At 47.0% G+C, this 288,358-nt stretch overlaps 6 protein-coding genes across 6 annotated transcripts in view; 2 read left to right on the top strand and 4 right to left on the bottom strand.

Moving 5' to 3' along the window:
- Positions 1-1,532, bottom strand: part of LOC119386772 (carbohydrate sulfotransferase 5-like) — a 6,895-nt gene extending 5,363 nt beyond the window's left edge. The window contains exons 1-2 of the mRNA XM_037654046.1: positions 1,373-1,532; positions 562-1,094 (exon numbers count right to left, since the gene is read on the bottom strand). Of these exons, the coding sequence (XP_037509974.1) occupies positions 562-1,094; positions 1,373-1,523 (684 nt within the window). The 5' untranslated portion in view covers positions 1,524-1,532. The remainder of the gene's footprint in view (positions 1-561; positions 1,095-1,372) is intronic.
- A 43,915-nt stretch (positions 1,533-45,447) lies between these two features.
- LOC119385598 (carbohydrate sulfotransferase 4) lies at positions 45,448-65,705 on the bottom strand. The gene is made up of 4 exons (XM_037653007.1): positions 65,665-65,705; positions 63,689-63,843; positions 62,867-63,402; positions 45,448-46,265 (listed from the first exon to the last, which is right to left on the bottom strand). Exons 1-4 carry the CDS (start codon positions 65,703-65,705, stop codon positions 45,747-45,749), a joined length of 1,251 nt encoding a protein of 416 aa, XP_037508935.1. The 3' UTR covers positions 45,448-45,746.
- Positions 65,706-70,532: 4,827 nt separating this feature from the next.
- LOC119385599 (uncharacterized) lies at positions 70,533-74,465 on the top strand. The gene is made up of 2 exons (XM_037653008.1): positions 70,533-70,873; positions 74,435-74,465. Exons 1-2 carry the CDS (start codon positions 70,533-70,535, stop codon positions 74,463-74,465), a joined length of 372 nt encoding a protein of 123 aa, XP_037508936.1.
- An 8,317-nt stretch (positions 74,466-82,782) lies between these two features.
- On the bottom strand, positions 82,783-102,738 carry LOC119386771 (carbohydrate sulfotransferase 5-like). The gene is made up of 4 exons (XM_037654045.2): positions 102,558-102,738; positions 93,226-93,380; positions 92,416-92,948; positions 82,783-84,066 (listed from the first exon to the last, which is right to left on the bottom strand). Exons 1-4 carry the CDS (start codon positions 102,674-102,676, stop codon positions 83,575-83,577), a joined length of 1,299 nt encoding a protein of 432 aa, XP_037509973.1. The 5' UTR covers positions 102,677-102,738; the 3' UTR covers positions 82,783-83,574.
- A 22,099-nt stretch (positions 102,739-124,837) lies between these two features.
- LOC119386774 (carbohydrate sulfotransferase 4-like) lies at positions 124,838-147,582 on the bottom strand. The gene is made up of 2 exons (XM_037654048.2): positions 147,043-147,582; positions 124,838-125,361 (listed from the first exon to the last, which is right to left on the bottom strand). The coding sequence occupies exons 1-2, from the start codon at positions 147,580-147,582 to the stop codon at positions 124,870-124,872; spliced, it is 1,032 nt and encodes a 343-aa protein (XP_037509976.2). The 3' UTR covers positions 124,838-124,869.
- Positions 147,583-241,434: 93,852 nt separating this feature from the next.
- Positions 241,435-244,974, top strand: LOC125757618 (uncharacterized). The gene is made up of 3 exons (XM_049413236.1): positions 241,435-242,875; positions 243,975-244,063; positions 244,840-244,974. The coding sequence occupies exons 1-2, from the start codon at positions 241,535-241,537 to the stop codon at positions 244,050-244,052; spliced, it is 1,419 nt and encodes a 472-aa protein (XP_049269193.1). The 5' UTR covers positions 241,435-241,534; the 3' UTR covers positions 244,053-244,063; positions 244,840-244,974.
- Positions 244,975-288,358: the final 43,384 nt, after the last annotated feature.

A 288,358-nucleotide genomic window follows, 5' to 3' on the forward strand; every position in this document is an offset into this window, starting at 1 on the left:
GTGGGCTTCGTGCATCCATTCAGCAATGGAGAACGTACATATTATCAGAGGGCTCCAGTCAACGCGTTTAATTCACCGACAATCAGTTCAAGCAGCTCACAACGAAGCGCCGTGTACATTTGTATACACGCCGCCGGCCGCCTATCCACACTAGCGCGGCGACACTGCTGCCACCTGTAGCCCGATCTCGGGGCGAATAGTAGTCAGGCTGACCACGTCAGAGCCGGAAACTGCCTCAAGCTGTCGCCCCGCAGAGCAAAAACCGGCTGCTCGCGCATTCTACACAGACGTAACCGCGGCTGTACATACGTTTTACTCAAACAATGTAATTTTATTCAGTTAAAAAAAAACGTGCGTCACAGATTATAAAAAAATAACCTTGATGAACATGTCTATGATTCTTGCCAGAAGTACTGCAGCAGATTCAGCGAGTAGGTTTACGTATATTATGAAAGAGAAAGCAAACGACTGAAACACTGCAAAGATTAACGTTACATGCACAAGAAGGGAGTACAGATGCGTGAATGTAACTGAATGGGACAGAGTTGAGCAACATCTGACCTGAGTAACACGAAGTCTCGTGAACTTGAACACTTGCGCTTGTGCTCTTGAACAGAGACCAGAAAGGTAACCTGGAGAAAAGCACGACTCTCCACCTTCGCAGATGTCAGCCAGGAAATGATTCTGCTTGTAGTAACGGGTGTTCTCCATCCATGCAGTGTAGAGCGGCTCGAAACGGCACTTGACGAGGGCGTCCAACAGCTGAAAAGCGTGGTGCTGCCTTCCCGGTCGAATACCGCGGGCAACAGAGAACAGCATAAGAGGCTCATAGTGGAAGAACGTCCTTGGTGTAGAAGACATTAACTCGCCAAAGAAACTTGACCCGGACCGATAGTAGGCGACAATGAGCACTATCGTGACGTCAGTTGTTGGTACGATGGGATACTTTTCAAGCGCATTTTTAAATGCCACTGGGAGAGGTCCTTCGAGAAAGAAATCATTTTCATCTGCTGAAATAATCGCAGGTTTCGTTGACACTGCTCTCACTTGTTCGGCGCGTTCACCTTCCATGAGGTCTCTTCTTTGTGGCCAGTCTGTGAGAGCAAAGAAAAATTTGCATTTAGAAGGGAAATGCACATAGCAAAGACTTGGCTTTTCAGATTTCAGAAAAACTTGAATATTTGTACTCGAAAACTCTATTTTTATTTCGACATTGCGTTTCCAATCTACTATAGGTTTTCAGGTCGTTTTTTCTTACAGCATATATACAGTCAAGATCGCCAACAGTGAGAATGGCGCTTGTTCGTGACGTTTATTTGAGATCAAGTCAACGTGCGAGTTCTTTAGCGCAGTTACTACCATGGAAGCTTACCCAGTTGCTTTCTCTCAATAAAATGATGATTGCGTGTGCTGTCGGTGCTCTTATTTAACTGGCAAACTTCCCATATGTAATGGAACTGGTAGACTAGAAGAAGTACGTTTGCAACCAGTATGAGCAGTGCTAAACGCACTCTTTGTAGCATGGAGTACCTGAAAAGAAAATTACTTTAGTCAATAAACTCAGAAGCCTGAGTATACAGAAAAATTAGCAGCCGATCCCCGAAGTGAATGCTGATGACGGAGCGAAGCTCCTTGGACGATTATGAAATGTTTATTAAATGATTACGAGACAGTTGATGTGTTTAAACTGTTTGTATATAGACATCGCACATCGGTGCCGCCCGTAGGCGGTAGGGCCCGCGGCTGCTGCGTGGCAGCGGCTTCGCGCGCCTTCCTTTCGGCGTAGGCTCGTTCACGGCGTCGCCGTTGATCTTCGCTCTCTCTAGCTCGAACTTCTGGGTATGCGTGGCGTTGCTGTCGTCGTGCTGCTGCTTCTTGTGCTCGCGCTTGTGGGTTTGCATCGCGTCGCTGTCGACGTGCTGCCGCTTCTCGATCTCTTACCGCAGCCTCAGTGTCGCGTCGTTCACCATAGGCTGCTGCTCACGGGCTCGCCGTTCTGGGGCAGAATCGCGTTGCTCTCGTTGTGGCTGCTGCTCCACGGGCTCGCAGTTGTGGGTCGCCTTCACGTCGTCGTCGTCGCACTTCTGCTTCGCGAGCTCGAACCGCTGGGTTTTGTCGGCGTAGCCGTTGTGCTGCAGCGCGTCTTGCCTTGACTTCGGGGTCTTGCTACCTTTGGCGCCGAGCGGCTGTTGCTCGAGCTTTCGCTTCAGGGTCTTGCTGCCTTTGTCGGCGTGCTGCTGCCTCTCGTGCTCGTGGCTCGGGGTTAGCTTCGCGGTGTTCCCGTCGGGCTGCCGCATCTCGTTCTCGAATTGTAGGATAAGAGTCACAACGTTTGCGCTTACGTTCGGGCTGCTCCATACTTCAGTGCTAAGTGTAGCGACTTTTATCGATGTGCTAGCGCTGCACGGTCTAAGTACGAGCGGCTTGCTAGCAATGCAGCACCCGTACACGGCTTGTATGCGCGCTCTAGTTACGAGCGGCGCGGCGCCGGTGCAACACATGGGCGCGGTCGTTGTGCGCACTGCGTGCGCTCTGCGAACGGTTCTGCGCATGACGTCGTTCGCTTGCTCGGAGAGGAGTTTCGGAGCGGCGCCGCCGTAGCGCAACACCTGTGCGCGGTCGGCATGCGCGTTGCGTGCGCGACGCGGAGCTACGACGTCAACGGTGACAATTGACATCGTGAGAGCATAAGGAACTTTGCTCCCAACAAAACCTAAGCATAGCATGGTGTAGTTTGTACGTGCAGGTTGCTCAATGGGAAAAGCTTGCCGGCATAAGGGCCGTCCGTCTACATTGTCGTGGTAGCTCATTTTGGAATGAAGCATCTACCTAGTTTATTTTCGAATGAAGCAACTGCCTCATATCAGGGACTAGACATCTAGAATGAGCGGCAAGTATGCGTGAACTGTGTGGCATCTGGATGAGATTAACCAAAACATCGATTCGAATGAATGTCATGTAGGAACTTTATCGAGATGTAGTGGCGGCACAATGTGATGCGGAATACCCCCAATTACGATGACGTTGTCAATGCCTAAAAACCTCACCCTCGTTATAAAGATTACCCCAAGCACAACAGCAAACATTTATTGAATAACACCCATGAAGAAACCAAGTACCGACGACGTAGCCGTTCATCAAGATACTCTAGAATACTTCCTGTAAAAGCAGAACATTCATATGCGGGAAGCACGGAGCAGCGTAGTTATTACAGATAACTCGTGTTGGTGTAAAAGCCCTTGGCTGCTAACTCCCACCGTCAATTTCCTTCATGCACTTTTGGCGCATCCCTCAGGGGACTTACCTTCAATTACATAGACATTGACATGGTTGTTCGAATACATCTGCTTTCATAAATTTAGCACCCGAATAGTTTTAGGGGCGAAGCACCATAGGGTCTCGGCGTGCATCGTCGTTTGCGGTCGTGACGGTCCATGTGCTTGAGCGCAACAGAGGGCGCCACTGCCTCAGCGCTCACAGCGGGGTGAGAAAGAGTGAGCGGCGCGCTTTGACTATGGAAACGCTCTTTCTGCGATGAACGCTGAACTACGAGCTCGCAAGGAACGAGAACGCGTCTTCGCCCGCCAGAGACAACGCTGACGCAGGCAACGTCTGCAAGCGAGTTTCTTGACTGAAAAAGATCTTGTTTCGGATAGTTAGTTGCAATCAGGCATGCATATACCGTGGCATAATAAAAATTAAACAGCGAAATGATGTGTACATTTCTCTTCATCATTGTTTGTTCACGTCGTAACATAGACATTCGACCATAAAAGCCATTCGAGACCGCAATGAGCATCACACAAACGTGATTTCGCGATTATCACTTTTGTTCAATGTGAGTTCTATATACACCGAAGGCCTACTAAATTGGAACAGCTGGTTCCGATTGCGTCCACGCATGAATGCATGCGCGAACGCCACGTTTCATTGTAATCAGATCTTTGCAATCAAACATCTGGCCAAGCGAAATTCCTACCTTGACCACAGCCGTATTTATAAAGTGCACAGAAAGCAGGTACCATGCACAGCATCAATGCGAATGATATGAAAACGAATACCACTGCACAAAAATAAGCTCGACAGGCCCTTCGTATACAAACGTCTCCACAACTTTTCAGACCCAACGCTGTAAGCAAACAGTTCGCCTCGTTGTTCACTGAAAGAAGCTTTACAGGACACACACAACAAAAAAGAAAGCAGGAAATATCAGCTTCAAGTGCTCGCCCCCACTCGTAATTGAGCCATCTCGCACGGCGGGACGGGCTTTTGAAGATAACGCCAAGAAATGGCGACCGAAGGTCGCCAAGGTCTCCAAGCGCTCGCACTGCTATCCGTCGAGACCTCGCAAAAATGGCGGGTGCAGCGCGCATTGTCTCTTTTTGGCGTCTCCTAAGCCGAGACCTTCCAAAGAGCTTCCACGGCTAAATGGTCCTGGAAGCGTCTTGCGACCCTTGGGCTCCCCGACGGTCGCCAGAACCACCCAAACATAGAGAAACGAACGCCGACCGGATGTGCTCCGCGTGGTGGGCGGCGCAACCCGAGAAAATCATCTAGGGAAGGGTGTTTTAGCTCCACTAACGTGAAACCTGTGGAGGGCCGAAGCATGCAGTGTGCGTCGGCGTTTCTCACAGCGAAATCACTGCTAATGGGCAATGAGAGACAGAAGAGAGATCAGACAAAATGACCGGCAGTCCTCTTTTAGTTAACGTGCACGCTGCGAATTTTTACAGCGAAAGCTGTTATGAGATCACTACAATGGCCGTTTTTGGCGCCGTAGTTGTCCGCCGCCATCGTCGCCGCCGCCGCCGGTGTCCATAATCACTATCGCTCGCAATAAGAAAAAAAAAACGAAATAAGAAAAAAACTCCACGATGGAACGAGGTTCGAACCTGGATCCGCTGCGTGGAAGCCCAGTGTCATGACCACAAAGCCACGTCGGTGTTTTTTTTTTCTTGAAACTGCGTTGCATAAAAACCCCATACAGGCTTCATGCCGCGAAGGAACCACATTAACACATGTAATGTAGCGTGGTAGAAGAGTAAAATAACAACCAAGCGTCCCACAACGCGAATTTTGTAACCAAGCGTCACACAATGCGAATTGCCCAACGAGTTGGTTGTTGAATGCCTCCAACCTATTACAAAGGGCACTTCATCGTCATCAAAGGGCACTTCATCGTCATAAAGGGCACTTCATCGTCATAATTCTTCATCGTCATCAGCCACAGCATCAACAAAGTGCACATAATGCCTTAAAGGTGTTTAGCGGGTTCCACAAGTCTCCGCAGAATGACGAAAAATGAAAGAGTGGCTGCTTCCCTGCTTCAAAAAATTATGATCATTTATAGCGTAGTGGGTTCCACGCAAGTGCACTTCTATAGGTTGCCAAGGAAGCCCATAAGGCTTCCATGATGCATTTCCTCGGGGTCTCACTAAAGTTCTTTCCCTGTCTCCCTCTTTCCCACGATAACGTATGTTATATAGCGTGGAGGGAGAGTAAAATAACAACCGGGCGTCACACGATGCGAATTACGCAACTAGTGGGTTGTTTAAAGCTTCCAACCCATTACAAATGGCTCAGCCATAATTCTTCATCGTCATCAACCGTCGCATCAAGAAACTGCACGTAACGGCGTACATATGGTAGCTTGTTTCTCCGAAGAATTACGAATAATGTCGTAGTGGGTGCTTGCCAACTTCACAAAAATTATGATTTGTGGCGTAGTGGGTACGTTGCTAGTTTACTTGTATTAGTAGCCACAAGAGAGTTTATAACGGGCTTAGAAATGCCGCTCTTCCAGCTTTCGTTGTCACTGTGCTGCGCTTTCCGCGCAGGCCTGGCGTTTTTATTGTTCAACTACGCCCAAAAGAAATCTCCCACCGGCACTATATTGCAGCTCAATAGTCAGTGCCTACATATACGGGATGGCCGGTGAACGATTGTGCAGTGCGAGCAGTCAGGTTTTAGGGGCGAAGCTCCTTAAGGCGGCACCCGTTCGTCCCTCGTAGTTGTCGTAGTCGTAGTGCATAACCAGTCGTAACGCTAGTACCAGATCTTGACCTCCAAGGTGGTGCCGGTGGGAGATTTTTCCTGTGCGTTGTTGAACAATAAAAAATTCGCAGCGTGCGCATTAACTAAAAGCCGAATTCTTCTGTCTCTCATTCCCCATTAGCAGCCATTGGCATGTTCCAGTAGGAAACGTTAGTAGAAGTAGAAGTGTAAGGTTTAGCTAAAAGCCGAATTCTTCTGTCTCTTATTCCCATTAGCAGCCATTGTTTACCTCCAATGTAGTGCCTGGTGAGATTTCTCCTGTGCGTGATTAAACAATAAAAATTTGGTTCAAAACGCCGTTGATTGATGAAATAAACCAACGAAAGACGCCAGATGTTTTCTAAAAGCAAAACGAAAGAACGCCGGATGTTTCTAAAGTAAAATGAAAAGACGCCAGCTGCTTAACGAAAGACGCCACATGTTTTCTAAAGCAATGGTTTTCTAAGCAATGAAAATTCACAGCGTACATGTAAAATTAAAGTGATCTGCAAGTCGTCATAACTCATCGAACCTTTAGTATAAACGCGCCCGATCTCACGTCGGTGATGATGTACTGGGCAGAATTCACGGAAGATTCACGGTTTACCGATGAACCTCCGCAGTTTCGCCCACTCATCGTCATTCACTCCGTGGATATGCTGTGATTTTTTTAAAGACGATAGTCTTTCTTGGGGAACTTAAACGCAGAAATTTTGGTCTGTCTGTCTTTCTGTTTGTCTGTCTGTCACCCAATTCAACCACCCGGACAAAGTTTAACCACTCTCTGAACGCCCAGTCATCTTGAACTGGTACGGTCGTTCATACTTGTGCACATTATCGATCAAAACAAATATTACGCATACCCGAGGCGCAACATCAATACGTAAGTATTAGATGGTGTGTTTTTTTACTAGAAAATATATAGCTAAGTAATTCTAAAGACCCTAATGTTTCTTAGGCTGCGCTGAAAATGCGATGCTATGAGCCAGATGCGGCGGTTCAACAAAGAGGAGGAGGACTCGTATAGTACGGCCGGCACAAGGCTGTCGTCTTTCGACGACATTTACAGAGACGCACACAGATACGCCCTCAATTTTTCCAATTAGCAAACTCGCTAGCAGACGTTGCCTGCATCGGCGTTGTCTCCCGCGGGCGAGGGCGCGTTCTCGTTCTTTGCGAGCTGGTAGTTCAGCGTTCCTCGCAGAAAGAGTGTTTCCATAGTCAACGCGCGCCGTTCGCTCTCTCTCGCTACACGATGAGCGCTGAGGCGGTGACGCCTTCTCTTGCGCTGAAGCAAATAGGCCGTGACGACAGCGCACGACGATGCACGGCGAGACGCCGAGACCCTAAGGTGCTTCGGCCACCCGCGCACTCTCTTCCCGGCCTATCTCCCTGTTCTCCTATTAGTTCGTTAACAGAACTGAACGTCTTTCTCAGCTCTTCACAGACTTGATGAATACCATGGGCAAGACAAGTGACATGCAATAATTCTGGATAAAAGACATTGAGAAGTGCAGCAGCCTTGTGCTTATAAGCTGCTGCATCTCTGTAGAGCAGCAGTACTCGGTCGTCGTGGGATCCGGAGGGGTACAGTACCCTCAAGGACGAGTTCACAAAGTAGGCGATGGTATCACCGCCCGTTTTTTCTAGTTCTTTCGAGCATACCAAGAAAGGTGCTGTTTTGCATTTTGCATCCAGCTTTCCATCTACAAAATGTCCAAGCAATCGTCCGGTCGCATCTGTTGTCTCCTCCACTGAAAACAAAATGTATGATTCACCGAGTTCTCGTCTGATTTTTGCTACCGTGTCCTCGTACATGGGCCGCAGGTACTGCTTGCGAAGAGTGGACTCTGATGGTACTAGCGCTAGCCTAGCCTCGCTTCCCCTCACTAGAGTACAGTCTGGTCTCACTCACGCAACCGTCGTGCTGCACTACTCTCGAACAAGCGACGGAGATCTTTCAGGGGGGCCCACTAGCGCTAGGCTAGCCTCGCTCTGCCTCGCTGGGGTACGCCCTAGCCCCACTCACGTAAAAACGTGTTTAGAGTCCCACGTTATCGGCGCGTTGGCGAGCGTCACATGCGTGGAGCGCATCGGCAGGGTACACTTATACGTTGGCTGTGGCATTGCGTCGAACTATGGTCTGTTTTCGCCGACGTGGCGCAGCGCATGCGCGCGTCTACCCTACGTCGCACTATAATCGCGCCTTAACAGGAGCTAAAAACGTGAACGAAATAAACATAACTAGTGCGTGTTTTAGTTAATATCGCCACACTAAGTGCTTCTACTTTTTTTTCATATTAACAGCTCATTTGGGCAAAACGTGTACTCGACGAAGGCGAAAAGGCATTTTTAGGCGCTGAAAAGCTGATATAGGCACGAACCTCAAAATAGGTACTTATGGATGTTTGATTAAAACGTTTCCCTTCCCTTAGTTCGTGCATATATGTGAAAAGCCTCCAACCGGACGGCAGAAAAAAATAGGCATTTTGCCTGAAGTTCAGGTCCCTACTTATCAGCACTGAAAAGACTACACTAATATTATATAACTTGGTTTCACTAAAAAGCATGGAAATAGATTTGTTGATACCAAGAGATTTGTGGTTTATCGTGTTCCCCTCTCATGTGGAAAGCAATATGTCCGCCAAATCAGCAGTTGCATGAATGACTGATTAAGAGAGCGCAATTACAAATCAAATAAACTGACGCCTGAAGGGTTTCTTTCACTCCACGTCCATGCATGTGGTAGCCGACCTTTGTTTCACAACACTGTCATTGTTGGTTGACATAAGGAACAGATCACCCGTCTGATTGTTGAAGACGAACTTACGATGGACTTCGTGAGTTGTATGATAGTAAGGCGTCTATTGCATTGTCACCTAAAGAGTTGGGGTTTTTGCGCATGCGTTGACTTACGGTAGTTGCTTCGTCGTCATTTCGCTTAGGTAGAGTGGCCTTTTTCGCGTATGTTCTGAGTAATCCCACGTGTTCAACTCTCTGTCTGGCGATGGTGGTATAAAATTGGTCTGATTTTTCAAAATATGCATGTTGTTGCTAGTAGCGCTATGTGTTGTCCTTATGTGCCTTCTCGTGTCCGTGTGTCCTTTCGCGCTACATCAAAGCCGTTCACCTTAAGGCCCGATCACTCATAGCTATGCTCAGTAGGAAATGTCGGAGTAAATTACAAAAGGATACGCGAGCCCGCCTGTCTACACTCTTCCCGGTCTCCGCCCAAAGGGCAGCGGAACACCAAGTAATTGGCCCTGATACCTCCACCACAGCGTAACGCGCAATGATCAAGTTGCGCTTCAAGTTGACATGGTATTTTCAAATAAGTCCAATGACCACGCTCACACTTAATTTGACCTTGATAGCCATATATAATTGCCGTCCAAAAGACGTATGGCTAAGAAGCCGCTTCTTATTCAGCGTTGATCAACACTGTAATAATAATATCTGGGGCTTAACGTCCCAAAATCAACACTGTAGCGTGAGCCATCTTTACTAATGTTAGAAATAGCGGCAATATCTCTCCACACATTTACCGATGTTTTAATGAGGAACGAAAGCGCTGTGTTGACTGCAAACTGAAGCACGCCTGACGTCACTTGAATCAACGCAATGGATAAAGGAAAACGCGCTGTATATCTCCCACGGTACCTGAAAAGGTGGTCCAGTCACTGCTATGGAACGCCCAACGGGAAGGCTCGTTTGCAGGAACAAGCCTGATAAAATGTACTTGTCCGCAAAGCAGTACCATGCATACGCAAGAAGACTGAATAAAACAACTGAACATTCAAACTGAGTTCGGTTGGGCACGGCTTACTGACGTAGTAGCAATAGGCCGTCGCTAGGCGGAACAGTTTTGTCATCCCGCAGCATCTGTTTAATGTGCACGAAATATTCTGGGAATTCCCATTGTCTATAATGTCAATTGTGCTATCGGGAACTGATGAAGTTTAGCAAATGCCATTCGTTGGAAATGCCATTCGCGCATACGCAGGAAAACTGAATGAAATAACTTTTGAGCATTCAAACAGAGTTCAGTTGAGAACGGCTTACTGACGTCGTAGCAATAAGGTTTCGCTTTGAGGAAGCATTTCACCTTCCCGCAAGGGCTGTTTATTGGCGACAAAATATTCTAGGAATTCCCATCCGTGTCTTCTTGTCTATAATGTCAGCTGTACTATCGAGAACTGAGTGAGTTCACAAAATGTCATTGGTTGTAGTGAGCGTCAAATGCATGCGCACGTCTGGCGGTAGTACAAAGCATAAGGACAACACTGAGACGTCAAGACTCAGGAATAAGCTTTTCAACTTGCGGTTCTTAGAGGAGGCGTGATAAACTAAATTGGCTGCTGCGTAGGCGTAGCCAGCTTCCGCTAGACACTTCACCGACTGTGTCTATTAGCAGACGACAGAAATGTATCTAATTACATTTGTAAAGTGAGAAATAAAACGCGGATCCATTCTCCCAGCTGAATGAGCGCTTATTCAGCGCTCATTTACGAGTTTTCATTGAAGCCATTCGTTTTGCCGGGATATCTCAATATGCGTAGTTAAAGGCATTGAGTTGTCGTGATAGATGCCATAATGTGCACCGTATTTGCTCACATAAAACTAACACTGGCTGGCCAGCTCCCGGAGAGAGTGGCGTAAGTACAACACAGTGTGCATGCTGTAACTAATGGGATAACACGACATGAGTGGTATCATATCGCATGAGTGGCATACCATGCATGTCTTATATTACAAGGTGTTATAGCTGCCATTTCTTCTGATGGGACTTCACCTTACGCATGGTCTAGCATAAATGACTAGTCGTGCAGATTATTTAGGAGTGATTCGGATCGCCACATGCGTGGCCGCTGGCCAGCGAGGCACGCCGGTGGAACAATAGAGCCATGGTCTATGCGTACGCGGTATCTCTAGCGAACAGGCCTCGGCTCCATAGTGCAACCCTAATGACGTTGCCTAGTGCGAAAAGGCATACTAAGGTGAATGTTAGCCTTGTCACAGAACGGTTGCGCGAATATAGAATGCGACGCGATACATGTGCGCGCGATGTAGCTTGTGCGCACGTGTGCTTGGGCACCCATTATCTTGTGTTAAGCTAAGCGTCATTAACCTTTTCGGCATCAATCGGTGTATTTATGGCGTGCAACTAAGAACTACACAGCACGGTAATTAAATAGGGCCAAGAGGGGGGGGGGGGGACAAGGGTAGGGCGGCAAGGTTAAGAGGTACAACGCCTTTCCTCTATACTCTGCAATGAGATAACTCCTTGGTTGGGCTTTCCTTTTGTGATGCTCGTACTCTATGAATCGTTACCTATAATAAATGACACTGTCTTGTACTGCAAAGATTCTAAGTTCTTAATAAGATGCGTCTGGCGTAGGTTCCTTATAAATGAGGCGTACACGAGCTTTGAGCAAAGTATGGTAGCATATTCAAGAAGTTTGTCATCGCTGTTAGCCTGGCGAAGCGTGTGACGAGTGAAGGCAAAACATGTAGTACGTGCCGCTGAAACAAAAAAAAAACATTGCAATTGACTATGCCTGGATATATACGGAGAACCATGGACACCTGAATATTTAAATGATTCTGTACATTCTAAAATTTCACTATTAAGAATGTTTGCATGCATCGTAATTGAAGGGGAAGCATTAAATTTAATAAGGCAACACCTTGTAGTATTAATGCTAATTTGCCGGCGTGAATACGATCTCTTAATCCTATGTAAGTCTTCTTGTAACTTGGCACAGTGAGCCTTACATTTTTATCGGTCGATGCAAAACGCAGTCATTGGCATAGAACCGAATTTAGGAATCCATATTTTGATGGATATTATTTGAAAAAAACCAAAGATAGAGTGGGTCCCAAAATGAAACTGTGGGGCATTCCGGGCTCAACAGGTGGAAATAAAGAACGAACGTCGTTAATCGCAGCGGCTTTCCATCCGTTTCTTAATTATTGCTTAAACCCGTAAATATTTGTGATGAATATTAGCTTCATTTTTTTACGTTTGGAGTTTACGAGACACACGGTCAAATGCTTTCGTATAATCTATAAACATGACATCGGTTTGTGTATGTAGGTTGAGGCGAATGTCTGTAGTCAGTTAAAACAGGTTACTTTCCCACGCTCACCCTCGCTGCACACTAGGCTGGTTTGGAAATCAAATGAAATGGTTCGTAATGTACTGCACGATTTGGGAACATAAGACATGATTTAGTAGCTTGCACGCAACAGACGTTAAAGATATGGGTCTCTAGTTCGCTTACTTTTGTTACAGGCCTTATGTATAGGTATCGCATGTGCCACTTTCCAGTCATCTGGTATGTCGGCAGTGTTGAGAGATCATTGAAACAGAAGTGTTAGTATAATAGCAGACTAATGCTTAGGAATTTTAGCTGGTTAAGTACAACTCGCCATGTAGATTATGTAATGCATACTTTCGTCTTCCGTGCTCTGCCCATGTGAGGAGTCCATGTTTCATGAAACTATCAGATCATGATTCCAAGAAGTGTGTGCTTTCAGATACCCGCACTGTCCCTGCGATGAAAAAAGATATCATTTGAGGTGTAGTGATTATTAGGTACCACTTTCTACAGCCAAAACATTATGTGTTTAAAGCCGCATATGTTGAAAGTGTACCATGTTTGTTACTGCAATACATGCAGTGCAGTGCACTTGCATAATTTCTACCCAGGTTGCTTTACAGTCTTGTAAACAACAGTGGCAATAAATGTTGTACTCTCGTTTCGGTGAATTCGAAAATAAACAGTACGTTTATTTCAAGTGAATGCTGTCTTATAAGATACAGTTAATTAAAACACAGGAAAACTGCTTTCTTGCAGTAAAAGAAACAATGTTACAAGTCCAGTAAATACAGTAGACTCTCGATGATTTGAACTCCAGGGGATCTCCGGATTTTGTCTGAATTATCAGGGGTGTGAATAATCGGAGGTGAATAATCAGAGGTTCTGAAGACTCGGGGCAACATACCTACTAGCGTTGTCATGTTTATTGTTTCTCAGGGCTGCAGCCTCGTCATAAACAGCTCTGAACAAGTGCAATATTTTTACATGTCACCGATCATACTGGTACTCGTTATCATACAACGCATCATAGCGTGTTTAATTAAGGGACGAAATGTGTCCTTTGACAGCTGGTAGCCCCTTTTCAATTTTAGGACAGGTCTCGCACGACAACAGTGTACTGTGGCAAATGTGACTTGAAGTGTTCATCACGCGATCGATGAAGGCCAGACAGAGGGTCTTTCGTTTTTCTTTCCCGGTCAGTATGCGACTGTTGGTGCGAGCGATCAGGATAGTTTGGCCGTGTTGTACGCAAGCAATCGGGTTTTATTTGTGGCCGTTACTTGCATAAAAACTCGGATGCTCAGCTAGAAGCAACAAAGGCACCAGATATTTCCGGGCATGGACAAGCAAAAAGTTTGAATTAAGCGGTTTCAAAATACACTGAAAACATAGCTCGCCAACCAAATATTTAAGATTTCTTTGAATTATTGACAGTCTACTGTACTATAAAATACCTTTCATATGTCCGGCTCACTCTCACGCAGATACCTTGAAGCGGTTCTTAGCAAATCCAATTCCATATCTTCCCTAAGCCTTGGTGGACATCGCCTCAGCTTGGTAGCAATAAGCTGCCCAAAATGATCTGCCTCGTCCGGTACTGTGGACACAATGTTTGCAAGTGATGATATTTCGTCGTCATATGGCTTCTTGCGTTTGCGACCACCCTCTGGCCGAGAAGTTTGGCTGGAATCGGTGGAAATCTGGATAGCTGCTCCTGAGCTCGCGCTCGCTTCTCTCCGTGTAGTACTCGGGCACGTGTCGGGTTCAGGCGAGGTGGTTGTTTCCGAATAGACGTCCCTGAAGAGACTCTCCGCAGTTTCCTCATTCCTTCGTTGTTCCTCAGTGCCCTCGCTTTCTACAGCAGGCAACTGCTCAAGGTTTCCCGAGGTGCTGCGGAACAAACAGAAAAAAATACACCGAACATTACAATTGTATAGTTGCGTAGCATGCAAGTAAAATCATGTTCACTATAGTGTATGCAAACGCCTACAGACAAACAGGAGAAAATGTTTACAAAGCACCCTCAGTACGTGAAGTTGGAATGAGCAAAAAAATGTTTTTGGAAACTCTAGAAAAAGGTACCTCGTGCTGCACATTCTGCCAAAAAGCAAACGCACGTGAAGCAACAGAGTGCAACTGAGTGTACGCGAAGGCACATCGCTGGATCACTATCGCATGCATGCACACATGAGAAAGCCGAATACCAGTTCAATTCTGCAAAAAAAATGCTATTTAGGTTATGGTTTCAGAGGACCGCGAAAGAAACGTGTATTTCTGCCACATGCCCAACAAGTTAATCTCCTCAAGGCCACAATGTTCTCGCAGACAGTAGTTGCACACACACATGCTAAAACCCATAAGTAGTAATGATAATAATAATACTAAAATAATATTTGTGGAGGTGTTACGTCTCAAAATCACTATATAATTATGAGAGGGCTCCAGGAATTTTGACCACCCGAGGTCCTTTGAAACGTGCACCTAAATCTAAGCACACGGACCTCTAGCATTTTCCCTCAACCGAAATGCGGTGGTATTCGATTCCGCGACCTCCGGGTCAATAGTCGAGCACCATCACCACATGACCACCGCGGCGGGTAAGTTCAAGCGCATTCATGATGGAGAAAATGTAAGTTATTTTAATGTTAACGCCAGAGCACATGACAGATCACATGAGCATTTGCTATACGACTTCTTCGCAAAATGAATTTATGCGCATTATGAAACATTCAACTAATACATATGATATTACTTTTGCACATTTTCCACAAGAAAACATCATAGGCAGGCAGTGTAACATGTTTTTATTGCTGCAGCAAAGTAACTCCGCTCAGTTACTAAGCGCACGCATCGATAGCATGAGCGCCAGCACAACGACAAATTGAATAGTTACGACGACAATTTTGAACGTGCGCGTATGCATACAATGCCGGACGATGTATCGCGTCGCTACACCTAATTCATGTTGGAGCGTTGTGTAAATTGCATTTTCAAGAGCGTCGCTGTCACATTGGGTACACGAAAAAAAGTACAACTCACGGTCGGCCTACGATGCTGTCTTCAAGAAACAGCAGGTGGTAGTAGAACATCCAGGACTTTGCCGAGTCTTCCACTTCACTGTCCTCGGCTCCAGCACCAATTTGCAGGACAGGGTGGCGGGTTTTGAGCACCCGTCAAAACGAATCCCTCAGGTTCTTCCAGCGTGACTTCACTTCCTCCACTGCGTACAAACGATCGTTCGATTGCTATTCATAGCATTTCATGCGCACGCACCGAACCCGTTGTGGTAATGTCATGGCCAAATAAATAATTCCTGGGCAATGATACATAGGTGTGAATCAAGGTAGCGTGGACTCGGATTTGCAATGTGAAACACCATCTATCTCGCATATAACAGAGTGCTTGATGATGTGAACCATGCCTGACAAATATCGCTACTGCAAGCTCACATATTTTAGCTTTATTGCTTATAACACCTCTTAAAAACACATCTGCGCGACACGCAGCATGCGTCGAAAAATTACCCACCGTTGGATCCCATTGCTGTTGCGACACGACGCCATGCTACTTCTTTCAGTTGCTGAGACTTGTACAGCTGCCTCCTCATGTCCCATATCACGATTTCTTTCTCAACTTCGTCGATAAGACGCTCGTTGAATTTGTGCTTTTCGAGGTTGGACATCGCTGCCTCAGAAGAAGGGTCACCTCACACGACGACGATGTTGACATTGCCGCAAGCTACCACCAACGCAGCAAGCTACCAACGAAACATCAAAACGAGTCGTCGATCAAAATTAGCGACAAAATACGGCCGCTGCCTCGCTCTCCGCGTGAGACGGGGCTGTAAAGAAGGTAGTCTATAACTTGCAATCCTTGAAGTACGCGCCGATTAGAAGCATCAAGAGCAAACTGCAACCCAAGCGAGCGTCAGCGATGCTGCCACGTTGCCGGATATCGTCATGTTCACTTCCGGGCGACCAGCGATATTTTCTGGTTTTCCAGAAACCCGCGACGCGAGAAGCGACGGCGATGGATGGCCCTCCGCGACAGCAAATCATGTCGCTCGTCGCTGTCGCTCGTCGCCGTCGCTCGAAAATCGCGTGCATGCGGTTGGGGCTTTACTGAGCACGAAAGCTGCGACATTTGTACGGACGCGAGACTATACTCTTAAAAAAAAGTTTGGAAAAAGCTTTCTTGGAGCATTACTAACTTTTTGCTACCTTTTTAATACCTGCGTTAGGAGACTCTTAAAAGTTGCAACGGTTACAACCTCTTGCGTACCTTAGAAGAGAAAATTGAGCGAGTTGGTATTGATTCATACTTAGGGCTGTGCAGCGCTCACAAAAAGTGACAAGGAACAGAAGAAGTACACAGGACAAGCGCTGACTCTCAACTGAATTTTTATTCCGGAAAACACAAAAAAGTAAACATGAAGAAAAATCGAAGAAAATCGAGAAAAGTGCGCGCAGCCGAGTGGGTCGAAAGAAACCAACAGCGAGTGTGGTACGAAACACACGTCCAAGTTTGTTGACTGTGAGGTGGGAATCGTGTATCTGATCCCGTTGTCGTGCGGTAGATCCTACATAGGGCAGAGTGGAAGGTGTCTGAATGTTCGTTTGGGAGAACACAAGCGTTCATTGACACAAGACACGCATTCTCATTTAGCAGATCATTGTCGGGAGTGCGGGTGTACCCCGCACTTTACTGACACCATGGTTCTTTCCAAGCACAAGAAGCAGCTTGCCCGAGAAATTATTGAGGCCTTCCACATTAGAAGAAGCTACGAAACATGCGTTAGCCAGCCATCGATAAAGCTTTGTGATAGCGAATACGAGTTCTTGGTCAGCACGTGCGAAAATGTGACTTAAAAGTGGTCGTGCGCATGCTATGTTACGGGGCAACAGCCATGAATGTTCGTTTAGTTTTTCGCCTGAAGCACAAGTCACGTGACTCGATTTTTCTTCATGTTTACTTTTTTGTGTTTTCCGGAATAAAAATTCAGTTGAGAGTCAGCGCTTGTCCTGTGTACTTCTTCTGTTCCTTGTCACTTTTTGTGAGCGCTGCACAGCCCTAAGTATGAATCTTGCGTACCATTACTAACTTTTTGCCATGCACCTGTTAAACGAAGTTGTTAAGCGAATCTTAGAAGTTATTATTACGAGCTTTTTACAACCTATTCATTAACACGGGGATCCATTCAAGTTTATTGAGGCGATATTAGTAAGCTTATTACCCCTTCTGGGGTCTTGTATATTAGGTCATGTTGAGGCGATATTACGCAAAATAGACGTAACATATTGTCTTAATATGATTGATTAAACGTCCTGCGCTACGTTACCTCGCGCACCTAATAAAATTGTACGCTATATAAATATACGCTCATAACTTAAACTATTTATCCTAAAGCCTAACTGCTCACCGGCACCAGCTGCGTACCCCAGAGGTAGGGCCATATATACTCGTGGAACCACTTATGAATAATACGTGTCGCGTAGCCTTGTCGTTGTGTATGTGTGCTGTTCCGATTCATGACATACTGAGCATGATTACCTAATGATATATCGCAATGCTGATGCTCGCGAATTTGACCGTTATAAAAACAAGAGACTCGTGAGGCGATAGGATCACGGTTACTAATTTTTTTGGTAGTAACCGTTACAACCTATTTTACTAGTTAGCAACGAGAAGGGTAGTAACCGCTACTAAGTGCGTTTGTAACGGCGAGGGTAGTAACGGTTACTAACCTCCCCGTTACTAACCGTACTTACTAACAGGGTAGTAACATACGTGACAAGAGTTAGTAAACCGAAGTTAGTAAGTACTACAACCTTTTTTAAAGACTGTAGCGGTGTGCCACATGAACATATAGGGAACCCAAGCTCAAGTTTGCGGCGCGACGACAGCGCCACGCCAGCCGCGCCGCGGCTCTGTCGGAAAGCTCTGGAGCTTGGCGCGGCCGACTCAGCCCCTTTCACGGTAGCGGTAGCACACGTGTTGCACGCGTTCTTCTGTCGGTGCGGATAACTGGGGGGCCGTCAGCTCGGCACGTTGAACCGAGATGCTTGCTGTGCGAAGCTGCGCATTTCCGCGATGGCAGAAGCGATCCCACGGAAGTGGACGCGAGGTCGAAGTATTGCTCCGTCGTGCGCTGCCACAACAGTGCAGACAACACCAAGGCACGTGATTCACGTGTGAAACTGTATCGATTCCCGGGCGTGTCGCACGTGAAATAAAGGCGGCAAGTGTGGATAGCTGACAGCGCTGTCCCGCCTTCTATTTTGGCTGTCTGAGTTCATCGCTTTCGTTCGTTTCGACTACCTGAATCGGTAAGTAACGCGGCGCATGCACGCAGCGACTACAGCAATGATTACTCGCTGTCTTCTCGCATTGTGAAAGTTCAGTTGCGGTTGTAGGTGAAACCACTTTGTGTTTTGATTCCCCGTGTTCGTGACACCTACCCGTCGTTGTTGAACGTTCACACTCACGTTATACCGTTAGCGTTGCGCGGTTGGTTGAATTCAACTGAACTCGGCACATTGTCAGAAGTTCGGCGCCTGCAATTCACGCGTAGGGAAAGCTGCTTTATCACGCCGGAACGGACGTGTGTGCATTTTCAGCAAGCTTTGACATCGTTGTGCAGCTTTTCTTTGTTTTTGTCACTTTATTAGGATGATATATATTTAAGCCGCTAAATATAACTGGCACTTAATACATGCTTTGCAATTGCAACCTTGAAGTAACCACCTTCTGACTGTGCGATTTTCTAGCCGCGTTCGCCTAGCAGGTTTTACACGCCTGTCAAGTCGATATCATAAAAAGAGACTGCAAGCATGACGTGAGAGTCGAAAAAACGAGGCGAGCAGTTCATCTTGCTTCGAAGTGGTTAAAGCTCATCTAGCTGCCTCGCGTCTTAATCGGCGGGTGATTCTCCAGCGGCACGGAGGACTTGACTCTAACCTTCTCAGGAAACAGTGACATGGCCGTATAATTTCTTTTTTTCGCACGCCGCAAACGTTTGTTCACGAAAGTACACGGCTGCTACTGTAAGCATGCCATATCAAAACAACAATCATATGATTTGTAGTCCACACCGCAGAACATCGATAGCGTGTAAGGCTTCATTTCGGAGTGCATGTGGACCATTATTTATCTTTAACATGACAGAATGAGACTTACCTGGAGGTATAGTCCTACACGGTGTAATCGCGGCTTGGGAAATGCATTTCGCTTTGAGTCGGGCGTCGTTGTCGTCGATCGACTGCTCTTCACCGTTAACGTGATTGATGAGCCTTTCTCCTTTTATCAAGTTCGCTTTTCGGAAGTGCTTGTCCAGCTGTGAGATCTTTTTGAACCCGCGCTGCAGGCGGTACATTTTGAGGCGCCGCGAGAGCTCTGCACGTGCACAGAAGCGAGCGGCAACGCTGGCAACGCGGTGGAGAGAAGGGAAAACGCGCGCTGCTGACACCCCAGTTTCTATCTTTCTGCCAGAGATGGCGCTGCCTGTCAAGAGCAGCAGCGCCGCTTAGCGTTGCTTGGGAAGCCTATAGTTAGACGCGGGAGGATAAATGAGCCGAATGAGAGCTGGAACGCGGCAGAAAATTAGTTTCGTTAGTTTCGTTGTAAGGGGTGGCGTCTGCACGATGCGCAAAGCGCGAGAACACGAACGCATGCGAAACGCAGGTAGATTAGTCTCGAATCTCGATGCGATTCGCCGTAAAAATTTAAAAAGAAAACGCACACATTCTGTTTGTGTGTTTTATTATTGCTCCCAAATTTTATTCATCCATTCAAGCAACAAATTAGATAATCTTCACGTAGTGTCAAATAATTACCGCAGTGTCACGTGCCACTGTTGGCGACGTCAGAGCACAGTCGTCTACGTAGAGGAGAGACGTCACAGCACTACCACCTACGTACACTCTTAAAAAAAGGTAGTAGTACTTGCTAACTCTGGGGTTGTAACGGCTTGTCACATATGTTACTACCATGTTAGTAAGTGCAGTTAGTAACACCAAGGGTGGTAACTGTTACTAACTTTGCCGTTACTAACAGCAATTAGTAACCGCTACTACCCTAGCCATTACTAACCATAGGTAGCAAAATAAAGGTTGTAAAAAAGGTAGTAACCGATACTAACGTGTTCATTTTGCCACATTATTAACAGTTATCAAATTCATAATGTCCCACTACGATACAACTACAAGAATACACAGCTGTAACAACAAGTCCACTACGCGACAGTACTTACTAAGCGATTCCCGGGGTATTTATAGCCCCTACATTCGAGATGCACAACTGGTACCGGTGACCTGTGTTTCACGGTGAAGTATAAAAAAAATGTGGCATTAAACTACCATACCGTACTACCGGATGATGTGTGCTTGGGGACGTGGCACAAGACTTTTAATCAACCGTTTTAAAAGAAAGATATGTGATGTCTATTTGCTATTAAAGTGCCGCACAAAAGCATTATGCACAACGGCCGAGACAAGGTACTAAGTACACTAACATAGCCTCAGTGCATTTCAATGAATTCCTGTGGTAGTACATAAAGTGTAAAAAGCTAATAATTATCATTTCTAGGATTTTACGTGCCAAAACCATAATATGATTATGAGACGTGTCGTATAGACTCCAGATTAATTTTGACCACCTGTGGTTCTTTCACATCCGCCTGTCATGCTAGTTTGTTGGAATTGATATTGTTTACTGAAACGCGTATAACACTTGCTTGTAGTTCATTAACTTTTGCTTCTCCCTTTTCAGAATAGCAGCACGATGCTTAGAAATGGCGGTTGCGTAATTTTGAAAAGAGCACTTGTATATTTTCTTCATCCATGGACATTTTCTTCACCAGTTTTCGATTAAAAATGATGTGTCGAGACGATTGCAGCTATAAATTCACACAGTAGGCATTGAGTACAATTTTAGATTAGGTAGTTAACGGCCAGGTAGAAAAAAGGAAGTAACGATCCACGAAAGTTAGTAACAGCTGCAGTTACTACGTATTTCCGTGCAGTTACTAACGTAGGTAGTAAACAGTTAGGAAAAAGTTAGCAACGGTTGCAGGTAGCAACTGTTTACTAACGTAGGTAGTAACATGGTAGCAAAAGGTTAGTAACGGTCCAAGACAGTTAGTAACCGCTGCAGTTACTACCTATTCGCTTGCAGTTACAACCTCAAGCAGCGTTCAGTTTGTAATGTGACCCATTTACGCGGCGCGTAGCGTTGTAGACTTTGGCAGACGTGATCGCGAACGCCCAGTGTATGCATTGCGCTCGTCAGCTAAAAATTGTCAAACCTCGTGAGGGGCCCTTAAGAGAAGGGAGATTCGGCGGCGACGGCGGGAGGCGGGCCTAAGGGCCTTAGCTCTTAAAATGTAGACAAATGGGTGCATAGTAGCGAATTCTGGCAACCCTGTCTCTAGAGGCCAACAGTAGGGCTTTTCGAAGCGGTGCGCCTCTTGCAGCTGTCATTCGGATTAGTTTCCAAGCGCATAGAACACCGACATTGTGCTTTAGTCGATTCGTGGCAGCACAGCAAGATTCGCTGTCCGTTCGGCGCTGGAATACGAAAGAAACGGCCGCATTTTCCAGGTCCCTAACATTCTTCAACGTTTTCTGATTAGCCTCTGCGTGGCCTCTTGCTATGGAGCCGCTAGCAGACGATTCCACAACTGCGCCAAGCAAAAAATGGCGGACGCGCCTAGTGTTGCCAGAGAACCAAGCATTATAAATATCCGCTATTCAAAACTGGAAGGACGTGGTATGCGTGAGAGGTACCGAATATAGAGGAAAATACATAGTTGTGGCGGTCGACATCAAAGGCGGGCACATGGCCACCACCTAAGTTAAAGCTGGCCGTGCAGAAGCGGTGGAGGAGGCAGCCATCGCGCTGACATTGACTTCCATCCATGCCTGCTCTGTGGTCTGTGATTGCAGGGCTGCCGTTAGCATTTACTCAAACGGCCGCACCTTGCCACACGCGTGAAAATGCCCAAATAAAAATATACACAGGCCTGTGCAATCCCACCTGCCCAAGTTAGTACAAGTATGAAAGCGCTGGGCACACTGTCACCGACCCATTCGCTATTATCCAAGCAACAAGTGGTGGCCTAGAGCCTCCGACAAACAAACGTGTGCTCGAACCCTTTATCTACTGTTCGCTACTGCACAACGAATACTCACCTAATTGTAAATCAGAAATGATAGGATGAATTAGTAACACATACGCTCTGTCTCACCTGAGGCGGCCTCTCAGGGCTTCTAGATCACTATTGCGGCGCAGCGAGAGGCCGTGCTGCTTAGCGTGGGCTCCGACGGTCAACTATGGACCACCCAATTCACTGGATTCCACCATAGTAGACGTTACTGGCCGCCCTTTGGATAAAGGCACTTATCCCTGCTCTCTTTGCTGGCTCTACATGACGATATTCCTGCGCTCCTGCCTCTTAATTTTTAACCCATTTGTTCATAGAGCAGGTAGCGCAAAAATTACGGGGACACAAGAAAGCAACATATTCACGTGTTTACGTTGCTTTCTTGTGTCACCGTAATTTTCGCGCTACCTGCTCTATGATGAATTCTTACAAACTCGTCCAGATTTCCGTTCTCGTAATCCCAGTTGGTACCTAATAATCATAGATGAACATTGCGTTTCTATAATGCGTTATTGCTACATCGTCCTTGATGTCCTGTGGCACTCTTAATGCTTAGATCCTCTTGAAATCCAAGTGCATGACCTGCCAAGTTGTGCCTACTTCCCTGGCAGTATAAAAGCTTACATCGCAGGTGCAAAAACCTTGTAGACGCATTGCGAAACAGTTGGCGATGTTACAAAATCTTCACCATGGCTACGATACCATATTGCTGTCATTATAAAGGCACTACGTCGTTCAAGCTATCCTTAGGTTCTCTGAACGAACGTTTTAAGATGACCTTATCGAAAGATATCGCAAATGAAGTACAAACCTTCGTAGGCGGCCTCGTATTGAAACTGTGCTACTCCACATATCGGACCTTGGGACGATATTGAAGTTTTTCCCCCTATATCATAGAGTTTTTACAACTTTTGTCTACGAGATGAAGGGAATTCTAAGCGTGGCACAGCCGCTGCTACTGTTCTGCTGATGCTCTAACAACATCGCAGTCTAGCTTGAAAGACATAACTTTAATAGCAATAGTAATGTAGAAACTACACAAAGTGGTGTTTGTGCTTTTATCAGGCGTGTGCAGTGCAGAAAACCTGCCATCTTAATTAGCAAGGATGGTGTCACGCGTGCACAAGAAAATATCAAGAAATAAATAAAATGTGTACTGGTATGCTCCGCAACGTTGACGTAATAATGAGAGACGCCAAAGTGTGCGACTGTGCATTCATATGAACCACGACTGCCACGTCATAACGCGGTAGCAACGATGGTGGAAACTGAACTTACTGTCACGATGCCTTTCCCTCAGTGCTTCTCTGGGACATTTTAATGATGTGTACTGGAACAATGGCCACGCGAAAAGAGAGTGTACTACATCAGGCAACCAGCCATCTAGGCTCCTCAGCTCCTCGCATTGGCGCCCACCAAAATGTAACCCCCAAACACGCCGCGTGCGCCAGTAGTGTGTTGAACCGCTACGATCGTCACCGCGTAGGGCACATACGGCTCGGCTACTCATAGCCATGCAGAGTAGAGCACGGCAGGGCACTTTCCCCACCCCTGACTCCCACCTTGTGCGCAGGGAAACGGCGCTTATCAAGTCAACATTCTGATCGCCTCGACAGCGTACCGCGCAGGAATGTGATCGCATTTTGACTTGATAAGGCATTCAGTGTAATCCCGATGGCGTCGGCGATGGTCATTTTCACCTAGTGAGCACGGTGATTGTCATGGCAATAAAAATGTTCTGTAGCTACGACACCACTTCTTACTAGCTGAAAATAAAAACTACAGCCGAAGTAATTATTGATGTAGAGAAAAACTATGTTATACCTAGAGATGTTTGCCGATGCTGCGATGAGCCCATGGAGCGGGCAGTTCTTATCTGCACAACGAAACATTGATAACGCTATTTTAAGAGAATCACACTGCGTGAAGCTAAACGCACTATAGTTCTCGCACAGCACCTGGAACGGCGCACCAGTCGCGGATTCAACACTTTCTTTACGATAATTACCCTAAATCAATATAACAATAATAGAACCTATGCTCGTGTCGTCTAACGTGTACATTGAGTTCTGTACGAAATGTCTCACAGCTGGAGCCGAAATATAACATGTCTTCTTGTGCGGAGCAATTTTACCTTCCGGGAACAGATGTTCAGTTTTAAGAAAAGCTGCGATGAATTCACAACGCTTATTCTCGCTTATAAGGTCAAGCCTGCGGACGACAAATGAGCCTATGTAGCAAATGTCATTCGTTGGACTCAGCGTGATTTGCGTACGCGTGTCTAGGCGACAGCCGCGGAGGCGACGACGTGTCTGCTGTCAAGGCGCGAATTCAGACAGTCGAGCTCGGCCACGGCAGCAATGCACAGCCATGTCCGGAAGCGTCCAACCTATCCAGTCCCGGCCTCAAGCACGAGCGTAAAGACTGACTGAGGTGACAATCAACAAACCGCTGCCCCAGAAGAAGGAATGCGAGGGAGAGTTGCGTCGACACCCGTCCTACCACTTCACGGACGGCATTCAAGCCAAGACAATTTGCATTGTAAGGGACAGTCGCTACCTCTCACATTGTGTGGACGCGCCCAGGTCCAGGTCAGCCGTGACACGCGTCGCGACATCAATAATATGAAAAAAATTGGTATAATGAAACCTGTACAAGGTCTGGGCAGGTCATTTTCACTGAATAAACAATAAGATATACGCATATTACTGGACAAGCATTGTGTGACGCTAAGGAGTAACGCAATTTTCGTAAGTTTTTAGCCTTTGTGATAATAATATCAGCAACATTTCAACGTGACAGGATTAAAGAGCTCTTTCGCAGAAATTCCGGTGTCGGTGTCGGCGTCATTGGTTGTGAGATAAAAATCGCCGTTTTCCGTGAGCGAAACATGAGACAGACAGACAGACAGACAGACAGACAGACAGACAGACAGACAGACAGACAGACAGACAGACAGACAGACAGACAGACAGACAGACAGACAGACAGACAGACAGACAATGAACTTTATTAAGAGAGTCGTGAGGAGCACCGCAGCCGCTCAGGGCGGCAGCGCCGCGGGCCGCTCGCATGTTTGGACGGAGAGGCCAAGTTAAGGCCGTCCAGAGGGCCCACGACATGAGATAGATTCAAATAAAGGAACAAAAATGTTTGGTCCAGTTGGGGCTTTCATCGTGGCGAGCTCGTGTTCTATCGCTGACCCACGCCAGTGCTTTAAACTGTTTCGTAAAAACCCTATAGGGAACCAGCGCTGCAGTTTCCGCGGTGTGGGCAGCGCCGCCCTGGCGGTGAAAGCGGGCATACTCCAGCCGCTCCCGCGGACGAGAGTGGCGACTGGTTCAGGCGATGCGGGCGCGTATCGCTGAAACAAAACTAAAGGATGCTGGCGGTACTGTTGCACATTCAAGTGCCACAATGCGTACAAATGAGGGAGGACGTATCTTTCCATGATTTTCCCTCTAAAACATCAGAATAGGAACGAATGTGACGTTGCATCCCGGCAGTCAGGCGAGCATAGTATCTTCTGCTCTTGCTCTCCTGTCTAGTGGCGTCAGACTGGTTTCTAAACGGAATTGCGCGTGTCTGCTAGCTTTATTCGATAGTGAGGGCCACCAGTGGAAACCGGGGCGAACGAGCAAAATTTTATCGGTGTTTTGTCGTAAATAAAACGCACATATTATGCAGCATGCGGCATATCTAATAATTTTTTTCATCTGACCACCACCAAGCTCCTTCTGATGCCACCGTGTGCAGTGAATATGATACGATAGGCAGGTAGTCTACATTATTCGCAAACAGCTAAGTAGAAGGAAAGCTGTCTGTCTACGAGATGCGTACGGGGGCACGTTCGCCGAAGCCGCTCAACTGTTATGAGAAATAAGCACGCGATGGATGCCTCTGTTGAACGTCACTTGTGCTACAGACAGAGTTGTCACGAAAAACGCAGTGCACTACTCGAAGCGCGTTCTGGAGTCAGCCGATGCGGTAACGCTTCTTTGTCCATTGGCTGCCACGGCGAAGTGACATCGCAATTTATGCCTCGCTAGAAAAGGGTCAAATCTTGGATTTTTACTTGCCGTTTAATTCACCTAATGTACTGTGTTAGTTTTTTCGCTTGCCTGTGCGTGCTTGGGATAAACGTGCTTGATCAACATCGACAATTGCTGGCGTTTTACGTGGCAAAAAAGGTATGATTACGAGGCACGCCGTAGTGTGGGAATCAGGATTATTTTTGACCGCTTCGGGTTCTATATTGTGGACATCAATCTCAGTACGTGGGTGCTCTTTGTATTTCAACCCCATCGGAATGCGGCCACCGTGGCCGGGAATCTATCCCGCGCCCTTGAACATAACAGCGCGACACCATACATGCTATGCTAGCACGTAGATTTGCTTGATCAACGTCCGCGTGCATATATACCGCGGGCTGGGCGTGCATAACACGGCAGAAAAACGTTGACGCAGCTACCCCTTGCCTCTTACTTTTTTTACTGCAGTAGTGGGCAGCTGGTATCGACGCAGCACGTACTTATCAATGGAGGCTTGTGAGCCTGCACTAGCTTGACACAAATCCCAGGCCGCAAGGCGAAAATGGTCACGACAGAGTCGCCACCACGGCAAAGCACTGTCTATTCGACGCCGTATCTGCCGACGTAGTCTGCTTTGCAGGGCTTATCTCCGTTTTCCAGTGCTTTCCTGAGAAAGTAGCCTTCAGAGAAAGTTATTTTTTTTCTAAACCATAGCGCAGTATTACTGGCGCAATGGCTGCTCGAGCTGTTCGCACCAAAATGAAGGACAGGAACAGCGCACGCGCGTGCGCTCACCGCGGTACAGTGCGGCCGGTCGTATGAGCGCGAGCGGCATGGCCTCCGAGATTAGCCGGCAGCGCGGAGGCCACGCGAGCGGCTGAGTTATGTCGCGACTCCCCGCCAGTCGCCTTTCCACGGCGCGCCATCTATCCAGCGCTGGTCTCCCTTAAGAATGCCGTGTAGTGGGTGGAGTCTCCTTAATGGATATAATATTGTGTGGCAGAATGGCAGAATCGCACCTGGCATCACATGTGAATTGGGGAACGAGTGGGTGGTTTAAGGCTGCCCACTGTTACAAAGTGCGCAGCTGCGCTAGTGCGCGTGGCTCCTTGCGGGCGCGTAGTGAGTACTTCGTCAATTTGCAAAAGGAAGTGCAGTAGGCATTCTAAGATAGTTTGAAACGACGAATGTTACGCGTTCAAACGTTCCTTTCCTGGCGGCACGGTTGAAGGCGATGAAAGGCCCGATTTCGCTGCCACGTTCCACTCTTGAAGGCGAAGCTCCAGGGTTTTCCAAGTGTTCTTTTGTTGGTGTTCTTGTTCTTTATTCCTGCGTAATATTTCGAAACATCGCGGGTGCAAGATATAGAAACACTCGAAGGAAAGACTTCCGACTTCCTCCGGAATAAGAACGGCTTGTAGAAGAACGGCTATTTGGGCCAGTTGGTCAAAATGCATATTGACACGTCGGCAGTTCCTCCTGACGTGTTTAATCGGCCTAAGTGACAATGGACACCCGTGTGCGATAATTGCCATGTGATATTTAGCAGAGTCAAACATTGATATTTAGGAAAAGGTCCATCCGTACCTTAGAATTTGCTTTTGATGTGGGGCACGTCTCGCGTGGAAAATGCTCGGTTCAATTATGGTTTATAATTAAAGCACACGATAAACTGGATTTCGCGTTTCCGTGACTGTCGGCGCAGCACATCACTGGCCGTCAAAGATTGAGGTCGCCCGTACAACATCCGCGACTCTCACAGGCAGGCTAAAGTAAATAAAAGTTTCATTTTGGAACGTACAATGCGCGCAGCTTGTACATTGAGAGAGAGGTTGTACAATGTCTACTGGTGTTGGGAAGCTATAGTCCCGATTGACAAGGCTGCACCCACGTTTACGTGCAATGGTACATCTCGATCGCCACGACTAACACCCATAACCATCCTTCATTGGTTGCGGCTGGTGAAGTTGTTAACATATACCTGAAGACAACGTAGGGTGAACATCGCGCAAAGATAGCATCAACAAGCACATAATAAGCAATCGTACTCCATATGTACTCCGGTACAGCGGCATCAATTGAGGAGCAAAACGGCAAGGTGTGCTAAGCTTGAAGACTGGTCGTGTTGGTGAAGCATCATTGTGGATTGAATAGCTCAACTACACGACGGGAAACAAGAAAGATACACACACATACCAAAGCGTTCTGGTGTGTGTGTATTTTCCTTGTGTCACGTCGAGTAGTTGCGCTATTCAACACACAGCAAGTGTGCGCTCCCGAGTAATACGATAACTACGCCTGAGTTCATGCATACACTACCACACTGCGCTTCAGCAAGCCGGAGGCAGAGGCTCATAGCTCGAGCCGTGAACGCGTGAAGGCGTTCCGGTCCCCACTGTCGTCTGTATCGCTCCCCAAGGCTCGACATTCGCACATCGACATCGTTGCGTTTCTGCAGCGCTTGTTACAGTGGGCATTTATCAACTGTAATTGGTTCACTTGCAGCCGTTATATAAGTCGGTGCTCTCGCACTCGATGCAGTAGGTGGCGGTAAACGCCGTTGGTGCAAGTGGAAGCTGCACTACTCTGGCGGCGAGCCGCCACACGCTAACACGAAGAGAAGCTCAAATAACACAACTGCGTCTAGGGAGACCCCTAAAGATTAGCGCGCGTTTTCGCCGAATCACTGTGTCGTCGCTGAATCACTCCCTATCGCGCTCGTTAGTGTCATGACGCCGTATTTTACTTTGCCGCTCCCAGATGGCGGCACCGCACTGCCCCGCCAACCGAGAGCACCGTGCGAGAGCACATGTGTGAGATATATAAGGCGCGTTTGTGGAGCGTCGTGTATGGGCGCCGGTAGCGCGGTGAGTACAGCGCCGGGGTACGTATAGTCGAGGACTGAGAGAGAGCTCGCGGGTTCGATTTACGGCAATGAACTTTTGCTTCTACAGTTTTCGTTGTCTACCAACTTTATATTCGTGACGGAAATACCTCTCTAAAGACTTGGTGGACCCCGGCGTGAAACACTTGCGTGTTGAAAAAAAAAAAAATCGGGAGATCTCACAAATTGTGTGATTCGACTTCATGTACAGGAGTAGCACAGCCAGTGAGTCGTAGCCTAGGCCACATCTTTTTGCTTTGAGGCTAGCGTTACCAGCTGAATCGACGTGCTTGAGTAACTTGAGTAGTTGAGGGCATAACGAGTGCTTAGCAGGCACGCCGAGATCACTGGCACCTAAAGGTTAGCTCATGATCTGATGTAGTATTGACACACATGTTAAATCACATGCATCGGCTTTATCGAAACGAAGTCCCAGCTCAGGTTTAACGATGTGCGTATCATAAGTAGCGGCCCTCGGCATATTCCTCCGGCGTTCCTGGACGCCGGAAGGTTCGACCGCTTGACCCCAAAGATGGCGCGATGGCCGCTCCAACTGCAAGAATATGACTTTCCCAATGTACACCGGAGTGGTGCGTCACATCAAGATACCAACTTTTTGTCGCGTTGTCGGGCGCCTGTCAGCATTGTTGGATACCTACGAAGTGCACAAAGTCGTGACCGCGAGTTGCTCTCAATCGCAGATATCCTTCGTACTGGCAGCACTATGCACTCCAGTTAACTCTACGAAATACTGCGCCGCTATGACAAAGAGGAAAACGGCGTGCTCCATCACGTTAGGCACACGAGACCAGACTCGTTCATGTGGCCTCCTGTATTGCCTCTGTCTATTCGTCCCCACATACTGAAATCCCTTCATGACGTAGCTACAGCAGGACACCCCGGATTACGATGACATAATCCAGAGTGTCCAAGTAGTTTGGTGGAAGAACATGTACGATGATGTGAAACCCTACGTCGCGGCATGCCCAACTCGCCAATTTCGCAGTGTCCACCACCGCTACCAAAACTTCAGGGCAGTCTATTGAGCCACGAACTGGTCTATTTGAAATGATAGGAATGACCCACATCGGCCTTTTTTTGAAGACAGAAAGCGGCAACAGGTACACTTCACGAAGTACGCTTCTCGACCACTTCACGAAGTGTATGGAAGCCGAAGCGGTCCGCGATACGAATGCTGAACACGCCATTCAGCTCCGACGAACCAAACTGGTGTCGCGGCATGGCACTCGCAAGCGCTTGCTCACGGACCGCGGAAGTTGTTTCATGTCACGAGAATTAGGAGCTCCTTTGACACCGTACTGCATAGACTACGCCATTACATCTGCGAACCACCCGCAATGCAACGGCCTCGTTGAGCGGGTAAACTGCAATCTTACTGATGCGCTGGCGTCGTACGTAAACAAACCACACGCCAACTGGGACTGTTTTCTACCAGATGCCGTGTTTTCCCTCAACACAGCAAATCAAGAAACCACACAGCAGACCCCATTTTCACTTGTGTACGGAAGAACGCCTTCGATTCCCCTCGACTCGCAGGTTGGCATGACTGGAGCAGCACTGTTTATTATGTGCAAACAATTGTTCAGCGCCGTCGACTACAAGCCAGGCAACGCATGGTTGATGCCACGGTCCGTATCCAAGCAACCAGTGCCATGAATCATCGTCCGCCTCCTTTGTAGAAGCCAGGAGACTTTGTTTTGATTAAACGCATAGTACACCTTCCTGGACACGCTACAAAGATTTTGCCACGTTTCAAAGCCCTTACCGCCTCGTATGTAGCTTAGGGCCCGTCACATACCACCTTTAAGAGTTGTCTGAAAATAGACCGCCGGGGATACACCACATCTTTTCGGAGCACGTCTCCCACATGAAACAGTACGTCCAATATAGAACTCGGACATTGCATTACATGGTCAAAGCAATGGCGCGGGCCTAAAGGAGACAAAGAGGGTCAACAAGAAGGTACCTTCGGATGATGTACAGGTCCGCACCCAAGTTATTGAAGATTCGTACGCCGCCTTCGTACCCCCGCCCCCTTACGGTGGAAGGATGTTAGGGAGTAACATTGGGGTACGGGCTAAAGAGGAGGAACAGTAGAGAACGAGGCGGGAGAGGCTGGAAGATGGCAACCAGCTTTTGCAGTAAAGTGCATATCTTTCCTGTTTGTGTATTTTCTACGTAAAAATATTAAGGGTAATGAAAAACATAGGCCGAGTGTGGCAGTGAGTTAGCTGGAGCGATGAAATTAGCGTGTTGGCAGGGGTATGATTTGACCCGTTCATGCCTGAGAAGGCAAACCGGATTAGCGAGAGAGGCCTTCATCCTGCACTGGGCATAAAAGAACCATTCCGGAGCCCTTCCACTAGAGGGGGAAATGGGGCCAAAGCAAGCTTGATGTGGTCGTGCGTGACATACTGGTTAAATGTCCTTTCTTCTTTCTTTCTTTCTTTTTTTTCGATCTTTCTTCCTTTCTTTCTTTCTTTTGCATTACGCTAAGCGTCAAGTTTTATGATGGGTAGTGGCCGTCTCTGAAACGCTTTTTTTGGCTGATTCGCCACGGCGTCTTTCATGATCTTTCCAGCGTTCGTCAGCCTCTAGAACGGCCCAACTAACGGTCCTTCCCGCGATCATGGAAACGCGAGTTGGGAATTCAACTTTCTCGGAGACGTAATTTTCCTGAAATCTGCAATTCCTGATATCAACCTTGCGCACTTTCCAGGAGGTCGCTTTTTGTCCGGCAACACGAAATATTTCAATGACCTGCCTATATCAAATGTCCCACCTCCCATTTGCTTTTTAACCCCCACATCCAGGACGCTACGTAGTCATACGATATTGTAGTTTTGTAAGCACTTCAAAACATGCAGTACTTACTTGGCTACAATATACCTGTCGATCTACAAACGTACAAATCCGTACCGCTTCAAGTAGCATGGTCATATGAGCCCGAGCGCATGTAACGCTTTGTCGTGCCCGTTGTGTAACCTGCTACTAGCCGCGTAAGCTTGTACGGTGGCGCAACCGTTCGGTTATACATGGCTATACACTAGCGAGGAGAAAAAAAATTCTGCAGCTGCTGCCCACTTCTAACAGAAATGCGGGGCTCGCGTTTCTTTGTGGAAACAGTGGTGCCACTCTCCTTCTCAGTAGCGTGCTTGCGTGGTATTCATTGTTTGGGTCGAGCGTCCACGGGCTCTTCCATAGCGCCGTCGCCGGCGGCGGGGACACGAGTCTCCTCAGCAGTGTGCACACGGCCTGCTGTCTACGCAACGGCAAGCCGGGCGACGATAAGTCCACTGCTCACGTATGCGAATCGCTCTCCTTCGTCGCTGTTTGCGTCGCATTTACTGGACGCGTATAGGTGAAATGTATGGGCTGCTCCCGCCCCCTAGTTGCATCACCGGATTTAAGCGCATGAAATGTGGCTCGCATCTGCATTTAGGTGTACGCGCTTTCACAATACTTCGCGATGGCGCGCTCTCAACTCTCGCGGAGGGGACGGTCAACATCGTCAAATAAAATTCATATAATCATCACCATCGTCCGTATATACCCTTAGACGGGTCTCGAACCACTTTTCCAGGATAAGCCTCAATATTGGAGTTCATTGCCTCGCGAATCAGTCACCCCCAAAGTTTTTCTAAACATCAAGTGGGAGTAGACTTGCAGCGATTTGTCGCATTTTTTGAATGCTTTCGCTCTTCTTTCGTCCCGACGAGTGAACTGGAGGCTGCACAGGGAGGGATGAGAAGAGGGAAGGGAAGCTAAGACACGGGCTCGCCATGACCTTGATCGAATGATTTGGCTGAGCTGTTCAGAGCCGCGCTTCCTTTCCGCTCTATGCACATTTCCCAAGAAAGATGAGGAATGGTACAATGGTACAATTTCAAGTAATGAAATAATAAAAAAAAACATGAACAAAAACACATAGAAAGGTACAAAAAGACGAAGTGTAGTGAAATTTAAATACACAAGCTGTGCACCTACTATCGTTGCACTGAACATCAAAAAAAAAAGAAAGATATGAAACAGCAAAAATAGGTGAATATGCATTAACCAACAATACCCGGAACGTTGGCAGATAAGTTCTGAAGCGTAGAAGTGTTACGTGTCGTTACTACATGGTCAGGGAAACTATACCATTCCTTGCTTTAAAAACTCATTTACGGTGCCAGGGCGAAGCAATAAATGCGGCAGCAAGAAATTGAAATATTATGCGTATTTAATGCCAGTGGTCAATTCCTGCAGCATCCGACCTGGCGTAATGAACAAAACGCTGGCGTAAGGAAAGACGGTCGCTGCAGCCAGCGAAGCCACTTTCGTTCTGTCTTCAGCCTCGAGCGCGAACGCAGCACTGAAGACAGCGCATGTACAAAGCTATCAGCCGCCAGGCTGGGCGCACGTGCCGCGCTTGTCCTTTGCTCTCTGTGGCATAACAGTACTGGTGTTGTGGGGACGGGTGACGAACTCGTTTGAGGAGGGGACCTGACAATTGAACTACGCCTCGCAGCGTCCTCCCTGGCACATTCACGGTAAAATCAACGCAAAAAACGGCTACACGAAGGAAAAACGACACTGGACAGGCGCCGAAACACAGCGTATGTCCTGTGTCGTTCTTGTCGCTGCATACATCACCAGACTGTAATGTCTTAGACGTTACTCCCAGCCTGTGAAAAGGTTTCGTGATAGGCTGGCCTACATGACCCCTTCTTCGCTGACCTCGGTGGCCTCTTGTCCGCTGCCTATCCAAAGACATATTGTTCAAGTTAGCCTAATCCGTTGTTCATGAGACCAGTTGAATGAGGATAGCAAGACGTTTTCCTCCACGCTTCGCGTTCGCATCATACATAACATACGCATTGTGAGCATGAGCTTGCCGAAGAAGCCTGTTCATATTTTCCGGTCGGCGGGTGGCATCATACCTGTTGTTAAGTGGTGACACGTGTTTACAGCAGCAGCTGACGCAGCGAATATATTTTACGACTTCATTTGGTGCAGGCTAATACTTTCGTTTAGCAGTTAGGAACTTTGGAGGAAACATTGCAGCTAACAGCCCGAAACACGTAGACGAGGAAGCAAGAAGTAATCATGGCGCAGCGCTGCTTCTTGCTTCCTCGTCTACGCGTTTCGCGCTGTTAGCTGCAATTATTCTACACCAACTCGCCTAGTTTTTCATCCTACTTATTTGCTGCAAAACTAAGACTGTATCCTATTCACTTGTGGCACTCCAGAACGCTAAATGGTGCAGACGTGACAGTTCTCCACAGAATGACGAAAAATGGCATATTGGCTGCTTCTCTACTTAATACAAATTGTGATGATTTATAGCGTAGTGCGTTCCTCACAAGTGACCTTCTCTTGATCAACAAGGAATACCATAAGGCCCCCGTGATCCATTTCCTCAGGGTCTCAATAAAGCTTTTCCCCTCTCTTTTTCTTTCTCACGTTAACGCATGTTTTATCGTGTGTTGAGAAAGTGAAATAACAACCGGCCGTCACACAATACGAATCACGTTACTTGTGCGTCGTTCAAAGCTTCCAACCCATTACAAAAGGCTCAGCCATAATTCTTCATCGTCATCTGCCGTCCCATGAACAAAGTGTACATAATGCCTTACACATGTGTAGCTGGTACCGCGCTCTCCGCAGAATGATGAATAATGGCGTAGTGGGTGCTTCCCAACTTCACTAAATATGATTTATGGCGTAGTGGGTACTTTGAAAGTCTACTTGTATTAGCAGCCCCAAGAGAGTTTAAAACGGGCTCCAGAAATGCCACTCTTCCAGCTTTCCCTGTGAGTGGGATGCGCTTTCCGCGCAGGCCTGGCGTTTTTAACACGAAAGTGTTTTATGCCGGAGTCCACCAAGACTTCAGTGACGTATTTCCGTCACGGAAATGAGGTCGAAAAAATTTACACGACCAGATAACAAAGAAAAAAAGTTCCGTCAACGGGCATTGAACCCGCGACCTCTCGGTCCGCAACAATAGCTTCAGGGCACGCTATTCACTGCGCCACGGTCCAAGACTCTAGATGCTTTACAAACGCGCCTTTTATATCTACCACTCTCCCGGTCGGTGGGGTGGTGTGGCCCTCTGGGAGCGGTAAAGTTTAGTAATCCGTCATTACTATGTGTGATGATGTGGATTGTGTGGCCCGTGACGGGGCGAAGAGGGAACAACAGTTCTGCTCTGCGTTACGCCTTGGAAGAGACGACGAGGAAAAGGAAGCGCGAGCGGGGCGTGCCGATCGAGCAGTTGGAGCGCGACACGGTTGGAACGGCAGCCGCTGGTCGGCGGTTCGGGTCGCGACATCGCGCAACCAGGCGTCCGGCAGCCTTGCGGACCTGGTGAGCCTGGCTTCTTGCTTCGGGCTGCGTCACTCAACCAGGCGTCCGGCAGCCATGTGGACCTGGTGAGCCTGATTCCCGCTCTGTGCCCGGTGCTGACACGGAGGCCGGCAGCCTAGCCTGTTCCTGGCCTGAGGTCTTGGGGCCCGAGTGGTGTCACGAGGTGGCCGCGGCTCATGTTGGCGACGGGCAGTTAACCTGCACTGCAGTGGCCTGGTGATCTACCGGCCTGCAGTGCCACCATCACCACCACCACCACCTCGCCACGGTCAAGGCAGCGTACCGGTGACGACCGACCTCGCCGCAGCGGCAACAGGCATAACGGCGAGTAGGACAGTTTGTGTGCCGAGGCGCGTAGGACGTTTAGAATGTACATAAGGAATGATGTAGTGTGTTGTGTGTAAATCGTCAGTTATCGGTTGTGTTAAAGTCTGTGTTGTGTGTACAAAATCACCTGACTGCCGGTGGAATTATTTCGGATCCTGGGCCCACATTACCCCATCACAAACTTGGCGAGCCTGCCAGGATCCGCCAGTAACATCTCGAACGCGGAAATCGCCAGTCAGGTGTGTGCACGCAGCACAAGACGAGAGACATGGATCTCGATAAGTTAGCGGCTGTAGCAACTCAGTTAGGCTTGTCTGGCGCGGAACTTCGCGAATGGGTTGAGCGAGAGCAAGTTAGGCAGAGAGATGAGCGCGCAGCTGAGAGAGAAGAGGCCAAAGAAGCAGCAGAGAGGCAACGGTTAGCGGACGAGAGGCAACGGCTAGCGGACGAGAGGCAGCTGCAAATCCTCCAACTTAAGCTCAGGCTTCAGGAAGGTGCGCAGAGTGAGCCATCTGCGGCGACAGCACTCGCACCGTCGGCAAACCCGTCATGCCTGAATCCGCAGAAGTTGCTACCGCTATTTGACGAGCGACGCGATGACCTGCATGCGTATTTGCAGAGGTTTGAACGCGTGGCTATGGGGCAAGATTGGCCAAGAGATAAATGGGGTATGGCCGTAAGCATGTGCTTAACTGGCGAGGCACTCACTGTCATTGGTCGTATGACTGCTGAGGAGGCACTCGACTACGACAAAGTCAAAAAAGCTCTACTTCAGCGCTTCAGATTCACGGCACAGGGATATAAAGAGAAATTTCGGAAAGCCCGGCCTGAAGATGGCGAAACAGGGAAACAACTAGCAGCAAGGATCTCGAGCTATTTTGATAACTGGATTGAAATGGCTGATGTGCCCAAAACATTTGAGGGTCTTCGTGACCATGTTATAGCCGAGCAATTCTTGCGCTGCTGTAATCCAAAGCTGGCCATCTTCCTGAAGGAGAGAGAATGCAAAACCCTTGCATCCCTTTCAGACTGCACCGACCGCTTTCTCGAAGCCCAGGGCGTTAATAACATTGGTAGAGTTGCCGACGATGCAAAGGATGCAAATAAACCCGGTGCTGTGTCACAGAACAAGCATCAATCGATTTGCTTCATTTGCAACCGCAAAGGGCACAAGGCATCTGAGTGTCGAGAAACATTAACAGATTCCGAGAAATGCAAGTCATGCGGGCGACTTGGACACTGAACGTCTGATTGCAAGAACCAGGCTGCACAACAGGTGTACTGCGTCATAGTAGAGAGTGAGGGAACGCGAGATTCCAGATCTCTCGCTGAGCCCACGAGGAAGACTTGCGTTGCAATTGAATGCCGCAGGAGGGAAAAGAAGCCGCCAAGGTCAGCAGTTGACTGCATGCCAGTTGTCCAAGGACGCGTACTGGGACAGGTAGCACACGTCCTGAGAGACACGGGCAGCAACACCACGATTGTACGGTGTGATTTGGTTCCCAGTCGATGCCTAACTGGAAACACCAGGAAGATGGTGCTGCTGGATGGCAGTTGCAAGAAACTGGCCGAAGCGCGCATCTGGATTCACACGCCGTACTTCATAGGAGAAGTAACTGCACTATGCATGGGCAACCCAATATACGACCTCGTGCTAGGCAACATCCCAGGAGCCAGGGAGCCGCACGAGCCAGATCCTGACTGGGAATATCCGGACTGGTCAACCAAAGCCAATGCCGCAAGCCATGCGCCCTCATCTGGAAAAAGGTCTTCAATAGTTTCAGCTGTTACGCGAACGAACAGAGACCTAAGCTCTCCAAGCAACTTTAGCAAGTGTTCTAAGCAACGTGGGGCCAAAGAAGACATCGTGGAGAAGGGTGCTGGTGGCCTCGCGAACAAGAACGATGATGGCGAGAGCAAGTCGTCGACGCGCAGCACAACGACACAACGGCTGCTATGCAGTGCTACGAGAGTGACGACGACGGCGACATGCAGCAAGGCCACAAACAATTCAGCAACGGTAGGAGGACATAGGTGGCAGCCAGAAAAGCGACAGGAATGCAAGTATGGCGTGAAGTGTTTCAGAAGAAACGCAAAGCATGTGAAGCAGTTTAGTCGCCCCAAGGTCACATTCTACGAACGTTCCTTAGGAGATGATGAGGCCAGAGACGAGAAAGAACCCAAAGACCGCGCCGATGGCAGAAACATCGCAAGCAGTAGCCATCATGGCAAACAACGAGCAAACGACTCTCCGGCGCTTCCGCGAGCAAAGCGTACCAAGCCTTTGGAAGACGAGAGCGACAATGAAGACAACGGGAAACTGGATTGGGATGACGAGCAAGTGTGCCGATATGGAAAAGCATGTTTCAATAGGAATGCCCAGCACTTGAGGAACTTCAAGCACCCAACCGCAACCAGTAAGAAGAAAGAGACAAATCACATTGTGTCTTGGAGAGAAAAACAAGAACATAACTTCATCATATACAGCTCCAATACGGCAAGCCTCGGACATCGCGCGGATGCTCGTGCATCGCGCGCGCGAGTGTACTAATACGAGTCTAGGCACTATACCTGTGCAGATAAGTGATAACTGTATTACGACCCGTTATTGCTGTATGTAGTTACACATATAGACCCTTGCTAAACTATGGTGGATTTGCAGGGGTAAACAACTGTCGACTTTTCAGGAACAATCCGCACGTGCCAGAACTCACGCGTGTGTGTCATGTGTGTTTTTTTTTTCATTACGTGTTGTGTGGAACACGAACATTCGTACTCGTGTGAACTTGTTCCCACTTTACAAACGCGCCTACACTTTTGCCTACTCATCGCCTGACGTGGAGTGGAATAGTTGCTCGCAACTATCTTAAGTGGGGGGTGGGGTAATGTGGGCCCAGGATCCGAAATAATTCCACCGGCAGTCAGGTGATTTTGTACACACAACACAGACTTTAACACAACCGATAACTGACGATTTACACACAACACACTACATCATTCCTTATGTACATTCTAAACGTCCTACGCGCCTCGGCACACAAACTGTCCTACTCGCCGTTATGCCTGTTGCCGCTGCGGCGAGGTCGGTCGTCACCGGTACGCTGCCTTGACTGTGGCGAGGTGGTGGTGGTGGTGATGGTGGCACTGCAGGCCGGTAGATCACCAGGCCACTGCAGTGCAGGTTAACTGCCCGTCGCCAACATGAGCCGCGGCCACCTCGTGACACCACTCGGGCCCCAAGACCTCAGGCCAGGAACAGGCTAGGCTGCCGGCCTCCGTGTCAGCACCGGACACAGAGCGGGAATCAGGCTCACCAGGTCCACATGGCTGCCGGACGCCTGGTTGAATGACGCAGCCCGAAGCAAGAAGCCAGGCTCACCAGGTCCGCAAGGCTGCCGGACGCCTGGTTGCGCGATGTCGCGACCCGAACCGCCGACCAGCGGCTGCCGTTCCAACCGTGTCGCGCTCCAACTGCTCGATCGGCACGCCCCGCTCGCGCTTCCTTTTCCTCGTCGTCTCTTCCAAGGCGTAACGCAGAGCAGAACTGTTGTTCCCTCTTCGCCCCGTCACGGGCCACACAATCCACATCATCACACTATGGCATCGGCGATTAGCACCTGCAACGCGTTACACGTCCATCACATTCGGCGCGTTTTCAATAGAAGTTTAATGACTTAACACACCGCTAGGTGGCAATGTTAGCCCAAGCGTCGTAAAAGCGTCGGTCGTATACTATAAGCGTCGGCCTCGCTCAGAGCATCAGGCTAATCCAAACCAAAAATAGCTCTGCGACGCGCGCCTGCCTCACCTGGCTGTAGCACCCCGCTCCCCGCTCACGCGCTCGCCGCGAGAAAAAATTGGCCGCGTATCCACGTGCTTCGCTGCAAATGTCGTCTAAAGACGATAGAAGGGGCGCTGCGTGAGATATGGACGCCATCTGGCAATACGTCGGGAAACATGAGTGCTGTGTTGCGGGCTGGTAGTCCCGGCGCAGCGGCAGGCGAAGACCGGCGGTGACCAGCGCGACCGGTGGGGACGCCGGCCAGCCCGAACACGCTGTTCGGCGCGATGCGCCGAAGGAGAAGAAACATCCGCACTCAACGAGTACTCTCCACAAACTCTCTTATTTACACGTCGCCTGGGTAAAACAGGAATGCCAGAGCGGCGCCCCCTGTCATTCGTACAATGCAATACTGAACCGAAACAGAAACACAACATGAGCTTGTGCAGAGGGCACGGAGGAAGACAAGTTTCAGCACAGTCGCATTTTCAGCGCAGCTTAAGAAACTAGGGTCTTTAAAATTGCGTATCTATGTATTTTATAATAAAGGAACACACCACCTAATACTTACCTAATGATGTTGCACCTCACATATGCGTAATATTTACTTTTTGATCGACAACGTCCACAAGTATGAACAGCCGTACCAGTTCAAGATGGGTTGGCGGTAAGCAAGTGGTTCAACTTTGGCCGGGTGGCTGAATCGGGTGACGTGCCGACAAACAGAAAGACAGACCAAAATTTCTGCGTTTAAGTTCCCTAAGAAAGACTATCGTCTTTAAAATCGCGGCCGGTCTATCGGGGTGGCACGACGCGATTTGCGTTTCCCTCTAGTCCGGCCGCGGTGTTCAATCACATTATAACATGCCGCGGGATGGCGACAAAGTTTTGCGTCCAATATGCGACGCTCTTCTGGCTATCACACCTCGTTCTCTGATTACGCGTTCACCATCAATTACTACAGCTACCACACGGGTTTGTTTCATTTAACATGGACCTTAGTCGTCGGGATGGAGGTGGAGCACCAGTCACCAAAGTGGGTGCACCCACGTTAAACGGCGCTATAGCTGCTAGACATCAATATGCATTGTACAAACTCTCTTAATATCAATGTACAGTAAACATTCAGTTACTTCTGTTAGGGCACGCTTTACTTTCATGTTATCCCGATTCCTATGACAGAGAGATGAACGATCTTTTTACCATTCTGGCTGAGCATAAGACGCAAAGCGATAAAAATAAAGCAGCTGAGCACCGTTGTCACATCGCATTGAAGTAGTAGGAGTAGTAGTAGTAGTAGAGTTAGCACTATCTAGCAGCGAAGTACCAGCCGTAGTTGTAGCAACAGCAGCCGTAGTAGTGGTAGTAGTAATAGTGTAGTTGCAGCAGAAATTTTAGTACAAGTTTTAGTAGTAGTAGCATTGTTGTTGTTAGCGGTGGTGGTGGCCGTAGTAGTAGTAGTAGTAGTACTAGTAGTAGTAGTAGTAGTAGTAGTAGTAGTAGTAGTAGTAGTAATAGTAAAAGTAGTACCAGCGAATGGGACTGAAATGACAGCCTAGGTGGGTGCCGTTGCTATAGGAAGGGGTATGGTGAGAGGCTAAATCACAGTTCCCTTCAAAACCCTCAACTAATACCACCAGGTGTCAATAATGAAGCTCTTATGAGGAGGCCTGCGTTTTCTTAAAGTGCGTCGGTCAGTGAGTGTTTATGCGTCCTAATAATGCTCCAACCTGGCGTGTGTCTCACGCAGCGGGTGGAGGGCTTTGCAAGCCTACAAAATGTGCTTGACTGTTTCCCTTGTGGGAACTTTGTCCAAAAAGGTGCAATGTGTAGTTATTGGTGAGCCATCATAACAACGTTGATGTAGCGTGAAACGGCACACGCCTGGCTACTATGGTTTGTAAGCGCTGTCGTTTTGAAAATAAACATGGTATTCCTAGTGGAGCGGGGTGGTGGCGTCTCTGTGTGCCTTCTCATGTCCTTGTGCCGTTTTTCGCTACATGAAAGTTTTGTCCTAAGGGCTGCAATCGGGGTGCTTCTCGCGGGCAGCGGTACTTAGGCTTTCTACGTTGTCATGTAATTTCCACTTAGTCACTCTAGCATGCGGGCTCAATTTCTGCAGCATATTCGTGTTCAGTGTGGCTCCATTACGATCTGTGTGGACAAATATTACAAACCTCTAGACAGTCTCCTCATCGGAAAGGGGGAGTATGGATGCGGATAATCGTGCACCGTAAAGTCCTCATCCCCATCTGTTTGTTTTCTGCTACGTTTCTCGTTCATTTTATTTGTGACACCAACTGATGAAGCAGTAAGCGTGGTCTGTGGTTCTACCATCTGATTTGCAATATTGTCCGAACGTCCCTCAATTCCAGTCAACGTGGACTTGGATGCCGTGTCTCTTTCTGAAGTGCAGCGCATCCCGCGTTGATTAAACAAGGCTGCGAACTGCAGGGTTTTGGTTTCCCCAGCTGCGTGGTCGGAGGATATCGCGAGCAGGTATTTTTGTGCGAACACATACGGCTAACCCTGAACGACGCTCTTGCTGATGTGGTAAGGGGAACAATAGATACACTGGCGCTGCATGCTTACTGTCGCAGTTTTGCCAAAAGGATGAAGCAATGATGTAACAGCAACAAATTAGGATTTTATTCGAAGGAAGCCTACAAGCTCACTCTTCTAGTATATGCGACTGCTTCAGCGAGCAAACTAACATTTGTGCTGTCTGTGTCCTCAGTACAAACATGCGATGACAGCGCAACACAGGCGAAGATAGCAGCCGTCTGCTGGCCACCTCTAAACATACAGGGTCGCGACCTCTGGTGACCAAGTCCGCTCGGTCAAAGTGCGAATTTACTACCGTAGCCACGCAGCCCTCCTGTGTCTCGTACTCCATGCGCCCTACGGCGACGGCGAGCGCATTTCGTCTCTGCTTGAGCGGCGACCATCGGCTGGCACCACACGCTTTCACTCGCACGTAGAACATATCAAGTGGGGGGTGATGTTCATTATTCCCAATTTATTATGAACCTCATGGCCACGGTGTTGCTAGAAGTGTTCCTTGAGTCCCCGTGTCATTGCTTTTAGTAATAAAGCAAACACCGGATAAACGAATGAAAGCAAAAAACTTCTTGACGGGGCGGGACTTCAACGAAGACCTCCAGTGACCGAAAGCGAGTGTCTTAAAATTATATTAGACACACGTGCTTGCGTAAGGTAAATATATTCGAACAATGTGAAGGCGTTGTATCCGCGCTGCAAGCGAAATGTAAACCGATAATACTTTCTATGAAGGCTGCGTTCACTTTCGAGGTGCTGCCCGTGCTGCCCCGAAATTGCGTTCTTGGGGACACCGCAACCTACAATAAACCTCTACGCTTACGCATCCCTTACACAGCTCTTAAAAAAGGCCTTGCGACCGACCGCCAGCTCAGCTGGTCGGTCACCTTCTTAGAGTGAAATGGCACTGAGGTTTCTTAATGAAATTACTCCTTCTTATTCTAACCTAATTATGGCATGGTCAGCAATGCTGATGCTTTTTCAGTGTATTCTAATTGCGTTACCTTACATTTTGCATAGAATATCAGTTACAGAGCGGCTGAATTACGGACTTGGAAAATATATTTTGCTGTAAAGTACGTACACGCTAAGGCAAAACGCTGGCAAAATGGTGTGTGCTTCCTTCCACTGGGGACTAATGAGGCTGCCACAACCATTAATCTGTTTAAGGACTAACGGCACAGTAAGTCCCCACAGGTCACCTCAAAAGAATGACATTTATTCCTCACATTTACACCTTACCGGGCCACTGTTAGTCCTCGCCGTTGCGCATCACCGGACGAGCGGTCGGTGCACTCAAATACTCAATTCGGATGAACTTTTTTATCTCCAGGCATGATTTTCTAGTTACTCTGCGCAAGGCTTAACACTTTTTTCGCCTGTTTCTTTCTGCGGTTGGCAACAAATGCCGCGGAAAAGAACAAGCGAAAAAATATTTAATTATGCCTGTGTCACTGCTTTCGCAGTCAATGCGACAACGAAAGACTAAAGTGAGACAATGAAACGTTTTATCCTCCTCTACACTTATGAAGTTTCTGCTTTCTTTCATCGAATTCCCTGCAATATGTAGAATACAGGTCCAGCCGCGTTGCCATTTCTCGTACAGTCCTTTTCCTGAAGCTGCTCCAATGGATGTGACAGATGACAGGCATTGTACGCGCCAGCGCACACATCATTCTGCTCGTTGGGGACAACGGCTGCATCCTGCAAAGCATAAAAAATATTGCAAATAGTTAGCGACACGTCACAGAGAAGACGAAAACGCACGCACATTGTAAATACGAGCAAGGTGAGATAAAAACCCACGTACAAAATATTGCATGTAAATATTTTCATCCTGATGCCATAATCATCAAATACACACTTCACGTCACATAGCACAGCAGTTCAAGGGCGGCAGCCGTAGCCATCACTTCGAGGCGCCGCCAACAAACTGTGCCGCCAACGAGCCGGTGATCTTTCTACGACCGGCGCCATAGAGCTCGAGCAAGCCTGTCAGCTGCCGCAGCCGCTAGCGAATCTCGAGCAGAAGAGCGAGCGAACACGGAGACGCCGCCACAAACGGCGTCGAGCTGCTTGCGAGTAAGCGTGAGGAAGCCGACAGTAGTGGCGACCAATTTCCACAAAGTTCCTCGAACGAACAGCAGACGAGCAAGTGAATGCGGGGCCGCCGCCACGAACGGCGCCGGGCGGCTTGCGAGCGAGCGAAAGGGAAGCCGACGGTAATGGCGACAATTTTCGCAATGTTCCTTGAGCGAGCAGCAGTACAGCGAGCGAACGCGGGGCCACCGCCAAGAACGGCGCCGGGCTGCTTGCGTGGAGCAAAAGGGAAGTCGACGGTAACAGTGTCCAATTTCCACCAAATTCTTCGAGCGAGCGGCAGTAAGTACAGAAAGCGAAAGCGCAGTTGCCGCCACGAACGGCGGCGAACTGCTTGCGAGCGAGCGTCGAGGAAGCCTGTGGTAATGGCGACCAATTTCCGCAGAGTTCCGAAGAGCAGCTAAACTCGGCTAGCTATAGCACCCGCCAAACCATGCCGGTGCATTTCAAACGCGCGGCATAGAATCGCGCTCGTTGCCGGTTACCGCACTGCGTTTTGGACGAGTCTGAAAAAAAAACGGTGCGGCCTCTCCCTAATATCGCGAGTTCGCAGCTCGTCACCGCGGCGAATCATCTGTGAGCGAGCGTCCGGGCGGCTGACGACAATGGCGGCCAATATCCAGGCGGTCACAAGGCATAGGCGAGCTGACGCCCAAGTCGGCCCCCTCGCGGTATATTTCGTGCGCGCAATATACAACACGATCGAGGTCGTTACCGCCAATCGCGATCAGTTTCGCGCACGCGATTGGTACGTCAGAATAAAGAGCGATCACTTACTTGTGAAAGAATCCAGCGCCGATTTGTGTCCAAAGATTTGTGTCCATGATTGAAATCATGGATCCGATAGGCCTACTGTTTTCTCGGCCGCCATTCCCAGCCGGCGTGCACATTGAACGTATCTCTGCACACGGCCTGCATCTCCCTCGCGGTTCATCCCTTTGCAGACTAACTTGTTTGCTCATGGCACGCATCTCTGTGCGCTGGCTCCTCAGCGGTCTGTCCGTTCATCGCGCACGCCTATTGGGCTCCGATACTCCTCTTTCAGGTAATTTTGCCTTAGTGTGTAATTCATGTAGAGTCTCTATCAGAGACGCCGCAAGGACAAAAAATGACATTTTATTGCGTCATGTGTCGAGAACAGGCATTTTACATCTAAACATCTCAGAATTATTGGTTTTCAAGTGAACAAAACAACACAACACAAGTCAACGAAATATTACAAAGGGACACACAAGCACATGTCAGCCGCACTTGCATCGCCAGCCTTCGTACAGGTTACATGCGCCAACGTAAATTGAGATTGATATTTTGGTGACTTCCCGAAAACCGTAATTTCCTATAGTACAGGTATAGCGGCTAACACGTATGGCAAACTATGAATGGCCAAAGTGATCGAGCATTACGCTTTCGCAGCATCCACGGTTGTCGCAGAGTGCTCGTAACCAAGCCTCTGAAGCACATCCCCGCAGGTCGCTTCAATTTGTCGTATTGTTTTCGTTGACAACTTCCGCTTCCACGAGTGTGCAACCAGGCGTGTGTTTCTTTTCGTCGAATGTGCGTTCCTGATATCGGCGGCAGTTGCCACCGTGTGCTCTTCGAGGTATTTCCTAACCGACGGAGCAAAATCTAGGCCTAACCACTCGAAGAGACGCATCGTCGCGTTTACCGGATCTGCGGCGAGGTCTTCGAAACGTATCTGGTACGTTCTCTCTTTATGCATTCGGTGGGTCAGCTCTCCGAACGCGTCTAGGTCAGATCTCATCTGATCGCACAAGGCTGCTGCGCTACCGCAGTACTCGTAGTCAGTGCACCAGCGAAGGCCTACTCTAGAAGAGAAGATGGCCCGCGGATCTCGCACCAGGTGGACAACACGAACGGTCCGCGCGATATCCTGGTTCTGCTGAATCCAAGACTCTACCTGAAACATGAAGGAGGGAACGGTAATATTAAGAGTAATTAGTTCAGAAATAGGTGCCAGCATTAGGTTGCATATGTTGCATTACTCTAATTTCATGTGACTGGACTAGTTCATATTGCCACCTGCGCTTTTTTTTTCTCTAGTTACGTGACCGGTAGTTACGTGCTACCACTGCCTTGCGCACACCGCGCCCGAATGTTTGGGAACTTTCCCGGATATTTTAAAATCTTCCGATAGACTGCGCACACAACACGAACAATATTCTATTCTGGAAATAGCGCTACTGCCGACGATAACGCTGAAACCTTCAATGCCACATGTATAAATGCTGATGCGCTTTGCTACAAGTCAGATTACCCTCGACGTACCATGGTGCTCAAAGCTATCTTTGCAGTGAGTATGTCACTTATTTTCTTTATGGGCTCAAAGTCAGCCAAAAAAGTGTTTTATCTTTACCTGCTGGAATTCTACTTGCTTCAACGTCACAACCGCGCGACAATATAATGGCAAGACATAGTATCACATTGATTTTACAGCGCGAGAAAGGATGACACAAAAATAGAGAAGCTAGAACACAGTCCTTCTGTTCCGTTTTTTTTTTTCGCGCTGTAAAAATGAACGTATACAAACTAGGCCGCATCTCTACGCTCCTACAGTATACTTGAAAAAACTAAGACCGGCAGGCGCTGACACAATAGAACCATAATGCGAAACGTATCCTGTGTTCGCGTCTGCCTGGCATACATTCTTCAACGATGAATCCCTGAATACCAGTTCATTATTGTGTCGTTTTAAAATTGAAATTGTAGACAGCTCGACGCCGCGAAAGCCGTCGAGCTGTCGCCCCTTTCGTAAGCATTTCAATTTGATGGTAAATTAACATTCATGAAAAGGTGAAGGTAGCATGGAATAGTAAGCTCCCGGAAGTAACTGATTACACTGTAGAAAACTCCCAGTGATTTATTCAAGCGTTATTACTAATCCTAAAGGAGCAGTGGCATCAACCTATTCGTGTTTTCTGCGTCCACGTGTGCTTATCAACCCCTTATTAATGATTCGCTATTGATAATACAACGGAGAGACGATTGCATATCTGTAGTACTGATTAGCACACTTAAAAAAGGGTGTTTGTAGTGACTACCTTTGGGTGGTAATCGCTTTGATACACACGTGATGACCTTTTGGGATGTAAAACGACTTCCTTCTTCACAAGTAGGAATAAAACGTATTACTCCTAACGAAGGAGTCCAAGCGACAACCAAATGTTTTCCTGCTAGGACCTATTGGTAATCAGGATGCCTCCTTTGTAACGAAAACGCTGAACCCCACTCGGGCGTTCCTTTCACTACACTGTCCTTAAGGACAGTGGTGTAGTACATGTCTCCTCCCCTGGCAGGAGTCAGTGTCACAACTTCGTGGTACTCAATGAGACACTCTGCAAGAAACAAAGCGTTTATTTTTCTTCGGGGTTGATATTGATGAAACTTGCTAAGTTTACGTTTATTTATGTGCCGATTTCAAATATGCAATAATCTTTCTAGAACAAAACGCACTTTTAACACATAAACATTTCGTGTCTTTATGAGCAAGTCTTTCTTCCCACACTCAGAGAGTTACAAAGTAAATGAATATATTGCTATAATTAGGAAATAAAAACTGCATACAATAGTTTTAAATGAGTATACTGCGCTGTTCTGCCATAATATTCTATAACCAACTAGACCACCTTAGAACCCTTGTTTTAAACCCGTTTGAGTTAAAGTTACGTTATGTTGAACTCTCATGAGCGAAGCTCCAGCTAGGCATACACTTAGTCGTCTATGTTCAGCGTAGAATAGCTTTTGTTAAGTGGGTTCAGAACATATATTCTAGTCCTGTTGCATACACTCCTCATTTCATAATATTTTCATATGGCTACATTGTAACTTGTTCAGGTTAGGAAAATATGTTCCTCCTAACATGGCACATGAAATGTTTGATATATTGAACCCGACGTAACTAACAGAAAAATTATTGCATAAACAAAATCAGCGGACAAATACGCGTAAACTAAGCAACTTTTACAGAAATTAATGAAGAATTTCAAAAGAAGCTTGCGAGGCACACCGAATACAATAGGGGTTTTTATCTGACAATGAACAAAAGTTGGGGCCGCTACCTCTTGTTACTCAACAAGGCGCTTCCAGCGGCGCCGCAGAATGAGAAATCAATTGCTCAAACAGGAACATAGTGGTGAATGCATGACAGCCCCGACAGGTTTTTGTAGCACGTATGTTTACACTGGTGCACTCTATTCCTCTGTGGCAAATAAACTACTACTCCAAAGTTATATCGATGAGTCTCAGAACAATTAGCGTGGCTCGCGTAAAACAAAAAAAAAAGTTCGTTTAAGAAGAAAGTAAGGCATGCGACACGGAAAGAGGAGAGACGCAGACAGCTGAAAGGCTAGCGTTTGGCTTATTTGTATCTTTTTTCTTTCATGTCGGCATGTCTTCATTCTACAATGAATTCCTAGAAAGAAGGTGAAGTTTTTGTCATTGGAAAACTATTCTTTGCACCAGTTTTCGAACACTTCATGCCATTTCATACATGTGCACATTGTAATGACCAGCTATTGTTTCATAAATTAGCACCTAAATTATAGGCCAGTGGTTCTCCGTGATTGATGCTTCGCAGACGCCTTGTAGACCGGCGGCATTGATAAGGGACCTCTTGCAATTAACAAAAGGGGGGGGGGGAGTCATAAATTAACACAACATGCAGAGTGACATAAATGCTTTTATTTCGCCCTAGCAAAGTGCTGTTGAAGTGCCACGTCAACTCGATCTCAGCAGCTTGTGAATAAGTTGTCTGGTTTACAGCCACATTCAACCTGTTTCTAGCTATGTTCGCTATTCAAATATGCAAGCCTAAGAAAAGTATGCTCACGTGCTTTTGTCTTGGAAAAGCAACAAAAGCTTTAAAGACATCTCATATAGGCGAAACGTAGGTCAGCTCCACCACATTTCAGAACGCTTTATGTGGTTTAACATACCAAAAATAAGAAGGAATGGCTGCAACGGGGCGTAGTGCGCCTCCAAGAAACGAGTTTTTAAATGGGAAGCATTTCTTAGCGAACTTCTGTGGCTTTGACCGCATTTACCTATCTATCTGTCCAGCCGCCTACGACTTTGTGCTCTCCTGGCCGTTTCAGTGAACGGGACGTATACCAAAATTGGAATGGCACACCATGGCTGCATGACGAATATTAACGATAGGTCATAACATGAAAATCATGACATGCATGTCATGAACGGCACCATTCGCATGCCACGGCCTTGGTGCTCTTTGGGCAGTTTCGTTAACTTGATACATACCAAAATTGGTATGGCGTGACAAGTTTGTCTGACAAGCATAAGTCACAGGTCCTGCCGTGGAAATAATGACCCGCATGTCATGTACAACATGATTCATGACATGGTTTCGGGGCGCTCGCGCCCGTTTAATTATATGGATATATACCAAAATTGGTACAACGAAGCAATCCTGTATGGCGAACATAAACGACAGCCGGTAACATGAAATCGTGACACGTGTGTCATGTAAGCTATGACATACATGCCCGGCTCGTGGTGCGCTTGTGGCCGTTTCGCTGTCTTGAAATACACAAAATTTGGTATTGCGTGACGTGACTGTATCAAGAACATAATCACACGTGGCGACATGAACATCATAATATGCGTGCTATGTAGAACATGATTTATATGCCACTCTCATACTGTGCTCGCGGCCGTTTCGCTAGCTTGATAAACACCAAAATTGGTATTTTGTGTCGTGACTGTATGACGAACATAAGTGGTGGATGGTAACATGACAATCATAACATCAAATTAAAGTGCAGCGTGATTTACATGCCACGCTCATGGTGCGCTCGTGGTCGGTTCGCTAGCTTGGTGTACCCCAGAACTGCTATTTGGTGAAGTGACTGTATAACGAATATAAAGGACAGGCGGTAACATGAAAATCATAACAGGCATGCCATGTAGGGCATGCTTTATATGTCAAGCTGATGGTGTGCTGGCGGGCGTTTCGCTAGCTTGATATACAGCAGAACTGGTATTGCATGACATGACTGTACGACGAACATATATAACAGGCGGCAACGTGACAATCATGAGAAGCATGTCGTGTAGGGCATGATTTACATCCCATGCTCATGGTGCGCTCGCGGTCGTTTAGCGAGCTTGATATAAACGAAAATTGTTATTGCATGACATGACTGTATGAAGAACATAAATGACAGGTGGTAGCGTGACAATCATGACATGCATGTCGTGTAGGGCATGATTTATATTTCATGCTCATGGTGCGCTTGCAGCCTTTTATCTAGCCTGATATACAGCAAAAATCGGTGTTGCCGACGTGACTGTATGACGAGCGTAAGTGACATGTGGTAACATGACAACCATGACATGCATTTCATTTGCAGCATGATTTACATGCCAAGCTCATGGTGCTCTCGCGGCCGTTTCGCTAGCTTGGTATGCCCCAAAAGTGGTATTTGGTGACGTGAGTGTACGAAGAATATAAATGACAGGCGGAAACATGGAAATCAGGCATGCGTGACGTGTTGGACATTATTTACATTTCATGCTCATGGTGCGCTCGCAGCCGTTTATCTAGCTTGACATACACCAAAACTGGTGGTGCGCGACGCGACTCTATCATGAACGCTAATGGCAGGTGATGACATGACAAGCATGGCATGCATTTCATTTACAGCATGATTTGCATGCCTAGCTCATGCTGCGCTCGCGCACGTTGCCCTAGTATGATATACACCCAAAACTAGTACTGCGTGACGTGACTGTATGACGAACATTAATGACAGATCTTAAAACGGAAATCATAGCATGCATGTCATAACCGGCATAATTTGCATGACACTATAGTAATGCGCTTCCGGCCGTTTCGTTAACTTTATATACACCACATTTGGTATGGCATGACATGAGTGCGTGACGGACGTAAACGACAGCTCATGCACTGCATATACCAGAATATACGTTTCATTATAATGAAGATTGTACATTCATGAATATATGACAAACATGCGTTATACAGTGAACTAGATGTTAGGACATGACGATTTCATTTGCCTCGAAGGGAAACAAGGCGATGTATGGCTCTTTGCTGGCTGCGTCGCGTTACTTCGATTCCCACAGTGCGTGAGGTCTGCCGGATTTTTTGTGTTTTTTTTTTCTTCAAATCTAGGTTTCGCGTAGGGGCGTGCGAATAGTGACATTTAGAACCGAATCAATTACGAATACCAATCGAATCCTATTCCAATAGTTTTCGAATAACAAGGCAACCATCTTCAAAACAGCCCTAGAATTCATTAGTTTTGTTTTACTTCATAGAAATATTCAGAAACTTGAACGAAGTAAAATTACCGCTACACTTAAGTAACAAAGAATACCACAGTTACGCATACCGAGGTAAGCTCGCATACATTAGCGACTAGAGCATTCGAGGTATCTTTAACTGTAGGATGTATACAACCGCCACTTCAATATTACAGGAAATACTTTGTTACCAACTGTTAAATAATGCTAAGGCCTGAAAGATATATAATATTTCATGAATCAACATCATAAATTTTATGATGATGATAGTGGATTGAGGACAAATTCGCATCGGCGACACTTCAAAGCAAAAGCTCCTTCATTCGGCGATGACTAAAACTTCGATAGTGCGATGACTGGGCAGGGCATGTAACACGCAGGCAAGATAACCGCTGGTCATAGAGAATAACTGACTGGATTCAGAGAGAAGGCAAACGCGCGAGGAGGAGGCATAAAAGCTAGGTCGGCAGACGAGCTTAGGAACCTTGCGAGTACAACGTGGCAGTCGAAAACACAGGACCGCATCTAGGCAATTGACTACTTAAAAATAATGAGAAATGATCCTTTGCTCTTCCGACGTGTTGCTCTTCTTGTTTTTGTTTTTTTTTTCATCAGGGCTTACTTTTCGAAAATATTCAAAAATATTTGGTAATTCGATTATCCGATATTTCGTACGAGTACCGAAATATAACAGCGCAATTCGATTCGCTATTGCCAGATTTTCGAATATTCGCACAGCCCTAGTGTCGAATCGTTATCGTTATACCAAACGATATCGTTTGGTATAACATAGAATAGCCAGCAGTCTGTTTGCATGAAGTGTATTCAATGGCCAACCATTACACACACTTATTTGCGATATCCATTACACATTTCATGTATCATACAACGCAAAACATGCATCACGTGTAGCTCTCATGTAGTGTCCTGTATTCTCAGCATTCTCATGTAGTCGTCTGAGATACAGGGCCCAATTCGTGACAGAGCTTGCGTGCATTAGCTTTGCAGTGTCGTGTTCCCAGACCATGACATGTGGCAGTCTCATGAAAAGGACAGAAGGGCGCCCTGATTCGAGGCAACTCCTCATGACAAGACCTTAAGCGTGGTTATTCCACATTCTTGGACACGTGTTCATTTCCTCGAGACGCGACGTTTTAAATGCGGAGCATTTCTTATGGCATCTTCGGCTGGCGGCACTCGTGGCGTATTCTGCGCACTCGTGCGGTGCCGTACGTTCGTCTGGGCACCACGCGTGCGGTGCCGCATGTTCGGCTGGGCCGGCCACGACACCAGTGCACGCCACCGCGCCACCGCGGAGATCGACGGTGGAGCGTGGTGCAATCCCATCGTTCAGCGCGCGCTGGCAGACGACGCGGCGACGTTCCATCAATGCAGGCGCAATTTACAGCTGGCGCTGCAGCAGAACACGGCCGGACTGGAGGTGAAACATGCGTGCGTTGTAAATCGTCCGGCCGTGCTCACACAAGGCTACTTTCGCTGTCGGGATTTCACCGGAGAGCGAAGACGATGCAGAAACTGCCAACCTTCGTCGAGTTTGCGCAAAACTGACGCAGCAAAAGCGCATGTAGAACAGGCGAGCACACGCTGGACGCACAGCGTCTCGCAAGCGTCTCTAATCGTCTGGTTTTCCGTCGTTTGCGCTCTTAATTCCAGTACAAATCCGCCGTTGCAAAATGTCGTCTGCTGAATTTTGACTGCTGTGCGCGCCTCGCAGACGGCGCTGCTGTCGCAGATTCGAGTTTCCTGGCTCACACGTTCGTCTGGCCCGTAGCGGGACCTGGAACTCGGGCGGTGTTTGACGTAACTTCCCTTCCACCGCCACGGTGCCCGTGTGGCTCAGCCGAAGATGCCATTAGTCGCACCTGCGGCGTCGGCCGCCGTCTACACCCCCCACTGCGCATGCTCGGCTCGTCTCGTGCCGGCAGCAGGACTCTCCTCTCCCTCCCTCCCTCCCTCCTCTCCGTCCCTCCCTCCTCTCGATCGAACGCGGGCGGTGTGTATATAAGCGGCGGAGCGCGCGTTCGGAATTCAGTCAATGGAGTCTTTACTTGGCTTTCGCTTGACTTGACGCTTTGCTTGACTCGAGTAGATGCAATGGGAGCAACAGTACCTTCAATCAGCGTCCCACCACTCGTTGAAGGCAACGTTACCCCACCCTCACTGTCGTCGGCGTCAACAACAGCCAGCAACGCAGAAGACAAGGCTGCGAAGAGACGAGCATACGACGCTGAACGCAAGTGTTTGAAGCGCGCTGCGGAGCCGGAACTTCGTGCGCGAGAAGCTGCTGCGAGACGGCAACGACGGGCTGCGGATCCTTCACTCGGGGAACGAGAAGCAGCTGCGAAACGGCAACGACGGGTTGTGGATCCTGAACGTCGTGCTCGAGAAGCAGCAACCGTTCGTGCACGTCGAGCAGCGGATCCATCACTGAGGCAGCGCGACGCTTCTGCGAAACCAAATTACGCAACATTCACGCGATACCCCCGCCACTCTGCGACGCATTTACTCGAGTTCCCCCTGTGGGAAGATGCGGGTGACATTTTTTAAGGAGGCTGCCTGGCCAATTCCAGCTTCACAGCTTCAATGTGCAGTTATCAAGCAGCCTGAAATACTCAAGTAAACAATTGCGAAGATAGGATGACAGATAGACCCACCACCTCTGAATCTGTTAAAGGCAGCGCTCCCACACAAAAGTCCATGAAGTGTCAGGGCAATTAACAGAAGCGGCGATGCTCATTAACATTGCTGTACGTTGAGGGTATGTTACTCCCTTAGCCAGCTGCAACTGTTTCCACTGCATGACCTCCCTGCACTACATGTACAATGAACAGATTGTTTTTTTTATTTAGACTATACCCATTTTTTAATCAAAATTATTGACAGTCACGCTCAAGTCGTTTTCGCGCACCTACTGTATATCAAGACGTAAATAGCTTGCCGCAACTAAAAGGACATCGACGAGGTTAACAAAAACGGGTTACTAAAATGTTTAGTAATTGACTTGAGGGCAGTTGTTCATCAATGCAATATTGCCCCAGACTTTTGTTGCATACGATGGCTTTTTGTTGGCACCTAACAGTTTTGAACTTTCACAGTGATACACTCCTTATCTTGTTCGTCCTGTGAGCGTAGTTTGGCGTGCAAGCGGAGCTCGTCCGCAGTCGAAGCGGCACTGATGTGTAATGTGAGCGGCCGCAGCATCGAGCGGCCGCTGCTGCGGGTTCGTGAAGCGGCTGATCTCAACACAAAGCTTGCTGAACCATGACATCTGATTGCGAATTTGTTTTTCTAGAGGTGCTGCTTTGTGATTATGTCGCCTACAAATATTTTGAACAACATATATCCGATTTTCACAACAGAAGAACTGCGCGGCCGCTAGGCTGATTCGGTCACATGTGACGCATTATAGCTTGTTAGGGACCAAATTAATGCAACGTTTTTTACGCAGAATAGTAGATGACATCCTTGACATCAATCAGATGGAATTTAAAAAATCAATAATGGCCTTTGTGAAAAAAATCTTTTCAAGCTTCAGCGTTTTTGGTAAATGATTCACGTATAAAGACAGTTATTAAGTAAAACTGATCATGATAAATCCGGGGCCAATTATTTTAGATGACAGTGCAAATATCGAAGTTAATATGTAACGATTTTTATAATCCTCAGTTGAACTTGATTGCAAGAATAAATTCGTGAAATACAGGTATCTTGTACGACTTGCCAAGTTTGTAATTTTTTTCTTCAAACGTGCTTCGATAGGTAAGGGAAATAATAGACTCATAAGATTGTATGTCTCCTTTGTTTTAGGGGAACAAATATTGTGACCAAGAAGTGCACGGTTTTTTCGGTAGGTTCGCTCAAATTTCGGAAATCACGGAATTCGCGTGAAAGTGCTTTTTGCGAAAAAGATTTATATAATTTTATTCAGGCAAACAGTTTTTTTTCACTAGAATAACTACGAAACTATTGTCTGGGTCTAATGCCTAGGCCTACAGTGAATTTCATCAAAATCGGGAATGGTGCCCGGGACCTTGTGTTCGATCTTATCTGGACACACCCTGAAGCGTGACGATGATCTCATTTTTATAAATATCTGAACTGCCTAAAAAAAGAAAAAAGAAACGTCCTCCGTAATATGGTGGCAATATTTTAACAAAGAAGAAAACGGCGAAGCATGTTTACAGCTACATGCAATAGGGCCAATGTATACGCACAACACTATGCTTGCCTTCACTGCTCTGTTTCGGCCGCGTCAGTGTGGGCGCGCCTTTCTAGGGCGTGGCTTCAGAACAGCTACAGGAAGGTGCAGCTCTATTGAAGGCCTAATGTACCCCATTTCTTTTAAAGATCTATATCAACAGGCAAAGGTCAAGATTTTCCGTTTGTCTGGAAGGACAACCAACTAGCCAACGTTTACCAGTAAAGACGGTTGGGGGCAAAGTAGAGCAAACTGCGCAGCACGCAAGGTACACAGAATAAAATTTGTATTTTTGCGCTGACAATGTGGCATATTGTTAACTAGGGTTCATTCCAGCAGTACACTGCATGCGTAGAACAAAATACGAACGCTAACTAGGGATGCTGAGAGACACACTGTTGCTACTCCTTAACTCATGTCTCTGTACTGGCAAAAGTCGCGCCTGAATGTTTCATGCCGAACGTCTGTTGTCCTGCTACAACACAGTAAGCTACTTACTCAAACAACTGAGGTAATGAGAAGTGGTCAAACAAAGAAGAACAGTGCTGAAGTGGCTTATATACATAATAAATATAACACATCATTGGGGTATGAAATCGGGACAACAATGCTGTATTGTGAAAAAATGACAAATGAGGAATCCTGCTGGAAAGAGTGCTGAACATTAATGGCAGAGGATGGCGAATAAAATTCAAACACGATAGAGCGAACGTTTCGAGGTATAATGACGAAGTAATAATTCCTAGAGCTCTACGACCGAAAACTAGGATATGATTAAACGGTGCGCAATGTATGGCGGCCACGGATTAATTTCACCTACCCGGGGTTCTTCCTAGTGCAAAAATATAAGTGCACGGGAGTTTCTGTATTTCCCCTCTATCAAAACAAAGCTGCTGAGGTCAGGAATCGAACCTGCATCCTTGGGCTCAGCAAACGTGACGCTTCCAAGTCCATTTTAATGAATTTCTGTCAAGTGCTCACAGCATCATGGAATCTTTATGTTGAACTTAAAACTGAACTGAAGGACTGCTGGTACAATAACGACAGCATCCGTGATACATGCAACAGAGCTTTTGGACAGTACATTTACTACCACTATCACTAGCTGGAGTTTGTATTTACTATTAAGTACTAACACCACATCGCAATAAAGAAAGCAAGAATCACAGCAGGATGAGGTTATGCTGGTATGAAGTTTGTGGCAGAAAATAGGTTGGAAGCAAGCTCACATTTTCCTTAGTTGCATGGAAAATTTAGTGTCATAACATTAGGCCATCCATATTTAAATTAAATGAAGTCGTGCTACAAAAACTATTAAAGGAAATTTTAACACACACACACACACACACACACATACACACACGCGCATTATTTAATAAGATTTATTACAAGTGCGTAACTGAGACTTAATTAGGGTCGCGTCGCAACGAGTACACGTGCGTCTAGAGATTCCGCTGCATACATCGCGAGCACGCTGTAGCCTACACGGCAGGGCCCGATCCCCCGCGGATGTACTGTCGCAGCGCTAAGAGGGACAAACAGCACAGTGTTTGGCGCAAGGCAACGTCCATCTAGATACACTAGGGAGCGTGGCTTGCTTGCCAAGGTTGCCGCGCTGGTGCAGATCATGGCTGTATTTTTTCGCAGGTGTGCTTCGCCGACGAGCGACCACCGGTGCGGCGCTTCGAATTATTTTGTGGGCACCTGTACTTGAATGTAATGACAACCGGGCAGATAAAGTACTGCTGGAGTGTACTAGAACAGGGGAGTGCTCGGAACGTGCTTCGAAAAGTGAAGCCCAAACAGAGTCAAGCCGCTTGTGGCGCTGCGATCTGTAGCCTGCAATGTGTCGTCGTTTAAGAGTTGCGCGCGGCTCCACCAAAGCGGTGCAGTGGTAGAATACCCGCTTCCCACTCAACAGTCCCGGGTTCTAGACGCTGCTGTAGGTGGTGGAATTTTATTTTAATGTCACTTGTTATAGCTGTACTGGTATTCCTTTGTTTCTTAAAGCTAGCTTCAGATGCTACGTATTGCTAGAAAAAGTGACGACGAATGGGAAGTGAAACAGAAGAAACTTGACAGTGAGCGTATTTGCAGCGCCACCACACGGCATTCAACAAAAACGTAGACTATGGCCTCCGAGATTTTTGCGAGTAACAGACAAGAAACGGGACTTCACATTTTACGTTAAGTTTTATAGCAACATGTGTATGTATCAATAAAAATGATTTTTTTGGCTCTTTACGGTCACGCAAAATACTTAGACAATTTTTTCTGAACTAAAATAGACTGAAGCGTTTATTTCAACAGTAAAAAAAATACACATTTTTGGACTGCATTTCGCGAAAAAAGTCAACCTCAACGACACATTGCAGGCTACCGATCGCAGCGCCACAAGTGGCTTGACCCCGTTCGGGCTCCACTTTCTGTACATTGGTGCTGCGGCCGTTCCGGGCACTTCCCTGTTTTAGTACACTCTAGTACAGCACTAAAAATGCTGGCCCTCTTATGTATCCCCTGACGTCATCCTGCTGTGCAGCGAGTATATATGTATACTAAAACGTTTTTCAGCGTTTGAGCAACAAAGCAAAAAAAGTGTTAATTCTAGAGTTTTACGAGCCAGAATCATGTTCTGGATATCAGACATGTTGGGGCCGGGGGCATTGATTCATTTTGATCAGCTCAGCTTACTTAGCCTTCAAATACGTATATAATGGTACACTGTTGCTCTATGCTTTAACTGTTGTGGGCGCAAATGATGAACGCGCGCGCTATAAGTTTGGTGGTGTTGTGGTGTTTAGCAGACGCGTTATAGTGACGGGTAACGCGTCGCCTTGATAACCGGTCCGCGCTGTTATCGTGCCGGCATAGCGGCACGTGTTGCCCTGCCTTTCCTTCTCTGTTATTTCTATTTGTCATGGCTGTCGGGCTAGATCTGTTCCCGATCGCCTGTGCGTGCAACACCATGCATGCTCATTTCACTAGTTTTAGGAGTTCCGACATGCAGCCGTAGGAGCCTACAAGCCTCGCCTGCAAACGTTTAAAGCTTCGTAAATTTGTCAGCACTGCCATTGTAAATGTTGTCATAACAGTTCTTGTTTCCCTTGGAGGGAAAAACTTTCGATTTCTTAGAACCCTGCGTATTTGTAGACGTTTCGACCCAGTGTTTCAGCAATAACCATGTCATTAAAAGTGCGTGCTTCCACATTTTTCGATCGCATGCTATACATTCTCAATCGATAGTTTTCGGCATATCATTTTCTGCATAAGCCAAACAAGCTAACTGTATTCTGGGCGCTGCCAGTGAAGATTTCTCTCAAAATAAACACGCGGTTGTATGTCAATCACTGATACCCTTGGCGCAAGGGAGTCGATGATTTTCCGAGCAGCGTCACAATACTCTGGTCGGCACTCCTATTGCATTCAGGAGTTCCGACCAGAATATTGCGACTACCCTTACGAAGAAAGGTGGCCATCAGCTGCCACAAAGAGAGTCGGGTAGATGTGACTCTCTTTTAACTCTCTTTTTTTAAACTTGTATGACCAGTATCTACGCGATTCTAAACGGTTGCAAAGCCCGCCAATTTGCAGTGCTGACAGCGCTACCGCGCGGTCACGTCCCGAGAGGGCCCCATCTGATCACGTCGTCACACTAAACGGTGACGCGAGTTTCAGCTGACATTTCTCCCGCTAGGCGCGCACCGGTAGTCATGTCTTCGTCACCACCATCGTCGTCGCCGCCGTCAGAACACACTGAGGAATTTGGAATCGCTGCGATTCGCGACGTCGCGAATCATCTTCGCTTCGATCCTCTGCAAAGCAGCGATTTTGAAATCGACGCTGGTCCGAGAAACGATGAGCAGGCATCTGTAGACGCACACTTGGGTTATTCTGGCAAACAAGAACTCAGAATAAAAAGAAACGCTGTGGACAGGACGGGTGCTACTATCCAGTGCACAAAAACAAACGAGTTATTCAACGCAAATGGTCGCTCGTTCTAAAGGTGAAATACGCCCGCACTGCACAGAATTCCATTCGCGTCCGCCGATTATACCATTACGGCGGGCTAGCCTTCTTTAAGCGCCCACCCAACCACACATACAAAGAAAAACAAACACACACACACACCGTTGACGCTGTGCGTGTCTCGTCTACAGCCAGGCGTTCGTGCTGGCTCGTCTCGCCCATGTCGCTATCAAACTGCCAAGAACAGCACAGTCTCTGGGTGTAAAAGGTAAATGTTCAATGCATCTCGGAGACGTGCTGACGGACGTAAATTCAATGCACAGCCCTAATTTAAAGCTTTTACAAACGACCGTTGGAGCTCTTTGCGACAAAGGCATTCCTCCGTGTGGAACTCATGACGCCACTGGTGTAAGTCGCGCACAACTGTTTCACGACATGCTGGCACGTAATGCTGTTGAGATCGTCGCTCCGGATTATCCCAGGCTGACTAGACCGCGAAGCGGCGAATGTGCATGATTTGAAACGAACCAAACCAGATAACCGAAGTGAAGCCGTGCCGTTGCAAGGCGTCGTTGCCAGTCGGCACCACGATGACAACACTGATGTCGGCGTTATCGTTACTGGCGCATCGTCACTCAGCGCCTGGGGGCCCGCTGAATGCGTCCTAGGTCATATTCATGAAATCGCATCGGTGTGCACTAGGGCGCCCAGGTGCACCGTTTCGTCCAATTATCGTATCGCCATAGTGCCCTGGTGCGCACCAGGGCGATTTGTCGAATATAATATTAGTGCTACCGATGTCTCAGGGCGAACCCCCCGTTGAGCCTTCGTACGCTCTGTGCCCTGCAAATAAAATAACTTCTACATAACGTACTCCAAGTCATACTTCGCTCACAAAACTTATGCAAACCAATCTATCGAATGAAGGCCACATCTCAAGCTTGAATTTTTATGTCACTGCACCTTTAAGGATTAATTTATTGTTTCTTTGTTCTTCGAGCTAAGGCATGTGAATCGCGCGTGACGAAATGCTCGTTCATGACCACGCTGAAACGCTACGGTAGCGTTTCAGTGTGGCCGTGGCCCATGATAACCATAAAGTGCAATGGGCGGGAGGCCCACGCTCCCAAAGCGCGTATAGCTATCACGGCTGCACTGAAACGCAAACAGTTCCAAGCGCTCCTACTGTGTATGGCATGCACGGCCGAAGGGTGGATCACGTGACCTCCCCTTTCACCTTTCACGATGCTTGTGTTTTTCTCTGGTCCCCTCACTCGCCCCTTCTAAGTGTGGGGTTGCCCTTTCTCCCTCAACTTAGCCGCAAACTCGCTGATCTGGTCCCGTGACCTGTGTGAGGACTACTACATCTACTACTACTGCTACTACCACCACTACTACCACTACTACTACTACTACTACTACTACTACTACTACTACTACTACTACTACTACTACTATGACGACGTCGACAATGACGAACACCGCAGACCGTAGACAGTTTGAGTTTGAGTTGAGTTTCGCTGTAAAAGATGTCAAAATACAGTGTATCACTCGTAGGTTCACACTATTGAGAAACAACGCTTCCACTACGTCGAAGCAGAAATATTTAGCTGTGCACGTCACTTTTACAAGTACACTCGCATGACTGCAATCAATATGCGCAATAAGGAATTCATAGACTTGTGTGGCAATATAGGTTGAGTGGTTTTCTGTCGAGCTGTACAGTAAGCAAGTGTGTAAGTACTAACAATCAATAGAATATGTACGCTTTCTCGTTGGAGTTGTTTATTACACGGAAATCTCACCTTAGGTTTTTCTTAAATGTGAAGGATTTCTTGACTCGTGAAATATCACTTTGATAGCATAGATAGATAGATAGATAGATAGATAGATAGATAGATAGATAGATAGATAGATAGATAGATAGATAGATAGATAGATAGATAGATAGATAGATAGATAGATAGATAGATAGATAGATAGATAGATAGATAGATAGATATAGCGCCTAAGTCTTCGTGCTCTCATGGTCGTTTTATTACATTGGTGGATGCAAAAATTTGCATAATATAACTGCAAGGCGAACATGCATGGCATCTGTAGCATGATCTGAATAGCACAAATGACATGATACGCACCTGTGAAGCAGTCATGGTAGTATCATGTCCGTTAACGGGGTATATACCATAACGTACACGCATCCGTGACAAACATTCGTTAATAATTCATGTCGTGACATGAATGGCATGCCAGTGGTAAATGACATAAGATGCATGAGGTGCATAACGTAGCATGAATGACATAAACACGGAGTCATCGTAGTCATTACATTTCCTGGGTTATATGAATAATCTTGATATAACACAAATGAGGACATGCATGCCAATGGATATGATCAATACTAGTTCGCCAGCTGTCTGCACGCGTTGCCTATTAGTGCCTAGCGTTAGCGAACTTTTTCACTAGCACTGCTTAATGTTCGCTGAGTGCGGGCTGGTACATTATAGTGCTGGCTAGTGTTAGCTAACTGTTGGCTAGCCTGCTCATTGTGGTTTTAAATGCTTAAAGTGCGCAAAACATTTTATCTCCGATCGCAGGAAACATGAGAATCCTCTAATGACTCTACAGTGAAATGGTGTCATGATATATCCGAAAACATGTCTTTGCGGGATACAACAAGTACCGACCAATCGTTGAAACAAAAATGATCTTTCGGCCCCACTACGGGGGCCTTGTTCAGAAAGAAACTGAACACAAAAATTATTGTGAATCACAAAGATTCTTTGTGAACAAGGCCACCAGCGCGGGGCCAAAACGTCATTTTTGTTAACGATTGGTCGGTGCTTTTATTTCCCGCCATGAATTTTCCAGACCAGACGGGTTTCCGTCGAACCCTGGATTGCGAAACATATCTTTAGATGCGCAATATAAATGCTATTACAGGCTGAAAACTTCATTCCTGAATGCAAGGAACAATTTGAGGCGGCCGTCTACTATCGATGAAAATTGGTACTATTCTGCGGATATCTTACCTGACTGGTACGAAGTCTTGTGAACTTGAATACTTGAGTTCCTGCCCTTGAACACAGAGCAGAGAGATGACTTGGGGAGGAACACGACTGTCCACCTTCGCAGATGTCGGCCAAGAAGTGATTGTACTTGTAGTAAGGGTTGTTCTCCAACCAAACAGTGTAGAGAGGATGAAAGCGGCACCGTACGAGCGCGTCCAGAAGCTGGAAAGCATGTCGCTGCCTTCCGGGTCGTATTCCACCACTAACAGTGAACATCATAAGAGGCTCGAAATGAAAGAATGTCCGAGGTGCGGAAGACAGCAACTCCCCGAAAAAGGTCGACCCAGAACGATAGTAGGCAATGATAACGACTACTTTGACGTCCGCTGCTGGAACAACGGAATACTTTTGAAGCACAAAATTGAAAGCTGCTGGGAGAAGAGTTTCGAGGGAAGAATCATAGGGAGCTGCGGACAGATCTTCCAGTTGGGTGATCGCCGCGGGAGCGTCTTGCGTGCGCATAGCATACAAGGGATAACTTGGAGATCCGGTGGAATCTGTTGGAACCAAGAGCAACAATTTTGACATCTTTCAAGAACACAGATAAACAAAACAGTAGATACAACGTATATTATCGAAATTTCGTGCGCGATCATATACTATATTAGGGCGAACATGTCATGCCTAAGTTCAGTTTGCTTGTTTCTTATCACTTTCTTCTTGTTCAACGCACTTCAAAGACGCAAGCGCCCGGAGAGTCGACAATGAATGATGTACCTAACACATCAAAATTATTAGAGTGAGTTTTAACTTCTTTGTTGTATTTGTCAATAAAACACTCACCTGGCGTTTCCACAAAGACATGATCAGGCTGACAATCCTCGCAGCTGTTAATCAGCTCGTAAGCCCTCCACGTGTACACACAGAAGCCGCCGCAGAACAGAAGAACTGTGGCGGCTGCCAGTAGTGCAACACATGTTTTTTCTCGTTGTGGGACTCTGGAAGAGAACAAAAAGAGAGCAATCTAGCGCGATCGCAAAGTCGCCGCTGAATTCTCGCGGAATCTGTTTTTCCTTTGTGCCATAATCATTCGCCATTACAAGTCATCTAAAAGAACACTTTCAACGTTGCCGAAGAACGACGTCTTCGAACAATTTCATAAAAACGCAAAGCAGAGACGTACCGATCTAATAGAAATGATTCCGAAAAGCGCAACACGTGACATTCTTGTTCCAGAACATGTCAACTGCGAGTCCCGGGAATTACCCATGAGCGACCGTTCCAACATGGAATGTCGGTAGAGCGAATTTTTCGAGAAGGGCACTGGTCTTCGTCTGGAGCGCTCAAGAAGAGAGGGCGTTTTATTGAAACGCTGGTTCTATGGAGGTTTCGTGTTCAAACACTTTCTCATCTCTTCCCACACTCCATCATCTCCTGAGCTTCTGTCTTGTTCGGAACGATTGCAGCGGGGACACCGGCAGGAAAGAGTTCAGCTTAAAACCAGTTTCTGAATGCAAGATAATTACGGTGCTTTGCTGGTCGGTCACTTATGCTTAACGTTTCTCGCTCCAGCTGTACTTCAACACAATAATTATTTAAGTTCGCCCACATTGCTTTTGCATTTGGAAACGCCCTCAGTAGTATTGATGCAGTATCGACACATATGTGAGATCTGTGTTTGGCGAGATGGGCTTTCGGATGGACCTAATACACTTTGTCGCAAAAGCGACAGTCACGTGAATCCAGCGCACGTTGCTCTCTTTCAGTTGTGCGACTATCAGGAGAGCGCTCGCTTTTGCTTCTTCTCCTGGCATCAATGCAGAGCACATTGTCAAAATGCGCGGCGAACATAAGTCGCCTAAAGGAAATACTCTATTGGTAAGTCAGACTTAATGTGTTCTAGAAAGGAATAAAGATCGTTGAACAGGAAATGTCGCTGCTGTCAATGATGTGACATGGGGATTTGTATTCGTCAAGACGGCTAATGGTCTCTATCATCGGAAGATGATAAAACATGGTAAGCGGGCTCTATCTTCAAACCTCCATCTCGCCCTTAATTGCTGTCTCGGTAACTAGTGCTTGCGAGCATGTCTCATGTGGTCAAGGGTTTACACACATCTTTGATCACTTTTATTACGTATTTTTACTGAAAGGGCACTAGGGGACAGCTCGAAGGCAGGGGATGAAAGATTTGTAAACAGTTGAGTACGTGTGTTCAGTAATTTCCGCCGAAAGACAGAGTAATAAACATGTAATAAAACACTCGCACTCATGGTGTAGCAGGCGTTGAAGGTGAACATTCGCCGGCAATGCACATGAGACCAACGTCGCTTGCTACAACGTCATCATTGCATCATAGAGGACCAATTGGACGTATATGACGAAGTTCGCTATTTACCCTGTTTACAAATAATGCTGCTCAATAATAATACCTTCCGGCAAATGGCGCGCTCTCTTCACCAGACGTATATTCCTATCATCCTATATACACAGTCAGGCCATGTTGTGCTGTTAACCTTAATACCGTGACTTCTGGAGGGAACGCTTACAACAGCAATGTCTTGTGATCTCCTGAAACCCGTTGCTGACATCTTCGTGATGTTAATATTGTGTTGCGTAGATTACAGCTCGAAATTCAGTCACACGGACAAAAGTGCCAACTACAATTTGACGTCAGCGCTGCGTCCAGTCTCCTGCCCTTTACGGTCTGTATCAGTTGTGAGCTCCTACCATAGGTATGGGGCAGCGCGAACTTTCCACTAGCGTGCTCACTAACGTGTACACTTGTGCTAAAACAGCCCAACAAATTAAAAACTTACCGAACCTCTAAAGGTATCCGTAGGAAAGGCAGAACTTTCATTATTCTGAAGCAAGTGCTTTTTTATTGAGGTGAGGCGAACTACACGTACCACATGGAATTAAATATTACACAGCTGCTGTGGATGCCAGCTGTATGAAATGTCGAGTACGTGGAAGGACACACGTACCTTGGTGCGGTATTTTTTTCAGCTTGAGGGAATGTTCGAAAAAACGACAAAATAACGTACGCGTATATTTTACTTTTTTTCCCGTTCCATTTATGATATGACCGCTAGGCTTGATTAACCGCTTGTTCACTTCAATTACAGAAGGTTACTCAATGATAATACCAGTTCAACTTTATAATGTAGATATAATAAAATATAAACGATATCATCCCTCGACAGCGACGTTTTACTTTTGTACTCCTATAAGCGAGCCTTACGTACTTAATAAGGACAATGAAGGTAATCAATGAGGTAAACTATCTATATCCTCTTCAGACCTGAGGAAACAGTTCACAAGGCGAACCCATGTAAACTCTTTATTTTAAGAATTTTTGGGGTCACCAAACACTTCTCGGAAGAAGAAAAAAACGAAAACTGCAATTGCAGAAGAGAAAATGCATGTACCTATTTGGGTACATCAGGCCTAAGCTGAGTAAAAGTCAAGAAATCCATTTTTGTTTAGACGGCAAAGAAACAGCTCTGATTTAGTGCGGCTAACGCGGGTTTTTCTATTGCTACCTTGATTGCGACATATTATCTGAAACTTTAGGACGCATTTTCTGGAAAATGTCCCTGCATGTCAATAGGACCTCATTTGGTGGTGTAGAAATCGCCTTGCTACGTTTAGCGACTGCCAGCTCTACTGCATTTTGAGCTTCTTGCATTTGCTTGACGTCTGTGCTAGTAGGTGTTCCCGCAACTCTGCCGTTAAACTTGAATTGGCAGATAATTTCTTTTGCTGCAACATCCATGACCTTGAAGTCATTCCTGTATTGCATTCTTGAATTTATGGCCACTAGGTTCAGGTAGTGGGAAATGCCCTGATGGTCCACTTCTTTGTACGAATTTTTGTCTTGAATTAGGACATGTACCTGTCCGCAAGTCCCACACCACCCATATTCTTGCTGTATGCTTTCATGCAACGCGGTTGCGATACATCTACCTTTTTTCTCCTCATTTGACCTTCTCGTACGCAAACGTGTTCTGCCCCTTTCAAATTGGGCCCACTCTCCCGCTTTCAAAATCAAGCTTTGAACTTCGAAGCCTACTAGTGTATCATTATCTCCATCATCATCATCATCATCATCATCATCATCATCATCATTATCATAACCATCATCACTGCTGTTCTCTGAGCATTCGCTGCTGCTGTTCAGCACTTCCGCAATGTCGCCTTCATCGAACAAATAAATATCACTCTGAAAGAGTAGCTCTTGCATTTCCTAGTCACAGGGAAACTTACCTGCAAGACAAAACAAAAATGCATGTATTTTCAACGCAAGGACCTGAAGTACCCAAATGGGTACAGTTGTAAGTAAGTCGCGGAAGCAACTCAAAGCAGCAAGCCTCAATTTTTCAAGCGCATTTTATAGTATTTCGTGATCGTTCGTACACACTGCATAACAATATGTACGTAGTATTTCGTGAACTGAGAAAAATTTTAGCTCGCCTAGTTGCCTGCGCGCGCTTTTCTTGCGTGACACCGCCATACTTCTTTTTACTGAGAGCGCGTACATGGGCCTACGACGTCATGTCATGGGCATTTTATTAACGGATGATTCCGAGTTCTCTGATGTTAACTGATGCTTCTGATGAGAAACATCCATGTTTATCAAGTGATCTTCAATTATGAAACATGAGAGCGCGTGTTTCAAATGTACCCATATGGGTACCCACGGACTGAAAAAGATATCTTTATTGAGCGGAGCGCAGCCACTTAATTATCTGAGAAACAGAGCATAGCTGCTTGAAATCACTGGCAACTCCGACGCTATGTTGGATGTAAGGAAAGAATGCCGCCAAGACAACAACAGTGTCTTATCATTACGTAACAGATGGCGTACAACTGAACAACTGGGGTTCTTCGACATGCACAGAACTTCAAGCATAGGGAGTTCATGCATTTAGTGCCCATTTAAATGTGACTGCTACGGACAAGAATCCAACCCGCTCTCGCTTGCGAGCTCGCAACCCTAGTCGCTATGCACCAGGGTAAGACCACAAAGACTAACGGAATGAACCTTTCAATACTCCTGAAAAGAGCTTTACGTGCTATTGAAAGTCTTTCAGTTCTTGAAAGCACGAAAAGTGAATTTCTATGTCTGTTGAAAAACCTTTAGCAAAATTTTCTCGGTCTGCAGTGTTCGCTGAAGGCCTACATCGGAATAAAGCATTTGATAGTTTGCTGTTTGTTTGTTGGTAATTCTACACTTTTATTCGTTCGTTATAAACATGGAATCGGGTTGGCCACACCACACCCTAACGCGAACCCCACTGAACGTCTTGTAATCGTAATCGGGAGCGCGCTATTCCAGTCCACTTTGCAGGTTTAGTTTACCATTGCGCCACTGCACGTACTTTTCACATGCCAAACGCAGGAATACTACGATAATGGTCGTCACTAACAAGTGAACTACTTGTAGTTGTCTTTTTGTTGTTTTTCTGCTGCCTGTTTCCCTTCGCATGTTGTGATAACTATCCAGGTCATCTAGGCCCCGTGTTACTTTATTAATACTGAGGTAGCTTTGTTGAACGCAGCTTTTTTGTCTGTCATTAAGTGAAGCCGAGTCGATTTTATCGCAGTGGCTCTCCTAAGTTCTTTATGGCGCTCATTCTGGCTTTGTTTTTTGTCTTTTACAGCAGAGTAGGTACGGTCGACGTATGCCGTGTGTCGTAGAGAGAGAATTATCATAATCATGAACCGTCACGCGCTCAGTGACCGCCCAGCATTTTGTATACAGATGGTCAACAAGAGAAGCTCAAAACATACCCACCAGGTGTGCTGTGACCCAGTTTTGAAGGACTTAGTGCAAGCTGCGCAATTTTTGTTCCCCGAACATTTCACATTGCTCGTCATTGTCGTCATAAACTGCGCCCGAAGTTTTTAAAGCAAAGTACTCTAAAATCTAAGGTTTCTTTTAAGAGAGAGAAGTATATATGAAAAGGAAACGCAGGGAGGTTAACCTGGCGCGAGTGACCGGTTTGCTACCCTGCACTGGTGTGGGTAAAGAGGGGTAAGAAAGAGCACAGAGAGAGAGAGAGAGAGAGATAAAATGAAAATGAAAAAAAAACACGCACACATGCACACACACGCAAGACGTGCCAATCAGAGCCGTTCTGAGAGACCGGTTGAACGAAGAAAGCGCAGTAGCGCTTGTACAGCCTTTTTCCGTGACGTTTGGTCCGGTCGATGGCGCAGGATTCTTTCTTCCGACAGAGTGCGGTCGTCCGACTTATCGAGCGCGTTGCAAAGTGACTGTCTCTTTCAAAAAATACACAAGTCCAAGTTTATTTCGAGCGGGAAAAGGCTGTGGCAGGATGGGAGTGTTGAAGGAGTGAAAGGGGGCACGAGGCAGAGCGCATGGAGGAGGAGAGGGACTTCACATTCGGCCGATCGCTGCGCGGAGGATGGAGAGGGGGATACAGAAACGTTGCAGCTGGGGTTCTGCTGCCACACCTGATTGCGGGCGTGTTATCGCGTGCGTCACCGCACCGAACACCAGCTGTGTCAGGTCAATTTATCTCCCGTCAACAGTTGAGTCACTCTGTTTTACACCACTCTTAGTTTCATGCAGAGGTGCGTCCTCACTGTCTTCAAAGATGACACCAGCTGTCAGATTTCGTCATTTGCCTAACGGCTGCTATTCGCCGATATCTAAATAATGAACCGTGTTCACATCAAAGGCGCTTCTTCGATCGATATTATCCCTCTATATCACGTTTCTACCCGCTGAATAAGCAGGCTAAAGCAAGCGAAAATTATGTTTTCAGTTTCCTTATGAACGGCGCAATTGCTGCGGGAGGTGACAACTAGGGTCTCCTGAGCTCAGCGCATTAGCGCAAGTCTTTCGTCGCACATTTTCATGGGGAACCCGTTTGCATATCCCGAAGACCGTAAAAGCGGAGATTCCTATCGCCCTTACATGCGAGAGTCAAACGACCTGATCTGAAACGTCACTATGCCGACGCCGATAGAGAATCGCGTCGCCTTTCAGAGTAGTGACGCTGGCGGAGTAGTGAGAGCCGCGACGCGGCTCGGCGCAAGTTCATGCAACCTCGGGGACACGGGCCAACTACTGCAATTGGCAAAACAGCGGTAGTTGTTCAACGCCAGCCACAATGCTCCCTTTTATTCAGGTTTTACGGCGGTGGCACGATGTTATACGTGTCCTTTCTACTCAAGTCACGTGGCATTCCCGCACGCGAAAGAAGAATATCGTGCCCACAATATCTGCCCTCCATCTACACCTTTATAAAATTTATTTCGGTTGTATAATAAGCGAATGCCGTTGAAAGTTTTCCAAGGCATTTTAAATACCAAGAGACAGGGCTGGCTCAGGATCACCATGACGGATCATGATCACCCTGCAACACCTTTTTTATGTAATCATCGAATGGTTTGTATAAAAGAGCGTATTGCCTCGCGAATTCACTGCCGCAAACATTCTTAGAATGCGCCAGGTACGAGTGGAGTTACAGGAATTTGCCGCACGTTTCAAGCGCTTTCTCTCTCCCTCCTTTCCTACGAGCGAGCGTGCTCAAAGCTACGCATGGGGGCGGGGATAGGGGGGGGGGAGACAAGGGGGCAAGATGACATGTCCGTTCGTAAGCGCGCGTCATCAGCTTGAGCACTTTCTTTTCGTTTTTGTTATTCGAGCGCGATGAACAGGGTTTCCCGATACCTGGAGGACCGCGACATTTACCCCCACAATATGATCGGCTTCAGGCCGGGCCTCTCGATGCAAGACGCCGTGAAGCTCATCAAAGACCAAGTCATCGATCGCAACAAAAGAGACGTAAGAGCAATACTGGGACTGGACTTGGAGAGGGCATTTGACAACATTCTCCACCACTTCGTGCTGAGTCAGATCTCGTGTATCGGGCTTGGCAAGTGCTTCCACGACTACACGAAATCATTCCTGACAGACAGAGAAGCTATTCTCAAAATGGGCGACCTAGTTTCGGACCCGGTCAGGCTTGGCTTCAGAGGGACGCCACAAGGGTCAGTCTTATCCCCGACCCTCTTTAATCTCGCCATGATCGGTCTGTCTAAAAGACTGTCCGAAGTCGACGGAATTAACCACACGATCTATGCCGACGACATTACCATATGGTGTACTGGAGGCAGCGATGGACGAATAGAGGCGGTGCTACAGGAAGCTATTGAAGTCACGGAAAACTACCTAAAACCGACTGGTCTTCGGTGCTCGTCGCGGAAATCCGAACTCCTGCTGTACAGGCCTAAGCGCAGGGGCCCCAAACCGAAAGGTTGGAAGCCAGTAGAAGACGTCAGTATCACTCTTAGAACAGGTGAAGGCTGCATCATCCCCAGGGTGGACTCCCTCCGGGTTCTGGGTATGTCTATAGAATCGAACGGCTCCAATAACCTGACGGTAACAAGACTCGCCAGAAAAACGGACAATGCCATCAGACTTATAAGGAGGGTTGCCAACTGGCAACGGGGACTTGTGGAAGATAATCTCGTAAGGCTGGTGCTGTTTCGTCTCGGAATGCACAACACGCTGGAAGAAATTGCGGAGGCTCAGGAGAGGGCGCAATTCGCCAGGCTGTCCACCACGCGTTCCGGTAGGAACATTCTGCGGGAGTTGGGGACTCCAGCGACGGAAATCGAGTCTCGCTTCTGCAACATTCCTCGTGAACAGCGAGGACAAATCACCGTTGTCCCCATCCCGCGAAACGTCCACCCCGAGCATAACGAGGGTAGGAGACGGGCCAGGGCAAAGGCTCTTTTAGAAAGGGCTCACGATCAGGCCGGGGACTGTTGCTTCGTCGGCGCGGCCCGGTATCCCGAGGGGAAGGCGTATGTGGCAGTGAGCATCAACCACCAGGGGATAATCACAAACCCGACGACGGTCCGGACGACAGCAGCCGAAATAGCGGAGCAAGCTGCGATTGCCTTGGCCTTGCTGGACAACAAGAGGTCCACGATTTACAGCGACTCGAGATCAGCGATTAGAGCATTTGCCAAGGGCACCATCTCGGAACCGGCCTTGCGGATCCTCCGGGGCAAGAACATCGAGCCACACACACTCGTCTGGTTCCCAGCTCACATGGGACAGATCAAGGGAGCCCCGCTCAATCTCAATGTGTCGGCCCACATAGCTGCGCGAGGACTAGTAGACCGCGTAGCTACCGGAGGGCGCGCTGAGGTTTTGGAGAATCGGGACCCGCCCACCTCGTATAACGAAATTACCAAACATTTTTACCTGGGGCGGAGACAGTACCCTCCACCACACAGAAAATTAGGCAGACCACAGGCTCTGACACTCAGGCTACTTCAAGTCGGGGCGTACCCTAACCCCGCGCTATTGCACAAGATCTCTCCTGTAATACAGCCAACTAATGCATGTTCACTATGCGCAGATATCGCTAATCTCGAACATATGCTCTGGCGGTGCCCCGCGTTACACGGCGGCGAAGTCATCACGCCGTCAAAATGGGAAGAAGCTATTACAAGCTCCGGACTCGAAGCACAGCTATGGGCAGTCCAACGGGCCCGCGACGCCGCAGAGAGACTTGGTCTTTCTGTTCCGACGTGGGAGCGGCCCGCAACGTGCTAAGGCTCGTTCCAAGGGACCGAAATAAAGTTTGTTCATCCATTCGAGCGCGCGGCTTACTGTCAGTGTGACTGCGAGCGCGTGAACGGCCACGTGGTGGCATCGCGCGGCGGTCTTGGTAACTATGCAGCTCACGATGCTCAAATCAGCCAATGGCCGTGGGCTTACAGCGCAGTCATTTGGTTTTATGGCACCATTTGTCGAGATAAGAGGGAAAGATTTATAGCAGACTGAGAACTGCTGAATTTTTGACCGCTTTAATACTGAAATATTTTGATTTCTTGGCCGTATTTGTTCGCTATTTCCGTTTGATGACAACTTTGAACCCTATGGCAACATATCAGCCAATAAAAATGTCTTCGTTAGATCGGTGATTTCGTAAAATGGAGGTTCGTTACATCAAGTTTTACATGCAGTATATGTATATACTTCACGCAACATAGAACGTTTGTCTCTCATATTCTGCTTGAACCTTCTGAAATGATGTTTCATTTTATTCACTGCTTAATAACCATGGATTTTGCAAACGCACGTTATTCTCGCGATAACGCAATTAGGATGTTTGCCTATTCCAGAACATGGTAGTAAAAAAACTGTAGTACTACTTTCCCAATGTGCATACTACACCAGACAAGCGAAGAAAATGCGCCCGTATGCAGCTCGCAATCCCCGCAGTATAAGCAGCAACAATATGGCGCACTGCTTTCGATTAGTGAAGTGAAAGTTCTTTGACTCTATGGATATTCGGCGATTTCCTGTGGCCGTGGTTGGAAAGAAGCAGCCATATGTAGAAAGACGCGCGCTGCAAGTAATACACGAGACCGCTGATTAATATGCGGGCGCTGATACGAAGGCTGATAGGTTTTTTCGCAGTCACAGATGTCTCGGCATTACGAACTGCTTGTTTTCGAATAATTTGCGCGCATAACCTACGCTCACCAGCACGTTGCCTTTGGGCTGTGAAGCAATGCTTAGGCTTGTGATGTTTCCCACTCCTTCGGCAGCCTCGTGACTTGAGAAAACGCAATAAAACCGTGTTGATCTTTTCTATAAATTAGGTTGCACTATTATCTTTCGTTATTTTACCTTCTGAATTTCACGCTTGAAGAGTCTCTCAGTGTTTCAGAAAGAGCCCCTCATCACTTAAGCTGCACATAATTAGTATTTCGTAGGGCTTCAGATCCTGAAAGCGCGATGGTGAAAACACAATTTTTTTGTATTCATGATTTTTATCCTCTATTTCTGAGCAGTCCCATGAGTACGCAAAACTTACAAAAATCTGCTTTAGTCTGGTATCTCTAAAGTGCTAGGTTTGATAGATTTGATGCGTATAAGCGTAGCGAATCTGCCTCTCCCTCTATTAGCCTACAGTCGAGCTGTTCGGTCCTTGGATGACACGTTGATGAAATGTGCAACGCCATCTGCTTGCATTGCGTTGCAGCAGAAGAAAATAATTGGTCAAAGCTTCGCTTTTCTGAAAATTCCTAAGAAATATGCAGGGGTACAGCTGCTTTATAGCATAACTATTAGGAGAGAACTTGCGAAAAGTGGAGACGTGAGTTACTTGTATAACCTAATGCTCGTGATTCTGGTGTCGCCACGTGGTTCTATAGGGTCATGTTAGCACGCCTTGCATTCTCTCGCTCTCTGTCATTAAGTTTTTACGGATGTGAAGGCACCTCTAAATTACTAACGCGTATTTTTATCGCATTGATTTATTTGTCAGCCTCTGCTTTAACCAGCACACATACTTTCTAGGAAGAAGCTGTAGTTCGTGTAAAGCCATATTTTGTGCTTTACAGTGATCCTAATGTGTCTCATTACGCTCTTCTACAAAACACTTCAATTCTATTCTGAGGAAGCGTGTTCTCATAACACTATAACAAAGCATTCACCATATTCGTGTCATCGCCCTCTCCACGACCTCATCCAGTTTATCGAAATCTTTTGCTGCTGTCGTAAGTGTTTCTACTTTCTGCTCTCAGCCTCGTTAGGATCTACTTCACATTCGAATAGACGCTACATCTCTTCCTTTCCGCCTTTGGTTAGAAACTGTTCCAGATATTATTGCTATATTTGTAAATTGCTGCTGCCCTATGCTCTTCTTCTGCAACGTAAGTTGTTCAATCTAGTATTCCGTAATTTGCTTTCGGAGCGAGCGCGCCATGAATACACGAAGACCCATTTCCGCATCGTACTGTAGAGCTTCGTTGCGTGAGAAAGCGTAGAATGATTCCGTATTTCGTATTATTCACTAGCTTTCCATGACTAGACGAAATCTTCGGCGCCATTCCCACAGCGCTTGCGAGAAAATCTTTGAAAATGCTCCGATACATGACGGCTTATACACGAATAGGTAGAACATAAAAATAAAATAAGGCGAAACCGCACCTTCTGCGGCGTTAGGGCTTCACAGTTGGTCAGATCATGACCTTCGAGATTGTGCGCCGGCGAGTTACCCACCGGTGCGCATTCTCGGAGGCCATGGTCACACATATCTTGTCTCCGATAAAATAGGCTGCCAGTCACGCAACGTCACTGTACCGTGAAAGCTCACGACGTCAATATTGCTTGTATGCACTAAAAAGCGCAGTTATATTGGGAACGAAATCTACACCTTCACAAAAAAGCCGGGCATTGCCTCATTCTTAACAGAATAGACGATTCCTGCCTGCTCATCACTTTGTGAGCGGCTACTCGTAGCTGCTAGCAAAAATGGATTTAGTTGCGTATCACTAATTTTACGACTGGCAGTATAACGACATAAAGCTGTCATTTCATGTTACGACGTCGGTCCGACATTTTTATTATTTTTTTTTGCTCGCGATGCGCTTTTGTACGCCTAGTTGCAAGTGATCGTTATATGTTACCGCACAATAAGCATTGGGACGCAAAGCTGTTACAGACGAACGCCAAACCCTCATACCTTCCTTTATATCTGAGAGCACAGTCCAACTATACCGTTTTCATTTTTTCACGCTTATCGAATCGTACCAGCCGGTTAGGCAATAAATCGTAGATGTGCAGGCGATGCTACTCGTTCTGCGAGAAATAAAGGGGATTTCTTGGTAAATAGGTGCAGCGTTTGATGGGACTTTGAGACAGTGATACTGGATGCTACCTGTACTGAAGCTGGCGGTGACACAGGTTGAAGAACAAGCACAGTGGAGCAGTAAGAGGAGGGAATAATTGTACGTTCTTCCGCCCCTGTCTTTCTCTGTACTGCTACAGTGTTCGCTTCCGTGTACAGCTCCAAAACTAGATGACCGGTATTATCAAAACAACAGTCTAGATTTGCCGTGAGGGAATTTTGCTTCATTTGTTAAAATCATAGGCATCAATCCTCTGGTTTTCTGGTATTCGTTCTGATAAAGTGTACTACGATAAAACAAATCATCGTAGCTGCACACAACTGAAACATTTCCACTCAGGCACAAAACAACTGTCATTGCCGCATGGCACATTCCTAGCATAAATTATTTGCCGTAAATCTAATCGGTCTCTACGATCTCAATGTTCTGGCCAGTCGCCACTACTGCTCTCTCAATTGCAACTTTAAAATCAGTACAATGTCGTAGCCAGTCGCCACTACTGTTCTCTCAATTGCAACTTTTAAACCCTTAGACTGGTTCACAGTGCGGTCTACCCATGCATTCTACGATGATTCCATGACTTCACACTTTTTTTATTGCGATAGCAGATATATGGACACTCTCGGCGTGTTGCATCAAGTCCAAATTGATAAAATTGCCCCCTTCTATCATATGTTCAAGCGCGACTAAAAGCGAGGGAGTGCTGGGGACACACGCTGCTGACGCGGAGATGAAACAAGCCGAGTGACGCCATCCCCTCTCCCCTTCTCTTCACCCACTTGTTGAACTTAGGTGACAAGATCACGGACACGCCCGCTTGCTATCTCGACAGACATCATTGGAAGGCTCATATACCCGTGTACGTGCTGTGCCCTCACCGCTTCGCGTTGAGACGACAGAAAGGCCGAAAACCACTTCGCTATCTTGTCGTATTCGCTTACACCAGCGTTTGTTGAGTTACGCGAGGTCGGGCAAAAAGGAGTAAGCTGCTAGACTAACTTTGTATGAATTTCCAATTTGTTGCTATGACATCCATTATTCACCCTTGTGGCGAAACTGTGTTTATTTTTCACTCTCGGCTTTGCTACAGTAGGTCCATTACTGCTTTATTAGTACAACATCATTAATTTCATGTATTATGTTCCACATGTGGTGCTTATCTCTGTGGGTCACTACGTAGTGTTCCCGTCCGCGTGGTTCGTGTTTAAAAAGAACACCAATAATAATAGTTGCATCCATTCAAAACGACGACAGTCTGCATTTTCCCGCCGAAAATCCCCTAAATTGATAAGCTGCTACAAGGGGCTGGCTACGTTCTAGCACCCAGGATCGTAGGTAGGGCATGCCAAATCCTATAGTATGACAAAAAACTCCTCCAGCCTTTCCGGACTGCTTTATCGGTGTTGAGTTAAACAACGTCATGCCGACTATGAGGCACGCAGAGGCTGCAGCAGCAGCAGTGAACCAGCGAAGTGCCCATCTCCTCCCGGTGTGATGGGTTGCGGATCGGGTGCGGGTACCTTTCACGGCTTTTTGAGAGCACACGTGGAGCATGTGGTGAGACTGCTTTCCCGGTGAAGTCAAGGCGCTAAACGGGGAAGGTACAATCGGCGAAAGTGCGCCGTCCAGGGATATAAGCGGTAAAAGGGTGACGTGGGCGAGTTCCAGGAGTCAGTTGTCGGGTAAACGTGATCTTTGATTGAAACGTCAGCACATCAGGATCTCGGCTGGCGCTTCTTTTATTGCGATAGCAATTATGAACACTCTCGGCTGATTTTTGCCGTCGCCGTCATGCCCCGGATTTTCTTTCACTTTGAAAACTGCCCTTGAGTCGCGCACGAGAAATAACCACTCATGATGTGGAAGAAAAAAAAACAAAGTACACTGGGCACACCAGGCATACCTTGCATAAGACGCCCCCGTGTGGCAGGAAACGCAGGAGGTTACTCCACGCGGCGCTGATTGAAAGAAAAAGAAATATGCAATAGCACCTGATTCTCCATCAGAGAGTTTGGGAATTGGGGACCCAAGACACTGGGTCACCAAGCTGCGTTGGGTAGGCTGCTCTTGCGTTCGGAGTATCAGCAGAGTTTGAGAACTGGGTCAAACGCAAGCTGCGTTGGCTCAAACGCACGGGGCGCCACACGTGGTGAATTTAAAATCACGTGAGACGCGGGCCATACAGCGTCGTGGCCCACGCGTCATCTGCATACTTGTCGTGACCCAAGATGTCTTGGGGACCCACGCTAGTTTTCGAATTTTATGTCTTGGGACAACGCGAGCACATGAGCCCAAGAGTGGCTTGGGTTCTGCGCATGTGTCCTGGCGGCTCAAAAGCTCCTTGGTCCCCAAGCTTTTTGGGGCCCCTATCCTCAAACTCTATATTGTCGACACTTCCAGTGCGTTGCTCAAGCACAAAGACGTAACACCTGCGACAGTTGTTAGTTCACGCTTGCCCTGTGCATGCCTGTGCGTTCTTTTCGGGCGTCCTTCTTTGTGCTTCAGCGGCGCGCTGCAAGTATCGAGCTGCTTCTCGTTCTTGGTGTGACATTCTAATTTCTTGCTATGGCATTCATTGCTTCGTCGTTCCGGCTGCTTGCATCGAATTGATTGCTAACGCATTCATTGCTTCGGCTTTTTTCGTCTGACCTCGGTTGACACAAGCGCGCGCAGACGAAGCGCTGTCTGTCCTGTTATCATTGTATCAGGCCATTTTTGTACGAGGTATAAAAAAGAACTTAAAACGCAAATTAAGTAAAAAGACGCGCATTCAGAAGGTACAATATACAATATTTTCTTTCTGGAAATCCGCCAGCTTCAGTCAAGTATGTGTGAACATGCAAGAATATAACATATGAAGAAAGGTTATTTTTCTCCCTTGATCATCTACCTTCGTAGCTTGTACATTTTAGTAAGTCCGAACTAAAGGCAGAAGCCCAAGGATGGAAACACAATGCGATATAGGAGTTCTGTAAACAGCCTCAGTCAGGCTGACCGATGTATGGATACGTTGCGCCCCGCCACGGTGGTCTAGTGGTTATGGCGCTCGACTGCTGACCCGAAGGTCGCGGGATCGAATCCCGGCCGCGGCGGCTGCATTTTCGATGGAGGCGAAAATGTTTGAGGCCCGTGTACTTAGATTTAGGTGCACGTTAAAGAACCCCAGGTGGTCGAAATTTCCGGAGCCCTCCACTACGGCGTCTCTCATAATCAAATCGTGGTTTTGGGACGCTAAACCCCAGATATTATTATTATTGGATACGTTGAATTGTCTTTGTCAAAGGCGCCTTGTCATGCTTGGCCTGGTGTTTTTAAAAAGGTTTGTCTCTGACGTCACGTTACGGTGTGACGCACTTGGTCCCTGTTATTCGCAAAAGAACACATTGAAAAAGAAATGGTCGTGGCCACTTTTGAGCATATCAGTGTCGGAAACTATTGCTAATATTAAAGTGAATTGTGTTCAGAGCTTAAGAAATGCCGCGGTAGAAAGAAAACTAATGAGAAATGGGAGAAAAGAATCAAAACCTAATGAAAAAGAGAAAAAAATTAAAGTTTCGCCGCAACGGCGAAGCAATGATTGCGATAGCAATAAATTATAATGTAACGCGAAAAACGGAAAGCAGCTCGAAATTGCCAGCGCATCGCTCGAGCCCAAAGGACGCACGAAAAGAACGCACACAGGACGAGCGCGAACTAATGCGTCAATGCTCGACACTTGAAGCGCACTGCTCAAATATAAAGCAGGACGCACGAAACAAACGAACAGGTACACACAAGACGAGCGCGAACTAATTGTCACAGTTGTTACTAATTTCTGTTTGAACAGCGCGCTCCTTTCGCAAACGCGGCCGCTGCAGCGAGCGAAGCGAAGCACCCCACCGGCCGCCCCTTCTTTCCTTGAGATAAGCGCACGAAAGCGACGACGCCCTGTTGCGCGAACAGCAACGGCGTTCGCAGGGGCGGGGCGACGATCTTTAAAGCGCGCAACACGCGCGCACGTCGCGCCATCTATGTGGCCACTAAGAAAGCATGCTGAATTACATGGTGTATAAAATAGCTCACCGTTAGGAGGCTGAGAGACGGTGCTGTCGTGGCCTAACGTCTAACGGGGCGGGCTGCAAAGCGAGAGGTCGCCCGTTCGATTCCGCGCGTCGGAAAGAATTTCTTAATTATTTTTCTTTGTGGCCTTTCTATATATATACATACTTATACATATACGGTGAATGACGGCGACGGGGACGGACATTTTCCAGCCGAGACTGTCCATATAATTTATATCGCAATAAAAGAGGAGAGGTAAATGGCAGGGCATAAAGGAGGGGGGGTCTAGTTTGGTTAGGGGGAAACGGGGAAGCTCTTTTCCTTTTCAGTGTCCGTGTTTCTTAAACGGTCAACACGAGTACCTTCTAGTAATTATTTCTTATTTTCTTTCTGGCCCCACTAAGCGTTAATCACCATGTCCGTCAGCTTTCCAGTTTCCTCCTTTTGCAGGTAGCAGGTACCGACAGCGACACCACGTGACGTGACGTCCAGTAATAACACGCTGAAACCTAACCAGCCAAGGATACCTATGCGCCTTTGACATTGATAACTGCACCTGTGGAAACATCGCTCGGCCTCTTCACGATATTATTCCTGTTAAGTTCTCTATAGCAAGTTTTAATAAGTTGATTTGTTTCTACGGTATTTCTGCCTTTATGACTGATTGTCATTCTTTAAGTTGGTCGGTTGGTTGATTTGGTCCTGGAGGAATGGCTCAACCCACTATGGGCGATCGGCCATGAATAGGGCGGTACTGGAGCGGGTGTCAGAGAGTGCTCATGTGTTCACGTCTTCCTCGCAAAATAACATAAATTCAGGCAATAAAAGCCATGGCGACGACGACTCATAATTCAGACAGATTTCACAGGAATTCGACCTTACCTTCACTGCACGCCTTTCCAGCATCACTCAGCGTCGAACGCCCTCAGCGCACGGATTTCACTAAGCCAACAATCTAAGAAAAAAGTGAGTGATTTTACTCTTTTTGTTGAGCCTTGACATGGCACATACATAACTCCCTTTAAAGATACAAGTTAACACTTTTTTGGCATTCATTAAAATCTATTCGGAAAGTCACGGGAGGAGCGACTCTCCATAAAGTGTTTACATGCATCTTTAAAAAGAGCTATATAAGCTACAAATTGTGGCTCAACAAAAAATGTAACAGGTACTCCTTCATTATTTATGTGAATACGTAAGTTCAATGCACGTAAAAAAACAAGCACAAACAAATTAAACAATTTTGTTGATCTCCTGCGAAAATGTTGCTGGATTATCCCGCTTTTTCTTCCAGATTCATCAATAATCACTTCAACCGAATTGCACAACGTATCACTCTATAAACTCTTGCATGCAGGCATGTCTTGTGAACCTTGCAGTGCATGACAGGGCAAAGGTGAAAGAAGAGCACTGTAGCTCGTAAATTTTCCAGTCCATGGGCGTGAGTATCAGATAACAAAAGCATTCTAATTTGTTATATGTATGACCTTTTGTAGCGTTAGCTACACTTGCCTAGCCGGAGCCGATTTCGCGTGGATGGTCATGAGCCGTGTTGCGCATGCGTGAGGATCAATGATGTCACACAGCTGGGTCACCGGAGCTGGGATCTCACGCGCTCTCCGACACCGCCACGCGCGGTTCGCCGCTGCTGGTCTGCGCGTTCGGGAGGAGTGGCGTCGTAGGCGCGGCAGACACGCTGGCGCCGGCGCGCGCGCGGACTCCGCCACCGCCGCGCGCGGCTCGCCGCTGCTGGTCTGCGCCGCATTTGAGAGGAGTGACGTCGTAGCCATAGCACAGTCTGACACTGCGCTGGGGCCGCTTGATAGCGCCTCTGACTGGCGTTTGCAGGTGGGTAACGCCATGGAGAAGGAGAGCGCAAATGCTGCTCGACGACGCAGAGGAGCCGAGAAGCTTATCTCATCGGATCCCGAAGTAGTTGCCTGGCAATTAGCGGTTCAGCGTACAAAGAATGAACAGAAGAAGGCTCATAATCCTAGACAATCTAGAAACCTAAGAATATTTCGCTGAATCTTTGCTAACGCTACGTATATCCTGGCATAGCCGAGCTAAGCCACTGTAAATTTTGTGTAACCATAAACTTATTGTAACGATAAACACAATTGTGTTCATCGCAGCTGGTATGGAGAGAGCAGTACAATGGTGGCGTGCTGAGAGGAGTGGAATAATGAGGAGGCCTTAGGCAGAGAGAAAGCAAACTTTGTTCCGAGAAGATAGCTTCGGAGAGAAACCCTCAGTTCAGGATACCTTGAGCACGGACTGCGTCCTGGGCCCGTCAGCGATCTGCCTGAGGACGATAACCAATGGCAGCAACTATTCGCAAAGTCCAAGGGCTATAGGTATCGCGCTGTGCGATTCAAGATGGCTGCCGGAGGGGGGACAACCCGTCTGCTAGAATAGGTACAGATATGCACGGCTCGTGTCGCTTCACGGGAGCAAACAAAATGAGCTGCACTGAAATGTATATCAGACCGAAATACTCGCCCAAATCTTGGGAAGTGCCCAATGCTCGCGCCTCATTTTTTTTTCTGCGTTGAGAAATGATATACTTCAGCTCCGTGACCGCGCATCAACGATGCTTTAAAAAATCCTGTGCATCCTACTGAAAACTGCATGAGCCAGAATTGACGTATGAAATGAACGACACTCCGAGATACGTATCGAGCCTGCCTGACGGATTTGCTGAAGTAGTCGGTCATTCGCGGGTAACACAATCGTTGCTGCGCTGGACCGCATGTTAAACCTGGCGATAGCTTTTAAACATGTTACGCCGTCGTCATTACTTGCGCTGTCACGAAAACGGAATTACTTCTTCATCGGAACACAAGCACGTCTTTGTGGTGTTTAACATCCCATTAAGTACTGCTTGGGTCACAGCCATGCAACAAAATAGTCGTGCTCAGCCTTGCGCTGCTCACTTCTCTCGGATATTGAGGGTTCGATCAGAACCTTGATACATAAGTCACGAAACAAAAATGCACACTCATGCTTTTCGCAACGTCGTACAACTCGTCGAACAACAGCGCTGTTCGGCCGGTACAGGTGACGTTCATTTGGCAAACAGCGGCGTAGTTGGTGGATGCGACTACACGTTTCTTCACTTTAAGCCTTTCGATTCCGCTCGTCGGGTCTCTTGGCGGCATGGGGTGCTCCATAAAATCCACAACACGTTGTGCTACATGTATCGCATCAGAAAAATTGTGCTTTTATTTGGATCTCAACACTATTGTTCTATAAAAACACTCAAAATTAGTTACGAGTGAGGAAAAAATCTTAAAGTACGAGGGGATGTGAAGTACAGTCGAAGGTGATATGGAGGTTATCCCGCGAGCGTCGACCGGCCTAGCGTACCAGAGGCCTAGCGGCACGTATCGGAACAGTGAAAATCAAGACTACGCATGCTCCCGCCCTCGTTGGCTGTTGCATGCTACAACAAATGGCCCTACGACAAACTCTACACCCTTTCTCTCTATTTTAAGCTTTCCATTCGTTGTGATCAAGTGTATTCTTCGTTGGCTGTTGTCTCCGCGGATAATAACAAAATTGCTGAAAAATACTGCTAAAGCTCGTGCTTGGCGCTGCTTCGTTTGAGCGGCTTGCTCAGTTGAACAAAATATAAAGCATTGTCGTAAAAAATGAAAATGTGCCTTCATCAGACGGGAGTGATCGCAGCTTAAGGAACAGCAAAACTGGTGAATGAAGCTTGCCTGATACCTCCCACTCCTTGAAAGAGAATTAAGGGCCGTGGCGCTGTTGTAGTTCGTGGTCTATAGGCTGTTCTAGAAGCTGTTTGGTACCGTTGTGTGAAGTCTGTGAATCACACATCGGTGAATCACACATGAGTGATGCGAGGAACTACAGCGAAAAATGAGGTTCAGTGCTATTGTGAGCTTCGCCTAAGGAGGAAGAGTCAGGTGGCAAAATACGCAATTTTGCCACTATTGGGAGCAGTTTCTGTACTTCCTTTATCCTTTTCAGACCAGCTTGTAGCCCAGCCTCAGAAGAACATCATTACACGTGGTTTGAATCGTGCGTATCGTTCCTCGTGGCAACCTGTATCTCCACCTGTCTGCCACTTCTTTCGCATTTCTCCACGTCGAAAACGCGTCCTTTGTTTTCGCACCGGTCGCCGTCGTGTGATTTCCTACGTATTCGGATACTGACGGCGAAAACTCTAGACCTAGTCTCGTGAACAACCGCCTCGTCTCGTTAAGTGGATCAGCTGCGAGGTCCTCAAAACGAATCTGGTATGTTCTGTTGCTCGGCAGGTGACGGCCCAGTTCTCCGAACGCATCCAAGTCAGATCTCATTTGGCTGCAAAGGGCGGCTGCACTTCCACAGTGTTCGTCGTTCCTGCACCAATCAAGACGGCTTCTAGAAGCGTACATAGCGCGGGGGTCTCGCACCAGGTGGACTACGCGTACGGATGGCGCCATTTCTGGGTTTTTCTGAATCCAGGATTGCACCTGCAAAAGGTAAGGCGACACAGGGCATTTTGTTAATTTTCATAATTTACTGAAACGTAGTACTGTCTTTCAGGGCTCGGTGAAAAAATGCAGGTACATGAAAACCTATGCAAAATACAATATATTGACATGTGCTGAAAAGAATAACCATAAAACACTAACAGAGAACTTTCTCGGGCATTTCTCGCAAAAACTGCTTCGCAGCACTAATCTAGAAGAACCCCGAATGTTATCCAACATATCAATTGCTGAAATAAAGGAACAAAATTTAATGTAATGTAGTTGGAATTGGAATTGAGGGGCAGTTATTGAGAAGGAAAGGATGCTTATTTCTGTTACTCATAAGGGACCATGGCACAACATCGCAGGGAAAGTTGGCCGGAAAATTCATGAGAGGAGAGAGGGCAAAAAAGAGGGGGAGGCTAGGGGAATATTTGTGGCACACTTTCTTCTAAAAAAGTCGAGAAACTAAAACTTGGCTAAATTTCACAAGAATGTGAAGCAGGCCTTAGTGTCCTTCACTTTTAAAGCATTTGCAATCAAAATGAAGGAATTCATTAGTGTAACGTGAACTCAATAAAGCGGTTCCGAATGAAAAAAAATCTGGACCAAATCATGCACCTGTTTGAATCAAACTGAGCCAGGCCTATTAAACCAGCGCTACGTCAAACATCGTCACCAAAGTAACCAACATGGACCAATCCAATCTGTTTCATTTGTTCCCTAGTTGCCTTGTTAGCGTGTTTTTCTTTCCACAATGACTTTTTTCTTGGGCGAGTTGGTACTTGCTGAAGAAGATAATATTGTAGGGCACAAAAATGACTGGAAAGAGTAAGAGGCCGACTTTCTTCCTTACTTCTGCCTCAGAGGGCTTCTTTTCTAATTTCACGCAGCAGTATCACGTCGTTCTTCACGCTATATTTAAAATGGAAGAAAACGGAACTGATACTGGGTACCTTGAAGAAGAAGTAGAAGCGATCCTTAACGGCGCGGCATAAAATCAGGTATAAAGGCACCTATGAAGACGAATAAGAGCTGAAGCACTTTTCGGAGGCCTTAAGTAGTTGCTAAGAAAAAGCGAACGCCGCCGAGCTTCGAGAACAGTGTGCCTGCTACCAGGAAGGACCTCTCACTCTTCAAGTCTAGTAATCGCCATTACGCCCATGCAACAGAGGACGGAACCGACGGAAGCACATTGCCGGTGTTCACCTTGTCACAAACTATTGCTATATAGTTCCTTTGTTGTCATTTGGACTTCTTTTGCTTTGCCGATTCAAATGCAAATGAAATGTTCCATTCTATAATAGCCGAATTCAAATATCACACCTGCATAACGACGATAGTAGACTATTTAGACTTTAGCCGCATTACAGGTTTCAGGTATTTGGTGATATGAGCACACTGGCAAAAAATGTTGGTGCAGGCCGGACTATATTGTCAAAAACTGCGTTGTTCTCAGTTTCACTTAAAGCGGACTTGGCTCTTATAGGAAAAAAGAAACGCCAGATTTGACTAGTCTATGCGCCATGTTTTGCATACAGAGCTGGTGCATAATAAACAAGAGATTATGTGTGAGTACATAAACTGGCACGGTATATAACATGTCCGACTGGCTGATTGGGTGAGTTGGTGATTCATGACACGTCAAATTCAAACGCGTAACTACATAGGCACACACGAAGACATGGACCAGCGCATACTACGAACTATAATTTATTTTGAAAGCAATGACATGTGTATTCCGGCAGATAACAGTTCCGTAACAACGTGCAAGATGAGAAGACAGCGATAAAAATACAGGCGACAAATATAAAACTAACTTCTACACCTTGCCAAAGCCTGCACTGCCTTGCAGAAAACCGTTACTTGCCAAAGCCTGCATTGCCTTGCAGAAAATAGTCAATTTCCAGGGGCGTAGCCAGAAATTTTTTTCGGGGGGCGTTCAACCATACTTTATGTATGTTCGTGCGTGCGTTTGTATGTGCGTGTGTATATATACGCAAGCAAAACTGAAAAATTTCTGGGGTTTTAACCCCCAACCTCCCCCCCTCCCCTTGGCTACGCCCCTGTCAATTTTCATGGCATGTGCAGTAGGAATCACAGCAAAACTGTGATTGAGAGACAGAAAGATGACCGCACAAGAATCGTTATTGAAGCTGCGAGCATAGCGCGTGATCACCTGTGTTGTGTGTGTAAACGATTAATCGCCCTGTCAGATAAGGCGCTCGTCTTGGAAGCGACAATGCCATAGGAGTTAATAATTTTCTAGAAGGCAATACAGGCTTTGGCAAGGTGTGGTGGCTATTTTTATTTTTGTCGCTTTTATTATTATCATTGCGTTATTTCGGATACTGTGCAGGAACATTTGTACGTTAATATGTACATGTGTCATAGCTTTCTAAATAAACTTTCAATTCGTATTATGCGATTCTGCCTGTCTTCCTGTGTCCGTGTGCAGTTACGCGCTCGTATTTCAAGTATCATAGTGTACGTCGGCTGACTGGGCAGTCAGTAGTACCACAGCGCCCTCTATACATTTCGTGCATGTAGAATGGCCAAGACCACATTTTAGATACTTTGTCAGCAGAGCTGCAACAGGCGGCAGTTAACTTCGGTGAGTACACCACGCACATAAAATCTCGCCGTGACTCTCTTTCTCCGCATTTTTGACGTTGCTATAGGCGTAACCCAGCAAACTATCTCTTGCCAGAGTGAAGGAGAGCAGTGAGCAAACGCGAAGTCTAGCGGGGAAAGAAAAGCAGTTTTAGCAGGGGACGGAAACTCCCTATACCTCCCATGGAACGCGCTTTCGCATGCTGATACGCTGCGGCAGCGCCGCTTCCACCACTAGCAGCTGCCGGGTATCCAACTAGAAATAATTCACAAACAAAGCACATCTTTCATGACGTCACTGGTGAGGGCAGCAAATAGAGGGAAAGGGCACGGAACCGAGTGAAGGAGGGTGGCCGCGGAGGCTACCCTTTCCCAATTCGCATGCAAGCGACCTGTGCGGCATGTGTTCGTGCTCTCTTCCAGGTGCGCTGTGCGCTCGGGCGGCGCGGCCATTCGTTTAAGTTAGTGAACATTTCTTTAGCTTTTTTTTCGTGCGTTGTGAAGTGGGCAAACTAAAGGTGACCGATTTCTCAATAAGACAAAACTCCATCAATACAAGTAAAATTAAATTTTTTTGTTGATGACTTGTTTCGTGCTAAATAAAGAGACATACACGTAGCGTGAACGTGTAAATCTGCAAAAGCAGCTTTGATTCACAACCGCACATAATGAGCCCATAATTAACATAATGAGAAAACAATTAAACCAGAATATTCAAACCAATGCGAAAATTGTTAAGACTCAAGAGCAGAACACGTCGTGCTTGACTGAATCACGTGTGTTATGACGGCGCACATATTTTTCTTAGACAACTTGAGCACCAAACAAGACAGAAGTTCAGCGGAAGATGGAGGCGTGAAACGATGAGAAATTGTTGGATAGAGAATACCGCTGCAGACAATTTTTTTGGGAAGTTGACTTGTCTTCGTCAGGGCAGCAGCATAGCCTTGACAAAAAAAAACATGGCCACTTGTCAAAACGGCGGCTCCAGTGACATTCTCTGTTAAACGATTTCTCAAAGTATCAGTGAGTTTCTGCTGTTAAACGATTTCTCAAAGCATCTGTGAGTTTCAAACTTGCTACATGTATTTCCATGAACAGGAAGGAGCTTATTGCTTCACATCATTTGCACTGCATGCTAGAAGTAGGAGATTAACAAACTGTGTAGCCGAATCAACACGCATGTCTTTCAAGCCTTTCATGAAATGTATTTTTCTGGCAGCAGGTAGGCTGTCGTCACGACGCATCAGTCTAGCCTCATGGCGCTAATCAACCCAGTCAGGCTTGCAAAGAACGGGCTTTAGTCATGTACTCATGCAAAATGAATGCCTGTTCAAGTACTGGACACAAACACTTGTGCTTACCCGCTGTCACGAGAAAACCTGAAAAAAGCTTGGTGGAACTTGAAATCCCAGGGTTAACAAACCACAGAACCTCGCAAAACATGTGATGCCCCGATTTAGCAATCTTCCTGTAATGCATGGTTGACCGACGTGGCCTACTGCGGCTGCGGCTTCCGTTCGCTGCACGCCACATCAAATGTCTTATCTTTCCCGTATTCATACTTGGCACGCCAACCGATAGAAATAACCGAGCGCGACCCAATGTGTGATATCGCTGAGCGAATGGCAAGAGGGAGCGGAGGAAAGCGTTACGAGCACGAGTCAACCACTTCCCGCGTTTTGCTATATTTGGAAGTTACAAAATAAGAAGTAAAGAAATGAAGAAGTACACAACAGAAGAGTTCTTTATAGTTCAATCAAATTTCATTATTTGTAAAAACTCGTGAAACAAAATAAATGCCAACATACACGTCAACCCCACTTTCAACCAGATCTTAGGATGCCCGGCAACCGCTACTAGCGCGCATGTTACATGAAACGGAAACTGGCGCTCAGTTTCCGGGGCCTTGTGTTAGTGAAAACAGCGAGAGAATGAAAGCGGGAGAAGATAACTCGGAAGCATGAGTGGTGGGCAAAAGCAGCAACCGTAGAAACAGAGCTCCATAAAAGCCTGTCTGTGTGTATGATATGATTTGCCAATGTAGCGCGCTTTAACAGCTCCATCTTTGTGCACCAGCTAGCTACTTACAACCTTTACTTCACAATGAGTAGCCTAAGCGTTTGAAGAGCTTTACTTGGCTCTTCTGTTAAACGAGGTGTCCGAGCAGATGCTTAACGGCGCCTGAATCAGAATCTACAAGAAGTGGACACCTTAGCAGTACCTTGAAACCGGCCAGGGCCGGACAAAAGATTTTCTAAGCGTGGGAGTCAGCTTTTGGGAAGTGCGATACCTACAGCGCTGTATTGGAGCTCCACACTGACCCTCAGCTTTAGAACATCCGGTCCCTAGAGGGCGCCAGGGGTATTATTACTTTCATGCTTCCAATGTGTGTTTGAATCACTAAACTGGTAAAGCATTTGCTGTCCTCCATAGAGCGGTGGAAGTTCAAATGCATCAAAATGATAAAACCCAGTCAGTACGTGCTTCACCACATCATTGGGGTCGAGGCGCTGCATCGGCACAGTCGTCCGTAGCAAGCACGGGCGGCGCGCATTGTGAGAACGCCCGAGGAGCAACACACTCATGTAGAACGGCGACGACAGCAGAGGCGGGAGTGCGCCCATCAGCTCTGTTGGTCGTCCACATTTACGCAGTGGAATACTCTCTTTGTTGGACGTTGCGGGACGGCTCGGAATGATTTACAGCAGAAATACATCACCGGATTCATGGAGGTACGATTCCCGATCAGACGATGCTTCGTCAAACCATCGATTTCACCAAGCTACGACAGGCGTTCGGCCAATCGTTAAACTCAAGTCCGCCAGTACGTTTCGCTGTGCGTCAGGGTTTCTTCGTTCAAGGCCCATCTTGTCTTCAATCTTTCCTGCAAAGCGCGAGGATTGATGCCGCGTTCTCTTCGCCTGCTCAGGCCGGTCGCCACGCCCTTTGAGCATAGCGTCGTCTCAAGAGCGGAACGCCAGCTCCTACAGGCCAGGATTCTCGACTCTAAGGACATCATAAAACGACTGCACCAACAGGAGTTCCTTGCTCGCCGTCGTCTGCAGCAAAAGTGTGCGAGCGACTTCACCGCCATCCAGTCGCATGCGCAGCTCAAGGCTGAATGTCATGCTCAACGTACCAAGCTAGCCCACGGCAACAAGTTGGCAAGACTGCAGCCCACCCGCCCCTACGTTCCGCCTGGCCGTGCCACGTCCGCCGTGCACAACGTGTCCTCGTACGCCCCCACTCATCAGGAACTTGCCGTTCTCGAGCTGGGACTCAATTTTATTACTGGACCCGCACCAGACAAATTCAAGATGATCTGTGCGGTCGGGCGCGCCATCGACTACATTGGCCGCCCCTGGCGAGAAGAAGCTCGCACCCGTGCTATAAGCATCCTTTCAAAGCTTCCACGGCGTACCTCGTCTGCCCTCCCCCCTGAGCAGGCTAATGCTCTGAAGAGTCTCCGAAGAAACAAGGACATCGTCATTCTGCCTGCTGATAAGGGTAACGCCACCGTTATAATGGACAAAAATGACTACGAAAGTACGTTCGTCTTAACCGCAATCCCACGAAAAGGGGGCTTCAAGCTTCTCGCCGACGTCTTCCGTTTTTTGCACAAGTCTCTGTACTACTCCCTCCTCTGCCACAACGCCTCGGCGCCTGCGTTGTACGGGCTGCCGAAGATCCGCAAGCCGGGTATCCCCATGCGTCCGATTGTGGACTTCACTCGTTCCCCCCTGTGCAAGCTTTCTGGCTACCTTCATCGCGTGTTCGCTCCTGTCGTGGGAAAAGGCACTTCTTTCATCCGGAGCTCCTATGATTTCATCGAAAAGGTGCGGGCATCACGGTTGACGACGACGAGATCTTAGTTTCCTTTGATGTGAAACGTCTTTTCACCAGTGTTCCAGTGGATCTGGCCGTTAAGGTTTGCGAGGCTGCCTTGCAGTCCGACAAAAAAAATTGGGGGCAGATCGCCGATAGACGCACCCGACCTTCTAAAACTTTTGAAGTTCTGCCTTGAAAACATACACTTTGTGTTTCAGGATGTTGTCTACAAGCAGGTGCATGAAACCGCGATGGGCGCTTCAATTTCTGTCACGGCGGCGAACCTTGCCAGGGAGTCGGGGAAGACACGGTACTTGACGACCTTTGACCGTCCTCCGAATATTTTCCTTCGTTATGTTGACGACTGTTTTTGCGTCACCAAGAAAGAGGCTTCGGTGCATTATCGGCGCATTTGAATAGCATAGAGACATCGATTCAGTTCACAACTGTAACGGAGGTCTCTGGCCGTCTACCTTTCTTGGACGTACTTGTAGAAAGAGAAAACGGCCGCCTTTCCCTTGGTGTCATCAGAAAAGCAACGCACATCGGACGTTACCTGCATTAGGAGTCAGTCCACCCGGCCTGCCGCCAACGGTCTGTTGCCACTTCCTTGACATGATTTGCTCCAGTGACGCTAACCGTGCCTCTGACCTTTCCAAAGTGCGCAGTGAACTTTCTGACAACGGATACCCTCTCAGCTTCACTCGTTCCATAGAACGCCGAACACGCAACGTCGCCGCTACGCCAGCTGTGCAGCCCCAAGCTCGTGCAGCCGTTCCCTATGTGCCGGGTGTTAGTGAAGCATTAGCACGGGTTCTACGAACGTTCGACGTACACGTCGCGCATGTCCCTGCCCGAGAACTTAAACACGAACTGGTGCACGTGAAGGACCCACTCAAGAAAGAAAAGTTCCCAGGCGTCGCTTATAGAATCCCGTGTGCAGTCTGCGACTATGTTTATATCGGGGAGAGTGGTAACTTTGAGAGACGTCTGAAGGACCACATGAATGACGTCAAAAATGAGAATGTCGTTTCTAACGCACTTGTGGAACACGTGGCTACATGTAATCACGACATTTACTGGGCCAAGGCAACAGTAATCGCAAAGTAAACAAACTGGTGTTCGCGTCTGTATATGGAATCGCTTCTTATCCAGACTACGAAAAAAAAAACGCTGAACAGAAACGATGGAATTCTGCCTCCACCGTACGCCAGGTGTCTCGGCAGCGTTCTAAAACGGACATAGGCCCACTTTGCTCGGCCACTTTACTGTGAACAATGCTACCGTACGGTAGCTGAAACGTCTTTTTAGTGTTTATAAAACCTTTAATTTGGTCGGCCTTATTTCATTTCGTTTCTTCTTCGTGCTCCTTCCCGACCAGACTATGATTCGTCAAACCATCGATTTCGGTACGTTTATAGAGACTGCAGATGACTGGAATGTTCAACAAAAAGACACACGGTGGTAAATCCGCAATTATGTATTTATTGCATGCAACATATCTATATATGTCACGCAAGCGCTATATTTATAAATAAAGAGGAAAGCATGGCCTTGTATGCGAAAGCTGTAGACCTCGTGACGACCGAAAATAGTCACCTACAACCAGGAAGGAATATAAACAACCCTGTAAGAATCCTTGCATTTACTACATACGTTTTAATTAGACAATGCAATTTTTCTCAGTTTCAGTTTTTTTTTTCACACAATTAAAAAAATATCCTTGATGAACATGTTTAGGATTCTTGACAGAAGCAGTGCAGCAGGTTCAGCGAGTAGGTTTAGGCATAATTTGAAAGAGAAAACAAACGACAGAAAGACTGCTTAGATTAACGTTGCATGCACAAGAAGGGAATGCGGACACGAGAATGTAACTGAATATGAAAGGGCCGAGTAACATCTGACCTGAGTAACACGAAGTCTCGTGAACTTGAACACTTGCGCTTGTGCTCTTGAACACAGACCAGAAAGGTAACCTGGAGAAAAGCACGACTCTCCACCTTCGCAGATGTCAGCCAGGAAGTGATTCTTTTTGTAGTAAGGGGTGCTCTCCATCCATGCAGTGTAGAGCGGCTCGAAATGGCACCCGGCGAGTGCATCCAACAGCTGAAAAGCGTGGTGCTGCCTTCCCGGTCGAATACCGCCGGCCACAGTGAACAGCATAAGAGGCTCGTAGTGGAAGAACGTCCTTGGTGTAGAGGACATTAACTCGCCAAAGAAACTTGACCCGGACCGATAGTAGGCGACAATGAGCACTATCTTGACGTCAGTTGTTGGTACGATGGGATACTTTTCAAGCGCATTTTTAAATGCAACCGGGAGAGGTCCTTCGAGAAATAAATCATTTGCATCTGCTGAAATATTCGCAGGTTTTTTTGAGACTGCTGTATCTTGTTCGGCGTGTGCACCTTCCACGAGGCCCCTTCTTTGTGGCCGATCTGTCAGAGCAAAGCGAAATTTACGTTATAAGAAAGCACACATAGCAAAACACTTGGCGTTTTATATTCCATGAAAACTGGAATATTTGTAATCGTCTACGTTGTTTTTATTTCGTCATTACGTTACCAATCTACTATAGGCTTCCGGGCCGCTTTTGCTCACAGTATAGATACAGTCAAGATCGCCAACGGTGAGAATGACCCTTGCTCGTCACCTTTATTTAAGATCAAGTCAGTGCGGAAGTTCTTTAGCACAGTTACTACCATGGAAGCTTACCCTGTTGCGTTCTGTCAATGAAATGATGATTGCGAGTGCTGTTGGCGCTCTTATTTAACTGGCAAATTTCCCATATGTAATAGATTTTGCAGGCTAGAAGTACGCTTGCAACCAGTATGAGCAGTGCTAAACGCGTTCTTTCTCGCATGGAGTATCTGGAAAGAAAATTGCGTTAGTCAATAAACTCAGAAGTTTGGATATACAGGATAAAACCTAAGCGTAGCAAGTTGTACTTGGTACGTGCACGCAAAAGCTTGCCGGCGTGAGGGCCCGCCGTCGGCACTGTCATGGTAGCACATTTTGCAATGAAGCAACTACCTAGCCTACTTCGGAATGAAGCAGCGGCCTCATGTCAGCCACTAGATATCATCTACAACGAGAGACAAATTGCGTGAACTGTGTGACATCTGCATAAGTTTAATCGAAACGTTTATTCCAACGAAAGTCATGTAGCAAGTTTATCGAGATGTAGTGTCGCACAAACTAATGCGGGATACCCCCAATTACGATGACGTTGTGAATGCCTGAGAAACTCGCCCTCGTTCTAAAGAAAGATTTTCCAAAGCACGAAAGCAAGCATTTATTGAATAACACGCATGACGAAATCAAGCGCCGATGACGAAGACGTTCATCAGGAGACTCTAGAACATTTGCTGTAAAAGCAGGGTATTCGGGAAGCACGCACCCGCGTGGCCCTTTCACATAACTCGTGCTGGCGTAAAATCCCTTGGCTGCTAACGCCCACACTTTTGGCGCTTCCCTCAGGGGATTGCACTTCAATTACACAGAAATTGACATTGTTGTTCGAACACATCTCCTGTTGTGAATTAAGCACCTGACACGGGCAGCTATTGAACACACCGCATGTTTCTAGAAATTGGTGCGAAAATCATCAAAAATAAGAGAAATTAAATATTTTCTTGATGCGATCATAATACTTTTTCTGTGGTGACAGACATCTTGAAATGACTATAATTACAGCAATTACGGTAGTTGTAAATAAAACAAATTAATTAACTTTCCAATAAGCGCAAATAGGCAGTTGGGTCAAATGGAAGAATTACTGCTGTCCTTCCTGCGAAGAGGCCATTGCCGCTTTTCTATTTTAAAAAAATGGCATCTGGTAATTATTGCGGTAATCACCTGTTCGATTGGGAAACGAACTCTGGACTTCTGCATGCGAAGCAGATGTTTTGCCACAGAGCCAATGCAGTGCTTGAAACCGCTCCGCAAGAAAACCGTATACGAAGCTGGTGTAGTGGGAGGACTGTCTTTAACGCACATGATATAGCGTGGCAAAAACGTAGAATCGCATTAGTCATCAAAACATGTGAATTGCGCAACGAGTGGTTGGCTTAAAGGTCCACCAATTACAAAGCACACCGGCGTAATTAACCAACATTACCAGCAGCAACATCAAACAAGTGTGAACCTGCACGGGTGCGCGTGCTACCTAGCGGATCCGCAGTGTATACTTCGCCAATTCGCAAACAGTGGACCCTTCGCAACTGAATTTGCAGTAAGCATTCTAGGGTTATTTGAAACGGCCAATGTTAAGCACACAGACGCTCTTTTCCTTGCGGCACGGTGTCCTCCCAGATGCGAAGCCACTCTAGCGATTCAGAAGGCGATGTGAACGGGGCCCGATTATGCTATTACTTTGTACTCTTGAAGGCAAAGCTCAAGCGTACTGGAAGCTTTTTTTAGCTTACAACCAGCCACGCCGAAACTGGAATTTCTGCGGAACGAGCTCCTGAACGCTACTGCATTAACAGTGCAGGAGAGAACGTATCGGTTGCATTGACAGCTGCTAATGACGCGGCACTACCTGTAGAAGCCGTCGAAGGTCAGAGTGAGCGCAACAGCTTGCAGTGCCAATGGGATAATAAAGAAGCAGCGGAAATGATTGTGAGCAATTTGTCACAGACAGTGCTGGAGTGAGTTGCGAAGGTTAGAGAAACTGCTTGGAGCACCACATTCATGAATGAACGAAAACTACCCGCTACTGGTGACTGTTCACTAGCAGCAGAGGCTGCTGAAAGCCATACTGGGCGCGACAATAAAGATGTACCAATGCGATGCTAGAAGAACAGGGAGGCCAGCTGTGGACGACTTGTTACATTCATCAGCTGAGTGTCGCGAATGCAAGTACGAGAACTGAGATTAGCAGTGCATTCGTAGATAATGCTGAACCAGTCGCCGCTGAGAAGCCCTTCCTGAGGACCGCGTTTGTATTAGATGCGAAGCATCTTATGGCGGAGTTCAATCCGGCGGTGGTGTGCGGCGTGACCACCAATACTGCGCATGCGCGTACCCTCTTCACACACGTCCTCTCCCACTTCCCCTCTCCGCTTCCCATCTCCCACTTTCCCCTCTCTCCTTTCCCTTCTCCCCTTTCCCTCTCGCACTTCCCCTCTCCCTTATTCCTCTCCACTTCATCTCCACCTCCCCTTTGAAACGCGGGCTCGACGTGCCGAAACGGCGCTTCGCATCGCCGCATGGTCCCCTTTAGAGGAAGCGGAGATGCTGTGAAATTTTTTGTTCAGGCGCAGGCCACGCATCCTTCCTTTGTAGACGATACACTGAAAAGGATAAGTGCACGCGATGCATCCGGTCTTCGTGTATTCTCTCAATAAATGAATGATTGAATGAATAATCTTTATTAAAAGGCAGGCAGTTTCCTTCGGGGGAGTCGGGAGGAACAGGGAATTAACCCCTGTCCCGTCCCACACTCCGTCGATGATGATGGCGCCAGGTGACGGCTCCAAGTCCTTGGAGCAGGGCTGCATCTTCGACTTGCCGGACGGCCTAAAGTTCGTCGGTCAGCTTGTCTCTGGTGAGTGCCGCCTTCCAGCGGCGGCGGCAGGCCCCTACCCTCGCGTGGTGGTAGCAGCAACGATTGCTCTGTCAGTTCGTTCCTGCCTAACATGCGTCGCGAAGTCAGCGGCGTCAGCTACAGTAACTCTCCCGGCACATTCCCAAATCATGTGTCGCAGTGTGGCTCTTTCGCCGCACGCTTTACACGCGTCAGTCGGGTATATGCTCGGATAACAGAGGCGTAGGATCGCCGGGCTTGGGTAGGTGTCTGTTTGTAGTAACCTCCAAGTTACGGCCTGTCTTTTGTTTAATTTGTCGTGTGGTTGGGTATTTGCGTCTGTTTAGTCTGTAATGTTCTGTGATGTCACTGAATGTGGTCAGGCGATCGCCACACGACCATTCCGGTTGCTGCTGTTGTGTTCTTATTGATGTCGTCATCGCCCCATTCTCGGAGGTGGAGGCGGCCACCGATTCGGCCGCGGCTTAGGGAGTGAGATCTCGAGTCGCGGTGTGGGACGCCTGGTTGTCTGCAAGCGGGACGCTTGTGTCAGCTGGGGTCCACAGGAGGAAGAACGTCGCATTTTCGGTTTTGAAATGCCGGGACGATGACGTCGAGGCCATCGTTCCTCGAAAGTCGCCGCCGTCCCTGCCGCCATAGGAAGCTGGAACTATGCGGGCCGCCTGCCACGAGATGTGGCCGCACGTGAAGCCACGGGCGGCAGCCTGCGAGTCGCTTATCCCGACCGCAGCTTCTCTCTGAATTAATTTTTTAGCTACGTATGTCACAGGTAATACGGACGTCAGCAAACGCCTCAATTTGGGATTGTTTTATACTTGCCCTTTTTACATTGAGAGCATGAACTTTCACTGTAGCGTCTGGGGTACGACGTCGTGGTTTTTAATATCTCTAATGCGTTGACACTAGGCGTTTCTCCCGAGCCCACCTTCATAAGCTTTTCCATGCACCTTTCGACCTCGGCAGGGCTAGCAGTGCTAACGGGCTCGGGACTTTAACTCCGAAGAGCACTGCCTAGTAGGTGCAGCCCTAAACCTATTAACGGTTTCACCAGCTTATACTGAAATTTTTTTGTTTGGCGACTGCACCACTCAGAGAACGTGACTGCATGCGACATCAGCTAAGCTTTCCGGCTTGTTATGAGGTCTCCTGGTCCGCTTGTCTTTGTCTCTGGCACCCACAGGACAGAAGCCTTTTAGCTGGCCTTCGCAGTAGGCTTCCACTGCCCCCGAAGTCATCTTTCTTCACAAAAAACAACTTGTCCTAAAGGTGGTCGTCACATGATATATATATATATATATATATATATATGTGTGTGTGTGTGTGTGTGTGTGTGTGTGTGTGTGTGTGTGTGTGTGTGTGTGTGTGTTTGTGTGTGTGTGTTTGAAACAGCTTCGCTGGATATTCACGTTAGCAGAGCGGGATGCCGGCCAAATTTATTTCATTATTTATCCACGCGGAACCCTTGGCCAATACAGCTTAGCGGTAAAACACTACAAATGCACATCGTGTCCATTGAAACGGGGTCATCACAGCAAGGAATCAAACCTGTGACCTCGTAATGAGCACAGTAACGTCATAGTCGACAACCGCAGTGGGCTGGCAAACGTGAGCGGACTTCTCGACGTGACCGCAGACACTCAACGTGATAACTCTCGCGCAAGGAAAGTTGCAGTCAGGAGTTGGTATTGCATTGCATTTCATATCAGCGCTTATTCGTAACATTTTGATGGCATACCCTACAGAACATACCGCGCGGGACGACAGTGTACAAGGAGCCGCCAGCCATCTATGCTACTCCGCCTCTGCATCCGCCTCAGAGTGATTTTACAATAGGCCACCTAGGTCACCAGTCTACTCAGCCACTAAGACCTTCATCTGAGGTGTTGCAATGTGGGCTTTTTGGTGAATCATTTGAACGGCTTTGATGTAGCGCGAGTGGGCACACGGACACGAGAGGGCACATAAGGACTGCACACTGTGCTACTAGTAACATGTTTATTTTGAAAAATCAGGGTAAGCATACCAGATACTACCTTCTTGTTAACCTCCCTGCCTTCCTCTTCTCTTTCTCTCTCGAAAATTGAGACCGTATTTATACCACCGTCACCAGACAGACAGTGCAACACGTGGGACCACTCAAAACGTGAGCAAAAAAAAAGGCCACTCTACCTAAGCGAAACCACGACGAGGAAACTACCGTAAGTCAACGCATGCGCAGGAACCCCAGCTCCTTAGTCGACAATGCAATCGATGCCTTACTAACACACAACTCACCTAGTGCATCGATAAGCTCGGCTTCAACAAACCTACGGGTGTTCTCTTCTTTATATCGACCAACAATGAAAAATGTTGGCAAACACATGGACGAACGTGGAGTGCAAGAAACCCTTCAGGCGTCAGTTTATTTCATTCGTAATTATGCTCTCTCAGTGGGTCATTCGTGCACTTGCTGGTTTGGACGACATATCGTTTTACGCATGAGAGCAGAACACAATCAATCACAATTCTCTTGCAATCAACATACTTGTTTGCATGCTCTTCAGTGCTACCAACTTTTTAGCTCGAGATGGATTTGTCATGGGACACAATTTCCCGAACTTATCAGGCACTGAAATGACTATCCTAATATTATCGCCAAGTGTGACGGAGGCAGATTTGGTATCGGCTTTCGTATGCTTCTGGTTGTGCCTCTGGAGTCGTCCGGGACGAGAGGGTTCATTGGCGCTCGCAAGCAAGTGCCATCGCTGTGATCTCAGGAACTGGGCTGTCTGAACGATAACTAAATGGCGTTCACGTTTCCGTTGAAGTCGCAGGCCAATGGCCAATCGAGGATGAACTGCTGGTCCCAAGATTTGGCGCATGAAGCGTCCCAGCCAGCGTCGTCGACGGAAGGGGCTGAGCTTTGCAACTCAGAAGCGTCGTCGCGGGAACGGGGAAAGAGACTGGGAGCGCATAAGATGCGCTGCAGGTGGCTTTACCCGTTGAACGGAGCGCGCATGCTGTGGGCGTCGCCAACACTCGTGTCGCACGGTGGCATCTGAGGTCAGAGCTGTTTGTTCACTTAACGGAGGGATATCCGTAGCTTCAACGTGTTCTTGCACGGCCGCTGCTGGCGTTAAAACATCAGATTTTTTTCTTATTTCGTTTTTATTGCGCTAGCAATTATATGGACAGTCTCGGCTGGGTTTTGCCGTCGCCGTCATTCACCGTATATGTATAAGTATGTCTATATATATATCAAAGTCCCAAAGATGAAGAATTCAGAAAAATGCTTCCGAAGCGCGCGCGGAATCGAACCAGCGACCTATCGTTCCGCAGCGCGTGGCGCTAACCACTACGCCAGAAAGCGCAGATCCTTCAGTTGGCTAACGGCGAGCGTTATATACACACCCTTTACCGATGGCAGGAGTCAGAGACGGCAGGCGCTTATAAGCGTTTCTTATTACCAGCAAGATGGCGCGAGGAGCGCGTCGGCGAGCTCGCTCGCTTCTTCTTATATTTGCGCAGGGAGAACCTTGCCCTTCCGCTGTCTGCTCGCGCGGTTTTCTCGTGGTGAGGTGAAGAGGGATGTTTCAAGCTTCCCCCGTGATGTCCGCGCTCATGTTACGGAGCGTACGAAAGTCACTCGAGCTCAAGGGACGCTGCTAAACGAATAAACAGAAGATGAGCGCGAACTATCAAGTGTCCCAGCTCGACACTTGAAGCACGCTAGTTTCCTTCGCTGCTTCGGCCGCCTTTGCAACAGGAGCGCTGTTCCAAGTGAGAGTATCCATTGGCGAGCCTCACTTCGTATAGCATTAGTTTCTTGCTATCGCATTCATTGCTTCGCCCTTGCGGCGAATCTGTGACTTTTTTTTCCTATTTCGAGCGATAGTGGTTACGGACACCGTTGGCGGCGGCGGCGGACAACTACTGCGCTAAAAAGGGACCTTGTTGTGACCTCATAACAGATTTAGCTGTAAAACCAGCCTCCATCTTGATGAGCCAGGTGGCTGGAAATGGCGGCCTAGAATTCGGGTAACCCCTGCGGCAGAAAGATGCAGTGCGCCGTGGTTTTCTCTGGCCGCAGCGCTATCGTGATAGGCGTGTCAAAGGTCGGTTGACTCAGTGTGAACGTCCGGTGGAATCTTGTGGAAGGTCATTCCAAGGTCCGGGTCACCACTGTAGCGGAGAGGCAGAGGAAGAAGGATGCTCCTTCATGCGTTACCAAAACCAGCTGCTGTATTCGATGGCCCACGCGCTCGCTTCTCGTGCCTCCGCAGACGTCATCGTCCTCGCTGCGTCGGCACGCTGGCACGCGACACATGTATAATCGCCGTCAAAATAATGTATGGCCGAAAAACCGCTTCTTATTCTGCGTTGATCAACACTGTAGCGTAATGTTTTTAAATGCGAAGCATTTCTTAGAGAACTTCTGCGACTTTGAGCGTATCTATCTATCTATCTATCTATCTATCTATCTATCTATCTATCTATCTATCTATCTATCTATCTATCTATCTATCTATCTATCTATCTATCTATCTATCTATCTATCTATCTATCTATCTATCTATCTAGCCGCCTACGACTTTGTGCTCTCCTGGTCGCTTGGTTAATCGAATGTACAAGAAAGTTGGTATGGCGTAACATGACTGTATGGCGAACATAAATGACAAGCCATAACATGAAAATCATGACACGCATGTCATGTACAGCATGACTTACGTGCCACGCTCATGGTGCGCTGGCGGCCGTTTCGCTAGCTTGATCCACCCCGAAATTGGTATTGCGCGTCATGACTGTGTGACGAACATAAAAGCGCGAGTTAGCATGAAAATCATGACACGCATGTCATGTACAGCATGACTTACGTGCCACGCTCATGAGGCGCTGGGGGTCGTTTCGCTAGCTTGATCTACCCCGAAATTGGTATTGCGCGACGTGATTGTGTGACGAACATAAATAACACGAGTTAACACGAAAATTATGACGCGCATGTCATGTACAGCATGACTTACGTGCCACGCTCATGGGGCGCTGGCGGCCGTTTCGCTAGCTTGATCTACCCCCAAATTGGTATTGCGCGACGTGACTGTGTGACGAACATAAATAACACGAGTTAACACGAAAATCATGACACGCATGTCATGTACAGCATGACTTACGTGCCACGCTCATGGGGCGCTGGCGGCCGTTTCGCTAGCTTGATCTGCCCCGAAATTGGTACGGCGCGTCATGACTGTGTGACGAACATAAAAACGCGAGTTAGCATGAAGATCATGACACGCATGTCATGTACAGCATGACTTACGTACCACGCTCATGAGGCGCTGGCGGTCGTTTCGCTAGCTTGATATACACCAAAATTTGTATTGCGTGACGTGACTGTGTGACGAACATAAATAACACGAGTTAACATGAAAATCATGACACGCATGTCATGTACAGCATGACTTACGTGCCACGCTCATGGGGCGCTGGCGGCCGTTTCGCTAGCTTGATCTACCCCGAAGTTGGTATTGCGCGACGTTACTGTGTGACGAACATAAATAATACGAGTTAACATTAAAACCATGACACACATTTTGCTAAACGACGTACAAGATGATGTATGCAGCTCTTTGCTGGCTGCTTCGCATTACATCGATTCCCACAATGCGTGGGATCTGCCGGCTTTTTTGTTTTTTTTTTACAAGAACGTAGACATAAAGTTGTACATTCGGAGGTCACGATGTAAAAACTGTGTGGGGTAGCTCCTAACAAGAACTAAAAGGGGGTTAGGAGAATCTCGGCAAGCAGTGAGTCATATATTTATATAATCTCTAGTGCGTCCTTTATAGAAGGGAAGACTAATCATAAATAAAAGTATCATTATTATAATCACAAATAATAAAATGAGATATTTAAAAAGTCAAATGGAAGAAATTACAAAATTCACATAAATTCAAACAGGTCTAAATGTCCCGTGCAACCGGCAACGCTAAGAAGCATCAAACACATGCAAAATTCAAACACTTAACAAATAGTCAATAGTACATTTTGAAAGTGTGCTGTAGACAAAAAAAACGTAATGAATTCTATGCGTGTGACAAAGTGCTAATGAAATGCTCCTTAGTTCTACGTTTGAATGATAATAATGAAGGTGAAGATGATGGTAATGAATCCCAAAGTGAGATGCCTGAAAATGCAAAGGTAAATTTCCCACAATTTGTTCTGACTTTAGAAAGAAGTTGATTAAGTTGTTTTGAACATCTTGTATTATTGTTATTAATAAGGCTGGAGTAAGAAAAACCCGGAATATTAAGTTCGGCATTTATGAGACGAAATATTTGTAGTAACACCTTATGATTGAACAACATATGCAGTATATCCATCTCTACTAATGTAAGCTGCAATATCTCGGCACACATTTACCGATGTTTTAATGAGGCACGAAAGCGCTGTGTTTGTTAACTGCAAACTGAAGCACGCCTGACGCCACTTGAATCATTGCAATGGATAAAGGAAAACGCACTGCATATCTACCACGGTACCTGAAAAGGTGGTCCAGTCACTGCTATGGAACGCCCAACGGGAAGGCTCGTTTGCAGGAACAAGCCTGATAAAATGTACTTGTCCGCAAAGCAGGAGCATGCATACGCACGAAGACTGAATAAAACAACTTCTGAGAATTGAAACTGACTTCCGTTGGGCACGGCTTACTGACGTAGTAGCAATAAGGTGTCGCTAGGCGGAGCAGTTTTGCCATCCCGCAGCAGTTGTTTAACGTGGACGAAATATTCTGGAATTTAATTCCCATTGTCTATAATGTCAATTGTGCTATCGAGAACTAAGTTTAGCAAATGTCATTCATTGTAGTGAGCGTCAAACGCATGCGCACCGCTGGCGGTAGTGCAAAGCATAAAAATACAAATAGAAGTTTGAGTTTAGGTGCCTCGAGACAACACTTAGACGGGAAGACAGGTCGTCTTGAAGCCTCAGGTATAAACTTTGCAACCTACGGTTGTCAGAGGAGGCGAGACAACCATGTTGCGAGCTAAATTGGCTGCCGCGAAGGCGTAGCCTTCATCCGCGAAACACTTCACCCACTGTGTTTATGAGCAGAAACAGAAATGTATTTAATTCCATTTGTAAAGTGATAAAGAAAACGCGGATCCATTCTGCCAACTCGACGCGGTGTCTTTCATGAAAGGGCGGATTATTAAGAGGAAGATCATGTGACTTTAGACAAGCTACTAGTGATGACCTTTCCAGTACAGCTGAACGAGCGCTTATTAAAAAGGCGCAGCTGGACGAAGAAGCGCTTCTGTTTCGCGCCGTGTTTGCATCGTCAAGCCCGAGCGCAGTTGTGAAATGAGTGAGATGGCGAAACACTTCCTTTCTGGCAAGAGTATTGTGGTTAACGTTAGATTCGTGACGCCGGGAATTGTTAAATTGCATCACGTGCCACGTGATGCCCTGTGGCAATTAAGAGTGTTCCACACTCGCCACATTGGCTACGAGCGGCGCTGGCTTACACTCTCGGGAATTGCACAGAATTGCCTAACGAAGTCGACGGGGAAGCGCCTTTCGTCGTAGCTCAATTGCTAGAGCATCAGACGCGTAATTCGATGTTTTAGTTACACTTGAAACTAAAGGCAACGTTTAACGTTTAACATTTAACATTTAGGCTTCCCCTGACCTGTCTGTTGGATTCATGTGGTTGTGTGTACCAAAAAAGCCGGCAGATCCCACGCATTGTGGGAATCGATGTAACGCGAAGCAGCCAGCAAAGAGCTGCATTTCCTCGTCTTGTATGTCACTAAGGAAAATGCATGTCATTGTTTTCATGTTAACTACTATTATTTATGTTCGTCACACAGTAACGTCGCGCAATAACTTCGGGGTAGATCAAGCTAGCGAAACGGCCGCCAGAGCACCATGAGCGTGGTACGTAAGTCATGCTGTACATGACATGTGTGTCATGACTTTCATGCTAACTCGTGTTATTTATGTTCGTCACACAGTCACGTCACGCAATACCAACTTCGGCGTAGATCGAGCTAGCGAAACGGCCGCCAGCGCACCATGAGCGTGGCACGTAAGTCAGGCTGTACATGACATGTATGTCACGATTTTCATGTTAACTCGTGTCATTTATGTTCGTCACACAGTCACGTCGCAAACCAATTTTGGTGTATATCAAGCTAGCGAAACGGGCACCAGCGCACCATGAGCGCGCCCTGTAAAGCATGCTGTATATGACATGCGTGTCATGATTTTCGTGTTATGACTAGTCATTTATGTTTGTCATACAGTCACGTTACGCCATACCAATTTTGGTGTACATTCGATTAACCAAGCGACCAGAAGAGCACAAAGTCGTAGGCGGCTAGGTAGATAGACAGATACGCTCAAAGTCGCAGAAGTTCCCTAAGAAATGCTTCGTATTTAAAAACTAAGGCCGTCGAAAGAATTCTCTTTGCTTCATTGATAACCTGTCATGTGTGGTGGGTATATTTATTTAACATGTCATGATTGGTGGGTATATTTATGGCGTGATCGTGACGCAAATGCGATGTGATGAATGTTGTGATATAAATGGCCTAAATGAGGAGGTTTCATTGAAGCAATTTGTTTAGCCAGGATATCTCAATGTGCATGATATAAAAGAATTAGGTTGCCATGATAGATGTCATGACGCGTACTGCATTTACTCAGACACAAATAGCACTCGTTGGCCAGCTCCCGGACAGAGTCGCGTAAGTATAACACCGTGTACAGTACTCACGGATTGAATAATAATAATAATAATATCTGGGGTTGAACGTCCCAAAACCATAATATGGTTATGAGAGATGCCGTAGTGGAGGGCTCCGTAAATTTCGACCACCTGGGGTTCTTTAACGTGCACCTAAATCTAAGTACACGGGCCTCAAACATTTTCGCCTCCATCGAAAATGCACCCGCCGGCTCACGGATTGAAATAGGCCAATTCAGGGCTAAGTAAGGCACATGTTATTGTTCCTACAGTCTTCAGTTCGGGTCATATCGGCGTATTTTGGAGTCGAACGTGTAGATCAGTGTCAACATTGTCTTTATAGACCAGATTCACCGCTACAGGACGTGGTAATCTCGAGAAACTGCGCTTACAATTCATTATACTAAAAATTTTGATGTCGCGTTTGAATCCGTGAGTACTGCACATGCATTCACGACAAACATGCTGTAACTAATTTTATGACATAAAATGAATGGTTTCATACCGCATCAATGGCGTACCCTGCATGAATTAGATGGCAAGGTGTTATAGCTGTCATTTCCATAGTTGGGACCTCACCTTACGCATGGCATAGCAAAAATGACAAGGCATACTGATTACCTCGTAGTAATTCGGAACGCCGCATGCACGGCCGCTCACCAGCGAAGCAGGCCGGTGGAACAATACGGCCATGGTGCACGCGTGCGCGGTCTCCCTAGCGAACAAGCCTCTCTCCTTACTGCAACAATAATGACGTTTTCTAGCGCCAAAACGCTTGCGCTGGGTGTTTGTTATCGTAGTGACAGAACGACTGGGCGGATGTGGCCTGTGACACGCTGTGTGTGCGAGTGTTGTAGCGTGTGTGCTTCTGTCCTGGGGCGTCGATTATCTTGTGTTAAGTCAAGTGCCATTTACCTTTTCGACATCTCTGGCCTGATTGGTGGGTATATTTATGGCGTGCAACTAAAAACTGCTCAGCACGAGCATTATATAGGGGAGGGGGGGCGGAAATGGGAGTAGGGAGGGAAGGTTAACAGGTGCATTTTTCTTATCCTCTGCAGTGGAATAACACCTTGGTAAAGCTTTCTTTTTGCGATGATCGTACGCTATGCATTGTTACCTGTGTGACCTGTAATACATAGCGCTGCCTTGTCATGCAAAGATTCCGAATTCTTAATAAAATGTGCCTGGTGCAGGTTCTTTATAAATTAGGCACACTCAAGTTTTGACCGAAGTATGATAGTATGCAAAATGTTTGGTATCGCTGTTAGCCTGGCAAAACGTGTGAAGGACCAAGGCAAAAGCTGCAGTACATGCTGCCGGAACAAGAAATTGCAAATTATTATGCCTGGACAAGACGGAGCTGGATGGACACCTGGATATTTAAATGAAACTTCACTATTAAGAATGTCTGCATGTTTTCTACTTTAACTGGAAGCAGCAAATCCCATTAGGCAATACCTAGTAGTATTTATGCTAATTTACCGGCGTGAACACAATCTCTCAATCGTATGTGAGTCTTGTTATAACTTCGCACAGTGTGCCTTACATTTTTTTGGCCGATACAAAAGGCAGTCATCGGCATACAACCGGATTTACGACTCCATATTTTGATGGATATCATTTAACAAAATTAAAGATAGAGTGGGACCCAAAACGAAACCGTGTGGCACTCTGGGCTCAACAGGTTGAAATAACGAACGCACGTCATTAATCACAGCGACCTGTCATCGGTTACTTAATTATTGCTTAACAGAGTTAATTATTTTTCATGAATATTAGTCTTCTGTATTTTTTCCGCTTGGAGTTCATGAGATAAACGGCCAAATGCTTTCGTATGATCTATAATCATGGGCTCGGTTTGTGGAAGTTCGTTAAAGGGACACTAAAGAGAAACCGGAAGTTGATCTTCGATGGTAGATTATCTTATTACTTCAACCGTACCATTGTTATGGCGAGCAGAGCGTTCGTAAGCGAGAAAATAGGGGAAAACCGAAGGATGGGTGCTGACGCCCCCTCGGCTTTCCCGCGCTAGGCGCTCGTGACGTATAAGATCACAAACGCAGACGGGCCGCGATTGGTCGACAGTAATTTATTGCTGCTAATAGAAACGCACCATGAAATTTATCTTAAACATCCATAAACAGTACTCGGCACCTATTTAAGCCGTGCCACTCAGGGAAGTACAAATTTAGCACAAAGCTAAAATAAAAAAGAAGAAAAAACGGCATGGCACTGCGTGCGGCCGTGGTGGTTTCGGTTTGCTCCGGGCACAGCGTGCATGCTTCGCCCATGGCGCCAGCGTCGCGCTCCAGCGTCGCAGTTTCGTTGGTTTCGTTGCGTGGCTTGTCAAGTTCAGGTTGAAAAATACCAAAATGATGTGCCGGTGTGCGCTGAGGTTGACCTGTCGGCCGGAAGCCTTTCCCACTGGTATTGGCACTGCACGGAAGCATCGAGTCCGGCATACCTGGAAGGTGCTTGGTAAACCTGGTCGAGTGAGCAAGGCGGCCTGTCGTCGTACGCGGAAGCCCGACGGGGCAGTCGCGAACACCTCTTTCTGCGCGTCGTTGTGAACGTGAGGCGGAGCCGCTGGAAAGGCCCTCATCGCGCCAGGGCCAGTATTCACATGAATGCAAGCACAAGCGTTTCCAGGTGCTCAAGACAGTGGCCGTCATGGAAGATCTTCGAAGTCAACGACCCTTCAAACCACAGTCCGGACTCAACACGTACGTCGTCGCCGGGGTTCTGGGAATCAAGTCGCCAAAGCGTGGGACTTGGACATCGTCATTGCGTGGTGCATTTGTAGACCCCATTGAGCACCTCGTCCATGCTTAGCAGCGGATGATACGCTAGCGCGTTCTCCTCACTGGAAATATCGGCTTGAAGGCAAGCGATGTGGACGACGGCGTGAGCCGGCCGTACAAACGGCCCAAGGCGTCGGCTGAAGGGCAGCGGCAGTGTCAACCCAACTGTATCGTTTCATGTGGTGCCGCGCGACGAGCCCCGTCGTTCTCAATGGCTCAAGGCTGTGCCCATGATTAGACGGCAGAAGAAGGATCCAGAGAAACCGATGCTATCTTCTCTGCACTTCTCGCCATCGGATTATGTGTAAAATCATGTGCTCGGGAAGGCTCTTGGTGTGCCCAAAAGCGGAGTCCTCTCCCGATCAGCTGTGCCGTCCAGTCTTTCCCGCCACAGGTGCCCTTGCTGAAGCAAACCAGCGTCTCGGTGAGTGTCGAATCTCACTTATGATCGCCACCGTAAACGTCTACCGAGTGGACGCGCCACTTTTTCGTCTTGTTTGGTTTTTCAGCTCGGTTGCTATTGCCGAGTCTGCGATCGAGAGCGACGCGGCTGGTGTAACTGTGGAAATCCAAACTGGGGTAGGCTGAGGCATCCTCATGAGCTGCAGGAGTCTATTACAGGGATGAAGTGCGTTACGAGATTGTGTGTATTAAAAAACTACGAAGGTCCGAACGAGTGTTTGACGTCCAACAATGCGAAACATTTCGCACTTTTCGTGTGTGCGACAGAGAATTGACTCTGCTTTCCGGGACAGCTGCGTTGCAGAGACCGAGGTCGCAGGATGACGTAACCACTGCGCCCTTTGGAAGCCACAGAGAGCTACTAGCAATGTTTACGGTATCATATCATGGTACTCCATGGTACAGAGCAATCCGAACTAAGCTTGAATGCTTTGAGCCTATAGAAATGTGGCAGTTCACTCGAAACTGGCTCAATGTCTGTCATGTTATTTGTTCTTCAGGTCGATGATTCCTACATCGGACACTACTGAGGATGATGGAGTCGGCTGCCCCATGGAAATACACTCAGAGGTACCTGAAGTCGCGAGCATGCCATGAGCGTGGCATGTAAAGCATGCCCTAGTTGACATGCATGTCACGATAGTCGTGTTAAACCTGTCATTTATGTGCCTCATACAGTCACTTCATGCAATACCAGTTTTGGTGTATCTGAGGCTAACGAACTGGCCATGAGAGTACGATGAGCGTGGCATGTAAATCATGCCCTGCAGGACAGACATGTCATGATTGTCGTGTTGCCACCTGTCATTTATGTTCGTCGTTCAGTCACGTCATGCAATATAATTTTTGGTGTATATCAAGCTAACGAACCGGTCTCGAGGGCACCCTGAGCATGGCATGTAAATCATGCCCTACTTGACATGCGTGGCACGATTCCCGTGTTAACACCTGTCATTTGTGTTTGTCGTACAGTCGCTTCACGCAATACCATTTTTTTGTATATCAAGCTAGTGAACACGCCGCGAGTGCAACATGAGCCTGGCATATAAGCCCTTCTCTACATGACATGCTTGTCATGATTTTCATATTACCACCAGACATTTGTGTTCGTTATACTGTCACGTCAGGCAATACCAAATTTGATACATGTCAAGCTAGCGAAACTGCTGCGAGTGCATCATGAGCATGGCAAATATGTCATGCCGAACATGACATGCGTGTCATGATTTTCGTGTTACCACCTGTCTTTTATGCTCGTCATACTGAATTCTTTTGTGACACCAGTTTTGGTATATATTCATTTAATTAAACAGTCGCTAGTGCCCTGAGACCATGTGATGTAAAGCATGCTGTACATGACATGGTTGTCATGATTTGCATGTTATGATCTGTCACCTACCTTCGTCGTACGCTCTTATCACGCCATTCGAATTTTGCTATATATCAAGTTAACGAAATGGCCGCCAGAGCACAAAGCTCGTGGCATGTAAATCATGCCGATGATGACATAAATGTCATTATTTTCATGTTATTACCTGTCATTTACGTTCGCCATACAGTCATGTTATGCCACAGCAATTTCGGAATACATCCCATTAACGAAACGGCCAGGAGAGCACAAAGTTGTGGGCGTCTAGATAGATAGATACGCTCAAAGTCGCAGAAGTTCGCTAAGAAATGCTTTTCATTTAATAATATTCATTACAGAGGTTGCGCTGAAAGGCTGTCTTTTGGCAGCTGTAAATGCTACATATGCTTCCCTACATGGTTTGGGCCTGTTATAGGTGCTGCCTATTTGACAGTGCCAGTGGATTGCTGAAGCAAAAGGATCCTTCCAGGTGCCCTGCAAGTGGCACAAATGGCGCACCATTGGACTTGATAAAAGTGTGCATGTTCATGTGCGAGGCATAAGTGTTGGTGAGTATAGTGCATTGGTCCCAACTGTATGTTTAAACTCTGTGACGTGAAACAAATGTGTCTCCCAACACTTTCGTTCGCAAAATTTGAAACGTTCAATTCTTTCAGCATGACCAAATGAAAGTATTATGTTTTCAAACCCAGGATCAGGTTATAGTGTATTGTCAAGTACTCATTGGCTTATTTTAGCAACATGAAGGTACATAAACAGGTTCCTGTCTAACTTCAAGTCTCTTCAATAAACCTCTCTCCATCAATGAGGTTAATGTTGCATCCACTAGGCCCAGTTTCTCCCACTGTTTTCTCATGGCTGGCAGTACTTTGAGGCAGTGTATTCGACTGCACTGGCTGCCCTGTCAGCCCAGTTCTGGTGACCATGCTTTCTCATTTGTGCAAGAAAAAAATGGATGTTACATTAATATCACAGTAATCTCAGAACTGTTGTGTCGTGCATGGAAAAGTAGATAATAGTTGCAAAGTGGGCAAGGTACTGATTCATTTTCAAAAAGCAGTTAGACCAGGGTGCCAAGATAAACAAAACAGCGTGTCTTGTGTCCATTTTTTTTCTTATTCTTAGCTCTAAATATTGTTCCAACGATTACACGTGCTGTAACGCTTTGAGGAACCACGTAACACCCAATAATTATCTGCCTGAAAACTTATTTGCATAGTGATTGTCACTGCACACAGGTGTGCATTATTTCTGCTAACAGCAGTCTGAAGCTTCATAGAACTCGTACAATGAAAAATGTTGAGCTCATCAGTTTTTCCATTTGCGTTTCATACTGTTATGACTGATGTTTCATTTATGTCAACATTTTTGCTAAACGTAGAGTCCAAGTGAACCTCATTATAAAGGAAAAAAGATGACGGCCTCCAGATTAACATCGACGATGTGTCACTGACATCCTCACCATAAAAGCGACAACAGCTAACCCTTGCTGAGACCAAGTATGTCTCCTCACCTAATTTATCACCTGTCCGGACCAATACGGACACCACTGGCTCCACATACCAACCAAACGCGTCAGCTTGGACCCTGGAATGGAGGAGGATGACGACTAAGCAGGCTTTGATTAATTTACGTTAGTCGTAGTGTTGCATAGACGGGATGGATGAAATAGAATTTCTAGGGGTGTGCGTGTAGTGAAATTTCGTCCCGCATAGAATTGTGCCGAAATTTAAAGAACGAACAAAGAAATGAAATCTGCTTATGTCGTCGAACATATAACGCAGCCGAATGCCTACAAACTGTCATGCATAAACCTAACCTGTTCCACATGACCTGGCTTCATATTCTCTCGCCGTGACGTTGCAGTGTTTCCTGCAGTTGAAAACATGCGCTCACTGAGCTGCCCTTATTTATATATCTTATTCGCACAAAACGCGTACCGCCAGTTACGGCAAGACAAAGGAAAAATTAGGACTCTACGGTGTGGTGACAGCTTTATTACGCGCCTGTTCGGAAGTTTTTTTTAAGCTGTTATGGGCACGCAGGCTTGTTGATAGAAGAGCCTCCATTCCAGTCAGCGGCGGCAATCCTAACCTCCCAACGGCTAATAGAGAGGGGTGCAGTAGCTAGTCGTTTTTTTTTCCCTGTGTCACGTAACATGGCTCATCTGACAACGGTTATGTTGTGCTTCATCGTCATTAGTAGTCCGAGCTCAAAAATCTTCGGGCTCCCATTCACAGCAATGTTTTAACTACGTGACGGAACGATGGGAGTTTCCGAACAAGTGGTGCGCTGCGGCAGTGACGAATGCAGAACGTGAACAAAGTTTCACATGAAGCCAATCGCTGAGGGTTTCACGAGCCAAAGTCAGGATGTTTTACGGCGCTTGAGGCATGCGCAACCAAACTACGTAAGAAATCCGTGTCATCACTTTGGAAGCGAAAATGTGAAGAGCTAGACAATGCGGAAATAACATAATCTCCTTAACGTAAACGTGCACTCGCTTTTGAACCAGGATATTGGTGAAAGAATTAACGAAAGGCCTGCTGAATGACGTTACTGTTAGTTTTATCCACCCTGCCCTAACCAATTGGCACTATTGGCCTTGGTTGCGTTTTAGATATTTGTCCTGTCTAATTATTTGAAACTTCGAATACTGGCTATTCGAAAGTCGAATCAAGTTATTCGATTCGAATATAAAACTCCAACATTTGCACACCCTTAAGAATTTCCCAACATAAGTTTGCTTACAGTCTATTGACATCAGGCATAGATAAGTTTGAACACATCCCTTGCATTCAAATTGCAAGACTCAGATGGCACTAAAAAAAAAACGCCAGGCCTGCGCAGAACCCGCAGCACAGTCACAGCGAAAGCTGGAATAGCGGCGTTTCTAGAGCCCATTAAGCTCTTTTGGGGCTACAATACAAGTACACTAGAAAGGTACCCACTACGCCATAAATCACAATTTTTGTGAAGCTGGGAAGCACCTACTAAGCAATTATTCGTCGTTCTGCGGAGACGCGAGGCACCAGCTACGCGTCTGTAAGGCATTATGTGCACTTTGTTGACGCGACGACTGACGACGATGAAGAATTGTGGCTCAGCCCTTTGTAATGGGTTGGAAGCTTTAAACGGCCCACCAGTTATGTAATTTGCATTGGGTGACGCCCGGTCGCTATTTCCCTCTCCCGTCATGCTGTATAACATACGTTGACGTGGGAGAGAGACGAGGGGGGGGGGGCGATTAACTTTACTGAGACCCCGAGGAAATGGATCATGCGCTTATGGGCTTTCTTGGCAACCAATACAAGTGCACTTGCGAGGAACCCACAACGCTATAAATCATTGTAATTTTTGAGAAGTAGGGCAGCAGGCACTGTGCCATTTTTCGTCATTCTAAGGAGAGCCGTGGTACCTGCCAAACGCATGTAAGGCATTATGCGCACTTTGTTGATGCTGCGCCTGATGACGACGAAGAGTTATGGCAGATCCCTTTGTAATGGGTTGGAAGCATTCAACAACCTACTCGTTGCGCAATTCGCATTGTGTGACACCTGGTTACAGAATTCGCGTTGTGCGACGCTTGGTGCTTATTTTACTCTTCCACCACGCTATATTGCATATGCTAATATGGTTCCTTCCCTACATGAAGCCTGTATAGGACCTTTTTGCTAAGCAGTTTCAAGCGCCGGCATGGCTGAGAGGTTGAATGTTGGGCTCCCACGCAGAGGGCCAAGGTTCGAACCTCGTTCCATCCTGGAATTTTTTTCTTATTTCGTTTTTTTTCATATTTCGAGCGATACTGGTTACGGACACCGGCGGCGGCGGCGGACAACTACGGCGCCAAAAACGGCCGGAATGATCTCATAACAGCTTTCGCTGTAAAAGTAAACAGGAGCCGAAGGTTGTATGGCCTTAGTGCAGGCTTGGGTGGTAAGCAATATTGTCTACAGGAGCATGGCAATCACACTAAAAGAAATAAATGACTGCATAGCCCTATTATGTAATTTTGTGCATCAGTGAGAATTCGCATTTTGTACATTCTTTTTCAGATGGTGTGGATACTGAAGACTCTCGGCCTTAGAGTTATTACATCGTCTTTCATACATGTCTGATGGTGCTCTTGAACCTCTGCCACACATGCCTCTCCACTGCCTGCACAGTGAAGCTTCGGAACTCTGAGTGCCTTAACACACAGACGTACACATGGTGATGTCAACCGTTTGTTGGCGAAAAGCCAAAAGGGAACATTGACTTGGCCGTAGCATTGCTGTTTTCTGGATTGAGTGTTGCCTCCAGTCTATGAATGATGCGTTTCATGGGTCTCCGAGCAGTCATTGAGCAATCCTTCTTCTCAAGTAAGGCATGTTTTTGGTATAGTTGGTTCTTAAATTTATAAGAACGTTTAAACTGCACGAAGAAGACATGATGGAAACATATAACACACACACATGAAGTGCAGACATTCAAGTGTATTTATTTCTTGAAGGCAGAACACCTATAAGAGTTGATAGACAGCAATTGCACCGATAATCTAACAGGCTGCGAAAATGAGGCAAGACCACGGGCGCGTTACAATTCCAGAAGGGTCCATTTTAGATGTGGCCATCTAAGAAATTTATTTCGTTTTTGTCTTTTTTTGCAATGAAGAAAGCCTTGATGACATCTTTCTGTTCTCGTTTTTGCCTTAGAAAGGAATTTAGTTTTTTCCAGCTGAGGAAAACAGCTCATGCTATCGTAGTTCTTGCATTGTAGGGCAAGATTACTGTCCGAGCCAGTGCGCATGGATTGCTTTTGTTCCTGTGCGCATTCATTGAAGCAGCGGCCGGTTTGACCAATACACGACCGACCACAGCAATTTAATAAATAATATTTAATATGCAATTTGTGTACTCATTCTTGCAGTCCTTTGTGCACGAGCCTTGCTCGTTTTTTCCTTTAGTCAGCAGAGGGCACACTTTTTAAGTTTGCATGACACTAAAAACACGACGCGAATTTCGTACCTTTCTGCTACCTTTTTGATGTGTGATAGGCAATGCAAACATGGCATAGCTTAAGGTGGTTGTTGAATCAAGGGTTGCTGTTTCCTTTCTGTAGATTTTATTTTCTGAAGTTGGCTTTCAGAAGTTCCGCGGATTAGGTGACCTGGGTAGCCGGCGGACAGCAGGTACTCAAGCTGGCTGTTGAAACTGGCTACAGCTGTGTGTACACAGGATTTCTGCAGGGCTGAGTGGAAGCTAATGATGCCTTGCTTCATAAGTTTGGAGTTTGCGCTCTTGTAATGCAACATACTTTTGTTAGACCTTGGGTTGTACGACCAGCAAACATGGGTGTCGGTGAAATGCAGTTTAAAATATAGAAACTGGGTGCAGTTGATCTTGGTCAACAAACTGTTCGAAGTACGAAGCAAAGTGATGTTTAGACACGAGGTGGAACTCCGGGTTCTCTGTGACGCATCCTTCCGGCGGCGAAGCAGTGGCAGGGTCTCCCATCTCTCGACAGCAGAGGCACTCCTCCTCGCTGAAGTTGTCGAGTACCACGCAATGTTCGCAGTCGCACCTGAAAGAGCACCAAACAAGAGCTCAAAAATTTCACGTTGGGCTGCGTTCATAAGATAGTGCACGCAATACATAGCTGTTGGAGGCGCCTTTTTGCGCAAGGTATCGTTGATCGGGAGCTGCGCATGACAAGGTAACAGGGATCAATCGGTCGAGGTGGAGCCCGATTAAAATCTAATTCCTTGATCAAAATTTAAATAGCTTCAATCTTCACTTACTTGCGCAAACACACAGGGACAAGAAGAGACTTAGGAGGGGAGGCGCGATCTAACAACTGATTTATTTTTCGGAATGCGCACATATTTAACAGCCCACTGTTCTGCTCGAACAGGTTAAAAACACCAATAACATGAAACGCAAACACTGCATCACATGAGCACACGCCTTAACGTACTGATATCAGCGACAACTCTTTTGCAAGCAAAGCAATCGTAAGTCTCTTCTTGTCCCTGTGTGTTTGCGCGAGTAAGTGAAAAATGAATTTGTTCCAACTAGGCCGAATCGCACCGTTGCTTAAATAGCTTCCTTGCGGTGTCACTCGTAATAAAGAGTTATATCCTGGTCCGGGTGAGTTGGTGTCGTTTGACGTAAAATACAGGCGTAGCAAGGCGCGCTTATGACAGTTATCGAGTCCAATCGGAATCGATTTTTTTTATACGCTACCGGCTCCCGGTTGCGGTCCCTAATATGGCTCGAATGCGATCGAAAGTGCACCGTGTGACGAAACATTCAGCGTGAATGCTGCATTCCTAGACACGACGGCGTAGACACCGCTGCGAACTGGGCTCAGTGACATCGCCCTGATACTGCATAAATAAGCCGCAGGAGGATTGTACAGCGCCCGCGGACGGAATTCTGGTCCGAGGTAAACCCTCGCTTCGTCGCACCATCCTACTTCCGAGGCACCTAGCAGAAGCACCATTTTTTTTTCCTTGAACGGAAAAAAATACGTGGCCAGTTAAACGCTTTAGCACTTACTAGTCAGTACGGGTGAGTCGCGAATGAAGCTCTTCACCGACGACATCGCTTGGCTGACTGGCCGTCTCGCCTTCCGTCGACGAAAACGAGGCTTCGCTCTCCGATGGCGTGCGCTGAAACACTAGCCGCGCGAGCTCGAAGACGTATATCGCGCTCCACGTGGCTGAAGTCGCTGAAAAGTAAACCCATTTTCCTTGCGAGGTCTTCGTTGCAAGGTTCAGTGGGTTCAACCTGCACCGCTATCCATCGCAGCCGTAATCGCAGCCATGATCGCGGAAAACACGGAAGCAGCCATGAACCAGCGGCGCCGGCCGCTTACGCATGCGGTGACGTATCATGGCGCCCTCTGATTCGCTGAGAGCAATGAACGCAATGACCACACAGCTCCAGCGCCAAATTTCATGTGAATGAAGTTGAGGAAGAGATATTTGGTCTTTCATTACGAATTTCTCCACTAATAAGTCATCTTTTTTGCACCGAGTACAAACGCGCACGCATTCTCGAATGCCCATCGTTCGTCCCGTATAAACTTCGTGTTGCCCCTTAGTGTCCCTTTAAGGTTGATGCGAATGTCTGTAATCAGTTCAAACAAGTTAGGTTCACACGCTCCGTATCGATGAATACCATGGTGGTTGGGGAGTGAAATGCAATTGTTGTTAATATACTGCATGATTTGCGAACACGACGCATGTTCTAGTAGTTTGCACGCAACAGACGTTAAAGATATGAGCCCGTAGCTCGCTTGTTTTAAATGCTGAGCATTTCTTAGTCCCACCTGCCGTGTCGGCCGCCGTCCACACCCCCACTGCGCATGCTCGGCTCGTCTCGTGCCGGCAGCAAGCCTCTCCTCTTCCTCCCTTGCATGCTCGGCACGTCTCGTGCCGGCAGCAGGCCTCTCCCCTCCCTCCCTCCTTCCTCTCTGTCCCTCCCGCCTCTCGATCGAACGCGGGCGGTGTGTATATAAGCGGTGGAGCGCGCGTTCGGAATTCAGTCAAGGGCGTCTTTACTTGGCTTTCGCTTGACTTGACGCTTTGCTTGACTCGAGTAGATGCGATGGAAGCAACAGTACCTTCAATCAGCCTCCCACCACTCGTTGAAGGCAACGTTACCCCACCCTCACTGTCGTCGGCGTCAACAACAGCAAGCAACGCAGAAGACAAGGCTGGGAAGAGACGAGCATACGACGCTGAACGCAAGCGTTTGAAGCGAGCTGCCGACCCAGAACTTCGTGCACGAGAAGCAGCTGCGAAACGGCAACGACGGGCCCTGGATCATGAACGTCGTGCTCGAGAAGCAGCAACCGTTCGTGAACGTCGAGCAGCGGATCCATCACTCGGGCAGCGCGACGCTTCTGCGAAACCCAATTACGCAACATTCACGCGATGCCCCCACCACTCTGCGACGCATTTGCTCGAGTTCTCCCCGTGGGAAGATGCGGGCGACATTTTTTTTTGTTTCAGGCCTTGTATACAGGCATCACATTTGCCAATTTGCAGACATCTGGGATTTCAGAAGCGCTGAGAGATCGTTGAAACAAAGTGTTAGTATAACAGCTGAATAATGCTTAGTCATTTTCTTGTAGATTGGTACAAATACCGTCAAGACGAGGACCAGACGATGACATCAAGTGCTCCATGGCTTTCACAATATCGTCAGTGTTCACAGTAATACTGTGTTGACAGAATTACTGTGACCTGTGATGTGTTAGTATACTGAGGAGTTTTTGTCATGAATTACACTGCTAAAAATACGTTAAGCCAATCAACAATATCCAAGACATCAATTGCAGCACCGGACTTAATGTCAAACACAGACAGTTCTTTAGCAGGTGTACAAAAAAATGACCTTCCAAAACTATTTTCGATGTGTTTTTAGGAATTGCGAAATACCCTAGCTGAAAACCTACATTTTGCAGCCTGAACCCGTAGTCCAGATTCCTTAGAAAACATAGGTATTCTGACCTAGCATGAAGCGATTTTGGTAGCGTTGTATTTCTAAATAACCGGTTCTTTTTAATAAGACTTCTCTAAGTCTCTCGGATAGAGCATGGTTTGTCTCCTGTATCATATATGTATTTGTTATTGCGTTTCTACCGCATCCTTAAAAATTTGTCACAAAAACGAATCCAGTTATCATGCAATGAACAAGTTTCACATGTTTTGACAAATGACAAGTAAAATTGAAAAATCTACGTTGTGAAATCTACGTTGATGCTTACAGCACCCGCCTCAGAATAATGATCAATATATTTCCTTTGACGCAGTTGTTTCACAGTCCTCGCTTAAAAGGTGGAGGTATAACACGATCATCACTGATATGCTGTCGTAAAACTACGGTAACACGTTCGCGATGTGTTAGAAGCAGATGAATAATTGCATCTCCACGCGTAGGAGTTTAGACAAGTTTAGGTAATTGAACATATTCTAAAAATTCCACGAAATCTGCACATTCGCGTGCATGTCACCTGCCATGTGAGACCAAAGACGACCGCTCTATTCCGTGAAAGTTATTATCACCGGCTAAAATGACAAGGTAGTTATTTTATGTAGATATAATAGCGCAGCCTAAGACACTCTGCAGTTCCTCAAAAACCTCCCCCATTAAAGCGGGTGGCCTATAGACCTTATGCAAAATTGCTGCCATCTGTCGCAGGTTTCACGAAGCTACCGACTTCGCGCCATGTTGGAGGCTTGTGTGCGAATCGCATTGCTGTCGCTGCTATAACTTCTTGCTTGTATCTGCTTTGGTAGTGGGCATCAGACGAGTGTGTAACGGCATGTATACATGTTGCCGGCAATTCCTAGCTATTACCTTGACAGTTATTACGTGTAAAGAACTGCCTCACAACGAGAACAAGGTACAAGTTTGTCACCGAGTCACATGTAGGCCTGCCGTCGTTGAGAACGAAGCTTTACTCTAAGTTGTAAATTTTGCCTGTCGGCTTTCAGTGTAACGAATACAGCGTTGTTAGCTATCTCAATACAATGCGTGTAGTGCAGGATGGTTGGAAGGAGGCTTTGGCGCGCGACACGGCTAGGCACAGTTATAACGGTGAGAAAGTGCCCCATTTCAAAGCGGACATGTGCTGCAAATAACACGATACGCGAAGAATATTCGCGTTGACATCGTCACTTTTGGGGCCTACTGGCGCCTTACAATTTCAACTCCTTTCTGCGAGACAGTTTTGCGTCACCGACTGAACGCTTGCGAGCCCACCTCAGCGCGTAAACAACGGTAACGCACCGATGGTCGAGTGCCACACATTTGGCGGAACAGCATTTTTTTTTTCAATTTCATACCAAAAGTCCCACACAAAAGCATCTGTTAGCATTTCAGAGCACACAGGGGTGGACACAGGATTTTTCCCAAGGGGTCAGCTTCTGAGAGAGCCTGATATATGTGATCTTTTTGTGGTACGTATAAATTAAAAAAAATAGTAAGGGAGGTTGGTCAGGCCATCCGGGTCGCCCTTCTGAATTCGGTAGTGATAGCACATGAAATGCTTGAAAAATACGCATAGTGAAACAATACTGGCGCAAAGCATCCCACCAAATGTTACCTTGTTAAACTCCATAATCGAAAACCAACTAAAAACAACACGTTTCAGCACAATCGTTCCGTTCGCTGAGAATCGATGACGCACTCGACCGACCTGTTTAACATGTAATTGTTATCGCAATGTAATAAGCGAAGTGATGTCGACAGCAGCGCAGGCCCGCGCGAGAAGACGCGATGCAGCTTTGAAGCTCGTACACGAAGCCGCAGTTTGTCTGTGTCTACAAGAGCACACTGCGAAAACTGTCTGGTTCCGGCATGACACGCATCTAGTAAGAACGGCGAACGCAGACACGGCCTTAGTCGTGAGCAGTAGCCTTAGCAACGAAACGATCTGTCGCTTCTCGTCGGCAGCGAGTACATCTAATAACATGGATGTTAGTTTCCAGTGAGCATTTTTTCAGCACCCCAATTTCCTCAATATGAGCAACACGGCACACGAAAATATGCCGGCTTTACCGTTCCTATAAACCGCCACGCGTCGATACGTACGCTCCGTGCGTGCACATGCGGAGCGCGCTTAGCCTTCAACATGGCAGAAACGTTCACGGCGCGCGCTAAATGGCAGCAGATTCTGCATAAGGTCTATAACATGCTCGAATAACAAGAGTTACAGCAGCTGGCGAATAGCACCCAACCCAAAGAGGCTGAAGAATACCATTACTACGTATAACCTTCCCCTTGATACGCTTTGTAACAGCTATTACGATGCCAGCTGTTTTTTTACCAACGTGGTTATCACGAAAATTAGCCTGAAATGTAAAAACAAATTGTAACTCGGAATTGGTGACTTCTTGAGCCAATCATCTTTCCGTTCCTTTTGTAACATCTGCATAAAAGCGCGAATCACTGAAGCAATATTTTATGTCTTGCTAAGAATGCTACAAAATATGGAAAACTTCGGTGTCCCAATGTCTTTCCACGCATTGCGACTGCGTCGAACATTTACATTTCGTTGGTTGCATTCCAGGACATTGTCTGCAGAATGCTGATACCATATACTTTCGTGCCTATCTTTAGCTTAGAAAAATGGAGCTTGAATCTGTCATCGGTTCGACAATTCGCCCTCGCAAAGCAGCGAAGCTGCTTGCAGGTAAGCTGTATTCTTGATGAAAAATCTTTATCTATCCAAACCTTTTATATAATCTAATTTTTTTTAGCTTGTACGAATTAGCCAGAACATTGGATTTTGTTTTGTAGTTCAGACTCTCCTCTAATACTGGGTGGTGCTGCCCTTGGTAGCGAGACCCAATGCGATGCGCACGTTGGATGTCCGTTATTTCGAGGCAAATGTCGTCTTTCCGGAAGTTTGCAGTGGCTTTTTCAGAAGCCTACTAGTCCTCTTTCTCTGTCTCTGGCAAGCCTTTGAATATCAATCTTTACGCATTCGATTGTTGATATCAACAACGAGCTGATATGTTAGAATTCTGTTTATCAACGAAGGATGAAAAGTCGCCTTTGATGCCTCGACACATGTTTTGAGTTCGGATAATGCTGTGACATTACCTACAGAATTGTCTAGCGAAGCTTCTACACTCCAGCGGCGTTTCTTAATGTCAGTTTTGCCTAAAGAAATCTCCATCTTGCTGCTAATTTCCTTTTAAAAACTTTCGCGCCCACATTTGGCGTCCTTAATTGGCATTGAGAACCTTATCTCTCTGGTCAGGGATGGAGTATACTTCGACGCTACCACAGCAGAAAACAAGACAAGCCGCGGAAAACATATTAACGATGAGCTCGCGTATGGGGCATTACTAAGCACAAAGAAAAAAAAAAGAGATGCGGCGTGAAAAAGGAAGCTTTCATGACAACTGCGCAGCAGATGGTGGTTGTGACTAGAGCTGTGCACGGGCCGTATTTCCGAGCCCGAGCCCGGCCCGGGCCCGCTGACTTTGTCGAAGGCCCGCCCGAGCCCGACGGCGAAGGGCTGCGGGCCCACCCGGCCCGGCCCGACGTACGAAGACACAATCCCGGGCCCGGCCCGGCCCGGCCCGGCTTTTTGAAGGTTCGCTGCGAAAATAAAACATCGTTTTCCGGTAATTTGGCATTTTATTAAGCATATCAATTATGATCAAACGACACACGACGAACAGTCTCTAATAGAGACTGTTCGCGGCACTTTTGCTATACAAGTAGACGGCCTCATGCCATCAACAATGGAGTTCGCTTGCCAAAGCCGTCACGTGTATGGGGTATGCCCATGCAAGCGTCCGCTTGCACGAAGGCGATCTACGTCGGGTCGCTCGTCGCTGTCGCGTGCATTTTCACTCATATGGGATTTGACCTTAAATTTAACGCGAACAGTCGCGTGGTGCCGTCACTAGCTCAGGTGGTGTTTTTTCTCTGTTTGTCGGAGTGCAACAGAGGCAGTGCTTTACCTGCTCCCCTTTTGTTTAAAGTAGCGAATGGAAAGGAAAAGCGGTAAAGGGCGGTCGCGAAAAAGGCGCTGTATGCGTGCTGGAAAACGATTCCCGCTCATTCCCTATATTTCGGGCTTGAGTCGGGCTTTGCGCCGGGCCCGAGCCCGGCCCGATAAAACTCCAAGTAGTCTGAGCCCGGCCCGGGCCCGAGGTGAAAATACGTCGGCCCGCCCGAGCCCGGCCCGCGGGCCGGGTCGGGCTCGGGCTTTCGGGCTACCCGGAGCCCGTGCACACCTCTAGTTGTGACTACGTATTCGGACTCGATATGTGACAATTTCAGCACCCATGCTGTATTTGCCATGACCATTAACTGTCACGCCACCACGCGGATGAGAGGAAAACCACCTGGAAGAGGGTTAGCAGATGAGAAACTGCAGCCGCTCGCCTGTTGGGATGTGCTAGCCCGATTGTTAGCGCGCTGAGAAGAGTGAAACACTACGACTTTTCTCGTATCGTGCATCCGTGAACAAGCCTGGCGCTGTTCGCATGTTAAACACCACAAAAACGTGCTTGTGTTTCGTAGAAGTACTATTTCCGCACTCCTGACAGCGCAAGTGATGACGACTGCACGACCTGTTGATAAACAATCGTCACGTTAAATATGCGGTCCCGTGCAGCAACGATTGCGCTACTCACCAGCGGCCTATTACTGCGGCAAATCTCTCAGGCAGGCTCTGTACGAACCTCGAAGTGCCGTTCATTTCATACGTCAATTTAAGTTCATGAAATTTTCTGTAGCATGCACAGGATTGCACGACGCATCGTTGATGCACGGTCACGGAGCTGAAATATAACATTTTGAACCGCGGTAAAAATAAGGTGGCGAGAATTTCGCACTTCCCATAATTTGGGTAAGTATTTGGGTATGACAAACATTTCAGTGTAGCTCCTTTTGTGTGCCCCGGTGAAGCGGCACGGGCCGTGCGTATCAGTCCCTATGCTAGTAGGCGGGTTGAACACAGAGTTTCCTACAACACTTACGAGAGGGAACTCTGGCGCTAGCTCTATGGGAGCTGCGACGCATGGCGCTTCAGCCTGCATGGGAATGATGAGTAGTACACGGATTTGTCTAAACTTCGTTCTTTCGGCTCCGTTTGGCTCCGCTTCGCCTGCATCCTTTTTGACGCAAGATGAAGTTCAGCAAAAGTCAGCAGTTCGACTTCACCACATTACCTTTTTTAGGCTCACCAATTGAAATCTGTGCACGAAGTTCACAACCGTCTATTCTTTTATCTGAAACGAACGCCAAAACACAGCAATAAACAAAGCCACAAGAGCGTTCGAAGCCGTAAGCACGAAGACTAGGCAAATCCGTGCACTACCCATCATTGCCATGGTAGCTGAACAATCGCTGCGCCAGAGTCCCCTCTGGTTAATTTTAGGGAAACTCTCTGGGGTTGACCCCTTCCGGCAGCCATCTTCAATTGCACAGCGCGCCCACTATAGTTCGTGGGCAACGTGATGCATACAAATAATAGGTAGTTTTATTGCTGCGTACTTAGCGTCCGTAACGGCGTTTCATACTCAAGAACGCTGCGTTTCGCCTAGTGCGCATAAGCCAAGGTTCTGCGCACGTGTTTTATGTCACACCTGCAGCCAAACGCGGCTCTGTTACTCATGCAAAGCCCTTGTGGACGCTACGTACGCAGTACTAAAACTCGCTTAGAGAGTTCTAGTTGGTCGCCAGCAGCAGCACTGCAGACGCAGGTTGCCAGCCATTTCGAATGACAGCCTGCGTCCGCACTATACTGCTGCGGACGCCCAACTAAAGCGGTCTATAAGAGACACTTCCTTTGAGAATAGGCGGCGTGCGCTCAGAACGCATTCATTCCGTAGTGAGTGCCGAATGTTTTGCCAGATAAACAATAAATATTATGGTGTTGCTATTAGCAACTCAGACTTCTCTTTTCTTGAAAACCTCCCATTTCTCCGCAGCAACAGTGAAAGAGATTCATCCATAAATATATTTATGTTGTATAATTTATTATCCCTAGAAGGCTATTGAGCACTTAGCACCTAAGTTAACCGGGATTTACGCGGACATGTTGTCAGGGTCGCATCGCATTACTATCCCTACAGAAGTAACTAAATCTGCATCAATATGAGAAACCTACGAAATTTACTGAAAAAACAAAAACGCCCCCTGCTTTATATTACAGGCTGTACGCCGTCGGGGTTTTATACTATATCATCTTGCCAGCGCACTATTTTAGCAAAAGTGAAGCAACATGAGGAGTAAGAAAATTAAATGTTTATTAGAATCTTCTATAAAAATATTCATTATTCTATAGAAAATTCCCCTAAAATTCGACAAAAGGGGCAACGGACTACTTGAATGCCGACTGCAGTGTTCACCGCGGTGCGTTGTCTGCGTGCCCCCCTACACGCGCTTCACATATCTTGCGTGTAATATGGTGGCATTCTTTGGAACGTTTTCCCACCGGGTTACTAAGCGCCCTAGCTTCGCGCTGCTTTTATTAACCTCTTGAGCTTGATTTCCGGCCGTGCGCCCACATCAAGCTGGCGGCGAAACGCAAAAGTACCGTCGAACGGATATTTCGCACCACGTTAAAGAACCCGAGGTAGTCTAAGTTGATCCAGGATCACCCTCAATCGCGTGCGTCTCAAGGATTTTGTTAGGGCATGTACGAGCGTAAAACCTGCACATTTATTTCTAATTTCAAAGCGTTAGTTTGTGGAGATAAATGAGCGATCTAAACGTCATAGTACTATATAAAATAGACGAATATTGCGCTACAAATCGCCATTTCGCGCTTACCATATATATGACATTTATTTGCGCTGTTATCAACAGGCGGGCAACTGAGTTAAATTGAGTTCAGTAGTTCAGTATCAATGTGAGCGTAGTGCAGCCTATGTGTGGAAAGTCTATGGAAAGACACACAGGACACAGTTTCTGTGCTATTTAGAATATCCTCAAAAGCGCCTGTAGCCAAGACTTTCAATAACGTCACTGCACGTGCTTTCAATGTCGCGTATTGTCTGTATTGATAACCTATGCCTCCACCTGTCTGCCACTTCTTTCGTGTTTCGCCACGTCGAATGCGCGTCCTTCATTTGGGCAGCAGTCGCCGTCGTGTGGTTCCCTATGTACTCAGATACCGACCGCGTAAAGTCCAGACCAAGTTTTCTGAACAGGCGCTGTGTCTCATTGAGTGTGTCAGCGGCGAGGTCTTCAAAACGTATCCGGTATGTTCTGTCTTCCCGCAGTGAACGGGCAAGCTCTCCGAAAGCATCCAAGTCTGATCTTATCTGTTCGCACAGGGCAGCCGCACTGTCGCAGTGTTTGTGATCCGTGCACCAACGCAGACCTCTTCTAGAAAAGTAGATGCCGCGAGGGTCTCGTACCAGGTGCACTATGCGTACGGAGTGGGATATTTCAGGGTTAATCTGAATCCAGGAATGCACCTGCAAGTAAGGAACAAACATTGCACATTTTAGTATTTTACTGTGCTTATTTGCACGTACTGCTCTCCTTGTACGAGACAGAGCAGTGCACGTGCATAGGGCAACCCAAAAACCTGCGTGCGGCCCTGCCCGTGGGGCGGTCCGGACCGGGCACGGTCTTCCCCTTGCCTGGGGCCGGGCACGGACTCCCCTTTTCTCCAACCACAGGCACCCAATGAGTAAGTTCCGAGAAGCTTATTCGCGCCTTTATCACCACTGGAACGAAATCCGAAACTACATCGAAATGTCTTCGTTAACCTTCTGCGAAACCTACGCAGGTAGTCGATTGGTCACCTTTTACAGGTGCAACATCGTTAGCAAGGCATACGCCATTTTAATAGGGGAACAGAAAAAAGAGCACGGCACAAACCGTCCATAACACACTGTCAAGATTTGCGACACGAAGCCTGCAGGGGGAATTTAATAGATTATATTGAGGAGAGGCACGCCGTTTGGGAACGAGAGAAGCGAAGGGATAAGCTGGGCATCTATATTCATTCTGCAGAGATCAGCAAATAGCTGCGAAATTCGCTTCAGGGGTGGCTTTCGAAGAACGAGTGCCGACGCCTTCAAAGCTCGCAAAGCGGATTTTGTGACATATATGATGCTCAACATCATACGTACCTGTGATACGCAATATCATACGTACCGTATTAGGTGGTATGTTCCTTTACTAGAAAATACATAGATACGTAATTCTAAAGACCCTAGTGTTTCTTAGGCTGCGCTGAAAATGCGACACTATACACAGAAAAGCCCTCTGCCGACGATACCCAGGGCCGGCAGTGGCCCTGGGAACAGCATCGCGGGTTGCCGCGGATGAGACCAGGACTCATGTACCACAGCCGGCAAAAGACTTTCGGCGATATTTTAGAGGACGATTTCGACGCACGCAGATACGCGGCCAACTTTTAAGAAAGGGGCTTTCATTTTTTCTTACACAGTTTGAAGCACTCACGTGGCTCTGCAGTAGAAACTTGCTTGCAAAGCAGAATACATGGGTCCGATTCCGGCTCGGACCCATGATGTTTATTACCTGCAGCCATCATGATATTTCGCTCGCGTACAGCGTTGATTGTTCGGATACAAGCAGTGACGCCGACATCGACCCTCCCAATTTCTGCGAAACGAGCTCGTTAACGCTGTCGCGGTAAAAGAACAGCTGTGCTGCGCGAAGCAAACCTAATACACCTAGCTCACGCTTACTTCTTGTGGCGGCCGGGAATCGTTTCCATAATGGCACTTTGTTCATTCTTCATAATAAAGGTCGTTACGCGAGACATGCTGTGCCAAGAAGCCAGCCACAAGTTAAGTGCATGGCTGTTTCATGAGCTTTCTTGGCAAAACTATTTATAGCGCAGCCATGTATAGGAAGGCGCCGTGAAAGAGAAGTGAGGGGGGGGGAGTGATTCTTAAATGGAAGAAGGAAATGAAAATGAAAATTGGGTGTAGAGTGCACGATAACTGTCTCTCAAGTGAGGACACCTCAACCGATACACTCACGGGGGACTGGGGATTGAAGGGACAGTGAGAGTGAAAAGAGATGGTAAAAGAAGAAAAAAAAAAGAAAGTCACGTGAGGACCAGGAAGAGGGAAATAAGGAATGGAGATGGAGGAGGAATGGTGTCATCTATGCTGTTATCTCATGTCCTCGCTAATATAGCCATGTATAGCAAGAGGGCGGGAAATGGAAGTGAGGGTTAGGACAGGTGATTTTTTGGGGGGGGGGGAGGAAGCAAAGGAGGAGAGCTGCGAGAATAAAGCAGTGGATAGCCACGTATGGCATCGAGCACGCAAAACCATGTATAGCCTAACCATGTGTAGTATGCTATAGTAAGGGTGCGAGAAAGGCAAGAGAGGATGAGAAGGAGGGGAGTAGGTAAAACATAGCATAGCCATGTATGGCGTCATGCAGGCAAAGCCGTGTATACCGCAGCCATAAACAACCCATAAAGTGGACGGAGGGACGACCGCCGCTGCAGCTCAATTGGTAAGTGCAGCGGGCACGCAAACCGAAGGTTCCAGCAGTGGCGCGGGCCGAAATTTTTTTTTTTGGGGGGGGGGGGGGGGGGGGGGGCACCCCCTGATCCGACATCGGGTCCAGGCAGGTAAGTGTGGTCGAGTGTCATTTTGTGCTCTGTATCCCATGGGAGAAAAAAAATTTAGGGGGCGAGGGGGGCACGGGCCCAGTGTAACCCACCCTGGCTAGGCCACTGACTTGCAGTTCCGGCCCCTGCCGCCCGCAAGTTGTATTTTCGTCCGCTTTACTGCCTTCACATATATGTGAATGTTATTACAATACACTTAAAAGAGTAAAATTAACGTCCCATATACCTTGCTTGGCCTCATTATCTGTTGGCTTTAATTAAGACTTATCAAACAAAGAAGCGAGCCCTCAAGGTTCCCTTATTTTGTTCATTCGTAGCCATGAACGGTATGGTACAGCAAGAAGGCGGGAAAGGAAAAGTGATGTGACGGTTAGGAGGATGAGAATGAGGAGGGGAGAAGGTAAAGCATAGCATAGTATGATATAGTCGTGTGTAGTACACTATAGAAAGGGGGTGGAAATCGGAAGTGACGATGAGGCGAAGTGATCTCAGGGTGAGGAGCAGGAATAGGACGAGGGGAAGGGTAGAGAATAGCCTAGCCGTGTATAGTACTGTATGTCAGGGAGTAAAAAATAGAAGTGACGAGAAGGATGAGACGTGTGAGGGTGAGGGAATGGGGGAGGGGGCGGGTAAAGCACATGTGTCATGCTTTTTTTTGTGGCGCCACCTCTTAGGAGGTGAACTGGTAGTGGGGAGTCTGTTCAGAGGAGGAATATGTAGTTAGAAAAGAAGGCGTAAAATCATTACTAAATCGCTGTGTTTTGGACCATCATATGCACGTGGTATGCAGCCCTGTTATTTAAGCCTGGTTATGCGTAATAAATGTCAGTTGGCAGTCAGCGCTCGTCCAGTGTAGTTCCTCCCTTTTTTTCGCTTTTTTCGCACTGTTTATCGCTATGTACCACATTTTTCTGCAAATACAAATGGGAATCGGCAAGAGTGTTTTGTAGCAGATACTGTAGAAATAAAGTGATTTGCAGCATGACCTCACTTTCAATAGCGAGCGCAATAAAAACAGAGGGGACAGAGAACGAAACGCTTTTTCCCATTTCTGTTTTTATTGCGCTCTCCCCTGAAATTAAAGCATTATCTGCAAACAAACCCAATCGTACAACCTTCTGGAATGTTAGTACCTGTCGGCAGCGCAATAGCACCTTGCCACAGCAAGAATAATAGAGAGGAAAAGCTGCGGATTTATTACATTAGTCGTAAAAATACTAGCATAGATAAAATTATAACGAAGCGCGTGTACCACGTGTACATTGCGAAAGACACAAGGCCAGCCGAAAGGAACAAAAAAAAATTGTTGTGATACCACAGTAAAAGCTCGTTAATTTGACCCCCGTTAATTGGGAAAGTCGAATCATTCGGGCGTGTTCTCTGGTCCCGGCAAGTATATGTATCGTTTAATGGTATCAAACTCCCGTTAATTTGGTCATATTTGGAGGCAACTTGGTTAATTCGGCCAATCCTCCGAGCATTGGCGTAGTCGGGGGGGGGGGGGGGCTGACTGAGCTACCCTCTCCCCCTCCCCGTAATTTACCGCCGACCAAAACAGCCACCTGCACCCGCAGTCAACCTGGATGTTTTCTAGAATTAGCGGGGGCCCGAAAAGGGTGTGGTAATCTATGACAGCTGGTCAGGTACGTGTCGTTCTCTTGCCCCTGTACGGACAGAGGGAAATCGTTTTCTACAGACTTCTTCGTATTTTTACCTAACCCTTTCAGTCACGGTGTGTACAATTGTACACATCAACTTCGGAATCGCATCACGCACCGCGTGTTTCTTCAAGTGGCCTGAAACTTAGTGTGGACATTCGTGCAGGCTTCCTGAGTGGACAACTGGCCGTTATTTAACTTCATTAGGCTGCTTATTGCTTCAGATGATCACTTTGCTAGAGGCACTACCATGTTCGACGATCGTTCGACGTGCGACGTTCCAGGACCGACGTCAAGAGTATTTTTTTTACTTTGCTGGAGAAGCATACAACTAAAAAACAAACTGTGCAAGCATTTGGGGCCTAATAGTTGATTCCTCTTATGCAAGGATTGAAGCTGACTGATTGCAGAATAATTAGATGTTTAATTACACAATAATTAACATTAATTGCTGAAACTCACACAAAACAGCACATTTATTCATTTTATTTCTTGGAATGTAATACTGAGTGCCTTGAAATCATGGCATGCAAATCTCATGAATTTGCAGACTGTGCATCATAATCCGTGACTGAAAGGGCCAATACCCCTCACATACGGGCAAAAACTACAGTACATCACAGTAATTGCATTTCGTTGCTTTGAAGGACTCACTGCAGAAAAGTTGCGACAATAACATTGCGCTCCTCTTGGCTCCTTCGTTCGTTATTTCCTTGCACAAAAACAGCCATACTTTTGTTGGTGGTACATGAAGACAACAAACGGCACAGCACTAAGTTTCTTATGTGGTTCCTGGCCTCCGCGATCAGCTACGGTTTCTAAGATGAGCGCCACAAAAAAAAGAGATTGAGAGAGGAAAAAATAGCCACTGCTCTTTAAATCAGCGGGAGAGAAAACGTTACTAAAAACCACGCATTTGTAGTTGGGGTTTTTGTTGACGACGCCCTCTGTGCAGACTACAATGCACCACACTATTTCCAAAGCAAATGACTCTGCCGGAATTCAACATGGCCGCGCTAGCGACTTGATGCGGGTGTACGAAATGTGATGTCTCTGCCTCGGCAGTGCATATTCAAGTGTCACTGATATTTACATCACAGAGGGGATTAGGCGGTATCTACGGAGCCTTCGCTGAAAGGCTGCATTGTCGACTGGTGCAAGCTGTGTGCGAGAGCACCGTTCGAAAACTCGATGTGGGATCTGCTTTCCTGAAAAGGAACATCGCTGAGAGGGAGATACGCCTTTGTCGTGTGTCACTGTACATGAACGCCTTTCCCGAACATGTCCTCTGACGTAAAGGACGTTAGAGTGCCCTTGTGTCAGGCTTCAAAATGATGGAATGTTCGTGTGAGGCGCGTGCTGGTAACGAAGACATCGCTCTGTTTCCATGAAAAAAATGTACGCTTGTATGAAGACACATTTCAATAATGTTGCACAGGCTTTATTAAGCCTTAGTTGCCTCATCAAATGCGAAAATTGACCGTTGGGGTCGGCTGTGTCCACCGGCCTCCCGCGGCTTCGGCGTCAACACCAGTGATGCCAAAAATCATCTGGTGATCACGTTACCATCTCTATTGAAAATCCCGGGTTGGTGAACGCTGGAATAGTTGGCGGATATGGTAGAAACAATAGTGGACAAGGTGGCAAGAATTAGCGCTGTTGCCATTATCGACATGCCACTCGTTACCGGCAGCAGTTTGTTTGCGTTTAATAATTATTCAAATTTTAGTAGGAGGTGAAGGTTGAGTCTGTTCGAGTATGAGACATATGAAGCTGAATCCAAACGCTGTATTAGTATGTTGAATAGCCATTCAACAGAGCAAAGCATGTGTCAGCGTGGCGTAGTGGTAAAGTATTCGGCTCGGGATCAGAAGGTGGCACGTTGGACACCTAGTAGTTGAAGCTTTTTTTGTATACGGATTCTTCTGGGCTGCGCTTTCCGCGAAGGCCTGGCGTTTCTTTTTTGTATACGTATTATTTTTTTCCTTTTTTGTATTAATGCTTTCTACATCGCCTTCTATACAATTATTTAAGTGTGACTGCTAGGCACGACGTCCCTGACGCTGTCGAGCCATTTTACGCTCTGTCATTCTCCAGCATCCGTCGTACGCCAGCATCCAGCATGAACCATATGCCACCATCTTCCAGCACGATTATCTATCGTAATGATGAATGGTCGAATCCACCATTTCACATGGTGGATACATTTTCAATGGGGATGTAGCGTCTTCATGATGCCACAGATCACCAACATTTGTGACGTCCCTATAACATCGTCACAAGGTCGCTACGACGTTTGTATGACGTCAGTGTGACGTCATAGCCGAAGGTGGGACGATCCTGGAGGTACCGCAAAATCTGCTGACGTGCCGAAAACGCACCTGATCCTGGAGGCAGCGGAGAACCACGTTAGGTGCAGAAATATTGCGGAGGGGAGCGGGCGAGGATAAGTACAACGACTGACAAGAAAAAAAAAAACATGGTTGATCTCTCCCTCATAGGAATCGATATAACACGAAATTAAAAGGTGTCTTTACAGAAGTAGTTGAAAGTTTACTGTACATTGATCTAAGAAAGCTTGTACAATGTCTGTTGGTGTCTCGCAATTTCAGCACCGTTTAACGTATATGCAACCACGTTGATGCTTGGTGGCACATCTCCATCCCGACGACTAACGTCCATGATCGATGATTAAACAAACTTTTGTGGTAGCTGTAGTAAACGGTGAGTGCGTAATCAGAGAAAGCGGTGACAGAGAGAAGAGAGTCGCTCACTGGACGCAGAACTTGGGTTAAGCTCGCCATCTCGCCGCATTTTAAAGAGTTATTCAGCACCACGGGAGGGCTAGAGGGAAATGCAGCGCGCGTCATGAATACCCTCTAGACCGGCCACGATTTTTCTCGCGCCGAGCGTAAACGAGAACGCGGTGTTACAGCGAGGCGAGGCAGGCGTGCGCCGCAGAGCTACAGGGTGTTTCAGCTAAAAAAGCACCTAGTACTGAAAAATTAAGCATAGGCGCTACGTGTCTCCAATTAGCGCAGTATTGTTCTGAGTCATATAGAGCACGTCAGAAAATTTTCTTTCCAATGGGCCAAGCTCGGCAATTAACAATGATTGCTTAAAGAACTTTTTAAATACTAAATCTAGAGAAAGGTTTTCAGTACAAAAATTGTAGCGCCTGTTCAGGAACATCGAATTTTTCTATCTGTGTTAAGATAACTCCACTTCTGAATTTTTTCCGGCCTTTCTTTAAAGCGCGCGAATATAAAAAAAAATACCACGTGACTGCCGCCAAACGCGCGGCGCTTCTACTGCCTTCAAAGGTAAGTTAAACGAATTATCAAAGGCTGCTTCGCGCACGTAAATTGATGGGACAGGTTATCGGTGACTGCCATGGACGTTAACCGACAAAATGAGCGTACCGTTTCAACCCTTGGTTTCAACAACAACCCCAACAACAAAAATTCTTCAACGAAAAAGCGGAAGCGACGGAGCAAATGCCACATGAGACCGTAGGCAACATTTGATGCAGCGTAGGCATTTTTTTCTTTTATGTTCGCACCAATGAAGAAACGCATTGGAAGGCGCGCGGGTGACAACGTGATGAAGGACCGAGATAAAAGATTCACTCACATGTGGCGACCTCTCTTTCGTAGACTTTTCTTTATACGGTGCGCCCCTATCATCAATTGGCGTCAATCGCAGTCACCGGTAGCCTGCTCAATCGACCTTCGTGCGCGGAGTAGCCTTTGATAATTCATTCACCTTACATTTGAGGGCACTAAAAGAGCAGTGCGTTAGGCGGCAGCGCGTATTTTTTTAAGATTTCGCGCGCTTTAAAGAAAGGCCGGAAAAAAATTAAGCAGAGGAGGAATCTTAGCATAGATTAAAAAATTCGATGTTTCTGAACAAGCGCTACAACTCTTGTATAGAAAATGTCTCTCTAGGGTTACTATTTAAAAAGTTCATTAAGCAATCTTTGTTAATTACCGAGCTTGGCGCCTTGGAAAAAAATATTCTGACGTGCTCTATATGGCTGAGAATAATACTGCGCTAAGTGGAGACACGTAGCACTTATGTGTAATATTTTTAATAATTGGTGCTTTTTAGCTGAAACACCCTGTATATTTAATATGGACGGATGCTATGAGCGAGGTCGAGGCTTGGGCTAAAGTGGCCACATCGCGGTGTGTTAAGGTGTTGACAAAATTGCGCCTCTCCTATTGGAAACGCGCGGAATGGGGCGGGCGCGTAGCAACAACGCGGTGCAGGAGGTCGTCACAAATTCGACGGTAATGATGCAATATTTCACTTAACTGCTCCCAGACGGCGACACGACGCCGCTGACCTAGAGCACAGTGGAAGGAAAGTGCGAGATTGATAAGGCGCGTTTGTAAATCCTGCAGAGTATGTGACAGTGGCGCAGTGGATAGAGTGTGCAGCATCTGATGTCGGACCGTGAGGTCGTGGGTTCGACTCCCATTCATAGAACTTCTTTCTTTGCCATCTGATCGTGTACGTTTTTTCTACGTCATTTCCGTTATGGAAATACGTCCCTGAAGACTTGGTGGACCCTGGCATAAAAACACTTTCGTGTTAATAGAAGAAGCGTTGATGGCTTTCGTCTTCGACTCGTCGTATGTGAATGCGCAAGCGACATTGAGTTTTCATTCTTTAGATTAAATGGCAGTTGATCACAGCAACACATGATTTCACGGACTCTACACTTGCACAGTACTGCCTTGTGGACGTTGTGCTAGACGGCAAGAGGCTATGCATCGAAACACTATGCAGTCTGCTCTCAAACGTGAGGTCAATGCAGGAACGGGGTTGAGCCTTGGGTGTCTGTAGCGTCTTGAGTTACAACGAGTAGCGATATAGCACGACATAGCTTATCTAGCATGGTATCTAGCATGATCTAGGATATCTAACATTATCTAGCGCTTACGTTCGCGTACGACAGCCTCTTCATCTGCCATGCGCTGTACCCGCGGCGAACCCATGGTGATGACCAGGAGTGCATTGCGTGACGCGCTTAATGCAATGTAGATGTACACAGTTCATCTAGGTAGCATGAAGTGGCAGTTCCCAATATTCTGATCGGCGCAACTGCGAATGTAAATTGTTGTGTTCTACAACACATATGTTGCGCTCCGTTCTCCTATTTTGTGCGCAGATGCACAGGTAGTTCTCATCGGTAGAACTGCGAATGTATGCTGTAGTGTTCTGCGATACGTATGTTGCGAGCCATCGTTCTATTATGTGCGCAGATGCAGATGTACTTTCATATTCAGTGCGCAGATGCGCAGATAGTTTCGTTGCGTAAGTTGGCTTTCCAGCAGTGCGTTTTCGGCGCGCACGGACGAATTAGTAAGACCTAACAAGCTTCGCTTCAAAAGAAGCCCTACACTGGGGTCATATAGCGCGAATATTCCCGTTAACACATATGTAATATTGCGCGGCAGAAGCGCAGAATCGCACAAGCCGTCACTACCTGCGATCTGTGCAATGAGTTGGTGGTTTAAAGGACCCCTGACAGCAAAATTTTTGTTGGTGACTTTTTTACTGTAATTTGTAGCTTTGGGTCTGGTAATCCCTAAGTTAAATCGTAAATGCTCTAGCGTATCGTATAACTAATTCTAGCGTAGTTAATTGTGACCATTTTAGCGTCACTTCAAAACGCCCGCCTAAAAGCCACAAGAAACTAGCGACCCATGCGGGGAGCGTCAAAGACCACGTGCACTCAAGCTGTGGTGACGTAGAAAGCGCGGTTTTCAAATCGGGGCCCCGCGCGCGGTAGAGATTGAAAGTATGTGGGTGCCTCGGTATGGGTTAAACCTGTTAAGCGCGTGACCCCTCACGAAAACTACCTCGAGAGCAGCCCGACAACAAAGCGAGAGGGGTGCGGAACAATAGGCCTCGCCGGGTGCCAGACGTCGTATTGTGCATGTGCGCCCCGCAAACGCACGCCGCACGCTTCGACACAGCAAAGAGAGTGAAAGCATGGCTGGCAGTCGGCTCCAAACACACTCAGAGATCGTCGACGTCATTGTTACTAGCGTATCGTCACTCAGGGTGATTTTTGTGCAATGTATCACACCGAACACGTAGCACTAGTGTCGATGTTGCAGGGCAGCCGATTTTTTGTTTTTTCTCCTACGCTGTTTGACATCGAATTAAAATAACTTCCACGCGACGGATTCCGTTCAAATTTGGCCAAGAAGACCTATGCATACCAAGCGATCGAATGATGGGCACATCTCGATCTTGAAATTTGATGTCAGTGCTCCTTTAAAGGCCCGACACTTACAAAGCGTTCAGACATCATTAATCATTATCGTCAGAAACAGCATCAACAAAGCGTGCAGCTGCGTAAGAGCGCGTGTTGCATTACGGACGTGCAGTGGGTGCTTTTCTGATTCGCAGTATCGTGAATTATGACTTAGTGGCCGCTTCGCAACATTATTTGCAGCAGGCATATTACACGGCGAAATATTACACGTACCGACGTTCGTTTCCTGGCGGTGGGCTGGAGGTGCCCACCCAGAACAAAGACCCGGCTGGCGAATGAGAAGGCGATGCAAACTAGCAATTACGCTACCGCATTCCACTCTTCAAGACGACATTCAAACGTGCTCCGAGTTTTTAACACGAAAGTGTTTTATGCCGGGGCCTACCAAGACTTCAGTAAGGTATTTCCATCATGGAAATGACGTCGAAAAAAAGGCAGACAATCAGATGGCAAAGAAAAATTTATAATCATGAAGGCGGTAGGGTGGGGAGAGCGTCTGGTGCGCTGGGTGGCGGGAACGACTAAGCGAGTAAGAGCGGTGCGCGCAGCGCAGGGAGAGGGTGATAGGCGGGCGAGGGGTGCGAGCGGTGTTGCAGCGGGGAGCTTCTACAGCGGCGACGGAACGCCGCGCGCAGCGTTTCATTGTCTCTTTGCGCCGGCGCCAGGTGGGGATACCGCCTGCTACTACCTAAAGTCCCTGAAAAATAACTAAAGTAGCGCCATTCGTGTCAGTGTGCAGGCACCTCCTCTCTCGTGCGCTTTGTAGATTGAAGATGAAGTTAGTTGAGCATCGAAGCTCGCAGAGCATGGCTATTGGACAGAAAGAGAGGCTAGTGCAATTATTCCGCTAGCGCCCCCGAGGGCGCTGCGGTTCTAAGTGACGCAGTAGGAAAAGTTCGCAAAATAAGGAGTATTAAAAAAAAATCACGCCATTTCCACGAAGTGAGTTATAATTGAGGAGCTGGCTCAGAGAAGATCACGAAAACCCGTGAATCTTCCGTACAAGTCCTCTACCATCATATGAAGACGTGACACACGTTGTTATACATACATATATACACAATGTTTTAATAATTTATAATTTTGATGAACCATGTACCCAATTTACAATTATATACACATTGATGAAGTATATATACAATAAATATCTAAGAGCGTCTGATTCTCCATTGTCCACACTTCCATAAGTAATGCTCCTAATGTTGTTTCAATTTGAAAACTGCACTCGAGACGCGCACGACAAGGTGGCCCTTTTGAACCTCCTTGGGTGGCCCTAAATATTGCTGTCCGACGCTCGCCTGGCTGTCGACCGCGTTCCACGCTCGCCCTCTGAGAATTAATGGCCACGCTAGAGGGAAGACACAACGCGCGTAGCGTTCCTCTTCGCGTTCCACGACGCGTTGAATGGATGGGTGCAGGTTACAGCGAGGGACTTCACCCCAGCTTAAAAAACTGGCGAGCCAGCTCCTAATAGCCATAAATACGGCAATGTAATGTGTACAGAAGCAAGTGGCGTCTTTTCATGGTGTCCAACAGTATAAAATTGTACGGTACATAATGTTTTAGTAGGCAAAAGTGCTCGCTCCTATGGCAGCGCCACTGAAAACTCGGCGGCGCTAAGAAATGGCTAGTTTTTAAGAGTGGCGCACTAGTTTTTCATAAGGTCGTACGAACGCCATCTTGTTTGTCCACGTCTCGGTTGCTTACTTGATCGGTGCACGGTGCGCGGTCGACCGCGCTTGAGTCAGTTCGTACGGTGGTTCTGGATGCTTCAGGATTCCGACCTGTTGTACCAGTGGCAGCAATCACCGGTACAACAGCAGAAAGAAGGTGTTTTCACTACAGCAAGTAAAATTCCTAGTTTCCCAGAGGACACACTAGAGGTGCTGATGCAGCTGCTAGGAGAGGAGGCAGAGGCGAAGGGACGCAGTTGGCGCTACTTTAGTTATTTTTCAGAGACTTTACTACTACCTTCGACAAAGCGCCCGTAGTGCGCTAGAATGATGGTTGTCATTTCACAATCCACGATAAAGATGGTGAAAGTGAATACGACCTTATAACCAGTTGCGCAGAGAGTTTATCACTTATAACCTCGAATTTACGGTGCGCTCTTATCAAACCGCTTGATGCCTAAACAGTTCATCTTACATCACCGCCACTGCAACCTAAAGCGATGCTTTAGAGAAGGGAGCCTCAAAGGCGACAGCCGGGTGCGAGCCTAAGGAGCTTCGCTCCTAAAAAAGGTCCATCAGCGGGAGTCGAACGTCTAACCCACAAACTCTCGGTACGCGACAACAGATTCCAGACACGCTATCCACTGCGCCATGGCCACAAACCCTGGAGGCTTTACGTGCCTTTTATATCTCACACTTTCATTTCACTGCTCTTTGGTCGGCAGGGTGGTATCGGCTCTGGGAGCGGTAAAGTGAAATAATCCACCATGAACGTGGCCTCCGCGATTGGCTCCTGCTGCCCGTCGCTGCTACTCGTCCGCCCCATTCGGTACGTTTCTCAAAGGCACCGTGCAGTGGAATTTTCCAGTATGACTGCAGCACCAGAACGCACAGCCTAGCGGATAAAAAAGCATCATTGAGACGGGGTCGGACAAAATGGAACGCAATTCGGGCGTCTGTTTTGTGCGTGCCCCAAGCGGACAATGTCAGCGAACTTGGGACGGGCCACTGCGAGCAAAGCAGCTCCTATTGGTCAGTGGACGTGCCTACATGACAAGGGAAATTTTATCAACACACCCCGAGGTGGTGACCTTCGCCCAAGCCTCGGCCCCGGTAATAGCATACAATCGTATTAAAAATAGCTGTGCGACGCGCGCTTGCCTCGCCTGGTTATAACACCGCGTTCCCTGCTTACGTTCGCCCCGAGAAAAATCGCGGCCGACCTAGAGAGGAGACACGACGCGCGTTGCGTTTCTCTCTAGTCCGCACGGCCGGTTATGTAGGCTCCCGAAGTGCTGCCTCCCATCAGCGACGCTCTTCTGGCTGTCGCACCGCTTTCTCTGATTACGTTCTCCCCATTAACTACTACAGTTAACAAAAACGTTTGCATGATCATTTATCATAGCGTTAGTCGTTGAGATGGGGATGTAACACCAAGCGTCAACGTGGGAAGCGTTAAAAGTGGCTGCATCAACGTTAAACGGTGCTATAGCTGTCTAACACGAATAAGCATTGTGCAAGCTCTCTCATATCTAAGTACAGTAACCATTCAACTACGTTTGTAAGGATACCTTTTAATTACGTGTTATATCTATTCCAATGTCGGAGGGAACAACCATGTTTTTTTTTACCAGCAGAGCTGTTTATGCCAGCCGTTGGCTGTATTCTGTCAACAGAAAAATATCATAATCATGAACCGGCATTGGCTATCTTCGCCTTCTTCTTTCTTTTAGCCCTCCTCTTCGTCTTCTACTTCACTCCCATAACACGTGTGCTGATTAGTTCAGCGTGGGATGGAATAGCTCTGTTTGTGAGAGAGACAAAGAAAGAGGGAGAGAGAAATGAAAATATAGAAAAAAAGAGAGAAATTCTTAGGGGAACCATTCCTTGGCGAGGTTGGATTCGAACCCACGTACAAAAGATGCGAAGGCGGGCATCGTAACAACTCGGCTATCCAGTGTTGGGTAACAGGTGTCTCAGCTTGCGACTGCTTCTGCGCAGAGCTGATAGACGGAGCGATCAAGGCGACGGTGAGTTAAGGCAAATTTATATACATATATACAGAGGCGTTACATATTCGGCGCTGGGGCCGACAGCTTATTGGGCTCGCACAGCGGTGCGACGACGACCCGGGACTTCTTCGTTCGCTGTCTCGCTGTCTCTCTGTCTCTCTCTCTCCGCGCAGCTTGGTTCTTTTATAGCCCTGGGCGATCGCTTGCATCAGCCAGGAGCTCGAAGCCTCCAATCAGGAACCGCCGTTGGTCGCTGGCTCGAACCGGATCCGCGGATAAGAGGGCTTGCCGCACGTTGCGGGAGAGATTTCCTTCGGTTGCGTCAGACGCAGCGCCGGAGTTGCTGGGGATTGCGTAAGGCTCCCGCCTCGTTGCATCAGCTGGTGTTGACGCTGGTTGCGTCAGACGTTTTACCAGCTTGAATGCCTTGTCGAAGCAAGGAAGTTTGGGTTGGGAGCCCTGGCATAACAGCACCCCCGCCGCCAGACAATGCGCCGGAAAGACGAGCTGCTTGCACGTGGCTCGGATGCCGGGCGCGCTCGTTCGCCAGGTCCATCCAGGTTCACCTCCAGGGCCATGGGGACATTCGGCTCCACGCTCCGTTCCGTGAACAGATCCCAGTCGCCAGGCCGGATCCCGGCTCCAGTGTCTTGTCGCCAAGATGTGTCGACTTGCTTTGCTCGTCTCTTCTGACGATCTTTGGTATCAGCACTTGTTGATCGTTCTGCAACTTGTCAAGAACGGTCCGACAACAGACAACACACGACACAAGCAAGTGCCCTCGGTCACCCGACAGAACACCAGACCTAAATAGAATAATATATTCCTAACTACGTTTCTGTCGAAATTTTGTTCCCTCTTTATCAAGAGGCACATGTGAGACACAAAACTCTTAAAAGCAGAACTCAAAATATTACACGTGTAACAAACGCAATGAAACAGAATTCAAAATAATGTTGGCCCCTTGAGATCACTAAGGAAGGAAGCGCTCAGCCGAGGCCGCAATGAGGACAAAATTTTGCCCCAATTTGCCAGCGAAAAACCGAAAGGATAGCCGAAGACGGCACTGATTAGAACGCGCGACTCAATGCGTCTGCGTTCGCGTTTAGCTTTCCTTTCTTGTAACGAACGTTCAAGTTGTGCTGTTGGAGTATCATGCTCCACCTTAATAACCGGCCGCTTTTGGACGACATGCTATTCAACCAGGTTAGAGGACAGTGGTCCGTTTCGACCACAAACTTGGAACCGGAGACGTAACAGGCCAGCTTTTGAACGGCCCACACGAGGCAGGCACATTCCTTTTCAGAGGTACTATATGCCTCTTCCCTGCAGCTCAGTTTTCGGCTTAAATACAAAACTGGTCTTTCGTGACCAGTGTCATCTTCCTGGCACAATATAGCTCTCATTCCGCGATCACTCGCGTCGCACTGAATGATAAAGCCCTTGGAAAAGTCAGGCGCCATGAGAACGCGTTTTTCGCTTAAGGCTTGTTTGAGCTTGCAAAACGCATTCTCTTTCTCCGAGTCCCATGTCACTTTAACTGGCTCCGACTTTCGAAGTGCGTCAGTTAGAGGGCTGGCAATGGAAGAGTAGTTTTGCACATAATGCTGATAGTATCCCGCTAGCCCTAAGAAAGCCCTTATCTCAGACTTGGTGGTTGGTCGTGGATAGTTCACGACGGCGGCTACCTTGATCTCTGAAGGTCGACGCCGGCCACGCCCCACAACGCGTCCCAGGTAAGACACCTCGCCGCATCCTAGGTGACATTTAGCAGGTTTCGCTGTAAGACCCGCTTCTTTCAACTTGTTCAGCACGACTCGTAAATGTTCGACGTGTTCTTCCCAGGTGTTCGAGAAGATGGCGACATCGTCGAGATACGGCAGTGCGAACTCGGACAGGCCATTAAGAACGCGGTCCATTAGACCCGAAAAGCAATAAGGCGCATTTTTCAGTCCAAAACTCAGCATAAGGGGACGATACGTTCCGAATGGAGAAACGAACGCGGCGTAGCGGCTAGCACGCTCGGTAAGAGGGACCTGCCAATAACCTCGCACGAGGTCTAGCGTGGAAATGTAGTTTGACTTTGACATTTTTTCCACCCTTTCCTCTAGATTTGGTATCGGATAGGTCTGGTCTCGAGTTATGGCGTTAAGGCGCCGATAATCGATGCATGGCCTAGGATCCTTTCCCGGCACTTGAACCAATATTAGAGGAGATGTATAGTCACTCTCACCCGGTACTATGACTCCCAACTCAAGCATTCTATCGATTTCCTCTTTCATGATCTGCTTCTGCACAGGGGAACATCGATATGGCTTACTACGGATTGGTTCCTCACATGTCAGCTCGATGTCGTGCTCAATAACCGTCGTTTTTCCGGGACGGCTGGAAAACACGTCTTTAAACTCAGAAACAATCCTTCTCAAGTCCTCCTTCTGGACTTGACTTAACCTTGGCTCTAGGTTCAACTGTTCCAACATCACCTCTGAACCCCTTTCGCTGACATCGCTAGAAGTCAGAATTTCTGCTCCTTCCTCCTCTGAAGCATTCTTTTTCCTTACTCCCAATTTTACGCTTCCCATTAGCGCTTTTATCGAGATGTCTTCACGCTGCTCTCGAATGAGCGTCGCTCGATCAACCCTCGACAGCTCACACCAACTTTCAGCTACAGGCTTGAGCGTATTGCCCGCCTCGCCCAACGGCGCCACTTCGGTTTCTCCGCCGACGGAGACGACGCTACCCGCTTCAGCTGCAGGTGGCTCGTGTAACCCATCCCGAGAGTTTTCTGTCCGAGGCTCGCTCGACTCGCTGCCAAGGTCACGCAGCTCGGTCACTTTTGCCGGTGGTGGCGTACTACATGGAACGAGATCAAGTTCCCGTGAAAGCTTCCGCGCTTGCGATCGCGTGAGGGCCATGTACGCAACGCTGGGAAAGAACGATTTACCCTGCTCTTTGAGAAACTGCTCCGAGTTGTTCGAAAAAAGATAAGGAAAACAATCTGGGAGAGCAGCAGACACAGCCGCCTCGGTGTGAAGCTTACCGAAAGAGCCTTCAATGATCACCGTAGCGATCGGTAAGCAAGTGCTCTGCTCCTCCGCGACCTGCCTGATCCATGCGCATTCTCCTGTCAAGTCGTTCGGAGACACTAATGAAGGGTGGACAACGTCCATAGTTGCCGCTGAGTCTCGAAGTGCTCGACACGTTTTCCCATTGACGCTAATCTCCTGAATATACGGTTCTAACAACCGCATGTTCTTTTCTGATTCACGAATCGTTGCGAAAGCAACCTTTTGTTTACAATTTACCGCGATGTGCCCTTCTTTTTTGCAATTGTAACAGATTAGCGGCTTCCGTGACTCAAACGCCCGTGTAGTATCAGTGCGCTCTTTGGGAAACTCACTCGACTTCTGCGCTTCCGTTTGCCCTTCCCTCACAGTCTCCTTCGTAAAAGACGGGTCTTTTCTGAAATTACGGTGCGGAGCAGGTTTCCGGTCATCAGGTTTTTTTGAAAAGCCCTCTTTTCTCTCAGCTTTTTCAACACGCACGGCCCTACTGTGCAAGTTTCTACGAGTGTAGTACTCTTCAGCTAACTCTGCTGCCTTGTTTAGCTGTACTTCTCCAAGCTTATCCTGCAGCCAAAGCTTGACATCATCTTCGATACAGCGGTAGAATTGCTCCAATGCTATGCACTCTACCACTTTATCGCGATCGTCATAGACATCTTCGCCCTTGAGCCATTCAATTAAATCGGCTTTAAGACGAAACGCGAAGTCAACGTGTGACTCATTCCCCCTTTTTGCATACCGGAACCTTTGCCGGAAAGCCTCGGGTGACAATTTATATCTTCTCAGCAGGGCCTCCTTAACCTCGTCATAGCTCTCAAACGCCTCCCTCGACAAGCACGTTATCACGTCGGATACTTCCCCGGGGAGAAGAGCTAACAGGTTCTGTGCCCAAAGAGACCGCTCGATGCCATTCCTATCGCAGACGTGTTCGAACTTCACGAGATACTTTGCCATGTCCTCGCCCACTACGAACGGTGGCAGTTGGTCCCGAATTCTATGTCCACTAGCCTGAACCGTCGCAGAAGCTACGCTAGGCGCTTGCGAACACTGACGGAGTGCCAATTCTATTCTTTTCATCTCGAGGCGCTCTTCGCGTTCCTCGCGCTCGCGGCGTTCTTGCCGTTCGGCTTCCTCGCGCTCACGGCGTTCTTGCCTTTCCGCCTCTTCACGCTCACGAAGTTCTCGTTCTCGTCTTTCGGCCTCCTCGCGGCGTTCTTTGATATCCGCCCAGGCCTCATCGACTTCCTCAGCCGTTACTCCCTCCTTCTGCATGATCTCAAGGATCGCTTGCTTTCGTTTCGCACGGCCCAGAGTAAGGCCGAGTTCTTCACAAATTTCGATGAGTTCCTTCACTTTAAGGTTCTCCATCGTTCACACTAGCCTCTTGCTATTTGCCCTCGTTAGAATCTACTTGCCGTATCCCCTATAAGTCTACTAGAAAGACACGCAAGCAATTCTCAACCTGCCGTGTTTACGCCCTCCGCATTAACTTTGGTTTCAAAGCGCTCCGACTTGGCTCGAAACAATCAAAGCTCACTCCAATGCTTCACACAACATTATCTAAACTACGATAACCTGTGCTAGAGAAGTCTGGTGAACTGAAGGGAAAACATCAGGCACTCACCGCACCGAGGTAGCTGACGCCGGCCGATCCCGCAGCTGCCATCCACTGTTGGGTAACAGGTGTCTCAGCTTGCGACTGCTTCTGCGCAGAGCTGATAGACGGAGCGATCAAGGCGACGGTGAGTTAAGGCAAATTTATATACATATATACAGAGGCGTTACATATTCGGCGCTGGGGCCGACAGCTTATTGGGCTCGCACAGCGGGGCGACGACGACCCGGGACTTCTTCGTTCGCTGTCTCGCTGTCTCTCTGTCTCTCTCTCTCCGCGCAGCTTGGTTCTTTTATAGCCCTGGGCGATCGCTTGCATCAGCCAGGAGCGCGAAGCCTCCAATCAGGAACCGCCGTTGGTCGCTGGCTCGAACCGGATCCGCGGATGAGAGGGCTTGCCGCACGTTGCGGGAGAGATTTCCTCCGGTTGCGTCAGACGCAGCGCCGGAGTTGCTGGGGATTGCGTAAGGCTCCCGCCTCGTTGCATCAGCTGGTGTTGACGCTGGTTGCGTCAGACGTTTTACCAGCTTGAATGCCTTGTCGAAGCAAGGAAGTTTGGGTTGGGAGCCCTGGCATAACACCAGGCGCGCTCGCAAAGCATAACATAACCTTGTATAGTACAGTATACCAAGGTGGTTGGAAAAAAAGTGAGGGTGAGGAGGAGATATGTGAGGGTGAGAATGATGCAAAGAAGCAGGGGAGAGAGTAAAGCATAGCATAGAAAGAAAGGGAAGAAAAAATAGAAAGAGCGAGACTCAAAGAAAGAGAGAGAAGTATATACGCAGGAAGAGAAGGATATATAAAGAATAAAGAAGCGATAAACACAAGGGAACATACATAAAGACAGCAAGAAAGAAATAGAAACATTGAGAGGCAAAACAAGACAGAAAAAGCACAGAGAAGAGACAAAAAGATGGTTGATCCCTCTGTCATAGGAATCCGTATAACAAGAATGTGAAACGTGTCGTCACAGAAGTAGTTGATTACCTTAGTGCATTGGTAAATCAGAGCTTGTATAATGCCTGTTGTTGTTTGCCAAATGTAGCACCGCCTGATGTGGACGCACTCACGTTGAGGCCCAGTGGCACATCTCCGTACCGACGACTAACGCCCATGGTCAAGATTTAACACTTGCCTTAGCTGAAGTTAACATATACGTGGACACCGCATATGGTGAATCCCGCACAATTATGGCGTCAACAAGGACATAATAAACAGTGATACTCGATGAACAGTGAACAGTGAAACGCGAAGAGAAACGCTACGTGCGTCGTGTCTTCCCTCTAGCCTGACAGTTAATTTTAACTGGGCGAGCGGGGAACGCGCTGCGACAGCCAGGCGAGCGTAAGAAAGCTATTTTTCGATATGGATGGATGCTATGAGCGAGGCTTGGACTAAAGCCACCACCTCGCGGTGTTTTAAATGAAGTTACTCTTCTATTGGAAACGCGCCGAATGGGACGGTCGCAGCAACGGCGCGTTTTATTCTTTCGAGCCTGGTGGCACACATGTCACCACCCCGTTACAAAGCACACGCTCATAGCATCCATCGTTCCATCCACACAAGAGCACTGTGAGAGGAAATTGTGAAAAATAAAAGGCGCGGTCATGTAGCCTCGGTTATGCGTTAGGCGGTATCTCAGTGGGCTAAACGCTCGCCAGCCATCGTCGCGGACCGAGACGTCATCGGTTCGACTCGACGTTTACAGCTTTTTTCTTTGCGATTTGATGGCATTCATTTTGCTCACGCATTTCCGTGACGGAAATACGTCGTGAAAGTCTTGGTGCACCCTGTCATAAAACACTTTCGTGTTAAAAAAATAAAGAGAAACAAAGAAGGCGACCCAGCTTCGCGCTTCCTTCAGGTTTGGCCCCACTATTGCGAAGCTGTCCTAAAATTGTTTTAGATGCGATGCAGTTTTTGCTCTGGGCTGTGTCCGGCGGTGGCGTCCGCGCTCGACTGCGCATGCGCCTACTCTCTCTCCCACTCTCCACATTTATGCAGGTGTTCGGTCGAATTCTCCCATCTCCTCCCGCGCCGTGCAGCCGCGGCGCAGCCTCTCCTCCCACGTGATGCACCCGCGCCGCAGCCAAATACTGTACACCCACTCTCTCCTCTTCGTCCCCCATTTCATGTGTATATAAGCACGTGAGCTCGGTCCGCTTCCGTCATTCTCCCTTCGCTCCTGTTCAGATGAGTTGTAAAGTCAACGTTACAAGACCGTACGTCAACGCAACACCGTCAACGTTGCAACGTGGCGGGGCGCACACCAAGTTTCTGTTACGTTTCCTCGGCGCTAACGGAAATCAACGCACAAACAAAGCGTAATAATAACGCAAACACTAAATACAAGCCTCACACACTAACGGAAACGCCGAGTGAACGTAACGAAAACTTGGTGTGCGCCCCCAATGCTGCTTCGCATCCCCTCACGGTTCGCTTGAGTGGGAGATGGTGTAATATTTTTAAACGCGTTTTGTTTCCGGATATATACCACGGTGGTACCTTAGCAGGTAAGGTGTCGCACTACTAAGCTTGGGGACGCGTGCGCGGTAGCTGGCCACAAAAGCCAAATTTTGATTCGGCAAAATACATGGGTACCGGTGTACATAGATTCAGTGCACATTAAAGCACGCCAGGTGCAAAAAGATTAGACCGCAGGTCCCCACTACAGCAATCCTGCAACTTATATTGTGTTAGCAATTATTATTATTATGCAAAGTGCACTGACGCCAGGATGTCTGTATAGCCTGTGTCAATTATGACGCAGCTTCAAGGTTCTTGTTTAACTAAATGTCTGTATAGCTCTATAGCCGTTATCTTGGAGATTACATTACATGCATTATACATTTCTTACATTTGTATTCTTCATGCATACATTTACATTCACATACACGGAAATTCTGCATGTGTTCCTTATGTACCGCAGCCAAATACAGCGTCATACCGAAAATTATTACCTCAAGCTCACAAAAAGGCATAAACAATATGTGTGAATTTCATTGCTATGAAATTGCACTTCCCCCACAAGCGACTCCGCTGGCGCTCCGTTTTTTGCTTTCTATTTTTAAATAACATTCGCGTTGTGCACATTAGCAAACCTAATGCGTGTTTCGATAATGTGACTATATTATTTTCTTATTTTTTGCACTTTGGAGAAATAAAGGGAAATTACATTCTATGTAGCTACAATACATTAAAGGGTATGTGCAAATCTGACCTGACTGATGCGAAGCCTTGTAAACTTGTAAACTTGCGTTTGCGCTCTTGAACACAAAGCGGTAAGGTGACCTGGAGAAGAACACGACTGTCCACCTTCGCAGATATCAGCCAGGAAGTGATTGAACTTGTAGTAACCGCCACTCTCCAGCCACGCTGTGTAGAGGGGCTCAAAACGGCACCTCACGAGAGCGTCCAACAGCTGGAAAGCGTGGCGCTGCCTTCCCGGTCGAATGCTGCCGCTCACAGTGAACAACATAAGGGGCTCGAAGTGGAAGAATGTCCTTGGTGCAGAAGACAATAACTCGCCAAAAAATGTTGATCCGGACCGATAGTAGGTGACGATTGCTATAATTTTCACGTTGCCTTTCGGTACGACGGCGTACTTCTCAAGAGCAGCCTCAAATGCAACTGGGAGGGGCCCTTCAAGGGTCGAATCATATTTATCTACTGTAGCCTTCGTTGGTTTCTCCGCTACAAATATAGCTTCTTCAATGCGTGCACCTTCCGTTAGTGCACCTTCTGTACTTCTTTGTGGCATATCTGTTGTAAAGAACACAAGAAAATTTACATTAGAGAATGCTCCAACATGAGTATATTTTTTCTCAGCATGCTATTGGCATGAAACCAACGCTTGCAGCTACCTTAGGAGTTTACAATTTTGTTCTAGTAAACTCCCTGCATTTGCTCTTCCTTTTTTTTTCTCTTTCTCTATCTCCGTTCTAGTAACAATTGATAGTGGCAAAAGCCGGAAGGGCGCATAACTACTACTCTTCGGTTGAGCCTTTGTTAATGGGCGTTAATATTGCGGTGTGCGATTACCCGTTCGCGTGACTTACCCCACTCCGTTTCCACAATAAAATGTTCATATCGTGTCTTATTGTCCCACTTATTTACGTGGTAAGTCGTCCACACGGAAAATGCCTCAAATATTATCAGGAGCGCGCTGGCAGTCAATATTGAGAAACGTGTGGTTTTTCGCATTGTGGTTCTGAAAAAATAAACAGATTGATTCTTAGAACACTCACCACATCTTTGTATCGTTAAGCACCAATCAACGCAAGCCATTGTTGGCCCGTGTAAGATATTCAGACTCTTGAGGAATTTGCCAGCAAGAGGACGAGCCGGGCACACATGCGTGGGAACTGTGCGGCTGTCGAATACAATTACAATTTGAAAGAAAGTGATGTAGAAAGTGACGTTTTTGTTCTAGTTACACTAGATAATGCTGCTTACCCTAGCTGCAATGCGGCTGTGAATGCGAAGCAATGTTGTCTTCACAAGAGTAATCCAAGTGAAAAATCAAATATTTATCGAACAACACGAATCTAGTGAACAAGCACCACCAAAACAGACATTGAGCAAAACACTCTAGGATATTCTGAGTAAAACATATGACCTCAACTCATTATTCAGAATGTGCGCGACACCGTGGTTCTTTCAGAAAACAAACGTCAACGTAATCATCACTCGGCGTTAACACCGCGGCGACAATCATGCAGGTGTCTTAACCGATTCCACAGCAGGTTATTCATCACTTCATGGCAACGGACGGCAGTGTATCACAAAAAAAAACGAATAAAGTATTAACTTGAATTGATTTGAGCTTACTTTCTATGGTTATTTAGCGCCACAAAACTGCGTCATTTTAGATGTGCGCAGTGAGGACGCATTTTTTACAGCGAAAGCTGTTATGAGATCATTTCAACGGCCGTTTTTGGTGCCGTAGTTGTCCGCCGCCGCCGCCGCCGCCACCGGTGTCCGTAAGCACTATCGCTCGAAATAAGAAAAACGAAATAAGAAAAAATTTCCAGGATGGAACGGGGTTCGAACCTGGGCCCTCTGCGTGGGAGCCCAGTGTTGTACCTCAGAGCCATGCCGGTACTTGGAACGGCCTTGCAAGAAGAAGCTATACAGGCTTCATGTCCAGAAGGAACCGCATTAACATATGTAATTTAGTGTGGTATAAGAGTGAAATAACAACCACGCACCACACAACGCGAATTCTGTAACCAGGCGTCACACAATGCGAATTGCGCAACGAGTGGGCTGTTGGATGCTTCCAACCCATTACAAGGGACTCTGCAATAATTTTTCATCGTCATCAGGCACAACACCAAGAAAGTGCGCATAATGCCTTACATGTTTTTAGCGGGTACCACGGCTCTCCGTTGAATGACGAAAAATGGCGTAGTGGCTGTTTCCTTACTTCACAGAAATAACGATGGGATATAGGGTAGTGGGTTCCTCGCAAGCGCACCTGCATTGGTTGCCAAGGAAGCCCATAAGCCCATCATCCATTTCCTCAGGATCTCAATAAACTTCATGCCTCCTCTCTCTGTCGCTCTTTCTCACGTCAACGTATGTTATATTGCATGGTGGGAGAGTGAAATAGCGACCGGGCGTCACATAATGCGAATTACCGTAACTGGTGAGCCGTTTAAAGCTTCCAACCCATTACAAGGGCTGAGCCACAATTCTTCATCGTCATCAGTCGTCACCTAAACAAAGTGCACATAATGCCTTACATATGTGTAGCTGGAACCTCGCTTCTGCGCACAATGACGAATAATGGCGTTGTAGGTGCTTCCCAACTTCACAAATATTGTGATTTATAGCGTAGTGGGTACCTTGCTAGTGTACTTGTATTAGTAGCCCCAAGAGAGTTTACAACGGGCTCTAGAAACGCCGCTCTTCCAGCTTTCGCTGTGACTGTGCTGCGCTTTCCGCGCAGGCCTGGCGTTTTTTTTTTTTTTTAAATCGGGAACTAATAAGCTTATCTTCTGACAATTTAGCCTACGATCGCAATTTCACGTCCTTCAAGTTAAATGTCAAACCTTTTAACTCAGAGTTTCTTCTTTATCATCCGTAACGCCTTGTTGTATTGCAATTTTCCATGCTGTAACATCTTCCTTAATATTTTAACCAAAATATTTCGTGCGTGGGGACGAACTCTCGAGCGGGGAGTATTGCTCTTGCATGCAATAATCAATTTTTATTTTAAATGCGAAGCATTTCTTACCGAACCAAAGGAACTTTGAGTGTTTCTATCTACGTATCTATCTCTCTCTCTATCTAGCCGCCTACGTCTGGGCGCTCTCATGATCGTCTCCTTAGCTTGGTGTAGACCAAAATTGGCATGGGAGGGTAAGACGGTTTGACAAATGTGACTGTCTGGTCATGGCATGAAAACAGTCAGAGTTTCACCGCAACGGCGAAGCAATGCATGCGATAGCAACAAGTTAAAATGTCGCAAGAAGAACGGCAAGCAGCCCGATACCTGCAACGCGCCGCTCGAGCGCAAGGGATTGACGAAAAGAACACACACATGACGACCACGATCTAACAACAGTCACAGCTCGACACTTTCAGCGCGCTGCTCAAACACAAGGAAGGACACTCGAAAAGAATGCACAGGTACGCACAGGACGAGCGCGAACTGTTACGGTTGCTACTTCGTGCTTGTGCAGCGCGCTACAGCCCAACGCTTTCAGAGTGAGTGAATAAACTTTATTACGAGATCCGGCATGTTTGTGGTCTGGGCTAGACCACACAGGTAGACACCAGGAGACCTTGTCTCCCTATAGCCTCTCTGGCCTGCTGGATAGCCCATCTTTGGTCTTCGACTTCCGAGCTGAGCAACACTAGCCGCCACCGCTCCCGGAGCGCCTCAGGAGAACTTGTTGATAGGTTGGGGCATTCCCACAGTATATGTTTATACGAAGCCCTTTCTGTTGTGCATAGTTTGCATTTGTTGTCCGGGTATAGGTGTGGATAGCTCCTGTGGAGGTGCGCAGGGTTTGGGTAGGAGTTTGTTTGTAGCTGTCGGTATTCAGATGCTTGCTTCCTGTCTAGACTCGGTTGAGGTGCGGGGAAGACATGCCTCGTCTTTCTGTAGTGTTGTGTGTATTCTGTGTAGCATGTAAATCTGTCTTTGTGTGGTACGTCGGCGCCGCCAGGGATGTTCACCGAGGGGTCTGTTCGAGTTGCGCGGCGGATTAATTCTCGCGACAACTCATGGGTCATCTCGTTCGGATTGGAGGTATCAGTCTCTGTGTGCGCCGGGAACCATATTAGGTATTTGGGTTCATCTACTTTCTTTAGTTCTTGGCTATTAACGAGGACTCTGAGGGCTTGTTGTGAAATCCGTCCTTGCGTAAAATTTCGGATAGCTACTTGCGAGTCACTCAGTACGAATTTGTGTTTGTTGGAGGTGATAGCCATGGCTATGGCTACCTCCTCAGCCTCCTCTATCTTGTTGGATGTGACAGTGCACGCGTTAATACACATGCCCGACGTGTCGATCGCGACAGCAGTGTGGGCCTTGTGTTCAGGGTATGGGCTACCATCTACGAAAATAGATTGACTGTTTGTGCCGTGGGCTTTGAGCAGTACATTGGCTCTGTGTCTTCTGCGGACCGCGTTCGTGATAGGGGTCATGTTTTTCGGTATCGGGTTAGCGACGATCTTAGCTCTGAGCGTATTGGGGATGTCATGCTTGATCCCATGTTGTGCATGGTACATGATTCCTAATTTGGTCATTATGTTTCTTCCCGTTTTGGTTGTGAGCCGTTCAAGCTGGGATATGCGCTGAGCTTCCGCTATCTCTTCAAGTGTATTATGTATTCCTAGCTGAAGACGTAGGTCTGTGCTCGCATACTCTGCTATTCCTATCGCTTGTTTGTAGGCCTTCCGGATGAGCGCATTTATTTTGTTGGTTTCTGCTTTTTGCCAGTTGTCGTATGCTGCTACATACGTTATTTGGCTTATTACGAATGCCTGTATTAGGCGGATTACGTGAGCTTCTTTCATGCCTTGGTGTTTATTTGTGACCCTGCGAATGAGCCTCATCGCATTCGTGACTTTGGCATTTAGCCTGCGTATGGTCTCGCCGTTGGTGCCGTTAGCCTCGATGACTAATCCGAGTACACGCATTTTTGGGACTAACGGTATGGTTGTGCCTTCCCGTGTATGAATCCTAATTTCCTCGTATTGCCGCTTGTTTTCCTGTGATTTGGGTGGTCCGCCTCTGATTACTGGCCTGTAGAGAAGAAGTTTAGATTTCTCTGGTGAGCATCTGAGTCCTGTACCTTCCAGGTATCGCTCAATTGTTCCTATTTCCTCCTGAAGTCTCTGTTCTATGTAGCCGTCGCTGCCATCACTGACCCATATTGTGATATCATCCGCGTATATAGAGTGATTTATTCCTGGGATTTTATCTAACTCCTTCTGTAGCCCAATCATGATTAGATTAAAAAGCATGGTGATATTACGGAGCGCTGTGGTGTGCCTGTGCAGCCCAGTTCTTGGAGATCAGATGTAAGGCCTCCTAAGCTAATTCTTGTTTTCCTGTTGGTTAGGAAGTTCCTGACATAATTGTAAGCTCGCTCACCCACGTTTAAGCTCGATATGCGGCTGAGAATTGTTTCATGTGCCGCATTGTCAAATGCTTTCTTGAGATCCAGGCCGAATATGGCTCGTGTGGATCTTGTGGGGTTGTCTATTATTTGGTGTTTGATCTGTATCATGGCGTCTAGGGTAGATAGGTGACGACGGAAGCCTATCATCGTGTCTGGGTAGTGTTCACCGTCCTCAAGGTAATTGTTGGCTTGATTTAGGAATGCGTGCTCCATTAGTTTGGCTACACATGACGTTAACGAAATGGGTCGTAGGTTTAGTTTGTTAATTGGCTTGCCTGGTTTCGGTATAAGGATTGTCCTAGCCTCTTTCCACGCGTCGGGTATCGCCCCGTCTGTCCAGCATTTGTTGATATATCCAGTTAGAAATTCTATGGATTCATCATCCAGGTTACGCAATGTTCGGTTGGTGACTCCATCGGGTCCCGGTGCGGATTTTACATTTAATTTGTGGAGAACCGCCCTAATCTCCGTTGCCTCAAAGTTTTGGTCCATCTTGGGGTTCGCTACGCCTGTATAGTCCTTATGTTGCAGTGGTGGCGATTGGGGGATGTAGATGTTCTGTAGATCTGCCATAAGTTGTTCCGCTTTTCCTTCGTGTTCTCGTGTGAGACAACGGATAGTGTGTCTCTGTTCAGTTTTGGTACTGGTGGGGTCTAAGAGAAACCTTAGCAGCTTCCACGTTTGTGAAGTTCCAATATGGTTGCCCATGTCCTTACAGATCTCCTCCCATTGTTGCTCACATAGCTGCGTGCAGTGACTTTCAATGTCTTTGTTGAGCTGTGCTAACTTTTTCCGGGTTGTTCTGTTGTGTCTTTGCATCCGCCATTTGTGCTGTAGTACTTCTTTCCTCCGCCACAGGTGTATTAATCTGTTATCAATGCGCTCCGCTGGGATATCTGTTTCTATTTCTTGTGTGGCTTTTCTGACGCTGTCAAATATACTCTCGCACCATTTCTGGATATCGTTAGGGGGTTCGATGATCGCTTTTCTGATCTCCCGGAATTTATCCCAATCAACTAGGCGTCTTATGTTACGCATGGCCGTTACGCTTTCGCTATTTGTGAATGGTAGGTGCGTTTCGAGTATTCTATGGTCGCTGCGTAGATCATCGAATGTGTTGTGCCATGTAGGCCCCGGGGCATTCTTGGTTATTGTAAGATCCGGTGTGGTGTCTCTCTGGGTGCTTGTGCCTATGCGTGTGTATGCATGCGGGTCTGTTATCAGAGTAAGCTGTTCGTCTTGTATGCTCTGCCATAGACGTTTCCCTTTGGGGGTGGCGAATCCATATCCCCATGCTTCGTTTGGGGCGTTGAAGTCCCCTGCTATGATGAGCGGGGCGTTGCCAGCTAATATCGCGGCCTTCCTAAATAGACAATGAAATTGTTGTCGGTGATTTGACGGACTGCTATATACGTTAAGAATGAATGTGCTACTCCCTTTTGCTTTCCTAGATAGAAGTTCTGTCATTATATGGTTGTATCGAATTTCGAGATTATGGGTTCTGACCGTAATCTTCCTTCGCACTAGTGTAGTGAGAGTTTTTTTGTTCTTCCTCTCGGTCGGAGCTTACGGATTGGTATCCCGGTAGTGTGGCGAGTCCGTACGTTTCTTGAAGTAGAATAACATCTGGCTTGTTACCCTGTCTGATGTATTGTTGGATAACGGATTTCTTTGCCCTGAATCCTCTACAGTTCCATTGCCATATACGGAGTTGTCCTTTACCGCGCCTGCCCATTGCCGTTTGTTATTTGTGTATGGGGAGTGAATATAGCTGGGTGGATGATGGGGGTTGGAGGTTTTGTGGCGGTTGGCTGTTGGGCTTGGTGCCTGCGGTTGTTGGTGAACATTCCCGTCTGCGCCCTCAAACTCTGGTGTTGTTGTTAGCGCTTTGTGTCCTCGTTCCAGCATTTCTACCCTGGCTGCAAGTACCGTCAGATCGACAGACGTCTTAGCGGTGGTTTCCAGGATCGATTGGAACACTGTTAATAATTGGTCTACTTTTTTCTCAATGTTATCTAGTCGTGTTTGTTGCGATATGCTTTCTTGTTTAGTGCTTGGGGGCTCCGTAGTTTTCTGCGTTTTGGCCTTGCGTTTTAATGGAGGTATGGTTACCTCCATGCGATCGTCGGCTATGGGTGTTTCCTCATGCATTACAGCAGTAGTTATGTTAGGACTTATGGGTTTTGCGCGTGTGCGTTCCTTAGTTACTAGTTCTATTTGAGCTCTCATCTGTGCTATTATTTCTTTCATATGTCTGTTTTCATCTTTAAGGCGTTCTAGCTCTTCACTGTTGCTGTTATTGCTGGCGTTGTTATTTTTGACCTCCTGAGTTCCCTCCGTTCACGAGCCGCGTGCTTTATCTGCCCAGGTCACCTTGTTAGTTGGTCTCTTAGACGCTGATGTCGACCTGAAGCTGGGCCGGGAGCTTTCAGGGCTGGGGTTTCTTGAACCGGACTGGGATCTTGTTTGTCGTCGTCTTCTAGGTCTAGATGTCGAGCGCTGGCGTGGACGTCCTCTCTGTTGAGGTGAGCTTTGCTTGTGTTGTTCTTGTATTCTGGCCCATTGTCTCTGTTTTACGATGTAAGGCTTCTTGAACTTGGCCGTGCAGCTTTTGACGGCTGTAGCGTGGTCCTTTCCACAGATTTGACATTTAGGGTCGCATCTGTGGTCGTCTTTGGGGTTGTGAATTCCGCAACCCGGGCAGAGTTTATCTTAGGGTTGGGGCACACATCACCTCTATGTGCTAGTCTGTTGTACTGCTTACAGTAGTCGATTTGCTTGCGGTATAGCGCGCACGGTATAATTACTCCATCATAACACACACTCGAGGGTAGCTTGTTACCACTGAAGAGCACGATGATCCCCAGTCATTTAGCCGTGATGATGCTGTGGTTTCTTTCAGTGACAAGGGCCGCCCTAATGCTGTCAGGGGTTTCCTCGAGTGGGATTCCTCTAATGATTCCCTTGGCTGTATCTTCTGGTGCTGTTTCATACGCTGCCACTTCGTGTTCTTTGCCGCGTATAGGTATTTTCTTGATTTTTCTGTACTGGTCCGCTCTGTCGGGATCTGGGGTGCTTACTACCATGATGTTTTGTGTCTTGTTGGGGCATATTACGTCAAATTGCCTGACTTCTAGTGGTGTAGCCGCGGCTTCATGTATACCTCTGGTTATATCCATTGGGCCGAGTGCGGCCACGCATAGGCCTCCTCTGGATCGGATGACAATTTTGTAGTCTCCCGCCGGTAGCTTGGGCATTCTGCTTGCTTTTTCAATGCGGTTAATCCGTCTTTCCTGCATGTTGGCTTGCGTTTTACCGAAGCTGGGTTCTCGCTTGTTGTCAGCACCATGAATGCAGCGCTACGTCGGAGCGGCAAAAGCGGCCCTTGTTGGCCGCGGTAACAGGACAACTGAAAAGTACCAAGTGATTTTGCCTCAACTGCCAACGGGACGTGTCACTATGCATACCGTGATTTTGCATGGCGACGTTTGAGCGAGGCCATATAGGGTTGAAGACTTTAGAGACGCCATAGTGCCCACATGACTACTGCCTAATGTGGCGCTTGGAGCCTACCAGATAAATCACGTCTGGGCGGTCACCCTGAGTGGAGAAGGAGCAATGGGGAAAATGCTGTCTTTCAAAGAACTTCAAGTGAAGGGACATCGATGCCTCATTGTTGATCCCCAGGACGAGTAGATAAAACTACGGTTGCACAGGCTACTTCACGGAGTCGCCGATGAAGATGTACGAACGGCGTTCGCTGTTTTCGGCAATGTAGTAGAAGTGAACCAGGAACGCTGGCGCGTCGACGGCGGGAGTGACAAAGGATCGACAACAAGAGCTGTACTCCTGAAGTTGCAGAGCGGAATCTCAGAGGATGACCTTCCCCACCAAATCCGTGTGGCAGGAGAGTTGGCCTTAGTAGTCGCGCCCGGAAGGGCCATGCAATGCCTACGGTGCAAAGGAACCGGCCATGTACGGCGAGATTGCAAGGTGCCAGGAGTGCTCCTGGGTAGGAACGCTACCGAGGAGCACTCCTGCGTGCAAGAGCATATGCATGGGCGGTGGAGGAGGCGCCCACTAAACGCGCGTTTGGTATCGAAAAAAAGCACACGCACGTAGAAACCATATCGAAGTAATATAGAAAAATAATATCGAACTAACTACTAACAGCACTATCTCAGACGCCTTCCTTCGCTACTACAAATATCTCTTTGCTGCTGCACCAGTAGCCGTAGAGCGTTTCAAAGACGCGTTCCTTGGGAGGATGCTACAGTTATCTCAAGAAACAAAAAAGAATTCAGAATTACCGATAACAGTTTCGGAAATTGAAAACGCAATAGATTGTCTCTCTCCTGGAAAGTTGCCTGGACCAGATGGTATGGGTGCGGTAGGGTATAAGGAGTTTAAAAAAGAAATATCCTCAGTTTTACTAGCTGTCTTCGAGGAAGCTTACAAAGCCAAAACATTACCGCCGTCATTTGCGGAGACACACACAGTTCTCATTCCAAAGACCGAGGAAAAAGCAATGCTAAAATTAGCTACGTCGTACAGACCCATATCGCCAACTAACACCGACTATAAAATACTCATGAAAGTACTTGCAGGGAGATTGCAGTCCATTATTAAAGAAATAGGTCGTGAGCACCAGACGTGTGGCATCAAGGGGCGTTACATTTAGACGAACACACATACGATGCGTTGTGTCCTTGAATGCTGTGATGCTTTTCATTCAGCTGCAGCGATATTACAGCTTGATTTCGAAAAGGTATTTGATTTTGTACCGACCGCATGATGTCCTTTTTACCATACTGGACCATGTTAATGTTCGATCGGTTATTGCAGAGGGAGTAGTCCTGTCGTACCACTAGATTAACCATTAACAAGATGCCGGGAGCTCCTATAAAGCTGGAACGTTCCGTTCGCCAAGGCTGCCCAGCTAGCACTCTCTTGTTTGCCCTTTTCATTGAGAGTTTATGCTTGGCCATTGTACACAATGAAAGCATTCGCGGTGTTAGGCTACTGAAAGCCGAAGTGAAGGTTTTGGCGGGTGTTGATGACGTGGCAATATGTTGTACATCGAAAGAAAGTGTACAAGAGACAATTGACGTTGTTAAGAAATTTGGCCAAATTGCCGGAAGCCGAGTGAACTGGGAGAAGTGTCTGGGGCTATGGCATGGTGAATGGTCATCGGTTCCAGATGCTTTTGCCAGCATTCGGTGGTTTAGAAGTCCACGAAAGTACCTAGGTATACCCCTTCAACACTATAAAAGCACCGATGAATACTGGACTGAGCCGGTACAGCAAATGCGAGAAAAAAAACACGGTTGATCCCTCCGTCATAGGAATCGGAATAACACGAAAGTAAAGCGTGCCCTTACAGAAGTAATTGAATGCTTACTGTACATTGATATAAGAGAGTTTGCACAATGTATATTGATGTCTGGCAGCTAATGGCGCCGTTTAACGTGTATGCACCCACTTTTATGATTGGTGGTACATCTCCATCCCGACGACTAACGTCCATGTTAAATGATTAAACAAACCCTTGTGGTAGCTGTAGTAGTTAACGGTGAAAGCGTAATCAAAGAACGAGGTGGGATAGCCAGAAGAGCGTCGCATATTGGACGTGGAACTTGGTCGCCATCCCGCGGCATGTTAAAATGGGATTGAACACCATGGCCGCACTAGAGAGAAACTCAAAGCGCGTCGTGCCGCCCCGGTAGCCCGGCCGCGATTTTTCTCGGGGCGAGCGCGTGAGCTTGGAACGCGGTGTTACAGCCAGGTGAGGCAGGCGCGCATCGCAGAGCTATTTTTGGTTTGTATTGGCGTGATGCTGAGCGAGGCCGGCGCTTGGGCAAAGGTCGCCACCTCGCGGTGTGCTAAGGCGTTGACAAATGTAAACTTCTATTGAAAACGCGCCGATAGAGATGGACGCGTAATGCGTTGCAGGTGCTAGTCGTGGAGGCCACAGCAAAGACGAATTACTTTACCTTACCACTCCCAGAGGTCAACACCACCCAGCCGACCGTGAGAGTGGTAGATATAAAAGGCGCGTTCGTAAAGCCTCCAGAGTCTGTGACCGGGGAGCAGTGGATAGCGTGCCCGATATCTGTTGTTGCGGACCGAGCGGTCGTGGGTTCGATACCCGTTGAAGGTACCTTTTTTTCTTTGTCATCTGATTGTGTATATTTTTTCGACGTCATTTCCGTGACGGAAATACGTCACTGAAGTCTTGGTGGACCCCGGCATAAAACACTTTCGTGTTAAAAAGCAACAGGGTGGAACGCCACTTGCCTCTCAACGTTTGCGAGAGCCACTCTATGTAATATGTTTTTATGAGCAAGTTATGGTATGTGATGCAAGTGCTAAGTTGTACACTAGTGATGATGATGAAATGAACTTTATTTAGTCCTGAAGTGAATGTGCAAAAGTTTCATAGGGTATTCGCTGTTTTTGTGTGGGGGTAAGCTTGGGAAAGATGCGGTAGATCAAATCACGTTAAAGCAAGGGGACTTAGCTTGTCTCATCTATTTGTCCGGCAGCTAGTTAATCGCTTTCTCTTCTTTTGGGACGTGCGAGATCCTTTTCTGCGAACATTGTGCCAGCTACGCCTTTGTCGCGTGCTGCCTAACTTTGTTCTTAGCACTGCAAACATGCCTGGAGCCACGCGAGGCTTTTTTAAGGAAGTTGTGGACAGCGTCCATTTTCTGTCAGTGACGTTCTCAAATGAATATCTCTTTATACTCACTCGAAAGCAATAAAATAAACACATATGTGATACGACTTTTCCAGTGCCTATGTATAGGTCAATAAACAGTGGTGGCGAGGGAAAAGATGTACTCAAACGAGTGAAGAAAATGCAAATTCATTCAGGAGCGAAAACTTTTTTTTAATTACATTCGGGTACTTTATCAGTGCGGACCTTCTTGGAAGAACGGGGTTTTTACATGGCATGGGGTTCGAATTGCTTTATCTGTAGAAAACCGGAGACAACAGGTCACGTATTTTTGCACTGTTCGGAACGGGTCTACTTCTGGGATGTTTTACAGAGAACGCTGAAGAGTTTCCTCTGCATTCACTTGGAATCAGGTTTTTACAGATAGAAAACGAGGATGGGATGACTTTTGACCTTATTATGCTTCTTGGCCTCCACTGCTTATGGTGGGCGAGAATGTCCGGATTTCATTGCGACCCTGACAGGCGGCCTGCACGTGTGCTGTTTCATGAGATCACTGTTCAATACATAGATGTTCTCCAACAACAAGACTTTGTTCCTGACTGGCTGGCACTCACCGTGGCTTCCTCCGTGGCCTCCGCGATTAGCTCCGGTAGCACGCCGTTGCTCGTTGCCGGAGCTAACCACGGAGGCCACGCCTCGGCCATGAAGATTGGCGGCGCACCGTCAGGCAGCGGATACGAAGCGGATCGCAGAATGGTTGAGATGATCTACCAGCCGATCTTATTTTATTCTTCTTCTTCTTCTGTAAGCCGACAGCCAGCAAACGCCAAGAAATATGCGGACAAACACAAAGTATTTGAGAACGGTCACGGACGCGCGTAAGGAAGGGCAATGTGGCCATGTAATTAGGGTTGAAATTACAGCCGCTGTTGCGTGGACCCTGGCGTTGATTGGATAGCGAGATCGAGACCCTCAATGCAGCGACGAGCTGAAACGACTCCACTCGTCAGTTGGCTTACAATCATTACATGATGTCGTAGCTTTACAAGTGACCAATCGCTAGATTTGTACACAACGTAGCTTGGGTATGTCGTGATGTCTGAGAAAACAGAGCGCTAGATGAACACTATTTCCCTGTTCACGTCATCATGAAGCACACAAGCGGCCGGCGCTCGATGTCCGCCGGACGTTCATTGACGTATACTGGACATTTATGATCAGATCGGTCGCCGGTGCTGCATATAATGGAACGATGCTAGGTAGAATTGAAGCGGAACGTTGAAAACTCGTTCGGCTGCGCCTCTGAAACCTGTAGCAATTCGCATGTTTAAAGTCTGGTTAGAAATTACACACTTGACGCAGAGAGTTTTAATAAGTCTGCACGTGATCCTTAGGCGTTTCTTTGCCGGCTCAATGCGCTTGTACGAAATGGTCAAAACCCTTTCAGGGCCCTTTGAACTTGGTATATGCTAGATACTGCGTGCCATGAGATGGTCTCTGTTTTTTGCGCTCATTTCTACGAGATCAATGGATGGCGAAAAAGAAGAATAAGTCGAGACATGAAAGCAAGAGGTGTAATAAACCGTGATTGACAAGTGTCATCGTGATGTCATAGTGGTACTTTTATAAATGTTCTGTTGTGAGAGTGCATGAAATCATAAATATGAATGAGGGGTCTTGACAGGAACGACAAGACATGTGCCCCATCGATGTCAGAGATGTGTGACAAAATGACACGATGCATATGTCCTGAAACATTGATGGTTGTTTGGTTAACCTTAAATACTCAAGAATATTTATGGAATCATTATATGCTAGCGATAGACACATGAATGGCATGAATTTTCATGTATGTCATGAAGTGAATGGCCTAGATGGCAGATGCTATTTTATCAGTTGCCTGACATGGCAAAATAACATGGCATGCACGTCACACCTGTAGGACGTTTACTCGAAAAAAAACTATTACTGGTCAACTGTACGATAGCGTGGTCTGAAGGTGCCTAGCTTTTGCTAAGTGTTGCCTAGCACTGGATTATTCTGGCTAGTGGTGGTTAGTTCTTGCTGATGTCAGCTAGTGGTGGCTAACTGTTGTCTACTGTGTGCTGATTTTAGGTAGCAGCGGTTAATTAACGACTAACGTTTGTAAGCGCTGGATAATGTCTACTATCTGTCGGCTATAGTAGTGGCTACAGTCTAATCACGGTAACGTTTAGGACAGCATAAAATGGCAAGTAACTTATAACTCATAAATTACGTGGCTGTTACAACAATTTTATCTTTGCGTTTTCTTCATTTCTCTCTCACATAGACGTTACATTCACAGTAGCATGCCATTTTAAAGGCTAAAGCACTGCGATATGCATTGTAACTTTTAATTTGTAACTTATTAAAAGCGCAGTGATACATCCTTCAGGGGATCTACGCTGTGGAGTGGAAGTTTATTTACCATTGTGTCACATCACGATCTGTGTTGTTCAACGCTGGCTTTAGAAATCGAACAGCGAATACTATATACACAGAACGGGTCTTGACAGCAGAAAAACAAATCATAAAAGCAGCGATTTTACATTGCGGGATACTGTGGCAAGCAATGGTGGGGTATGAATTAAAACTGGAGTTCAATAAAGTGACCCCGCTTCCAAAACACGTAATTTAAGAAGCGGTCTAAAATCAGCACAGACATGGGCAGAAGCACAGGAACGAAATACCGTCTTATGTTGGTGAAATGTTTGTGCTAAACTTCTTAATTTGCTCGTATATCTATTTTGCTATTAAAATTTATTTGCCCCCTTTAAGCTCCGCTAATAGCGGAGAAGAGGGTACATCATTTCTTAAATGGCGGAACGATGAAGTACTGTGAACACGCGCCAACCGACAAAATTAAACTAACCATGATATCGAAGAACTATTCCTGGCGTAATAAAAAAAATTCAAAGGCCCGCAAAATATAATAATCCGGATTTCCTTGTCATCTTGTGTGGTTTATTTTCAGCGTTAAAATTAAGTGGCCGTAAAACACAGCAATCATCAGGTCGCAACGTAGCACGAAACACGCTTAACCTTTATCAGTTTGCCAACACAGGAGAAAGAGATGCCGCTAAATTCACAAAATATGTGACAGCCGCTCCAGTGATGTCAAATAGAATGAATGATTTGAACCTTTATTTCGCCGAAGGGGAAGGCTCTTGGCCGCAGTTTTGGAATACGTGGGGAAAAGATTGTTGGGTGAACAGCATAAGCACAATATACTAACATCAGTTGGCGTGAATGCGTTTTCGCTAGAGCTTCAATGGAGTCGCTCTCGCGCTAGATGATCGATCTCTTCTACACCACTCGAAACAGGCCACTTTTACTAACATAGTTCGCAAGTGCTGTTTGTGCTTCATCATTCGAATGTAGTACCTCTCTTAAAGTTCTTATGTCATCGCGTGACAAGTGTTGGATGTGTGTTCTTCCTCGCGGGAAAGCTGAGCAAATCCAAATGACGTGGTGTAAATCTGTTATGCATATTTCTTGACAGTGTGGGCATCGAGGTGAAGTGTTTGCAATTGCTTGTCTTTGTCAAATCCATTTGTCAAGTACCTGTCGTGTGTATGCTGCATAGGCCATAACCTTATTCAGAAATATGTCCTGCTGGCGAGTAAGTCCACCCTTGTCGCTTAATAGATATGCTGGTGTAGCTTGTAATAGCCTTCATTTACTGTCGGTTTTCAATTTTACGCGAATATAATGCATAAATGCTCTGCTAGGAGAGCCTGCTCGCAGCATTTCTAGGTAGTTATTGAGGTCCGCCAGGTTTGGCGATATAGAGATGTGTGAGCTCGCTGTGAGTAACAAATGTAGCGTCTTCCGGGCGCCGCTTCAACTTCATCGAGCCGGGAGCGGCGTTATCTGTCCTAGGCGCTGCACAGATTGAGGTGTATGCCGGAAAGAGCATTCGAATGCGAGGCGGTTGTTGTAGCTGTTGAAGTCGCGCTTGTGCTGGTCTTTGTTTCATCGATTTAACCAGGTTTTACGCTCCGCGCTTTGATGATGTGCTTGGTGTAATCGTGTTTTCTACGTGACTGGCGTGTAACTGGCGATAGAGTAAGCAAGGACACTTGTAAGCTTGCGTGATCCGCCGCAAATCAGCCACGAGGAAATGCAACAGAGACATGTACAGTGCGCTGCGCGGCCGTTGCAACGAGGTGCATTGCTGCTTCTTCGCCTGTGTGCCTGTTGCATCGTGCCTAATGCATCCGTTGTTACGTTGGCCGAAGGCGGTAGTAAATATGATCTACAGGTGCGCAACAATAAATGCGAAGCATTTGCTAGTGAACTTCTGCGACATTGAGCGTATCTATCTATCTATCTATCTATCTATCTATCTATCTATCTATCTATCTATCTATCTATCTATCTATCTATCTATCTATCTATCTATCTATCTATCTATCTATCTATCTATCTATCTATCTATCTATCTATCTATCTATCTATCTATCTATCTCTAGTCGCCTACGACATAGTGCTCTCCTGGCCGTTTCGTTTATGGGATGTATACAGAAATCGCTAAACTTCGCCTATTCCCTGGGACACACAAGTTTCGTGAAGTCACCCTTCCGTCTTGCACCGTTCCTATCTTGTGCGACATGTCTACCCGCAACACTCGACCAGTTGTTCCGAGCGACTTCCGGCGCGCTGTTTTTGACTCCTTGCATACCCTCTCTCTTCCTGGCATCCGCGCTACTGAACACCTTATCACCCACCGTTTTGTCTGGCCGGCAATTAACAAAGACGTTCGTGCTTAGACCCGTAGTTGTTTGCAGTGCCAGCAGTCCAACCATTATCGCCATACGTCCTCTCCGTACGGCTGATTCACACCGCCCTTGGAGCGTTTCAATAAAATTCATCTGGACATCTTTGGACCATGGCCTCCATCGGATGGAAACACCTACCTGCTGACATGTATTGACCGTTTTACTCGGTGGCCAGAGGGGTTTCCCTTTCCCGACATAGGAAGCGAAACAATCGCTAAATTTTTTGTATCGGGTTGGGTGTAACGCTTTGGCGTTCCCTCTACAATCACCACCGATCGCGGTCGACAGTTCGAGCCTGCTCTTTTCAAGAAACTCATGGTATTGCTGGGAAGTTCGCGGATTCGCACAACAGCATACCACCCCATCGCTAACGGCATGGTCGATCGTTTTCACCGGACCCTGAAAGCATCCTTGAAAGCGCAACCCGACACGGTCAACTGGACATTTTCCCTGCCACTTGTTTTGCTTAGCCTTAGGACGACGTTAAAGCAAGACATCAAGTGTACATCTGCCGACCTGACCTATGGTTCACCGCCCCGCCTTCTTGGAGAATTTTTCGATGCTTCAACTACCTCGCCTTGCCCTGATCCAACCGAGTATGTGGTGCAGCTGCGCTCCGCTATGCGCAGTCTCTGTGCCCCACACCCTCGTGTAAAACACCGTGTTTCTACCTAAATCTGTACTAACTTGGAAACGGCGACACACGTGTTTGTGCGCCGCGACGCAGTCCGAAATCCTTTGCAGCGCCCTTACGATGGACCTTACCGCGTCATCAGGCGCCATATGAGAAGCTCTACACGCTTGATTTCAATGGCCGTCATGATACAGTGTCTATTGACCGCCTTAAAGCAGCCATCCTCGAGGTCCCACTGCCCCGTGGTATTCCAGATTGCGCCACACCTTCCGCCTCCGTTTCCACCACTTCATCGCACTATTCACCCCCTCCCACCCTTGCAACCAGGGAGCGTCGCTCTGTATCGTTCAGGCTCCCTCCTTTCAGCGGGCTCCTTCACTAGTGGGGGGCCTATATAGCAACAGCGAGCGAGCGCCGAGCGCCGAGCGCCGAGCGAGCGTGCTCGGTGCTCGGAGTCCACATTTGCATCGTGTAGTGTTTACTGTGCGGCCGCCGAGTGCGGCCTGTGAACTCGAGTTACAGCCAGGGCATCCCTGACTTTGGCCGATCATCTCCGTTTACGCGCCAAGCACGTCCGTTACGTGCCAAGCACGAGCACACAGCGGCCGCGCCGAAGTTACGGCAGTCGCCTCGTCGCTGCTGCCTCGTTCGCCTCGCAATGCTTTTGCTTAAATATACAAGTTCTTATCGTAGACGTGCCTTTGTTTCTCTTTACTTGTGAATACGCGATATCATCACGCACCCAATGCCCGGACGTCTACACATCTATGTCCTTGATATGCCTGAGTCTACAGAACAGATAAAGTTTATTTTAATCTTTTTTTTCTATTTTGCGTCATGCATCTTCCTTGTCCACGTTCTATGGGTATGCATTCTGATAAGGTGTAACTCGATTTAGTTCTGATAATTCATTCGCATATCTCCCCTAGTACTCCTAGGCGCTACGCCCTACTTAACAATTAGTTCTTTCCGTGTTCATTTTAACAGCGAATCTGTTCTTAGTCGAGGCTTTCATGTCCGGGGTTGTGGTAGCGGGAGGGCAGGGCTGCGTGTGCTCCGAGAGGCGAGGGCAAGGGCGGTAGATGTCGAGGGGTGAAACTTCGAGAAACTCGCCAAGATGGGGTGACGGTTAGGTGTAGTGGAGTGTAAATTAGCGTGTCAGTGTCAGTGTTCAGGAGCTTGCGCTTTCAAAATGACGAAGATTTATCATTCCACTGATGAAGAAAGAAGCCGCCCGACGTGAGCGTCAACGATAGCTGGCGCGAGAATGGGCTTATCGTCGGCGGCCCAACCGCGATTTTCGAGGCAAGAACAAACGGAAGACTTGAAAAGCGTAGAAGTGCAATATAGCCAGATGGAGGACGGGCATAAACTTCCCTGTTTCGACAGTGTTCGCGAAGTGAAGCTGGCGGGATTTTTGTCTCCCTACTTTTTGCGCTGAAGTTTTCCATAACTATGGTGTACTGGTGCACGAACCGTTTACGTCGCAAAGTCAACATTTTCATTCAACTGTTCTACTTTGTCGCCATGGCTGGACGCTGGAGCGTTACGCTGGAGCGAGTACGTTGTACTGCTTTCACTTTTTAACTCCTAATTATTTTTATCTCCTACACAGGCCGCGGGTTCAATCCTAGCCGTGGCGGTCGACTTTCGATGAAGGCGAATTGCTAGAGGCCCCTGTACTGTGCGATGTCAGTGCATGTGGAAGACCACCAGATGGTCGAAATTTCCGGAACGTTCTACGACGGCGCGCCTCATATTGATATCGTGGTTGTGGCACATCAAATCCCAGAAATTATTATTAATATTATTATTATTATTATTCATATTATTATTATTATTATTATTATTATTATTATTATTATTATTATTATTATTATTATTATTATTATTATTATTATCAGTTTTACGACGCACATGCTACCTATTATTTCTCACTGCTAAATTATTCAACGCTGCCCGTGATTTCTCTGTGAATGAGAAACCCCTCGCCGTAATATTTATTTTCAGGGAGCCCTTTTTAATAGAAGATGCGCCTGTTAGTACCGTATAGGCTTCGTCAGTTCAACCGTCACTGATGCCTCACGCGCGACAACCAATAAATTACATTGACGCACTCAGTCTAATTCATTATACCCCATCGCCCCCGCTGCCTTAAACCCGCAACCCCCCGCCGCCCTGGTCAATGGCCTACGTCTCACTAAGCGACGGTGTAAAGTGATGGGGCCAGGTCATGGCGTCAAGGAAGGCACCATGATGACGCTCGAAATTTTGGCGATTTAATTTAATTATGATTTTACGGGATGACGTCACTGATGGAGGCACGTGACATTCATGTCATGTGAATTTCGGTTGCTTTAGTGTGCTGATACGCCGTAATTCCATTTATTAGGGAGTTTTAGCTTGTAACGTATACTTCTTTACGTTACCGTTACCAGATTACGTTTACCGTTTTACCGGAACTCGAGTTTTAGTAAAGTTTTTTAGCTGCTCAAACGTAAACTCTTACGTACGTACGTAAACGTTTACGTTTGCGCAAACCACTAACTTGTGATGATAACAGCATTTAAAGTACATTTAATTTAGGTTATATTGAATTACGCTGTGGCAAAATCATTAGAGAGGTTTTTAGCGTGTGCAGTATCCCGGTATAAGCGAAGGGGTGTAGCAGTACCGGTTAGCGGGCGATGGTGTCGACATCTTGTGACGCTTCTCGCAACAACAATCATGGACACGATTGTTTTCGCTTAGTGTCCTTGAGGGGGAAAAATGATTTAAAAGGCAACTCACTCGTAATAATGGCGCTGCAAGGCATTTACATTGGGAGTAGAATGCCCGATGTTTCTGCAATAATAATCTTGTGCTCGCCTGATACACCTTGGCTCCGCTAGATGACGCCACCTATCCAGCCTATCAGCGTCTTTAGGCCTCTCACGTTTGCGTATTCGGTATTTTACGTCGCTCTAGCCTCGGTAATCCGGCCGGAATAAGGTGATCGTAAGTGGCGCTCGCACTTCGGCTTATTTTGACTCGGCGGCTGGAGTCTCCGCGAAGCGGATACCTCGAGTAGCCACGAACGAAGGTGGATTTGCGAGATAGGGCCGTAAACGTAAAGCCTATCCGGCGAGTAGTTTGCGTTCCGTAAACCTTCACGGAACGTAAAGGTTCACGCATGCGCAGATTCCATCCGGTATCCGGTAACACGGTAACGTAAAGAAGTATACGTTACAAGTTAAAACTCCGTATTAGTTAAGTATCACGTGACTTTTTGCCGGCTTTTAATACTGTTTTTTTCGATCGGACTGTTGTAAAGGGACACAAAAGAGAAACGACGAATTGGTTTAGATTGATAAAGTGTGCTCGGAGAACTCTTGTGTAGTTCAAAGTTCAAAGTTTCATTTTTAAATTTCGCGCCAGACTTTGTAATTCTTGACGTAAGATATTTCCAAGAGCATTTAACGTATTTTGGCGCCACTGCCTCAAAGAAATTTCCACAAATTCGTTATGTAAAGTCTCTGGCCCCCGCAGAGGACAATGTACTTCAATTCAACCGACTAGGAACTACGTAGGCCCAAGCAGGCGCCGTCCAATATATGTGACGTCACGGAAATCGTGCGGACATTCCAAGGTGGCGTCGCCACCTGCATTTTCTTTTTGCGCGTTTTCTCGCTTACTAAGCGTCTTCTCGCAGCAAGCGTGGTGTTTTTGGTATCGTGGAAGACTACTTTACTAATTCGAGAAAAATCGTTTTGCTCTTTAGTGTCCCTTTAATGCCGCCGTAGCGGGATTTTGCTACACGTGAGACACATAAGGTACTCGCCTTAATAGTAGAGCAGAGGAAGCTGATGGGCAGTGTCGTAGTCGCTTAGCAATAAGAAAAAAAAGTTGTGACGGCCACGACATCTGGCACTATAATGCAAATAAAGCGCTTACACCTGCTTTATAGCGGCCGAGAATGAGTCATGCACTCACACAAGCTACTGCTGCGGCGGATATGTTTTCTAGTGCTACATTCTGCACAGCCATAGCCACAGAGGACTGAAGGAATGAACTTTCTGGATCTCTATTAAACGCCTGAAATAATTTTTTTAGAGGCGAAAGTCGCGGTGAAACTTATAGAACATTAGAAGCTGCAGTAGACAAAGTTGACCTACATGAGAGACAAGAGGACCATGCAGTTCACCACGAAAGCCAGAGTTGCCAATCTGCGGTCTGACCGGCAGATGACGCTAAAAACGAGCGTATTACCCCAACAGCGATCGCAGCCATTCGCCGAAAATTTTAGATATGGGCAGCATCAGAATTACAGGCTTTCATCCGCAGGCAAACGGCTATAATGGGGAGACCACCAGAGCTATAGATTATCGCGCACAGCAAACGATGAGTTCATTTCAAGAATAGCCACGAAACACTACGATATCTTGGTGGTTGATCACTTTCGAGTAGTACGTGCCTTTTTGTATGGTATTAGATGACTCATTGATCAGGTAATGTTCCTAAAATTTCTAACATTGGATAAGAAAACGGTATAACCACTTCTAAATAATGCCTATGGACAGGTCATTGGACTATCTTACGAACAATGGATCCATCTATATCAACAATGAAATATTGACCCACGGGATGCACAATACACAGAAAAATACAGAACGCTTGACGAACGCGTTGTAGGCAGACACATTCTTTCAAAATTAGGAATACGCTACGAATGCCAAAGCGGCACCAAGTAGACATCATACGAAATATACGATAAGACAATGACATGCCTTCTAGCCCAGAGTAGGAGTCCCATCCACAATAAAAAAAAAGGAGAGAGAAAAGTGGCCAACGCGAACGTGTTTCGCCAATCTTCGCTTTGTTTCGGGAATGGCCGGTGCCGGCAAGAGCACTCTTAAACCTATGTTCTTCTTTCCCCGCGCCACTTAGATGCTTTCCAGCGATATAAGCTAGACTTGCAGAACAAAATTTCGATATACGTATTTTTAAACGCATAGATGTCGCATACGCGCGCGAGAGCATGATTGAGTAACATGTGCTTGTCGCTGTTGCATATCACGAAATCGACCATTTATGTATACAGGGTGTCCCAATTATCTCGCAGCACGATTTAAAAAAAAGCCACTCGCATTAGTTGAAGAAAGCCTATTGCATATTGTTCCCAGTACAGTAGACTAGCAGCTAGTAATTTTTTGTTAATTAGATTTAATTATGTGTTTGTAATTAAATATCTAATTCCAGAAGTACTGTTCAAATCAGTGAAGTGTCAATGAGGCAGTTGTAGTCAACCACGTGGGGCATCGAACTGCGCTATTTGCAGCGACGTACTAATTGCGTACTCATTTTTTCTGAATGATAAACTATTCCCGCGAAATATGAAAAGTACCACGTGACAGCGCTCCCAGTCGCATCGTAAAGTAGCGCCCCCGAACAGGCTCCCTCTGAGTTCGGGAGAATGAAATAAACGCACGAAATAAACAAAACAAAACAATCGTGACCGTGTTCATGTTTTATCTGCCGCGTGCGCCGTGCCCAAAGCAGCAAGACGCGTTTGGTGTTAGTTGGAAACGGGCAGTGATAGCTGTTGTCTTTGCGTAGATAGTGCCTGGAGGGTTTTTCTTTTTCTTCTGTGGTGACGGAGCCTGTCACCACAGAATCGGATCGACGAAGTCAGCGAAAAGGTGTAAAGGTGCGTTTTTAGGGGCGAAGCTCCTTAAGGCGGCACCCGTTCGTCCCTCGTAGTCGTAGTCGTAGTAGTCGCAGTGCGTAACCAGTCTTACGCGTTGACCTCCAAGGTGGTGCCGGTGGGAGATTTTTCCTGTGCGTTGTTGAACAATAAAAAATTCGCAGCGTGCGCGTTAGCTAAAAGCCGAATTCTTCTGTCTCTCATTCCCCATTAGCAGCCATTGGCATGTTTCAGTAGGAAACGTTAGTAGAAGTAGAAGTGTAAGTGTTAGCTAAAAGCCGACTTCTTCTGTCTCTCATTCCCATTAGCAGCCATTGTTTACCTCCAAGGTAGTGCCTGGTGAGATTTCTCCTGTGCGTGACTAAACAATAAAAATTTTGTTCAAAACGCCGTTGATTGATGAAATAAACCAACGAAAGACGCCAGATGTTTTGTAAGAGCAAAACGAAAGAACGCCAGATGTTTCTAAAGCAAAACGAAAAGACGCCAGCCGCTTAACGAAAGACGCCAGATGTTTTCTAAAACAATGGTTTTCTAAACAATGAAAATTCACAGAGTACATGTAAAATTAAAGTGAGCTGCAAGTCGTCATAACTCATCGAACCTTTAGTATAAACGCGCCCGATCTCACGTCGGTGATGATGTACTGGGCAGAATGCACGGAAGATTCACGGTTTACCGATGAACCTCCGCAGCTTCGCCCACTCATCATCATTCACTCCGTGGATATGCTGTTCTTCGTGCTTGTCGCCATGCCCTATTCTAATGAACAGAAGGCGAACATGATCCTTGCCTTGGGAGCCGCATACGGCAACACAAGAAAGGCCGCAAATATTTATCGCTCATGGAAGTGTGGCGGTAGACCTAATGCATCAACAATCGTAAGAAATTATGAAACCTTGCAAGAAACCGGCGCTTTCACAAAACAGCGGCTAAGGACTCAATCTTTGAGTGACAACCTACGGGCGGGTGTTGTGGCATTTATGGCCGCAAACCCTCAAGCTAGCGTGCGAGACGTGGCCGCCGAGGCACCAATTTCCAAGTCGTCAGTTTGGCGGATATTGAACTCTGGTTTTCATCCGTACCACCTTAACCTGCACCAAAGCTTAGAAGAGAGGGACTTGCAGGATCGCCTAGATTTCTCGAACTGGATCCTCACAAAATGCGACGAATGTCCGAACTTTCTCCGCAATGTAATCTGGACAGATGAAGCGCATTTTTGCAGAAACGGCCAGGTAAATCTGCATAATGCTCACTAGTGGAGTGACAGTAATCCACACTGGGTAAAGCACACTCGGCACCAGTACCAGTGGTCTTTCAATGTTTGGTGCGGAATTTACGCCGGAAGTATAATTGGCCCCATCTTCTTCGATCACACGCTGACTGGAGAGCGTTACGTGGATGAAATCCTTAAAGGAACGGTGGATGGATTTTGCAGTGAAATTCCCCTGTCACGGCTTCCGCTTTTGTGGTACCAGCAAGATGGGGCGCCAGCACACAGCAGCAGCCACGCACGAATCTGGTTGGATTCGACTTTTCACGAGGAATGGATTGGAAGGCACGGGCCTGTCCGTTGGCCGGCTAGGTCACCTGATCTCTCTCCACTGCATTTCTTTCTGTGGGGATATGTGAAAGATCGTGTTTACATGACCGAGACGAAGACGTCAGATGACCTGAAGGCCAGGATAACGGATGTCTGCAGCAGAATTCCCCCGTCCGTCATCAAAAAAGCCACTGAGGATGTTGTAAAGCCGGCTCAGTACTGTGTAGCGGCAGGAGGGGACCTATTTGAACACGTTCTCTAAGCGGTATCTAGTGCTGAACGGTGTTTACGAATACACCAATAATAAAGCAACAATCAAATGTGACTTTTTCCTTTCTTTTTTGCAGACGTCCCATTTGCCAAATCAGAACATATGGCAGTAGCACATTTAGCTTGTTCAACGCATCGGTCTTGCTTTCTTGCGGCACGTCGGTTGCTATCCGGCGTGCTTATTTCAGTTTTATTTGTTTTTGCCAAATGCCTTTTTTTTTTGCCGGCACGTAATCGTAAAAAATTAAGCCCCAACTTTAATTTGGCTTTGTTTTGAAGCGAGTTTCTGACGCAAAATATAGCTGCACGTGCACACTTGAATTGTGGTGCGAGTAGAACTGATATTTTGAAATATTCTACGTCTATTTCGTTGCTTTTCGGGTTTCGTCCGTGGTAAGAGCAGCGCTTCGACCATGCTGTCAAAAGCCATTCTTATCAAGCGGATCAGTAAGTGGTAAGAGGCGGGTAAGAAGTGTGACGTATAATTGACAGAAAGGAATCGCTGGTAAGCCGCGTAGCTTGCTGCTACTTCCATATCACTATCAAGGTGATGTGCTGTCTCTTCGGATGTGCGACAGACAAAGGAATCGCTTTCAATGAGCTTGTTTGAGGGCGCTACTTTACGATGCGGCTGGGAGCGCTGTCACGTGGTACTTTTCATATATCGCGGGGATCGTTTATCATTCAGAAAAAATGAATACGCAATTAGTACGTCGCTGCAAATAGCGCAGTTCGATGCCCCCCGTGGTTGACTACAACTGCCTCATTGACACTTCACTGATTTGAACAGTACTTATCGAATTAGATATTTAATTACACACACATAATCAAGTCTAATTAACAAAAAAATTACTAGCGGCTAGTCTACTGTACTAGGAACAATATGCAATAGGCTTTCTTCAACTAATGTGAGTGGCTTTTTTTTAATTAAATCGTGCTGCGAGATAATTGGGACACCCTGTATATGCGTGCGCAAGGCTTCGTCGATGGTTTAGACTGAGAAGCAGATGTATTGAAAATCAGTGCCACAGACGCTGCTGCGCGCGTCCGCGAAAAATCAGTGCCGCCACACGAGACTGGCTTGGCACAAAGACCCCAACAGGCGTTTCATAGTCCGCGTGCCACGACTGCCCTTCGCTTTACACGGCCATATATCAGGCCCGGGAAACTGAGCGCCAGTTTCGGTTTCAAGGAACGTGCCCGCTCGTAGCGGTTGCCGGGCATCCTAAGACCTGGTTCAACGTAGCGAGGTTGATGTGGATGTTCGCATTTATTGACTTTCACGACTTTTTACAAATACAGAAATTTGATTGAACTGTAAAGAGCTCTTCTTTTCTTTATTTGTGTTTTTTATTTCTTATTTTCTAAATTTTAAATCGGTCGATGTGCGGGAACGGCTTGAGTTGTGTTCGTAGCACTTGCCTCCGCTCACCCTTGCCACTCGCTCAGCAATATCACAAGTCGGATCGCGCTTGGTTATCTCGCTCGGTTGACGTACCTAGTATGAATACGGGAAAGGTAAGGCATTTGATGGGGCTTGCAGCGAACGGAAACCGCAGAAAGCCACGTCGAAGAGGGCAACCGAGTATTAGACGAAGATGGCAAAATCAGGGCATCACATGTTTTGCGCGGCTCTGTGGTGTGTTAACCCAGGAATTTCCAGTTCTGCGAAGGTTTTTCAGGTTTCCTAGTGACAACGTGGGAGCACAATTATTTGGGTCCATTATTTGAGCAAGAATTTATTTTGGATTAGTACATGAGTAAATACGGTTCTCTGCAGGTCTGAGTGGACTGACATAAGCGCAGTGTCGTTAGGCTAATTCGTCATGACGACAGCCTACCTGTTGTCGGCATAATACGTTTAATGAAAGGCTTGAAGGCGTGCTGGTTCGGCGACCCAGTTTGTTCATCTTTTACTTTTACCATGTAGTTCAAATGATGTGAAGCAATTGCGAGATCATTCCTGCTCGTGGAAATGCCTGTAGCCAGTCTGAAATTTTGTGGGCCTTTACTTGTACTACTGTCACAGAAATACATGTAATGGACTCATTCAATCTTTGAGCATTCGTTCGCCAGGGAATTTCGCTGGAGCCAACGTTTCGACAAGCGGTCTTTTCTTCGTCAAGGCAATGCTGCTGACCGGACGAAGACAAGTCAACTTGTCGAAACAGCGTCTCCAGCGTCGTTCCCTTCTTGAACAATTTATCATCGCTTCAAGCCTTCACATTCCCCTGAAGTTCTGTTTTGTTTGGTAATGAGTTCTGCAAGAAAAATATGTTCGCCGTCATAACAGACGTGATTGAGTCAAGTACGACGTGGCCTGCTCGTGATTGTTAGTAATTTCGCATTGCTTCGGATATTGTGCTTGAATGTTTGCTCATTATGTGCATACTTAAGTTGTGACTTAAAGCTGCTTTTGCAGATTGACACTTTCACACTACGTGTATGTGTGTGTTTTTTAGTACAAACGTGTGAATAAAAAAAGATTTAAATTTCACTTGTGTTGATCGAGTTTTGTGTTATTGAAAAATCGGTCAGCTTTAGTTAGTGCACTTCACAACACATGAACAAAATTAAAAAAAAATATATGGTTAACTAAACTTAACGAATGGCCGCGTCGCACGAGCGGCCAATGGACCTGCAGAACAGCACGAACACATCCCGCGTGCATGCGAAGTGGGAAAGCAGGGCTTCCACGGTAACCCTCCTCCTCTTAGTGTCGCGCCATTTGCTTCTATTTGCTGACCGCACCAGTGACGTCATGAAAGAAGTGTTTTGCTTGTGAATTATTTGAAGTAGATACCCGGCAGCCACCAGTGGTGGAAGCGGCGCTGCCGCAGCGTATCAGCATGCGAGAGCGCGTCCCATGGGAGGTATAGGGAGTTTTCGTCCCTGCTTATATCTCCCATTTTATTTTTCTTTGCTTCCTTTAGTCAGCGTGCGCTGCGTACGCGTTAGTTGAAGTTATAGAACCGATACAGTAGATGGAGCTTTTTGTTCTCTACATTATCGTACTCATCGTTCCAGTTACTGCGGGCCTTCGTATGATGTTCGCAATGGCGCACGATAATAAAACGCCGCCATGGGATGCGAAAGCAAAGAGTGAATTATTGCAAACACATATGTCAAGGAATACACACGTATACATTCAAGAAAAACTTGTAGGACGCTTGAGCTTCGCTTTTTAGAGTAGAACGCGATAGCGTAATAGGACCGTGTTTGTATCGCTTTCCCAATAACTAGCCCCGCGTCCCTTTTCCTTCGACACCTAAACTATACCGCAAGAAAAGCCACAGTGCGGACGCGCGCCGGCTCCTATATTCATGCATGCGGCACTACAGAACACGGAAAGCGCGCCCGTCGGCCCTGTGCGCCATCTCGCGCGTTTTCTGTCAAGCCGCCGAAGAAGCTCCGAGAAGGGCGTACCACCAGTGCTAAATGGTGCATATCAGTACCTAGCCGTTAGTATAGTAGAGGATGTGTGCGTGGATGTAAACGCATCGCGCTACGGAACGAGGTGTCGCAATTTCAAATTCCTGATCCCACTCGAGCAGAAGAATTTTTATGATTGCCTTGTATGTATATATCTCGAATTTTCGCTCAAGCCCAACGCTAATTTTTCGTTCACAACCAAAGACGGTGCGCCGCCGGCAGCGAACTTTCTGCAAAGCGAACTCTTTATATCTATCTCTTTACAATTCAAGCGCCCGATGAGTGTTGTTCTTTGAATAGCGGCGCACCGCTCACACAGATGTCCATGTCTCGCTTCTTTCGAAGAAAACTATGAAACACGCCATTGCTGAAGGTGTAGAGATGTCCGTGCCTCACGAAATGGGCCGAAAAAAACAGCACAGCGTTGCACAGGCCCCACAAAAACAACATGGTTTCGATATTTGACGCGTGTCTATGACGCGTATTTACAATCGCAGACGGCAATACAGTGCAGGTCTATTGCTATGCAATTTTGTCTCAGAAGTTTGAGAGTAACATCTCCTCGGAAACGAACACATTGTTCTTGTATGCCTACCTCAGATCGGAAGCACACGTCACCAGACAGGGTTGCCAGGTCGAAAAGACAAAATCTAGAACGAAAAATCAGAAAAACTAGCCAAAAATAGCCAAATTGAGCGAAGAGTAGTAAAAGTAGCCAAAAGAAACGACGCATTTTGTGAAATCTACGACGTTTACAATTAAACCGCTAAATGTATCGTTCTTCTCGTGAAAATGTACATCAGTAAACTACTAATACTTTGAAACCAAATTTACGCAGCACTGTTTTTTTTTAAGGGGCGACGCACCTTAAGGCAGAGACTTGTTCGTATGGCGTCCGTGCGAACGGCACCGTGTAACATCGAAACATCAGGTTTAACAATAGATTAATGCCACTCATAATTGTGACGAAGCAATATAAAACACCTACAAGCACAAACCCATTATACTGGTGGGCGACTTCAACGTACACATCATGGACCTTAGGACCTAGCTTTGTCGTCGACTCTCCCTGTCTGCTGGGCGATTCCACGAGAGATCGAACATGCCTGTCCGGTAGCAATTTTTGTTTTGCCTGGGTTTTTAATATGTTATGCGGGTACATTCAAAGTGCACGGAACCGAAAATTTTATTTCCAAGAAACGCTCCCAGCGCGCCAAAAAAATATTTGAAGGTGGCGGCTCGGGCCTCCTGTTTTTGCTCACTGTAATGTTTTCGGATTTCACGGCCGAATTTAGCGCGAACTATAAATGATGTGTCCAAAATCTTTATTTTGCTGGTTTTAATACGTATTACTGTGAATTACATCCATGCTTTTTCTATGCTGTCCTCTAAAAGAAGAAAATGTGAAAAAATGGCAAACACGGCCGAAATAAAAAAAGGGTCCCAAGTTTGAGGCGCCTTGGCGCCTTTGCTATTACAAACAGAAATTTGAAAACAATGTCAAATATAGAAAGGAGCCTTTGCAACACTTATACGGAAGATTATTTTCCTACAAGCAGTGCAAAAAAAGAAAAAAAATAGTTTAAAAAGCGAGTTTTTTTCAAAAAAGTACATTTTCAAAAAATAAAATTAAAAAAAACTCCGGTCTCAATCTTGACGACAATTTTTTATCGAAGAGCGCTTATGTCAGTGAACACACGGTTTTACTATCATATGTCCTCATTTGCTTTGTTTACGAGATATAACTGGCCAAAATGACCTTTGCAGTGTGTGCTCACTTCAGTGCGACTGATGGTTGTTATCAGCTTGCATTGTGCGTAAATCTGAGTTTTAATTATTCTACTGCAGCAAAATCTTGCTCTGGTGGCTTTTCGTCTAGAAAAATGTGTTCTCAGATTTTATTTGCTTCTAGCGTGTGCGAAAGTGGGCTGCTGCCGCCTTCTGAAGGGTGATTCCACGAGAGATCGAACATGCCTGTCCGGTCGATATTTTTGTTTTGCCTGGGTTTTTTATGTTATGTGGGCACATTCAAAGTGCACGGAACTGAAGATTTTATTTCCAAGAAACGCTTCCAGCGTGCCAAAAAAATATTTGAAGGTGGCGGCGCGGACCTCCTGTTTTTGTTCACTGCAATGTTTTCGGATTTCACGGCCGAATTAACGCGAACTATAAATAATGTGTCGAAAATAATGTGTCGAAAACAGTGTGTTCACTGACATAAGCGCTCTTCGATGAAAAATTCTCATCAAAATTGAGACCGGAGTTTTTTTTATTTTATTTTTTGAAAATGTACTTTTTTGAAAAAACTCGCTCTTTTAACAATTGTTTTTCTTTTCTTGCGCTGCCTGTAGGAAAATTATTTTCCGCATAAATGTTGCAAATGCTCTTTTCTATATTTGACATTGTTTTCAAGTTTGTGTTTGTAATAGCAAAGGCGCCAAGGCGCCTCAAACTTGGGACCCTTTTTTGATTTCGGCCGTGTTTGCCATTTTTTCACATTTTCTTCTTTTTGAGGACAGCATAAAAAAAGCATGCATGTAATTCACAGTAATGCGTATTAAAACCAGCAAAAAAATTTTCGCCACATGATTTATAGTTCGCGCTCAATTCGACCGTGAAATCCGAACACATTGCAGTGAGCAAAAACAGGAGGCCCGCGCCGCCACCTTCAAATAATTTTTTTGTGCGCTGGGAGCGTTTCTTGGAAATAAAATTTTCGGTTCCGTGCACTTTGAATGTGCCCACATAACATATAAAAAACCCAGGCAAAACAAAAATTGCGACCGGACAGGCATGTTCGATCTCTCGTGGAATCACCCTGCTGTCACGATATACAGAAAACCGTTGCTATAGTCAAAGCATGTGTGTACGTGAATGAAAAAAGGTTTACAATAGACGAATATCAAGCATTATTGTGAAGGAACAATAGAAAACGCCTACAAGCACAAACCCTTTATACTAGTCGGCGACTTGAACGCCGACATTATGGAACTTAGGACCTAGCTTTGTCGTCGACTTTTTATGTTAATTTATGTCACTTTATGTCACTAAAGTTACATTGTATGGATCAACGCTCGAGTAAAGTACGGTTAATCACCCATAGGATACCCAGAGCTTCACCCACTCTTCATGATTCGCTTCGTAGAGATGCGTGCATTTTAACACGATAGTGTTTTATGCCGGGGTCCACCAAGACTTTCATGACGTATTTCCGTCACGGAAATACGTCAGCAAAGTAACGCCATTAGATGGTGTAGAAACACAACTATAAGACAAAGTTCCATTGACAGGACTCGAACCCAGAACCCATGACCTCCCGGTCTTAGACGGTGGCTGGCGGGCGTTTACCCCACTAAGCTACAGCCAAACCAGTTACAGCTATCTACATCGACGCGCCTTTTATCTTTCACACTTTCCTCTCACAGTTCTCTGGATGAATAGATGGCTGCTATGCGCGTCTCCTTTATAGCGGGGCATTGCCGTGTGTGTAACCACGCTCGAAAAATGACAAAAACGCGCCATTGCTACGACTGTCCCATTCAGCGCATTTCCAGTCGAAGTGTTTTTTCGTCAACGCTTTCGCACACGCAAGGTGGCGGCTTTAGCCCAAGCCTCGCTCATAGCATCCATCAATATCGAAAAACAGCTCTCCGACGCTCGCGCGGCTGCCGCACCGCGTTCACCGCTTTACCTGGGAGAATTAACGGCCACGCTAGAGGGAAGACACCACGTGCGTAGCGTTTCTCTACGCGTTTCACGACGCTTTGATGGAGTACATATTGAGCATCAGTGTTTATTGCCTATATGTTTGTTGATGCCATCGTTGGACGGGATTCACCATATTTGGTGTCCACTACCGCAAAAGCTAAACCATGATTATAGGCATTAGTCGTCAGTACGGAGATGTGCCACTAGGCGTCAACGTGAGTGCGTCCACATTAAGCGGTGCTATATCTGCCGAACAACAGTAGGCATTGAACAAGCTCTCATATACCAATGTACAAAAAACAATCAAATACTCCTGGGACGACACGTTTCACTTTCGTGTTATACCGATTCCTATGACGGAGGGATCAGCCATCTCTTTTTTCGATATCATATGGCACCGAGTGATGAAGCGTCTTGCGCTATTTCAAAAATGACACTCTCAGGCATCATGCTCGACTTTTCCCGAGAGCATGAGAAGTAACAGCCCTTTTGCAATAATAAAAATGAATACGTCATTAGTACATCCAAAATGATGATTGCCGGCGTACAAGCATAAATTTCAATGTTTCCTTTTACAATAATTTCTTATGATATGACGAAACGCACGCCGTTAATATTTCTTAGTCGCAGCCTAATTTTAATCTTAAGAATTGATACAAGTATGTCGCAAATCCGATTTTTCATGTCTAGTAAAGACCGCCCTCGCAGCAGGAGCCGGAGCGACTCGGATTGTCTTGTTTGCTTCAGAGTGCAGTTCAAAGTAACGTTCACCAACTGGGGGTGGGCAAACTCAGATATGTTTACCTTTCGTTTTTTTTATTTTTGAAGACTGTTGTATTTCAAGGAAACCCCTCGTGGTATTTCTCCGCGTTTTTTTTTATATTTCATTGGCATTAAGCCCGGCATACTTATGTCGAACGGGCAACCCCCACCTTATTTTCAGTTACTTTTAATCAGGGAAGCACAGTACGGCAGTGTAGGCAGTGTTTTCCTATTTCTGGTCACGTGATCGAAGCCTTTGCTTGTGAACTGTAAGCGCCAAGTGCAATGTTGGAATCTGTAAACACGGAATGACCACCATGATTGACATCACATACTCGGAGACTAGTGGCTGCGATAACATCAGATATCTGCATTCTGGCAAATATAAACACGACCCGAAGTAGCCAGAACTGACCACGTAGTCAAGACAATTTTTTAGCCGCCACCGGCTTCAAAAAGTAGCCAATTGGGCGTAAGGTAGCCAATCCTGGCAATTCGGTCTCTAGAGTGGAACAGTAAGGCTTTTCGAAGTGGTACGCCTCTTGCAGCTGCTGTCCGGATAAGTTTTCAAGCGCGTAGAACACCGATATTGTGTTTTTAGTCGATTTGTGGCAGCACAGCGAGACCCGCTGTCCGTTCGGCGCTGCAATACGAAAGAAACGGCTGCATTTTCTAGATCCGAAACCTTCGCCAACGATTGCTGATGAGCCTCTGCGTCGCCTCTGGTTATGGAGAAGCTAGTAGACAATTCCACCACTGCGCTCAGCAAAACTACAGTGACCTAGAATAGGGGGAGTCTCCAAAGCGCCGGCTCCCGCGTGGGCCTTTTGTCGTGAACTCCCGCGCCGCGCCGCTGCTGCGCCGGACCCGTCACTGGAACGGGAAAAGTACCGCGACCGTCCTGCCCGCCGCCATATTTGGTCCAGCGCAGCCGAAGCTTCGGCGGCGCGGTGTTGATTTCACGCGGAGTAACGCATGTTTTACGCATTGCGTGCGCTTTTGAAGCCCCGAATGAAGCATACCGTTGTTCTCTAACTGATTAGGAAAGAAACAGCGGCAGTTTTCACTTGCCTACATGCGCACGCACGCGTACTAACGCGATAAAGAAATGCGAACTACGCGGCATTTACGCGCTCGGCTGTCCGCATTTATTAAATGCGAATCATTTCTTAGCGAACTTCTGCGAGTTTGAGCGTAGTATCTATCTATCTATCTATCTATCTATCTATCTATCTATCTATCTATCTATCTATCTATCTATCTATCTATCTATCTATCTATCTATCTATCTATCTATCTATCTATCTATCTATCTATCTATCTATCTATCTAGCCGGCCACGACTATGTGCTCTCCTGGCCGTTTCGTTAATCGGATGTATACAAAATTTGGTATACATCCGATGACATGTACGGCATGATTTACATGCCACGCTCATGGTGCTCTCGCAGCCGCTTCGCTAGAGTGATACACACCAAAATTGATATGGCGTGACAAGAGTGTATGACGAACATAAGTTACTGGTCATAACGTACAAATCATGGCAGGCATACCCTGTAAAACATAAACTACATGACATGGCCTCAGGGCGCTCGCAGTCGTTTAGTTAAATGCATATATACCAAAATTGATATGACGAGAAATTTCTCTATGATGAACGTTAGTGACAGGTGGTAACATGATAATCATGACTTACATGTCATGTGCAGCATCACTTACTTGCCACGCTCATGGTGCGCTCGCAGCCGGTGCGGTAGCTTGATATACACCTAAATTAGCATAGCGCGAGGTGACTGTATGACGAACATGAATGACAGGTGGTAACGTGAAAACCATGACATGCATTACATGTACGGCATGGTTTACATTACACTGTCCTTGTGCGCTTCCGGCCGTTTTTCAACTGGATGTATACCAAATTTGGTATGGCATGACGTGGGTGCGTGACGAACATAAATTAGAGGTCATGCGTTGTATATACCTGATTGTACATGCATGCATGCATGACAAACATGCGATATATAGTGAACTAGATGTCATGACGTGAATGATTTCATATGCCTCAAAGACGAACAAGGCGATATATGCAGCTCTTTGCTGGCTGCTTCGCATTAGATTGATTCCCACAATGCGTGGGATCTGCCGAATTGACACAAAAGGCACAATTATACAGTCACGTCACGCGCTACCAATCTTGGTGCATATCAAGCCAGCGAACCGGCCGCGGGTGCACCATAAGCATGGCATGTAAATCATGCCTTACATGACATGCGTGCCATTATTTTCATGTTACCACCTGGTACTTATTTTCGTCATACAGTCACGTCACGCAATACCCATTTTGGTGCATACCAAGCCGGCGAACTGGCCGCGAGTGCACCATGGGCTTGGCATGTAAATCATGCCTTACATGATATGCACTCCATAATTTTTATGGTACACACTGTTATTTATGTTCGTCATTTAGTCACGTCACGCAATACCAATCTGTAGCAGTCAGTTTTCATGGCGCACTGATCGTTATATGTGAGCCCAAAGGCGTCATTTATGCCAAACACAATTAAGAGCTGCCCGGCAATGTTATTGTACATGAGCCTTCTGCAGCAACCACGCGAAACCAGCTGCACTAGTGCAGCGGAGACGCCAAAATTCCCCGAAACAGCACTTGCGTGTTCTCAATGAAACGGTTGCCTCACAAGGGCGGACCCGTATAAGTCGTGGGAACAAATTTTTCGCGCCGTATTCTGAATAGCCACACAGCCCGTCGCTTGGCATCCTTTTTCCCGTTGGGAATAGCAAAGAGGGCTTTGCCCGTTTCCCGCGGGTTGCTGCTCCCGAAAGCGCAGCCGGCGCAGCACCCAGGCCTTCTTCGACGCCTCAACAGGCCTGCGATGAAGTGTCAAAACGATACGGGATGACGTAATGTTCCTGCACGCTTTTCTGAGGCTATAAAAACAATCGCCCTTCAAAGCGCCGGGCGTGGGCAGCCGGGAGACGCTAGCGAGGCGAGCGAGCTGGACCATTTCTGTGGCGAAGCCGCCGAAAGGGCGCGGCGGCGAAGAGAAAAAGAACGCGGTACTTTTCCCGTTCCAGTGACTTTAGGACCCGTTAAAGCCCCTTGATCTAGAAATTAGCGACACTCCCCTCCGCGCGCGCGTTTTCCTCCTCAATTCTCCTCGGATTTATCCCCTCCAATGGCCGGCGCGCTGCGCACGACACGCTGAACCCTCCACTGGCGCGCCGCAGGCGCATTAAAATCACTGCGCGCGCTTGTTTAATCGGCCCCTTGAAGCGTCAAATGAGAACCTGTTTCTTAAGCAATAGTCATGACCAAAGTGGGCTTCCGATTGAACAAAGTGACAAATATATTTTTAAAGACGCTTCGGTATATACAAATAAGCGCTTCGAAAAAAATGGGTATATCAACTGGCGGTTGAGCGGTTTACCTTCCCGTCGCCGTCGGCTGGCCTTAGCACGGTGTATTAACGCATATAATGTAACCAGCATAAATTATAGGCGAGAATTTTTTTCATAATTGTGGTCTTGATGAGCTAAAAGAAGGCATCCAAGAAGGAATGTGGTGGTTTGCTTAAATTGGGCCAAATGAGTGAGCCCGAATGCCGCTGTCAGACACGCACGCACTCACACGATGCATGCGCGCAGGCACACACACACGCTTATGCACACGTGATAAAGACACGCACATACGTACACACACGGACATGCATACACACGCGATACAGACACGCACACACATAGATACACACGACCATACGCACGGGATACAGGCACGCACGCTCATACACACGCAATATAGATACGCACATACATACACACGCGCGTACACACGTGTTACAGACACACGTGCGTGGACATGCGAACAGACACGCACGCACTTACATACACATGCGCATACACACGCAATATAGACACGCACGCACATACATACATATACACGCGCATATAGACGCGATACAGACACGCACGCACATACATACATAAACACGCGATACAGACACGCACGCTCTACATACATACACACGCGATACAGACATGCACGCACATACATACATACACACGCGATACAGACACGCACGCTCAAACATACATACACCCGCGATATAGAAACGCACGCACATACATACACACGTGATACAGACACGCACGCACATACATACAGACGCGATACAGACACACACGCTCATACATACACACACGCGATAGAGACACGCACGCACATACATACATACACACGCGATACAGACACGCACGCACATACATACACACGCGATACCGGCACGCACGCTCATACATACATACACACGCGATACAGACACGCACGCTCATACATACACACACGCGATACAGACACACACGCTCATACATACATACACACGCGATACAGACACGCACGCTCATACATACATAAACACGCGATACAGACACGGACGCTCATACATACACACGCAATGCAGACACGCAAGCACATACATGCACACGCTATGCAGACACGCACGCACATACTACACACGCGATACTGACACGCAGGCACATACATACACACGCGATACAGACACACACGCACATACACAGCGATACAGAAACGCACGCGCATGCACAAGTGATACAGAGTACACAGACACGCACGCGTAGGCGCACGGATACACATACGTGCGTACACGCACAAACACCGCGAATACACAAACGCACGCACATGCACTCACACGTTAACACGTGCGCACACGCACATACAAACGCAGGCGCACATATGCGCACATACAAACACGCATACACCTGCACACAGCCGTACACACACGCCTGGAGGGTTGACGCCTGGAGGGTTCATGGCGGGCGTGAGCAGCTGAAAGCGCGCGAAGTTTGCTTGCGCTCGCTTCTCGTGACTTCAGGGTCGCCTGACTGGGAGCTATCGCGCGTCGCAGCCATTCAGCGTTGCGGATGCGCCGGCTACGCGAAAGAGAGGGCGAAAAAAGAGGAGGTTATGGCGCGGCGAGGATGAGCCGGCGTGGATAAAGGAGTGTCGCTACTTTCCAACATCAAGGGGTTTTCGGACCCGTGGGCTTTCCGCGCTCGGGAAGCGCGCGGAAAGCCAGGGGCGTCTGCTACGCGCTGTAGTTTTTTGCGCCGCGTTTTCACACAGGCCATTTGAAGTCTACTTAACTTTTATAATGCGGTGTAGAATGGACCTTATCCACCTTTAAACGTTGTGTTAGTGCTGGGGCAACAACAGAATACAAAAAATCATGTGTCAAGCGGCGTCAGCGTGACCTCGTTCCAGTCACAAAGTTCGAGAACGTTGGTGCGTGCGTAAAAACGCGCAAAACGGACACGCACAAGCAAAGAACGAAAAAAAAAACCTTATTCGCACGAGTAATCGGGCAATAGCACCACGCATGCACGAATTAAGAGTAATAAAAAAAGTAAATTGCACGCGCAGTCAGCTGAAATACTTGCGTGCAGTGACCGCTTCACACTACGAGCTTTTTACTCATGGTCGCCACTGGTTTGCTAGCCATATGGACACCGCTTTATTCGACAATTCATTAGCCTCCACTAGCTCTTTATTATGGACGGAGCACACCGGGAAGACGCAAGAGAAACAAAAAAAGAAAAAAAAAGAGTAGAGACGGCCATACGACCGCAATGCTTTTGGCTTGTTTTTTCTTCTGAGGTAGCGTACAACAAGGCTCACCGTGCGCAAACATTTGAAAGAAAAGCAATGCCAGGTAAACTAACCTTATTCCACAAGTTTTTGCATATAAGGCGTAATATAGAAAATGCTTCACAAATATCCAGATATCATGAAACAAAGTTACAAATGCCCCCATTCTTGCTGTACAAGCTGCCTGAACGAAAATAGAGTAAGAAATTTACAAATAGAAGTGTAATATCTCAATCACTTCAGAAAATTGTTCAAATGCAGAGATCCCTTATGTACCTAGCGTGAAAAAAATGCTATATATATATATATATATATATATATATATATATATATATATATATATATATATATATATATATATATATATATATATATATATATATATAAGTATAAAGGTATGCGCACCTTCATAAAAAACAACTGTTTATTTTGTCTACGTTTTGACGGGAGCCCGTCTTCTTCAGGACATAACAATATTTACAGCGTGTGTGTGTCCTCTTATAGCATGTTGAGAGTGGAGGGGAAAGGACAGAAAGGAAGAGAAATAGGAACGTAACAAGTAACGGAGAAAAAAAAAAGGGGGGGGGGGACCACGACAACAACAACAACAACAACAATAAAAGCAATACAAAAAAGAAAAAAAGAAAAGAAAAGTCAGAAAGCTCAGTAAGAAGGGTTTTGCTTGACACGGACATTGTGTTCGTTTAGGTAGCGACAACAATAGAGCCTCTGCCCACCCACCTTCCCCCAAACGGGCAATGTAATGACCCCGCGCATCTAGTACGACCCTTTCCGGTGTGGGGCCACGGGTGGCCGTTTTTGACGTCGTCCTTCGTCGTTTACCGCGTTAAAGTAATTGGTGGGGTGGACAGTGAGGGCTTTCAGCGTATGCTTTTCCGTGTCAGCCTGGGTGTAAGACCCGAAGTGGCCGGTAGTGTTGCCGCGTCGTCAATATTTGTTAAGCGCATCGGCTCTTTTTGGAAGAGGAAAAGATGTAGAAAAAGGTAAGGGTTGTAAATGAAAAAGACGGACTAAAAGGTTGTTCGTGTAATGACAGTTTAAGTGCAGTGCTGTACGATGCACACTACACTGTACGACGTCCGAGACCACTTATCTGTACATGCCGGCTGTGATTGAAGCCACGGCTGTGATTGAAGCCCTAAGGGGTGGCACTTCTCCGGAACTTTAAATTAGAGCCTTAGATGCCTCATCAAACACAAAAATTGACCGTCGGCGTCCCGCGTAGCCAACACGAGTGATGCACAAAATCATCACGCGATGACGTCGACAGAACTTGTGACGTCACTGTGACGTCATATGATGGCGCCATCACATGACATAGTCGCTTTGCATTGCCTCCGTGATCGGGGGCCGATATTGGTGACCACCACGTTTTTTATAACCTGACGGAAACAAATCGCCAGACCGCACATCGTCAGAATTATTTCTGGCTACAGAAAGCGGGTTTTCGCACCACACACACCATATTATTCTTGTTAGTCGTTACGCAAATGGCAAGCATGTGAAGTTAGTGATGCCATGACCTATCGGCCGTGTTGGGCATACGTACATTCGTGCCCCTCCGTGCCAATTTTCGTGTATACCACGTGAACCAGACGCGAGTAATTTTTTTACTTTTGGTACCGCGGCCACGCCGACTGGCACATTCGGCTTCGCATGAAATGGCTTGAAACAGCAGAGCGCCGGAGGCAGCCTTGTAAAACAAATCGAATGCACGAAATCAAAGATAGGATATGTAGGGTGCAAACGCGTTTGCATGCATGGGCTATAGTTACTACGTGCATAATATGTGCTACGTTCTCCTAGTCATCTCAGTTTATTCTCTCCTGCACCAAGTGTACGTTCGTCATTCCGCACGAAAGTAAGTTAAGCGCCTTTTCTCACGATGAAGTGCGCGCAGGATGCATTCCTCAAACAGCCACGCAAGTGTGGACCAATGCGGTGACAAACCAGCTGAAAGGATATATACAAAATCCCCGTTTCACAACACACAAACTAACAAACGCGTTCTCTGTGTGAAGAGTCGCTGCAGTATTATGTTTCAGTGACGCAGTAATAAATATTGCCCAAATCTCCGCAATTTTAGCTTATAGCGGCCAAAATATCACGCGCGTAGCAGACGCTCGCCGCGTTGACGCGGCTTCCGGCGCGGCAGCGCTGCGGCGCGGAAGTTCACGGCAAAAGGTCCTCGCTCCTCCCATGCATTCGCGCGGCGCTTTGGACACTCCCCCTATTCTAGGTCACTCTAGCAAAACCGGCGGACGCGCCCAGTGTTGCCGGAGCACCAAGCATTATGAATATCCGCCATTCAAAACTCGAAGGACGTAGTATGCATGGCGCTACCGAGTATAGAAAAAAATACTTAGTTCTTCGGTTCACCTCAAAGGCCCCCTTGGACACCCCCTCTGTTAAAGCTAACCGTGCGGAAGGGGTTGAGGAGGCAGCCACCGCGCTGACAGTGGCTTCCATCCGGTCCTGCTCTGTGGTCTGCGATTGCAGGGCTACCGTTCGCATTTACTCAAACGGCCGCACCTTGCCTCATGCGCGTAATCATCCAAATAAAAATATGTGCAGACCTGTGCACTCCCCCCTGCCCAAGTAATTACAAGTTGGAGAAGGCTTCGCGCACCATCACAGGCCAATTGGTTATTATCCAAGCAACAAGTGGTGGCCTGGAGCATCCTACAAAAAAACGCGTGCGCGAACCAGTTATCTATTGTTTGCTACTGCACAACAAATATTCACCTAATGGTAAATCATGAATTGATAGGATGAATTAGTCACATACCCTATGTCTGATCTGAGGTGGCTTCTCATGGCTGCTAGATCACTACTGCGGAGCAGCGAGAGGCCGTGCTGCTTAGCCTGGGCCTTGAAGGTCACACCTAGACCACCCAACTCACCGTGGATTCCACCAGAGAGTAGACGTTACTGGCCGCAGTTTAGATAAAGGAACTTATTCCTAGCCTATTTGCTTGCTCTACAAGACGCTAGTCCTGCGCCTCCGCCACTTAAATTATTAACCCAGCTGGTGCAAATAATCATAAATGAATATCGCGTTTCATTAATGCGTTATTCCTACAGCGTCCTGAAAGTCCTGTGGCACTCTTAATGCTTCGATCCTCTTGAAATCCTGACCTGCCCAGGTGTACCTACTTCCCTGGAAGTAATAAGGCTTACATCATGGGTGCAAAAACCCCGTAGACCCCCTGCGATACAGTTGGCGATGTTACAAAATCTTCACTACGGTTATGACACCATATTGCTGTGATTATAAGGGCACTACATCGTTTATGCTATCGGTGCGTACTCTGGACGAACGTGTTAAGATGCCCTTATCGAAAAATATTACATGTCAAGTACAAACGTTCGTTTAGGCAGTATCTCGCATTGAAGCTGTACTGCTCCATATATCAGACGTTCGCACGACAATAAAGTTTTTTTCCCTAAATTATCGAGTTTTTTACAAATTTCGTCTACGAGATGAAGACAATTCGAAGCGTGACGCGGCCACTGCTATCGTTCTGCTAATACTCTTGCTACGTAGCAGTCTAGCTTCAAACACATAACTTTGAGAGCACTAATAATGTAGGAACTACACAGAGTGGTGTTTGTACATTTAATGCGTGTGCGTTACAGCAAACGATCACGTAATATCCTAATTAGCAAGCATGGCGTCAGGCGCGCACAAGCAAAAATTAAGAAATAAACGAAATGTGTACTGGTATGCTCCGCCAAGTTGACGTAATTATGAGAGATGCTAAAGTGGACGACTGCGCGTTGATATGAACCACAACTGCCACGTCATAACGCGGTAGCAACGATCGCTGGAGACTGAAGTTGCTGTCACATTGTCTTTCCCTCAATGCTTCTCTGAGATATTTTAATAATACGTACTAGAACAATGGAGACGCGAGTGTGTTGAACCGCCAGTCTGTTCGCTACGATATTTGCCGCGTAGGGCACTTACTGCCCGGCCACTCATAGCCGTGCAGACTAGAGCACGGCAGAAGAGTTCCGCCACCCCTAACTCCCAACTTGTGCACAGGAAAACGGCGCTTATCAGGTCACCATCCTGATCGCCCCCACAGCCTACCGCGCAGGATTTTGGTGGCATTTTGACTTGGTACTGGATTCAGTATAATCCCGATGACGCTGGCGATGGTGAATTTCACCTAGAGAGCACGGTAATTCTAATCATAATAAAATTGTACTGTAGCTACGACACCACTTCTCACTAGCTGAAAATAAAAACTACAGCCAAATAAATTATTGATGTGCAGAAAAACTATGTTATACCTACAGATATTTGCCGATGCTGGTATGAGTCAATGGAGCGCGCAGCTTCTTATTTACTGAACGAAACATTCAGAACTCTTTTCAAGGGACTCGCAATGCGTGAAGGAAAAGCGCACTATAGATCTCGCACAGCACCTGGAATCGCGCACCAGTCGCTGATATTTTTGGCACGACTCAACGCTTTGTTTACGACAATAAACCTAGTGAAGCAATAAAACGACCATGCAGCCTCTATTGATGTCGTCGATGTTTACATCGAGTTCTGTACGAAATGTCTCACAGCTGGAGCCGAAAGATAACATGTCTTCTTGTGCGGAGTTATTTCACCTTTCGGTAACAGATGTTTAGGGTTAAGAAAAGCTGCGATAAATTCACAAAGCTTCTTCTCACTTATTTTGTCAAGCGCGCGGCGGACAAGTGAGCCTATGTAGCAAATGTCATTCTTTGGACTCAAAGTCATATGCATACGCGTGGCTTGACGGCAGCCACGGAGACGGCGACGTCTCCGCTGTCAAGGCCCGAATTCTGACAAGGCAGCCACGCACAGCCATGTCCGGAAGCGCCCACCTATCGAGCCCCCGCCTAAAAGCACGAGCCTGTCGCACAACCAACGCCTCGCACAACACACGGACTTCAGCGTTTATCTCTCCACGGCGCCCCTGTCGCGGCCATACCACAACTCATCGCCCCTCCCCTTCTGCGGAGGCGATGGCGCTGGCTCGCGGCGGTGTGCTCTTCGGCTTTCCAGGTTACACGACGCATCCAGCGTCGGTAAGACCTGGAGGGCTCGTCGCCGAGTGAGGATGCACAGAGGCACAGTAACAGACCAGGTCGTGGAGCTCCGGGATCGAAATCTTAGAGACATCTGCGGGTCCTAAAACTGAGATCTTCTCGGATATCCCACAGGTCCTAAACCTTTCCCGGGCTGAGACGCCCACAAGGTGCAAGTAATCACGTTAAGGGCAAGGAATCACGTTAACGTGTGTAATACAGCGTGGTAGAGGAGCAAAAATAGTCACAGTTTCGCCTCAAGGGCGAAGCAATGAATGCGATAGAAAGAAATTGGAATGTCACAGGAAGAACGGCAAGCAGCTGAAAACTTGCTGCGTGCTGCTTAAGCAAAAGGACGCAGCAAAAGGAAACACACAAGGTGAGTGCGAACTAACATAAGTCACAGCTCGACACTTGCAGCGCGCTGCTCAAACACAAAGAAGGACGCACAAAAAGAACGTACAGGAATACATAGGACGAGCGCGATCTGTCATAGTTGTTACGTCAACTAACCCTTAATTTGGCTCTTCTAGCTACCAGATAACTCATTTTGGAAACGCGCGCGCAACGGCGAGCAAAGTTATCTTCGCGTGGTGTATAGCTTCAACGCGGACTTTGCGGTGAAAGCACAACTTGTACAAGACTCCCCCTCAAGGCATAACCACGCGAGCATCGTCGACCAGGCCCTGTATGTCAAAGTGCTGATCGAAGGCGCACATCCCATCTCCGGTGAAACATAAGACAGGTTTCCGATTGGGGAGCCAAGAAATTTTCGAGCGGTCAGGACGCTTGCGCAGAACGCAAGCCACTCTCGGACCCTTGCGCCCGCGTTGTTCCAAGACCCTGCAGCACCTTCCTTTGGGCGACAAACAAAACCGTCTATCACGCGACGTGAAGAGGAGAAAATGTAGACGGCGCTAGGCAGTGCCACGTGAAGCGACGGCTGTTCCCTGCTGGCGTCGATTCTGGTCACTAAGATAAAACTTCATTCGGCTCTAGTTGGTACATATTCCAGTGGCTAAAATTACAGGGCAGACGCACTTTGTCTATCTTACTTCTTTACTTTTTCTTCCCTGCACCCATTTGAATATGATTTCATGACTTCGCGTATCTAATACACTATCCTTCTTGTTACACGTTTTGGTTTAGAGCTGTTGTTGTCTGTGCATGTGCGGTAAGTTTGTCTTTGGCTTATATATGCATTGGCGCATGAAAGAATGAAGCAGTTGTTAGCGCTTGTGTCGTACGTTTCCGTTGTTCGTGGGGGTGTTGTGTATTTGCGCTGTAATTTTAGCCTCCGGGTTCCGGTCACGGTGTAGTATATATACTTTGATTCTGGTTCAGTTGTTTCGTTTCTTCCCTCCTGTAGAATAAGTCAACAAGAGTCAAAGTGCTCCCTCCAGCTCGCAACATCACGAGCCATGGGACGCTCTTCCTTTTTCCCTGGCCCAAAATGGAAAAGTAGGGTGGGTCGCCAGCTATACGACGCAAACGCACGCGGGCAACAATGCTTCATGGCCCGCGTCTTGCATAATTTGAATTTTGCCATGTGTGACGTCCCGTGCGCTTCACCCAACGCCGCGTGCCTTTGTATTCTGCCGTTAGTATCCCGGCTAACTATTGAGGCATGGCGTAATTATCTAAGGGAGCGAGCTGCGGAGCAAGGGGTCGCAGGTTCAAAACCCTGGTCAAGCGCTTCCGAATTTTTTTCTTCTGAGTTATTAAATGCGAAGCATTTCTTAGCGAACCTCAGGCACTTTGGCCGTTTCTATCTACGTATCTATCTATCTATCTATCTATCTATCTATCTATCTATCTATCTATCTATCTATCTAGCCGCTTACGTCTGGGCGCTCTCCTGGTCGTCTCCATAACTTGTAACATACCAAAATTGGCATAGCAGGGAATCAGTGTATGACGAGCACGATTCAATGGACATGACATCGATAACGCAATATACCTTTCGTGTACGTCATGAAACCCTTCCTCTCAGTCACGTGTGGCACATACCCGTAAACCAGAGTTAATGTTATGCGGGTATGTGCCACAGGTGATAGAGTCTCAACGAACACAGTAACCGCGAACACACACATTGAGACGCAAGGAAAGTGATAATAATAAATGTCGGGGTTTTATGTCCCAATAGCACGATATGATTATGAGAGACGCGGCGAGGAAATTTTGACCACCGGGTATTCTTTAACGTGCACCGAGATCACACAGAACACGAGCATGTAGCATTTTGCCTCAATCGGAATGCGACCGCCGCGGCTGGGATCGAACCAGCGACCTTCGGGTCAACAGCCGAGCACCTTAACCACTACACCACCGCGGCGGACGCCAGGAAAATGAGGAAACTGAAGACAGAACACCCCTCAAATACCATCTACTCGTCCACGTGGTCTGCAAGGTGGACCACGTGGATTACGCGAAAACCTGTGTCAATGCTTCCTACAATAAATCTGCTGAGAGAACCAGGCTTCTCATCATAACCGGTGGCTTCAGCATTGATTTATCAAGACACAACAACGCTTGGTCCTTATACTGCGTGAAAGACGGATTGCATGTGGAGAGGGCATCATAAGACCTCGCTTCCACGTTCACGACAGGAGGCATCTAAGATCATTGCATCGTAAGAGGGATCAGGATTTACACCAGCTGCACTATACCTCGCACTTCACTACACTTAGACTCCTCGTAGCCGCGATCACGAACGGTTCCGATTAACAAGTGCGGTCCATCTGCTGGTGTTTACTGATCACGGTGATGAGGACCTGGTTCAAGAACTGTCAAGAACCCCTTCTACACATACACGCGGATTCGTGAAACTTGTGTGTGTTCTCCGTCACAACGGACAAGTATAAGCATAACAACTGTAACTGTGACTGTAACGTACGTACAGTGCGCATGCGCGCGCCACTCGGCTGTATATATATCTAGGGAAACTTTCTTGAATGAAGCTTAGTTGAGAGTAATGCCTGTCCTGTGCGTTGGTGTTCCTTCTTTGTCCTCTTCGGATTCGTGCTATACAGTATTGAAGAACATAAGCACTACATATCAGCTTACAGCGTCTGGTGTTGCTAACACCCACATTTCTGTTGCCATCATTACGCAACTGTAAACAACAGGTTATGTAATACATACGCGGCTCTTCAACATATTAGTGTGCCTATACCACTTCCATATTTGTCTAGCGTCATTCCGTAACGTTTCGCTCAATGTGACAAATTATGCCTCAATCACCACCCCGCGCATGCTTCGCATAGCATCGATTCCCACGGTATGTGGGATCTGCCGAATTTTTTTATCTGTGGCTTTTATTTATATACACATACATCTACATATCAGGGACATGACGCCGACGGCAAAAATGAGTCCTGAGGGCCCATATAATTGCTATCGCAATGCTCACAACCAAGCGTCACACAATGCGAAGCATTAATGGGTCGTTTTAAAGCTTCCAACCCATTAGAAAGGACTCAGCCATAATTCTTCATTATGATCAACCACAGCATCAAGAAAGTGCGCATAATATTCTCCAGGTGCGTAGCGGGTACCCCACTTCTGCGAAGAATAAGAAATAATGGCTGAAAATACTTCACTGAAATTAAGATTGATGGCGTATGGGCACCATGCAAACGTACTTGTAGTATTTGCCCCCAAAAGAACTTACATCGGGCTCTAGGAAGGCCGCTCTTCTCGCTTTCCTCGTAACTGTGCTGCGTATTCCGCACAGGCCTCGCGTTTTTTATGTACTTTTAACGCTGAAAACCTAACGTGGCTTTTATCTGCGGACTTGACCTGTTTAGAGAAACACCATGTGGCTTTTGTGACGCGACGGGTGATGTCCCTTTTAGAACACCTGAAATGCCATTGGGTTGGGGACATGGTGCTATGCAAGCTAAAAGTATTGCCATCAAAACCGAGCTCGACCTTGTAGACTGTGTCAAACCATGAAGATTTAGCCTAAAGCACTGACTGAGGCGACAATCTAAAAATCGCAGCCCCAGAAGAAGGAAGGCGAGGGAGGGTTGCATCGACACCCGTCCTACCACTTCGCGGACGGCATTCAAGCCAAGACAATTTACATTGTTAGGGACAGTCGCCATCTGTCACTTTGTGTGGACGCGCCCAGGTCCAGGTCAGCCGTGACGCGCGTCGCGACATGAATACTTTGGGAAAAAATTTTTATGAAGGCCACTACACCATCTGGCCAGGTCATTTTCACTGAATAAGCAATAGGGATTAACAGTATTTTTGTAAGTCTTTAGCATTTGTGCTAATAATCATCAGCAGCATTTTAATATCAGCAACAACAATTTAATAATCAGCCATTTTCTCGATGATTCTCTGAGACACTTTAATAACGTGTGCTCCAACAATAGGCATGCGAAAAGACAGTGTACTACACGAGGCAACCAGCCATCTTGGCTGCTCATCTCCTCACATTGGCGCCCACCAAAATATACCACCCAAACACGCCGCGGGGGCGCCCAGTCCGTTGAACCGCTACGATCTTCGCCGCTAGGGCACTTACGGCCCGGCTACTCGTAGCCATGCAGAGTAGAACACGGCAGGGCACTTCTCCCACCCCCTAATTCCGACCTTTTGCGCAGGAAAACGGCGCTTATCAAGTCACCATCCTGATCGCCTCCGCAGAGTACCGCGCAGGAACCTGATCGCATTTTGACTTGATACGGCATTCAGTGTAATCCCGATGACGCTAGCGATGGTGATTTTTAGCTAGAGAGCACGATAACTGCCATCACAATAAAAATGCATCCCACCTACGACGCCACTTCTTACTAGATGAAAATAAAAAGTACAGGCGAAGTAAATATTGATGTACAGAAAAACTTTGTTATACCTAAAGATATTTGCCGATACTGCGATGAGTCAATGGAGCACGCAGCTTCTTATTTGCAGAACGAAACATTGATAACGCTATTTCAAGAGAAGCACACGGTGTGAACCAAAAACTCACTATTGATCTCGCACAGAACCTGGAACGGCGCACCTGTCGCTAATAATTTTGGCATCACTCAACGCTTTCTTTGTGATAATAGACCCATAGTGAAACAATGAAACGACCATGCAACCTCTGTTCGTGTCGTCAACGTTCAGGTGGAGTTCTGTACAAAATGTCTCACATCTGGAGCCGAAATATGTCTTCTTGTGCGGAGTAATTCGACCTTTCGGGAAGAGATGTTCAGTGTTAAGAAAAGCTGCTTCAAATTCCCAGCGCTTCTTCTCGCTTATAGTGTCAAGCGCACGATCGACTAATCACGTCTAGAGACCGGAACTTCAGGCAAAATGCCTATTTTTTCGTGGAGTCCGTTTCGACCCTATTTAACATATAAGCACGAACTAAAAAACGGGAAACGTTTTAATCATACATATATTGTGCATTTAAGTGCCTATATCAAGGTTCGTGCCTATGTCAGCTTTTCAGCGCTTAAAAATGTCTTTTCGGGTCTTCGAGTAAACGTTTTGCTTAAATGAGCTGTTTATATGGAGGAAAACAAAACGCACTAAGTGCGATATTAACTACAACACGCACATTGCGCGCTAGTTATGTTTTTTTTTTTCGTTCACGTTTTTAGCTCCTGTTGCGATTATAGCGCGACGTATGGTAGACGCGCAAATGCGCCGCGTGACGTCGGCGAATACAGATCATAGTTCGACGCACTGCCAGAGCCAACGTATAACTGGACCCGGGCGATGCGCTCCGACGCATGTGACGCTCGCCAACGCGCCGATAACGTCGGATTATAAACGCGCCTTCACGTGAGTGGGGCTAGAGTGTATCCCAGCGAGGCAAAGCGAGGCTAACCTAACGCTAGTGGGCCCCCCTAATAGATCTCCGTTGCTTGGTTCGAGAGTAGTGCAGCACTGCGTTTCATTGAGCGAGGCTAGAGTGTACTCTAGTGAGCCAAAGCTAAGCTAGGCTAGCGCTGCATCCTACAGCCTGTTTGTTGGCATTTATGCCAACAGTCTGTTTTGTTGGCATTTATGTTCTTCATAACGGCAGCTTCCGGATGTCTGACGAGCAATGTCGAAGAAAAACACGCCGAAAAGTCTCCTTGTCTGGCAATGGACCAGTGGATCGCAGTGGTACTTCCTCGATGGAGAAAAGGTATTTTTCCATCTATGTGGAAAGCAGGTGAGAAGAGATTGGAAAAATCAAGAATATTTTGCGTTTGTCGTCCACCCTGAAACACGTATAGGCATAAAGTTCCCAAGATTGCTTACGCAACTTCGAATTTGAATAACGACTGAACCTGCGTCAATAACATGCATTTTGTGGTCATTTCACGGGCTCTCATATTCATTGTTTAGGTATTTTTATATCCGCATCTGTGAACTCGCATGTAACAGGAAATGTGCGGCGCATTGTCGGTTGGGACAGGCAGAAGCATTTTGATTTTAAAATGCACGCTTGGGCTCGTGCTATCTAACTTCTTCATTTGCTGAGCGTTTGTCAACAGCCACAAGGGAAAAAACTACAAGCGCAAGTGCACTAAAGAAGTTTCACGTATCCAACGCAAGTTCGATCCAAGCGAAAACAACACCTTCCTTGGTATGCTCGAAACAACAAGAAAAAAAATCACACCATCTCCCGCTAAAGGGGATCATGAGGCGATGCGAAGCAGTGTTTCGGCATGTAGAGCCCGCGTTTCAGAAGGGGAGTGGTGAGGGGGAGAGGAGAGGCGGAGAGGAAGAGGGAGGGGAAGGGGAGGGGGTAAGGGAAAGGAAGAGGGGATGTGGAGAGCGGGAGGGGAAATGGGAGAGAAAAAGAGAGCGAGAGTGGAGGGGATGGGAGAGGGGTAATGGGGAGAGGTGGAGGGGAGAGGGGAAGTGGACAGGGCTTGCGCATGCGCAGTAAGGGTGGTCACGCCGCACACCACCACCACCACCACTGAATTGAACTCCGCTAAAAAATTACGCCATTCCCCGCTAAAAGGGACCATGATGCGATGCGAAGGCGAAGCACTTGCACGATCGCGTTCCGTTGGCGTTCGTTGGGCATGCTACCGACCTCGCGTCGTGGAACGCGAAGAGGAACGCTACGCGCGTATTGCCTTCCCTCTAGCCTGGCCGTTAATTCTCACAGGGCGAGCGAAGAACGCGGTCGACAGGCGCGCGAGAGGGGGCAGCGTAGGAGAGGAGAGAGAGGGGGAGGGGACGCGCATGCACTGGCGCTCATGCGGCGTTGCGCAGGGGAGAATTTCGGCATGTCTAGCCCGTGTTTCAGAGGGAGAGCTGAGAGGGGAAGTGGAGAGAGGGAGGGGGAGAGGGACTGTGAAGAGCGGGAAAGGGGAGAGGGAAAGTGGAGAGAAGAGGGGGAGGGGTGGGGAGAAGCGGGGTGGTGATGGGGAGTGGAGAGGAGGTGTGTGGAGAGGGTACGCGCACGCGTAGTAGGGGTGGTCACTCCGCACACCACCACCACCACCGGTTTGAACACCGCTATAAGATGCTTCGCATCTAAAAACGAGCGGCGATACCATCACCTACTTTGTGAACTCCTCTTTGAGGGTACCTACCTCTCCGGATCCCACGACGACCGAGCTCTGCTGCTCTACGCAGATGCAGCAGCTTATATACACAAGGCTGCTGCACTTAATAAATAATCACTGGATAGCACTTTTCTAAATTTTACACTGCGACAAGTGCGTGAACTACCGCAGGGAAGTTGGGCCCTCGTCAGGTGTATTGAAGAACCTCTAGCCCAATTTTCTCGGTCTGCAGCGTTCGCTGTACACTCTAAAAAATGGAGTGACCCTCGCTCCATTAATGGAGGAACGGCGATGTCCTCTACGTTCGTCTTTAAATGCTGCAATGTTTCTCCCTTTTGCCACAGAGAAAAGTTCCTCCCCCGTCAAAATCAAGATGGCTGACACTAGGCTTGCGAAGCGAGCCATACAATTAGGCCATTGAGTGCATCGATTCTCGACTGATAAACACTATGTGGCACTGGTAATCACAAGAAACGGTCCCGCTGAGCTTAATATCGAATGATATGAGAATAAAATGAAGCCGACAAACCTGTGGTGATGACAACCTCGCGAAACGGAGTGTCCCTGTGTCCCTGTGTTTTTGCGCTATTGCACTATGAGTTCACATCAGCTAATCTAAAGCCACATGATAATGAACGTTATAATTACAGAGTTTATTGGTGTGAAAACGACCACCCGTAGACCATGCAGAACATTCCAACGCCAATTTGAAAGTAGCGCCATCTCTCGACAGCGGCCTGAGATACAATTTTCCTCTCTCATTTCTTTATTATTTTTATTTTTACTGTGAGAGGGCGTAACATGCAGGCCAGATTCTGTCGCCTTCTTCGCGTCGACATTGTTGGATGGTTTGGTGTTACCGTATCATCATGTTCTCTTTGCGCGTTACCCAAAGTATGACGATGAGCCATGGATTTGTTCAACTGCTACCCCTGCAATGACAATGCTTCTGATGCGGTAACGGGCATCTAAGTTGTGTATACGGACGTTGAAACGCGGGTCGCGCGAAGAAACAAAACAAGATGGCCAAGATGGCTTCGCACCGGACGGTGTTCGTTCGAGAGCAGTATCAGTGGCTCTTGGCGTCGCGGCAGCTCGATTATATGAGGAGAGGTACTAGTGCTACATCAGGCGAGTTATGGAAACGAACGCTACCCACACTACGTGCTCTGTAATATTTTAGTGCACTGTACCTAAATACTACTTTGCTACAGTTACGTCACGGTATTCGTCTGTCCTGTCAAATTGCAGTCATTGTGCGACAACTGTGTCGTTGTCACTGTGGCGGTGGTTAATATCGCTTTGGATATGGAATACTATTTTCAGAAACGAGAGTGAGATTCTTAGTGATTACCTGCTGCGCACAGCTGTCACTAGAAGTGCATTTTGGGTTGAGTTTCGCACGCCAAAGCAGAATCCTGAGAACGAGAGATGCATGCTGCACGGATGCATAAGTCCGTCCTAATTCTCAGTGATGACATGCGTAATCCAGGACGCATGTGTTCGAGAATCTTTGCTTTTTTGACAGACGTCAGTGACTTATTTTTCAGATATGTGCAATTATGATGCAGTTTAACGTCAAAATGCGGTTACGGCGGCCACATTTCGATGGGAGCGAAAGCCGAAGAACACTCGCGTGCTTATGTTCGTGGGCAGGTTAAAGAACCCCAGCTGATCGAAATTAAACTGTAGTCCCATACTACGGCGTGCCTCATAATTACATGACGGTTTTGACACGTAAAACTCCAGCAATCATATATTATCGCACTTTCACGCACGCGCTGTGCAATGGTATCATGTTTGCTAAAATGTTGAAAAAAATTAACTTTGATGCTTTTTACATTGCTTCTTATAATTTATAAGTGCTATAAATGCCGTGCAAAACTAAAAATGCGCTTGCTTGCAAGTATGTTAAAGCCGAAAAAATCAAATCGTTGGTGTACAGTAAGATGTTGACAAAGCAAGATCTGTTTTGTGAAGTAGGATTTACTGTATTTATGACAAGGAGATCGTGCACAAGCGTACACAAACAACACGAGTCACACGAAAGCATGTGGCGCATCGAGCACACGCCGAGAGATAAAAAAACAAAAAAAAAACAAGCGCCACAGACGTTACTCAACACATAAAACAAAACAATGAACGTTACTCCTGTGTTGCTCGCATCAACCATATGTGATATCGGCGTCAAATGAAAAGTAGCAGTTTCGCCGCAAGGGCGAAGCAATGAATGCGATGGCAAGAAACTAATGCTATACGAAGTGAGGCTCGCCAATGGATACTCTCAGTTTGAACAGCGCTCCTGTTGCAAAGGCGGCCAAACCAGCGAAGGAAACTGGAGTGTTTCAAGTGTCGAGCTGTGACACTTGATAGTTCGCGCTCATCTTCTGTTTGTTCGTTTAGCGGCGTCCCTTGAGCTCGAGTGACTTTCTTACGCTCCGTAACATGAGCGTGGACATCACGGTGAAAGCGTGAAACATCCCTCTTCCCCTCACCACGAGAAAACCGCGCGAGCAGACAGCGGAATGGCAGGGTAGAGCACTGCACGGGCCCGGGCCGGCCCGAAAGCCCGGGCCGGGCCGTCCGAAGCGTTTTCCGGCGGGCCCGGGCTGGGCTCGGGCTTGAAAGTGCGGGCCTGGGCCGGGCCCGGGCTTGAAGCCGCGGGCCTGGGCCGGGCCAGGGCTTGAGGCTGCGGGCCGGCCCGGACTCGGACCCGCTCATTAAAAGGCGTAAGTCGGGCCTTCGAGCACACGCGAACGTTATGCACTGCATGGTCTAAGGTATACTGTGCCAAGCTGAAGTGACACGTGCAAAGAGCTGGCTCTTAGTAAAGCTTAGCAATCAAAATGGAAAAACAGTTGAAGTGCTATTTTTTTTCACCGGTATAGATATAGATTGGCACTGTATATTTGCGTGTCGTCTGCTGGACGAGACTTTGTCAAAGTAACAAGTACATCGTGGTGGGTTTCCTTATAAACACGCCAGATCATATATATATATATATATATATATATATATATATATATATATATATATATATATATATGTGTGACGCTATGTGTGATAGACGTGCCGTGGCTCATACGCCATACTTTTATTCTATAGCACGCGCCACCTCTTCCTCGTCGGCTTCTCCTGCCATGGCTTCATGTGTCACACGATTCCCCCTCCCCCCGAAAGAGTGCGCGAGGTACTAACAAAAGTGAACGAGGAGTCTTATACGAGAAAATCAGGCCAATAGTTCCATGTCCCTAATGAGTTCAATGACCTCGCCAGTACTTTAGAACACGGTTCAGCAGTCCGGTGATGTCCAGCACAGCTCTGGTGGGCGTGGCTGGCTGTTCCACAGCAGGTGACATGGAGTTCCCCGGCGCCTGCATGCTGAGGAAAACACGGCTTGAGCTCCCGTGGAAAACGAAAACGGCTGGGAGACCTTGTAGCATCGGCAGGTCAGATGTCGTAGGCGTCGCGGTCTTTGTCGTGGCTTGTACACGCTGTTTGACTCTCGTTTGCGTGTTCGTTGACCGAAGCTGATGGAGCGATGTCTGTGTTCTTGACGAGAACATGGGGTGGTTTCTTGCTTCTTTCGTCGTTGCCTGTGGTTTTGTCGCAGTTGTCTTGATCTGTGGCGCGGAAAGCATCCTTGATGACGCTCCTTAATGCGGAGGTGTCTCAGATGTTGAAATTGTTGTCGGTTTCGTTGGTGTCTCTTCTGGCGAACTCCTTTATGCCGCAAGTGTTCTTTAGATGTAGTTTCAGTTCGTCGTTGTCCTTGTTCGAGTAACCGTTGTAGGCTCTGGGGTTCTTCGAGCGTCTTCTTTTGGCATTGCTGTTGTTGCGGGACTGGATGAGGTGGGCTTCTTGGAGTAAGATGAATCTGGTTTTCTTTGCAAGTTGATGTGATCAGCAAACAGTCGGCACTCGGTGGTCTACTGTAAGGCTTGTCTGGCGATGAAAGTAGTGTGCCAGAATCATCAGCAACCTTCCCAGGGTGTTCTGAGATGCCGTTCATTGTGGATGTTTCAATCAGTTGGCAGCGCGCAGGGTTTAGTGAATTCGAAACTTCTGCATTGCTTTGGCTCTCAGGTGAGTGATCACTGGACGCTACAGCAGCAGCCATGACATCACCAGGTTCCGATTGCGAATGTAGGTACGAAAGCGTGCCATGAGCGTTATGAGCAACTGAAGCGTCACTTGATGCAAAACCAGGTGGTGCGGCACGTATGCGATGTGACGAATCAGCTGCATTTGGTCGTTCAATAACGTCTGGAGTACTATGGTGCAGTGAAGAGGTAGAAAATGCCGATTTCTTTGCCCATGGGAAACCTGGCGGTAGGTTCGGTCTTTTGGGAAAAGGGTCTGGATGCGTTTCGGTCAGCAGATGCTTTACCTTGTCTGCTTGGAATTGTAAATTCCTAGTCGGTGTTCGAATGTGTGAGGGATATTCGGAAGATTCATAAGATGGTACAATCGTCGCTAATTTTCTCACATGAGGTCTTGTTTGGCAAATATGCTTGCTGCGTGAAGAGTTCTCGTTACTGTGATGAAAAGGCTCCAGCTGGTGGGTTATGGACAAGTCTTCATCGTACTCTTTAAATCGAATGATCATTTCTTCTTTGATTTTTTTCCAAGATTCGTTGTTTTGGAAGATGTGCGTGAGGTAAAAGCGGAAGGCCTCACCGGTGACGTAGTCGTTGAAGTTTTTGACCCTCTCCCGTTCTGACCATGATGCAGCGGTAGCGTGGGCCTCGAAAAGGTGGAACCAGTCCTCTACGGGTCCATCGTCCGCCGATCCAGCGTACTTCGGGATGTCGAGGTCTGCCGATGATGCTGCCATGAAGCTGGTCACTGTATGCAGCGATGATCTGCACAGGTGGTCTGTATGTGGTCAGGGCGTCTTGTTGGGAACGTTGATGATGCGTGGCTGATGAAGTGGCTGCCAGGTCTTCATCCTGTCGACTTGTGTGACGCTATGTGTGATAGACGTGCCGTGGCTCATTCGCCATACTTTTATTCTATAGCACGCGCCACCTCTTCCTCGTCGGCTTCTCCTGCCATGGCTTCATGTGTCACATATATATATATATATATATATATATGTGTGTGTGTGTGTGTGTGTGTGTGTGTGTGTGTGTGTGTGTGTGTGTGTGTCGTTTTTTTCCGAAATGGGCTAAATCCAGAAACCGAAAATAGCTCAAATATTGCTCCATTGGCAAGTACATTCTCTCAACTTTCCTCTAAAAGAGAGATCGGAACGAAATGAGTCAAATACCAACAGCTACGTGTGCTCACAGATTCCGTTTCAAAACGAAATTGAGCCAGATCCATGCGCTGTATGGATCGAAATGAGTCAAATCCAGTATGCCGATAGTAGAGCGCTTCGGCGATCACGTGATTCGGCGAACGTGGAAGCCTCCGTGTGATTTCCCGCCTAGCCTGACTACTCTGCCTGTTTTCTGGGTGTTTGTGCAAGTTTTTTTTTTTGCCTTTTCGGAGCTGGATTATCATGGATTCTGGTGGAAGTGAAGAGATCGGCGAGAGATCGGTCCCGAGACGTCGACGACATCGTGAACAGAAGCAATGTCGACGCCGACGAAGCAAGAATGTGCCACTGCCCGAATTTCAATAAAGTTTTTTCAAGAATACCGCATTGAATTCCATGTCTCAATTCGAAATGAGCCAAATCCAAAGTTATCATGCTAATAATGGTGAAATCCGCTGCATATTTTTTAATTGATTCTGGCCAGAAACTTCCGCTAGCCGACATGTAAAACATATCATAGAATAGCTTTGACAGCGTTGTATTTAGTTTGCATAGCAAATTTTTGCCGTTTTCTCAAATTCTCTTTGGATGGATTTGACCCATTTCGAAAAAAAAAACGCGCATATATATATATATATATATATATATATATATATATATATATATATATATATATATATATATATATATATATATATATATATATATATATATATATATATATATATATATATATATATATATATATTAACAGCACTAACAGTGGGCCAGATCACGGTTGTTCCCATGGGAGGAATCAAGATCTCGGTCTTTTATTCGAGGTTGACACATACGGTACATTTCATTTATATTCCTTGGTATTACATGCCAGAACCACGATATGATTACATGGCACGCCATAGTGGCACATGATCAGTTTCGACCACCTGGAGTTCTCTAACGTGCACCTAAAGATAAGTATATACACGGGTGTTCTTATATTTCGCCCCCATCAAATTGCGGCCGCCGTAGCCGCGGGAATCGCACCCGCGTCCTAGGACTTATCAGCGAAACAGCTTAACCGCTGAGCTACCACCGCGGGCAAAGCAACATTTCGATACATGAACACACCGGATTTTCCGTCCGATCGCCCGCTACTAAGCGCACGGCATCATTATTAATCATCATCAACAACTAATATCCTCTAGCGGGCCCGGGTCGGGCCTGGTCATGAACAAGCGCGCCCTGGATTAGTTTAGTAATGAACGCCAGGGCCCGGGCCGGGCTTGGAACGACGGACCCGGGCCGGGCTCGGGCTGGGTACGGTCAAGTACGCTCGGGCCCGGGCTGGGCTCGGGCTGGGTTCGGTCATGTACGCCCGGGCCCGGGCCGGGCCTGCGCTTGGAACCACGGGCCCGAGCTGGGCTCGGGCTTCATGAAGCGGGCCCGGGCCGGGCCCGGGCCGTAAAATCCGGCCCGTGCAGTGCTCTAGGGCAAGGTTCTTCCTGCGCAAATATAGGAAGAAGCGAGCAAGCTCGCCGACGACTTTTGAATGCGCTCGTCGCGCTCCTCGCGCCATCTCGCTGGTAATGTAGAAACGCTTATAGGCCCCTGCCGTCTCTGAGTCCTGCCAGCGGTAAAGCGTGTGTATATAACGCTCGCCGTTAGTTACCTAAAGGATCTGCGCTTTCTGGCGAAGTGGTTAGCGCCGAGAGGTCACTGGTTCACGAGAGGTCACTGGTTCGATTCCGCGCTTCGGAACATTTTTCTCAATTATTTTTATTTGGGACTTTGATATATATATACATACTTACACATATACGGTGCATGACGGCGGCGACGGTGACGGCAAAATTCAGCCGAGACTATCCATATAATTGCTATCGCAGTGAAACATCAGGGCCCGTATTCCCAAAAGGCGACAATCGCAAAAGTAAATCGCCTTTGGTGCGCGCTGATTGGCTATTGAGCAAACCGGAAAAGTTAGGGCGCCATCTGGTAATTCCGCCGACGTCAATTTTGCGTCATGGTGCTCGACGGTGCTTTCGACATATTTGCAATAAGCGAAGGCACCGTTAACCGTCGGTTCGTGGTGAAGTCTAGCATTTCAGTGACGTAGGCGGTAGCTTCTAGTATTCAATCCTCGGTGGATATACGCAGCATTTTTTACGCTGAAGCTTCCATCGAGCATTACCTTGGAGTGTTATCAGCACTCGTTCTTTGCCAGCGCGTGTTTTTTCGTGGTTTGAACGTCCCAGGAGCATGAACCGTGCGTTGCTCGCGTAGCTTATCGCGAGCCGGCAACATGTTGAGATCTTGAGACGATGTCGCTGCGGCGGCACGCTACAGCTGAACTCTCCGAGTACGCCGTGTTAAACACTCTAAAAAAAAAGGGAGCGAGAATGGAGCAACGGGCTCCGTTCCTCCTTCGGAGCCGCGACTTTCTCCTTTGCGGACGATTTACTCGTCGCGCCCTCTTGCGGCAAGCGCCAAGGGAGAAACTTTTCTCCTCAGCCACGTGACTTGCGCGCAAGCGCATGCGCACGCCGAGTTAAATCGTGATTCCGTGCTGCGGAGAGCGGCTGCCCTTTCGCGCTCACTCGGCAGCCTCAGACCAGACTATCCAGTGCTACCGATCTCGGCCAGTCGCGTACTTGTACCTAGGATTGATGCGAGCAACACACTAGTGACGTTCATTGTTTTTGTTCTATGTGTTGAGTAACGTGTGTGGCGTTTTTTTTTTCCCCCTTTTTTTATAGGCTAGGCGTGTGCGCGATGCTCCGCATACTTCCGTGTGTCTCGTGTTGTTTGTATACGTTTGCGCACGATCTGCTTGTCATAAATACAGTAAGTCCCGCTTCACAAAACAGTCTTGTTTTAATGAACACCTTAGACTGTACACCAATAATTCAACTTTTTTCAGCGTTAACATACTTGGCTAGAGCACGCGTTTTTATTTTTACACAGCACTTATAGCACTTATCAATACAACAAGCAATATAAAGCATGAAGGTTAATTGTTACAACATTTTAGCAAACGTGATACCACTGGACAGTGCATGCGTGAAAGTACGATAACATATAATTGCTGGAGTTTGACGTGTCGAAACCACCGTATGATTATGAGGCATGCCGTAGTGTGGGACTACAGATTAATTTCGATCAACTCGGGTTCTTTAACGTGCACCCGAACATAAGCACATGGGTGTTCCTTGCCTTTCGTCCCCATTGAAATGTGGCCGCCGTAGCCGTATTTTAACGTTAACATGCATCGTAATTGCACATATCTGAAAAATAAGTCAATGACTTCTGTCAATTAAGCCAAAATTCTCAATCACATGCGTTTTGGAATACGCATGCCATCACTGAGAATTAAGACCGACTTATGAACGCGTGCAGTATGTATCTCTCGTTCTCAGGATTTTACTTTGGCGTGCGAAACTCAACACAAAATGCGCTTCTAATGACAGCTGTGCACAGTGGGTAATCACTAACACTCTCACTCACCTTTGTGAAAAGAGTATTCCAAATCTAACGCAAGACAAACCACCGCCACAACGACAACTACACAGTTGTCGCACAATGACCACAATTTCACCCGCCAGGCGAATACCGTGACGTAACAGTAGCAGAGCAGCATGTAGGCACAGCGTACTGAAATATTACAGAACACGTAGTGTGGGTAGCGTTCTTTTCCATAATTCGCGCGGTGTAGCGCCAGTTTCTCTGCTCAAGTAATCGAGCTGCCGCGACGCCAAGAGCCACTGACATCGCTCTCGAAAGACCACCGTCCGGTGCGAGGCCATCTTGTCTTGTTTCTTCGCACGACCCGCGTTGTAACGCACGTATACACAAATGAGACGGCCGTACCACATCAGAAGCATTGTCACTGAAGGGCTAGCAGTTGAAAGAATCCATGGCCCATCGTCATACTTGTGGTCAACGCATGAACAGAATGTGAACAGATGTTAACGCCAAACCACTCAACGAAGTCGACGCGACGGAATCTGAACTATGTTGCCGATGTTGCGCCCTCACACAGTAACTATTGAAAATAAAGAAATCAGATAGAGAAATTTCATCTGTGGCCGCTGTCGGAAGATGGCGCTACTTCAAAATGTCGTCGGAATGGTATAAACGGTGCTCAATATGGTCGTTTTCGCACTAGATTAATCAGCTCTTTATAATTATTTTGTTCATTATCATGCGGCTTTAGATTAACTGGTGCACTTGGCTAAGCCATAGCTACTATTTAATAATGTCGCCGTATATTGTGACGCAGCCATGAAATCGTAAAGAGTTGAAGAAAAATGACGCATCTTTGTGCCACCATGGTCCACTGTAATTCAGTGACTATATAAGGGCCAGCGCTTCTTAGAGGGGTATGTGTAAATGTCTGTACGGATGCGTCTGTAGTGAATTGTTTGTGTTGTAGGTTTTATACATGCGAATGAATTGTGTATGTATTGAATTGAATGTGCGTACTATGTGTCTGCCTAGTGAACGTGTGCGTATGTACTTTCCGGTATCCTTGAGTAATCCATGAATGGGCCTACCTCCCCGAAATGCCGTGTGCAGTATCAACGTACGCCGCCTCAGTCAGAAACTTTTTTTTAGTATTGTTTAATCCCTCCAGATGGCGCCAGCTACCACCTACTTCGCGGCCGCGGCGCTCTCATAGCTCCACCTACTTATATGAAGTTGGACATCTATCTATCGAAACTATGCTCTGCTGCGTCGGGATTGTTTTGATGCGACAGAATGTACATTTTGGAGGCACAAACGCGTGGATAACGTCGCTACACCGTGTGACGCTTCGACAAATAAAGACAGCAAGCCTAACGTACAGTCTCCGGGTGAGAGCCCCTTTGCAGTATCCGTCTCTTTTAAAGTGAACGCCGTCTCGCTGGCCGAGCGAAACGTACGAGTTCCGTCGTTCCGTTTAGCGAGGTTTTCATCACTACAGGTTTGTCTGCTTGATTTTATTGTCATAGCGTTCGATATTAAGCTCAGCGGGACCGTTGTTTGTGACTGCCAGTGCCGCATACTCTTTATCAGTCGAGAATCGATGCGCTCGCTAGGCCTAAATCTATTGCTCGCTTCACTGGCTTGGCGTCAGCCATCTTGATTTTGACGGTTTCTCCATTGAAAAGGGAGGAACGGTTTCTCCATTTGAAGACGAACATTGGGGACATCGCCGTTTCTCCCTTAAAGGAGAGAGGGTCACTCCATTTTTTTTAAGAGTGAACTCTCAACGAAAATACGTTTCACGCAAAGTTGCATTCTTTAAATATTATATTGTGCATTAAATAATCGAACAAAAAAACGTCGAAAGCACTTTCAACACGTCTTACACTTCAAGTAGCCACAGCCAAGCCGGCCAAGCCTGGCCACTGCGTAGAAGCAGCAGCACACGCTCGAAAACGCCGTACTCGGGTTGCTCGGCGCTCGTACAGTGCGCTCACTCCCGTGTTGTGAGACATTCGTACTACCAACGGCCAGTTGCAACAATGACGTCACAGGCAAGTCTTTTTTTTACTTATCGAACGCATCAAATTCTACGTCACCAAACGCGATACTATCGCCTTTTGCGATCGTTTGAGAATACGGGCCCAGCAAAGCGCCGTCCGGTCGTCAACACTGACAGGCGCGCACATCCGGTTTGGCAGCACTGCGCTATCCCCGTATATATACAATATTTCCACTTGTGTTTTTGTTCTGATATGGTAATATGGGGATAATGGTGGCCTGCGTGGGCGTGCCGAACTATTTCGGTTGTTTCACTTCTATATTCTTTTAATTTTACTTGGTTTCGAACCCCGGAAATAGAACAGACGCGAAAATATCGGACTGTAGAGGAATCGCGCAGGGCTGCCAAAACGGATGTGCGCACCTGTCAATGGTGATAACTGGACTGCGCTCACTGTACCTTTTCTAATGCTTGATCCACGGGCTCCACTGTTCGCGTTTCATTTGAAGTCGATAGCACAAGCAATCGCACAAGACTGGCCGAGGTCGGGTAGTGCTAGATAGTATGAGGCTGTCTACTGAGCGCGAAAAGATGCGAAATAGCAACCCGTAGCCCAAAGGGCGGCCGCTCTCCGCGGCACGGAATCACGACATAACTCGGCGTGCGCATGCGCGCGCGTACAGGACCACGTGGTTCAGGAGAAAAGTTTCTCCGCTGGCGCTTGCCGCAAGAGGGCGTGACGAGTAAAGCGTCCGCAGATAAATACGCTGCTCCGAAGGAGGAACGCAGCCGGTTGCTCCATTCTCGCTCCGTTTTTCTTTAGAGTGTAGGCCTACGCCAGAATAGAGTATTTTATTGTTTGTTGTTTGTTTGTTGGTAATTTCACACTATTATTTGTACGTTTTAAATATGTAATAGGATTATCAGCACACCCTAACGCGAACTCCACTGCACGTCTTGCAATTGGGAGCGTGATTTCCCAGTCCACTTTTCAGGTCAGTTTGCCTTTGCGCCGCTGCACGTACTTTTCACATGCGAAACTCAAGAATACTGCGACAATGGTCATCACTAACAAGTAAATTACTTGTACTTGTCTTTTTCTGCTTTTCAGTCCCATGTTTCGTTTGACATGTTGTGATAATTATCCAGGTCGTCCAGGCCCGCTGTTAGTTTAATAACAATTAGGTAGCTTTGTTGAACAGAGCTTCCTTTCTGTCATTAAGTGAAGCCGAGTCGATTTTGTCGCGTTGGCGCTCGTAAGTTATTTATGCCGCTCTATCTGGCTTTTTTTTTTTTGTCTTTTGCAGCAGAGATGGTATAGTCGACATCGCCGTGTGTCGTAGAGAGAAAATTATCTTCATTATGGACCGGCAGGCGCTCAATGACCGCCCAAGCATTCTGGACAAATGGTTAACAAGAGAAGCTGAAACATGCCCACCAGCGCTGCGGCGATCCCGCCTTGCGGGACTTAGTGCAATCTGCGCAATTTTTTGCGCAGCTTGCGCATCGTCATCATAAAGTGCGTCCGAATTTCGTAAAACATGGTATCTAAAATCTGAAGATTTTTGCAAACGATACACAAGTCCAAGCAATAGAAGTCAACGTGATTTATTTCGAACGGGAAAAAACTGTGCCAGGGTGGGAGTGGCAAAGGAGTGAAAGGGGGCCCGAGGCAGGGTGTACTGAGGAGGAGAGGGACTTAACATTGGGCCGAACGTGGCGGGGAGGAGGGAGAGGGGTATGTAGAAATGTTGCAACTGGGGTTCTGCTGCCACACGTGATTCCGGGCGTGTTGTCGCGTGAGTCACCGCTCCGAACACCACCTGTGTCAGCTCAACTCGTCTCGCGTCAACAGTTGAGCCACTCGGCTTTACACCACTCTTCCCAGACGTGTAGCTCGCATGTCCTCGCTCTTTCGCCTAAGTGGTTTCAAGTAAATGCCGCTCAGCATAATTCTGGTTGATTCACAAACAGCGAAACTTGTCTTCCACAGTCATTTGTTTGTGATTTCTGCTGGGGTCTTTGTTATCATCCTCTTTTTCATCACTATCCCCACAACCTGCACTATAAGCCTATTTTCAGCCCACTGCAGGATCCTAACCTCCACAAATGACCTCGAGGTTACTCGGTATTGTGCGAGCTGTACGAAACTTCTCAATTTAGTCACTCCATCTAGCGCTCTGCCGTCTTCGTCTACGTTTCTTATCCATTGGGATCTATCGGGGGCGAGGAGTGACGGAGTTGCCCTCTATCGGACGCGCCTCGATTGCGTGCTAGGTAGGATACCTTAAGAAAGTGGCTGACTGGGCTAGTTGGTTGTGCATACTTAAGGTTAACAGCGCGAAAATAACACACGACGGACAGGAAAAAGACGGGACAAGCGCTTGTCCCGTCTTTTAGATGCGAAGTATCTCTTGCTTGGGGGTATGTAAGGCGGCGTGGTAATTCGCACGGAGCGTTGTCTACACTCACACTATGCATGCGCGACTCTCCTCCTTTTCTCTCTCCAACAGCTGCGCGTTACTCTCTCCATTTCTCTACCAGCACCTGCTTGCGCCACTCCTGCGTTCTCGCTTCTGCTCTCACGGCGCATACGCTACCCTCCTCCTCTAGTCTCCTGTCCTTCAATAGTAGAGCGCTGCGCGCGTTCAGTCTAGCGCTTGCCTCGGTTGGCTCCTCTGAAATGCGGGCTCGACATGCCGAAATTCTCTCCGGCGCCGCGCCGCGATGAGGGCCAGCGCATGCGCGCCCGTACCCTTCTCTCTCCTCTCCTACGCTGCCTCTCTTCGCGCACCTGTCGACGTTCCCCGCACGCCCTGTGAGAATTAACGGTCAGCCTAGAGGGAAGACACGACCCGCGTAGTGTTCCTCTTCGCGTTCCACGACGCGAGGTCGGTAGCATGCCCAGCGAACGCCAACGGAACGCGATCGTGCAAGTGGTCCGGCTTCGCATCGCCTCATGGTCCCCTTTAGCGGGAGATGGCGTAATTTTTTTTCCCTGCCCGCCGTGTGTTATTTTCGCGCTGTTAACCCTAATTAGGATACCGCCAGCGCGCTCCCCATAGGTCTTGCTGTCGGCTTTATACAGAAACACCTCGCGGAAGCCCTACAGGACATTTCTGTAAGCACTTTCACAACAAAATATGTTCTTTACCGGGAAAATAATAATTTTCGACGAACAGAAAGCACAAGATAGTTTACAGGCGCTCTCTTCTTGCAGAAAAGGGAGCGCCCGCTTGACGCAGTAACCGCTATGGAGACCCCTAAACCCGTTTCTTGCGTGAAAGGTAGTCGCTGGGTGTAAACTGTGTGACATATCTTGCTATAGTTTAGACTGCCTGTATAACCAAATGGAGCATAGCAGAAATAAGCCTCAAGGCAGCGGTCGCACGTGTTGGCGGCGACTAACGGTGCTTCTGCATGCATGAGCCACTGCACGTTACGTCCGAACTGATGGTTTCACTTTCGCTACGAGCACATTTTGGCACCCTACGTGCTGTGAATATTAGGCCGCAAATATCAAAATTTGTGAGTACACAAAGAACAATTGTTGCGCGGTTGCTATCAAAGCAATTAAAAAAAATTTTCGTTGCAAATACGACTATGGCGCGCGCAACTTCTGATGTGCCGTCACGATGATATAATGTTTATTTTTTTTCGGTCTAAATTCGTGTACGTTTCAATGTCATTTGAAAAGCTGTCTCGCACTGCATATTGATCACTCTTTCTTTTTCTTAATTCAAAGCATTCGTTTTGTTTGGTACTCACAAAGCTTGAGCAAATGCGATGCCTTTTTTAATATGGTCCTTGGTTATTGTTCCCCTTGCATTCCAGTGAACTTTCCCACATATTGGCCTCGAGGCCCACCACTGGAAACGCCGGCGCCACCGTCGGTGTGACGTGCTTGGCAGGATCACATGGTCTCAGCGGCCGCGTCGGCTGCTTGTGGCGCACTGCCGCGTGCTTTGAAAACGAGTTTCAAGTCCCACATGCGCTGCGGTCTGTTCAAATTCGGAAGTTTTTTCTCTTTTTCCACTCAATTGAAACCATTGTAATAGAGTGGCTGCCTCCGCAGGCGACGAACATGGGGCTCTACCGCTCGGTGCCGCAGTGCCGCGCTTACGCAAAGGAGCCCAGTGTCAGCCTGCACTGGTAACCGCGCGACAAGAAACAGCGTGAAGCATGGGTTGTAAAGCTAAGAACCGGCATGTAGCCATGCGCTACGAGTCTTGTGTGCAACAAGCACTTCCGCGACGAAGGCTTTTGTTACTGCGTCGGGCCTGCGATGTTCGGTGAGTAGCAGACAGCGCGCACTGAGACGATGGCTCGCGCGCGCTTCCCGCCGGCAAATGATGCTTATCTGCCACAGGATGGTAAAAGCGCAACCTTTTACCACGTGCGATGCCATCTCAGAACCCTCCCGTGCGACCTCTTGATCGTCAGCCCCGTGCTCAGCGTCCACAAAATCGGCTGCAGATGCGCAAGTCATTGTTTAGATACGTTAAATTAAAAAAACGTACAGGGTCCCTTATGCATTCGTTAAAGATGACTAGAAGGCGAAAGCCATCTTCTTCTTGTCAGTGGATGTACTGATTCTCCCACGCCCCCCTCCAAAAGCGTTCTGCACCTAACGCGGTTTTGCACGGCCTCCGTGACCGATCACGGAGGCAATGCAAAGCGACCATGACGTGTGAATACGTCATCATGTGACTTCATAATGACGCTACATATTTTGGCGATATGTGACGTCATGATGACGTCATATGGTGACACCATCAAGTGACGATTATTTTTTGCATCACTCGTGTTGACGCCGCCGACGGGTAACCTTCCCATTTGATGAGGCATGCATTGCTTCATAAGCTACATAAATTTTGCATTGCCTCCGTGATCGGCCCACCGATGATCGGCCCACCGGCCAACCCCATGTATTTTCTTGGAGCATCATTTAATTACGTGGGAAAGATGCCACCCTGTTGGCGTTAGACACGACACTGCTGCCAAAATTGCTGGGGTACTCGTCAAATATTTACTATCCTGTTTTGCGGCTGCTGGTTGCTGCAATGCTATCTGTTTTATTCACCGCTATTTCAAGTTCATGTGGGTCCTAGTTCACAGCCGACGTTTGCAGAACAAGTCCGGCAAACGTTACTGTATTTTCTTTCTTTTCCTAGGCGTCGCATGGTACTACATGCTCGGTCTCGTAGACTGGTTCTTCTTCCACCAGCAATCTCGAAGTGGTGAAGCTTTGGTCTATGAATTTAGTGATGACAGAGAGCGGCAAGTTCACTGGAATGCAAACAGAACGATAATCAAGGAGCATTAAAAAAAGGCGTCGCACTTGCTCACGTATTGTGTGAGCACCAAACGAAACGAATGCGCTGAATAAAGAAACAGAAGCAGCGGCATTTGCCCGCTGAGAAGACCGATCAATACGCAGTGCGAGACAACTTGTCAAATGACATTGAAACGTACCCGAATTTAGACCGAAAAAGAAAAAAAAAAACAGTGAATCGTTGGGACGGCAGATCACAAAGTTTCCATGCGCACCGAAGCCGCAGTTGTAAGGAAATTGTTTTTGAACTGCTCTGATAGCGTCCGCGCAACAGTAGTTGTTTGTTTACTCACAAATTCTCATATTTTATAGCCTAAAGTTCATAGCGCGGTGCCACAACGCGCTCGTAGCAAAAGCGAAACCATCAGTACGAACATACATGCAGACGCTCATACCTGCAGAGGCACCATCATTCGTCGCGAACCCGTGCGATCGCTAGCTTGAGGCTTCTTTCTGTTATGCTCCGTTTGGTTATACAGGCAGTCTACTCTAACGAGATATTTCACATAGTTTGCACTCAGCGAGTGACTACCTTTCACGCAAGAAGCCGGTTCAGGGGTCTCCGACGCGGTGACAGCGTGAAGCGGGTGCTCGGTTTTCTGCAAAGACACAGCGACTGTAGACTATCTTGTGCTTTAAGTTCATCGAAAATGATTATTTTGACAGTAAAGAACACAGTTCATTTCGAAAGTACTTACAGAAATGCCCTGGAGGGCTTCCGCGAGGTGTTTTTGTAGAGCACCAACAGCAAAACCTATGGGGAGCGCGCCGGCGGTATCCTGCCTAGCACGCAATCGAGGCGCGTCCGATAGAGGGCGACTCCGTAACTCCTCGAGGCCAATATAAATAATCCCCAAGAAAACACATGGGGTTGAAGCAGCCCAACTTGGGTTTCAGAGTGGCAAAAATAAATTTCGGCTTTTTAGCACGTAGTGTTTGCGTCAGGAGGACGCAAGCTTGACTGAAAGAATGCTATTGCGAACATAAATTCAGCACAAATCAGCCGCAGCATTTGAGCCGCTCGCTATGTACATACATCTACCAGCAAACGTCGTGTAGCTTATGAAGGCGAAAGCCTGAGACGCCTCACCAAACGGGAAAGACCGTCGGCGGCATCAACACGAGTGAAGAAAAAGAAACATTACCACCTCATGACGTCATCATGACGTCACACATCGCCTAAGTTTGTGACGTCATTATTACGTCACCATGACACCACATCACTTCACATGGTGACGTATTCACAGGACATGGTTGCCTTGCATAGCCTCCGTGAGCGGTGGAACAATCACGGAGGCAGTACAAAATCACGTTAGGTGCAGAACGCTTTTGAAGGTGGGCGGGGGAGAGTCAATACATCGACTTGACAAGAAGAAGAAGATCGCTTTCGCCTTCCCTCATATTAGGGGAATGCGTAAGGGACCCTGTGAGTTCATTAATCCAACGTATCTAAACAATGACTTGCGCATCTGCAGCCGATTTTGTGGACGCTGAGCACGGGGCCGACGATCAAGAGGTGGCATGGGAAGGTTCTGAGAAGATATCGCACCTGGTAAAAGGTAAAGCCTTTTCCATCCTGCGGGAGATAAGCACAATTAGCCAGCGGGAAGCGCAGCGAACCATCGTGTCAGTGGGCGCTTTCTACTACTCACCGACGCAGTAGCAAAAGTCTCCGTCGCGGGAGAGCTTGTTGCACTCACGTCCTGTAGCCGATGGCTACTTGCCTGCTCTTAGCTTCACAGCCCACACTTCACGCAGTTTTTTGTCCCAATGGTAGTGGTGCAGGCTGACAGAGGGGTCCGTTGCGTACGTCCGGCAATGCGGCATCGAGCAGTACAGCAGCATGTTCGTCACCTTCAGAGGTAGTCACTCTTATTACAATGGATTTGATTGTGCTCAAAATGCGAGAAAACCTCCGCATTTCAACGGACCGCAGCGCAGGTGGAACTTAAAACTCGTTTACAAAACACGCGGCAGCACTCCACAAGCAGCCGACGCGGACGCTGAGACCACGTGATCCTGCCAAGCACGTCATGCCGACGGTGGTGCCGGCGTTTCAAGTGGTGGGCCTCGTTCCCCATACTGTCGCTCTAACAGACCGTCGATTATCCGCCCTTCACACTACGTGACTTACCTAGATCCATTTTTAAGGCGAAAGCCTCAGATGCCTTATCAAAAGCGAAAATTGACCGGCGTCCAGAATACTCAGCACCGAAGATTAAACTCTGACACATGTTAGCAGCAAGAAAGCAATGTAAACATGAACAGTAGTTCTTTTTCTTTTTTTTTTTTGTCCGCTATTCTGGGTTGGGGTCCCATTCTCCTTCCCTTTGAAAATTTAACTTGGCTCTGCCCTGTTCATTTTTCTTTTCTCATTGGCATTGCCTGCTATATTATTATGGCGCGGGCCGATGTTTTATTCTTTTTTTCTTTTTTTTTCTCATACCTCACAATAAAGTGTCAGCAGGCGTGAACAAGAGTAGTGCAAAACTCCTCATCGCGTGATGACGTCACCACATGAAGTCATCATGACGTCACAGATCCGCAAAACTAGACGTCACAGTGACGTCACGTGGCGTGACGCTACATGACGACGCCATCACATGACGTTGTAGGTTGATCGACAGCGGGCCGATCGCGGAGGAAGTGCAAAACCAGGTGAAGTGCCTCCGATCCTAGAGGCAGTGGAAAACTACGCTGGTGCCGAAAGCTTTCGGAGGGTGGCGGGACAGGAATAATACATCGACTGAGAAGAAAAGGGACACGGCTTTCGCCTTTTAGGGGCGAAGCTCCTTAAGGCGGCACCCGTTCGTCCCTCGTAGTCGTAGTCGTAGTGCGTAACCAGTCTTACGCTTTGACCTCCAAGGTGGTGCCGGTGGAAGATTTCTCCTGTGCGTTGTTGAACAATAAAAAATTCGCAGCGTTAGCTAAAAGCCGACTTCTTCTGTCTCTCATTCCCATTAGCAGCCATTGTTTATCTCCAAGGTAGTGCCTGGTGAGATTTCTCCTGTGCGTGATTAAACAATAAAAATTTTGTTCAAAACGCCGTTTATTTATGAAACAAACCAACGAAAGACGCGAGATGTTTTGTAAAAGCAAAACGAAAGAACGCCTGATGTTTCTAAAGCAAAACGAAAAGACGCCAGCTGCTTAACGAAAGACGCCAGATGTTTTCTCAAGCAATGGTTTTCTAAACAATGAAAATTCACAGCGTACATGTAAAATTAAAGTGAGCTGCAAGTCGTCATAGCTCATCGAACCTTTAGTATAAACGCGCCCGATCTCACGTCGGTGATGATGTACTGGGCAGAATTCACGGAAGATTCACGGTTTACCGATGAACCTCCGCAGCTTCGCCCACTCATCATCATTCACTCCGTGGATATGCGCTGTGATTTTTTTGGCTTAGGTAACTGCATAAGGGACCATGTAAGCTTTTACGGTCAAGCTGCCTTCTGTAGGATGAAACAATACCCGTGTACATAGACAAGATCTAGGGTGCGGCAACACATCCGACAGAACCTCCATGTTGTGTTGGAGCACGCAGACGGGCGCTGTGGGAGACACCTTGAATTTAATGTCTGACTTTGTTGTTTCTATAAAAGCTTGTTATTTCTGCAGTTTCACGTACATGTCTATCGTCGTGTTTGCACGGCACCTTCAGAATAGGCGGTTTCCGCGTCAAAGACTCCGACCCAATATGGCGCTCACCTGAACAAGATGTCACCACCCTGAGCCAGGGCAGTTACCCTGTGGACATGTTTATTTCGGCGGAGTGCATTCATTTACACACACACAAAAAAAGGCTAGCTGTGACGTCATGGTGCTCTTGGAAAGGTCGGCGCATGGAACCTGGCAGCTATTCTCAGCCTAAAAAGAAAGAACGCAGACGAAACGTACACTACCAGGGCACTTAAACAAACTTGATAAGTCTAAACTTTCATATTAACGTGTTCAGATGTGTGACAACGATGCAGGGAATGCGTAGCGACCTTGCAGGTGCGTCAGGCGGGAGGCAGCACTAAACATATTTCAAGGGCTAATAATAATTGTGGGGGTTTCACGTCCAAAAACAACGATGTGATTATGAGGGACGCCTTAGTGGAGGGCTAGGATAACTTCGGCCACCTTTAACGTGAACCTAAATCTAAGCAAACAGGTCTCAAGCATTTTCGCTTCCAACGAAAATGCGGCTTCTGCGGCCGGGATTCGATCCTGCGACCTTCGGGTCAGCAGTCGAGCACCATAACCACTAGATCACCGTGGCCGGTATAACTCCAAGGCTATCGCGATCATAGTTAATGCACGGCCTCCAAGATGTGCGCCCGAAAGCTGATCTCTGGGGCTGCGTTCGTTGCGTTGAAGCGCATTCCGTCCCCCTCATTTGTGTCAAGAATTGTGAAAGCTTCGCGACGTCAAAATACTGTTCCAGAAGAGGAACAGGAAAGAGAAGGCGAGCCGAGCTCCAGCCAATCACCGGTGGCCGAAACAGACAGTCCACAAGGTGGACCCATGGAGAATAGCTCCCTAGTGTGAAGCGGCATAACTTCGAGACACCCACATTCAGACTGAAGCTACTTGACGTAGGAAACTGGCGGCGCACTCTTATCTACAAACAAGAAAACACACACACAGGCGAACAGACACAAGAAAATGCACAGACACAGGCGCTGCTGTTTTCTTGTGTCTGTTCGTACTCGCCTCTACGCGCTGTTTTCGCCTCGGTATGAACAACCAACTAGCTCGAAACGTGTTATCCTATTTTTCAACCCCTCTTTCGCGGAGCCAGTGCATCCGCAACGCTGAATGCGATGCACGATACTACCCGTTCAGGAGAGCCTGACGTCATGAAAAGCGCGCGCAAGCAAACTGTGCGCGCTTTTAGTTCTCAAGCACGCCACGAACCCTCCAGGGTGTGCGTACGGGCGTGTGCGGGTGTTTGTATGTGTGCATGCGTACGCCTGCGTGTGTATGTGCATATGAGCCCGTGTTTGTGTGTGAGTGCATGTGTGCGTCATCGTGCGCGTGCGTTTATGTATGTGTGCGCCATCGTTTGCGTGCGTTTCTGTACGTGTGTGTTCGCGCCTGTGTGTGCGTGCGCGCGCGTATGACTGTGTGTGCACGTGTGCATGTATGCGCCTACGTGTGCGCGCGCTTCTGCATGCCTGTATTGGCGCGTGTATGTGCGTGTGCGGACATACAGATGCGCCGATGTGTGTGTGTATGCGTGCGTGCTCTTGAGTGTATTCGCGCGTGTGTATGTGCGTGCGTGCATGTCTGTATCGCTTGCGTATGCGCGTGTTTGTATGTGCATGCTTGTCTGTACCGTGTGCGTATGCGCGTGGGTATCTGTGTCACGTGCGTACGCACGAGAGCATGTATGTGCGTGCGTGCGTGTCCGTATCGCGTTTGTATGCGCGTGTATTTTCAATATTATTACATGTCTTTACAGTTTCTGCAGAAGCTGCAGCATCGCCATCCATCTGGCGTGCTTTGCTTTGGTTCAAATCCATGCCTGATGCGTTCGGCCAATGGCAGAGGCGCACCACACTGTCAGCCTGTTATAGCATTTTTTATAAGAAAATCACGAGTCTTTGATGATGGTTACTCTTCGTGAACGCAGTCTAACTCAAAGTTGGAACGCGAAAGTGCCAAACGCCGGATGACGATCAAGCCAGATTACGATTCACGTATGGTTTGCACCCTTCAAAGAGCTTGCATCCAACGAATGCAAGCTCTTTGTAGGATATAAAGAGAAAGAATAGAGCACAGCTGAGATCGTAGATATAAATCGTTTTGTATTTTTTATTTCTGCGAAGAGTTTCAAAATTCCTTTAATTATGAGTTGTCGAAACTGAGCTAGAAATTTAAATACACTGACACAGTTACTTGTTGCCACGTCATAATAACTGCTAGTTTGCCTGAAGGACGCAAGACTTCCTCACGTACACTTTCAAGTATCATATTAATAGGTAGTGCGCTGTCCTATTGCGCGAGCGTTGAATACCGCTGTGAACACAAACACGATGTCGGACAGTCCTTACTTTAGCGGACATGCGGCCATGACGACTGGTGTAGCATTTTTTTCGTAGAAGCGATTCTGGCAAGGACAACATATAAAAGCAAACAATATTGAATTTGTTAGAAATTACATATTCGTTCAGACGTATGACATGTGCTATCACGCCCGCTGATGTATAAAGAATTTTCGCGACAGGGTAGAGGAAAAAGAAAACACAATTGTGGCATGTACCATATTTTTTATTCGTACAAATTCCGTCAAGGCATTTTGCCCGAACACAGCCCCAGGGCACACCGAGCACTGTATCGTGATATCCTTCAGTACGCAGAAGGAAAAAAGCGCGCGCTATACGATGGGAGCAATAATTTTGCGTAATGACGCCTGAAAATAACAGAAAGGGTAACAAATATAACTAGTGAAGTCAATGTAATCAAGAGCGTCCGCTGAACACCTTCCCGCCTGTGTTTTGAAACACTCATCTACTCTAAGCTCTTCGATCACTTCAGCGAGTTGTACACAGCGCCGCACTACGATAGCAAATGCACCACACTTGTGAAGTATTGGCGTGGGTTGTCTACGAAGTGCAGTGACCAGTTTTGACAAGAGGGGGTGCTGTCATTGACTTTTCCGAGTGAAATTCAATTTTAAAGCAAAATGACACGTTGAATGGAGGAACGTTCTAGAACAGAGAGGTCAAAGTATGATTTGGTTTGAGCTAACTATGTCTGAAATTATTTTGAAACAACAGTTCCTTTGAGTCGGTACGCTGACTCACCGTGTTAACTCGCATTTAAATTTGATGTGTCTTCCTTCGATGCTTCACGAACATTTGGCCATTTCCATAGGTATCTAACGTCTTTAAAGCTAATGCAAAAGGTTAAGCGAGTATTACTAGTTATGCGTGCAAAAATGAACTTGGGTCACTGTACATGAACGGTTGGGCACGTTGTCATTTTCTAAGTTCCAAGGCCGCAGTCAGAAATGTTGCCAGAGGGCGAATCTCGCCGAAAGCACAAACGACCTTTGTCAGTTTTCGAGACCAAAGAGAAATTGAAATTATTTGGATGCCTGCAGACTGCTCTCCACCAGACAACGAAGCGGCTTACACCAGGGCTCGAGGACTCAATGGACGCGTGATATTCAACGGTGAAGTGTTTCATTACATTCCTATTTTAATCAATCTATCAAGAAAAAAAAAACTTTCGTACTGATGTCGCATAGCTTTTCTCATAAAGATATCTACCGTATGTATTGACCGTTCAGCGCTTGTAAAATGTGCTAAAGAAGGCCGTTACCATTGATAACGAAGGCTATAAAAATAACAAAATCTCGGCTTTGCAAACGGAATCTCAAATTGCATGAAAAGTTTCATGCGCGACATAAGCAAATCGAAAAGCTAAATTGCTTCACAACGCTGTAATCCTAAGGCTTAGTGAGATCATGTGCACAGAGTGAAGGGTAATTGAGGGATTAGTATTTTTGCGCCATCAACATCGGCTTCTTATTCAGCGGAATAGAACCATACTGGAAAATACATGTAAATTTTCGCTTGAAAGCCACGTTTTCCGATTAGTGCTGTACCGCAGTTGTGGGAACGTGTGTTTATGAACTCAGCCATGACTCTCTATCCAATAAGTAATCTCACTCGCGCGTAGCCATGCCAGCTCTGACTCGGAGTGTTCATAGGGCGCCCATAAAAACTCAGCTGCGACGCCCCAAGGACAGTTTCTTTCTCTCAGTAGCCAGTAAGGCACGCCCCATAAATAATGCAGCAGAATACGCAGACTTTACAAATCGAATTGTAGACCAAATAAATTTTCTGCGGCACGCTTTCAAGTTACCACTGCTGAAGGATGCGTAAGAATCAATATGGGCAGCCTAAAGATCGGGCGCCGGGCACCGTAAAGCATCATGCTTGTTTCAAGAATCGAATGAACACTTGTTTCACGATCATATGTTGCCTGAACACGCGAATTTTTATCTCATCCTGTGTTCACATTTAACACCCTCTCATTATGCAAGAGACGTTTGCGATAGCAATAAAGTGTCATCGTATCAGTGCAAATCGAGACTCATCCTTGTACAGCCTCACTTGCCGATTTTGAAAGTGCAGCTGGACCTTCATGAGTCGCATCCCTATTGGACGCTCAGGGAATGCTATATTTCTTAAGCGCTTGTATATTGCACAAGATTGAAATAAATATTTTATATATAACGTTTTAATTGTCCGCTTGTTGTACCTTTCGACTGTGCATGCGAACCTGTCTCGTGGCTAAATAAACGAAATACTAATGTCGGTAACGCTGAATTTGCGCCACAACTTTGTTCATGCAGAAAAGATTGCAGTTTCCTTCGATGGCTGGTCACTTGTGGCCCTAGCATTTTTCAAGCAAGTCACGTGCCAGCGCTCACAAACGGGCTGTGGAGCTACAGCCTTTCTCGCCTCTGGTCAGGTTGATGGGTTTTCAAAAAACCGAAAGTACGAATGGAACTTGTCTCTGAAGTCACCACCTCCCCTATTCTAGCCGCTACGAGTATTTCTCGAGTCCCTCTCGCAGCGCCTTGACTACACGGGCGGCCACTTCGGTCAGACTCTCGCCGCCTCTCTGCTGAGAAAGAAGGTCTCTCCTCCTGCGCCTGCCGGCCACTGGCACCCCTGCAGCGGCGGCTCCGGGTAGAACTCCAGGCACCAGACCGTGTCCGTAGAGACCGAAGTGGTGGAACTTGAACCACAGCGGCAACACGAGCCACATGACCGAAAAGAGTACGAACAGCGGCAGTGAGGCCACTGCCAAAAGTCCAAGCGGTTCCACCAGGCCCACGCCTGGAAAGTACTCCAGCTCCCGACCTCTTCGCGAAAGGTGCGGGTAAGGGTGCACCGGCCGACCCGCGTGGGCAGTCTCCGAGAAAAGCAGCGCCACCGTCAAGGTGGTCACTAGGAGTGAGGAGGCCAGCCGGAGACCGTACCATGTCCGGGAACTGTGGGCTTTCATACTGCACGATAAAAATATAAGCGGATGCTGTGTGATACGCGGCCATGGCATCTACGTCCTGGATTTCAGGCAGTGTTTGGCTCACGAAGCTGTTATTATGATATTGCGAGGGGTTAAAAATATCTTACTCGGTAGCAGGTACTTTAAAGTCGGTAACTAAGAAGCAGCGCCTATTAGCATAACATTCAAAGTGGTATATTCAGAAGCAAGAGTAGGGAAACACAGGATGTCGTTATTCGTTCCACGCTCAAAAATTTTACTTTCGTGTTATACCGATTCCTATGAAGGCGGGATCAACCAAGCTTTTACAGCGTAAGCTGTTATGAGATCATTTCAACGGCCGTTTTTGGCGCCGTAGTTGTCCGCCGCCGCCGCCGCCGGTGTCCGTAACCACTATGGCCCGAAATAGAAAAAAAAAACGAAATCAGGAAAGAAATTTCCACTATGGAACGGTGTTTGAACCTATGCTCTCTGGGTTGGAGCCCAGTGTTCTACCTCAGAGCCATTTTTTTTCTTTCATGGTATTTATTACAAATGTGTGTAATTAGCATACATAGTCAACAAAATACTCAAGGCGGCCTCTACCAGCGTACAAGCGTTACACAGAAGTCCTAAAAGGGTATTAAAGCTATACATTTCATGAAGAGTGGATACCAGTCCGTATGAAACTCTAATTATTGATAAAAGTATTTTAGCTGAAGAGCCATTTGAATGAAATGCAATGCCAGTACATAAAACTTCTTTGCAAGAAGACCCTATACAGGCTTCATGTCATATCGTTCATGTCGTTCATTCATATCGTTCAAGAGTATTTACTTTATGCAAGAATGTGTGTCCAGCCCACAATAACGAAAAAATAAGTGTATCTAGCCCAGTGGTTAAGACACCTGTTTTCTGAGCGTGGTTGTCCGGATTCAAACAGCCCTGCCATGAACATTTACTTTGTTTCATTCCTCTTCATTCTGCTGGCGTTTTTTTCGAATTCATTAGTTTCTTCCGACAATCAATAGAGGGCACAGTAGGCTCCATTTATTGCATCAAAATACACCGATGCTCCCTCTGTGGCCCTGGGCTTTTACAGCGAAAGCTGTAATGCAGGCCTGGCGTTACAGCCTGGTTGCAGAATTGGCGTTGTGTGACGCCTGGTTGTTATTTTACTCTTCTACCACACTATATTAGATATGTTAATGTGGTTCCTTCCCGATATGAAGCCCGTATAGGGTGTTTTTGGAAAGCAGTTTCAAGCACCGGCATGGCTCTGATGCAGCATATTGGGCTCCCACGCAGAGGGCCCAGGTTTGACCCTCGTTCCATCCTAGATATTTTTTTCATATTTTGCGCGATAGTGGTTACGGACACCGCCGGTGGCGGCGGCGGACAACTACGGCGCCAAAAACGGCCCTTGTTGTGATCTCATAACAGCTTTCTCTTTAAAAACCAATTACTCATGCGTTTCATTCTGCAGTCGCGCATTACTGTGTTTAGTTTACAGAAATGATTGCGTTTCTGCACCCTTGTACACCAGGTTTATATTTAAAAGGACTTGTTTTCCAGTGTTTTCGTCGGCCGTCTTTCATCTGTTAGAGTCTATGCGTTTTACGAATTCATAAGTACGTCTGTTTGCGTGCGTTTCCCAACTTTCCCTCTTCCGTCTTATTACTTTCCTTCTTTCTGTCCTCCCTCCCCCACTACATAGTGCAAGGTACCCAACGGGTGCTGACCCTCCAGTTTACCTCTTACCTCACTGCCTTCAACATGTATTTTATATAAAAATCTCTCTTTCTGCATTCTTGTCGGTCCCTTTTTCAATTTTATATCTGCACGATAGCGCCTTAGTGGAACAAGTCTACGTGACCACGAATACTGAATCATAACGCCTGGAGAAAGCAGTTGAAATGAGATACAGATTCAGAACTTTCGAGAGACGCAACCAACAGAAGTGAGCAACGAAGACTCGAGGATTGTTTACTCGAGCGGCAACTTCCCCGTCACGCGTTACGCACATGTCGTGCTCACGCGATGGCAACGCTAGTGAACCTGCCTTCTCAAACATGTTACATATTCAAGAGCGTACGAAGAAGGAAAAGGAAAGAAAAGAAACCACCACACTCTCTCCGCCGCTTGCACGCATGCCAGTCAAGTCACCGTCTGTTACGCGACGGCCAACGTACGATGGTGGCTGGCGATGCGACGAAGCTCACGCATGGATGACGCCGACGCCATTGTCATGCAGAGCGCTGACCCTTGGAGTGCGACCCTCGCTGCCACAAGTGCCGATACTGGGTCGCCGTTTCACTACGTATCAAGGTCAATGTCACGCGTGTTCCCATTGCGGTTACGCGACGGTATAACCACACGCCCCTTGCTACGACAGTGGCTTCTGGCTATTATCGCTAGCGCACAGCTTGACCTTTGTCCAATGTGTACACACTCTGACTGAGCGGACGCTACTCATTTTAAACATGAAGCATCAATGCCCTATTATTATCACCATGGAAGTCCACTTTGCGAAACACAGAAGATATTTTTCTTCTTCCCTTTGCATTTCAGGCGTCCAAAGCAACTAACTGGCTCCGCATAGTTCACCGCGGCGATAGCGGTAATGCAAAGAACTGTCACCACATACAGATCATGAACTTGTCGTCAGTACAACGTGTGGGGTACAGTTAGCATGTGAAGGTATCAATGTCCGACTATGTAGCTATACAACGTAAAAGCTATTGGCACCTACTCAGACTAGGAGATTGGCAGAGAACCACATGGCTTTCTACAAATCAAGAAAATATAGAATATAAATCTGATTTAGATAAGCATAAATGCAACCGTGAGAAGTCATAAAAATTTTGAACACAGCAAGATGCTGAAGGGCCACAAGAGAAAGGAAGTCTGCTTTTCACAGCAATAAAACAAATACTCGCCATGGGCTTCCGTGTAGAACTTACTACGTTGCTTAGTACCAAATTTACTTTTATCAGGTCTCTGATGGCTTACAGCAATGTAAAATTTCCGGCTCAGTGCGCGATAAAATTAACATTTTTCTAGAAACCAACGTCATTAACCTGGTCAATATCGTCATTGCGGTAAGTCAAAGTAGTTTTATGTTAGGTATTCACGGCGATACCATCGACTTTATTTAATAAATAGACAATGAAGAAAACTTAAAATGCCGTTAAAGTGACAAAAGCCGTCAAAAATTGCACTAATTTGTGCTGTAGTAAACTGAGCATAATAAAATTAGGATTTATTGTTCGTGGTGCATATAAGCCTATTTTCTCTTTTATAATAGCCGACGAGAAATTTTCGCACCTGTTTACATGGGCGTTACTTTTGTTTAATAGTTGCGCCTCATGTGTCGTCTTTCATTGGAAAAGTAAAATTTCATTATAAAGCCCGACGGGAAATGTCCTCTTTGCAAGTGTACATTCCCTAATTGTAGTAACAAGCTAGGTAATTTGAAATGTACATCTTACCTGTCCGCATAGGCGAGTGCACTGGGAGGGGGGGCAGGGGGGGGCGGCCGCCCCCCGTAGTCACCTAAGAGGGGGAGCGCAAATTCTGCCGATGCTTTGACATAATAGGGACGGGGGGCGCTGCGATGAACCTTTGCCCTCGCCTCCCCCCCCCTGAGTGGGAACCCTCAGCACGCCTATGCCTGTCTGAGCACAACGTTGTGCATTTCTTGTTGAATATGCCGTGCGCCATTATTAAGACATTAATGCTTCACAGCAATTGCGCTTAGTACAAGTGCAATAGCATGTGCAAGCTTACTTGGTAAATAATACCACCGCATGTTCTGAAGCCAAACTTCCTATCTGTATTTCCTTCAGAAATACTTCGGTGCTTAGTAGCGACTTTCACTCCATGAAATCATAGGTTACTGTGAAATCTTTTTTTTTTTTTTACATGAACGCAGCACCTCCTATAACAGTGCCATTGTATCACAGAACAATGTCAAATGGGTCAAAAGTATGGTTCTTCATAAGTCATACCAGGGCTCTTTTAGCGGTAAGTTTATTAATTTCAGTAGAGCAAAGGAAATGTCTTGGACACATATCATAAACATTATTGACTTGCGCATATCATTTTGCCACGCTCGAGACATCATACACAAAAGGCGCCAAGGAGTTCGTGATCAAACATTTTTGTGCCACTTCTGTGGAAATTGGCTTGGGTGGTTCTTGTTTATTATAGTAAATATGCCAAATGGAAAATCAGCAGAACTTCTTGTTTTGAGGCAAGTGGACTTCATATTCAGCACATAAACCTTATTTAATTGATACGCTCATTTTCATATCTGTAAATCCTGGAAGCTCAGAAGGATGTTCATACCTTCTACGCCACGTTATGTTGTGATGGTTATAGAAGGAGGGCGATCGCTACGTAGCGACTCTTTCGCGGATATTGTGAAGTATCGGAACACCCGGAGATGTAGCCATCACAGTACGCGTTTTTATAAAAAAATTTTCACAACGCAGCTGCTATCAGTGTACGACTGCGCCTGTAGTACACTGTACGAGGTTTCTTTATTGTCACCTCAATTTTTCTTGCCTTCGGCTCTTCTCTTTTATACCCTCATCCCCGGCATACTAGCAAACCTGAGCTAACTCTTCTTAACTTAATTGCTTGTCTGCGCGTAATTTTTCATCGCTTGCGCAGTATGACATAGTGTAATAAAGATCTGGCTACTCGAAGCTTCAAGGATAACTAGCGTGTGAGCATATATTGTGGAAAAGAAAAAAACGCATGATATTTACGTAAACTTGACCCGGGAGTACACGAATTGCTCTGAGGCACCAATGATGGTAACGACAGTTACAGCTGCCCGTGGAGACGTGACGTGAGTTAGCTCAAGAAGCTTCCAAATAGCATATATAGAGCTAATCAAAAATTCACGCTTATCTCTGTTGTGAGATAGGGCCCACTAATCGTGCGTGTAGAGCTTAAAAAAGTGTTAAGTCAGAGCGTATCTGCTGTAAAGCAGAAATAAAAGAAAAAAGATGTGACAGGATAACGAAGCATCAAGTGGTTCCTTGTTTAGCCTTCATGAGGTCGCTGTTTTGTTTAGATGGTTAGTATGGGTGCGGTTATCGCATCAATGAGTTTATTTCATCGAACCGACAAAGCCTGCATTTACACCTCAGTGAAGAATAGCGCTATGGTAGATGGGATGGACCCTTCGGGCAATAAACGGAAAGCCTGCTGAATAGGCAGACGTCGCCGACCGTTAAAATACAGCGCAGAGCGAGTGATCACTTCGCTAATTCCTGACACTGATGCCATAATAAAATAGGTTATTCCCCAACTTTCATTTCATTTCTTTTTTCGTCCACAACCACTTCACGACTAAAAGAAGGACAGCGATTGTTGGAAGTAATCGGCCCGTGCGCTCAATATCGTCAATGAAGACTTGCTCGCATGTAGTAAGGGATGCCGTAAAAGCGATGTTGAAATGTAGTATATGGCAGCGACCTACTGTTTCCCATTCTCTATAATTCAGCTATATAAACTTATGAAGATAAAGTCTGCGAGCGGAGGAGTGCTCCCCAACTTAAAGCACGTTGTCATTTCAATGACCGTGCTACGGATAATCGCAGGAATAACTGACCAGGTAGTTGGAAGTTCCGGTAATCTAATGATAATTGAGAAATTACCCGAATTTACGGTAACATGGAAGCGCTACTCCAGCACTTCCAAGCGTTCTTAATTGATCACCGCATTGTACAGGGTTTCACGCTCGATGATGGACGCGTCAGCAGCGTGTTTTGATGCGCCTCCATGAAATTGCGTGAAGCCCTGTACAGTGAACGAACACAGCCGTGTATCAGTGAAAGAACGCTTGGAAGTGCTTCAGCAGCGGCGCGCGAGCGAGCCTCTATTTCATATTTGTCGCGTTTCGCGCGCGTTTGTTTTTCTCGGAAACAGACATACAGGGAGATTTCAGCAAAAAATAAATGGTTGATTCTGGGGTTATTGGACGCGATGTACAGGATAAAATATTATTTTACCGATTCGAACAAGAATAAAAAGTTTGGCTACTTAAAGTTAATTAATTAGCGCTTAGTCATGAAAAAAATACAGGTTGTATGTAGACACGACCACCACTAAGATACAACATGTAAAACTTTCCTGCTGCGCATGGCCTTGTATAAAATCATATATATATATATATATACACGCCTCACAACCGAGCTTGAAGAAGGCATGATGAAATTTGCTGCATCTTCTGGTGGGCCTTCACATTAGCAGGTAATCAACATCTATATAGGGGCGACCACTTAATTTAGTAACAAAAGGTGCACCAACTACAGGCAACCCTAACTGTTTTACTGGCTAAGGCATTACAAGAAATGATGACCGATTCTTTCGCGATCAATGAGGTAAAGTAGCGCGTCAAGCATCTCAATATGCAGGGAAGGGACTCACAGAAAAAGTAGGCCTCGTAATCCTCAACATGTTGGAGTGATTCAATACCGAATTATTTGCACAGGGAGATTTAATTGCCTCCGCGATTATATCTGCATTTTTTGCCGCCACCGTACATGGTAAAAAAGCCGTGTATACAAATCTTCATGCTGTTGATTAAGGCGGTACACCCGCCAAGACATCGTTCCTTTCGCAGAGCACACATCAGTGGGCACCACCATGCTGCAAATAATTTTAGAGCTAGTTCGCCAATGGCTTATTTTTACTGTCCGCGTTATGTTTATAGCAGCAACATTATATGTCACGAAGTACATATACATCACTTGATGTCCTTTCGCGGAAAATCACTTTCCTTATTTGCGAATTGAGCATTGTATCCTATACGAAAGAACACCTCAAGGTAAAGACAAAAAGTGGCGTGAATTTGAAGTCAACCACGTGGAGTGGTTAGTTGAATGGGGAAAGGGTGCTGTGTATCTTATAACCTTGTCTTGCGGAACGTGCTATTTTGGCCAAACCGGGAGGTGTTTCAATAGCCGTTTAATTGATCACAGGGCATCTCTGAAGGCTCAGCCTTCGTCGAATTTGTGTTTGCATTTACAGCTTGCAAATGTTACCAGTTGCTGCGTCAACAAAAGTGCTGTCCCGGCATAAATGTAGGACAGCGCGAGAAGTAGTTCAGGCGTTTTTGTTTTATTCACAAGTATAACAATATGTTCATTGCCAGGCCATGGGTTGCGCTGCGCAAACTAGAGATGGATTATCTAACTGCCTACCTCTAATCGTTCATGTGGTTTTCGTATCCGCTCCTTATATTTCTGTACATTCAATAAACTACCCGTTGCTATGGAAAAACAGCCATTTGGGCTAGTAGGTAGCGGTTCATATCTTAAAGCACAAAGGCGCACTGCGGGAACAAAGACTGCGCTTTGTGTCGTCGCTTCCTCCCTTCTTATGTCCTTGTTACCGCAATGCACCTTTTTGCATTAAGATATGTACCAGTTGCCTAGTCTGCTGTTGAGCGTGTGTCTTACTTGTCCAAGTTTTTCGCGCAGTGCTTCGTAGTCTGCGAACCTTCCATGTTAATTTAGAATCTTCCGATAAGCTTGAGCGCGCAACGCGAACAGTCGAGTTTATTCTGGAACTAACCCGGTCAGGAATAGTAATGGTGGAACCTTTGATGCTACAGGTATAAAATGCCAACACGGCTTACTACTGACCACATTACACGACTGCCAACGACTGTTCTCGCCGCTGTCAGTGTGCTGTCTGAATTGCTTCTACTTTGAATTTTCATTTACCGGGCACAAGTTCGCCCCATTAAAGAGTGCACAAATTCGCCCCTCCGTCACGGTCAGGCTGTGTGACAATAGGCTAAAAAATAAACCTCTCTCCGCTTCTAAGTCATTACAGGACAGTATACGTTGGCGGTTATGTTTATGCGCTGTGCTTGGAGATTATTGGGGCGCCTCACTAGAACAGTTTTTACGGAGCTCGGCTGCTGACCCGAAAGTCGCGGGTTCGGTCCCGGCCGCGGCTGTTTCATTTCAATGAGGGCGAAATGCTAGAGGTTCGTGTACTGTGCGATGCCAGTGCACGTCACAAACACCAGATGGTCGAAATTTCCGGAACCCTCCACTACGGAGTGCCTCATAATCATATCGGCGTTTCGGCACGTAAAACCCCAGATGTTATTATTTGCTCATTTTTGAAGAAAATAAGATATTTAGCGCGATCTTCTCTATTGTTTTCACTTATTTACTGTTCTGCTAGGGACAAGATAGGTGCCGTAGTAGGGTGGGATTGCCAACAATACATGCCAAAATAAAAATGTAAAAAAACGAAGCCTGAAGACGATACATGAATAGTAATACAAGAATGCAAGTACAAAGCGTGCAAAGGAATAAAAATGAAGCACGAAGTAAACAATAATAAAATCAAAGAAATAGCAAGAAAAAATTCTGCGGATGTTTTCCTCAATGAACGCCTTAATTTTATGCACGTTGTGCACAACAGCCGGTGCACTATCAAGGTCGCTCCACTGGACTTCCAAGCAAGGACAAAGAGAGTATTTGAAAACGCTGTTTTTTGCTTGGCAAAAGAGCAAAATTAACGGGATTTCTTCTTGTATTGCGACCAACGCTCACATTTACACCATGACAGTAAATTTCAACTTTAATTTAAATGCAAAGCGATTATTTGCGCAGCCAAGGAAGTTGTTTCCCCTCATGGTTTTATCTGTACCAACAATACAGTTTTTCTCTGGTCTTTTGCGACTACAAACAACTGAAATGTAATTGAAACGCTTAAGTTACATGCTTCCTGCGCAAATTTCTGCAATAATATGCTTATTTAACGACCCGTGGCGATAGCAGCAGCATATAATTTGCTAATTTTCAAGCATTTTAAGCAGGCTATGGGCGAATGTAAGGTTGACTGTCTTTAGTAAAAAATGTTGCCTGCTCGTAGTGCGCCAGACAAAGTAGATTTATGAACTGCGCGGGTCTATATATTCGTGTTGCACTATACGGAGTGTGCGCGTTACTTTCGCTTCAGGTTAACTGCGGTCTTTCAAGGTGCGACAGCATATCCTGAACTCGGCACGTTCTGGGATTGAGCTGGTTGGGGTCAGATGATGATGATGATGTTCCTCTTCACATGGCTCATACCCACTCTGGGGGATTGGCCAAGAATTGTAGATATGAAGATTTAAAACTACTAAGTTAACACAAAAGACAGGCACGCCTAAAAAGAACTAGTGCAATAATTATTTCTACATTCAGCCCAGACTTCTCATCCTAACTAGAAATTAGAATAATGAAATTACTGTGGTACCGAACGTTTTCTTTTTTATTGATTTTTTTTTCTTATTGATTCATTGCTATTATCGGAACAGGTTTGCATTTAAGAACTTGAAAACACATTCGTTTTGTTTCCTGAAGGAAAGCAATTACGGCATCAAAAACATTCCTGTGGCTGACGCCCAAATCTGAAGCACCGAAGGTGAGAATAGCGTCTATTGTTAAAATTATCCCCAGCTTAGCACAATGAGTTTCAAGAAGCCTTTTTCTTTGTAATATATAGCGGCGACACGATAAAAAGTAATGCTCTATCGATTCGATTTCTGAACAAAAGTGACAGAGGGGAGATATCACCAGACCAGCCCTGTGTGCATATAGATTCAACGGGGGCACTCGGCATCGTAATCTAGTTAATAATACTTCTAATTGTCTAGTTTGACACCACTGAATTTTCCATGGAAATTTTAGATGTCCAAATTCTGTCCATGAAGTTATTGATTCTATGGCGTCTGCTCGAAGGGAAAATTTCCTATACCTAATCGCAGTTATGCTGGCTACTACAGGGAGGACCGAAATTATTGGACCGTTCAATGCCGCTCTCGCTAGTGTGTCGGCCATTTCATTTATTTCTAATCCACAATGGCCAGGTACCCATAATAATTTCAAAATTTTCAACTGTGGAGGCACTAGCGTAAGGAGCGTTTTTAAGGCAATTGATTTTGATGACATTGTTAGAGATGTCAGTGATCCACTGCTTCGTTTTCTGCCAAAGAAAAGTAGAGAGAGCTACGAGAGACAATACCTACACAAACGCCAACTTCTAGCTGAGATTTATCGGAACAGACGTGATTTTAGTTGCAGAAGGACTGCATCGTAAAGAAATTAAACAAGAAACAGAAAACAAACACTACTAAACCTGCATGATTGACGGTCCAGACAAGGCAGACAATGCATTTACTATTGTGGAAGCCACGCCCGCCAGATAGTTAATTTTTTTAATCCCGGTAGTACTATCGATTACGTGCACACACATCTGTTCCACAGACGTGATTCTGATTGACATGTTGAGCGATTAGAGTACAACATTCGAAGGGGGGCCGGCAACCACAGGCACTGCTATGAACATGTAAATGACCTTGCACAATCTTATACACATCGTAGTCGTGTTCACGAAGCCAGCTATTCAAAGAACGACCGGTTTGCCCTACACACCTCTTCCGACACTTTAAAGGGATTACATATACTGATTTTTCTACGCACGCCACAAACTCCCTATTGTTTTTTTTGTAATTTCTCTATACCTGCACAATAGCATTTCATCTGCGCTTAAAATAACACCTATTTTAATAAACTTAAATAAGAAGTTACCGCTTGTGCAGGTCTCGCCTTTTTATAACGTCAACGTTGATTTATAAATATTCTCTGGTCCTACGGGAAGAAATGTTTCATCTACATCAGAGGTATTTCGACAAATCCTAAGACCTAGGTGCACTTCATATGAGTTCCGTCCCCGTTCCCATAAAGTGAGCATTCCCGTAAGATAGATTACATTTCTTACGATAAAATGCTGAATTGTTGATTAGTCACAGCCCCACAAAGCCGACAATAGGCCGCGATAGCGATTTCCGTCCGTTTGACTATTTCCCTCTCTCATAAGGAACGCAGCCTCAAAGCTTTGATGCGCTAGTCTTTTAAGTATCGAGCACTCATATTATTACCTGAAGGACGTCTTCCTCCAAGGACCGTGTGCGAGAAGACTGGAAGGTGAGAACGCTTATAGTCCAGGCACCACGTAGTCCTTCTTGCTTCGCTCTGAACGCCCGTCTGACCGAAGATCTTCATACACGTTCCATCATCGATGATCTACCGGCATCCCATAGCTCTTATACCTCCAAGGGAAAGGGAAGTGGGCGGGCCCTTCTTCGCCAGGGAAGATGGCGCTTGTTTGTGCGCGTCGCATATGAATGGCTGCCATGCCTGCCGCGTCGATACATACACGGCAACGCGACTACCGCTGACGCGTGTACTGCTGGCTTGGAATGGTCCAGCGGAGCGAGGAACGCCAGCGCATCTCGGCAAGGCAACGTCAATGGCATGGAGCGCGGCGGCGGGCGATAGACACTCACACGCAGCCAAGATCCGGACCTCGCCATGCAAACACGGGGCTATGTGGGACGCCAGACCGCACGCACCGATGCCCGCTTCTCATCTCTGTCAACTACTCATTCCGTAGGTCTTTTGTGAGGTATTGCGCCACATTTGAGAGAGAGAGAGAGGCTCTCCTGAGCACCATAGATACTTAAGGAGAGCCATCCGTATGCAATTCGGAGCCTGTTCCAATTCTTTCCGTCCTCAATTTGCGTCTGAAAGCTGGCGCGGTTGTCACGTGCATATGGTGGAGACTGCCTACCAGAGATGCTCCGTCAATACAATATAGCGAAGCAACGCTGCTGCAAGAGAAGTATCGGATAAAGCGATGGCGCTTTCTTCGTCAGTTTCGTTCGTGCTAGATCCGCCGTATTATACACCTCGACGCGTAAACCGTGAACGGGGATGTCGCTGCATACCATCGACCTCTCTTCTGCTTTTCTCTTTCGTAAGTAGCGTGTGCCACTATTCTTGACGCTTTCCGAAGTACTTCACGTAGACGCCGTGCCGCAAAGTGGAATACTAAGGTGATTCATCCTAATTACAGTCACATCCTAGAAAGCAGTGAATGACACCGAAATAGCGACAGGCCTACCGCATAATTTTGGGCTACATGTGCCACTCTCTTGCACACTTTCATGAAATGACATTACATCATTGCCCCCTACAGCTTACCCCGATGAGAAAGGCGTCGTGTACACCTGTGTGCGTGCCTGCTAATTACAAGAAAGTAAAGGTTGCTTTTGACCACCACAGAGGAAGCTGGCCATTGCCTCAAGGCAGAACAAGTAGGAAATGCTCGATTCCTATAATGGGACTAGCTTTTCCGAATCAAGCTAACAGCGCTTGTTTCAAAGAAGGTGAATGCAAAGATGGAAATCACATTTCTAATACATTCAAGCCAGGGCATCAGTGTGCCAAAAATACTAGCAAATAAAGTATTCGGTCGTTGCTTTAACAACATAGGTTATTGCGGGTGGTTTATCTATCTGTCTTGAGTTTGGCGGTTTTCTTAAAGTTATGAGCGTGGAAGACCACCTTTTCAAATAAGGCACGCGGTCAGCGGGACAAAAAGCGTAACGATATTTATCGCTATCAGCCACCTCATTAACTAAACATGAATAACAACATTTAGAGTGACTTAACTAAGCCGGCATGATTTTATTGAAATGTTAGAGGCACTTGTGCTTCTACACTGTTTCACATGGCAGCATTTTTCTAGCATATTCTTGCTGCGAGATATGCGGCTGCAAATTTCAATTGGCGTTCACGTGATTCGCATGCAAGGGAGTGAGGATCCGTGCAAAGCTGCTATTTTATGCGGCGCGCAATGATTCCCTTTCCTTCATTTCTCCAGCCAGGAGCGAAAAAGGTGCGGTTGTCATCTTTGCCAATGCTAACGCCCCATTAGTCATTTTAAGCGCAGCACGCCACAGCCGTAGAGTGCCTCAATGTCCTCCTCGGTGGGCGAGGAGGACATCAAGGCACTCTAAACTACCGCGATGCACTGTGCCATCTACAGTAGTCGAGTGTACCAGTTATTTAGATAGATAGATAGATAGATAGATAGATAGATAGATAGATAGATAGATAGATAGATAGATAGATAGATAGACAGATAGATAGATAGATAGATAGATAGATAGATAGATAGATAGATAGATAGATAGATAGATAGATAGATAGATAGATACTGTTTATTTCATATTGTACACACTGATAACAAACACTTTACCACGAACTTTACCACGAACTTTACCGCGAAACTTTACCACGAACTGACCGCTGCGCATTGCTTTACTTGGACCTTCGCTTCGCAGACCTTGTGGTTATGTAACTGAAGTTGGGCAAAAATGACGCACTCCCATGCATGGCAAATAGGAGTAATACGTGCAGGGAGAGAGGGGCACGGATTGAAAGAGGTAAAGTACATGCGATATCTCCAGACACTGGAACAGGCAGCAACCTTGCAATCCATGTCGCGTCGCGCGGTTGCACACCGGCATCTGAGCAATGCCGAATTCTCAGGCGACACGGTAACCAGAGAAAACGTCACTGACTTAGATATAGTGCCGCGTGTGTAAGCATGGAATCAGTGAGCCTAATTGATGCAGAACTTTGCTATATATATATATATATATATATATATATATATATATATATATATATATATATATATATATATATATATATATATATATATATATATATACTACTCCCCGCCGCTGCACTAAAAATGAAAAGCTGTGCATAAATAGGCAAGCGGGTATGGGCCTATATTATCCTGTTTTAGCCTAAAACTATAACTAGCCTATAAATGGCCTAGCGGGAATGTGCCACAGAAAGTTGACATGCCACAATACTCACTTACAGTCCACTAAAAATGAAGAATCTGTCTATATTTGGAATGTCCGGCGATGGCTAGCCGACAGAGAGCGCACGACTTTAGTAATCGCCGTCTGGAGAGTAAACTGGAATTGGCGCGTGAACGGCGGCGCGTGAACGGCAACGAAGACGTCGTTCTGGTCCATAATTGTGAGGCAGACAAGAATAAATTAGTTTCACGAGAGATTTTCCTCGCTCTAATTACCATAAATCCTCTCAAAAATGAACCCAGCTTTGCCGATTTACAGCGGTCACGTCACGAGGATTGATTAATCAGCGGGGCTACTGGCATCAAAAAGGAAAAAAAAAACAAGTTTGAAGCCGAGCTCGCGTGTCAAGTACTTTGACTGGCAGGCGCCCAAGGCATGGTTCGGGGCCGCGCACCGCGTTTGCTCTTGCCGAGACGCAGTACTCACGCCGCAACGCCAGCGAGCGGCACGATTCAGCTAGGAGCTGCGACGTAACTTCATAACATTTGACGTAACATAATAATCGACGGAATATTCAATTGAAGTGAAACAAACTGTACGAGAATGCTGCGTGTGCGCCCTTGTTGGCTTTCGAGAGTGGAAATTTCCATGCTCCAGGTGGAACGAAAGAACTTGCACGAAAAAGGATAACCGCCCACGATCATGCCTGTGGGAGGCGCTATATTCAGTTGGCGAAGAGGTAGTGCGACAATCACACTGGCGCTACTGCACTGTTGAAATGTTGCCTGAGTGGCGGCAGTGACTGCTCGCACACGCTGTTCCAGTGAAAACCGCCGGAAACGTCGCACATACGTTTGTGACGACATTCGCGTTTTTGTAGCCGTTTTCCTCAACGCTGCTTTCGCACGCTGCGCACTGACTTTCTGTCATGACCACCGTAGTGCGTACTCAGAGCAAACTCGTGTTCCCGAGAAGCTCGGGTCATCCTGCATAGCGCCCCTGGGCTAAGTGTAGCGGAAAGTCAACTAGATCGACGGGTAAATGTCGCGCAAGGGATTTATGTGCAGCTATACTTCGTTTCATACATCAGGTGCAAATGTGGAAGCTATGCAAGAGGTAGGGTCAGCAAACAGTGCGAGTCCGCGCGTCTTGTGCTTGGACTTCCGTTATCAACGTGTCATCCGTGAGTGGATCCGGCTGTGCGCTACCGGAACTAATCGCGGACGCTTTGATACGGTAGAAAGGTACGCTAATGGATGAAGAACAATCAATATATTGCCAACCGTATACATAGCGGGGTTTGTTTATTCTAATACCCTCGTCACACGGGTAAGCTTAACCGCTGTTATACCCAACTGCAGTTAGCGGACGTAGCCAGAGTTACCGTAAACCAGAGAGAGGCGCTGTCACACGTTTCCAGCGCTTCCAAGCGTTATTTAGTTGATACATGGCTGCGTTCGTGCAACACCGCCATAACACCGCCTTATACATGGCTTCACGCTCGAGTATAGACGCGCCAGCAGCGTGTTTTCATGCGCGTCTATCAAGTAGCATGAAGCCCTTGTTCAATGAACGAACGCAGTCATGTATCAATCTCGTGAAATGCACACAATATTTTTGCAGCACGGACAAACTTGTACATCAAAGCTGGTAATTTATCTTCCCAAATGCGTACCAACGCCTCCGTCGTCGCAACGGTCCAGTTGACACGCTTTTGGCTCGATATTTTGCTAGGAGCCGAGCTGCTCGCGTCCAACATGGGGGCCGCTCTGTTGTCTGTTTACGGCGCTAACAGGGGTTGCCTACCTCCGTTTACGAAAATGGTTGTTAGCAGATTAATTGCCGTTAGGGTTGTCGGGTGACAAGGTACAACAGCCGTTAGACTTAACGGCCGTCGTACTAAACTGTGGTTAGACTACCCGTGTGACAAGGGTATAAGGCAAAAGTAATTTTTGTTGACTAGTCACTTTAAAAGGAAAAAAAGAATCACATTACGGGTGGTAAAATTATTGAAATTTTTCTTGGTTCGAACGCATCTACTGCGAAAATTCTCGCTACTTCCATAGTGTCGCACCTGATGTATGAAGCTGAGTATAGACACGCGCCACTGGGAAGCTTCGGCATTCTGTTGCGCATCTACCAAAATTTTATAGGTCACTATCCTGTTGTTCCAATGAGACTGGCAGGCTACTTCAATGTCGACATATGAAAGCCATGTGACCATTGGCCCATCGACTACATGGGCAATATACTGAACCTGCAACTTGAAACTAAGCAAAAGGTCTACAGGCGCGTTCAAAAACATGGCTTGATATCATGGTTGAGCTGAATTGCCTATGTGATGTGTACAAATGCTATATGCCTACCACTGCAGCTACCACGCGGCTTCAGCCATGGCCGTAGACGTTTGTCGTCGAGATTGAGATGTGCCACTAGGCGTCAGCGTGAGTGCATCCCACTAACCTCCATTAAAAAGTCTGGACGGCGCATCCCCGCTCTGCGAGGCGGGCGCTTGTGAAGCCACCGGAGGGTCTCCTGTTTGTCCCGGAAGCTGGCGTCTTCTGTCCGTCTCAGTCGCGCAATTCAAATATTCTCGGGTGGCAGCTGTTGTTATGATCGTTTTTATTATTTTTTTTTCAAACTCTGCGATTATACCTCACTTTAGATGCCGACGAACGCTACACGAAAGATGACAGACGCCGTGCCGACACCGTCCGAATATGGCGGGGTGCTGCAACGTATAAAATGCGTAAAAAGTAATGAAACTTTGAGGTACTTGCGCGTGAAAGGTCTTCCCTGACGACTTTTCCGGTCGATTCGTACAGTTTACTGCGCTACAGGCAGGTATTTCTTTAAAAAAGAAGAGAAAAGCTTTCTTACGGGACAAAAACGGCGGCTTCCGGTGGCTTCACGCGCGCGTGCTCGATGCGCCATCCAGCTCCTCCTAGTGGAGATCAGTGGTGCATCCACGTCAAGCGGAGCTACACCTGCCTAGTGCCAATATAATTCGTGCAAGCTGTCATACATTGACGTCTAATAAACATTCAACGACTTATGTAAAAAGACGCACCACTTACAGATTCGAAGGCGCGGGATAACTGTCTCTTGTCTTTTCGGCTTAGAACAACACCTTTGTGAATGTACAGTCGAACCCAACTATACCGAACTCGGGTAAATTGAATTATCTTGTACATCAAGATATTTTCGAACACGGCAATGCATAGGAAAATCTACGGCTACATCAAAAGGAAAATACCCGGTGCACTTGATATATGAACACCGGGCAGCGGGAGTCGCCCCAAGTAGTTGGCTTTCGCTCACAAATCATGGCTTTTTGTCACGGAAGGGGAGTTTCCCGCGTGCACTTGGGAGTACGAGTGGTGTGATTAGGGAGATGGCGTGCGGAGCAAGTGGCAACTACCGTATGGTCATCACGTACTTTCCCCGACGATTCCTCGTCACTGCGTCGCCGACCTGTAGTTCGCCGTTTGATTCTCCGCTCCTTTTGTCAGCGCGATGGATGCCGTAAAACAGGAGAAGCTGTTGTTTCTCCTAAAGCTGGCGATAATCATGACAGTCGAAGTTGGGAAAAACAAGCTTGACGTCGCTTGACGTACGGTATCCCAAGAAACGTGCTAAGTGTGGTATTGAAAAACAAAGCCGACATTAGGCGCCCTACGAGTAGGCACAGTTGCCTATGAAGGTTTTGAGGCAGTATTTACATCGACACAGTATTTCGTCGCGTATAACCCGCTCCTGCATATAAGCCCGCAACCTCAACTACAAATCACGGAAAAATACAAAATAAAAAAGTAATAACCGTGTATTGCCGTGAAGGCCTCTTGTTTACATTATCTCGGTACAGTGCGGTGAGGCGAACTTGCGCACCGAAATTCGCATGGCAAATACAATAATTTATTTCGAAGCTGTACATCGAACTGCCCGTTATATTGAACTAATTGCCGTTTTCCTTTTTTTATTTTTTTGAGAGTTCGATATATGAGAGTTCGACTGTATACGGATCAGCCACGCAGCTCTACTTTTTGCGTTTCTCTCTAGTGAACACTGAAACTCTAGTAGAGCCGCCCGTTATCATAAACGCGGCTTGCAAAAATCCGGAACACACACTAGAAGCACATTCATCGTTTGAAAATAAACGAATCTGTCCACATATTAAGAAGGACAGAAGGATACAAAAAGTTGGTCGTAAAGTACAAGCTCTACGTAGCTATAGTTACATCCGGACATCAAGTACAAATATATCCTCGGACGAACAAGGTGTAAAATGGTAGAACGCCAAATATCACTCTGCACCGACGTTGTATCGGATGATATCGCTACACGTGTCGATCAGTCACGTGATCTTTGTGTTTCGCTCTCCTGATCCGCGCATGTATATAAGGCGTGGTGCAATAAACTTATAATCATTCTTCCCGTTACGCTCGGACTGTCGAGATGCGCCGACGACAACAAACGATACATGGTGTCAGAAGTGAAGCAAGGGCCTAAACACGTACAACATGGATTTTGTGAAGCCACCGCCCCCGCTACGTACTAATGGGGATATCAGCAAGAACTGGCAGGGCTTCAAGCAGCGCTTCGAGTTCTTCTTGACAGCGTCGGAGACCAGTGGCAAGCCTCGAACGGAAGCGACAAAGACTGCACTCCTTTTAAGTATCGCAGGTGAGGAAGCCATTGAGATCTTTAACACGTTCGAATACCAGCAAGACGAGGACAGCAAAGACTACAAAACCGTCGTGAAGAAGTTCGATGCATATTTTGCCGGACAGACTAACGAAGTGCACGAACGTTATGTATTTCGCTCAAGGATCCAGACGCCGGGAGAACCCTTCGAGCATTTTGTAAGGGACTTGAAGACTCAGGCAGCGGCGTGTAACTTCGGCAGCCTTAAGGAGTCGATGATCAGAGACCAAATCGTATACGGCACCACAGACAGCAACCTTCGAGAAAAGCTGTTAAGAGATAATAATTTGACTCTGCAAAAGGCAGAGCTGGCATGTAAAGCTGCGGAAGCAGCAGCAGCGCACGAAGAAATCTGGGCGCGCGAACAGAAGCAAGTAGATCCGGTGGGCGTGGCTCCTAATAGCAAAAGTTTCCCACGAGAACACGCCTTTTCGAAGTGTCTGAGATGTGGGCGCGAGCATGCACCACGAAGATGTCCAGCCTTCGGCATGAAGTGCAGGAAGTGCCACAGGCGCAACCATTTCGCCATATGCTGCAAGGCATCCACGGAAGTTCACGAGCTCCTAGACTCCGAAGACAACTTTGACATTTTGGACGTTTCAAATCGAGGCAAAAGTCAGCGCGACTGGACGGTGGAAGCTCAAGTTGAGAACGTGCCAGTGGACCTAAAAGTCGACACGGGAGCACAAGCAAATCTGCTGCCTTGGGGGTGCTACCTCAAGATGCGCCCTAAACCACCGCTGAAGCCAAGTAGCGCCGTGTTACGCTCATACGGAGGAAGTGCAATTCAGCACGTCGGCGTCATACGTACCGAGGTGACGCTCAATGACACAACCTCAGTGCTAGATTTTTTCGTCGTCCAGAAGGGGCGCCAAGCGATCCTCGGACTTCAAGCATGCCAACTCATGGGACTCGTGCCGCGTGTTTACAGCGTATCCAAGAGCAGCCAAGAAGGCATCGTGGACGAATTTCGCCACTTGTTCACCGGAACCGGGTGCGTGCAACGAGTATACAAGATGGTGTTACGTGACGGCGCCGTACCCGTTGTCCAGGCCGCACGGCGTGTTCCAGTGGCCTTACAAGAACCCCTCAAGATGGAATTGGACCGCATGCAGCGGGCAGGAATTATCACGAAAGTGACCGAGCCAACAGACTGGGTGAGTCCTATCGTTATTGTTCGAAAGAAGGACGGAAAAATCCGAGTGTGCATTGATCCACGAAACATAAATGAGTGCATAAAACGAGAACATTACATAATGCCTCGCAGGGAAGACATTGAAGCAGATCTCGCCGGGGCGACAGTTTTCTCGCGGCTGGATGCAAACTCGGGATTTCACCAGATCCCTCTAGATGACGAAACCTCCCGAATTTGTACCTTCACAACACCATTCGGCCGCTACCGGTTTATGCGTTTGCCCTTTGGTATAGCATCTGCGTCAGAGGTCTTCCAGAGGACCTTGAATGAAATTTTTGAAGGGCTTCCGGGAGTAAGAGTGTACGTGGACGACGTCCTTATCTGGGGTGCGTCTATAGAAGAACATAATGAGCGCCTTAGGTCGGCGCTACGAGCAGCCGAACGTGCCGGTCTAACATTCAACCCAGAAAAGTGCACAATAGCGGTCGAAAAGATAGAAATTCTCGGGGACGTGATTGACAAAAACGGCATCAGACCAAGCCCATCCTTGATCAATTGCATGCTACAGATGCCAACGCCGGTGGACAGGCTTGCGGTGCAAAGAATGCTTGGCGTCGCCAACTACTTTGGCAAGTTCTTGGCGTCACTCGCTGAAAGAACAACGCTACTGAGGGGCCTGATCAAAAAGAACCGCATTTTCGAATGGACAAGTAACCACGATCAAGAATGGAAGCAGTTATGCGACAGTTTGAGCAAAGAACCTTTGCTATCTATCTTTGATCCTCAGCTAAGAACTAAAGTGTCGTGCGACGCGTCGCGAAATGGGGTTGGATCAGCCTTGTTGCAATACCACAATGATACGTGGAGGCCGGTCGCGTACGCGTCACGAGCGCTCAGCGAAACAGAGCAACGTTATTCACAAATTGAAAAAGAAACGTTAGCTCTGCTGTACGGCTGCGAAAGATTTCATCACTTCATTTACGGCCGCCAAGTCATAGCAGAGACCGATCATCGGCCCTTGATCACTATTGCTCGAAAACCAATAGGCGATATGCCGCCAAGACTTCAGCGTTTTTTCCTGCGTCTGCTTCGTTATGACCTTGACTTGCAATTCATTCCAGGGAAGCAGCTTGTCCTTGCCGACATGCTCTCGAGAGCCACAAGCAGACAAGCGGACGGAACCGAAAGCGATGACGTAGAAGTCCACGCGGTGAGTGTGGTGTCTTCTTTAGTGAGCGACCGAACATGGAAGCGGTTGGCAGCAGAAACAGAGAGGGACGAACAGCTTAAGGATGTTCTGAAGAGCCTAGAGTCCGGGGAGCATATCAAAGGCCAATGGAAGCCATTTCAAGCAGAACTATCTCAAGTTAAAGGCGTACTTTTGAAAGGCTGTAAGGTGGCAATACCCGCTACCATGAGGCGGGAAATGCTAGATCGCATTCACCAAGGCCACTTAGGCGTGAACAAATGCAAAGCGAGGGCAAGAGAGCTTGTTTTTTGGCCTGGATTGAACCAAGATATCGAAGCGTTGTGCCATAAATGCGCATCATGCAGGAAATACGCATATAAACAGCCGACAGAGCCCCTGAAGATGCGCCCAGCGCCACCCCAGCCTTGGTACCGAGTAGGGGCTGACCTTTTCGAATATGGTGGTAGGGCATACTTGTGCTTTTATGACGCGCTCTCAAACTTTCCCGAGGTGGAGTTGCTTAAAGACACATCTTCGAGAACCGTCATAGAAGCAGCGAGTGCAATCTTCGCCAGGTACGGCATACCAGTTGAACTTTGTACCGATAATGGGCCCCAGTTCACAAGTAATGACTTCGCGGCGTTCTCTCAGCGGTATGATTTTAGACACGTTACTTCAAGCCCGAGATACCCACAGTCAAATGGACTCGCGGAAAAGGGTGTGCAGGTTGTTAAGAGGATTCTAAAAAAATCAACGGACTCGAAACAAGACTTTTGGCTCGGATTACTCGCTTACAGGACGACACCAATGGAGGGCGCCCCGTCACCTGCCGAGGTGTTACAAGGAAGACGACTGCGAACGACGCTGCCGGATGCCCGGGCCGTTCCAGAACTTATGGTCCGAAAGCATCGCCAGAGCAACGCCCCAAGGAGAACACTAGCGCCACTGAACACAGGCGACACCGTTCGAGTTAAGACAAGGTCATGGGCTAACAAAGCACAAGTTCTCGAGCCCTGCAACACTCCCAGGTCGTACCACGTAGTCACAGAGGAAGGAAGAGTGCTCCGCCGCAACCGGCAACACCTACTTCCGACCGGTGAAAGCTTCCGAAGGCGAACGGGTTCCACCAACGGTGAGGACTTCGGCGAACAAGCTGCAGATGGCATAAGGGGACCGGGTTCCCTACATGCACCCAATGCTGCAAGCACCACCACAACTTTGAGAAGGTCAACAAGACGAAGGCGGTCACCACAATGGTTGACCTATGACAGAAACTTTGTGCAGGTGTCGTGATAAGCTTCTAGGTGACGTGCAGTGAACATTGCCTCTACAGTGGACTGTCATATTTGCTAATCTTCTATTAAGAACTTAACTGTTCTATTTTTGTTTTCTCAAACGAAAGAGGATGTATCGGATGATATCGCTACACGTGTCGATCAGTCACGTGATCTTTGTGTTTCGCTCTCCTGATCCGCGCATGTATATAAGGCGTGGTGCAATAAACTTATAATCATTCTTCCCGTTACGCTCGGACTGTCGAGATGCGCCGACGACAACAAACGATACAGACGTGACATTAAACATAGGGTTGGTTTCATGGATGTAGAGTTTGACTGCCATTATGTGTCATTTCAGTTCACACCACAATATGCGACTTCAGTATATAATTCATTCTAATTCCGCTGTATTCAATGCATTTGAAGTTCATACATTGTTCCTAAGTCGCATTGCATAAAATGTTGAACACTACGCAAAAACCAAGAAAATAGTACACGAATTGCTATCGCAAATGCAAAATATTTCAGTTATTGCCGGCTGAGCATAAGTAAACGGGGGGTGCCCGGCAACCAAACGCCTCACTGAATTCCTTGGAAAAGTGGACGCCAATTTTGCACGATCGGGCAGTTCGCGTATTGCCGCAAGTCGTGGCGCAGAACCTAAGGAAGAAGAGCCTGCTTCTAGTCTGAGCCAGATGCTTGTCTTTCTGGTCATCCTCGGCGGAAGCGGGTTGGCCGGCATCAGGCAACGTTGCCGACGGCTGAGCGACCGCAGCCGAGTGAGCAACTTTAAGTGCCCAGCTTGTCGTAAGCACAAGCTCCCCCTCCTTGTCACCGATCTTGTGACGAAGCGCAGATGACGCTGCTTTTTGTAGGCACCGCTGTTGCTGATCAAGGGCCTCTTGAAGATTTTCATTCTTCTTTGTCAAAGCGGCGGCCCATTGCAGGAGCAGCGCGACGCCAGACGAGCCGTAGTAAAGCCTGCGTGCCACGCGACAAAGAAGCGCATGCTAGGGCAGCTTTGGAGTAACGTCGAAAAATGGCAAGCATGACTCTATGGGTACGTCGGTAATCTACCAGTATGTATAAACAGCGCGAACCGGACAGGAACTCAAATGCACAAAACGCACAAAAACGCACAGGCGCGCCTGTATGTATATTAACCAAACGCTTATTCTATATGCAAATGTGCACGTAGCTGAAGAGGTAAAATATATAAAACTACGCCTCGGATGTTTTCAGCGAGCATGCTAATGCATTGTTTGCAGAGAAGTTTTCGAATCACCTTGCTGTATATTCTATTTCGCTCAAAATGGCTTCTTTAAGGTTCCATACCGTAATCATTGCAAAAGACGAGAATTAAGCGCTCCGCAAGGCTTCCCTGTATGAGCAAAAATTTGTACCCGTAATTTACAAAACTATTTGTGGAAGACCTCTGTTTTTTGTGCCTATCGGCTCACCCGTTAAGAGTGATTTTCGTTGTGCCTATGCAGAATGCATTATGCACATTAGATTTACGCCACCTCATTTGGAGTTGCTCAGCTTCCTCGCAAGACATATCCTACAACACGCACATACGTGACATGAGAATCTTAGGAAATGTGAGACAGTGGAATCATGAAACATTGAAAGCCCTGGCGGAATATGCAAGTCGATGTGGCCTGTTCCGAGTGGCGTAGGCGGTGCCAACCAACTCATGCGAGAGCGACAGAGTTGAACATTTACCGGAAAAGATGACAATTCTCAGCACATGATTGAATAACCAAACCTAATGAGTACAACTTTAATACAGACACTGTTCGCCGTACAGTAGCGTGTCGCCAACCCTTTTCTCACCTAATCCCCAACTGCGGCCGATAGCCGTTCCCTCGATGAACTAAAGGTTTCATTAATTTTCATTCCGATAGACTGCACGCGCGTTTTCTACCTCTAAGGGAGAGGTGTGACCAGATGCTGGGGAGAAATGGAAGGAGGAAAAGGTGTTCTGCTAAGAGACGCTGGTAATAAGCGTATGTTGTAAAGGGTATCATCTGAATATACGTACACTGGCTCTGAAGCCTCAGGAAGAAACAGGTCTGGGGTCATGAAAAGTAGCTTTGCCGCCACTGGCCGGCCTGTGCCAGCACCAGTCAACAGCACTTGATCATGCCCTCCTTCCTTTAGAACGCCTGGTTCGACTCCCCTTTTGTTATCTTGTACATCTGGCTTTCGTGCTCGGACGACGTTGGCAAGGAAGTCTTCATCAAACCGTTGTCCACCGGAGCTATTATCTTGGTGGCTGCTCTTGCGGGTGTCCTTGTCTCCTATGAAAAGGAGGAGCACAATTATCAACTGCCCATAAATAGCCTAGAACAAAACCATTAACCGAGCGGTGGGATGCGGTTAGCTGTAGCAACAGGCATGTTGACTGGCACTCAATTCCTAAATTAGGTCGGCTGTGAACGCCAAGGCTTTTTAAGAAATACCCCTGATATGTTTTTATACTGGCTGTTTTAAAGACAATCCAGGCCTTAAAAAACGGATTTCACTCCCAGGTACAGTGCTTGTCGATTTAAATATGATACTCGGAGCGTGTCTCTGCTGACGGTGAATGTGACAATGAAGGCGAGAGCGTTAGTGGCATATGGTGACTGCATCCGGTAGACAGCCCTTCGCTCTGAGGCGCCGGCGGAGCGTTGCTCGACATGGCTTCAGAACACTGCGTTCCCGTGTCGCACCGCGCAAAGCAGCTGCGCTTGTCCTCGTCGTTTGTATGTGTACCGTGTAAAATTTTTGCGCTGAGCAGTTTAATAATGGAATACCAACTAGCCCAATCCCACACTTTACTTAAAGCAACTGGAACTGGTGGGCGTGCGCTACGAAGGATAGCAGCGCTCATGCGGTGCCACTGAAAGCCACAGACTGAACGATTGTTTACCGGATGCAGTCACCTTCTTTAAGGAACGCTCGCACCCTCACTGTTAGCCTCACCACCAGTAGCCACGCGTTCGAGTGTCTCGCTTCAATCGCCGAGCACTGTACATGACGCTTTCCAAAATGATGCAAATGGAAATGCTTCGACATGCTTAAGTTAAGCTAACAGAAGTAAAACAAAGTTTCTCCGTTTTTATCACTAATTAAGGGCGCTTTTTATGTGGTGACGTTGTCGCCAGTCAGAATATGTGATAGGACATTTTTTTAATTTAAAGAATCAGACTTTCGTTAGATATTGATCATGGAATTTCGGCACATACTACCAGCAGAACATGATGTTAAAGCGGAGCATGCCGTGAGCGCAGAAAACGCGACCGCTCTGTTGCACAAGGACGAAACGCCCATTGACATAAGGCTTGACGAAATATGAACGCTCATCGCATTATTACCATACAACCTAGTAAAGAAAAAAGCAAGTCGGAAAATGACCTTGCACTTTAACACTAAACTGTTTTATTCCGTGGTCCACAAAGACTTCACTGACATCACTTCCGTCACGGGAGTCGCTAAAATGCACACGAACAGATGCCAAACCCAAAAGTAGTTTCGCTAGTTTGATGACCTGAGAGTCGAACCCACAACCTCTCGGTCTGCTACGACAGGTGTCCGGAGGTACACCCACTGCGCCACCGACGCACATGCACGTGGCTTTGCAAGCGCACCGTATATCTCTCACACCTCCCTCTCACAGCGATGATGGCGGTATTAAACTGACAATGCCGCTGGCATTGTCAGTTTAATACCTCATTTTTTATGACGACGGACGCGGTCGGAGATCTAGTCGAATCAAAAGATAAATCGCTTCTGCACGATAATTTTACCCATGAAGTGCGTAAGGTGCCAATGTGCTTTTCTGCGTACAGGACAAATAAGTGTACGATAAATTCTCTAAATATTGAGCGAAACACCGAATCGTTTGTTCGGCACTATTCTACATTTACGGCTGCTATTTTCAAAATCAGGCTTCAATATTACGTTAAAAAATTAGGATACGTCAAAAAAAGAAAAAAAAAACTGTTGACTGAAGCGAATGTAATAATGACTTTGGAAAAACGCCACATAATGCACTATCAACTTCAGTGGCGGAAGAAACGCACTAGGTAAATCAGAGCCTTCCAAGAACCAGCACGCTTCTACGTAACTATATTAGCACATCCTTTCCACCTTTCGCACATATTAGTTTTATATCAATACCTTCAATTCTGGTATCAGACAGCAATGGACACGTCGTGCTTCTAAATAAGTGTTTCTTAGGTACGCGACTGAGTTTCACTGAGTATTAGCGATAACGTTATCAACGATGAAATTATCCTTGCTCAATGAACAATTCTTCAATACCTACTAGTTCTTGACTTAACAAGCTGTGTTGCCCTATGTGTAATCTGAAAATATATGGAGAAAATTATACTTACTGGTTCTTCACCAAGCAAACTCTATTGCTGTACTTATACTTTGAAAGCATACGGAGCAAGGAAAAGTGATATTTACCATTTCTGAATATTTCCATTTGAATAGGAATATAGTCTTGCGCACTAACGTTGAGCTGGTCCGGCATGCTGGGCAATGTGGCCGCAGACTTCTTCAGACGATCCACCATGGTGGCGAAAGCGTGAACGCTATCTTCGCCTAATATCTTCGTCTTAAACCAGGCTTCAAACGTCCTCGAGAACATGTGGGCGGTGACCTTAAAGCACTTTCTCGCCATTTGCACCATGCTGTGCGGGCGGCGGCGCACCTTATAGGTATAGATCTTCATGTGTGCGTACATAACGACTAAAGAATAGATGCGGGCCTCCTCGACGCTAACACGCTGCAAGTGGCTGAGCATCGCGACTATGCATGTTTCTCCGCGAATGCTGACAGTGGTATTGGGCGAGTAAGCAGAACTATCATTCTCGCCCTGGATGCTTATCAATGCCTTCAGCCAGTCTCCTCCAGGAAACGGAACCTTCAAATCTCTGATCGTCACGTGCGAGCTTTCGGAAGCGAGGCACGGGGTTCGCAACTTCTCGAGGCTCTCGTCAATTTGCCCCATCAGCACAACGCGGCTCTCGTCTCCAGAGTGCCACTCCGAAAAGGTATCGTCGAGGAATCCTTCAACGTAGCCCGGTGGAAGTATCGATGCGAGGGTGGCGCCAACGTCGATCCTCAGGCGCGCCTCGCCGTCGGCGTACGTCGTCACCTCAGCGGCACTGACTAGCGACGCCAAGCCCGTAGTCATGCTTTCGGCAAGGGCTAGCGAGAATAGTTCTTGAAAAGTAGCCACGCGCGTCGAAGCCTCGTCAATTCCTAGTTCCTTCAAGATGGCTCTCACGCTCGAATCTTTCGCTTTACCAGCACTTTGATCGGCGAAGTAATTGTAGCAACTGCGATAAAAAAGCGCCATATCGCGCTCCCCGTAGTCAAGAAGTGGCGGGCTCTCAGTAAGCTTGGAGAGTGCTCGGTGAAACATGAGCGTGTTGTTGATCTGATTCTCTTTCTCGTAGCTCATTCTATAGTTTTGATCACTCCTGGATTTTCTCCAATGGCCGCATACGTACCGGTAGAAATTATTGCAGGGGTCGACGTGAGTGTCCATGGACAGAAGAAGCCTATCTACGGCTGATCGGCATGCTTCATTGTCGCATATGTGAAGCAAATCATTCCTGCTGGGTTCTACATGTTTTGCCAGCCCTGTGCCATGTCGCGTGTTAAGGAAGTAGGCGAGGAGTACAGTGCCGGTTACTATCGCAGCAGCGAGGCAGATGATGCAGATGCACAGGAACCATGAGCACATTCTCTGGAGTCGCTGGGTTAATTCGGAAGGCAGCACTGCACGGAACAGGTTTCGTTAGGGCAGTTTAATACCTAATTTTGAACTGGGTAATCATTTCGATGCAGATTCAACTGGGAAAACTATGGGTACGTCAACCGCGCGACACGAACAGCTATAAAGAAATAAATATACATAAGTAGAAATTTTCTTGGAGGAGCAGGCTAGCGAACCTAGCGTGCATGCCACGAAGCTTAACATGCAAACCCTTGCGCTAAGCACCATTGCTTCAAGCATATACATTTCATTATCATGGTATATACCGCATTGTACATGCATGCATGCATGGCGAACATGCGATATATGGTGAACTAGATGCCATGGCATGAATGACTTCACTAGCCTCAAAGACAAACAAGGCGACGTAGAAGCTCTTTACCGGCTGCTTCGTATTACATCGATTCCCACAGTACGTGGGATCTCCCGTATTTTTTTGTTCCAATTTTGCTACGTCTTGAAGTTGTGTTTGACACGCGCACACACACGCTCACACACAAAGAAACAAACAAGTGAAGAGATAAACAGCATATTTTGCGCAGAGCTATAGACCATTTAAGCTAATACATCTGCGCACCACCACCTTGGGCTGTCGAACTAATGTTTTCTTATTTTAAGTGCGGATCACTTTAGGGACCCGGGCTTTCGTATGCTGTCGTCATCGTCTCCTGTCGCTGGGCATCATGTGTAACATAGCCACGTGTAGCAAGGGGTTAGGAAAGAGAAGTGAGGCTCAGGAGGACCCATGTTGGGATGATGAGATGGAAAGGAGGAAGGGAAGGAGAGGAGGAAGGAAGTATGCTGTCATCGTATGCTGCCACCTTATGTCGCCGCTTGGCGTCACGCAGGCAAAACCATGGATAGCATAGCCATGTATGGCATCGTATAGTAAGTGGGTCTGAAAGGGAAGTGAAAGTGAGGTTGAGTGCAAGAAGGAAGGAGACGGTAAAGCATAGCATAGTCACTTATGGCGTCACGCAGACAAAACCATGTACAGCACAGCAATCTATAGCATAGCTATGTGTAGCAAGGGGGTGTGAGAGGGAAGTGATGGTCAGGAGGAGAGATGAAAGGAAAAGATGGAGGGCAAAGCATTATATAGCCGTGTATTGTATAGGAGGGTGTGGTACAATAGAGCAAGGCGGTGGAAAAGGGATAGTGAAGGTGAGGAGGAAGAATGTGAGGGTGAGGAGGTATGAGAGTTGGAATAGTATGCAAATAGAGATAGTGATTTGGGAAAAGAAAATTAAAGCGTAGCATAGCCGTGTATATGGAAAGTGCGAGTGAGAAATTCGGAAAGGAGGAGGGTAGAAGGCACCACTCCATCACAACTGAAGGTCTGTTTTCCCATCATGGACGCCAAGCAGGATGCAGGTTTGGAACGCCAGCGCTTGCTTGCCCGTGAATGCGAGCGTCGCTTAAGGACAGGCCAATCACTGCTCCGCACTTTCTACAGCTTTCACGTTGAGTGCAAATACATAGACTTTTTTGTATATCGCGAAGTGAAATAACATAATCATGAAACGTCGAATGTACCCGCCCAACCGTTTTTATGTGTATGTGTCTACCGTAGCACTCTTCGTTTATTTGTTATTAAAGATACAAAGCAGCATGGTTAACAGCCCTACATGGCAGCACGGAAACACACGGCCGCAGCATGCTTCGTTTTCCCGCAGTATCATTGCGAGCTGCATGCGACCAGCAATCAGCGGCCGTTTTGTGCGAGAACCAGCGAGGCGGGAAAAAGCGGGAGCGCCAGGTTTAGTGGACCTGTGGCGCCCTTTCCACTTTGTTTACGTCAGCCGCCGCCGCCTAACGCCGGGTTTGTTGGAGACTGTTTGCCACACGCTGGCGCGTTCCCGCTCACACTGCTCACGATAGGACATCTCTTAAGAGCAAGAAACTGTTGAGAAGATGGCGTACGAAGAGTCGTGTCCATTCCCAACCACCCCTTCACACGAGCGAGGATAGGTTGCGCAGATCTTCGCACGAACACTGCGAGGACACGGTGAAATTTGTGGATGTTAACTCTCGAACAGATGACAACGTGTAGCACACACCGAACCTTACTAGCATCGAAGAAAACAAGTTAAGCAATGTCTCTGGATTATAATAACCCTTTTCATCTATTGTATTTGTTAGAACTGCAGCACAAATTCTTTGTAGTTTTGCACAGGCGTTCCGAGACACTTCGCCGGTGTGTAAACAAAATGAATATAAGCGAAAGTGCCATGGTTCCCGTACCGGTCTTCTTGCCAGAACCTCACGCACGTTCCTAAACGCACTTCCTGTTGCAGAACAATGCGGTATAATCATTTCCACGCCATGTGCGATGGTCTAATAGTCAAAACATGACGTCATCTGCATGGGTGAGACGACGTCGCACTTCTACCTCTTGTAGTTTCACGCATACCTTTACTCTTCTCAACACGAAAGCAAGAATACTAATTGCATAGAATGAATAGCAGATTTAAAGGCGTACTTCTAACGCGGAAAAAAAATATCTTTGCCCACTCCTGGCCGCGCCGACTATTCTATTCACAATCGTGCTGAAGCAATCATGGCATACCACGGCAAAAGCATTCTTGTTTTGGTGTGAAGCACTGCTCTGTTTGTGTACAGTGGATAAATTATTTGCTGTCGCTCTCTTGGGTGGTGTATTGTAGTGAAAAGAAGCAGCGTGAATGCTCATTTCTTTTTTATGTTTGTGCTTGAGATGATGTCACTCGCTTTACCGCAATTTCTTGCGTGTAATAAGATGTATATTATGAAGTGTGTAATACAGTATCTTTTTCCGTGTAATTTCGAATACCCGCAAGAAAAAAAATGAACAGTGCTATGTGAAATCGCTGCTTTTTAGTATGTGCACCTGTGCAAACGTGACTCAATAACGGCTGAAAATATTGCGATAGAAACAGCTCCAATCACAGTAATCATTTTTTATATTCTACCTGATGTCGTTCTACCTCGTTTTCGTTCATCGAGAATCTTAGTGCTTGTTCCGGTAAAAAGTTTGCGATACCCGACATTATTACGTCTTTATTTACGGCACGCTCAGGTAGAAGCATTTAGTCATTCCGCTCTACTAAAGACGACTTGATTGAACATTTGATCAGGCCAAGGTAAACCAGATCGTAAATCATTTCGATCAAAACGGAAGCGAAAACAGAGCTATACTCGGGGACAACTTTCTGTGGCGATGCAGTCAAGGCTACAGAGCCGAACCACGCCGTTTCTTCAGTGTCGCTGGGCAGCTGCTAATAGTTCCACACAAAAAAAGCATTTTTTGTGCATAACCTAATTATTTAAAAATGTGCAGTTATAATTTTGAACTGCTAATTGAAAATTGCAGAAAATTATTAGTGATATTATGTGAAATAGCGTAATAGTTTAGATTTTTCGAGTTTTTTTGGTTGTCGCGTTTCCCACTGGCGTCGCATTGGCTCTCTTTCTTCACCATCATCCTTCAGAAAAAAAATGGCCTCCGCGTCGCCTGTGCCTTTTGCTCGCCCATTGGCTCGCCGCACAGGATATTCAAGGAGCTTGAGTACCAAAAGCTGTCGAAACAAACCAAGCAAGTGGTCTGCAACGTGTACGCCCAAGTGAGACTGACGCAACCGGGACTCTCCGTCGCTTCCGTGTTTCGTTCGGTTAGTCAGCTTACCGGCGTGAGCGAGCGTACTGTCGAACGGCTCAAGGAGGATGTTTTAAAGGGTACCCTAAAGTACCCGAAGCGGAAATGGCTTCGTTTCGCCGCTGAATCACCAGCAAAAGTTACTGGAAAGGCAAGAGTGCAGCGGTACGATAGTTTTACCCTGTCTGCTCTTCGCCGGAAAGTACACCAGTACTACATTCGCAACGAGGCGCCAACGGCAGAAAAGATCCTCAGCGAGGTAATCGGCGACACCGACATGGGGCTACCGAAGCAGCTGAGTGTCAGAACAATACGCAGGCTTCTGAATGACATTGGATTTGAATTTCGGAAGCGAAAACGTAACTGTGCACTGCTGCAAAAGGGACGCCATCATCGTTTGGCATCGGAATTATCTGCGGACCATTCGAGAAATGCGAAAGCAAAAACGGTACGTACAGTTACTGCTTCGATTTGTTGGACAGAGATATAAATGTCAACGATGTCAATTAAAACACAAACGCCGCATGTAAAAATTCAGAGTTGAAAGAGTAGGAAGAGGAAATAACGATGGAAGGTTATTGTACCGATAAATATTTAATTTTTAATTCACCCGTCCTCATATGTGTTGCCGTTCTTCTTGATTTGTATTTTTTTATGGCTTGCTTCTGCATCTGTGGCTCTTGTTTGTATTTTGCCTGTTATTCTGGTTAGGCAAGCGAAGGCACAAGTACGTATCGACGTGTTCTAATGAAGTATGGATTGCTCTGAATGAAGATATTTTGTTATTCATGTGAGTACGTACCTTCTGCGAACATTTTATTTATTTTTGTATTTTCCAGCGCCACTCAAAAACTGCAAATGTCTGCCTTCCCGGTAGAATGATATTAGATGCACATCATAAATTTCCTCTGTCTCAATTGACCGCTCTCGTTAAAAACAAAAACCTGGCACATTTTTTCCCTGCTTTTGCAGGGCTATATACTACCTTGACGAGACTTGGATGAATGCTGGGCACACCAAAGAAAAGATGTGGGAGGACGCCACTGTGACGTCACGTGAGGACGCCTTCCGCAAGGGTCTCACAACTGGGCTTCGCGCACCCAGTGGCAAAGGTGGTCGGCTCATTGTCCTCCATGCTTGAAGCGAAAACGGCTTCGTGGATGGGGCATCTCTCGTTTTCCGGGCGAAAAAGGGTGTTACCAGTGACTACCACAGTGAAATGGACGGCCCACGCTTTGAGAGATGGTTCAAAGAGCAACTTTTACCAAACATTGAGCCACGGAGCGTAATTGTCATGGACAGTGCTCCATACCATAGTGTTCAGCTCGAAAAGTTGCCCTCGACGTCGTCGCGCAAGGCCGAGATTCAGTCTTAGTCGACTCAAAAAAACATCCCGTGGTCTAATGACCAGTTGAAGCCCGAGCTCATTCAGCTGGTTAACCAAAACGAGCACCGTTTTTTTGGATACCGGATTGATGCCCTGTCCAAGGTTGCTGGTCATGACATTGTTCGGCTTCCTCCTTACCATTGTGAAGCCAACCCTATTGAAATGGTATGGAGCCAGGTCAAGGGGGTATATTTCAGCGAGCAACAGGTCGTTCACTCTTGCTGGAGTCGAAGAACTTCTGGACGAAGCCATTGCTCTTGTGACTCCAGAAAACTGGGCGCGCGACTGCGCTCATGTGGTGCGTCTTGAAGAGGAGGCCTGGGAGCAGGATGGTGCAATCGAAAGCACGCTCGACAGCTCTGTGATCTGACTCCAGCAGCTCCAGTTACAGTAGTGACAGTGAATTGAGTGGTATAGAGGAACTCTGGTGAACCCGGTGTGCGCTGGCTCATGTGATGCTGATTGTTTCTGAGATGCTATGTATTCCTCTTTGATGCCCAACAGCTTGGATGTATGCTCTGTCATTCTAAAAAACAGGGTGTGCAAACAAGGACACAGGGAGTAAGTCAAGACACCACAAACGGCGACTAACAAGTGACGATGTGCACTATCCGCTTACGTGATTCTGGTTGCATGCAGCACCAAGCAATAATTTAGTATGTTTGTTGTCAGCCTGTGAATAGTCTTTTGATTGTCAGTTGTGGGTGGCACTTGTACTTCACACATAAAACGGCAGCTGAGGAGCGCAAGCACTGCTGAGTGATGCATCACATATCTTGTTTCACCCGAAAGAAATGGTAGCAAAATTTTGATTAAAACCCAAGAGACTGTAAACAGCCTTTCCAAATAGCTGTTAGGGGTGGATGAACTGACAAGACTGGATGAATTATAGGTCAAGAGCTGCGCGATGGAAGTGAATTCCAGAAATTCATTGTCTCATCATTTGTAATTGTTTCACTCATCTGGCAAAAAAATACCACCATCAGTTAAACTAAGTACGTGGTTAATAATTAGTATCCACTTGCTCAAGTTTTGTTTGTCTCTTCGATTGCACGTGTTAATTGCTTAAGTAAATGGGCGCGTTGAGCACAAATGCTTTTTCAAGTGCGTTTTTACAGGGCCAAATGACGAGGTCTTAAGGGAATACGCGCAGTAATGTGCGCGTTTTCATGAAGTTTTTGCTGTACATTGTAGTCACGTACTTCATATAGGTGCTCACCGAGTCATAAATGTTTCGTTGAAAATACAGGGCTGTCTGGTTTTTATAGATTAAGTTGGTTTGAAAGAAGGGGACAGAGTATTAAAGGTTCATTCCTGTGACTGGTGTGCGTGTGTGTGTGCATTACTACTTGAGCGACTTTTAGATTTTAGCCAGCTGATTATGCAGGAGATATATAACAAAACATCTTGTCTTAGCTGCTGCAATTTTTCACGTGGCACAATTTATTTCTCCTGACAAATACACGCCGTGTCCAGATTTAAAACTGTATGCAACAGGTCGTGGTAGCCCTGTGTGTTCAAGGAGTTTCCTTGCTGGTTCAGGAATAGTGTGTGTGAATACCGGCCACAGTCACGAAAATCGAAATTGTAATGTGGAGGGAAGAGGGATGGTGTAATTACACGGCTGAGTATGGTTCAGAATGTTGGCGTTGGACAAAGTTAGGTAATGAAATGTTCTTTACGATGTCAGGAACCAGTTATTGCTGGCGAAATGGTAGGTGACCATTTATTTTTGAACTTTAGAACCAGCGCTAATTGTGTAGATGTTCAGAAAGCATGCCATTTTACAGACGTGCAGGGGTTTACACGCCTTCCTGTTCTAAGTAACTAACCTAACAAGTGCAACATACGATTGCTATTCTGAGGCGTACATAACCGGTGCCATGCAGTATCGTGAGAAATGACCGCATGCCCGTACAGTTTTAATGAAGGAGACGGAAACAGGCAGCGTTTCGGATTGAGCACAAGATTCAGGGTTCTGCAGCGGCGCGAGGTCGCCGCTATACGTTTTATGAGCCGCGGAGCGTGTGGGCAGTGGGCCACCGATGTCTTTTGATGCTGGCGTGACTCAACGCGATCCAAACTGAATTTGACTTCGCGCCGCAGGATGTGCGAGCTGCTCTTCGGTATACCGCACCCGCGTTATGTAAGCACGCTACAAGCGTCAGTTTTCAGTTCTAGATGAGTTTACATATCAGTGCATGCCCTAAAATCTGCAACGCTGAAAATATTCGCGTCATTTCTGGACGCCACAGAATTAAGACCAATTAAGCGTAAGGAACGAAACGCCAATATGCCTGCACGCTCGGTAATCGTGGTTCAACGCAATTAACCAAGGAGCACATGCGAAAAAATGAACTGCAGGAAATACGCATCTGTCACGCCGAAACTGAAGCCGAAACAAGTTCATCGGGGACTACTTTGGCGCAGTAACACAGAGCAGTTAGCTCCGGCCCCGTAGCTTTCCCTTCATTGCCACAGAAAGTTGTCCCCGAGTATAAGCCAGGCGTCCGAAACCTCGGAAGACAAGATTAGCTGTCTGACTAGGCGCTACGGGTGCATGCACATGTGCAGCAGCTCGGCCGCAGGGCCACACTGAAATGCCTGCACTTCAAATAAATATGTTTCTCTGCTATTCTCGTCGCTAAATGTTCCATGGACTCCTTAGTGTTACATAAACACTTACTCTGTTTCTCAGAGGTGGCTTCATAGGGAGGCGTCACGATGATTGCGCGTTTTGGCATGTTTAGTCGCGGCAGCGCATGGCCCCTGTTGGTAGCGTTCCTCCCCACTCCTTGTAGCAGCATTGCGCTGGTGCCAGTCACTTGACCCTCTTGCATAGGGCCGTTGACATTGTTCGGTCTGTCGCTGATTCCTGTCGCATTGGCCAGCAACTTCACCGATTCGGTTCCTCCAACAGCGCCGCTGGCGGTTGAAACGGACGGCTTGTGCACAGGAGACGCACGATGGATGAGCGCAAGGAGCGGGTTTGACCGCCATGATGAGTCGCGGTCTTTCGGAGTACCACCGCCCTTAGATTCTGTCTCTGAAGGCCGAGAATTCTGTAAGGAACAGGCAATGGCCACCGTGGAGCTGAACTGCCAATAGCGCAATTCATTTTTGCCTGTCCCTTTTAACCCACTGGGCTCAAATGAAAAGCTTGTACGTAACATATGTGTGGCGTTTTTTTTTTATTTTTCTAAAAGAGCCAAATTGAGAGACCGAAACTGCACTAAATATCATGGAAACGTACAGCATGACTAAGTATCTTTCATACTTAACCAAATTGTAATCAACATGGGTCGCATCCTGATTGCACCTTGAAGTCAAAAAAGTTGTCCAGGACAAAAAAAAATGAGCCAAATGCTGTACCTCTTTGAATCACACTGAGCCAGATCCATTAAACTAGCGTTGCGTCAAAATTGCGACCAAACGAACCAACATGGCCCCATCTGATCTGTTTAATTTTGTCCAAGTTGCTTTGCTATCGTGCTTTCGTTCAACAATTACTTTTTCTTTAGTGATTTGGTACTTACTGAAGGATATGATGTTGTAAGGCAAAACTCGAATATAAAGAGTAAGAGACCGACTTTACTACTTCTTTCTGCCACTTAGTGTTTATTTGCGAGGTTTGCGCTACACTATCACGTCATTCTTTCGCTTCAAATCAGCATGCTTGAAATGGAAGACAGCGGGAATGAAGATATCAGGCACCGATCTATTCCTTGAAGAGGAAGAAGTGATCCCAAACGGCGCGACGTACAGCCAGCTAAGAATAAGCTAACAGCTAAAGCATTTTTGAAGGCGTTCAATAGCTACTGAGAACAAGAAAAGCCTGCCCACAGTTCAGAACGGTGCACCTGTTGCCTGGAAGGACCACTCGCTCTGCAAGTTTACTCATCGCCATTAAGCCCATGAAACAAAGGACGGCACCGAGGTAAGCAGGAGGATGGTGTGAATTTTGTTGAAAACTATCACTGTATCGCTCATTCGCTGCCATTCAGACTTCTTTTTCCCAGTCAATTCAAGCCCAAATGAAATGTTCCAATCTATTAAGAGCAAAATCCAAATTTTACTCTTGAGTACCGACGGTGGTGGGCTTCATAGATTTTAGCCGCAATAGACGTCTGAGGCATTTTGGGGACAGGAACAGATTTGAAAAATTTGTTGGAGCAGCAGCAAAAAGTTGCATTTTTTTCTGTTTCACTTAAAGTGGACTTTGGCTCTATTAGAAAAAAAATGCTGCCGTCTTTAGAAAAGAAATTTTAGAAAAAAAAAACGCAGCGCCGCCGTCTGTGTCCTTTCTCTTGTCCGCCGCTTTTTAGCGCTGTTTTATTATGTGAAGCTACATATCCTTTCTTTGAGCTTACGTAACATCTATTTTTCTAACTGTTTGGCCTCTTGCAATTGGATTATGAAATTGGTAAATTTTACTCGATAGCAATGGTATAAGGGACAATGTCTTTTTAAGAAAACATATGCGTATTTTCTTTGCAAAAGCTTTAAAAAATTTCTTACACACCAGCCTGCTACCAGTGCCGTCCGATATGCAGGCTTTTGCGCCGTCACACAAAGGCGCGAATGCGCTTAGAGCCTCCCTATGTTATACAGGGTGATTCAGATAAAAGCACCACGTTTAAAAAATTAGGCATAGGCGCTACGCGTCTCCAATTAGCGGAGTAATGCTCTCAGCTATACAGATCACGTCAGAATATTTTTCCAATCCCCAAAGCTCGGTAATTAACAAAGAGATAGTAACTCTATAGAAAAGATTGTCAAAACAAAAGTTCTAATACTTCTTCAGAAACATCGAAATTTTCAATCTATGGTAAGTTAACTGCCCTGCTTAATTTGTTTCTTGTCTTAAAGGCGCACGAATTAAAAAAAATACCATGGCACTGCCGCCAAACGCGAGACGCTTTTAACGAATTATCAAAGGCTGCTTCGCGCACGGAGGTCGATTGAGCAGGCTATCGGTGACTGCGATTGACGCTAAGTGAAGTCAGGGGCATAACGCCTAAAAACAATTATACGAAAGGGTGCCCGCCACGTGTTAGTGAATCTGTTATCGCGGTCCTTCATCACGCTGTCACCCTAACCTTTCAAATGTGTTTCTTCATTGGTGCGAAATGAAAAGAAGAAGAATGCCTACGAATGCATCAAATGCTGCCTACGGTCTCGTGTAGATTTACTCTGTGGCTGCCGCTTTTTCGTTGAAGAATATTTTAGTTGTTGTTGAAATGGTATGCTCCTTTTGTCGCTTAAAGTCTATCACAATCATTGGTAGCCTGTTTAATCGATGTCCGGGCGCGAAGCAGCTTTGATAATTCGTTCAACTTATATTTGAGGGCACTAAAAGAGCCGCGCGTAAGGCGGTACTCACGCGATATTTTTTTTTAAATCGCGCTCTTTAAAAACAAAAACCGGAAAAAAAAATTAAGCAGGGGAGTTATATTACCATAGATTGAAAAATTCGATGTTTCTGAACAAGCGTTACAACTTTTGTATTCATAAGTTTTCTCTAGAGTTACTATTTTAAAAGTTCATTAAGCAAATTTCATTAAGTGCCGAGCTTTGCGGATTGGAAAAAAAATATTCTGACGTGCTCTATGGCGCTGAGGACAACACTGCGCTAATTGGAGACGCGTAGCACCTATGCTTAATTTTGTAGCGTTAGCAACACTTGCCTAGCCGGAGCCGATTTTGCGTGGAGCGTCATGAGCCGTGCTGCGCATGCGCGAGGATCAGTGATGTCACACATCTGGGTCACCGGAGCTGGCATCTCACGCGCTCTCCGACACCGCCGCGCACGGCTCGCCGCTGCTGGTCTGCGCCGCATTCGAGAGGAGTGACGTCGTAGACACAGTGGAGCCAGCGCGCGCGCAGCTATTCGCCTTCGCTGTGTAGTCACGGTCTGACACTGCGCCTGGGCCGCTTGATAACGCCTCTGACTGGCGTTTGCAGGTGGGCAACGCCATGGAGAAGGAGAGCGCGAAAGCTGCATGACGGCGCAGAAGAGCCGAGAAGCTTCTCATCTGATCCCGAAGTAGTTGCCTGGCAATTAGCGATTACTGTGTTGGGGCCATAGAGACGGCAGCGTGTTACTCCACTGAGCACCGAGCCGTATTTGTGGCAACAGAGAAACAACCTGCCGTTCAGCAAAAATAAATATGCATGTGCCACATAATACGTATACCGTGTGTGTGTCATTGGAGCAGCACTAAGCACGACAATCAAGCTGACCCTAGACAATGTGGGAAGCTAAGAATAATCAGCTGAACCTTTGCTAACGCTACGTATATCCTGGCATAGCCGAGCTAAGCCACTGCAATTTTTTAATACTTGGTGCATTTTATCCAAAACACCCTGTGTTCTTCACAGTAAACGCCTGACGTTACGCATGCACACAGTGATGTAAAAACCCCCATTCGATAACAACGAGTACTCGCAGCTGTTATGTCATCCCCCCGATGGCTATTGTCAGAGAGAAATAGGGGAGTCCTTGTCCACGATGATGCACCACATGGAACACTACATACGCGAAGGAAGATTTGGTGGACAGCCTTCTCGGTTCACTTAACGCACAGCTTGTGGCTAGGGGAGTTGGTTTATAATCTAATAAGATGCTAGCTCAGTTGGTAACAATTATCATGAATCGCTTTTAGCAGTTGAACCCGCCTCAGAATATCTACAGTCTAGCGGTTACGAACGGTGTTTGAGCGTAGGCGTGCAGTCTGGCGTACGATATCACCATATTTCTGGAAAAACAAGCAAAATGCTCAAGAACAGTACAGGCATGCGCGAAACACGCAGCAGAGTGACAGTGTAAGCTGGAGGAGTCGCCTCCCGAGATGCGATCGGAAACTTCTCTATGACGTTTACTTCAAGTATTGGACAACTATTACACATTTGAACCTCAATATAACGAAGTATTGCTTGGAGCCAACGACTTCGTAAAATCGCAAGCTTCGTTGAGTGAGTGTTCTTATGTTTCGGTAGTGCAAGTAAAGATGGAAAAATTCCTGGTATACGACACTTTGAAGGCAACATAACCAGGAACTTAACCAATGAACTCCGCGAATAATATCGCTACCAAGAGCACCCTTTTTGCTTGTCGTCATTTGCCACCAGCCTTCACGGCTTTCAATACGCTGTCCCTTATGTTCAAGATAGTGGGGAGAGAGCTCCATGAAAGCCCTCATCTTTCAGCCTTCTTTTCGCTGCTGATTACTTCGATGGTAATTTTGGTCTTCACATCGAGGCACGACACTTTTCACTTGCCCGGTGCAACACTCAGTGGGAAGAGGAAAACAACCAATGCACGCGATGAAGCGACAAACTCTGCTATTAGAACCGACCTATGTACAACGAGGTTGAACCACCAAATGGTCGAAGAAATTGTGCTCGGGAAACGCTGTTCCGAAGGCTAGTTTCTGATGGGGCTTTCCCATTCCATAAGGTTGGTGATGTCATAGCGTGGCGCGTTCCAGAGTTTTCGAGCCACTCCGGTTCCGACAACAGGAGAGCGCTCGGCGCGGTTTTCATACGTACAGAACAGAGGCCAGCTGCACATTCTGCTCGACGAATTGAAGCCCACCGGCAAAATTTGCGCGTTAAAGCGCGCATAGAAAGCGTTGTTTTTCCCGCCTAAAGTCCTCATTTTTATGTGCCTATCAAGGGGGCTCTTTAAAAGGGGCATTAGAAGATCATGGCAAGAGCGTATCGAACAAAGGTCATAGCAGCGTATTCCTTGCTGTTGTGGCAGTGAAAATGCTTGCTCTAGCCGGGCAATAAAGAATGCTTAGGCCAGGTGCTGATGATTACTATTTTTGCATTACCTGTCAGGATCAGGCAGCTCTAAAGCAACTGCGCTAACCAGGCATGGGGAAAGTTATGGCCTGGCCGCTGGTCATGAATTGTAAATAGCTGCTAGAGTGAGCTCATGACAGCTTACAATAAAGACAGAGGAGAGTTAATTTCATACGATATTCTACCTCGTATACTCCTCGAGGAAACGAAAGGGGAAGCAACATTGTCAGACACCGAGTCTGACAATGTTGCTTCAATTGAAAAACTAGTGTGAGTACTAGAGCCATGCTCGCTGATAGAGCTGTAATATTTGGCTGCTGATACCATCTACGACCAAAGTATACCACCTTTTCGGTAGACAGGGGCACAGAAACATTACAAATGGCTCAGCCATGATTCATCATCCTCCCTAGCCACACTATCAACGTCGAGTGGAGGACTTTTCCTTCATTATGGGTGATAGCTGCGATGGACAGTTGCGATCACCCAAATTTATGTTGGAGTGAGATCAATATAGTTTACTCGCTAAAACACTCAGAGAGAAAGAGTGCTAGGAATGGCTGTTCTGTATCATGGAGCGTTTCTTTTTTCCTCGAGGCGCTATTCACCTCGAGATCTTTGAGTGGCGCCCTCTCGCGTGTGACGCGAGAGGGCGCCACAATTTGTCGGCAAGCGTTTTGTGTACGCAGGTCCACATGACTACAATTGGGAGTGGAGTGTGAATTTTCGTTCAACTCAAGTCCGTTTACACAACGCTTTTATTGATCGCGCTTCGCTTCCAAAGCACCGTAGACTCTCCTTAATTCCATTGGCGGGACGTTCGCGCTTTCGCGTAAGCCATTTCAACGCCATCCAGCCCAGTGAGTGACAATACGAACTCGGAGGCATGATCCTGACTGCGATGGCTGTGGGTGTACAGAAGACGCGTTAAATGTTAACGTTTCTTAACCTTCTGTAATGCTAGCACCCATCGAAAGAACTATCATTAGAAGAAAATACAGCTAGTAGTCGAGGAACGCCATGTAACGCGAGCGAACTATGACGAAAATGCTGCTCTTCTAGGCAGAGCCTAGCAGACGGCAAAAGCCGAATCCCTGCCTCTGCGTCACCGCAGCGCCGTTCGCGGCGCACGAGGCGAATGGTTTTATATAGTGCAACACATATAGTGCAACGCTTATAGTGCAACGTTTATATACTGCAACTCCGTGTTTCGTTTGCCTTCCTTCGTGTTTTCGTTCTTTCGCGCACCACAGCATTAACATAGTTACATTCGATAACGCTGCAGCGAAGTCCTCCATTGTGATAATTCTTCTCGGCCCAAGTTATTATTATTATGCAGAGCTTTGTTTTGATAATATTGCCTATAAATATGAATGAAGTGGTGCCTTGCCCTCTTTGTCGCTACACTTACAGCAAACGCGATGCATCAACGCCATCAGCCCACCAGTTTCGCTGGATTACAATCACGATTTCCATGGTTCCGACAATTCCCTAACAATTGCCGCAGTTATCGAGTATTGGTTGTCGAACACATGCTGTAAATGTGTCAAAAATTTCTACCTTCTTTTTAACGTGGACTTACTTTAACTACTACGTCCTCTCATAAGATGCTGCAAACCCTCAGATCACGTGAGTTGCCGTATCCTCCGCGTATTCTGTGCGCGCATTCCTTATAAAACTATAGACAATCGTAGCCGCAAATGCCACGCTATGCAATATAGAAATGAGTCTCACGCACATGATGCCGCATAGGGGTGGCGCCTCCAGGAGGGGGAGGCGTCCAGTATCCGTGGCGCGGGCGCATTGCGTGTCTGTTAGCTGCTTCTCTGGATATGCTTTGTGCCGATGGTGTTGACGATAAACCGGAATGTGGCGGAGTCTGTGCGGGCGCGAATTTCGCTGTGGGCCGAATGGCTGGCTCTGGTACCTTACTGGCCTTTTCTTGACCAAGGGGCACCAGAACGGCTGCTGTCGTGTCCGAACCAGTTATCTGACCGGCAGGGGCCCGGAAGTCAGCAATGGACCCTGGCTTTTGCCTCTGTATAGGTGGACCCGTGCTTGGATGGGACTCTTCCGCACTACGCATGTCGGTACTGCCATGATCCTCGGTAACATTCCTTAGGCGTTTTACTAGACTGCCCTTTCCTATTGCTTTGTTGATGTCCCTGCTTGCGCCAATATTGGATATCTTCTCCGTGACATTCTTGTTGTCACTTTCTTCAGCGGGCTTTCGGGTAGCACTCCCCATTTCTGGTATATCCTTTTTCCAGGCAAGCTGGTTGTGCGTGTTCTCCTGCGCAGTAAGTAGGATCATATGGTTGTGGGAGTCAACAACTCTATCTCGGGATAAACGACCGATGGGAGTTGAAGGTTTATTATACATGGATGTACGAGAGCTTGCGCAGTGTCTGTTAGGGTTTGGCATCTATAGCACCGACTGATGTGGACGCACCCACGTTGATGCCTGGTGACACATCTCCATTCCGACGACCAACGTCTATGAACATGTTAAACCTTGTGGTAATTGTAGTAGTTAACATACACCTGGACACATGATATGGGGAATCCCGCGCATAGGTGGCGTCACCGTGCACGTAATAAACACTAACTCGACATGCACTCTTTCAAACCGTCGTCATTTGAGGAGAGAAACGGCAAGGCGTGCGGTGCTTGTGCACTCTCGAATATGTAGGCGCCAGAGAAAGACCATTAGTCGATTTTGAAGCGGCCCTACGCTGGCGAGGAGGCGTGACACGCTGACGAGAAAGGCAATTCGCGCGACTGCGTCGTCACCGAATCGAATCACCGTGGACGTCACATTTCACCGGCATTAGGGTTTTCTACAATATTGCAGTGGAAGCTTCCACCGCTCTGAGGCTACCAAAACGCTTGCAGTCGATGCTCTGTAGTATCATGATGCTCGAGACTGGCTCCGGCAACGCGCCGTTGTTTATGTTGCTCAGGCCGTTTCATTTGCACGGAGAAATCGTAATCACAGAAAACGGTGTGACAGCCAGAAGAGTGCCGGTTATCGCATGCTAAATACATAGCTTTAGTGTGCCTCGATGCATGAAGGTACACTACTGAGCTTGGGCTAAGTTCACCATCGCACGGATAGTTAAAGACCTAAAGAAAGGTCAAATCACAGCCGGGCTAGAAAATTGACGGGAAACACGACGCGCGTGATGTCGCCCCTCTTGTCTGGCCGTGTTTTCTCATGATTCGAGCGGGGAAGGCGGTGTGATGGCGAGGAGAGTGTCGCAGAGCTATTTTTTAACATGGATGGATGTTATGAGCGAGGCTGGGCTAAAGCCGCCAACTGGCTGGGTAGGGCGTTGACAAAATAACACTCCTTTTGGAAACGAGCCGCATGTGACGAACGGTGCAACGGCACGTTGCCACAGCTAATCGCGGAGGTCATGCATTACTTCACTCTACCGCTCCCAGACGCCGACACCACCCCGCGCACCAAGACCACTGTGAGAGGGAAGTGTTAGAGATAAAAGGGGCGTCGTGAAGCCTCCTGTATGTGTGACCATGGCAGTGTTTATAGCGTCGCAAACCTATCGCAAACCTATCGCCCACCTATCGTCGCAAACCGAGTGGCCGTGTGTTCGACTCGCGTGACGTGTATCCGTGATCGAAATTTGCCATGAAAGCTTGGTGGACCCCGGCATAAAACAGTTACATGTTAAAAAGCACTTGAGCGACTGCCTGTCCGACTATTGGGACAGTTACGTAAAGAAGTCGTGTTTTGCCGACACGGGCAACAGATAATGGCGACGACGAGTACTTCTACGCTGAGAGCGTATCATATTGCTTCTAATGGAAGTGCCTAAGAGAGCCAGTTCCCAAATTAGCTACTGTTGATTATGACGTTCCACCAGGTCTCTGTCAGAGAACTGCCAGCACACTTGAACGCACTTGATATGGATTTGACTTTGTTGACACTGCGCAGTGCTCTTATGAAAGAGGCATGTATGAGCATAGAAGGTTACTCTTAAGGGCTCGTTTTTCTTTGTTAGACACAATATTAAGGAGAACTAATAGACAATAAGGCCAAAGAAAGGCATTATTGCCATTATTGTCTGTTAGTTCGCATTATTATACTGTCTAACAAAGAAAAACGAGCCCTTAAAAGTCACCTTTTCTCATTCATAGCGAGGGTCTCGTTCTCGAAGACATGATGCCTTGAGGTAGTATGCGAGGGATTATTGGTCAGCTGCCGGCTCGTAGAAAGATCACGTGCTGCGTGACGCCAACAGGCACAAAAAGAGGTTCCACACTAGCCGCCATGGCTGCGATCGGTGCCGACTAACACTCCTAGGATTAAATACACATATATACCCTATAAAGTGGACGAGAGGATAACCGCCGCCGTAGCTCAGTGGTAGAGCATTGGACGCGTTATTCGAAGGTCGCAGGTTTGGTCCCTGCCGGCGGCAAGTTATCTTTTCGTTCACTTTACTTTCTTCGCATTTATATCCTAATGTATGAGCATAGTGACATTACAGCACACATGAAGGGGACGGGTCAACACGGGCCACGTAACCGGAAAAGAAAATGAGGCTTATTGCATCACTCACTTCTTTTTCATGGAGTGAAACATGGAGCAGCTCGTCATCACTAGGGCGCTTTGCTGTTATAGTGAAATGTGTTCGGTTCACTTGCTTGAACACCGGTCCTGCATTACTTACCTGGGGAGTGCCAGTGGTTCTGCCCTGTTGGTCGGGTGTCTGTGAACTGCCGTGCTGGTTACTCGGAATCACCTCGTGCCTTCGTCCTTTGCTGCCATTGACATCAGGCTCACTTGTGGTGTCTGGGTTTGAGAAATCGAGATTGCATGATGGGACTGCAGCTTTAGCAGGAGCCGACCGCGATGCCCCAACTTCCGCAGCATCTGGCGGCGTTGTGAGCTCCTTGGACTTCTGGTGGGGGCGTTCGCTACTGTCCTGCGACTTTGAACTGTTCTGGGTCTTCCGATGTCGCTGTGACGCAAGCCCTGATCCCTGGCTATCCATCTTGCTTGAGTCGTCCTTGTCGTCTTCTGCCTTCCGTCTCTACAGGCCAGGTGAAAGTGGTATATCGCGTTATAAAGCAAGTGGTGTCTATGGATGATTGGCATGAGTGGTCCACCCACTGTAGGGTGTTAATTACAATTGTTAGTTATAAACATCATTTTAAATGCGTAAACATTTCTCTGCCGACGCAACGAGAAAACTGTATGTCATCCTGTTTACGCTTCTGTTACGTGAAACGATCGCAGCTATAAAGAAAAATTCCGCAGATCCCACGCCTTGTGGGAATTTATTTCATGCGAAGCAATCAGCTAGTAGTTGCCTATGCTTCATTTTTTTACTTTGAGCCAAACATTATGAGGTGGATCGACGTGTTTTGTAGGTGTAGTATTTGTGAGCACATCGTGACCTCACCAGCCACGTCGAATACACTGGCGTTTACGGGTAACTTATGGTCTGATCTAACGTTATCACTTACTTTAGAGCACAGATGTGAGTATGATTGAAACGAACTGCACTTTACGGTGCGATGATGTGAATATCATACGTAACGTTTGTTAGCGTATTCCTCCAGGATCCAGCAACGTTTGAATATAGCTTGCTGGATCATAGGTCTACAAATGTATTATTTGTTAGACTTCTATGAAAGCGGAGCCGACACTGGAATCACAATTGACGTTAACCCGGCATGACGCCTGTGTCATAGTGATATATATGTAATGTTTATTGCTTTGCTATAAAATTAGATAGCCAGCACTGCAACCACAATTGACGGTGCACCGACAGCCTGCATAGGGCCTTTTTCCAAAGCAGTTTGAAGACGTGGCGTTGCTCTGTGCTAGAATACCTGACTGCAGATTGCTTGGGCTCGATTCCTGCTGGGATCCTGATTTTATTCTTTGCATTCGTCGGGTCAACGCTGCCGGTGTTGGTTTTTCTTTACGCTCTCGCATTTAAATTACCAATGTCTGTTCTCGCCGTTCCTTGGAAGATGTGGCGCATACCCACTTACCGTGGCCCGTGGTATACGGGTATGTGCCACACGTGTCTGGAGGAAAGGGTTTGATGATGTACGCGACAGGATTTTCACGTTATTCATGTCATGATCATGCAGTCATATTCGTCAAACCCTCTTGCCCTCCCGTGCGAATTTTGGTCTGCACCAAGCTAAGGAGGCGATCACAAGAGCACCCAAACGTAGGCGGATAGATAGATAGATAGATAGATAGATAGATAGATAGATAGATAGATAGATAGATAGATAGATAGATAGATAGATAGATAGATAGATAGATAGATAGATAGATAGATAGATAGATAGATAGATAGATAGATAGATACGCTAAAAGTGCCTTAGGCTCGCTAAGGAATGCTTCGCATTTACTATATGAATAAAAGGCAAAAAATGCCGGGCAGCTCCATTCCAAGTGAATGCTGGGGAAGTGCAATGCCCGCCCTGTCCTTGTGCTTCTCTTGTGCTTATATTTTGTTCCGGTCGTATCCCGGTGAAGTCGTCTGGCCTGCGCTTCCCCTTCTTTAAACTCGGGGTCCTGCTTTCGTCATTGTAATAATTTTTTCGCGTGCACCTCGGGATCGGCTCGATACCGGCGTTTCGTTTGTGTTTCTATGGTTGTCATCTTGGGACGTTCCTTACGTTGTTGTCGTTCGGCTGCTGTGTCCAGTTTTCTTATAGTAGGGTTCGCCAAACACCGTCGTCGCTCTTCCTCTGCTCGCTTAGCCCTGACGGCGGGATCCGCTCTTCGTCTGCGCTGCCGTTCTCGGCTGGCCTCTCCAACGGCGTCCATGGCGAGAAAGACCCTCGGCCAGCCGGCGCCGTTGAATGGGCTGCTGCGTGAGAGCGCCCCTAGCGATGAAACCCTCAGAAACTTTCCGATGTTGGGACGGTGGCGCCCCCTCTCGGCCTTCCGGCGAATCTCGGCGGTTGTTTCACTAGGAACTGGTGAAGGTGAGGGATATTGTGAAGAGCGCGGCCAAGGGAATTAGTGTGGCATTGAAGAGATAAGGGGAAAGGACCGAACCTTGTGGAGTGCCTACTCAACTGAGGGTGTATGGAGGGGACGCATGGGGGCCCATATGAACCTCGGCCGTGCGGCCCGATAGGAAGGCTTGTATGTAGGCGTACATACGAACGCCCACATTGAGGGGGAGAGAGTCGCCATGATCGCTCGGTGTTCTACTCGATCAAAGGCCTTAGTTAAGTCCAGGGCCAAGACGGCTTTAGTATGAGCGGGGATGAGAGAAGCAAGAATGTCGTGCGTCAGTTGAAGCATGGCATCTTGGGTGGCGAGACGTGGGCGGAAGTCCACCATGCTGGGCGGGTATAGGTTGTGTTCGTGCATGTGTTGTGTCAGTCTGTTTAAAGCAGCATGCTCGAGAAGCTTCCCGAGACACGAGGTGAGTGAAATGGGGCGGAGGTTTGATATGGTAAGGGGTTTGTTAGGCTTAGGAATGAATACAATCTTGGCATGGTGCCGGAATTGTGGCAAGGTGCCTTCTTTCCAGCATTTATTCAAGTAATCAGTAATCTGTGCAATCGATTAACCACCCAGATTACGGGGCATAGAGTTAATTATCTTGTCTGTTCCCGGTGGCGAGCGGATGTTCTGTAAAGAATTTTCAAAGCATATGGTGTGAAAATAGCCCACGTGCCTCTCAGATATGTTGGTCAAGACCTAATTCACGCAAAAGACCCTTTGAAATGTACGCACTTCCCGGGAGTTACCTACAAAGTGCCGTGCGGGGGATATGACGTGTAGTACATCAACGAGAGTGAGAAATTCAAACGGTGCTTCAAACAGCATCAGAATGGCCTCACCAAGTGCAACACAAGAGATCGCGTCCACACAAACGCGTTCAACTCTTAAAGGTGAAGCTTAAGCGTCCCCCAATTTTTTATACCGTTTACCTTTTGACGACTTCCATTGTTTAGCCGCATTTGCCTTTTTTTCATTTCGGTTCATTTATATTGGTCAGGTTTTCTTACACCCTTGTTCATTTTACGTACATCATCCTGCTGATTTCGCATTTGAGAGCGTCTTCATGATCATTGTCAAAAATGCTTGCATGATATCAAGTGCTTTTTCTGTGTCGTCCAGTTTCCATGCACGCGCTAACAAAGCCTGTATTCGCTAGCGCGAAAAAGAAAAAAATGAAGAGAGAGAGGAGAGCTTAGAAATAAGAATGAAAATAATAGGCCAGTTCTCAAACATGCGCAGTAACCATTTCATGAGTTTAGAGACTATATATATGGCGTGTTTGTGTCGCAATAAATATCCGTCGAAAGTAGCGCTCGGTGTGTCGTCTTCTTGTCCCCGTCTCCGTGCGCTTACCGCTTTCATAATGGCACATACCCGTATAACACGGCCCGCGGTATATGGGTATGTGCGACAGGTGGTTCACAGTCTGCGTCAACCCAGGGACAGCAAGAACAGACTTTGCAAAGGTTAACCCAAAAGCGTTAAAGATCCCATGTCGCAGAAAATCTGGTGCCCGTGTCTGCGGAGTTGTCGTTCGGCGAGAAATTCCAATGGACGCAAAGAATGAAAATCGCAGTTTGAGCCAGAATCGATTCCAGGCACTTTGCATGGAAATCAAGTATTCTACCACAAAGCCACGCATGTCCTTCAAACTGCCTACGATAAAGACCCTATACAAGCTTTATGTCAGGGCAAGGCCAGTAGTGGAGGTATTACTACTCGCTCTTCGCTTTTAGAACAAGATATTAAACATTGACTACGCAAGGCATCGTTTAGCGTTGATAGTTACGCCGATGACGCCTACCTATGATTTACACATCATTGCCGTGTAATGTGAAATTCGTTGCGGCAAAACTGACATCTCTGGCAAGTGACTGGCAAGCCCACACTATGCACACAACTACTAAGTTTACACAAATACATCGATTCACCACGCGTAACGCTTGGCTTCAAGCAAAAATCTGGCAAAGTCTGCTACTCGCTGACTTCATCGCATGTAATCGATTCCCGCAATGAGTGCGATCTGCCGGAATTTCCAGCGCTGCTCTTTGGCGTCAGTTACTGCGTTGAGCGGCGTCGCCATCGCCGCCAGCGGCGTAACCGGTAGACACGAAAAAATAAAATGCGAAATAAATAGCCAGGAACGAATGCAATTCTAACCCGGGCCCTGTGCGTGGCAGGCGAGCTTTCTACAACGGAACCAAGTTGGTGCATGAAACTCTGGCAAAAAGACACTATACAGGCGTCATGACGGGCAAGGAATCGCGTTCACCTGTGTAATATAGCGTACCAGAAGAGCAACAGAACAACTAGTCACCACACAGTGCTGATTGTGCAACGAGTGTGCGGTTTAATGCTTCCCATCCACTGCAATGTGCTCAGGCATAATTGTTCATCGTCATCAGGCACATGCAGCGTCAGAAAGTGCACATAATAAGTTGCAGATGTCTAGCGAGCCGGGCTGGACAAAGATAATCACAAAAGTATTCCGGAGTAAAGATATTAAAATACATGCGCTGGAGGCCTAAAATGCATATACTGAGACACATTTTTCTTTGTCGCAGCATTATATTTCGGAAATACGTTTGCAAAAAGACGAAAAAAGTATTCCGCAATACAGATAGAGGAATAAAGATACAACAATACAAATACTATAATAAAATATACTGCCTCAGCGAATCTCCCGTCATGGCGTAGGGCGCTTTTCCACATGCGCAATTCTGTACGTTCGGGAACCCTTCGCCGCGCCTCGGCTAGAGGCGGCGTGCCTTTGCTTGCTTAGCACAGAAGCATTCCGTTCCCCCTTAGAAACAGGTCAAAAATAGTAAGGAGACACCCGTGTCCTGCACAGTATATCCCATTATCGATACATCTTGGATGTATTTCACTACTCAGTTACGAATATATTTTTCAAATGTATTTCAATACAGAAATAGAGATACTGAGAAGTATCGCTCAAATACTATCGCGATACTGCCCAGCCCGGATAGCGAATACCTCGCTTCTCCGCAATAAGACAAATGATGCCGTAGTGGGTGCTGTCCTACTTCACAAAAATAATAGTCATGTTGTAGTGGATACCTTACATGGTTACACGTGTTAGTTGCCGCTGAAGAGTTCAGAACGGGCTTAGAAAGGAGGACGAAAGAGAGCGAACGCGTAACACTCGAGCGCTGGGAGTTTCTGTGGCAATATGTAACGAATGTTACATTGCTACGACTGCAGGAAACCAAAAGCACCAACACAGTTGGCGTCGCCCCGACACGAAGCTGCGCTCAGAATTCGCATTAGCCAGTATCGTAATCATCGGTCATATTTTTTTCGTTTACTGCGGTATACGTGGCCGCATAACGCGTTAATGCCATCGTCGCGTGCAGCATGAAAGGCGAGGCTTTGCTGAGTTCAACCGAGACGGGATCCGATGACCCGTTGCTTGCTACCCAGGACCGTATCCTTGGAAGCGGTGCTGTTCCCAGTCTCCCGCAGCATGCCCACATCAATGTCAGCGCTTCCGTTTGCTAGTAGACGTTCTCCGTCGTCCTACCTCCACTCGGAACGGCCTCTTCCCCCCTTCTCCCGCCTTGCTGACCAACACTAGTAAAAATAGGGATTTCAGTTTTTGGAAGGGAAACTGCGTCCCATCGATCATCGGAAATTTCCCCTGGCCTCCCGGCCAATATATTTCCTGTAACTCTTGAAGGTGTTCTTGCGCATGACCTTGTCGATACCGGGTCCTCAATTTCTGCGTTGCGCAGTAATTTGTGCTCTCGGTTCCGTAAATTCAGAATGCCTGATTATAACACAAAGTAAATGCCTTCAGGCAGTATGCGAGGGATTATTGGTCAGCTGCCAGCTCGTGAAAAGATTGCGTGCTGCGTGACACCACCAGGTAGAATAAAGATGGCACCACACTCGACGTTATGGCCACGAGCGGCGCTGATTAACACCCCCAAGTTTAAATGCACAGATATATCCGATAATGTTGCCGTGAGGATGACCGCCGTCGTAGCTCAATTGTTAGAGCATCGGACGCGTTATTCGAGTGGGAGGATCGGCCTGGCCGGCGGGAAGTTCTCTTTAAGTCCGCTTTGATTTCTTCTAATTTATACCACAAATACTACAGATAACACCAGCCATACTTTCCTTGGATCCATGTTCTGTCTAACAAAAAAAGGAGCCCTTAAAATTCCCCTTCATTCGTTTATTGAGGCTCTGTATTGCGCGGCGCAAACAACATCGTAATTCGACTGAACGAACGAAGTACGGCTGCTCTGTTCAATGACGGCATTAGACAGCAATAAGACCGATGCTGCTGCTGTTATCTGGCGCCGGCCGCATCTTTTTACTGTAGTCGAAAACAACGGTCACGAATTCACGTTAGCGAATTACACTGATTTAATGAGATACCTTTTGCTACACACATTTGTTATGTCTTTAGTGTCACTATGTTATTACAGTTGTCTCTGCCCTGCCTAGATTGACACATAAGGGAAATGCTAAAATTCTACTTAGCCTAGTATGCAATCAACTGTTTACATTAGGCGAAGGAATGTGGACATTCCAAAGATGGAATAAATTTGCCGCTTTGTTAAGCGCTTCGATATGCCGAAACCTTGTCACAATCACACAGGGCCTTAGAATGTTGTATAAAAGTCATATCAATAAATATATATATATATATATATATATATATATATATATATATATATATATATATATATATATATATCGGCACTACTAGTGAACGTTAGCAGGAAAAAAGAAACATAGGTTGGCGTCATGTGCGTCACGTGTATCATTAGTAGTCATCATGCGATTGCCTAATAATATGCCATATAAACAGCCCAACATGTGTCCTCACACTTTACTAATTATACGTGATATTTTAGGTGTAGTTTCCGTTGCCACTAAAAACTTAGCTAGCCGTCATAGTTGCAGTTATGTGACTGCCGTCAGCCTTCTTCATCCGGCTGTAACGGGTAATTGCATTTTAGCGATAGCGTACTATCGTATTTATTAAGCGTAAATCAGAGCACAGCACACAGAAAAGTTATAATGGAGACACTAGCTGGCCTTCGTAAAGGAATCGGAATAAAAACAATATCCCCCTGCACGCATATAACTACTCAACTTCATCAACTTTCTTCGCAGTCTCCTTGTCCAATGGGTTTAAGCAAGATTTAAACCTTATTTTTTTAACTCGCCCACTATTTCGGTTCTCATTGCGGGCATAATAATTTGGTAAGAAGAACAAATAAAGACGACCTTAATCCTTGAATAAGGTGTCTGGTAGTGGCACTCACTCTTTGGAGTTAGTGCGCCCTGGTGTACTCCTTAGTGGCAAAGGTGACATCGGCGGTGTCACGCATTCGACGCCAGTCACGTCGTCATGTATCTGTAATCTCCCCTTATATACGCAGCTTCATTTAAAATGCGAACAATGTCGAACCATGCGCTGAAAACTAAAAGCAACATGTTAGTTCCTACCGAAACATGGTTTGGTGACCACATTTCAGACTCGAAAAGTCTGCTCATTTGCCGAAGTTTAACGAGTTTCGTGTTGATTGTACGAATACGCGGGGAGCAGGCGTCAGCAATAGACATGTTCTGTTCTTGGTGTCAGGTCGAACTACCTTTCATTCATGTCACGCCACTCAACAATCAGCACTTGTGGCGTTTGCGATAGACCTCGTCGCGGTAGCCGAGATTTTGCGTTTGAGCTAAACAATGTACTCTGTAACATATTATCTTAGCACCCCAAGGTTGACCTGCTTTTCGGATTCTTTGTTTTCCAGACATCGATTGGCATAACTTAGCTCCCTACTTCGTGAATGAGACAAAAGCAAAAAAAAAAAAAACATCTTGACGTTCATCCTCATTTTAATGTTACTCAGAAAGTGACCTAATCAACGCGCATTACACAAGCCACAGCTGACGTATTAGATTTATTACAACAAATCAACCGTATGGATTATCGTCCATCACCTGTCTCAAGTAAATTAGTAATCATGGGTTTACTCACGCGTCCTTTAATTTGCCGCTTGACAAGTAAATAAACCATACATTTTTTTTTCAGCAAAGCGAAGTACGAATCTATGCGCTGTAACCTGTACGAAAATGTGGATAGGCGAAGCATGCAGTGTGCGCCGGTGTATCCCACAGCAAAATAACTGATAATGGCACTTAGAGGCAAAACAAAGATGAGACACAGAGACCATCAGTCCGCTTTTAGTTAACATGCACGCTGCGAATCTTTATTGTTCAACTACGCACAAGAGAAATCTCCCAGCGGCACTACTATGGAGGTCAAGATCCAGTGCCTATATATACGGGTTGGTCAGTGAACGGTTCTGCAGCTCGAGCTGTCGGTTTTTTCAAGAAACTCGCTAGCAGATTCTGCCTGCATCGGCGTTGTCTCTCGCGGGCGAGGGCGTGTTCTCGTTCCTCGCGAGCTGGTAGTTCAGCGTTCATCGCAGAAAGAGCGTTTCCATAGTGAACGCGCGCCGTTCGCTCTCTCTCGCCACATGGCGAGCGCTGAGGCGGTGGCGCCCTCTCTTGCGTTCAAGCAAATGGACAGAGCACGACGATGCAAGCAAGCAAATGGTAATGACTCATAGCGATGCACGCGGCGACAGCAGACGACGATGCACTGCCGACAAGCCGAGACCCTAAGGTGCTTGGCCCCTAAAGGAAACGCTTATACTGAGCAGCAAAATGTAGCCAAACAGCTGCGCCTGGCATAAATACTACACAGCGGAGTGCGCGTATATAGCGGCTGTCCGGGAGGCGAAAAAATGTACGTTCACGCAGACCTACCCATGATGCTGGTGAACAATCCACGGAAATTGTAGCAGGGGATTATTCTTCGAGATGTAAGTCTCAAGATATACTACACTTGCAATAAAGCTCTGAAGATATTAGGCGCTCGCAATCGCACACTGAAAGATGCTCCACGAGGAACAAATTACTAGCATACAAGTCCCTCATTCGTCCCATTCTCCAATTTGCCTGCCCCATATGGAATACGCATAAATAATCAAATATTAACGCACTGGAATCTGTTTAAAAGAAAGCCACCTGTCCCATTTTCCGCCGTTACGACTGCAATCACCTTGCTACGCGAAGTCTGCAATCTCTTTATGGACTACGCGGTTTCTAATGCCTGAAATTGCTGCACCTTCTCGTTAAGACTTCACGACATTCATTAACTAACGATTATCTATCTCGCGATACACTGAAAGCCATAAGGAATAGCCACAAACTTAGCTTCAAACCAAGGAAAGACTTGACACGAATCTCTCAAAAAAATAAAAACTACCGTCATGGTAGAACGAGCATGTCTCCGACAGTAAGGATGACATGATGCACCAGTACATTCAACCTTTGGTATCGAAAAATTAAATTACGTTTCCTTGAAACTTACTTCTCTATTGCCTTTCTTCCATATGAAAAAAAGAACAAAGCATCGAAAAGCGGCCAGTCATGCTGTCGTCTCTTCAGTTTTGGAACAGGGTGGAGTGCGAATCGTTGGTGACGATAACATTTTAATATAGGTACTCAGGGAACATAGTCATCACAAATATTTTTCTGTTGGGGAGAAACATTTTTCAGAAGCAGAAGAGTATTAACTATTACCAAAATTACAGAGAGCTCTCTTAAAAATGTATTAAATAAATCATATTTCATGGTTCTTGCGAAGGCAACATGAATTTCCTCGAAATATACCGTAGGGAGGCGGCGACCTAGGGCCACTCTGGTCAAGAAACCAATGATTTGGTTCACAAAGCAAGCTTATGGCCAGTGCGCAAACGAATCAGATACATACATCTTCCGTGACTGGCTGGTACTATGAGCGGTACAGTTATCTTTCGGACATACGTTTAAGATAAATGTTATTCTAAACACGGCACTCGATTTTGAAGTGTCATATCATCTTTAGTCTATAACTACCGTGAACATTTCAAGCATTAACACGTTCATGACAGAAATATATTCAGCTTTAGAAATGACTAGCACGCAAAACGAAAATAGCGTAAAAATATTAGGGCACCCATGTTTCATTAACACCATAGGCGTGCGCACGGTTCCCCTTCAGGGGGGGGGGGGGCGAAGGCGGGCGAACGTTCATCACAGCGCCCCCCTTCCAATTAAGTGAAGGTAATGGGCAGAATTTACGGTCCCCTCTCAGGTGACTAGGTGGGTGGCCGCCCCGCTGACCCCCCCCCCCCCCCCCTGCGGACGCATATATAGGATGAACACGATTTCGCGCCCGCAAAGCAGACTTTGCGCCCGCCTTCCCTCTCAGGTGACTAGGAGGGGCGGCTGCCCCCCTGCCCCACCCGTTGCGCACGCCTATGTTTAACACCATTGATCGAGGCACATATGAGTGCGCCTCAGAAATTCAACTATTTTTTCCAAGGAAGCGTTATCCATTTTTGGATAAATTCCGAACATTTTATGTGTTGCTGTGCTCCTTCATGCAAGTGACACATCGGCCTAGAGCACAGCGCCATTCACAATCTGATGTTGCGTAAACAATGGCTAATGATAGCGTCACGTGGAAGTGACGATGAAGAAGGAGGCAGCCAACTGGTAGAGACCAAACATTTTATGGGGATAACTTGCACCCGGAAAACTAAGTGATTCAAGGTACAAGCAAGCCACACTGCACACAAATAGCGGTAATCACCTTCGGCGGCCATCGGTTATGTTGTCTTCGACGGAACGTCCCGTATTTTATACATAAGCGATGGAACCTTCCAGCGTTGTCGCTGGTGCTCGTGCAAGGCCCCCAATCAACTAGACTACTTGCGTCCAGCGAGTAACCTTTAAAGAACAATATAAAAAAATGGCGATGCGTTCAAAACACTGCGGCGCGGATTCCGCCGAGCGGTACAGACATTTTATTTGCGCGTGAGTACAGATCGCTTTAAAATAAATAAATGAGGGCGTGGCCATATCACATGTGGCCTCGTTGTTCATCCACTGGATAGCAAACGTCTCTTAACATAAGGGGCGTGTCCAGTAGATTTTGCATTCTGACTATTACATAATAACTCTGCCTTGCTGAATTTTTTCCTCCTTAGGTGCATCTTCCAACCTGTAATAAAGGGGACTTAACCTCACAGTGATCATGGTGCTGAGAGCACATAAACCTGACCTACTACGACGATGCCGTTCCATTTATCCTGGTTTAGTGGATTACGAAGAGTAGTTTGTTATATGTTGATCAGAAGACTTTAAAACATACAAGAGGACAAAGTATAAAAACTAAGCTAAATATATCACAATGCTTAAACCACACAAAAAATGAGATTTTCACACTCCTACGAAGAACTTATCTCTTGGAGCTCTACATTCATTTATACTGCGGTATAGATGCCTCGATGGGCAGCATAAGTAATTTCAATTTAGCATACGAAGTGCTATAGACATCACAAAATTGAAAAGACGTCACATTCCACAGCTGTTTTAAAAGATACGCGTAACAACACCAATCAAGCAAAGATATTTCTAGGTTATGTTATATCCACACCGCTTGTTGGCATGTAGTGAATAAGAGGTTCTAGACAACCAAAACTGTACTTCCATACGCTGCCTGCCTAAACAGTAATTTTACCACAGCCGTAATTAACTGTCATGAAACTTGGTATCGGGAATTTTAAGTTTGGAGGCGTCGTTTCTCTACCAGTCGCTTTAAGATTACGTGTGCCAACAATATGTCTCTTGTCTGTCTTTTAGATGGGTTGACAGTTTCATTATCCATATGTGCATGTCATATGCATATGCCTCGAATACAAGTCTTACCTCAATCCAAATTTGTTCGCGACGGCGATGTATTGCTTTAACTAATATAGGTATGCTTGTAGATCCTGGAAAAACGTTGATTGACTGGCATGGTCAGTCTATGCATATAAAAGCGTCTGCGAAACGACGGCTCAGAACAACGCATATCTCGACGATTGCTACCGGTTTGTTTCTCCCGTCGATCAAGGTGAGAAGGTTCTTGGAATTGGCCATTTCCCACCATACCTGTTTTGCTGCATCAGAGTGTTTATTTCCGCAGTCGCGATTTCCGAACTTTTTACTAAAAGAGGTGGAACAAGGTAGAAGCCGTCCGACGTAACACAACATCTTAAAAATTCACCATCGTCTTCTTCACAATGAAATTGCTTGTGATAGTCGCGCGTTATCTACCAGGTAGCTTGACGGCAATAAAAAAATGTTCGTGCTCACTTATCGCAGAGGCTTAATAGGGATCTAAGTGCTTATGATGATTGCAATGGTAATATTATATAAAAATTCGCTCAACCAAGTAGTTTGACTCACATAAATCTTCAGTTGGGCTTAGAAGTTGTATGGAATCCCATTTTCTTGGTATATTGTGTTAAATAGCGCTTAAAATTAGCCTGCAGGATATTTACCGTACTTGTACTTAATGAAAACATATAGAGATATCTGCGGTGCCGTTTTGTGCTTCATTATGATGCTTAGACGTGGTTGTCATTGAAATATCCACTGAGTGGTCGATTATTGGATAGGAGAATTGCTCCACAAACCTGCTAGTAAACAACTCTTCCCTTTATAACTGATATGATATCTGGGGTTTAACGTCCCAAAACCGCGATATGATTATGAGAGACGCCGTAGTGGAGGGCTCCGGAAATTTCGACCACCTGGGATTCTTTAGCTTGCACCTAAATCTAAGTACACGGGCCTCAAATGTTTTCGCCTCCATCGAAAACGCAGCCGCCGCGGCCGGGATTCGATCCCGCGACCTTCGTGTTCCCTTTAAAACTGTGGACCTACCTTTCGGGAACTGGCACAATTAGTTGTCATATCCCCTCAGGGGTTAATTTTTGTCGACTCTCTGCTAATGTGAAAAATTTGCATGAACATTGTTCTGAGGCACTTGATATTGCTGTCAAAGAAAGAAACCAAACATGATTTTGGTTCGAACTTTGCTAATTAATCCTATATAGCGTATAAATACATATTCAATTATTCTGCAGTCAGTTGTGTTTCATTCTTAAATAACAAAAAACTAGGCCCCAGGCTGAAGATACATGGGCAATGTATTTAGTTGTTTTTATTTGAAGGAACAAAATAATGCGTTTGACGTTGTGGAACGGGGCACGTGTACCAACCAGTCTTTCGAACATCGTAGTGTCTTCATTATTGTGGTCGGCTGCAGTCATACGCAGCAGATTGATGTTAAAGGCATCAAAACCAATCCGAGATCAAAGACTAGAGAGTGACTTCTGTCTCGCTTTCTCCAGCCTTCCTTGGGGCATTATCTACTCCTCACCACTTATTTCTTCATAAAACACTTTAAAAATATCGGAAGTAAGCGTTGAGCCAACACTGATCTTACGCTTCTCGGCTACATGCTATTATCCCCGCTTGCGCAGCCAAAAACGCAAACTGTGAAGTAAAATCAGTTGAACCAACACGATAGCCGTGTCAGACATGACAGAGCGTGCGTGGGAACGGTGCGTGTGCTCTCAGTTACTATTACGTGCTCTCGAAACAATACGATAGGCCCTTGGTTCACGGGAATTGTTTGACAAGCACCACGAAATGGCGTCGTTCTGAGGTTGGAAACTCAGAGCAGAACGTCACCCAATTTTATTTCAAGGAGTAAGCTTTTTTTGGGTGAGAAATCCCCATATAATTATTTCGAAACATCATACAACAAACGTACTGGCAATAATTTCTTCCTGAAATGAATACCCATTAGGCGTAAATTCACGCTTGACAGCTACAATAGGGAATTATTCTCAATTAGGACTTTTTTCATATATCTATGCTATTGTGCAATATGCATTTCGCAGGTGAATCAAGGATGAGAGGTCGCCAAGGAATCAGTCTCACGGTTGTTGATGCCACTATAATAGGTGGGTCTCTTTGTCATCGTTGTTTTTGCGAATCTCTTTTGTTGCCCAATAGGTCAATGGAGTTGTGGGACGTATGCGCAGATTTGTCAAATGCAAGCTCAGATAACGACTAATAAACCCATCTCAATAAAGCAGAACAGTTCTTATTACCAAACTGAGGCGCCAACACAAGCGTTGCTTATAGACACAAGGGCGGCCAAATCACGTAAAATCCTAGCGGAAGGAAGTCCGTGTATTATGACGGGCAACTGACGAACGTGTCCCCGTGTCCTTGTATTTCAAGCGCCTTAAATACTTCTGTGGCTAACTTTATTTCGCAACACTACGTGCCTTTCTTGTTTTTTTGTCAGTTTTTGTTAGTGCGACAGCAACTAGATGGTAATTCTCGGCGTCATTTAGCCGCCGCCGTCACGTCCCGCATTGAGTCAGAATCTATAACATCGGCCGACGCATAGTATGTTCCACGAGCATATACGACCGCGCGAACGCTGGGGATGAACGCGGCTAAATTATCGATTTAGGAACCGGCCATCTCCGTCTCACGAAGACCATACGCGATAGCATCGCTCGGCGTGCGAGGCCTGCCACCGGTGGCGCTTCAAGCAGAGTGAAAACGCCCCGGCCGTTTTGCGAGGGCGAAGAAGCATGAAGGGACAGCAGTGCAGGGTGGGGGTGCGGGGGAGAGGTTGCTGCGTTTCTCGAACAGCAACTGCGAATTTCATTGTGAGGTCGCGGTCGCGAGCTCTGACGCACGGACGCTATCACGACGGACATATATAGTCGGCTCGTATACCCGTGTACGTGTACGACGCACAACGTGAAAACTGCTTTACTCACTGGAGCGGCCGTATCCCATACACCAATGTTTTCTAGAGTTACACGCGATCAGATGCAAAAGATTTAGCTGCTAGCCCTAGTTGGTATGCCATTAATTTGTTGCTAAACCATTCGTTGCCTCGCGCTTCAGGTGAAGGTGCGATTTTGAATGCGCAGACATTTGGGGGCCAACTGAACGAGAACAATGTCTTTCCGTCTGCCTCTCACATGATATGATCGCCGCTACAAAGAAAAAAACTTCCAGCAGCTACGCACTAGAGGTGCAAACACAAGAAAAAGTGGAGCTGGTGGCGTTCCCCACCTCATTTTCTACCTCCTCATTCTCATTTCCCTTTTCCAACCACTTGCTATGCTATACTATTCAAGGCTATTTTGTGATTCACTCTGCTGGGTAGCCCAAACTTGGTTTGGGCTACAGAGGAAGGCATTTTTGTTTCTTCTCCTCCTCCTTACCCTTCTCTTCTCCTCTCCTCTCATTTTCGTTCCTCGAACGCGTTCATTGCTGCCATCATTTCATAATTATGGCAGTTTTTCTTAACACCTCGCAGCGAACCTCGAGGCTAAACCATGATTAAAGGAAATTGAGTTTCACGCCGGTGCTTGGGTTTTCATCCGCGCTCTCACGCTGCGAAGGCGAGTGTCTTAACCACTACGCAACGCATTCAACAGCGGAGTTGCCTAAGCTCGGCAAACCCCCGGTTGGGGTTTGCGAAAGCTATGGTCGTCTTGCCGGCACGCGGTTTCCCGCTGCGCCATTTTGTCCGGCGTGGGATGCAATAACTCCGACGGCCGAGAGAACGAGCACACAGAGAGAGAGAGAGAGAGATAGCGAGAAAGGAAGAGATAGAAAGACAGACATAGAGAAAAGTAAAGGGAATAAATAGAAAAGAGATAGATACACACAAAAAGGAACAGATAGAAAGAGACATAAAAAGGGATAGAAAATAGAGAGTTCAAGAGAAAAAGAGAAAGAGACAGAAACAAAGAGAGAGAAAGAAGTAGAGAGATAGAAAGAGGAAGCAAGAAATAGAGAATGGAAGGAAGAAAGAGAAAAAAAAGATGAAAAAGCGAGAACGAGAGAGAAAGATAAATGCGTAGAGAGTAAGAAGAATTCGAAACAAACAGGGACAAAAATAGACAGAAAAACACAGCGAGAAAAAGTGAAAGTGAACGAAATAAAGTGAAAAAATACAGAGAGTAAAGAAAGGCCGGCGAGCTGCGCTTTTTTCTCCAGCCTTGCAGCGCTAGTGGTAGCTGAGCCATTTTTTTTTAAATTTTTATTATACGTCACTAAAGTCCACCAAGAATTTAGTGACGTATTTCCGTCACGGATATGACGTCCATAAAAATGGACGCTAACGAATGTGGACGCTAACGAAGGAAACGTTCCCCTGCCAGAGATCGAACCTACGACCTCTTCCTCCGCGACGATAAGCGCCCAGCGCTCGACCAACAAAGCTAACGAAGCAGGTGCACCACACTCCACTAACGCGCCTCATATCTCCCGCACTCTTTTTCCCGAAGGGTGCTCTCAGTCGGCGGGGCTACACGGGGCGGGGCGGTGCTGCCGTCTCTGAGCGGTGCAGTGAAGTAATGCGGCATGACAATTACTAGCATCGATGCAGTGAAGACATGGCCTCCGAGATTGTGCGCTGGCGCGCGGTGTCGGGGGCCATTGTTAAAGCGTATAGACACCAGCGAAAAAACTGGCCGCACTAGCACCGGAGAGGTGCCCTAGACACCGTTATGTTCTTTGTCTTTCGCTTCGTGTTATCGTGTGACGGCTCCTTGTCGGAGTAGTGCAGCTTCCGCGTGCTCTAACGGTGTTTCCCCAACGGTTGTTTCGTGGGCGATAGCACCGACTAATAAAACTAAGAAGAAAGGCAACAATGTTAAGAAACGACTAAGAAAGGCAACAATGTTAGCGGCCGAATGTCATGCCTAGGTGGAGTGAGACAGAGGCCAGCTAGACGTGGAACGCCTGCGCGCGTGCGCGGCTCAAGCTATGAACATCTGCCTCCCGTGTTGGTGAAGCGCAGTGTGGTACGGTAACCTACGCTTGTGCTCGTGCATACACTATTACTCGGGAGCGCACACAGCGCTGTTTCTCTCCTTAAAGGGACACTAAAAAGCAAAACGATTTTGCTCATATTAGTAAAGTACTCTTTCACGATACCAAAAACACCACGCTTCCTGTGAGAAGACGCTTAGTAAGCGAGAAAACGCGCAAGAACAAAATGTGGGTGGCGACGACACCTTGCAGTTTTCGCACCATTCGCCGTGACGTCACATGTTTTGACGGCGGCTACTGGGGTCTACGTAGTTCTTAATCGGTAAAAATGAAGTACATTGTCTTCATTGAGGAGGCCATAGACTTAACATACCAAGTTTGGGGTAATTCTGTTGAGCCAATGGCGCCAAAATACGATGAATACACATTGAAATCCGTGACATCACGCGGGGAGATTTCGGCGTAGTATTTAGAAATGAAATTTTGAACTTGATTTTCTCCTCTATCAATAAAGCTATCATGGCGAAATTCACGACATTAGAGTTCTCAGAGCACAATTTATCGATCTAAACCGATTCATTGTTTCTCTTTAGTGTCCCCTTAATTGACGACGCTTTCAAGAAGCGCATATCGAGTACCAGTGTTTATTATGTGCTTGTTGATGCCATATTTGCACGGGAATCACGATACGCTGTGCAGAGGTATATGTTAAAAACTTCAGCTACCACAACGGTTAAATCCTGACGATGTCGTTAATCTTCGCGATGGAGATGTGCCACTAGGCTTCAACGTGGGTGCATCCACGTCAAACGATACTATAGCTGCCAATAAGGTAGTGAGGTGGGCGAGTTGCAATTGATGCACAGTGAAACCTATGTGATACTATCACAGCTCATACGAATTTCGGGTTGATACGAATTTTTCGGTGGTCCCGGCCAAGGCCCATTCGCCTCAGTGTAATGCAGTACGGTTGTTGCGAACCGATTTTCACCCAGCGACGTTTGATACGAACGTACACTACCATTGAGGTTCGAAGAGTGGCTGTCCGCGCTTTCGCGGAAGACGCGCCGAGCACGTGCGAGCGCGCGAACGCAAGCGTGGGCATGCGCGCCACACCACCAAATCGTCAGAATCACGGTGTAAGAAAAACACTTTTCTTACGGTCATAATAAACCTTCAGAGACGCGTGACGGCCTCCGAGTGTCGCGGGTCACAACGCACCTGGTTTATTATTTAAGTGCGCGCGTACAGGCCGTATATTTACGAGTGCTGGAGTGCTGGTCTGATTGCCGACACCTAAAAACTTGACTGACAATCATTCAGGGTTCTTCCTGACGTTGCCGCAGACCCGAAAAACAATAAATGAAAATTTACCCCAGCTTTCTTTTGTCGCATGCTAATTTCCCATGTTTTCTGGTGATACGAATTTCGGATGATACGAATATTTTTGGTGGTCCCGTGAGATTCGTATCACCGAGGTTTCACTGTATATTGTAAAAAATGTCAGCGCAAACAAGACGGAACACAAGAATAGAAGGACGCAGTAATGCGCTCCTACTGTGTCTTCTACTTGTGCCCTGTCTTGTTTGCGATAACATTCTTTTAATAATATATAGCTGGCAAACACAAATAGACATTGTACAAGCTCTCATATATCACTCACAATAAGCACTACTTCCGTGAAGACACCTTACACTTTCGTGTTATACCGATTCCTATGACGGAGGGATCAGTCATGTTTTTTTTTCATTATTGGACTGCTCATTGAACGCACGCTTGAAGAATGTGAATACATATGGCCTATACGAATGCGTTGTACCAATGCTGCAGAACAAATGCAGCAAGATAACTCTTTATGAAGGATTGGTTGAATTTCGTGGATGTGGAATGAAAGCCCTGTGTAGAATAAAATGCAAAGCTGACATGGAGGATTCTACAAATGAGGAAAATTCAAAATTTCAAAAGTTTTGATGAACATACACGTCAGTGTTCGCGCGACGCGCGTGCCATGGGACAGCAGTCCAGGCGCGTTGGACGGCGCATGCACGAGTGCTAGAGAGAAGATCAGACGGTGACTAGTGTTATACAGATGATGCAAGGCTCCATGCCGATGCTGCCCGAAAACAGTGTTCGAGAGAGGGCGCCTACCTACAATAAAGCGCAACGCTAACGCACCACTTATGCAACTCCCAGAGCAGATTCTGCGTGGAATCTTTAAGTGCGTAGCACTTTAGCGGGCTGGCTTGTCATCCATATGTTGATCTCATGTGGCGTGATCGCGCGCAAAAACAAGTACACAATACAGGCCGAAAAGAGGGCTAGCACTGCTAAACACCGGCCTAAAATAAAGGAACAAGGTCTAAAATTGTATTAACTGAAATAACCAGGAAGTAATCCGCAACAGTTTAAAATCACTAAAAACGCTCCAAGAAAACGGCAGGAAGTGGAACATGGAAGCTTGCGATGAAAAAATCCGTAAACAGGGGGTGGGTGCTCGACCCACCGTTTCGACAAGTGGACTTGTCTTCTTCAAGGCTGAATGTGGGCCTTGAAGTTCAAGGCTGAGTTGTTGTGTTCTTCTTGTCTTCTTAAAGTGCCAGCCTTGAAGAACACAAGTCCACTTGTCGAAACGTTGGCTCGAGCACCCACCCCCTGTTTACGAATTTT

Source organism: Rhipicephalus sanguineus, chromosome 3, assembly GCF_013339695.2.
Source record: "Rhipicephalus sanguineus isolate Rsan-2018 chromosome 3, BIME_Rsan_1.4, whole genome shotgun sequence".
Lineage (NCBI taxonomy): Eukaryota > Metazoa > Arthropoda > Arachnida > Ixodida > Ixodidae > Rhipicephalus > Rhipicephalus sanguineus.

Excerpts from the sequence above, each read along its gene's own strand:
- LOC119385598 (XM_037653007.1), bottom strand. The coding sequence starts at position 65,705 with ATGAAAGTTCTGCCTTTCCTACGGATACCTTTAGAGGTTCG. Across the intron at positions 63,403-63,688 it reads TGTCTTTGTGGAAACGCCAG|ATTCCACCGGATCTCCAAGT; the intron begins GTGAGTGTTTTA and ends TGGTTCCAACAG. Across the intron at positions 46,266-62,866 it reads CAAGACTTCGTACCAGTCAG|GTAGAGTCTTGGATTCAGCA; the intron begins GTAAGATATCCG and ends TTCATGTTTCAG.
- LOC119385599 (XM_037653008.1), top strand. The coding sequence starts at position 70,533 with ATGAACAGGGTTTCCCGATACCTGGAGGACCGCGACATTTACCCCCAC. Across the intron at positions 70,874-74,434 it reads TTCAGAGGGACGCCACAAGG|CCTCGTTAGGATCTACTTCA; the intron begins GTCAGTCTTATC and ends TTCTGCTCTCAG.
- LOC119386771 (XM_037654045.2), bottom strand. The coding sequence starts at position 102,676 with ATGCTCCTGCTTTGCGGACAAGTACATTTTATCAGGCTTGTTCCTGCA. Across the intron at positions 92,949-93,225 it reads CATTGACAGAACGCAACAGG|ATCGGCCACAAAGAAGGGGC; the intron begins GTAAGCTTCCAT and ends TTGCTCTGACAG. Across the intron at positions 84,067-92,415 it reads CGAGACTTCGTGTTACTCAG|GTGCAATCCTGGATTCAGAA; the intron begins GTCAGATGTTAC and ends TACCTTTTGCAG.
- LOC119386774 (XM_037654048.2), bottom strand. The coding sequence starts at position 147,582 with ATGCCACAAAGAAGTACAGAAGGTGCACTAACGGAAGGTGCACGCATT. Across the intron at positions 125,362-147,042 it reads CAAGGCTTCGCATCAGTCAG|GTGCATTCCTGGATTCAGAT; the intron begins GTCAGATTTGCA and ends CCTTACTTGCAG.
- LOC125757618 (XM_049413236.1), top strand. The coding sequence starts at position 241,535 with ATGGATTTTGTGAAGCCACCGCCCCCGCTACGTACTAATGGGGATATC. Across the intron at positions 242,876-243,974 it reads TGACCGAGCCAACAGACTGG|GGAAGCAGCTTGTCCTTGCC; the intron begins GTGAGTCCTATC and ends AATTCATTCCAG.